Consider the following 288358-nt stretch of genomic DNA (forward strand, 5'->3'; position numbering starts at 1 on the left):
ATGTCCTTTATTTTCTGTAATGCAAAAATGTCATACATTCTGGATTCATTACAAATCAACTGAAATATTGCAAGCCTTTTATTATTTTAATATTGCTGATCATGGCTTACAGCTTAAGAAAACTCAAATATCCTATCTCAAAAAATTAGAATATTCTGGGAATCTTAATCTTAAACTGTAAACCATAATCAGCAATATCAAAATAATAAAAGGCTTGCAATATTTCAGTTGATTTGTAATGAATCCAGAATGTATGACATTTTTGTTTTTTTAATTGCATTACAGAAAATAAAGAACTTGATCACAATATTCAAATTTTCTGAGACAGTCCTGTATAGTGTGTGGACAGGTTTGCTGGAACCCTTCTGTTAAAGAAAGAACACTCCACAATGGTTCCCTGAAATAACTGGAACAAAAGTCAAAATAAATAATAATTTACTAAAAAAATGACTAATTGAACCAGAACTTTTTTATCGTACAACATTGTGAGGAAATCACTGCAATAAAACCCTTTTTGTAGCTTTTAATGAGACTCCCGCACCTGTAGACAGCTATTTTGGTCCAGTCCTCACGAGCAAATGGTTCCAGGTGTCATGGTTCAACTCTTTTCACAGATGTTCAGAAGGATTCAGATCAAGACTGACTGAAGGCCACCTCGGCATGGTCCAGGGTTTTGTTCTTAGTCATTCTTGGGGCTTTATAGCAGTGCATTTTAGGTCATTATCCTGTTGGAGACCCGTGACCTGCAGCTGAGACCAACCTTTCTTACACTAGGCAGCTCATTTCACTCCAGAATGCCTTGATAAGCTTGAGATTTCATTGCTCTTTGCTCAAATTCAAGACAGGCAGTGCCTGATGCAGCAAAGCAGGGCTTAAACAACCAAGCCTCTTCCATGTTCCACATTATACTGTTCTTTTCCATGAATGTTTCATTTTTGCATCTGTGAAAACTCCAGTTTCTTCTCATCTGTCCAAGGTTATTTTCTGAGAGGAAGGAAGCCTCTCAGTATGCCTTTTGTCAAATTATAATCCAGCATTTTTATGATTACTTTTTATGATTTACTTTCAACTGGAGTTTGTCCTCGTCCAATTTGGGTCATCATCTCAAACAGAGAAAGATGGTGTGATTAGACACTCATGTACATTGACCTTGGAGTTTGTCTTGAATCATTTTGAAACTTATTCTGGGCTCTTTGTATTTGTATTATCTGTCTCTTCAATTTATCATCAATTTTCCTTAAGGGGCCACGTCTTGGGAGGTTGGCTACAGAGCCCTTGAACCTTAACTTCTGAATTAAATTTGCAACTGTACTCACAGGACCTTTAAGCTGCTTGGTGATGGGCTTATATACACGGAGTATGGAGTTTGCTAGAGATTAAACATCCAAGTCAGCAAAGCTGAAATGAATGAATTGAGTGGTTGATTGACATAAAGTGAAGTGGAAATTTAAGCGGACATATTATCTGAAAAATATGTTTTTCTGTGCTTGAGAGCATATAATTCATTATCTGAAGTGAATAGCCTGTTTCTTTGCTTTGGGCAGCCTGAGTCTGAAAATATTCTATTCAGTGAGATTTACAGGGTTCTAAGCAGAATTATCCAGGCTCACCATTTTTATCTTCATCCAACTTCACATCATTCAACATTTACTGAAAGGGGGGTAATGGGGGTAACACATAGTCTTAATGCTGATTTCAAAAGATTTACACCTTTCAGGGGAGAGGGGTTGATTTAAGCCGAGTGTCTGACTTGACTCCATAAACTAGCTGAATTGAACAGAACTGTAAAAAAAAAAAAAAATGTTGAATAGGAAGCTGCTGTACAGTACCTCTGTGGTATTTTTAGTACCAGACATTTAATGATCACTTATGGAAACCATGGTAACCTTTAAAAAAGGATGTAGCTCAAGGTTGAGCTAAATATTTTATAACTTTTAGTGCATAATAAATATAATTTTATAGTTTTGTGAGCTGAAGTGAGCTGAAACAATCTTGCCTTTTTGGTCAAGATTGGATTTTTTCATGTAATAAACAGTCAATCAGTATAAAAAAAGAACACAAAAATATAGTTTAACTAACTCCACAAGCATCAACATTTATGTGCTTCCAATCGTTTCTAATGAACTTCATCAACTTCTGTGCATACATATGTAAACAGTATTTTGAACTGCAATATCAAATTGACTACAGCTGTAGATCAGTAAATGTACTCCTTATCATGATGATCATCATTTAATAATATTCCAGTTATTGGACTGGCAGAGTAAACTTGACATGTAAGGATAAATATTTCAAAACGAAAACATGAGATCAAAGTGCGGGGACTGCTTGCATAAAAGCAGCGTTATAAAACCCTGGCGTGTGATTGGTCGGATGATAAATCTCTGGTCTCTGATTGGTCGTAGCTGATAGTGACTCATCGTAAACGCGGAAGTGGAAGTTTGTAGTTCGTGGCGTGTTGTCAGTTTCCAGTGCTGCTGTTGTCGGTTCAGCTCTGATCCCAAATCTTAAAGTGTCTCAGCGTGATGTCTTTGTCATTTGAAGGAAGAGTTGTACTTGTCACCGGCGCCGGAGGAGGTAAAATCGTCGTCTACAAGACTTTAAGTTGTATTGACACTTAAATTGTAGCGTTAGCTCCAAGTGCTAACGTGTTAGTGTTGATTTTTGCAATGAAGTGCATTAAAAACACAAGTAATGAAAGCAGCCAGTGTATGAATCTGATTTCTGTTGCTCTGTTGCTACATGTAGTAGCTGCCCAGCTGTCAACATGTATAATTATTTTTGATTGCCAGAGGACTAGCAATAGATATCCGACATATGTAAGTCACCATGTCATAAAGGTAATCAAATAAATCAGCTTTGTAAAGATTATACATCTTGAATCATATTCTTTTCCGCCAGTAAAATATATATTGTTATAAAGAGCATAGGGAGCAAAGTACAAACACTGCAATGGCGTAGAAAGAACCACTGTGTCGAAATTGTGTGAAAGGGCACAGCAATCACGATGGCTGCTTAAAGGGGGGTCTTACTCTGAAAAAGTGTTTTTAGTTCATTTTCTTCTGTATTTCTTTTCCACAGGCCTTGGAAGAGAATATGCATTGGCTTTTGCTGCCAGAGGGGCTTCAGTAGTTGGTAAATAAATTGTATTATTAAAAAGTGTTTAAAGAACAGGTATAGAAAATATGACGGGTGGTTAAAGCTTGAATGTGAATCATTGTAGCTTCTAATATAGTTGGTTATTTGTTTTAGTCCAACAGGAATTATATACGGAAGAGTATTAGGGTCAGGCAGGAGAAAAAATATTTGAGAGGGGAAGATTTTTTTTCTTATTGTGCACTTCGAGAAAAAAGTCGAAATGTTGAGATTAAATTGTACTTCAACATTAATCTCAACATTTCAACTTTTTTCTCGAAGTGCACAATGAAAAAAAATCTTCCCCTCTCAAATATTTTTTCTCCTGCATGGCCCTAATACTCTTCCGTAATTATATGACTTTACTCAAGATTGTTATTTTTATGATTTGTCAATCATGTATGTTTAATAGTAACTTGGAATAATTTTATTTTTCCATAGATTCATATCATTCACCTCGATCCAGACATGCACCAAAGCTGTGGTTGCAGCAATAGCAGCCATATTTTTCTGTGTTATATGAAAGCAAGATTCCTGCACCTGCAGGACACACTGCATAAAAAGACCGCTGGGTCGCAATGGTCCTGTTTTGATTGCAGTCTGGTTGCACAGATTGATTATTACAGACTACTACTACTAGCAATGATACTTACCAAAGTTTTGCTACTAGAAACATTCTTCCAAGTCACTGTGGGTACAGCGATGGCAGTCTTAAAAATGTGAAAACTGGTTCAATATAGCGAGTTATATACAGGACTGTCTCAGAAAATTTGAATATTGTGATTTTCTGTAATGCAAAAAACAAAAATGTCATACATTCTGGATTCATTACAAATCAACTGAAATATTGCAAGCCTTTTATTATTTTAATATTGCTGATCATGGCTTACAGTTTAAGATTAAGATTCCCAGCCAGAATATTCAAATTTTTTGAGATAGGATATTTGAGTTTTCTTATGCTGTAAACGATGATCAGTAATATTAAAAATTTGAATATTCTGGGAATCTTAAGCTGTAAACCGTAATTTGTTTTTTTAATTGCATTACAGAAAATAAAGAACTTGATCACAATATTCTAATTTTCTGAGACAGTCCTGTATATTTTATGTGGATGTGGGAATTTCAAGTAAATTGTGCTTCATAACTTTTTTGAGACTTGGCCATTGTAATGACCACAACAGCAGTGTTATCCTAACTCTACATGGCTGCTGATATTGTCAAAAAAGTGTGTGATAAAATTTCCTGTGGCCTGGACTGAACTCGCTGTTAACTTGGATAAGGAATCAGCTTTTTCTCCAGCTTTCTCTTAAGCTAATTTCTTATGAATAATTGCAGAATTGACCTTGTTATTGCTAATCTTTTTTTTTTCTTGTTGCAATAAAGTGAATGACCTTGGGGCAGACACAAAAGGGGGTGGAAGGAGTTCTGCAGCGGCTGATAAGGTGGTGGAGGAGATAAGAGCAAAGGGAGGCAAGGCTGTAGCTAACTATGGTGAGAAGTATGGAACACTCTTCACTTTTCTTGTCCTTTCCTGTCCTCTGTATTTGCTTTCTAGCTCCATCCGTTTTCTGCCTTGCTTCCCAAATGGTTTGTCATTTATGTAAGAGCAGACTAAAACTGATATTGATTTCTGTAAGTCTGTCTAATTCACTGAGGACACTGTTGTGAGCGTTGAAGATAAATGTACAATCTTTAGCCTCATCTTTGTTCTTCTCACATACAATGGAAAGACAATCTAGTTTTAGAGAACACAATAAAACTTTGACACATGCTTCACTTGTAATTTTGAGCATGCCACATTTGTTTGAGGCAGACTTTTGTATCCACTTTGCAGTAAACAATGAAGCCCAGCAATCAATAAAAATGTCATGCCACACATCATTACTCCACACACTGAGAGTTTGAGGGAGGCTATCAACTTTCTGCTGAACATACAAGTTTGTAATATGTTTCAATCCTGATGTATTATATTATGTAAAACTGGCTGTGCACATTGTTTCCCTCCAGAGATTCAAGCATGAACAACAATAATCAAATCTGCAACTAAACCTAAACTAATGAGAACCAGTTTCTACAGTCCTCCTTTAAGTTCACACACCTTAAGACAGTGATGATTCCTTTCTTTTTTTAAACTTTATTTTTAAAGATTTTTATATTTTTGACATTACAACTAAAATGTAACAATGCCATAAAATTAAAAGCAAAGCAAAATAAAAGAAAGAAAAATAACAAAAGTGCACAGATTGTAACAACAGGTCAGGTCAGTGAGCCACTCTGATTTTAACAGCAAAGGAAAAGCCACATGGCAGCATTGGAAGTTCACCTCCATCAAAAGTCCCAAACATAAATCCCAGGCCATCAATTACACATATGTGTACACCGACACAGAGGGATGTGAAGAACCTGTGCAACTGTCTATCTTCATAAACATCTGCCTCACATTCTCACAAAGATGTACACACCTCCACACCCTCTTGCTCACCCATCAGAATAAGATGAAGTGATGATTCCTTTCATGCACATACAGATTCTGTAGAAGATGCGGAAAAGCTGATCCAGACAGCCCTGGATGCATTTGGAAGAATAGGTGTGTATGCTTGAAGTGCTAATATCAGATTATTGTAAGTGATGATGTTGTTATAAATATTTAATTATATCATATTTTCTTCCAGATATTGTTGTAAACAACGCTGGGTAAGTGATTCCACAGCATTTATCAGACTTTTTTTGTTGATTACGTTATCTGGTTTTACAAATGCATTTCGAATTGCTTTTATTACAATAGGAGTGTGAGGTACGATAAATGTACAAAATACAACTTCAAGTTTTTGCTCACTAGCCAAAAATACTTAAATTCCTTTGTTTTTGTTGTCTAGAATTCTTCGGGACAGATCATTTGCCAGGACCAGTGATTTGGACTGGGGTAAATAAATAATCTCTCTGATTTTACTTTCCCTTCATTTAATACCATCAAATAATTTTATTTTGTTTGTCAAACCACCAGACTATATGCACAACATATTTTGTTGTTGTTTTTCTTCGTTTTGAGCCTGTATTGCTGGTAGCTTATATCCTTAGAAACAGATGGTTGTGCTCCACGTGAAACTAAAGTGAAATAAGAGAAATGTGTAGTGTTTTATGTTGATGTTTACTGTGCATTTGCCTCCCCTCTGATTTCAGACCTCATTCAGAGAGTTCACTTGAGAGGCTCTTTCTTGGTGACTCGAGCTGCCTGGAACCACATGAAAAAGCAAAATTTTGGCAGGTAAGGAGTAAATCTAGCAACAGCCATTGGTGCATGCTTTACCTGTCTTATTGGTTAAATGTAATTCGCTAATTTCTTTTATGTTGTTTTTTTGGACCTACTTGGTGATAAAGTCTGGAGCAGATATACTTTTGGACTGTAATCAAAATAAGTGTGAGTTGAGGACAAGCTAAAGAACCAAAAAAGTACACATTATATATTATAGGTAATAATCCATGTTTATTCTGGCTCTGCTGTTTCTTGATATCCTTATATATGTTGGTCTGATGGCGTAAAGCATCCGTCCATCCGGGTTTGGATCCAGCAGACCTCTGTGAACTTGAGCCTAACCAAAAAAGTGAATTGGGTTCTGCAGCACCAAAGGTTAATCTGTGAATAACAGAAATGTGCGTGCATATTCATCACGTTCTCGAATTATATCAGCAGTTTAAGATATCCGTGCATCCCTCACGGGAGGCTTCTTGAGCGAAAAGTGGAAAAATCCAGTAGATAATTTACATCGAATTGAAGAAGTGATGATGTATCTTATTTTCTAAAGAAATCATCCACCCATGCAGGATAAATGAAGATATGACAGACATCCTGATATGATAGATATTGTCTTATTCATTTATCCAACAATTGAGCTTTTTTTTTGTTTTTTTCTTCATTTTGTCATTTTTGGCTCTTTGGATTTGAGTAGTTATCAATTTTATAATAACCATTTGATTTTCTCTCACAATTCAAAATGTATCCAGACTTTTTGAGGTGTGGATGTTTTCTGCTACAATATTGAAGGAACAGTCTGCTTCGTTTCTGTATTAATGCTATTATATTAAGTGTTGCCCTGCACACAAGCCGCTTCATCCAGAATGAGTAAGAAGAAAATAGCATTTTGCAGAAAGTGTCCTTTCAATTATGTTGAGAGCAGCTCATCACTAAATAAAATTTTAAGAAATGCTTTAATATAATCCTGTAGGCTTGACATTAAAATGTTCATATAAACAATCTATTTTGGCGAGACAAAGAGAATAATCACTTCAGATTTTATTGAATTTGTATACGTTTTGCAGTCTTCATGCTCAATCTTGGAATCCAATCTTTGTGTGCAGTAACCGAAAAGAAAAATAATGGAGCATTCAAAGGCAAAGCCGTGGCACAAAGAAATGAAAGCTGAAATGTCAATGGCCTGACTCTACTCCTCTAACTATGTGAAAGCAAGGAGACGCACACGCATTGAACGTATTTGTTCTCCGTGCTAGCTCACTAATGCAACATTTTATCGTTCAGTGCTCCGTAAAAATGGAAAGATGTGCTTCGTGTCGCAAGCCTTGATGGTTTGAAATTTTCCCTCGGTAAATGACTCAGAGATTTCAACGTGTAAAAGTTATCGATGTGAAAAGTATTTTGTCGTGGTCAGTCCCTTGGTGTTTCCACTGTCGTGGACAGCGTGCCGCAGTATGAATTACCGCTTTCTCCTGACCAGCGAGATGGTGTTACAGATGTCTCCATAAGTTAACGTGGCGTCGATGTTTAACCTCGACGCTTCTGCTCGGCAGAGGTGAACTCTCCGTGCGACCGTGGATTACACTCTTAAATGTTTAGAACTTGCTACTCTCTACCAATGATAAACAGTCGTATACCCTTTAAAATGCACACTGCTTGCACACCCAATTTTCTTTTCAGCTTTCTAATTCAATCTATAGAGCTGTTTTATAAATGAGCCCAGCTGCATTTTGTGTATGTGTGGGGCGGCGTCACAGTCTCTTATTACTCCACAGCGATGTCTGTCACTTTGGCTTAACTTTGACTTGTTGCCTGGGGTTGTCTGTGACCAGAATCATCATGACGGCCTCGGCTGCAGGCATCTATGGAAACTTCGGCCAGGCCAACTACAGCGCTGCCAAGCTGGGCATGCTGGGGCTAGCTAACACCTTGGCAATCGAGGGACAAAAGTACAACATCCGCTGCAACACCATCGCTCCCGTTGCCGGCTCACGCCTCACGGAGACCGTCATGCCGCCAGGTAAGCAGAAAGATGAGGCGGAACACGTCACTGCAGAGACTTGTATGTGGTGAATTAAACAAACTTTTTATCAGAATGTAATGCTTATTTACAAAATTTGAAGCAACATGCACTTGTGTCTGACGTTCAAATGAGCCACTGAATATTCAAGTCTTTGCTGTTCCAAGTACCAAGATGAAAACATTGCAGCTCCGAGTGCTGTTAAGGGTTTTAATTTGTCAGCTCTCGATTTAAAGTGGTGGTTTTCCATAATGTATTTCTTGTGAGTATCTTACTCACACAGACATTCATACAGCTCTTATTGTTTCTTTTTTTTCCCCATCTATCCACTCTGCGTCTTCTATTTAGTGCTTTTTTGTCTCTACATTCACACATCATTGAGTATGATGGGGACAGTGTTGGGTTAAGTATCCGGCCTAAGGACAAGGAGAGGCTGGGGATCAAACTTACTGGATGAATGACAACCATTATCTTTGCTCATCCACAGCTAACCCATGTTCAAAAAGGTTAATTAACAACTGGATTCTCACAATGAATAAGATTGAAATGAATTTCAAAAAGGCTAACACATGTAGGGCGTGCGTGCCACATGTCTTCTCGGCTCATAAAGACTACGGCTGTTCTTTTTTTTTTTTTCAACCCAACGAACTCAGCTATTTTGCACCTTGTGGGCATATTGTGTACGCTCTGTGACTACAGCTTTGTTGACCGTTTTTTTTTCTTTTCTTCTCTTAATAACAAACTGAGCAAGGGTTTATCCGCCCTGCCGTGCCGGTCTACAGCAGCGTCTGTCACGCTGTACTGCACCAACTGTTACAGGATGGCCTCACCTTGGTAAATGACTCGCTTCCATATGTTGGCTCTGACTGACTCAGACCAACAATACAGTTATAAAACAAAACAACCCACCCCAAATACGAGCGACTTGCAGTCAAGCAGGATGGCGTCTCACCTGCCACCGGGGTACAGATGTTTTGAGTGCACATAAGGTGTCTGGAGTTGAATATTTAATGGTTCACAGAATGAATTAAAAGCTTCATTTCAACATGTTTTGAAATCGGTTTCATAACAAATAATTTTTCTCTGCTTAAGGCTGCTCCGAAATGTCATCAGCTTTTAGAAGTATTCATCCAAAATTGCTCAGATTTATTAATTAATTTTTTTAAAAGCAGGATTTAAGCTGCTTTAAAACCTTTTTGTGCTTCTAAAAGCTCAGATGAGATTAATTAGCTCACAGCCGCGGCATGTGGTCCTAATGCCGCCGTGTTTGTTTGTCTGTGCTTTTTGTTTTTTAGATCTTGTGGCATCTCTGAAGCCCGAGTACGTTGCTCCTTTGGTGCTCTGGCTCTGTCATGAACAATGCCAAGAAAACGGAGGACTGTTCGAGGTATTCAGGAAAATACACCCTTCACCTGGTCTCACTTTGACTCAGTGTACAAGCGTAAACTTGTTTTTAATGTCACAGACCGTATTTCTTCTGTGTCGGGTGCATGACTCGGTTGTCATCTCCTTTTTCAGGTTGGTGGAGGCTGGATCGGTAAATGTGAGTACTAGTGTACCTGAGGAAATGTCTGCACGCATCTGTGATACTCCCCAGCTCCTGGCTCTCCCGTACTGTACGTGTGGGCTTTTTCATCCTGCACTGACCCCTGTTGTTCTTCTGTGTGTGTGTCCATGTGTGCAGTGCGGTGGGAACGTTCCCGGGGCCGAATTGTGAGACAAAAGAACAAACCCACGACTCCTGAGGCCGTCCGGGATGACTGGAGCAGAATCTGTGATTTTACCAATTCCACCACGCCGGCTAACGTACAAGGTCAGCGGTGCATATGGCCGGATTGAGACGGCAGATCAGGGCTTTTGGCGGACTGGTCCGCAGAAATGTTTTAGTGCGTGGAAAGTGTTATAGTTACATCCACGCAAATGCCAGAAAGCAGATGTCCAAAAGAAACCCAACAACCCTGGAGTTACAGATTTTTTTTTACGTGTTTTCTTGCTGACATTTTGATGTGATTAACCATTTTGAAATACAAATATCCTTTTGGAAACTCAAGCACATTGTTTCAACAAGCGACAGACCCACGTCGGGGCTTTTATTACCAGCTCCCACGTAATCACGGCGAGTCTGGCAACAACAAAGAGCAAAGGATGTTGGAGATCGGGAGAATAAAGAGAAGGAAGAAAGAAGCCAAGCAGAGTACAGTGTTGCCCAAAGGTCTCTTGCAAACAAGAGAGTGACGAAGGTTAATTATTAGTTTTCTCTGCCTCCTTCTCCCTCCACGTTAGAGGAGAGGTGGTGGCATTGATGTTGAGTGAACAGGGGTGGCGGTCCCAGGAGGAGCTGCTGGTCTCATTAGCATGGCTTTGTTGTGCCTCATTTGTAGCGCGTTACGGAGACTTGTTGCTGCATGTGTTTGGTAACTGCGATGGCACCGAGTCCCTCTGTGATTCTGCCGCTCGCTCGCCTCCACCGCCGTCCTTTTGTACGCGCTGTCAGGAACTGCATTGGTATTCATAGCTTGTTTCCTGAGTGGATGTATTTCTAGTCCCTTTTTTTTTTTTTTTTCAAAAGAACACACAGCACAGCCCAAAGCATTAAGTATGACATTTATTGATGTTTTAGTACAGAATCAATTTAATTTATCTTTAATGTACCCGGATCTTACATCTGACCATTTTCAGGCTTCATCTTGATCAGATTAAAATTCATACTGTGTTGAAATCTTCTTAAGTTTTGCCCTGAATATATTTTACAGTATAATTTTACAGTGATTATGCTCTGGCCTCTAAATTTCTGATTAGTTTTTTTTTTTTTTTTTTTTGATAAAAGCTTCTAACATTACTAATCACTTATCAAGGTTTCTTGGTGTGACAGCAACTTGATAAATCCTTTTTTTTTTTTTTTAAAAAAGCCTTTTTTTTTGTCCAATTCTCAAAATAAATTAAAATTGGACTGTTTTGAAAAAGACTAAAGAAGGTAATTTCTTTAGCACTCTTGCGCATTAAGTCTTTAATATAATAAACCCTCCAACTGTTGTGGAGAAATAAAAATCAGACGATAACAGTATGTTTAAGCATGCTTAAACAATTCAAACCTGGATTAGTATAACCATGTTTGAAGTTCATACATAATGTTAGGTGACAGGAGGATCGTCAATGAGCTTCTTTGCAGAAATGAAAACTTTTTTTTTTTTTTGCGTGGCTTTATTTAAGTATCTTCATATTTGCATGGTTGACAGCTTCACACTCAGGAGGTCTAATCAGAATCATTTGATCCGTCACCTCATTTGCTGCATTTGATGCCTCCTCTCACCTCCTGTGCAGAGTCTCTGGAGTCGATTGTGACTGTGCTTTCTCGAGTGGAGTCTGAGAGCGAAGCTGGTGCAAATCCAACAGCAGCTGCAGCCTCTGTGGCGTCTGGAGGGATTAATCCTGTGAGTGGAGACACGGCTTTTGCTGCTTCTTTCTGTGACTGTAATATATGAGCTGTTTGCTGCTCTTGGAAAGTGTTAAAAATCATTTACAAAAAAAAAATCATAGTTTTCTCTCTCTTGCATGCTTTATTCAACAGTCGTCTGTACAGACCACGACTCCATCCATCCATCCATCCATCATCCATCCATTAGACCTTTTAAAACAAACACTTGGTGCCCCAGTCACTACTCACTGAAGGCTGCACAGATGCGAACATACTCAAATGTTGAAAAGTCATCATACTGAAGTAGGCTGTTCAGCGCTCTTCAAGATCGACTCAAAACTCTGTAGCTGTTGATAAAACAGACAACTCACTGTTTTGAGTATATTAAAATAGATTAAAAAAAATCGAGAATAATGAATCATTTTTTCTTTAAAACTGGAACATTTCTAGGGAATTATATCTGGAGACGTGAAAATACACAGAAATACATTTTCCCAGCAGGAAACCTAGTCTGATGTGGTTCCTGAGTAAAAAGCATTTAAAAAAACACACGCTATGGAAATCAAAGCATATTGTTTACGACACAACACTGGAAGAGGAGGGTGTCCACTTGGTCATAATGAAGGATTTGAGTGGATATCATCACTACATAGACAGTATTTGGACAATCTGCAATATTATTTGAAAATTAAAAGTAACACACTAGTCATTTAAGCGTGTATTATACAGCAACTACTTTTATCAACACACACCTGCAGTAGCAAAGTTTCTGTTTTATGTGTTAATTATTTTATCAATTTATTTAAACAACCTTGAATGATTTAGATTTTTCACAAGTTGCATCATGTTTCATCTGAAATTACTTGCTTAACTTGGCACATTATTTAAATGTTTAACATTTTTGAGTTTTTGTTAGCTTTTACAGATTTACTTTTTAGTTTTGTTTTTGTTTGTGCTGTAATCAATTTCCAGTTCTAGATGGCATACGATAGTCATCTTGTAAATACTTTTCCTGCGCTCCACCTCCTCGGCTTCGTACTGTACTGTCATGTTTAAAAGTTGGTACCCTCTTTCAGTGCAGATGTTTAAGGTATTACAAAAACATAAATAAATCTGGACCTCCATTAAGTCTTAAAATGAGAAAACTACAACCCGATATGAATAAGGCGTGACATATTGCACCATGTTGTTGTTTAGTGAACACACATGAAATTAAGAAAACCCCATGACGTAACAGCTTCTAGTCATTTGTAGTAAATGGTCTCTACTTTTATATCACCTTTTTAATTTTATCCAGGTTTAACAATATTTACAAAAACACACTCACACAGCAGTACTTCTATCATATATTCACTCTACATACAGAAGAGCTTTGGATTTTTCCACTGCAAAAACGAGATGAAGTTTGGCTTTTTAGTGAATACAGTCATATACAAAAGTTAGCAAGCCTTAATTTATTTCAAGAGTTTAACATATCAGGAGGTGTGCAGCAGCTTCCTTGATGCCATTGTGTTATGACTGTACACTGCAAAAACTCAAAATCTTACCAGGAATATTTGTCTTATTTCTAGTTGAAATGTCTAATTTTTAGTCAAAAAATCTCATTACACTTAAAACAAGAGTCATTACCAGAAAAATAACTTATTTGAATTATTTATTATTTTCAAGTAAATTTTCACTTGTAATAAGTAGAAAAAATCTGCCAGTGGGACAAGATTTATCTTTTAATTACAAGCAATAAAATCTTGTTCTACTGGCAGATTTTTCTACTTATTTTAAGTGAAAATCTACTTGAAACAGGTGAAAATTGTTGTTTTTTCCAGTGATGAGTCTTGTTTTAAGTGTAATGAGATTTTTTTTTACTAAAAATGAGACATTTGAACTAGAAATAAGACAAATATTCTTGTTAAGATTTTGAGTTTTTGCAGTGTACAGTCATAACACAATGGCATCAAGGAAGCTGCTGCACACCTCCTGATATGTTAAACTCTTGAAATAAATGAAGGCTTGCTAACTTTTGTATATGACTGTATTCACTAAAGAGCCAAACTTCATCTTGCGCCTCCCGCCCGTTTCATTGTTACTGTTCATTTCGCTACATTCAGGGTGTTATTGGCCAGAATGCGTGAAGATGGAAAGCCATATAATGACTTCTGAAAGTACGCAGCTGTGAACTTTCTCGCTGTTTCAGACATGACAACTCATTATTCTTTAATTAACACTCACAGTATCGAGTCAAGAACTATATACATCTTCTGGGCAGCACCCCATACATGACACATGCTCGGATATCTCCTGTAAATGTTAAAAGTTGATTACACACACACAAAAAGTTCCATCTCAGATTGGATTTTAAAATGAAAAGCATCAAAAAGTCTGAGCACGAGGGAATAGCGGTGATCCCTCGATAGGTGCTCCTCCACTTTCTGAGGTTCCCGTAACTGGTGCTGAGGAGATGAAGCTCACATATGGCTGAGCTGCTTAAATAAAACATTGAGCCACAAGTAAAATCATGAAATGATTATCCACATGGACATTTCATATTCGAAAGTAGCTTCTGGTTGTGTGCAGGAGTCTGTTCGCATCTCTTGCTTGTGTTACTTAGACAACCGACTCCGTACTTCTTTCTGTGGCTAAATTCTGCAAATGTTTTGGAAACTGTTTGGACGATGTTGCCATCATGGTTTTAATTTACGATAAAAACAAGAAAAAAAAGTACTGTTTTTACATCCTGTGATGCATTAGTAAAACTTGCTGGCATGGTTTAGTAAAACCGTGATACAATTCCCTAACATGATGCACGTTCACTCTTGGGCATTAGTGTCCGTTTGTGTGTGTGTGTGTGTGTTTGTGTGTGTTGGTGTTTTCCCGAATGGGATTTGGAACAGAGTCGCACTGTAGCCTCAAGACAAACATCACCGTTGTGTCCTCAGTAGACTTGGCAGTGTGTGTATATTTTAATATTTGTGTGTTTTTTGCACAAACACACTCTGTAAGCTGCATTTGTATCCTTGACCCAGTGGTATGCAGCGCACGTCTTACTTCAGTTAATCCATGCTGTGCTGCTGCTGCGCTTGTGCTTATTTCTTATCATGCACCTCTCCCGCTTTGCAGGTGTGTAATTGTCCTAAGTGGCGTGTGTTTATATTTAAGTTTATGAAGGAGGCTGTTAGAAAGATAACAAGATTATGTTTGGGAGAGGCTGCGGGTTAATTACAGGCTGAAGGAACTGTGTTGTATTATTCAGAGTTGTATCTGTGCTGCTTTCACAGCAGGGGCAAGTAAAATATCAGACATGCCTCACTGTATAATGCATGTTTGAAGCTAAAAAAAAAAACATTACAAGCTCTGTTTGAATCTCTGTCAACTAAAAAGCCAATAAAAGTTGTGCAGCATAGTTGCAAGCGGTGATAGTTGGATCTGTTGGAGTGAGTGGTCCGTTTGCAGAGATTCAGCGGAGTGGCGGTGTAGAGGGGGGATCTATCTCCACATGGCAACGTTGGTGGATCAGAGCTCCATGAGCGCTGCCACGTGCAGCTCAGTTCCATCACAACAGCCGTGTGAGACGGTTAAGGAGCCTGTCCATCCAGCTGGCGTGAATGTGAATCTGAGCTGTTGTACCATCTTTACTCTTCATAAAACCAACCCAGTTCTTCTTCATCTCATTATTTCTCTGCTCTTCAAGCAGATGGCCTAAGTTGGGCATATTCCTGCATTCAGGGAAGATGCTGCGATGAAGGCACAACAGTTGCAGGAGCCGTCCAGTTGTCCGATACTGTTAGGTTGGCTTGTGCACGACTTACGGATGTAGTAGTCTTGTCTAACATCATGCTGCTTCACTCTTGCTTTTTGTTTTTGATGATTCTGTAACATACAGTCTACAAGCCACACTGTTCTTATTTATTCTTTTTCTTTCGTTTGCTGCATTGATTAAAGTTCCTTTTCTGACTATTGAAGCACAAGTTAGACTTTTAATTTCAAATTAGTTTCATGCATAAAATGATTAATGACTTAACCGAGAACATAACGGTTGAATAATAGTCATTTTGCAGCCTTAATTTCAAGTCACAAAGTTGGACATTGAATAGCAGAGGGATTAACACTTTACGGGTCTTTTTGACTTTCATTAATGAGTCTGTACTGCTGAGCAGACAGAAACCCAGGATGTTGGTCCTAGCCTGACTCTTGGATGCACCTATAATGGGGTCAACGGGAAACATTAAACCATAATGTTTAACTTCTGCTTCCAGCTGTATTTTCATTCGGATTATTGGCTCGCTCTTTCTTTTTTCTGTTTTCCCTGCTACCCTCAAGAGGCTGTGGCATTAATCTCTGTGTGAACATATGAGAACATGTGACATGGAATCAAAAGAAATGTTGAAACTGGTTCTGAAAGCACAATATTTCCCCCATCTGTATTTTAAAGCAGTTTTAATTAAAAAGAGGCCTCCAGAGGGCCAGCGTTATGGTGATTTCTGACCAGAGGTAATGTTATGCAGAGTGTGAATCATGCCATTTCGCTAAGCAGTTTTATTTATTTATTTATTTGGTTGAACTGAGGCTCTGCGCTGTGGCTGTGCATGTGCCAGATCAGCTACTGCAGGACTGCTGTGACTGTCATTTTGCCCCAGAGCTATGATAATCACGGATTTACCAGATGAATTATAATAGATTATTTCACTGATTTACTAACAGTAGTTGACATAAATGAGCACTCTCGCTTTTAAAGCCCCTTTTCAGCTCTATTTGACTCGTTCAATTCATAAAATTATTATTATTGCTACTAATTGTGTCAAGATCCTGAAGTGTCGGTACAATAGTGCTTTTTTCTTTAGCATTCACATAGGACTATGACAGGATCTTGAGAGCCTTTTGATGTTTTCTTTGGACTTTGAGGATCTAAGCAACAGAGAGAATTTCATATTTCCTTTTTAATAACACATTTCTTTATAACTCTGTTTTGGGGAAAGTGACATTTAACTGAGCGTCTGAAGTCCTAAAATTGAACGTTCCTTATTTAGTATGTAATAAACCTTTTACAAATGGGGAAAGTGCTGCTTTGATCAAACGGGATGCCGTCAGTCAGCAGATTCCTACGTTGCCATGGTTTTATGGTTTTATGGTCAGTGGTCGACCAGCAGGGAGTAATGGTGTTTTTCTTTTTGTCTTTTTAAATCGTGCAAACGTGGTGTGAAACCAGCTACGGATACCAACTACAAGTAAATCCCTGCATGGAACGGTTTCCAGAAGTAACATGCAGAAAATATAAGCAATACTAAATGTATGAGTCTATACGGGCAACAGGGTGGAAAAGAAGGATGAACGAAAAGGAAGGAGACTTCAAAGACAGATGGACATAAATATGTAATTCGTAGGGAGGCGTGCGGGGAATGAAAAAGAGCCGTATAGAAAGTGTAAAATAAACAGGATCAGCTGGAGTGTTGAGTGAAGGGAGAGCTCTGTCAGATGACCCCGCGCTGGGGTCGATGACCGCTGTAAAACATTTACTCTCCAGTGAAGGGCTCCATCTTACAGACGTTGGGTTTTGTTTTTTTTTTCCCAGTTGTGACTTTGACATTAACAGATGACAACCGTAGTGTTCTGCTCAAAGGTTGCTGCCCAGTTTCAGGTGGCGTTGACACAAGTGAGAGCACAAATCAAACGTCGCTCAGTTTCCCCGGCACTTCTGAATTGGCCGCCTGTCAAAATTAAGACTGGTTTTTAAAATTGTGCTGATTCTTCATCTGGCCCCGGAGCACACTTCTGATAACTCCAGACTTTGTGAGAACCTGCTTGTCCTCAAACTAAACACAGCTAATGATCACAGGTCAAAGAAACTGCTCGATGATTTGAATATTTATTACATTTCTGGCAGTTTTTCTAGTCGTTTTCAATTTTCTTACTACCTAGAGTTAACGTTTTTGCTTTTTTACTTGCCTCCATTGAGCCCATTTTTTTAAAGAGCCCTGGACGCCGTAGTCGGGTGCCAGCGCGGATGCTAAAACTGGTTTTGCTTGCTCATGCATTTCTTTTCATTCTTGATGTTTTAAGTTTTTAATGAGCTTTGAATGCGAGTAAAAGGCAACAAAATCTACCGGCGCTTTTTTGTTTGCAGTCTAGCCGGTGGAAATTAATAGCCTTTTTATTGCATAATTTCTTTATGTTCCCTGAGACTGTGAATCTCAACTTTAAGTGCCGTGGACGGTGACCAACAAGGAGACCCACGGCCATATTTCTGAAGATAATGACTCGGTTTATTTTAACTGAGGGATGGCACTCTTATAATTTTCAGCTCAATATGTTTTGCTCAGAAAACAGATCTACATTTGAAAATATTCCTCCTAAAGCATATTTTAAGAAGTCTTTATATCGAAAAGAGACTTCTAACTGAGAGAAAAAGAACCATCTGCTTTTCTAATCCCAAAACCCCACATAGCCACTCCAAAAAAATGTCTCTCTTGAATAAAGAATACCTCTTTGAATTAAGGGGGGAAAAAAATAACTCATCTTCTTGTTTTCTTTTTCTGGGTTACTTTAGTTTTGCTTTATTTTAAGGAGCTGACATGCAGAGCAAAACAAGCGTTTGAGAAACCACAATAAGGTGTCCTACGTCCTCTTCTCTCCTCAGTCTGAAGCCGTGGGACAGAAAATCCCAACGACCTTGTTCAGCTACGACCACACCAAGTGCATCATGTACGCGCTGGGGGTCGGCATGTCCACCAAGGACTCAGATCATCTCAGGTGCGTATCCCCGCGCGTCTCAAGGTGTCTCTGAAAGGAGGCCCCGTGTTGAATTTTAAACGGAAATAAATGATAATCACTGCTTCAGTAATTAGTTTTTGACCTGCATGGAGAACAAACACTGACGGCGAGGCCATCTGTGCTGTTATTTTTATCTTCATGTGTGCTTGCTTTGTCACAGTTCACTTAACACTTTCATTTTCATGTAGATTCCTGTATGAAGGGCATCCCGACTTCAGCTGCCTCCCCACGTACGGGGTCATCCTCTCGCAGGCGGCGGTCATGGGTGGCGGCTTGAGCTCCGTCCCCGGACTAAACATCGACTTTACAAAGGTAAGTGAATGTGCATTCATGTCTGAAATGAATGACAACTTTTTTATATTTGTGTCCATGTGGGATACCTGGGACCATCTTGCTCATAAAAAGAGCAGTTATGGCAGTAATGAAGTTTTAACACTAAATCGCAGCATTTTCTTTTGCCAGGTTTTGCATGGAGAGCAGTATCTGGAGATTTACAAGCCTCTCCCAACTTCAGGTACATTCCTGTTTCACAACAGCGGATTTATTGTTTGTAGATTTGACATCAGAGCTGAAATGAAGGCTGCTTTGCAGTCTAATATAATATCCATTTAGAAGAAACAAATATCTTTGCTTGCTTTTTTTGTTTGTTTTTTTTCCCCCTGGGGAAAGGATAAAAGAAAAACCCTGACAGCTTGTATGGATCCCAGAGGGCCGTTCAACAACTCTGTTGATGTTATTTGTGGTTCCTTCAGATGCTGACAGTTTAAAAATAGTCTGATATATTTCAAGAAAGTATTAATTTACTCTTGAGTCTGTTTTCATGTTCAAAACTGACAGTGAATGTGAACAACACGTCTGTCAGCTTTGCAAGCAGTTCATCCAGTTTGGTTCTTTGTCGATATTCGACAATTAACTGAGTAATCTCGCAAAAAGCTATCAAAGAAAACATATTTCACAAGTGTTATTAAATAGGCATGATTGTTTTTCTTTTTTTAAATATTCTAAACTAAGCATGTGTGTGACTTAAGTAGAAAATGAGTATGTTTTAAATGCCACGTGCAGGTACACTTAACAATGTAGCCACGGTGGTGGACGTGCTGGATAAAGGATCTGGAGCCGTCATCGTCATAGATGGTGAGTTTCTCCGCTCTTAGGGGTGCACAACTTTTTATCATACAAGGCAGTTATTTTATTTATTTAAATTCATTTGTTTTCATCACTTTAATGCGTCTTTTCCTGAGAGTTGAGAGTTGCCTCTCAGGCTGAATTAACAGAAGTTAAATTAGAGTCCGTCCCCAGGGACTGATATAATGTACTACGAACGGCTCATATTTCTGTGACAATCCCACTGAGATGGATTTCATTAGAACCCCTCTGATCTATAATTAATCCCACTTTAAACCAAATTGGGAATTAAAATCAAATTTCTTTATACACCCGAAACCAACTGGCCTCCATTAGGGGTAAAGAATATAGTTTTACGAGACGTTAAAGCACGTATGATTTCATTTAGTGTCATAACCTTTGCATGTTAAAAGCAAGAACACGCAGAAAACACGTGAATACACATGACAGAAACGACTGATCCTCCATGTGGGGACTCTCAACATCACGCATGTTGCCGAGGGGAGACGCCGTCATTACTCAACGCCTCCCAACTGCTGGCAGCAACTCCACACGTACTTCATCTTTATTTTTGGGGCCACGAGCGGAGAGAGTGACCGATGACCCCTCTCCTCAGATTGGATCACTTTTATTGAGATCGTAAAAGTACAATACACATAAGTCATCATCATCCTGGCTTTGGAATACACTCCACATTACAGATGTTTAGATTGTTCTACCTGTTACAGTAGTACACAAAAACGACTTTAAACATAATTACTTGTAATAACAGTGAATAAGTTAAAGGGAAAAACAAAACGTGCTTCCTCCACCTCTGAAACTGTGCACAAAAATGCAGCCTTAGTTCTGTTTTCCAGTGAAAACCTACAACGGTGACGAGCTGCTGTGCTACGGCCAGTTCACGGTGTTTGTGGTTGGAGCCGGAGGCTTCGGAGGGAAAAGACAGTCGGACAAAGCCAAAGTAAGTTTGTTTCTCGTGTTTGAGTAAGTCACTGAAATGTCATCAGCATCTTTATCCCTTAGACCTCAAACGTTCTTTAGGCGCACCCTTGGTGAAATGCCGTGGGAATACTTGACGAGTCCTTACGGGGTTAATAAAATACCTTCTTTTTTTCATATTTTTATCATCTTTTTATGTGTTGTCTTACAAAAGCTATGACTAATTTTGTATTGCTTTTTTTTTGTTTTTCTTTACCTGAAGCAGCAAGAAGAAGTGCAGAAATCACAAAATTTATGTTTTTTGTGTTTTTTGTTATGAAAACAAGCTTTAAACTTTGAACTTTGAGAGGCTGACAATGTCACTCCTTGTGTTCTTAAGGAAAATTAGATTGTCAAAACATCCCATCGGTCTATATAATCAACTTACATTATGTTCTGACACACATACTTATAAAACAAGACATGCCACAAGAGGTTGTTACCAACTGCCTAAAGCAAAAAAGGACGCTATGCAAAGTACTGTGTTGTATCGAGCCAGGTCATCATGGAATGCACTGCCAGAAACCATTACCAAAGAAAAAACAAAACTGGGTTTCAAGAGGCTACTGAAATGTCATCTGACAGCCCATAGTAATATATAGTAATATAGTAATAGGTAGAAGGCACACGACGAGGGCACGGGCAAAGACACATACACATACACCTTCACATATGATGATGATTAAGATTGTTGTTACCGTTTTATTTTGTTTTATTCCTTAAGTTGATGTATGAGATAATTATTTCTGTTTCATTTTATTTATTTATTATTGGGTAGTATTTTTTTTCTTGTTGCTTCTGTTTTTTTGTTTTTTAATTTTACTTAATTGTTATTATAGTTTTAATTATTGCTGCAATGGTTGCTGTCATCATTAGTGTAAGTTTTTCCTTATCACTATAATTTGTATTTTAGTTGAACTTTTTTTATTACTCTATGTGAACTTACGGGTGGACCCCAGGAAGATTAGTAGCTGCTGTGCAGCTGCTAATGGGGATCCAATCAAATAAACAAATAAACTGACATTTTTTTGATGATGGATAAGAAGTTGAATAAGACAAATAAATTAAATCCGATGTTGAAAGTTCAGCATACGTTTTGCTCAGCTGTGTTCATATAGTGGAAGAAAATGGGAAAAAAAACTGCAGTAGATTCTCCTAGGTTATGCTGAAAAAAAAGGACATAAGACATTAAATAATTTTCCTTCAGGGATTTTTTTTTTGAAGACCCTCTATATTCTTAGCCTCTATATGTTTTAACATAGTAATGGAAAAAAACAGCTAAATCCTCTGAGCTATAAGGGCTTAAAATAGTTGAAAAGACTGATATTGTGAAGTATAAATAAAACAAGGCGATGAATTTCAAATCACTTAAACACGGCGCAACTGAAAATGGTGAACATAGTAAATGTTCAAACTGACACTTTTTTTGGATGTCATGTCAGCCACCCACTTTTAAGAAATTCAGATGGCAACCAGAGACAGGAAAATGTTTTTATCGTAAAAGTGGCTGGTGGGTAGGCAGAGAGCAGAGCGATTAAATATGTAGAAGAGCTCACCGACTCCGGGTACAACACTTATTTATTTATACATGACAATAAATATGAAGGGAGAGGATTTGAGGATTTCACCATCTGTACAAAAAGTTTATCTGTAGTGAAGGTAAAGACATGAAAACCAACGCTGAATGGCTTTGATGCAGGAGTTTTTAAGAATTTATTTAAACATGATTTTTGTAGAGGAAATGACATGAGAGGTGCAGAAAGACTTCTGAGAACAATCTTCAGCTTCAACAGTTTGTTGCTGCATCTGAACATCCGCGTCGACTCTTGCTTTGCAAAAGATGACATGATACAAAAAGACCAGACAACGATCAATGCCGACAATAGACACGGCGTTTAAGGCCACACGTGCAGCCAGCCAGACAAACTCTGAGTTTATTTCAGTTAAAAACACATCCGGCGTGCGTTACAGCGGCAGAGCAGTCCACTGGAGATCACTGGTGCGTCATGAAATGACGGAATAAAAGAATAGATACATGAACTGCAGAGCACCTGAGATCCAGTTACAGGAGGAAAATATTTAACTTTCAAAGCTTCAGGAAGCTTTTCATTTACTGAAGAAATAATATTATACAACACAGTGGGAACATGCTGTTTTTCTTTTTTAAATCATGTAGCACACATAAAGCTCAAAATAATTCATTTTATATATAATCTTTGCACTATCCCCCCTTTTTAAATGATAACGTTAAGAGATTTTGTGCATGATTGCATTCTGTTTTTATTTACATCTTACTTATCTGTCTCATATTTTATTTCTTTTCTAATTTTCCCCTAGGCTCCTCTGCCTCCTCCTAAGCGTGCACCAGATGCTGTGGTGATCGATTCCACCACAGCAGACCAAGTGAGTGTGCGTGGGTTCTGCTGCAGAATAAATCAGCTGAATAGATGATGTGTGGGAGAAAGTACATATTGGGTTTTATTTCTTCCGAAATGATGAAGTTTGAGACAGAATGCGAGTGCATGTTAGAAGTGTTGAACAAGGTATTCATTCTTTCCTGGGAAATAGAATGCTGACTGCATGATGCTGCACAAAGTTTAAAAAACAAAGAAGAGAAGAGGGTGGGGCTGAATCCCTCCAGCACTTTAAATGGCTGCAACTGTATTACTTCAAAGCCATTCTTATTTTAGGCATCTCTATGATAATTTAATTTAGTCTCACATCTGTGTACAGGAAGTGAAGTTCAGGGGGTTTATAAATTAGATATAGATGTTAACGGTGTCTGCTCCCCCTGCGGTTACAGGCTGCCTTGTACCGTCTGAGTGGAGACTGGAACCCTCTCCACATCGACCCCAGCTTCGCTGCCATGGGAGGTGAGGTCTGGACACTGCTTCTTCACTGTTTAACTAGTTGTAAAGCATTTTGGTCAGGACTAGATCTGTCCTTGGGCTCGTTTCAGGCTTCAAGGCTCCCATCCTGCATGGTTTGTGCACGTTTGGCTTTGCCGGCAGGCACGTCCTCAAGCAGTTCGCCAACAACGACCCGTCCAGATTCAAGGCCATCAAGGTGAGCGTCGGCTCTGACGTCAATCCTGTCATTGGAGTGGACGCAGAAATCACATGAGAGGATATGTCTCCTTCAGGGTTTTTTTTTGTTCCTTTTGAATAATTATGTACAAAAACAATGTGCATCTGTTGGTAAAGTCACACACCAATAGTCTGACTGTCTCCTGTCTCTCTTCTGCCTGCAAAAACTCAAAATCTTACCAGGAATATTTGTCTTATTTCTAGTTAAAATGTCTCATTTTTAGTAAAAAAAATCTCATTACACTTAAAACAAGAGTCATTACCAGAAAAATAACTTATTTGACAAGTTTCACCTATTTAAAGTAAATTCTCACTTGAAATAAGTAGAAAAATCTGCCAGTGGGACAAGATTTATCTTCTCATTACAAGCAAAAAAATCTTGTTCCACTGGCAGATTTTTCTACTTATTTTAAGTGAAAATCTACTTGAAACAGGTGAAAATTTTTGTTGTTTTTTTTTTCCAGTGATGAGTTTTGTTTTAAGTGTAATGAGATTTTTTTTTGACTAAAAATTAGACATTTTAACTAGAAATAAGACAAATAAGATTTTGAGTTTTTGCAGTGTTTACTCTGCATGATGGATGAGGTGGTCGCTTTACCCTTGAATAAAGCTACTCTATTTGCTGATTTGTCAGAGGGTGACGGCATTGATAGTGTTGCTTAGAATGAGACACAAATTATTTGAAGAGTCAAAAAATAAAAGATAGAAAGAAAACATATCAGAGAGGTTTAGGATGGTGGATTGATTCCACCTGCATCTCTTCCTCAGGTTCGCTTTGCAAAGCCGGTGCTGCCGGGTCAGTCTCTGCAGACTGAGATGTGGAAAGAGGGCAACAGAGTCTACATGGAGTGCAAAGTGAGTGTTATTTTGCTGAAGTATTCATGACTGTCAGCACCAAAGATTTGAAGGTTATCTTAATCTGACTTCTCTGCTCGTGTGTGAATATCTTTTTCACGGGCCGCGCCGCTGCCCTCTCGTCTCTTTGACACAGGTGAAGGAGACGGGTGCCGTCGCGCTGGCCGGGGCCTACGTTGATTTACATGACACATCAGACGCTTCCCCGGAAAATCCCCCCCAGGTACATCAGTCGGAACATGCCTCAAAAGTTTGTGTGGATTTTCCTTTTTTATCAAAGTCTTTCCTGGAGGCCTGAATCTCGTTGCCTTTTGCATCTGCCGATGTTGTCGAGTGTGGATTCTCAAAGGGCAGACCGAGGGAACACCTGCCAACGTTTCTTTGTCGGTTTTACTTGGAGCACAAGGTGGATGCTTCTCCGTTTGATTCATTTTTTTTTTTACTTGAGGCAGATGAGATACGAGTCTGGTTTCCAGCCTTTCTGGCCGTGTATTGTACTCGAGTTGTAGCACTTTGTGCAGACTTTAACTGATGGTACCTTCTCACATGCTGAAGATTAAGAAGCTGGGGACGGATTCACAAAACATTCTTAAAGGAGCTTGAGGCCGGATTGTGGCAAGATTTATGAAAAAAATCCGTATACATTTTAAGTTTTCTAGTAATAATGTCAGATGAAGCGTTCCAAACCCAAAATAATGATCCCTCTAGTGTATCTCTCCGTTGCCTTGAACAGGCTGTGTGCTGCAAAATGTGCTGCAATTCGGTCCCGAATTTCCCGCGCTGGACTGTGGATGTGACGTCACATGACGCTGCATGCGCGTTCTCCCCGTTCTCCCGTGCCGGCTTCACTGTTGGCTGCAGTACCCCCAACGGCCGTCGTGGTGAAGGGTGGCGCTAGAGAGTCTCATTTCTTAAAAGGAGCCTAAGGCTCCTTTAAGAAAAAAAAAATCTTCTTAAGTGTAATTTTTTTCTTAAGTTCAGTTTTAAGAAGAAAAAAGGGAAGAAGTAATTTTCTCCAAAAAAGTTCTTAAGTTTCTTCTTAAGAAAAAACTTAAGACTAAATGGTATTCTTGAAATAAAACTTCTCAAATTTGTTCTAGACTTTTTCTTAACTTTAAGACAACCTTGACCTGTCTTAAAATTTCTTCTGTGAAAAGGTAAAGACTCTAATATCACCTTTTTCAACACATTTGAGACAAGTTTAGACTTGTGACGGCATATGTAAACATATATAGCTTAATAAAATTAAATTCAATAGACTGATATGTTCATTTTAATACATTTGTTAAAATTGTGACGGCTCTGAAGTACAGAGTTTTACTGAGGCTCCAGTAAAAACATGAAGCTTCACATTATATTCAGGCAAACTAATGTCTAGCATGTAGTACGTTAGTGTGCGATTTCGGATACAGCCATATTTTAAGAAGTTCTTAAGTAGGAAAAATAAGAAAATCGTAAGAAATCACATTTCTTAAGAACATATTGGTGAATCCGGCCCCTGTTCCTTCGATTGCAGTTTTTTTTTGTAAGATTGAGAATCCATCACAGGAAAAAGAAACACTGCATTTATGAAAGTTTCTGCTCGTTCTTGGCTGGGACGCATGCAATCAGTAATGAAGATATTAATGATAAGCTGCTGTTACACACACAGGCAGAAAGGGTAAAGGAGGGATTATTTATCTGGACTGTCTTAATATTGACTCTTCCTGACCCTTCATCCAATGCTGAACGCCCCCAACTCTTAGATTCAGATAAAATGACTTGAGCAGCCGTCCGTGGTGATTCTGATCCGTGTGTGCAGGGGGAAGGCCTGCAGAGCGAGCTGGTGTTTGCAGAGATCGGCCGTCGCGTCAAAGACATGGGCTCAGAGCTGGTGAAGAAGGTGAACGCCGTGTTCGGCTGGGAGATCACAAAGGATGGCAAGAAAGCTGCGCAGTGGAGTGAGTGTGCGATAAAAGCATGTAACGCTATCACAAGAAATCAGATCATTTCCCACCCATAAAGGAAATTGTTTTAATGTTAATACTGTTCTGCCGTATTAGTAAAGTAGGATCATGAAAATAGTTAAGCATGGCCCGGCTGCGGATTTAAGAGCTGGGAAAAAAGCGCATTAACCTCTATCTTTTTGATATGCATGAGATTAATTAAAACTTAAATGATAGTAACTATGCAAGTGTCACGGCCAGGCCGCTGCTGCACACTGTAGAGATGTTAATGAAGTTGGTTTTTCCTTCTAAAACACTGAGGAAAAACGCTATTAGTAATTATAATTAAAAAAAAAAAAAAATAGTATCGATCCACTTGTTTATGTGCTCGGCTTAAATAAAACTAACCCGTCCAATAATGCAGTAAATGTCAGGATCCCACCCACACAACGAGAGCATATTCTTGCCTAAACTTGCAAAAGAAAAGTAGGACTCAAGTCTTTTGAAATCAGAAATCTCTCTCCAGCGCCTTGATGGCCTTCAGCGGTTCAGTCAAGAAACTTCTGCATGCAGCTCAGCCATCCCCCCAAAAATCCTGTTCCCTACATGGAAATTATCGGTGTTTTCTTCTCCGAAGCTGCCCGTTTATTCCATTTCAGTTTTAGGAGGGGTCAGTCTTGATGGCCACATAGAAATCCCAGTTACCTTTTTGAAATAGCTCTTGAAAGAAACGTTAAAACATCTTTTAAAAGCTGTAAAATGTAATCACCTCATATTCTTTTTATACATTTTAACTGGGACAAGAATGTATTAACATATAAAAAAAACTAAGTGAAAACGGAAAAAAACCCATTCTGGCGTGTTTTCTTGTGTCTTCCTGCAGCCATTGATCTGAAGAACGGCGCCGGCTCCGTGCACAGAGGGCCGTTCACCGGAAAGGTGGACGTGACCTTCACCGTGTCGGACGAAAACTTCATGGAGGTGGTGACGGGCAAACTCAATCCTCAAAAGGTGACGCGTAAATGGTTCCTGCTGTGCTGCTTTACATTCGTGTCTTTCAACCTTTTTTTTTGTTTTCTTTTAATGCAGAACATCCTCAGATTAAAAAAATCCGGTCACTGTGATGTTAAAATCACTCGTAAAGTGCATTTGAGCCTGGCTTTTATCTGTGACGATGTCCTCCTTGATTTCTTCATGTCGGCTAGAAGGCGGAAGCAATGATCTCTGAGGTTTATCAGAGCGCTCAGCGTGGGGAATCAATCTGCGCCACTTGTTATGTCTGTTGCATCACGTCTGTCAGCGGGAGTGGCCGTCACAGTGCACAATTGATATGCTTCCTCGGGAGCTCTTCATTGATCTGAGTAGTTTGTGGGAAAAATAAATAAATAAAAAGCGAGTACAAAGAGAGACAGAAGGCCGGGCTGCTGCAGCTCCCTCAGGCTGCGTCGCTTTAGTCTCTGCAACAATGAAAGGAGGAGCCAGGGGAAGACGCTACCTGTCATCCCGGCTCTTCACAACCTCATCGTGCCATTGATTTGCGGAAAGCGTGCACATCGTCGGTGGTGTAGTTCATCAGCTCCGGACCTCATGAATATTCTTCAGGGGCTCTGCCGCCAGAGAAAAGTGGTTGCATATTCCCTTTCATTCTGCTCTTTACTGCTCACTTGCAAGTGAGCGCTAAAAGACAAATCAAGCCAGCAACGGAGCAGAGGACACTGCATAAATTAGAAAAAAAAGAAAAGACTTAACTGCGTTTTTCTTTCCCCCTTTTAGGCGTTCTTCTCTGGCAAGCTGAAGGTTAAAGGGAACATCATGCTGAGCCAGAAACTGGAGGTCATCCTGAAAGATCACGCCAAGCTCTGAGATCTTCTGCCAAGCACTCATATGTTTTGAAGACCTAAACATCTCTCCAGTTCTCTTCCTGACTGATGTGTGCAGTGACACACTTTGCCTCTCAAGAGAAATTCATAAAAATCACCCACTGAGATTAACCCTACTTCTGAAGGAATTATTTCTCATTAATTAATTCTATACTGGAGTTTCAACTCCATCAGCTACGGGTGTTAGAAACAGACACGGAGCAGCTGGATGTTCACTCTGGTACTCTGTCCTTGACGAACATGCAGCTTCACCTGAGGGTTAAAAATGGTTAGAACTGATCAATTTTTAAACCAATTTCATGATCACTGCCTTACAAAAACCGTGATTCTGTGGCATTTGGAATCATAAGTGTGTAATTTTATGTATCTGCTAGTGAAACTTAAGCTGTGTACTAATGGAGACTTGAAAATGAATGTGCCTCTTGTTAATATCTGTAATTAAATTTAATGGTTGTTCTAATACAAATTAAAGCCATTCAGAATTATAGCAACTGTTTACTTGAACCCATTCTGCATCTCCAAGTTCCTATTAAAACTGAAAAACATTTAAAAGTCACAACATAATAATTCAGTCACCAGTTTGCAATTTTATAAACGCTTTCATTTAGTTATTTTTATTATATCAGTACATTTTCTGTATATTTCAATAATTTACATTAGAAAATTAGAATTATGGTAAATAAAGAAGAATCTCTACGAGATGAACATCGATGAAACTCATCCACGTATCTTTAGTTATGATCAAGTTCACTTTGTAAGAGTGAAATAAAGAAAAAGAAAAAGCTTTTTCAACCTGACACACTGATGTGGTTTAGCTGTTAGTGATAAAGTCTTTAAAGAGAAACAGTTTGATTAAAAAAAACAAGAAAAAAAACAATTTATTCTTCGGTGCAGTATCTAAGAGTAAGCGTTTGGCTTTGATAAAACAGATTTTACTCTTTGACTGCTGCAGGAATATATAAGATTTTCCAGCCCAAATAATTGGGAGAGGAAGAAAAAAAAATTCTGATAACATCTGCTTTCTTAGTTTATACTTCTAAATATGAACATATTTCATAAATATACCTGTCTGTACAGAATAATAATCTTAAAGTGGCTTTTATCATTACACCGTGTTCATCTACAACTAGTTGTTCTGAGTCCTGCAGGTATTAACAAAGAGCTTATGGATCATTATATCTACATAACTACAGGAACCCGGCTTCATCTAAATGTTTTTTTCTTCTGATTATCTGTCCTGAAAATAAGAAGCAGTTTCATTATCCCTACAGGCGTCTACGAGTAATCACCTACGTGGCACTGACTGCATGAAAGTCTTCCGTTCAGGTGGAAGATGCATCATATCAGCAGAGATTATATTATCCAAGCATGTGCTGAAGGCAATGTGCTGCTTTTGGATGATAGAAAAACAAGCTCGATAGTAATGCCAAAAAAAAAAAAGATTATATTTTTGGCGGGATTTAAGAGAAAAATCAGATGAAGCAACTCTACTAATGAAATAAAGGTCACTACAAGGGAAGAAAAAAGAAAATACTGCTATCAAAGCAGCAGACAACCACGATAACATTTGGAGTTGATGAAGGGAAGCCAAGCATAATGGGATAAAAGACTATTTCAGTTTAAAAAAAAAAATACTGGACTCCCTCACCTCAACCCCTTTTCATTGTCTTCAGCAAAAGTTTCCAACTATACGTTTGTCAGCCTTATATTTCAAGAGGTAACGCAGCCAGAGCGGGTGTTATTCTCTGCGTGGCGTATCGAGGGCCCCGTTAAAGTAAAGCTACTCTGTGCAACTGAATATCAATACTGATAAATCTGAGCAGGACCAACAGTACCAACACTGTGCCAGGTTGGTAGAAGTGGTTTTCAATATTAAGGACACTTAACAACTGGGAACATTGCACTAAAGATTTGGACTACGGCCTCTTGTACTTCTAAGCATTACGCTGCGCTTACTTTAGCTTATGTGCAAATGTAGAAACAACAGGTGCATTGCTACACACGTATAAACTCACAGGTTTCTAATACCTCAGCTTAAGGAATGGGTCACCGGTTACAGAAATGTGCAGGTCTGGCAGAGATGGATTAAGAGTGTGACACCACTCTCGTGCCTGTTGATAAGAATGACGACTGCGGTTTTATGGTCGTCCGCCGCCATCTCTACGACGAGAGGATGCCAGGATAGTTCAGTTTTAGGGTCTAGTTGACAATTTGAAAGCTCATCGTCTGCAAAGGTGCTCTGCAGGAACAATCTAGCAACAGTAGACCAGAAGAACCATCATGGCATCGTTTTGTTTGTACAGATTAAACAAGACGTGTAAAACTGAACGTCAGATGTTTGTTTCTGCCTCAGACTGAGGCTGGCTGCTTCCAAATCGTTGCTAAGGTAACCGAATGCTTGTCCGGTACTTTACAGACAAATCTGAGAGTGGTATTAGTGTTTTAATCGACATCTCCACCAGGAAGTGAAAGCACAAGTTTCTCAACCGGTCACACTGCTGCTTTTCATAAAAGAGATATGCGTTTCATTAACACCTTTAAAAGAAGAAGAAAAAAAAAAAAATGAAGTCCAACATCAATGATATGAAGATGACACTTGCTCACAGCTGATGTGCAGTTTGATCGTGACCTGGTCCTCCACCTTGAACCCAGCTGGTGTCATCGTAGAGCTGTGGATGTGACGGGTTCTGTCGAGGTCCACGGACCTGGCAGAGTTGTGCTGAGGGGAAAAGTCCCTAATGGATGACCCGTCATCCTGCTATGATACTGCAGTCCTGCCACGGGAACCTCCATGTTCTTTACCGACTTTAATAAGAGCTAAAGAGGAAGAACTGCAGGCTCTTTGCTCTCTGTGCAAAAAAAAGAGGAGACAAGCTGTCCGTGTCTCCGTGTGCTCTCCAGATGGCAGTTGGAAGTGGACGATCTCCAGCTGGGGTTTTTTTGTTGTTGCTTTACTCTGTCATTACCCTGTGGTCACTTCAGCTACAGTTTAAAAACACCTGTTTTTAAGTTCCTGTACTTGGTCGCCTTGAAAGCCAGATTTGTGTTCACATTTCATAAAATTCACAGCACATCAATTCACTGCATGGTCAAACCGTCCGGACCAGGTGACAAGCTCTCACCTCTGTCATCACTAAAGACGCCATCGCTCCCCAGGACGAGGCCACTGCAGCCGCGCTCCCGGATGTGACGGCATGTTTCCCAAAATCACGCAGGGAGTTTCGCTTGATCATTAGACGGACTTCGCGTTCTTCATCTGACCTGAATAAATGTCATGTTTCCCCCCCTCCTCCGTCTATATGAAGAACTTGACATCATTCTTGAGGTTGCTGCGGTTGTTGTTCACACTGAAACGGTTGGGGAGGATCCTCAACTTCATTGTTCCGTCGGCGCCGCAGGAGAAGATCTGGTTGGTCGGTCCCACCTCCACCTGCATCACGCCCGTCCCCAGGTTCCTGAACAGCGACTGCCGGGCGTGTTCGTTTGGAAACGTGTAGAGGAGAGACTGCGTGGCCATGCTCCACACCTGGGGAGAGATGGGAAAGATCGCTGAGCAACTTCAACACAAGATCCAGCAATTTACAGGCTCGTCCTTGTTATTGTTTCTAGGAATATGCAGCTGAGAGAAAGTGCCGGTCTCATGCTGCTCATCCACTCCATTACACAACGAGGCAGTTTATTTTAAGCAGATGGAGAGTACCTGCCGTAAACTCTCCTCACTGCTCTGAATGGATGAAAGCAGCTACTAAGTGCAGCTTGTGTAACGTCGGCTCAACGGCGCGACGCTCGGCTATATTTACTCTGCAAAGCTGAGGGATACGTTCGTCTGGAGGTCAGTTGTTTGGTCCACATTAAAATACGTTTACTAAAACACCAAGCGCTATTCTAGTGGAGTGAGTTTTAAGTTATGCATGATTTATTTATTTTAAATTCAATAGAAAAATCTTACATGCAAATATAGTGTTCAAAAGTGTAAATATCAGTTTAATTCAGCTCAGTAATACTTTATTCATCCCCAGAGGGATATTCCACTGCACTGAACTGCACTTCTACCTTTATAAGTGTTCATAAGCTAATTGAAAATAGGAGGTCTAAAATTAGAAAGCAATTTACAGTAACACTCACCAAAACCTTCTGTCTGAGTTTAATGGTTTAAAAAAAAAAAAATTATATATACCTATGTGACTGAGTTTAAATATATAGTTTTAGATGGAGACAAATATTAGTGACTTTTCTTTTCCGAGCAAAAATGCTTTATTTTTCAATAAGAATTTAATGTCCTTAAGTCTTTATATGACATTGTTTAGTTCCTTTAAAGATAGTAAAAGTTCAACGTGTTCATTTTTAGGAGAGTCAATACACAATGAGTGACTTCAGATCAGTAACTTCAGAGCTGTGAAGACTTTTTTTTATTTGTATTAATCTTGCAAATGATGAGAGTTGTTTAAATTTCCAGCAGATGTGCACTGCACCATTCCCTCTGCAACAGCTTACTCCTGGGGGTGACGGCTCTGTGATTTGTTCTGTTGTAGTCAAAAAGATTAAAGACCTGCTGTCCCTGGAAATATCTTATTTCAAGACATCTCCTGTTTGTTCAGTTTTCTCAGCCTTTTCCGCTGTCGCCGCTTTCACGTTACAAATTACTCCCAATCAGTCACTGTTGTTCTGGGCAGGTGGTTCATCACCAAATGGCATTGATTTGTTATAGACTGATGGAGCTCTGTGGATAGACACTAGTTATCTGATTTTCAAAGACGAGTAGAGCCAGAGACGGTAACGCCTGGGTGCCAAACATCCTGACCACTACTTTACTTTGTGACGAGGAAATGCTTTAATCCATGACACTAACCTAAATCAATATCGGAATCGAATCGAATCAAATCTTGATAATCGATTCTGAATCTTAAGAATCGGAATCGAATCGATTCTTGACATTTGAATTGATCCCCAGCCCTACAAATTAGCACGTTAATTGCGTTTAATTAATTTCAGGCATATTTAGGCGATTATGTTTTTTAATCGCTTAATCTATTTTTTAACCTCTAACTTTACTTTTTCTGTTTGCGAGTGCCTTTATTTTGAAATCTGTGTTTGTGCAGTGGTCAGTCCCACCTTGAAGTGGACATTGATTGGCTGTCACTGTGTGTGGGCGTTTTTATCTACGCTGGTAGAATCCCATTGTAGCTGGACAGGTGGGGGGAGTAGCGGAGAAGAGAGGTGAGAATGGAGCAGCACGTGAGAGTTGTCGGCCCCGTGAATGAGGGAATTTACATTTCTAAAACGCCCCGACGGCACCTTTTTGATAAAGGTAGAGGGTTATGTATTTTTTGTGGTAAGGACTTTTTTTTTTTACCACAGTTTAGCCACATAAAGCACCCGGTCGCGAGCGCAGCCACAGCTAATGTTAGCAGCAACGATGTTGCCACAGCAACGCTGCTCCACTAAACTGGAGGAGAGCACCGCGCATGCGCACGTCTGTGACAGAGAGGTGGAGAATGTTCCTGCCAAGTGGATGGAAATGACTAGGACTGAATCTGTTCAAGTCTGTTAAAAAAATAGGCATGTAATTACTTTATAAAGCCAATTTTTTTGTTATATAACAATCTTTTGATCTGCCACAATAAGGTAATGAATTCAAAGGAAACACCTCAATTCGAGGGCTTTTCTCAGCAATTTTTAGGGGAGATTAAAAAAGAGATGAATTAGATGAATTAATTACAGATCTTAATTAATCTCTCCATTTTCTTTAATCGCTTGACAGCACTACTATTAACGTGTTATTTATTCTCCAGAAATGTATTTTATCACACTCAGGAAAATAAAACCATCAAATTACCTTGATGTTCCCCTCGGCTGATCCGCTAATGAAGCAATCCTCAGTGGGATCAACAGCCAGAGCTTTGACTGGCGAGTCATGAGCCTGGAAACTCTGCCGCTGGTGCCGGTGGGGAAGCTCCAAGACGCTGATCCAGCCTTTCCTCCCGCCTGTGATCAGCAGCTGCTCCCTGGGGGCCATCGCCAGCACGGTGGCACCAGACTCGTGACAGCAGAAAGCTGGAGAGAGAATGTGACGGCAGGCAGGAGATGAGACAGAGGGGAAAAAAGCAGGAGGTAGAAGGTTGACAGAGTGGTTAAAGCAACTTTGTCTTACAGAGGCATTAAAAATATTGTAAATGAGCAGATTCTTCTAAAAGGCTGCTACAAGAAAAATGCTTGTAGTTGTGCCACATCTTACCGTGTACAAGGCTGTTAGCAGGAGTCACTAGTGTATCCCACAGACAAACATTCCTGTGGAGACAAAAAATAAATAAATTAAATCCCAAATTACAAAGCACATCTTCATCACAGGATCATGCATCTGTCTGGGGGACTCGTCATCTTCACATGCTACATTAGTGACGCTAAATTTCAAACACGTAGGCATGGCATGAAAAACAGGCGAGTAAAAATATCTCCTTGAAAGTGTCAGGTACCTGTTGTCTGATGAAAGCCCTGCAGTGGCAATGAGGGAGGAAGATCCCACGAAGACAAAGTCATGAGCCGTTTTGTTGTGGCACTGCAACGTCTGCCAGAAAGAAAAACAGAAGGCAATCGATGGCTTGAGAAGAAAACAAAGGGTGATGGTGAGGAAATGAAAAGACGGCAATCAGAAAAATCTATTATGAGTATTATTCTACTTTTCTTTTACCAGGTAGGGCTTTGGTGCGTTCCCACTCATGTTGGTCTGCCAGAGACTCAAACCCCCATCAGCATCTACAATACCAAACTGCATAAAACATGCAGACAACAGATGTTTAGTCCTCGCAGTAATGGAGTGGGAGTTATTCTTTGTTTTGCAACACACATTTTCATCGTTGGGTGCTCAACCGATCATTGAGAACTAGTGCAACCTTCCGGTGATGTGCACAGCGCTAAAATTATCTCAGAAGTCCATGCACCACTTACATAACTAAAATCAAGGGCTCTGAGTGTACTGTGTGTGTGTTTTTTTTTCTACTTCCAGAAGTTTATTTTCCTGTTTTAGCCAGAAAAAGCAGATAAGATGGTCCTGGCACAGGAAAGTACCATCTGAGGGAATTATCAGCTTGAAGCGAGTGCCCGAGTTCAGAAGCTGGCTTCACTTAACCGAGTAACAACCTGTGCCGAAGACAAACTTCCCACTATGGTTTGTGTGGGAATGCTTGTAAAAAGTGCTTTTGAATTTGCACGTTACATGGATAGTCTGGTATCTGTGTGATAGCAGTTTACAGTTTAATGTGTCCCCCTTCCCAGGACATATGGGACACAACCTTGTTTCCCTGGTGGTTGAATCTTATCCTGGTGACTCTGGAGTTGCCTGGACTTCTGAAGCAGATGATCTGCTGGGAGTGACCCCACTCAAACATCCTCACGCTGCCGTCCTGAGCACCGGTCAGGTCTGAACCAGGAGAAATAACATCAATAAATAAATAAACTGTCAACAAGGCTCTTTTTCTGGTACATTTCAGGGAACATTCAGGTCTCAACATGATATTTTGGCATTTGTTTGTTCCAAAAATTCATCCACTGCATAATTGATAAAGGAAACTGTTATACATACTTGGAAAGGCTTTTTATTTATTAATTAATTTGTTTACTTTGACATGGTAGGAATTAGCATAGCCTACAAACACCACACAGCTGCATCCTAAAGTTTGCAGCGTGAGAGCTGACATCGACTTTTCCAAATCAACAGCAGCACTGGAGCCAAAAGGACCAAAAAAACAAAAACCCCAAACATTTCCAGTTGTTGAATATCTACATAAACTTTTCAGGCTATGTAGTTACGCAATGATGTCTGGATTGCACTTTTAAGAGGCAGATAGTTGTCTAATCTGCTGGCAGATATCAGAGTTGTACTTACAGTACGGAAGTGTGGGATGGGAGGTCATTCTTCTGACATTGTTGATATTTCTCTTGATCATCTGGGAAAAGGAAGGAGAAGGGAAGAGTAGGAGGAGAAGGATTTCAGTGGAAATGGCCTGATTCATTATGTTGAACAATAAATAAAGCTTAACAAAACTACACACAGAAAAAAAAGTTATTGCCTGAGGTGATGGAGCGGGTTATATTTTAGGATCTCAAAGACAGAAGGTTGGAGGACAAATCGGGACAAATCTGATCATATCACCACACTATGTACCACAATTGGCATAATTGTGGCAGAAAAGAGACAGAGAAGGCAACGAGAGGATTAAAAAAGAAAAAAAAAAAAAAAAAAAAGGTTTCCTGCCTGCACGTCTGCATTCGGAAGGAATTAAAACGATCGCATTGCCTCGGTCTTTGCTGAAATAACGTAGGTAATTTGCTGTGAAATTCTTACTTTACAAATCACAGACATGGTGCATTTGGACAGGATTAAGATCACAGATGTCCTATGCAATTATTACAAATTACCGCAGGTCCCCAGATCATTTTAATCTCCTGCGAATGGGGCATTAAGGTCCATTATGGAGCTGACAATGATGTAACTTTTAAAGGTGAATGACATTGGAATCAACTGAATGAATAAAACACAGCGTTGAATTTAGGGACATGAGCAGACTTTGAAGAGCTGTTTGAGAAATGTCATTGCAAGGACATAAGAGACCACTTTAGGAATGAAGGGTATGACTGAAATCTGGTGAAAGCATTCATCAAATGCATGTTCAAAAAACAAACATTATCACAACCAATAACTATAATTTCTGTGACACCTGAACTAATTCATCTGGATTTACAGTACAGACCAAAAGTTTGGACATCCATCTGGGGTATAATCATGATAAAATACTGCGCTTCAGACGCGTTTCCATCCCACATTTTGCCCAGTGAGGCTCATATTAACAGCGATATCAATTCAGAGTCTTTATTTTCCTCATTATTGTCTCCAATTGCGTTCTCCTCCAACCTTCACATGGCCTGACTGGTTGGTAAATTAATTATGAAGCAGCGCTCTTGCGCTCCACTCTGCCTAACAAGAGCCATAAGTGAGCAGGTCGGATCAACATGACTCACGTTGCTACAACGGGGAGGAATCAATCTCGTTTCCAACTGCTATCCTCAAGTTTCTCTGTCGACTTCAAAAAACCCTTTTGTTTTTTGAAACTTTTCCATAACAAAAAAGCAACAATAAAACCAGAGCTGTGGACTAAGTATCTAACAACCAGTTAATAACTACGTTAGTTCCTATGTGAGTCAATAGAAGGAGCTGACGTTAGCAAACACAATGCTTTTGGCAAACTGGGTGCAGATAAAGATGAATTATTGATGTAATTCACTTGGACTGCTTTGAGTACAAAGAATATCAGATGTAGAGCAGCAGACAACATCAATTCATTTGAGCAGTGAAGAGTTTTATACATGTAAAGCCAGGTCATGTTAACGGTATGGAAGCTGATGGGGACCAACTCTATGTTTTTAACACGATGTCTCACCGTAGCTCCTACACTGAAAATGCTTAAACCAATGTCCATTCAAGTTATCCTGCTGCCTTAAAGTTTTGATGATTGTTTAATAATGTCTTTGCAAATGTAAAAAGGATGAGTTTTAAACAAAAAAAAAAGTTTTCATGGACTTTTTTCAGCTTTCGTGTCATTGTTTTAGATTGCTGAAAAGACCTGCATCACAAAACAACGTGACAAAGATGCTTAGAGACATTTTACTTGCATATTCATAAAGAAGTGCTGTAAAGACAAACAGCTGTTCACACAAAGATAGAAGAAAAACACATTCAAGTGCACCAGTTATTTCTTTTATCCATTAAGTATAAAGCTTTTTTTTTTATGAACACATCAAATATATTTCTAGTTTGTTACAGTATCCAGTCCAAAACCAGAGTAATTTATTTAATTTTGTTTACTAATGCCACTTTGTCACTTTTCTACATTTCAGATGACACAAACCGCTGTCTTGTAATCAGGAGTCTTTTTTTTTTTTTTATGTAATTTTAAACAATCTCTTTCCAAAATCAGCTGGTGTTTTGCATGTAGTTATGTTTAACTTCCTGCATGTGTTATGTTCACAAAATGTCATTTGGTGTCAAGCTGGCCAACTGAGTGGCTGTCAGATTGTTCTCGGCAGCCATGAACAGTAATACACATGTTTCTTGATGAAGAAAAGTGAGGTCCAACTACATGAAAATGTTCTCCTAAATGTACAGGACATCATTAAATGGAGCGTGATACAGTCTCTGGTGTACATTTATCAGATAACATTTACAGACTTGCATGTTATAAGAAACAAATGCACATTTGGAGCTTACCACAGCTGCACCTCTGCCTGTCTGCATGCTCCCCAGCCAGGGCACGTTGATGGGTGTCCCAGGGCTGCTGTGGGTGTAAGGTGTTGTGCCGTGGAGCGTGGCAAAATCATCACGTGCATGGACGACCAGGAAGTCATCACCACAAACACTGAAAAGCAATAAAATAGGTATTAAAAAAAATTAAATAAGATGATGGAGGTCACCAGCTTATACTACAGCAACTGACCGACCTCAAATACATAACCAGCAACATGTAAGAAGCACGAAACATCCACGATGGCAACTTCCTGAAAGCAATCTCAACATCATAGAGTGACTTTTGGGATAACTAAACTTGCATCAGAACTATGGCAAGTTCCCACAAGTACACAAACCAATCAGCTTCTAAATTTTTTGAAACAGCCCTTTGAAAGATTGCTTGTATCCTTTATAAACATTAGAGATTAGATATTTCTTGCAAGCTTTTATGTTTGTGCTGTGTAAATTTACTGAGCTGTGTGACTATAGCAACACACGGTGAACCAAAGACACTGAACAACCCAGTTTAGTTCTTCTGCAGTAAGTGTGAAAAGGTGAATGGACAGAAGTTTCAACAGGTGCATTCAACATGCAGGTTGCTCTCTTACCCTTTGGGTTCAGCATCATCATCATCAATCCACGTCAGGATCTGTGTGGCCAAGATAGATGAAACATCCAGCTCCTGAATGTCATGGGTGGACGCCATGACTAAACAATTACGGTTTGCCTGGGAGGCAGACAAAGACAGGAAGTGAGGAATGGGACAAGCGGAGGACAGAGGGCCAAGTAGCGAGGAAAATAGGCTCAGTCTCAAGGCGCCTCCGCATCAAACACGATTAATCTGTCCTGTGCTCAAGTACGACCGACGCGCCTTCCAACTCCCCTGCTGGTCAGAGCTCATATTAATGTTACATATCCAACTATGTTAATGTCATTATCAAGATGTCACTTGTATATACTCGGGGGGGGAAGGGAAAAGAAAGAAAGTGTGCTACAGCTAACTTCACAGTGGGATAGTTTTAGATACACAGACCAGTCATTCCATCTGCAGATGGCAGATCTGCCCCATCAAACTTTAAGGTCACGTTGAAGATTTCATGGTGACAATTTGCAGTGGATTTGAACCTTGTGTAAAGACGTCGCCGTGAGCAAACTCTGAAACATTCGGAAATCCACAAGTGACATAAAGACCCTTCTTCTGGCTACACGTTGCCTTTAGTAACAGAACTATCCAAGCATTTGCTTTTGAACAACAGCCTGAGGGTTGCCCTCTTTTCTACATCGCTGAGAACACAGCAGCAACAGAAAAAAGGCTGCACTCAACCAACTCGGAAACACTTCCTACTGCTAAACAAAGAAAACATGGGCTCAGCAACAATAAAAAGCCAGGGTGTTATGAAACAGTAGCACCCCCAGCCATAGGCGTTCCACATCTGTCTTTAACTTGCATTTGCATTAGACAAAGAGAACTGATATTGATTCATTAGGAATATTCATTAGGAATTCCTGTTTGAGCAGTACCCTGAAGAAGGCTTGCGCCGAAACGCGTGGGTCTCTGCTCCCATGTTTTTATACGTATTAGCCGTGTTTCAATAAAGGCTTTTTAATATTTTTCCACAAGAAGCGTGCCTTGGACTCTCCTTTTTTGACTAGAACTGATATTGCTTTGATACATATTTTAATTATTTTAATTTGATAAATAGCCTGTTACAACAGCTGAATATTTCTGCTCCAAAGAAACTCCAGCAACATAAAAAAAAAACAAAAAAAACTGATGCACCAACTTCTGTAGCACTGATGCCTCCTAACATTGCTGAGAAATTTTAATGCGTTTTAAATAAAAAGATACGTCTTATGCCAACTGGATAAGCAAACGTGTAAATACTTTATTTTTCCTCATAGCAGTTTGTATTATTGGTGACATCTCAGTAAAAGGGTTTCACCTTGTTGATGGCAAAAGCTGTGATGATGTCAGATTCTTTGTGGATGATGCGTGCTTTTCCTCCAGGCGATCCCAGATCTGACTCAGTCTGCAGTGAGGAAAGCACACAAATATATATATATCACCACCATGGACATCTAATATTACAACAAAAACATTGCCAAACATTTCCTGCAGACAAATTACAGCCACAATCTCCATTACATTTCTTTTTAAGCTAAATGAAGCGACAAGAGAGCTGAACAAATGCAGAGGAAGAATTTCATAAATCAAGTTAATCCTGTAATTTTTAGCACCTCGGGCTTCTTTGTTTGTGTGTCCTGCCTTTAAGGTTTAGAAGAGGAGATAAGGCACATCAAGCCATGCTGATATCCACAACAGCCAATATAAAGAATTCTCCCCCCAATTCGCAGCATGACAGCACTTTAGCAAAAAGCTGGCTCATGTACTGAACCATATAGATTGTGTTGGTTGTATGCAGCCCTGCAGGCTATATTGTAGCTCTACATATTGTGCTGTAGTCAAATTCTGATGCCATACTTACTTAAGATTAGATTGAATTATAGTCTCCATTGCATTTACAAAAGAGGAAAAGATCATGTCTTTTTTATGTCAAATGGGATAAATTGAGACAAAACTTGACTTGCAGAATTCTAAATATGGCGTTTTGCCATTTTCACTGAGCACATAATCCCTGTAGGATGCAAATTCACTGCGACAGCTTTGGGCCCATTAACATGAAGCTGTTCAGCTTCATAGCTCGTCCTCCCAAAGACTGGGTTAATTAACTCAGAGCCAATTGGAGTACCTACAATGTGTCAGCTTGCACAGTGAGGAGCCAGAAAATTAGAAAACCTCTGCACAGCATCAGCATACCATGCAATTTAAGATTTATAGCTCACATCTGCATGAATATTTAGACACTGGAGAGCAAGATTAATATCAAACTCTGACAAGAACATTCAGGGTTCATGGCCCTAAAAATAAATGTTCTGCAATTCTGACAAGATCGCACTTATGCAATTTAATACAAGACTTGACAAGTTACATTTACTACTCAGGTGTAGTTGGCAATCACATGGAACATGATGTGTATATTTCCGCATGCAAAGAATTGTAGTTTTATCATGCAAACGCTGGTGTGATTACGGGATTCATCAAACAGTACAATACCATTGACTTTTTGGCTCCAGTTCAAAGGTTTGCTAATAAACAAAAAAAGCTTTACAACTGCAGACACATTCCTTTTCTTTCCTTTTAATTGATTTATTTTTTATAGTGACTAATTTCATCTGGAAGGACTGTGCCAATAAATCAATTTCAGTCAAAATTACCCTACTATGAGATATGTGATGTCTCTTTATATACAGGATACCACTCAACAGGCATGTTTTCCTTCCAAGACATTCAGTTATCATAATTGTTATCTCAGTATCCATCACTGCAGCACCTATTAAACCCATAAGGGAATAGATTATCTGGTTATAATTTCAAAAAATGAAGAATAAGTACATAAATAATAAATACCAAAATATAAATTTAATTTTTTTTTTTTTCATGTACAGTACTGCAAAAGATACTGAGGTTTGACACCAGGTCCATTACAATCCACCATAAGAAATAATTGATCTTGAAGTAGCAGTACCTGATTGTTTCCTGTCTCGTCCAATCCTGAATATTTCAGACTGTCGGTCTGGTCCTGAACCCACATTATTGATTGGGGGAAGCAGCATGGGGGTGACCCGCACACAAAACACACAACAACCAATGAAAAACCATGCAAACATACACGGAGACTGGATTACTGTGATGTTAATCAAAATGTGTGGAAAACATGCATTTAGAGAAAGTTTGCACATCTTGTTTGCACGCAGAATAAAAGAAAAGACTAAAAGGGATGTAAAAGGGAAAAAAAACAACATAATTTTTCCAGGGGGGTACAGACAGACACTGTAGACTCTACCATTACAAAATATTTAAATATTTAGTGACTGTTATAACAACAAGCCTCATGCAGCCGGACAGCAGACTGTAAATATTGTCCACCTGATTTGTGCCCGGTGTCTTTGTGAAGATGTTTCGAATGAAAGTCTCCTGCACTTCCTCCTGCTTCACCAAATACTGCCATAAACGTTTCACTGGCAGCGCTGAATGGTGGCTAGTTCTGATGGGGGAAAAAAACAAACAAAATAAATAAATAACGATAGCACCACAATGTTTTTGTTTAGATTAAGGTGTTTAAAGTGTTTAAACCCTTTCAGAGCCTATGTCTCATTCGCGTAATGAGCTGGCTGGAGGGAAAACGGAGGAAGCCTGAATGAAAATAATTATAGTCACCGGTGTTTAGTGGGCAATATAAAAGTTTTAAGATGTCATCTTGTGTTGTTGGGTGCGAGAACGGCAGAATTATTGCTAATAGCTCCAAATTAAAATTCTATCACATTCAAGCTGCAACTCCCTATTAAAAAGAAAATAACTTAAGCTAAAGGCGCTAAGGTAAAAAGACCGGAGAGAGGCAATTATAAAAAAATGCTTGTGTCTGCAGCACACACTTCATATCAGGCAAGTTAAAAAAACTGTTATGTGTATAACATAGCATGTGGTGGTTATCCCAATCAGAAACTGCTTGAGGTTGCACTGTGTGGGGTCTGAGAGAAAATGACGTTGCAAGTGCTAAAACTCAGAGCATCCATGTGGCATGACTCACTTTGGAAATTTTATATAGATTACTGTACTATGGAATACTGAAAAATTAACAATCCCTTCAGTGTTGGTATTACATCTCAGTCACTTATTTAGCACTTTCCGTTTTCTGATCTAGGGAAATGGTTGTGCTGAGACAAAGAGCCTCAAACAAAGTTCATTTTCTCCATAGTTGTTGGAAAGTTCTAGTTTACTGTCAGAATTTTATACGGTGTGGCTTTGTAAAATGAGTCAACCATGGTGCAAAAGAAGAAACGGGTATGGTTTGCTACTGCTATTCAGATGTGTCAGTGGAAAATGTGACACGGATAAATTAATTTTCATTTAAGTGGGGAGTCTTGGATTTGAATTCTCACTGGTGATACCATGAAGGTTAAGTCAATTGCTATGTAGGTTATGGTTATGCCTATCTACATATGCAGTGGCATATTTTTAATTTGAATGGATATGCCTAACAAACAAATTTGGATGTATACGATTCTGTGATCGTACCTGAATGGGGTGTTGGATGGTTCAAACAGGGCTTTGTGTCGGAGCAGGGCAGGGCCAGGTGTGGGGGTTTCATCGTGGAGCTGAGTGGAGATATAGTTTGAAGGGGGCCCCCCGAAGATCTCCAGTCTTTTCTGCAGCACCTGTTCCCAGCGCTGCAGAGTTTTGAGCACAGCGTGACACAGAGGCGAGGCCACAGGCAAATCTGTGTCAAAAAGAAGCAGGAACATGCAAGCAATGAGGCAAAAAGGTTACCAAAGACAGACGTAAAGGAAAAAGGCATTATTTTGTCTCTGTAGAGGATGTTGGCACACTAGTGGGTGTGTGTTTTGGAGTTTACCTAATAGATCATACCCTGCCACTGGGTAAAAGGACTTGAGGTTGATCAACACCAGTTGAACCATCGTCAGCCGCATCAAACACCAACTTGGAAGGAAAGAAAGTAATTAGAAATCAGATGAGTTCTGAAGCTCTCACTTAAAAACATTCTGGACATCAATTTGTGTTCAGACGCGGAATTTCTAGGCAACAAGCTGTAAACACATTCAGTTTTAATCAAAGCATCTGGGCTTGATGTGAAGATGAGTCACAGTAAGAACTAATATCCGTTCAGAACAGAATCTTTACCTGTAAGAGTTGTGATTTGAATGCTCTCTCTGTGGAGAGTTGGGGTAAAGCATGTCTTCATATTCATCTTCATCATCCTCATCTTGGCTGGCCTGGCTCTCCTCAGAGTCATAATCAATTCTGTTTTCTGATGTGGACAGTACCGGCTGAAAGGCAAAATAAAAAAAAATTAAGAGGACAAACACACACAAATATTATTTTAATATAATCATGATGCATTTTTTTTCCATCAACATCATCCCACTAAGAGATAAAATACGTTTTTTTTGTGTTTATGTCTTTTGTTGTTATTCTGGATTACCTTGGCGATAAAATAATCCCAAATACTCAGCTCTGGAGGGACAAATTGTTCTTTGAAGATGGAAGGAACTTCCTGCTCAAAAACAGTAGCGTATTTGGGACTGGTTAGCCCCTCCCGCTCCATCCCAGATTCTTCCCGCGATCCACTGCGTCCTGAGAGAAACCTGAATCGTCTGGATTTTCTGTCAGAGCCACTTGGTGAGGCTGGGGAGACAAGAGCTAGGGCTTAATCGGCTTCACCAGTTGAATCAGAAACACAAAACATGGTCATGCCCAATCTGACTAGTTTGACCAGACTAAATCCAATTGATTTTCTGGGTACCTTAACTAGTAGACCGAAAACTTGACATTTCAAGACAACTACCTGGCGGGGGTGTTATTATTGGACTGCTGGGTTTCTCAATAACAGGGATCCGGGCGCCACCTCCAAACACTGTCACCCATAGCTTGCTGTTGAGCGGGTGGGCCACGATGCGAAACAGTTCATTGCTGGAGTGAGTGGCCATGCCGTGAACAAAAAGGCTGAGGAAGACGGCAGTCAGGACCTCACACAGCAACACAGCTAAGCCTGGCTGGCTCTCTTCACCTGCTGAGCTCAACAGACGAATGAGAGAGGCGATACCTGGACAGATAGATGAATAAAGAAGAAAAAAAAAAAAAATCACTTCAAATAGTAGTTGACCTGGGCAAAAAAATACCAAAAAATTCAAAGCACTTGTGATCACATGATTAAATGTGAATATGGCTGCCTGAGTACAAACTATTTCCTATCAAAGGTTAAGAGTTAATTTTCACAATGATTTAACTATGACCTTGCATGTTTTAACCAGAAGTGTCTCTAGTATTTACACTGACTTCATTTTCAGTCATTTATTATGGATAACTGTATAAGAGAGTTCCTTTAAGGGGACCAGAGTCACCTAACAACGTTCATCCTCTTCACTGAAAACTAAAGGGGCATTCTCATGATTATATATACACACATACACAGGTGTGGGAGTTTCTGTAATCAAAAAAAAACTAAAAAAGAATTACAGAAATCTCAAGATATTTGCATTCCTTCTTAAAAAGGCATACTTCAGGAACATGCTTCAAAATCGAGTCATCTATTCGGTAAGGGATATCGGTGGTGTCAGTTGCAGATTTCTACAAAGTAAGGATTTCCATTTGTTATTGTTTCAATGTTAATATCACAGGAATGCATTTTACAGAGTAACAGACAAAAGCATAACAATACTGCTCATAAAATGTGCCGCAAGTATGTAAATAACAGTTTACATCGATAGGAACAATTGTATTTGGAGTTGAATGTCTTAAACAAAGAAGGGAAATAAATAAGCACTGAAGCAGACAACCTCATAATGGTTTACTTTTTTTTTTTGACATTTAGAAGAAATATTTTTCTCAATCAAGCAAAAACTGTTTGTTTTACTTGGCTTACCTGGCCACTGAGCAGGAGAAGTGTTTGGCTGAACAGACTCGTCCATGCTCACAGTTTTGTGTGGCTGCTTCTGAGACAGCAGGACACTTTCATACACAGTCCCTGTGAAATGGTTTACATGACTGTGGAGAAAAACAGGGGAAAAAAAAAAAGAAATAAGCCTCACACAGTCAGTATGAAGATACAAAGCACCATTTATATTTAATACATAATGCTGTGCTGAAAAGTAATATAAAAAAATTGGGTTAGCTTCTGTAAATATGTAGTTTAAAAATATCTCTGTTTAAATTTTTTAACTTTGTTCTGAATTCTGGGTTGTTGTCTCAAAAGAAAGAGGCGAGCCATCAAGCTACGTTCTGTCAAGACATGAAAAAATAAAACGCTGAATTTCAGGTTATCCGCCTGTCTATGCTGTTTGGTATCAGAAGAAATCCCTCATAACGAAGGAAACGTCAGTAATCAAGTTCTCAGGTCATGCTGCTTTTAAAACACATGCATACACAAAGACATGGAAAGTTGGACAGGATTTTTTCTTTTTTCCAAAAGAAAACGCAGAATACAGAGTGATTAAGTCACCAGGGAGTCTATTAAGTTTCTAACATTGAGTAAGTCCCACTTTGGGCTTCTGCGAAAAAAAGAACCCACATCAAAACGAATGCAACAATCAAAGGGAACATCATTCAAAGAGAGCAGCAGTCACTGTTCCTGAGGCTTTTCTCATAAGTGTCATCCACAAAGCCACACACAAAGTGCACATGCAGAGATACGGTAACCTCCAGGGCTTTGAGGCTACATATTACACATGCTGGTTATTTAAGACCAAACCAAATTAAACTGAAGTCAATGTACAAAGGGAAGGGAGAAGAGTTATATTACTATTAAGAAGGAAAACTCAGATTGCACTAAAAAAGAAAATATTCACACTTTTATGCTAACTCCCACCCTCCCACCACAAACAAAAACATTTCATCAAACCTCTGCTGCAACACACCAGGAAACTTTAAAATTATAATTACCATAACAAAGAGGGTGTTAAATTAGAAATAACTTCACTAATTTAGTGTGATTGTTCAACTCCCATAAATATGTAATAATGGCTATGCTGTGTGTAGATGTGCTGGTGACTTTTAAACAAGTGTTTTTGTTATTTAATCACATTATTTGTTGTTCAAAGTTTGAATTCCAAGGTTAGACAACTTGCAGTGACAAAATACTTTAAAGGTGTCCCTCTCGACTTTAAAAACCTTTTTTGACATTTAACCAAAAAAACTCATTCTGTTCTTTGATGTTATAGGGCAGTGGCTTAAGGTCCCAGCTTGGAAAAGCATTTTGTGAAGCATGACGGGAACTCGCAAAAAAAAAGCCCCAACAAGGTTGGAAGTCAGGGTGTTTATTTAAAAAAAAAAAAGAATCTTGTTCACATTCATCCATCCGAAGTTTAAACCCGACTGTACAGCTGTCACACTGACTGGAACTTAGGATCCATCAGTTTTAAATAAACAATGTTCCTACCATCTGCAAGACCCCAAAGTATACTTAAGCATTTGAAATAAGAATGACAAACAAACACTATCCTTTCACCTCTCATAATTCATATTCAACGTGATCAAAACGCACAAGTGACTGTCATATTCTCTGTTACCAAACCTCCAACCTTTTTCCCCACTATGCTTTGCTTCATAAAAAGAAAACAAAGAATATAAGATTATCGTGAAAAACAGTCTCCTCTTTGGTTACAATTGCAGTGTTTGATTTGAACTGTATGAGCGCAACGTCTTCTAATTTCTCCAGCACCAGTAACCCTAGAAATATTTTCATCTTACACTGGATGAGCTGATTCAAACTTAAACATGAAGACCAAGAATTAAGTCAAATAATGTGTCTTTAATGTAAACTTCAATATGACAGAAAATGAAAGAACTGATGCATTAAGCTAAAAACCTTTTTTCCAACAAGGCTGCACAAGTCTGAGTATTCAAATAGATTTTGGGAATTGTTCCTTTTGACAAGAGCAGATGTGTTTTCATGAAGCTGCCAAGAGAAAGAGTGGCACCCATTGATGCATGATTATTCTAAGTAGTTCTAGTTGAAAGAATGTATTGGGAAAGCCATCACCATAGCAACCAAGGAACTGGAGAAAAGGCAGGTCTGACCATTTTCCTCTCTACCTAGTTGTACTCACAACATATGTCTGACAGAAATGATAACGGATAAAAACCCAGTCGTCAGAAGCAAAACATTTAGTCACTGAATAGTCTGCTTTTGTGAGGTAAACATGTTTGATATTTTTAGATTACACTGCAAGGTGTCTTTTGCCAGAGAAAGAAGCTTTATACACCTTGATGATTGATTTCAAAGATAAGTTGTTGTTATGCTGTATCAATGCCTAACAACAGAGGCTTCAGTCCCTTTTACTTTAAAAGCAGCCTTTTACTTGTGTAGCTAACATTACATTGATCGTGGACAAAAAACATTAGTGGTTTTTGTTGTGAAGAAAATACAAAACAATTCCTAAGTGACATAAAACATTTAAATGATTTTGCCATGACTGAATAATCATCAGTGTAAAGAATCATTTCCAATTTATTTTTGAACAGTGAACTTAAATGGAAAGCAAACAATCAGGGTTCCCACACATTTTAACCAACACATTTCCATGGCTTTCCCATGTCTTGGCAGCAAGTTTCCATGATATACATGACCTTTAAAACATCAATGTATGAATGAAATATAGGAATAAAACTATGTTAAAAGTCACCACGTTGGAGATCTAATGAAAATTATGGTTTTATACAAAATAAACATTTGTTTAAACTAACACTGATATACCAGCACTATGGTGTAGTATATGTTGTATAGTAATCTAATATAACTGTAATAACTGTAATAATAACCGATCTGCATGATACGCAAGATGCTAGGACACAAGACTTTTCCATACGAAATATTTATTGATCAATTTTAAATCTACCTTATAGGCTGTTTTTACTAAATGTTATCATTAAGTGAGAAAAATAAATTCCATGACTTTTCCAAAACTTTTGGGGTGAACTTATGTTTCCAAAACTTTTCCAGGCCTTGAAAATGACATTTTCAAAAATCTATATTTGAGGAGAAATTATTATTTACAGAAAAGACAAAAAAAACAAAAAAACAAATTGGTGAGTAGATTTAACAAACGCTCAAGAAAAACACTTACCTGTATCTGTGTCCGTCGCAAAGACATTGATATATACAAGCAGACAAGGAAGCAGCCAAGGTGTGCATCACGTAGATCTGAAATAGAGGAAGAACATGGGCAAGAGTCAACTTGGAATTAAGATGGTGTTTTTTTGTTCTCTACCATATGTGTAAAAATGGTTGCTTGTGATGTCAAGTTAGATTTCTTCCTCTTTCAGCAGTTGGGATTATTTTGCTTTTTCAACATAGCATGGTTTTGGATCACCCTCACTGCACCCTAATGGTAAAGTATGAAGAGGATACAAACACAACATAATCAAGCATTACCTCTACAAATGCAACGTAATCCAAACATTATCTCTAGAAATGCAACCTAATCCAAGTGTCGCCTCTATAAATGCAACCTAATCCAAGCATTATCTCTAGAAATGTAACCTAATCAAAGCATCACCTCCACCGCATAACTGTTCTCTTGTACCAATCAATTTGTGGATCTGCAGATACTGATATTGTTTGCAGGAAAATTATAGCTGCAACAATGCGTCGACGTAAATCGATTATGTCAATTAAGTAACGCTTCAGCTTTGGGACTTTGTCAGGGAGAAACCCAACAAAATGGTGCTCTGTACACTCAGTAAAATCGAAATAGCGTATCACAGCAGCAAAACTGCCAGGCACGAGCCTCTCAAAACAAAACATCCTGTGGTTCTCAAACGTAGTGACGACGCTACAACAATATAAGCATTTATCTTATTTTTTCACATTTAAAAGTAAAGAACTGTGAGAATGGTAAAATGTATTATTCATTGGCATTTAACAGAAAAATGTTTCAAGATAAATCAAAAAAATAATTGTTGGAATAAATCGACAAGAAAATAATGTTAGTTAGTAGCAGCCCTACAGGAAATTGGCTCCATTAAATTTAAAATAATGAATCACCTACAAGGTCAAAATATATGCATTTCCAGTAATAGCATCACCCCTTCAAGTATTAAATATTGTTTTAATGAAAAACTGTCATTCAAAAAATCTAACAGTACACCAATAAACTACACTCGTAATTTGAATGAAAGAAAATAATCAACTGTTTTACCTCATTGTCAACAACATCAGGATGTGGTGGAGAGTCGAGTGAATTGATGGTCTGCAAGATATCATGAGTCAGGTTGGTCAAATAGACGATGGGATTGGCCACAACTGTCTTTACATTGACTGTACAAGCCATGAGAAGAGGGATGGAGCTGGGTTGGGAACTCAGTGCAACCACCGAATTGAAAGAGTCATCCTGTGGAGAGAGAAGAGATGGTAAGAAGTCGACTACAACAAACTTAATATCAGAGGCCCACATGAATGGAAACAGAATAAAGTGTACAAATTGATCATATATTAAAAATAAATTCAAATATTCACAGCTATACGTTGGGACACATACATTACTGGAACTTCATGCCACACTAAAACCACACAAAAAAGAAATTCAAAGAAAAGAAAAAGGAAATCATTCTACTTTATCATTTCCTCCCAAGAGGATTAAAATAGTCGCTCACAAAGAGAAGAGGAGGAAAGCTGCTTTGAACGTTTCAAACAGCTGTCTTTCCACTAGCTATAATAGAACTGAACCAAGTGAATGGAATCGGGATGAGCCAATTGCTGGAAATGTCATACAGGATTTCTACAAGATCATTCTGGTCTGTGGGGGATTGACAGATAAAGAAAAAGAAAAGAAAAAAAATTGCTATGAAGGCGATGAGAGGCTTTGTGTGTGCTACATTACTGAACATAAGTCTGTATGCTCATTTTCTTCACCCTTGATGAATCACACCCAGCTGCCACTAACCTACTTAACAAGAACTTTCCACACTATTTTGAAGTCAACACAAAGGGAATAAAACAAAGAAAAGAAAACCCTCAACAACAATCAGGAACTATACAGCTAAGGAGAAAATAAAGTTATTTCATTTTAAAAATCAGAATGGAAAAGTAGGAAGCCTCCCCCTAGTGCATACTGACTGTGCTGAAGTAATTCCCGTGTTGGCTTATTGAGCTGTTTTTGTCCTTAAAATTTTATTCCAATTTGTAATAGCCAAAAGTCCACCCCCCCGTGTGTGTACATGTGTGTCTATCCTGGGAATCAGGTTGCACTGACTCAAAAGCTTTGCAGATAGCTTCATGTGCACATCGCTACTAATCCGCTCAGTATCCTTCCTTTGAGAGGGAGTATGATATCAGTTGAGTGAACAACTTTGCTCTCAGGTATGAACCAGGGGTAGCTAATGGCCATCTTCTTCTTTGTGATGGTCACAACCATGTAATCTCTCTTTAAACTGATCAGTGCCACAATATAACCATGTACAGCTGTTAATGTAATTAAATATTCTTTTTAAATACACTCAAAAAAGAGAAAATATTCTGTAACCACAAAATAAATAAAATAGTTCTAAGAACATTGTAAATTTAAACCACATAAAACCTGAAGAATAAAAAACATTTTAATGGTCCCATTTGTTCAAATTAAGTTGTTGCGAATTGAACAAAAAAAAAAAAAAGAAGAAATGAGGGTAAAAAATAAAATAAAACCAGTTACTGCTAATTTCCTAAGCAATTCTTTAAAAATATCCAAGCAAGCCTAAAAATATTAGTTTCCAGCAGGAGAAACTAAAGTCAGAGAAATGTGGTTGCAACTGGTAAACTGTCATGCTCTGCCTATCAGGGTTCTTTAAGGTGCATGGTGCATGTTTTATTTACCTGGTGAGACTCTTGAAGCAGCAATATAAGCTCCATGCGTACAGAAGCCAGTCCTCCACCGTGGGAGCCATGTAAGCTGCAGTAGCTCAGAAACATTCGGAGTAAAGGCTGGTTACTCTGCAGCCACTGTCTCCTGCTCCTGTGGCCATCACCATAGGGGCTCCCAGACTGAAAACATTTGATTTATGCATCATTTTTAATATGGAGATCTGTAACTATCCCAATGTTATCTAACTGGCTAGTAATGAGACAAAAGCACAGAGTGATCTACTAATAAAAACATTCGTCTTTAAATCACATAATCTGTAGGCAACTCTTGGTCTTTATAATGCAATTTTTATGCTTTGTGCTTTGATTTTTTTTTTTTAGCTAAAAAGAAATAAAAAGTTGGCCAAAAGTAGGCAGAATGTTAAAATGGGGTTTCATGCTTACATCAAACAAAAAGGGCACAATCTCACATTTTTTACAAATGTCACAAGACGGTGCACTTTTCTAAATTTATTTTCATCATAAAAAAAGCTGGTCCATAATGCCCACCTGTTCCTCCTCTACTAGTCCAGAAACTGGAGTATCACCTTGGGAAGATGACTCTGGCAAGCAAGGTTTATAACTGCAGCAATGCTGAAGAGCCACAACCTGGGTGGAAAAGAACAAATACGAAGAAGAAAAGAAAAAGTTCATTGTGAAGTTATACTTTCTCATCTATGCATGAGGGACTAAGCTAAACATATTAGCAATAAAATGAACCATTTGCACATGAGAGAAAAACCCTGGAGCTGTAACCAACATGATGTTTATAGGAGCTGACAGATAAATTGTTCAAAAAACAACATGAAAAAAAGGTAGAAATAGGTATGAGCTACACAATTCCACTGAGAAAACTTAAGGACAAAATTTGGTCTGTAAATCGTTAAATGCAAATAGATTTGTACCTCTCTTTCCAACCACTGGCAGAGCTGGTACCGGAGCTTCCCTCCATCCAACTCGTACCCCGTTGACAGCGTGCGCAGCTCATTGGTCATAATCTTCAAGCAGGCAGTGAACTTGAGCTGAGCTGCCAAGATGTCATCAGATGGAGCAATGCAATCATCATCGTCTTCAGTCTCCTCACTTATCACTCGTTCCAGCCCTGTTGACATGGCATCCTGCGCATCTTGAAACACACTGCAGTCTGTAGTTCTACCGCATTTCCCTTCTTTCCTTTCTTCATCAGCCTCCTGATCATCATCATCCTCATGATCCTCCTCATCATCATCATCATCATCATCTTTGTCGCTGTCCCATTTCAGCTCCAGGGACTCATCTGGAACGGTCAGTGATGGCTGACTCCAATCAAAACTTAACACTGAATCTGAGTGACTGTGGGATAAGCTGTTTCCTTCTGACTCGTAGCCGTTCAGAGGCGACTGCGGCCAGTTTGGGTCCGATGCTTGTCCGTTCCTACTCCCAACACTGAGCTCAGCTGCAACTGCCGTATCCTCCTGGTTGGAGAGTTTGGAATGCTTGTGGACTTTGGGCATCTTGGAGAGAACTTCGAGTGCTAGCATGGGGCAACCGGCATGCAAATGTGCGTATGCAGTAGTGAAAAACAGTCTTCTCTCATCCAGGCTGATGGAATCAGCCCTGCGACCTTCAGCAGTCAGGCCAACTTTAGCTTTATCTGAGGAGCCAAAATGACGGCGAAGGAGTAGCGGATGTGTACGGAGGTAGATGTAGAAGTTGAAAACCTCTGGGTTACAGGGAGAGACAGCAAAGGAACCTGGAATGTTTGGAAAGAGACAGAAACACAAAGAAATAACTTTTATTACTCGATCAAAAACTGAGCTAGAACTACACTGAAAGAATCACTGCTAACCTTCAAGAAACCTTTATGCACTGTTTGGTGACTTAAATGTCAACTGAAGTCAGAGCTATAATTTAAAGCAAAATAACTTAAGTCAAGAAAGTGAAGCACAAATTTAATCAAAATAAATACATAAATCAGAGGTATTGCAAAATCAGACGACAGCTTGTTCCTTATAGCCTGAGCAAAAAGCATCCAACTTTGATGGAGAAGAGCAATTTTCATGTTTAAGTTGAATTTACCCCCGCTGTAAGTCAACCAAGAGTGATTTGACAACATGAATTATGAAACACATATGGGATAGGGATATCAATCTGTGAATCATTAAGCTTTTAAATCAAAGTAGGGTTCATATAAAGTTCAGGTCTTCATAGATTATTAAAGTGTTGTATTCGGATGCATGACGTACTCCAACGAGGTATTAAACAAGTCGTGTTTCCATTTCCCCTAGATCTGCACAAAGCTCAAATATCACAGAGAAAAACCTGTAGTGGAAACGCCTCTAATCTGAAAAAATTGCCAAATATCGCAAAAAACCTTTCAAACTTTCACAAGGTGGTTATCAGACATGTCGATAATCCAGTTTATCGCAAAACTGTAATGGAAACGCTTTTGCGCATTTACAAGTCTCCTGCAGCGTCAAAATCTAGCTCCGAGCTGGTTTTGGCCTCATTAATATGATGTAGTAAAAATGGTTGCTTAATCTTTATCATTGTGCAGTTACCACATTACGTAAGGGCTTTGCCCTTCAATAACCATTTGAATGATCATCTACTGCCTTCATCAGTCAATCATTTTTGCAACAGCAGTGGTGGCAATAGTTTGTCAGACTAAAGATGTTTTTTTCCATCTTCTTTGAAGTCAAGATCTTTTTCATAGTTTTGAGGAAAAGTCTTGCAAGACGAGATACGAGAAAAAACTAGGAAGAGTTACGCTCATAAGGAAAAGACCATTCAATGGAAACACCGACACCCGTCCAACCCCCGCCACAAGCGCTACCTTTATCCCAGATCCAGAGTTTAAACACAGGTGGTTTTAATATGTGGATTAGCCAGCATAAGCGTTTTTCTGTCAAACGGGAAGCACATAAACCAATCAAGAATTCTGTTTTACTATGGTTCCTATCTATTACTGTGCATCTTCCAGTTTCCTGCCTGCAATACAATTTGCTGCATACCTAAAATAATGGATATTACTAGGGTAAAAAAAGAAAGAAAAGGAGTACCCGTGTCACATTTACTGTCAGGGGACCCAGAGCTTTTACAGTTAGCAGGCTGCTCGATTAGAGTGTCCAAAGCTCTGCTGTAGTCTTCCAGGATCCAGTGGGCTATGCTTCTTAGGAACGGATCTGGTTGGGCTGGAATCTGAAATAAATAAAAAAGAGGAAGTGTTATTTTTCCTCCAACTGAAATGTGAAACCAGAACAATACTGGATAGTCAAATAATATAATTTAAAGAACCAAAACACCAGCTATTGTGTCTGGAACAGATGCAAACTGGTCACCTGTTTGTCTTGTCCCAAAACATGCCTCTGGAGGATCTTCTTGTAGGTGGAGGCAGTTTCATATTCTGACTCATACAATCTAGAGATGACAAGGGCCAGCTGCAGATCCTGCATTTTCTCTAAACACACCTGCAGTAGGAAATAAACTGTTCAGTTATTTTAAATTGTTTTAAGCCTCTAGTGCAGGATGAAACAGGGAAATGCAGTGACCCAGTAACATTTAATACTCCAAAATCTTTTTTTTTTTTATATGCAAAAGGAAATTGCCCAAAAACCGTTTTTTTTTTTTTACATCATTAAACCCTTCCACTGAATAAAAAAATAGGAGAAAAGTTAAATCAGTGTCATAGATTATCAAATAAAAATGAGAAATACTAAACTTAACTCATACTGACAGCCTGGTTTCTTTCTTAGGGTTTTCAAGCTTAGAGGTGACAGTGCAGTTGAAATAAATCCTTTTTGGAAACATTTCATCAAGTCTATTTTCCACTTGCCTCCACAGCATCCTTGAGGGAGCCGGCTAGAAGAAAAAAGGCTGCAGAATGCTGGAAGCGCTGCTTTCCCAGCAGGGAGAAGGCATTTTTCAGTGCTGCTTTCCTCCACCTGTCCTCGCTGAAGTTGTTGCGGAAAAAATCTGTCATTTTTGCATTCTTCTGAGACCTGGAAAAAGAGGCAAGTCACAACAACACCGGGCTTCAATAATCCAACAGGACTAATTTTGTACAACAGCAAAATGCGAATCCTAACATATTTTCCTACCTGTACAGTCCCCAAACCACTGCCTTCTTTTTCAGAGCTAGGTAAAATATAGCTGCATCCAGAGGATCATTGTTTCTCTGAAAAGAGGTCTTGGCAACCTGACAAAAAACAAAACAAAGAAGAACACACATTCAACTAACACCTGTTTCTCTGCCTGCAAAATGTATCTAAATAATGTAGCTGTTATCTCAATACCGTGTAGCTTTATGGGTCATTTCAGTGAGTACCTCGCTCTGCAATAGCAATGCATTTTAAAGAAACCTCAGCAGAAATGCATTTTCAGACACCTGATGGCATTTCATTGAATAAACTGAGCACTCAGTGCCAGTACATCGGGCCGATGTGTAGAACTGTGAAGTTTATCTTTAAACGATTCTGAAGCAGTTTTATCTCAAGAAAAAAAAAAGTCAATTTTGATACAAGTTGGCTCACTTTTGGTTTTGGTTCAGTTCAAATAACATTTCACCTCCTTGAAAGAGCTACAAACAAAATTTGCAAGTTTTTTAATTTCTAAACTCCCATTAAAAAGACATAAAAATCTATAAAGATGTTCTGATAAATATTCTTCCCTTCTGATACCAATTCTGTCACCAAATATCATTCCCATACTAGTCAGACATTATGTCAGAGTTCCAAATGTCTGTCATCAGGCTGACTGCTTGCATTTTATTTTAGCTTACTTGAAATGTATGGGGTGAAATGTGAGGGTCTAGGGTGAGGGAAGTCTGGGCATCTCTCCTAAGACTGCTGCTCCTGCGACCCGGTAACAGATGAGTGATGGATGGATGGATGGATGGATGGATGGATGGATGGATGGATGGATGGATGGATGGATGGATGGATGGATGGATGGATGGATGGATGGATGGATGGATGGATGGATGGATGGATGGATGGATGGATGGATGGATGGATGGATGGATGGATGGATGGATGGATGGATGGATGGATGGATGGATGGATGCAGTGTTGTGCAAGTTCATACTTCTGATGAACTAGTTCAAAGTTCAGTTCACATAGTTTAAAAATGAACAGTTCACGTTCATAGTTCACCATTTTCATTTTGAACTAGTTCAAATTCAGTTCATTTCAATATTATTAGGTGAGAAGTACGAATGAAAATGGATGGATGGATGGATGGATAGATGGATGGATGGATGGATGGATGGATGGATGGATGGATGGATGGATGGATGGATGGATGGATGGAAATATGTTCAGTCGTACAAGGTTTAGGGAGAATAGTTTCACAGAAGCATTTCCTGCCCAGTCAATTGTACTGTGACTCCAAATGATTGATTGAGTGATAAAAGAAGTGATCTAACGATAGAAAGGGACACCATCATCCAGGACAATGATATCCACAGTTTTGCCAGTTATTCGTCTGAAAAACAAACTCCAAAGGCTACTGCTGTGGTTCCTCCGTCTTCTCCTTTGACTGAAGTCGTCATACTCTGTCACCTGACGATTCCTTAGATACTTGAAAAGGCTACTTGATTTTCATTTATTGATATTCACCATATCATTGGAAACCGCTGTACGTAATGAGCAATCAAACGTAAAATAACATCATATGACTGACATAATGCCAACACTAGATAGCTAGGTCAGTCCAACTACTGACGTGCCACTGCTTTTCCACCTGCCAGCTCAACACAAAGTGGCAAGGCATTTGTTTATTTCCTATACAGGGTCTTGGGAGTCTGGTAGAGCCTATCCCAGCTCAATGCAGGCAGAAGGCAGGGGTTCACCCTGGACAGTAATTATTGTAGTACATTGTAGCACACTCACACCTTCAGCAAATTTAGAACCATCAATCTACCTAACATACATGTTTCTGCACTGTGGGAGGAAGCCAGAGTACCCAGAGAAAACCCACACAAGAACGAGGTGAACATGCAAACGCCACACAGAAAGACCCCCGCCGGGCCCGGGAGCCAAACCAGAATCCTTCTTGCTGTGAGGCAACAGTGCTCCAATAGCAAATATTAATATTCAATTCAATATTATGCAATTTCCTCTGCTGGTTTTTGTGTATCCTTTTATATCATATCCTTATTTCTTTTTACACAATCGGTGACAGGTTCTGATGCCGGTACGGGCATTGGAACAACACTACAAAAATAAAATTATACTTCTATTGATTCATGTGCAGAGAAATCCTTCAATCCATACACTACCAGACCCTCGACGATATGAAAGTTGTATTATAACATCAATCTAAGAATACTATATCTAACTTTTTTTTTAAGTTATAAAATACACAAGTTGCAAATGTTTAAGTTAGATACAAATTAGACGCAGTATCAAAATTATATATCTGATTTTTGAAGATAAGTGAGTATGAAGTGATATCATCTGCCTTGCCTTCTCAATACACCTGCGTAGCTTGTCGGTGCTGCGCAGCCACCAGCCCACGCCCATGGAGCGCAGCTCCGGCCAGCCGGGCTCTCCCTTCTGCAGGGCCGGCAGCATGTTCAGCAGCTCCTCCTCGGCGTCAGAGTGAAAGGCCCAGGCATAATGACATGTTGACAGGCCTGCACAAGGAAGAACATTTCACAAAAAAGGTATCTTTTCACTTATTATAGTTCAATAATGAATACAGTAAACTACAAGCGATAAAACATCTGCATCAGCATGAATGAGTGAAGAAAAGGGATTCACTACGAGTCTCCTCTAATAGCTACATTGTTGAGACTCTGCCCAATAAGGTTTTCTGTGGGAGGAATTGTAGATAGCCCAGAGGTAACTTTATTGCAGTAGTTAAGGATGATGAAAAGACTGTGGGCTTGTTCACTTCTCTCAAGAAGACTTACAGTGAAGAATTCACAAGTGAATCCATAATTAATCTTTTTCTCTCTGTAGCTTTAGAGTTACTGCCCCAATACCTCAATGAGCTCCTGAACCATATCGGAGGATGTGCGGAGAGCTGTCTCTTTATGTAACGGAGCAGAAACTTCAATACTAATTTCAAGAGCACTTTTTTTTCAGCGTATGAACATTCAGTGAATGACCAGTTTATTCAAACCAAACTAAAATATGAAAACCATAAATGTACCTTGCCGTAGTAGCTGTGCTCGGTGCGCTGGAGGTAGGGAAGTTGAGAGGAAGGTGTGAAGTCTGACAGCCAGCAGGAACTTCAGGCCACATTCATCCAGTGTCTCTCCTCCTGTTTATCAGTTACACTCAGTTATAATGGCTTTTTCAAATATGACTTTAGTACAAATATAATGTAGAACAGAAACCAAATGTATTACATTTCCATCCCTTAAAAGCAACAATGCCATTGTGTTCCTGAAGTACCTTTGTTCTTGCCCTGGTTGTCCTTTAGATCGGTGCTTGTAGTAGCAATGGTGTCTGCTAGCGCCATGAGTGACATCTGCTCCATTCGCGTTAACCCAGGTAAACTGGAGTGGAGGAGGTGGCTGGACAGAACCTGGGCATGTTCTGGACCAAAGTCTTTAGGGCTGTACTGTGACAGGTCTATAACCTAACAAAGGAAATAAGAGAGAAGACAGTTTGTAGAAATCCCTGTTGTCAAACAATCAACACGGCATCATTTTAGCAATGCATCTCCTCATATTTTTCATATCCTCATAGGCTCATGATAAGTTGCAGAAAAAGCACAATGAGAGCTACAGTCTACTCCCATGTTTCTAAAAACTAAACACAAGGCAAAAAAAACTGACCTTATTTCCTGTTTCCTCGTGATCATTGTCCAGAGGGTCCAAATCCACCATGTTGGGTGTATGAAAGAGCTCATCGTAAGCATCAGTCTGACTGGAGCCATGGCCACTGTCTCCACTAACACTGCCCCCTTTATCTGCACAAAGTAACAGTACTAAGCTAAATAATTTAAGAAAACCATTTTCTATACATTAATTTAAGGTCATTATACAAACTCCTGTTTTCCAAACAATGAGGAAAAACCAAGAGATCACAAAACAAGAGACACACATGAGGTAAAGTGCTTTTGTAGAAGAACAAGGGTGAGTTATTTGCCCTTTAATTCTCCTTACACTGCACGTTTTATACTGACCAAGTTGTGGTGTGTCTTCATCGGCTGCCAGAAGGGCGTACAAAGGCAGGGGAGGGACGGAGCTTATCTCTGTGTAGTCAGGACTGGAACTCTCTGCTTGGCTGAATATCTTCTGGTCCCTGGCTGTGCTGCCTCCGACACTAATGGTTCGAGAGCGCAGGCGTTTCTCTGGATTGGTGTTGCTGTCTTTAAGTGTCACAATTTCCCCAGCAATGCATTTCACCAGGTGGGAGAGGATGGCTTTTGCACGGTGGACCTTAAGACAGATAAATGATGCATCTATTTAAGGTCACTTGTTTTGTTAAATAAACTTAAAGTAATGTTATGATCTGCTTTCTTTTCGGATCTTAAAGGATTTGTCTGTGGGATATGAGCTGGTAAAGCTGCTTAAAATAAAGTCAGCAAAGAGTTTCCAACCATTTGCTTTGCTTCTCCGGCCCAAAAACATGCACGTAGTCTGCAATTTACTGTTAAGTTAATCCATTATCTCGTTCCCTCTAGGGATGGGCAATGACCCTTCAGATATTTGAACAACTGTGGAATTATAAGGAATCAAATAGAAAGCGAAACAGCAAAAGCAGAACACTTTGATACTGCCAGATACCCATGAAACATTTGGGTATGTAACCTTGGATGTTTAAGGTTTGCAAATAGGAGAAGCTTGTAATACAGAAAAGTGCAAACTACAAAAAGTTCCATGTGGAAAGAGAAAGGCGTAAAAATAGGTCCAGAGCCAACTATGACAGGTAAAGGTTGCACTTCATAGTGAAGTGCCCCACTTGTCAGTAGCCCTGGAGGCTGTGAGGCACAAACATATGAGGTTCACAGTTGAAATAAATCTGCAGAAAAAAGTATGTCTGGACAAGTTCCAGGGAGGTCTGTCAGACATAATCATAGCTACTGGGCATTGCTTTCACTCAGCTGTATTTAGAATTTTTATGTTTCAAAGTGCGCTTAAATTATCGTCAGTGCAAATATTTCATCAGTCTATGAAATAGTTGCTTCACTGATACATTTTGAGCTATGTTGCCAATAGAATTGCATCACCCAAGAACATGATTGAAAAAATATAAATATCTATATTTACCTTCCCTAGGTCCATGAGCTCCAGTAACTGTACAGGATGGTACTGGGGTAGAGTTGGAAAGAGTTGATGCGCTGCCTCAAAAAGCCCAGAATCTTCCATCTCCACGGGCAGGTCGTAAGCTGTCCTTTTCCCACTGAGTTTCTGAGCCAGGCTCATCATTGACCTCGTTAGGGCCTTTTTTGGAGGGGCTAATAAAGATGTGGGGCCCACGGAACAGAGGACGTCCTCTTGGCTCTGTCTGACGGCTGAGGTTATGGAGGAAAAGCTGCTGCTGATGTCTGTGTCTTGAACAACTACGATGTTAGGCTTGGGAGGGACCGGGGGTTGCCACTGGGAGTACACGTGCATCTCACAGTCCATGCCCACTACCAAGATCCCATCTCGTACCCAAGAGAGGGAAACTGGGATGGGTAATGAGCCTTCAACAGAGGAGACCAGATTGACTGATCGAAGCAGAACCAGGCGAGACATACTTTGATCTCTACTGGCATCAGAAGACAGAACCAGCTCTGGAGGCTTCCCAGACAGACGGCCGTACATGTAAATCTTTGTCCCAATACCAACAGTCAAAATGTGAGACCCATCCTCTTGGGAGACCCAGTCCAGGTGAACTAGGCTCTTATTAGCAGACGCAGGGCAATTCTCATTGGGTACAGAGAAGTCTATATTAGTTGGAATAGTGACAGTGTTCGCTGCTGAGGTGCTAGCTGTGGGGTCTGTGCTGTTCAACACTATTGTCTGCTCAAGAATCCACTGTGAACCACCAGTGGAGTCACACTGAAATATGCTGATGTAGACCAGTGGTTCTTTCGCCTTCATTAGGTTCGGGCCAACATGGAGAATTGGGCTGGGCTGTACAGTCAGAGAAGGGGCCAGGTGTGTACTGTTGTATACATATGGGGAAGATGCCAAAGTAGGAGGAAAAGATGGCAGTCCATTAGAGTTCTGATGAGGCGATGAGTTCAGGGGTGTATTTGGCATCTGCTTGTAAGCAACAGCAATCCGTCCAGTGTGACAGCAGCTCACCTTGATGGGGCGACCAGACACACTTACTGCGCTGCTGTTAGGAAGTCTTTCATCAACCAGGAGAGGCCATTCATCCCACTGGTACACAAAGGTGTCTGTACAGGAGGGTTCTGGCATCACAACACTGCACCTCCAGAAGCGCACTTTTCCATCAGAGCAGGAAGTAGCGAGGAGGTAAGGCACACAGCCAGCTGGTAGGGAACACGATGCACTCAGGTGACCTAATAAGAGAAGGGATAGTACTTAATAGGCATTCTGTTTTTTTCTTCTCTGCATCTTCACTTTCCATGACTCTGACTTTTTATAAAACTATTGGAAACAGTTCTTTTGTCTTAAATTACAAAAACAATTCTCCAAACTCCCATTAACCCACTTTACACACTCATTTCTGTTCACCTGAAACACAGAATGGTGCTGTGCCACGATGAGCAACCTAGTGGTTTTCACTAAAGGTCTAAAGCAAATCGTGCTGTGGTAGACTTCCATTTATATATCGACATGACAATCCCTAACCACATGCCATAACATGAAAGGATAGTCAGGCACTTTAGGAGTGGGTTAGTTTCATCTGTTTCTTCAGAAGAATCAAACAAATCGTGTCATTAAATGATTTTAGCAACACTGTCCAAATGTTTCACCTCTGGTTTTCTCTACATTTCTTACGTGCAGCAGTTATGCATTTCTTATGCTGCTGTATATGATATTTATATCTCTATCCGGCAGCAAACTGTTCAATAAGTTAAGTTACAACTATGAGCCAGACCGCACAGTCTCTCTAAATGTCTCACAGTCAAAAGCTATTTGTTTTGAAAGCTACCCCAACCCAACCACCAAAGGCAGAGATGCTAGCAGATCTGTAACGTTAACCCACCTTCAGCAAAGAGAGAGATGTGATCAGAGAATATATGAATTGGTTTTTACCAAGATACAGGGATGTATTAGCTGTTATACCCGCAGAAGTGCAGTTTTGGCTCAGTTCGTTGGGATATTTTGTGGTATATAGTCTGAATATTCTATCAAGTTTTGGGTCAAGCTACAGTCCCCTCTTCTCGCTTTTAAACACACACAGTGTTCAGCAAAATCATAAGTGAAGCGAGTGGAAAAAAAAAAGAGAAAATGTCTAGTTTTCTAAATTAGGCTTACTGGTTGAAGTTTTGCAGAGGTATGTTCAATCTCTGTGACTTGTCAGGATGGAACGAATTGTCAGAGAAAAATGTGTCACAAGACGACTAACTCACTCATTTAATGTATTTACCATCAATAAAAATACTTATGCACTGGTAAATATTGTATGAATACTGATTCTTTGAGTATGTCTGAATTAATCTATATAGAACATCATTATCTGAATCAACACATTTACTTTAAATTTGATATTAACAGCTTGCATTAAAACATTTTTAAAACAGTAAAACCATTCGTTAGTTTCTTGGTGTGATTTTTTATGAGAAGCTTCTTAAATCAGTATAGGACCAGATTCATTTTTCTTCTTTATCACATGCCAACTCAAAGACAAAGATAGCTCAAAAGGTTTAAAGTTGAAGTAGTATAATTAAATGTGCGCATTAGTCTATGTGGGTGTTTCACCAATTAAAATGACTCATTACATTTAATTGTGTGTTTTCATCATCCTAACCTGCTGAGGGAGTAACACTGATGGCTTCCACTCCTGCAGGAAGAGCCATCTCTTGGCTGCACAGCCTGCGTGTTGTGAGGCTGAGGCGACAAGCACTCTGCAGATTGGAAGTGCACGGTTTACTCTTCTGGATTACTGGAGAACTTAGTCCGTCATTGATGAATTGAGAGCTGCTCATAGGCGACGCTGCAGCAGACACAAACCAAGGGAAAGATCATTAAATTCATATGGTACTTTATATCATTTTTTTAAGAAGATGTACTAACAACAGCCCAGGGGTTGAATTCACTGAATATTTACCATCATTGGGTGATTATTTTTACAAGGTTGACAAAAGCAAAAAAAAAAAAACACAAATTAAAATACAGATGCATTATGTAATTTACAACATTGTTAGTGACCAGAGACAGACCATCTTTGTTAGGCCCTCTGTCCAGATTGTGTAAATATTCATTATTACTTAGCTATTGTACTCAGCTACTGAGAGTTTGTTCCCTGTAAAGGGCTTGTTTATGTTTCTGTTATTGTACAAATCCATTGCTCATATTTGGCTGTTTATTCAGTAAAGATTGTTGTGTTTTTCAATGGTCCATTTGGTTGTGGTGAGTGGGGTAAGTGGTGTTAAAATGAAATAACTATAATAATGACAACAACAACAATCTGCTTTTAGTGATGTTGAGATGAGGGAGTTAAAAACCAGTATTGGGACTTTCAGTGGCTTGAAAAGAAATTACCGTACTTGAGATTGGGGATTAAGTGGTAAAGTGGTAATCAATGCTAGATTTCAAAGAAGCTTCAAAACATAAGATTGATATAGCACAATACAACAGTTCAAAATTATATGTAAAAAAAAAATCTGAATTACTGCTCATTTATAAACTAACATTTGTCATAACTTCCTCTGGAAGAATCTTAAATCTTAAAGGCTGCCAGTTTATTGGGCTGATGATTAAACAAAACAATTGGAAAATATTGCTTGAATCCTGAGAACTTCGCAAAACAAACAAAAAAAATATTTTTCAAGGTACCTACCCATTGTGACAGGTAGAGCAGCAAGATGAAGATGCCACATGTGGAGTAGCGAACGGCCTGTTGGAGTCAATTCCACCACAACCAGGAAAAAACGTGCAGAAAATGCTGATTCGCTGGAGGCTGCACACCAGGAGAAACAAACCAAAATAGAAAAGATCAACATTGTCTGTGACTTGACAGGGGTAAATAGGTTACTATTAAATCTTAAAAGTGGCAATATTATGCTAATTTCTAACAATTTAATCTTAATTTTGGCACCTCTATAATAGATCTGTACCCAGAAAGACTCCAAAAGGCACGTCAACAAAGATCCACAACTACAACGATTAGTTTGCTTGGTTAAACGTCTTCAATTGTCTCTATGTCCTATAGTAAAATGTACTTCCTGGAGACCACAACTTAAAAGGAAACTCAGTTCTCACGTAATACAGAACCAACAATTTCATAAAGTCCTTTGAAACCTTGGGTTGACCTCCCAAACCCGGTTCTTGTACATTACATAAACAAACTCTTGTAAACCATATGTATACCTAATGTTTTCAGCCACTGGTCACATAATTTGAGAATTAAGTGTTATAACATTGTAGATAAGTCAGAAAACACGGAAATACATAATATGGCCACAATTTAAATAGAAAAAAAGAAAATTCTATATTCTTACAAGCAGAATCAGGAGTTCCCTGTACGTCCGCTCTCTTCACACTGCCAAGGATCAGATCCTCCTGAAAGACGTGCAAGAGCTGGGTCTCCTTCCCTTGCTATTGAAAAGAGAAGCAGGTGAAACAAAATCAGTTACAGACTGTTTCAGCATCTTCCGTAGTGTGGACAGTATATGTACACAGGGAGATACAGGCTATATTAATGTAACAGAGAGATACGAGTACGCATGAACTGCCCAAAGGGATGGAAAAAAGGTTTACTCTGCTTCTGATTTTACAAGCTTGACCTTTCACAAACACTACTGCAGAGTGCTTCATGCTAGGAAAGGTTTAGTATTTAGCTGAAACTTTCCCAAATATGTGGCATTCATGTTTTTAAGTCAGGAGTACAGTGTGTGAATGAAATCCATTTTTTTCGCATTTCATTTATACTTACAAAGTCAGTAATGGCATCCAGTTCTATGATGCAGCCTGGTTTTGCTGTTGACTGCTGACTGATGATGGTGAAGACCTCCCCAACATATTTCTGAAATGAAACAAGCATTTAAAAAAAAAAAAGAAAAGAAATGATCTAAACACATTTATCACTTAATGTGACTAAATAGCCTGTCATTTCTGGGATTGATATCTGTGTACGCATTACATACTTCTCCAAAGATGAGCTCTGAGAAGAAATAGGCATTGGTACACTTAAACAATTACCAGTGAAGAGCAGACTATACTTGACTTTTAATTTGTTGGAGTAACCCCTTTGATGACTCACTGATATCTCAGGATTGGAGAGCTCACTCAGGAGTTTCTTTGCCTCGATAACAGCCTGATACAGCCTGAGTGATTGCCCATCACTTGCTACAAAGCAGGCGCTGGGGGAGTTACAGTATGCACCTAAATACACAAAACAAAATAACAAAAAAAAAAGAATGCATATGAAGGACATTCAGTATAATTGTTACTATAAAACACTATTGTCTCCTTAGTTGGATACTGCTTGCAAATCCAAGCTTTTATGGTAAAATATTGGTATGGTAAAAATTTGGTAAGATTAATCAAATTCTGAAACCCTGCTTTAATTGGATTTCATGCCAAAGGGCTCCTCTCTTTGGATCGTTTGATTATTTATGAAACGAAAATTGTATTTTCCCATTAGTGAATCTAAAAATGTTTGTTAAAATAATTAACACAGCTGTATTGCTCATCAACATGGCAAAGTATACAAGAAATCTAAAAATCAAATCAAAACCATAAAATATTCCTCACCTAAACAGCTGCTGGGAATGAGCGTAGGCAGCCAGGCCACATTAGCAAATGCTGATGCATGAAGAGAATTTATTCTAGCAAGCTCCGAAACCCCGCCTGACAAAGACAGCGGGCCGACGGGATCCACTCTCCATAAAATCAGCTCGCTGTAAATTGCATTGGGGTCCTGAGAAACACCGCCCAGAGAGACCCGGCTGGGCCGTGACACATGAAACGGAGATCTGGAATAGGACACGCCAGTGGAGTAGGCCTCTGGAGGAGCCAGGATGTTATCTGCCTCTGGTGTCCTCAAGGCATTGTGATGCGAGGTGGTTAGGAGAAGCGGGAGTAAGGAGTGACAGGCCAAGTCATTGAGGTGGAAACGGTGGCCACAGTAGCGGGATTTGTGGGAGACACTGAGCACAGTTGAGAAAGCTGAGTCTTCAGCAAAACTGACTGCCCACTGATTTAGAGAGCCATCATCATGTTTAGAGATCATGAGGACATTGGGGGTGAAGATGCTCAGTCGGAGACTACTGCTGGGTGAAGCTTTTACTGCACCTCCGTAGCTGATCAGAGTAGATTTTGTTTGAGACATTGAGCTCCCAGGTGGCCGCTGTCTGCCATGTTCAATAGCCAGATCCACATTCTTGTTGCAAGCATACATAACCACGCTGTGACTCAGCGAGATGGCATCACCCGTAGGGAATGCTACAGGGATACGCGACACGAATGACACCTGAGAAAGAAGGAAAAATATTACATCAATGGAACCTGCAGTATCTAAAAGTTATTCTGATTTAAAAACAAAGCATATATTCTTCACAATCAAAGCTGCAATGTGTGTGAATATCACAACATTTCTTCTCATCTTCTTTCATGAGAAGCAGGGTGACAAAAAGTGAAGTAAAATTTAATTATAACAACAGTAATTATAAAAACAGAGATATTTCTTCTCTGTCTGCTTCAAACATGTACAAAATTAAATGAGTAAAATGAAGGAATTAAATAATACACAACAATACTTGTGCTTATTAAGATAATTATCTTCCGTCTTTACTAATTTAAGCCGCTTGCCTTAACCATTTTAAACATCGAAAGATTCTTTCAGAGCCCTCATACAGCAAGCAAACAACTGGCTGATGGGAATGTCAGTGAAAATCTGCCTCTTGTCCTCTTAGAACGCATTAACTGGAACAGTGTTAAAGACTTGTCCCCCAAAACATCAACAGTAACAGTGTAATTTTTTTTCCCCTCAAAGCATGAATCTTGGATTTTTAACAAAAACATAATTGTTCACAACAGTCCATATGATGTGTTTAAGGGTGCATTCACACCTTAGTTCATTTCCTCTATCCTGAACCATATGATCAGTTTTTACGCTTTTCAACTATGTCTGGTTATTTTTTTTACGCTGAGAAAAATTAGAGCACACCAAAATGCGTGACTCCAAACCACATGAGAATGTCTCTATTGCTTATTTGGTCATGTGTCTCTGATGGGGGAACATCAAATATAAATACAGGAAGAAGCTCCTGTGTTGTACAACATACTGGTGTATTTTTTTTCCTACATAGCGAACGTATGTGGATTAGTTGTCAGAGCTTGAATTAGAACACTGCTAAATATTTTAGCTGGAAAAGGACATGTAAAGACACAATAACAAAGCAGTACAGGATTTTAGGTGCATTAAATCATGCACAGCTCTAAACTAAGTGATGCATCACCACATTAATCCCACAGAAACTAAAGTCTGTGCTTAACTCAATTCTTCAAATCATACATCCTACTTTGGTAGGGTGTTGTCTACACTAGGACGGCACCAGAGTTCACCGTTTGCATTGAATCGAGACCACGTTTTTTTGAAAAGGTATTCATCTGCTCGCTTTGGTCCACATCAGAGTGTGATTATTGTGGTCATGCTGGAAAAAGTGAACTGCACTAAGACATAATGAAAACTTTAGTTTTTCAGTGGACTAAAGCTTGTGTGTGAAAGCACCTTAAACAACAGTTATTGAATCAAAATGATTTAAAAAAAAAAAAAAAATCCTAACTGAGCAAGATCAAAGTAACTCCATAAAAGCACTGCACTTTTTACATTTCTATCTTGTTGAAAAATATATGGTCTAAATCTCCCTTTTACACTGCAAAGTTAAGTCCCTCTGCGCTAGCATGCTTTGATAGATATTACAGATAACTCAATAGCAGATAAGCTGGACAAAAAGATGGAATGATAAGATAGATAAACAGATTGATCAAGCGATTGATAGATGTCATACCTGAGCCTGCCTGAACATGCCGGGTTGGTATTCGTCTAGCCAGTCCACATTCCAAACTAACAAAGAACCATCCATGGGATGTATACTGAACAGCATGTCGGCCCCTTTGTTCCACTCCTCTAACAGAACATCCACCTGGTGCTCCACCGCCGCTACAGGAAGCTCCACACCTTCAAGTCCTTTGGGATCACTTGACCTGCAACTGTTATCTTCTTCAAGGTTTTCTTCATCGTCAGCATCTGGAAAATAACGGAAAAAGTTGTTGGTCCCCAACAATTTATTGAAGCGTGACATCTTTAACAGTGTTCCAGCTTCACTGCAACACCTGTTCAAGAGAAGCGTCAATGGCTGGCAATATAATGTTTCTGTACCTTCACTGGAGCATTCAGTCTGCTGTTCTAAACTGCCCCTGAGCGGCTGCAGAAAGACTTCCATTGCTAATGTAAATTGAAGCTCTTTGTTGTTGAGCCAGTGGACAGTAAATGGACCCCCAGGTTCCTCATCATCCACAGCATTTAGAGAGGAGATGGATGGTAGCAGAGGAATGTCTGTTAAAAATGTCAAGTGATAAGTTGATAAACATATGACAGGGAAACTGAAACATTCTAACAACATGCTGATCTGGAGAAAGACTGTGGGCCCAAATTAAATTTCATGATTGTAATGCAAGTTCAGTCTGCAATTTTCTACCATTAAACATAATTCAAGCATGGACATATAATTCAGAAGATTTCTTAGACTCACAGTGCTCGCAGCTACTCTGAGCAGCTCTGAGCACAAACTGGAATGTTAAACAAACATCCAGAGGCAAAATAAATATTTAACTGCATGTTCTGCAGTAAGAAACAAAGGTGAGACCCTATGACCACACTTTTTCCTTCTCTTAAGAACTTGCACAATCTTGTAGTTTCTAACTTTTCTCCAAATTTGAAGAATTTGCTGTTGAACAATGAATGCGGCTAAAGCAATGAATGACGTGTTTGACTAACCTGTGGCAGGGTTGATGCTGGCAGCGATGTGGAAGTGGCAGAGGGCATTAGCGTGGGGCATGCCATTGCTGGCTCTCTTGTGGGAGTAATGTCGATTCTGCTGGTGAGGCAGGCAGCCAGTAAGGGAGGGCAAGGGAATATCCCGATAGGAGGAATGCCGTGATTCTTGAAAATTAAACTGTGTGGAAAACGTCAGTCAAGTTAGTTAACTTACATTTTTTACTTGCTGAGAAAATGAATCGAGATTCGAAACATTGTCCATCTCAGTGAAACTCAGTAGAAATCCTTTTCTATATTGTTTATTCTTTCATTTTTTGAGGGAGAAAATTTCATTAGACTTTAAAGGAGCCGTGTGTAAGAAATGGCCAAAACTGGTACTGCAGTCACTTTCAAAATACTGTTGAGCGGCGTGTTTTCCTGCATTCTGATGTGGATTATGCCCTTGTTGCCAACATAGTGAAACTGCGGGTGGAAACTAGCATTACTGCTAAAACCCGGTGTATTCACACTGCTTAATGTAGTGTGCATTAATATGCATTGTCCCGTCTAAATAAATAAACTTTGAAACTATTAACCACATTAAATGTATGTCCGACCCCTTGCAATTTGCCTGCTGGGCAAACAGGTCAGAAGATGATGAAGTTAACGTGAGCCAACACCACATCCTGCAACATCTCGACTCTCAAGGAGCATATGTCATTACAGACAGATAAAAAAAATCCATCACAGTGACAGCTTTACTACAAATTGCAATAAATCCAAATTAACAGTTGAATTTTAAACCTTAATGGAAGGACTTTCATTACAATACTGTTGTATTTAACAAAGTGCATCTAAAACAAATTTATTAAAATTTTAGTCAAAATTGATATCAGTCACTTACTTCGTGTGATGTTAATCCTTGTGCCTTCCCATTGCAGGTGTTTTTCCGGGAGCTGCCAGCACAGTTGGCTGTTTCACCGCTTTGGTCAGAAGCGTGGTTGTTATGGTGACCAGAGATGAGGCTGTCACCAGGCAATATCGTCTCTGCCCAAAGCCGACAGACACTGTCCTTACAGCTGGTGAGCAGAACATTACAGACTGCACCCCTTTTAGGAGAACGAGTGGAGGGAAAAAAGGATAACAGGAGTTAAAAATGGGGTGTACTGGACAGTCATAACCTTTTCAGTAACTTAGTCATTAATGGTATAATTCAACAGCAGGTAAATGCAAAACCACATCTTGAGAAATAAGGCTGAAAGTCAAGTTAAAATGTAAAATTTGAAGTGTAACATATCTAATTGTGTCCTTAATGGAGGCTATTGATACAGAAAGAAGCAGTAGCTTGCTTGAACTAGCAAGGTTAAAACTATTAAAGTATAATGTACACAAAGCAGGTTGCCAGAGGTGCAGTAAATGGAAGTGTTATTTTATTACTATATTGATAATTGAAAGGCTCTACCACCCTGATCACATCTTTTGCAAGTTCAAAAAATACTTGAACATGAACACACTCAGAGAGTAAAATGCAAATGAAGAGAACTAAATTTAACATTGTGATTTCTCTGTGCCAATAAGTATTATCTGTATATTTCTTAATTATATTCCTGCACATTATATATGCTGAAAGAAAGTACAATAACAGAACATATAGCACTAGCCATAACAATAAGCCACTTTAACATGTTAAAGTTAAATAATGCATGGTGCAGTTAAACAGCAATGGGTATACTACCTACCTATAAATCCTGTAAAACAAGGTTCAAAAATGGAATGTGCTATTTTATTACTTTCATTGCCGTGTAACCAACCAAATGCTGTAGTCATTCGCTTGAAGGTACTGGCTAAATTATAATAAACATCTGAGAAAATCAATTATCCATGAAGATGGGTTAGAAATGATAAGTTGATCATTTTTGTACCGTGGCATGTATTTGCTAGTCTTCCTCCAAGAGAAACCAGTAACAGATCGGGGATGGGCCAGGTAGACAAAGGAAAAGGCCAGCTCTCCCTGAACACTCACACTGGAATCTGGGGGTGTGAAGAGTCTGGCAACACTTGACTGCCACTTACTGGTGCCGTACCAGACCTTTACCAAGCAGTCATCCTAGAAAAGAGACGCAGAAAAAGGAACATTACTGATCTGATCTTAAAATAATGTTATTCATTACTCTAGATTACATCTGTGACTAAACAATGGAAAAGAAACCTACAAGTTTATAGCATCATAATTCAGCATCATAAGAAGTAATTTACCTGTCCAGCAGTAGCAAAGAATTCCCCATCAGGTGAGTACTTAATAAAACAAACTGGAGAGGCAGTCCTGAACACAAAAATATGCAAACTTTTTAATAAGTTTTTTCTTTCCGATAAAACTTGTCTAAGAAGGTCTAAGATAATTGTGTTAAAAATAAATGTATCGAGCAAGTATTAAGGATTTCAATAAATCACAAAAAATCTACATGACCTGGTTTTAGTTATTACTCTATATAACTTGTAACTAAATAATACAAATAAGCTAAAAATGTATGTAATTGAAACACATTTTGAGAGGTATTTATGCAGTCCTGTTATAAAAAGAAAAAGATACAAAAATAAAGTATTTAAATCGCAGTCTTAAGTGATATTGCAGATTTCCAATGTCTCAGTTCTTACTTGATCTGCCAGATACATCTCCAAGCAGAACAAGAGTCTTGTATGGTCATCCGAGTCTGCTTTCCACTCCCTTCACCTCCATCTTTCCCCCCATCAACATGGGACCACAACTGGAGGCTGCTGGAGCCTGTCAAGAGTGTGCTACCTGCACACAAAAATTATCCACGCTTTTGACACAGTTTCTCAAAAACAAATCTATACACTTCAGAAGATATTCTAGATGTATAGTGCCTAACGGTTCAAAAAACTTTGTGTGATTTTTTTGTTTGGTTTGTGTTAAGGCAGTGATATACAGTATTTAAGTACCTGTTGGGTGCCAAGCCAAGTTCCGTACCATAGACTCCAACACAAACTGACCAGTTTTTTGCCACTGGCAGTTCAATTTCTGTACAGATAGGATAAAGACAAGATTTCCTAAATTTCCTCCGAGATTAATGAAGTATCCATCTATCTGATTTAAAGCAAAACATTAAAATTACATCTAAATAAGCTTTCAAGTTACTTTTTTTTTTCCGTTCAATCAGGGTAATGTATGAAATCAAACAGTTGCACAATAAGTGCCAACAGATGATTCCATAAGAGGTCAACATGATCCTAAACATTATATAACAAGTCCTTTAATTACAGAACGACAGACTGTGCTCAAGAGGGGACATTTTTAACTTGTTTCTTTAAATTAATGATTTTTTGATAATTTCCAATAACAGAATGCTACTCAACTCTACAATCTTGTTTGCACACTATAAAGAAAGATGCATGCAAATCAAATACAGCAAATTAATAAACAATAAAATACCCCTCAATCTTCTCTTATATTGCAAATATCCAGACTACACAGACAATGTTGTTTGCTGAATGATCCGAATCCAACCAATGACCACATGGGACTAAAATCAAACCAGTGTAAATTACTTACGGACAATAATGTGTCTTTTTGATCTGGCTGCTGCACAGGCTCAAATATACACACAATGCTTCCATAGGAAGCTGCAATCTGTCAGCAGAAAAAAAACAACACAAACAAACAAGAGATTATCATAATAAATAATTCTGATAAAAATAAATTAGCAAATGTTAAAAAATAAACAAATAAATTATCACCTGCACTCATAACAAACTACATTTATCAACAATGTTTGTTTGGAAAAAGGGCTCTTAAATTGTCAGAAAACCCAAACAATCAAGAACAGCCTCAATAAATTACAGAAAAAAGTATTGTTAAGTAAACATGTATAATGCTATGACAATAAACCGAAAATAGTTTTGAGATATAAGAAACAAGTGTTGAATCCAGATAATTCTATCAATTAGATCTATTCTATTGAGAATTAGTTAGGCCAATCTGCTTAAGGACTCTCCATGATAACCACAGGAACACTGGTCAACTGAACAAATAGCAGAGATATTTATGAAGGTAAAAAAAAAAAAAAAAACGGTGTCTTTAAAGTGGTAAATATTATGCTGGTGGTCAGAGATACAGACCACCGTATGAGAGTAAATTACGTGCAAGGATGTACAGAAATTGCGCACATATAAAAATGCCCAGATGCACAAGTAGTCATGCGTGCGAGCACAGTCACATGGAAATTCTTCAGAGCAGACAGAGGCTCTAACAGAGAATGCATTTTTTTTTTCTAAGGTCAGCCATCTATTTCACATGTAACACATTTCACTTATCAAATTGTAGCCAAAAGCTACAGGTCATGCATTTGAACTGTAAACAATCGTATTATTGTCACTTTTCTTTGGTTTGCTTTTCAAGGTAAGATTTTGAAATTTTACTATGCTGCACTGATATTTCAAAAGACATCTAAAAGTTCCAGTGACAACACATTCATTTCCAGAGGAACCGGTTGGTGTTGTAGTCAGATTACAGTTGCTTTTCTTATAATGTTGATTTAAATGTCAATGTTTTCTCAATGTTGCCTTCATATTATTGCCACACATTTGTTTTGATTCCCAAAGCAATATGACACCTTAATCAAACCATTTAAGGAATGTCTTAACAATGCAGTTTTTTTTCTTTTTTTAAATCACAACTAATTATATTCTCAAGACACTGAATTATGAAAGCATACATGCTTTATTCAACCAAGTGCTATACATTCTACTAAGGGCATAACTAGTGCAACAACTACAGAATGAACAGACACATGTAAACTGCACTGCAAATGTTTCAATGAGCAGAAGGCAAAAAAAGAGACAAGCATACTAACTCTGCATTCTTAAACAGACGCTGGACCATGCTGGAGGCATGTGTGGGGACTTCTGACCCAACTGAATTGGATTAAACATCACGAGGGGAGCAGTAAAAGACTAAGTGGCTGAGCTTTCTTTCCCTTCTTGTATTTAAAACATAGCTGATATTCTGCAGTTTGAAATGACTACCCTACTAATTGAAAAAAAATAAAAAATTAACCAAGGTTACTGATACCATCTGCCTTTATCTTCTTCATTTCTGAGTTTATGCACATACAATGATAGATTTGTTACCCCAGTCATGTGGGATTCAGTTTCCTGCCCAAGGACACTTCGCTTGGAGGGGTTGAAGATTAAACCACCACCACACCACTCTATGACAGTATTTCTGTTTTTATCACTTTAGAACAAGTCATTGTTTCCTCACAGTACTAAAGCATACACATGACTTATTCTATTTTTATAGTTTATGTATTTCACAAAACAGCACAGTGCAGAAAAACGATTCCTAAGTTAATTTAGAAGCCTGGGGACAATTTTGAAACATTTTAACACAGTTATCCGGCACCGCACATCTGCCCTTAGATTGACAATTCCCTCTGCAAATTTAGTAACAGCAGAAACAACCTCACCACATCAGTGTGTTGAGTAAACTAAAATCTGTCTCCATTTCCTTTCTTTTGCCAATATAGCTCTTACATACAGCAAGTATCCATGTTTACACATACATGCACACATATATGATATAATTTCTTACTGCTTACAATTCCGTCAGGTTAACTAAAAAAACAACAACTAATCCATGGTCAAACTACCATGGGTTGCCATGTGCATTCCTGTCAAAATCCCGATTAGATTCTGTATTTATTACTGAAACTCATTAGGAGAGTAACCCTTTTTGCATGCTTTTCCATAAAAAGTGAAACATAAAGATCAGAAAGCAAACATTAACTAAAATGAACTTTTAAACTAAAATTACTAAAAGATATGACAAGTTTTCTTCCCCCCCTGTCCAAACTTTCAGAACAAGTTTAGGATCATTGCAGGGATTGTCAGTTAGATCAGCAAATATGTATATTGTATTGCTTCTGGCTTTAATGACTGATTCTTTTTTTCTCCTCCCTCGGAGTTGCTGACAAGAAGCTCAAATTCATTAAGCTACCCCTTTGATGTTTCCAACAAATGTCTTTTCTGAAAACTGACGATGCCGATGCTTAAGGGGCAACAAAGCTTGTCACTAATTTTCTGTGTAAAACAGTTCCAGCTAATCTATCAAAATAATCTAGTGTCTTTGGTATTTTGAATAAAATGGATAAGATTCCTTAGATAATGATGATCTCACTAACACCGAAATGTAAACTGATCTTCCCTACAAACTCATTCCAGCCCCAGTGAAATGATCATTTGGTGGAATGACCTTCACTACATATGATGATTTACAATGAATCAAGCAAGAGGAGAACTGTATGCCACGGTGCCATTCTGTGCCATTTTTTATACTAAGTTTGTGCTTAGTGTATTACCGTACATATATAACAAAGTGAAGTTATTATTGTCAATTTGATTCTCCCGTCACTAGTTTGATCTCAACCAGCAGGCTATGAACATTGAGAATTACAACTGCATCTAGGGTTGAAATTTATTTTAATTTCCCATTAATCTACCAGGTTCGTTTATGAGCAACTAGTCAGCTGCTTTCTTTCTAAAACGCACTATGCAATAATTTGAAAGGCCATCATTATCAAGACCTCAAAGTCTAACAAAAGTTAAGGTTTTGCTTTGTCTATATGGCAGTCCAAATGACATTGTGCAAAGCAATTAACTTTATAAAAAAAAAAAATGTATAACAGTATATGTATAGCAGACAGCCCGAGACTATCTGTAGAAATCCCTTTATGAACCACTTTGTTAGACTAAAAGAAAAATCTAATTTTCTACGAGATGTACTTTTTGTGAATGTCGGGACAAAACTATGCTCTTTTGTGCACAGAAAAACCCTATTATTCCAAATACACAAAAGAGCACCTTTCAGTTATTCTTACCTGTCCACCCTGCAGTGAGCAGTCAACACATCCGACCTGGATGTTACCATGCTTGGCCCCTGGGATAATCTGCAGCCGCTCAAAATTACTGCCCAAAATCACCACGTCACAACCTGACGCATAAGCCTATCAGGAAACAGGGATACAGCAATAAGTGGTGAGAGATTATGATGACATGGATTCATCCTGAGAGAATTGTATGAGGGGTCATTTGACCTGAACTTTTCCCAGAGTCTGTGTCAGTGAATGAGACATACCAGCATGTGACAGCTCAGCAGGACAAGCATATAAAATTAGATTTATCTGCTCTATTTCTATATTTCTCGAAGGGATATCTGCACATGAACTGTGATTCATTGCAATCAAGAGTCTTTCACAAAATAGAAGGAAGTAATATCTCTGAGGTTTTCATAATATCACAGAATATAAAATGGCTCACATATCAAACTTCTGTAACTTTGTTACAAGTCCGATCCTTCAAATAATTTTCTTAAGTTTAGAAAGTAGTAAAAAACTGAGTTCCCTATGCAGAATCAAAAATGTTTACTATACAGAAGGCCTGTGGAAGAATATGTTTCTTGCATGTTTTTTCTACAATAAAAACAAACAAAGAAAAAAAATCCACTAAGCTTTGTCACAAATCAGCTGACCACAACTTAAAAAAAATCAGAACATCTTAATGTCTGGAAGGGAATTATTTCCACAACTTGAAATATCTTACCGTGAAAGGCACATTGTTGAAGCTCCCGACAGAGAAACAATTGTCCCCAGGGTTGACAGCCCCTGTGAGGACTTGATGGAGATTCATGTCCCCTGTTTTCAGACCACGTGTGATTCTTCCTCCTCTCTCTTTTCCTTACAAAGACCTCCCACTCCAGGTGAGATTCATTAGAGAGTGTGGGAGGGATTTGTTCATCTTTCTGTCTGGTAAATTCACATCAGAATCCTGTCAGATTTGCAATTTGAAAGAGAAGGGACAGGTGTAAACACAGAATGAGTACTTCTTATCAGAATCACATTTATTGACACATAACCATGATATGAACATGAGCAACAAACAAATTGCAGTGAACATTTTCATGCATCACACCTGCCCAGCACAAAACCTCAAAAAAAGCACGTGGATTATTTGTGTCGCAGCATGTTGTTGAAAAAGGGAAGCGAGTACCCCCTCGATCATTTTTCACTAGAACAAATGTGCATCGTTAGATTCTCTGCGGGATACTGATGCAGAAAAATACACTTGCAATATGACCCACTTAGAAAAATAATTTTAATGAAAAAAAAAAAGTAATCTATGAAAGCATTTATATCAGACTCAGAAGTGACTCAGAAGTGACTACCAAATAACATTACTCAACACTACTACCGATACTTAGTTTTGAGTAGATTGAGTCTTAAATATACCATGCAGATATCCAGGCTAATGTGACATCACTGACCCAGATAATATTTGAATTATTCAGCGTCCACTAATATTTGTCTCCACTCAACTTCAAATCATTCAGCAACTGCCATTCCTCTGAAGTGGTTGGTTCAAAGCTCTAACACCAATTACAGAAGAGACACACCCTGCAGAGCACAGGGGTAGAGACAAGATATGTCTCTGACTCCCCCCCTTCAAACCTGCTGCAATGATCAGAGCTATAAAATTGTGGGAAGAGGCATTTTTGTACTGTATCTGTACAGACATTTTACTAAGTTATATGAAAACTGTATTAGCTCTTTAAAAATTGACACCATTTCCATCACCTTTAACAAAAAAAAAAGCAAAGCAAAGCCACAAGTGAACAATGCATACTGGTATCTAAGCTCTTTTTATCCCGGTGACTCACCTCTTCATTTAAAATGAATGCTATTATCACCTGTTGTCAAGGTTAACATAAGGAGCTCTTTTACATATAAATGCATGCATCCAGCTTGACTATTGTCTAACTGGTCAGCATTTAAACAAAGCTATACGACCAGCAGAACTGGTAAAAATGAAATGTTTAAATTTCAAAAGGCAGCTTTCAGTGTTTTTAAGGAAGGGCTTTTAGACATGAGCTCATCCTATGCAGGTGGCCAGATCTCAGAGGCAAAAACTGAGAGTACTGGTAACAGACTCAGTTCTGGAGAATATATAATGAAATATAGTAATGTGCAAAGCAAAAACATATGATGATATGTTTTTGATATGACAGTGAGAGCACCAGCTTATGAACGTTTATAGTATTTTACCTCTGCACGCTGGCAGTTAAACAAATGAAATATAAAAAGAGTATAACCAGAGGTGGGTAGTAACGAGTTACATTTACTCCGTTACATTTACTTGAGTAAGTTTGGGGAAATTTTTTACTTTTAGAAGTAGTTTTGAATCACTACTTTTTACTTTTACTCGAGTAGATTTGTGAAGAAGAAACTGTTACTCTTACTCCGCTACATTAGGCTACGTTGAGCTCGTTACTTTTATTTTATCCCTTTTATCCGCGTATGCGTCAATCTCCTGACATCACTGGGTGATTGTTTGGGAAAAATGTTTGTTTTTGCATGTTTTGTCACACAGACACAAACAAACACGCAGAGTGTATATGAGTTCATGGGCTTGTTCTAGTTCTGCCTGGTTAAAAAAGAAAAGTACAAAGGCTTGACATCTTGTGCAACTTGTGCTTAATTTATTTATTTATTCTGTTATTTTATTATTTATTAAAGTACTTGAATTTACTTTAAGCTTATTTTAATTTAAGCTATTTTTTATTAATTTTAATTTATTTTATCGATTTAATTTGCCTGAAGATGATTATTTTGTACTTTTGTCTGTTTGAATGGTTGTTTTAAAAAATAAATCAGACGTTACTCAACAGTTACTCAGTACTTAAGTAGTTTTTCACAAAGTACTTTTTTACTTTTACTCAAGTAATTATTTGGATGACTACTTTTTACTTCTACTTGAGTCATATTATTCTGAAGTAACAGTACTTTTACTTGAGTACAATTTTTGGCTCCTCTACCAGCTCTGATAACCAAGAGTAGTGTTGTGGGTGCATGTAAGCCTGGTGAACTCAACAGCAGATGATACACCTTAATCTCTTACTGCAAGCCCAGTGTTGTCCCACTTTGCTCGCTAGAAACTTGTTTTGGGGTTTAAACTTTCCCATTAGGGTCGCCAAGAAGCGATCACAAAAAAAAAAACCCAACTAAACACTAAGCTCCTATCACATGTCTAAACACAACAGAGTCTTTCAGCACTACTGTTAATGATTGAACTAAGCCACAACTTGAATGAGTTCAAACTGTGTAATTTTAATGGTACGAGATTATACCTAAAGAGGAAAACAAGTGCCTTAAAGCCTACATAGTCTTACCACATTAGAAGACTTTGATAGTTGGTGAAAAGGAGGTTAATCTGGGTTTCCTGTGTTGTGGCAGCTCACGTGACAGACAACGTTTCACACGACAACTTATTAAACCATAACTATCGCTGTTTGTGTCGTTTATGGCTAATGTTTTGGCAGCAGTTCCCACAAAACCGTCTGAGATGTAACATTGACTCTGACATACATCAGACATTTCACATATCAGTGACATGCTGATCCTCCTGGTGACGCGCACTTAGCCTGTGAGTGCTAGCCAGCCGCTGTTTGTGGCTCATACAAACACTGACAATGAGAAACAAAGTCCTTTTTACCTTGTGGTGGTATATCCCGTGGCTGTAACGTCAACAGTTACTGTTGTCAGCCGCAGTTTGTGGTTCGTTTTGCCCCCCAGTGTTGTGGACGTGGTCTCCTCGTTAGCCGCGTTAGCCGGCACTAGCTCGTCAGTCTCTCCGCCGGCGACCTCTTCAGCCTCAAAGGTGTCTGCGGGTCATTTATGCAACACACTTAGCGGACGAAAATGTATCCTGAAAGAGGAGCCGTTTAGTTGTCGTTGTGCTAGGAAGGAGCCTTCCCAAGGTGAACAAACAAAACGCTCTCAAAGAGGAAGCTATTCCTTACATTGAAGATGTGTCACGATAACGACGCTGGCGCCGCAGTGCATTGTGGTCCTTGTAGTTTAGTTTTGACAGCCGCAAGACGGTTTTTAAAAGACGGCATGTCATACTGGAACATCAACAAGATTTCCCTCCTTTTTCATCGTCTTTTAGTTTACACTGTGAAAATTCGTAGCTTATTACACAGGTTTTGTTTACACTACCTCACAGGACATTGCTGAACAAACTTGCCTGTAACAAGTTAATTTTTTAAAGAATTTGATCATTTAAAGTTTGTCCGGAAATGTCAAGCTGCCACCTCAGTGAAAGAAGAAAATACGTTATCACGTAATTACAACATTGTTTTTCATGTTTGAACAATAGGATAATGCAACTTCCAATAATAATAATAATAATAATAACAATAATAATAATAATAATAATAAACTTGATTTCTATAGCACCTTTCATACAAGAATTGCAGCTCAAAGTGCTTCACAGTAGGAATATAGACATGTTAAGAACAATGAGAAATAGAGAAATAAACAATAATAGCAAATAAAAATAAAAGATAAAATGATCATATAGAAACATATAGGTGCAATAATATAATACAGAATTTTGACAGAATTCAGTTCTAAGTTCCTTTATAGAACAATTACTAGGATAAGATAAAAGCAATGTTGAATATAAAAAGGTAAAAAATAATGCACTGAGTCGTAGGTCATATCTACCTCATTCTGCTGAACCGTTCACTTTTTAAAAATTGTGTATATGTTATTAAGAGCTGTCATTACCATGTCTACCTCATACTGCTGCACCTTTCACTTTTTTAATTTAATTGTATATATGTTAATAAGTGCCACATGTGTTTATTTACTGTTTGCTACTTTTTAAATCTGGGTAGTGAGCGAAATAACCGGGGTCAAATTACTTATCGGGCATGCTCAAACTTGGCCAATAAAGCTGATTCTGATTCTGATTCTGATATCAGGGTATTACAATATAGCCTACATGTTTATCAAATCGTAACGAAAAACGTTTCACGTTGGTATAATATATGATCACGTTCTTAAAATACAATATTTATTTTGTAAGAACGTAATTTTGTTGTTGTAACATGATGAATATGTATATTGAAATAACATAATGATATATTGTTCAAACATGAAATATATACTGTAATACCGTGATAACATATTGTAAAATGTAAAAAATATATTGTTAGAACATTAATATTTCACATTATAAGGTGATATGGCTTTAATTTTCTTTGATGATGGTAGCAGTTCTACTACGTAAGTTTGTCCCAAAAACAAAAATGAAATAAAATTGACGATAGATTTTAATTAAATAACTCAATATAACGAAGAGTATTTCAATGTGTGTAGTATTTGATGTAAAGCTACATTATAGTGCTTGACAGTGGACATGAATTACTTTATTCTTTCTGATAGGGCTATTTTTGCATCAGATAGTCCTGTGGAGATGCTGTAAAAGTACAGTTACAGATCTTTAATGTATATTTTAGATTCAAATAAGTCTTGTACATTTATAAACAGTTAAATTAGACAATGGCTAACCACCAGCCACATTATAGGATTTCTATTATTATCATTATCAGTCTGATACTTACAGTACAGGTTTCTGTCACAAATTTTCTGAAAAAAAACAAAAAAAAAGGCAAGGTTCTGGTTCAGATATGTCTTGCAGTGCAATCAGTACACGAGTCACAGTCCAGAGAAATCTAATATAAGTGTTTTTTTTGAAAGTCTTGCAGTCCAAAAAAACACGCAAGAACCAATGTACAGAAAGAGGCTGCCGGTTCCTGATGGATATAAATCTGTGATATTTGACTTTTACAGATACATATATAGTGTTGAGGAGGGAATGATAAAACATTGTAGGGTTAAATTGCTTGCAGTGTGGGACTATTTTTTACTAAGTAAAGATATATTGTTTACCATTACATTTTGTGATTGATGAAGGGAACCTGAACAATTATTTTTTATTTATTGAGTGCTACTTCTGCTGTATTACTATTTGTTGAGTATCAGTAGTTATTGGTCAAAATCTTTAATTTCCATCTTCAGATTTTCTGGTAATGCTAGATTATAGTCCATTTATTTTAAGTCATCATCAGCTGTGAACCGAATTTGAACAATTTCTATACAGAATATCCCACTTTTGTCCTTGTACCTGTCACAAATGACCACAAGGTGGCACTGTTGTTCAATATCACACATTTAATGTTACTTTCTTCAGCTTTAGTATTGATCCAGACCTGCACTCATCCTCTTACTAGCTAGGGTTTAAATGTATTTCCTCTTTTAATATGCTTACATAAATATTTGACAATTGTATCACTCTAATCAAGAAAAACCCGATTAGGTGCTCCTAAATCATCTGTAAGATTGCTCCAATTTGATAGTTTGATGGTAGAAAAATAACCATGCCATATTTTTTTGTTCATCCTGGAATGTAAATAACTTACTACTTCCTCGTATTCTGCTTGAGCGCCACTGTCATGTTTAAGATACTGTTGAATGAGAAGATGAATGAAGGGTCAGAGGCTTCAAACCCAGTTAACGCTGGTTGAGATAAATAGGAAAGACACTTCATGACTAATTAAAATGACAGACATGTTAGTGACATTGGGGAAGGTTGTCGACATTTAGTGATGAAACTGTTGACTTTCTGTCAGTAAGTAGGTCACAGCATTAATAAAGATGCTGCTTTGTGGTGTAACTATGTTGTAAATCCCATGCCTGTCTTTGACATGCATGGATTTTTCAATATAGCGCTGTCAGTAAATGTACCATATATGCACTAAATATGTAGAGTTTGGCCTCAGAATAACAGACAAATATACGCTGACACATGAACACAGAATGCATTTCAGTGTAGAAATGGGGCCCAATCTTGTTTCACCATCTTCGCTCTCTAACCCAGTTTGAGTTTGAACATCATTCGCAGAGCAAAAAAAAAAGACGAGATTTCTTCATAGACTCATTGTGTGACTGACATCTCTGCTCTGTCTACTGCTGGGTTTATGTAAGTTTGAGTTCTTTGCCAGCAGCAGTATTTTTAGTGCAGACATCCAAAAGAGAACAATCTGGCTTCTGCTTAAAAACTGAATTTTAACAGATTGTTTAAGTCATGACGTGTTATAGGAACACCAAGGTCTAAATTATAAAGACACATAGGGGGTTTGTATCCAGCCTAACTGTTAATTCAGGGGACGGCCAGTGAGTTAGAAGTTAGAGGAAAAGAATAAATGAATAAATAAATGAATGAAATAAATATCATAAAGTATCATTTTTAAGTAAGTAATAAGTAAGTAGTAACAAAAATGTACTAGAAACAGTACAGTTCATTAAGTGGTTGCTATATTGCCAACAGAGCTTCAAAATGAATGTTGACACAAAAATGTATCTACTGTTGACCAGAAGTAAAAATAATTGACTTATTGATTGTTTTAATCACTATAGGTGTGAAAGCCTCTTAATGCTAGACTATTTGAATTTTGTTGTACAGCTTGGTTAAATTTTGATCTTATTGGCTAAAAAAACAAATTAAAGAAGAAAAAATGTAAGGGTAATACAAGACACAAGAGGGTAGTATTGAAACATAAAAACAAAATCCTCTTCTCTTTTAGGACAACTCTCTCGTTAACTGTGAAGTTGAAGCCACATATTCCTATTTTTTTTTTACACGAGAAACAGGCTCCTAATTTCAAATGCAAAATCAAGGCTGGCAAAAAAAGAAAAAAACAACATCCCACACAACCAGCATTTTTCAGTCTCACCAAACGTGCAAATTTTATTTTCAAATTAGTCTAGGATAAATCTTAGCCATCAAATTTTGGGTCTCGCTCCAGTTAACTTGAGCTGAGCCCCAGCTGCTCTGGAAGGTTGAATCAGTCCCTCCTAATGCATAATCCATGAGTTTTTATTTTCCGCTTGAAATGTGAGTTGTCTCTTTGAAGTACTTTGCGGTATTATTATACAGTGGTTTGACGAGTTATAATGTTTATGTCTTGTATGAGCTGTAATTACTGGATCTGGAGGGAGGAGGGCAATTCCAAAATGGGCTTGAAGTTTCAGTGTGGCCTGGCTTTGAAGTATGATGGGTATTGTTAAGCACAGCAGCTTTTCCGCACTAGAAAATACCTACATGAAGCTGAACTTTGTGTGGGGGACAGGGGCATCCATAAGTAACCAAAGTGTAGCATAATAATAAACAAACACTTTTGCATTTGGGTTTGCAATCACAAAACGCTAAAAATGTTCATCTCAGGTGTAAATTATATTGAAGTGATAAGCTTGCATTAGGATTTATAAATGTAAAGCTTCACTAAAATGGATACTGGGCTTTGTTTGAGTTTGGTAAATAACAAACAACACTGCACTGAGTGATAATTTTTTTGTTATTTTTGCTTTATTTTGGTGCCAAGTCTGGCAAACTCTTTGTTTAATCTCATATCCTCTGTTCCACAATTTCAACTCTGTCCTTCATTGCTGCGTAATGTAGTGACCTGAGTGAAAGTGTCCTTGGCTGCGAATGGTGAGTCAACTAGAGACGTGTTTATATGAGCGTGTGTGTGAGTTTTTTTGGCTGTCAACATGTGTGGAGGCCCACGTACATCAGCGCATGGAGCATCCATCTGTGTCTGCGTGTGTGCCTGCGAAAAACATGTGCATCATTGCATCTTTGAGTGTTTTCTCCCGTGTGTTTCTGCAGCTCTTGAGCACAGTCATCGCGCAGAGGTGACAGTGTAACGATGGGAACCGGCATGGCCATCGGAGGAAGAGGGGTTAGCAGGCAGGCAGCAGGATATCCTATCACATTAGGGCTGCTGCTGCTGCTGCTGCGCCCACTTCCCTCAGCTCTTCCCAGCAGCCGGATCCATGAGGAGGTCGGGAGAGGTCAGGAGAGCTCCTCCCTCTGCCATTATCTTCCCGTCACCTGTCGTCCCTTCTGTGCTGAAAACAGAAGGTTCTCCTCTGTCTCGTCACCCTTTACTCTTGACACCAGCTTCAGCTCTTTATGGTCCTCAACACTCCTTTTTTCTCGTTGTCCAACTCTGCCTTCATGGTTTTACCATCTTTCTTTCTCCCCATCTGTTCGCCAGTTCTCCCCTGTCTGAGCCTTATATTTGTGTCTTTTTGCTCCTTTCGCTGCCCTGTATCAGCCTCAATTTCCTTCTCTCATTTTTTTCTTGCATATACCGACAACTGCAAGGTCTCTCCTGCTGCGAGTTTTTTTGCTGATGGTCCGTGCATTTCATCAGAGATACTACATACCCTGTGCTTGCACGCAGATCTTTCAAAGTAGGGTCCTCAGCTGAGTGGTTGGCAAGTGCGGAGGAAAACCGAGACCAATGCAGTCTAATGTGTGTCAAAAATACAGTCGAAATCTGGGTCAAGTTGCAATGCAATATAGATGCTATGACATCATGTATATTTCATGATGCACAACAATGGACCGTAAAAGTATAATGCAATAACATTGTAGAAAAATAAGCAAAAAATGCAATAGTTTAATGTCTAAAATTGAAATCTCACTCCATTTGGAAAGAAGACACATGCTTCATTAAAACAGGTGCAAACGTCATTGCTGTCATGTAAAATTCTATTTTTTTTAACTTTATTCAAATGACAATTACAAATCAAAACATTTTCGAACAATCATGTAAATTGTAGCAGTCTATCAACATTTGACCACAGTGGATCAATGTTTTAGTAAAAGCTGTATCCGTCAGTATCGGTCAAAATGGGAAATTGCTGATTTGAATCTTAATTATACAATTTGAAATCCACACATTTTTATACGTAAGGAGCACTGGCTCAGCCTTTGTCGGTGTATTTCAGCTGCATTCGCCTTGATGTTTCCTAACTTTCTTTGAGATCAAGTCTCTTTATCATCGTAAATCTTGGCTCCATTCTTTGTCTGGCAGCCTTCTCCTGTCTGAAGAAATGTGGAGTGAACTTGCTTAATGAGGAGACAAGAATATTTTTACGTGTTCAAGCAGAAATCAGAGAACAAGACTCCACAGCACATTTCTTTTTAATGATATCTGATAACAAAACACTTTTAGTGTGGAGGCATTATAGATGAAAAACATTAACTTCGGGACTCTTTCTATGTCCTGTCAAAATAGATTAGATGTACAGATATTCGAACACATGTAAAAAAAAAAACTATTTTGGCCAATAAGTGTGTCTACCTTACATACATTAGGCAGATATTGACCCTGTAACTACTCTCTATTGAAGACAATAATACTTCATCTGACTTCAAATCCGAATTCGCCTCATGTTTGAAAGCACTCAACTCAACACCAAATTATCTGTTAGCAGTAAAATGTGCAATCTAGTCCTTAGTGGCTACGGGAAATGGTTGAGCTGCTGACTTCACCTGTAATGGCTCTGGTTAGGCTATTATCCTCCATGATATCTGGTTATTATCCCTGTCTGATTTATGCCGCCTCTGCCGACCCTCACCCACAGTGACCTACATTCACTTTCATCTCACCCATCAATCATTTACCAGTTCAAAGCTAAATCCTGTCTGTGGAAGAACTCCACGGGGTTTGATCATAATGACTTTAATTCTCAGAGGATGCCGTACAAAAAAAGTGTACCAATATTTTTTATCTAAATGTGCTTTTGCCACACGGCTGTGCAACAAACTATAACACGTCGGATAAAAGAGGATAAAAACGAACCAACTTTTTTAACGTTCAACTTTAATATGAAGAGTTATCCTGCTGTTAGCAGGGTTGGCTGTAATTGCACATCCTGTGGTTTTTTCAAAGCAAAGTTCGATTTCAGTTCTTCTCCCTCCTACTGTTACATGGATCCATGGCACTTTAGCCCAATCAGTCACTAACAAAAACAATTCAATAGAAGCAGTCCATTAAGGCTTCACAGGAAATAAAAAGGACGCTAAAATTAATAATAGCAGAATATGTTCAAAAACCAACTATAAAAACACAAACAAATTGCGAGTGCGACATGGACAAAGAGCCTTGGTATTCTGAAAGAAATTCCTTGGAATGAAAAATAAATGAGCCCTTTGGGTATTTACTCAGAAGCTGGATGACTTATTCAGTGGGGGCCTTGTGTACATGTCATTAAATCCACTGTCATACTCAAGGTAAAGTTCGGGCTGAGGATCAGGGAGAAAAATGAGACATCAGGATCAAATGTGGTCCTGGATATGGATCCGGATCAATGGGCAAGAATGAAGATGAAAATGACATCAACCAATTTGTGAGGAGCATCTGCTTCCACTTTGTATGCCAATGTAGTTCTTCAAATCCAGGGCTGGGAGCCATCATTTCCTCATTAAATCAATTTCACTCAACACCTGATATGCTTTAGTAAGTGCAACCAGGCAGACAACACTACGATTTGCAAATGACTTGTTTGCTCGTGTAGACGGACTAAAGACACCACGGTCGGCTATGCTTATTGCAAAACATAAAAACTTCATTAGATAAAGTTGACTGTCTCACAACGGTGCCTAGTGTCAGATCCTGGGATATTCAAGAGGTGTAGCAGGGTGCGCCATGAGCTACATTTCCACTGAGCACTCGGTCTCTGTCTGGGTCAGTACGGTACAGTTCGGAACTGTAAACCCTGTTCTAACGTGCATTTCCACTGTCAGGTGTGTTGAACAGAGAGATGTATCTAGTTCTGCGATTTAACTTTGACATCATGCCCAACAGTGTCTGTAATCAATACAATTAAGGGAGAAAGATGTAACTCACTTTAAAAAGGGCAGTGGAAGGCATGCAAGCTATTGTAGTCTGTCTTACAATGAAGTTTTGTTTAAGAAAGACTTCAAAATGGTGCATCGTGTGTTCGTCCCTGTGCCACATGGAAGAAACAATCCTTTGCTGACCAATCAACGGACCACAGTGTTTCGAGAGCTAAAGTTTTTTGTTTGTACTGTACACGGTACAGTGTCCTTATTTTGGTACGGTTTGTAACTTCTGATGACGGAAGCAGAAATAATTGCGCACTGTGTTAAACTCCACTGTACTGCTCGGGGGAAACATGGCTTTGAAAAAGCAAGTAAAAGCTTCTTCAAAATGACAAAGTAGGAGCCGCTGTCAGTGCTGGAGGGTGAGGCAGACTAAATCTGATCAATGATTCTTGCAAGTCACAACATATAAGACTTACAGAATCTGATGCCACTCTCTTTGCACCAGATACCACTGGGCATCTTGGTCCAAGCCTTGACGGGCTACAGCTGTTGTGACAACAAACTATTTAAAAAAAAAACTAAGAAAAACAGGAACCGCATGTAAGGCCGGTCTGTTCATAAGGTTTTGGTTCAGTTTTGTACAAAATCATTATGGTACATTCGTGTATTGCACTTATTCATTGTCTTACAAGCGAAACCAGTGCTCTTTGCATAATTTGTGTTTTAACTAACATGAACCACTTGCAGTGGCATAAGAATTTAGGAAGAAAGCCGAAGCGGAAACAGGCTGGAAGCTGAATGCATGAATTGTGGGAGGGCTTGTTTGGCCTGATCTTTCTGCAGTTTCTCTGGCTTAGTACTGATGCAGGGTTGTGGCTGACTGTGAGAATAGAGCTATTTAGGAAGAAGGCCAAGGAATGAGTGCCAGCCTGTAAAAGTAGCTTTTTAATGCATGAATTATTGGTGTACAATACAATTACACACTTGTTCTTTCAATCAGTTTTAGATAATCTACGACATTGAAATGCCAGCATCTGTAAGATGACTGAATTTGTGTCCACATATACTTGTTTTGATATAGAAATGAAAGATTGGGGATTAAAAAAAAGTTTATAAACTTTACACAAAGAAAAAAAGTTAAAGATTAATCAGTAACAGAATAATCTATATTTAAGGCTCAACGAATGATGCTTCCCTTTAGCAACAATTGTAAAAAAAAAACTTTATATTTGCAGCATTATGTACAGTTAAATCAAAATGTATTCAGCAACACTGACAACTGTTTGTGCAACTAGATATTGTGTTTACGTGGATTCCCAGAAGTTCGTCACCTTACAGCTCAATCTGCCCTGACGTCAGCAGCCTCACTTTCAGGCCTCATCAGCAGCATGACGTCCATTAGTGGGCTGGGTGGGGAAGAGTGGGGAGGACATGGGCGTACATGCACCAGCGCTCAGACACACACACACACACACACACACACACACACACACACACACACACACACACACACACACACACACACACACACACACACACACACACACACTTACAAGTACACTGAATCCCATCTGAGATTCTAAGGACCATGCTCTCTAACTGTCACTCCTAGTTACAGACCTATCATGCAGAAATGCTGACTTATTCATGGCTTTCATACAAACCTGGTTGCACGGCGGAAACTGAAGCGGCCTGTGTGCCTCTCTCCTCTCAAACGCACATACACACACAGACACGCACACACACTCTCCACACACAACAAGTACAAGGAGTGTGTGTCTGTCTTTCTGTACATGGGAGATTTTTATTAACTTACCTTATTCAGCCGTGCCAGAACAGGTCAGACACACCAACACTCGAAAAGATACACACATTCACTGCAAAGTAAAGTACATATTATATATATATATATATATATATATATATATATATATATATATATATATATATATATATATATATATATATATATATATATATATATATATATATATATATATATATATATATATATATAGCACTAATGGGATTTTTCATATTTCTGGCAACTACTGACTGTATATTGACTGGAGAAGCAGAGTTATTACGATTAATGAAAAGACTAAAGCTGAAACTAACAGTGAAAAAAAGAATCCCCTTACCTGAAAGAAAAATTAAGATTTTATTTTTTATTACAGTAAACGAAAACTAAATAAAAACTAATGTTAAAAATGCTAAACTAACTGAAATGAAATTGTGTTGTTAGTTTTCCCCTTGTTTGGCAGTGTACCTTATGGCATTGTTGATAGGATTCTTTCATCCTAGACTTTTCTTTTGTTAATATCTAAGTGAATTCCCTTCAAAACTAAAACTAAGACTGAAAATAAACTGAAACTAACCAATTTATCAAAACTAAAACTAGAACTACAACTACCAGCGCTCTTGTTAAACGAATTAAAACTAAACTGAAATAATAAAACAAACTGGAAATAAAATAAGTACAAAACTATTGAAACATTTAAAACCATTATAACTCTGTACAGGTAATACATTATTTCCAGATATGAACTAAGGGAGGATAAATTATCACTTGTGTCACATCGTCATATTTCCACCTTGCAGCATATTCACTGTTTCTTTTAGCTCAAATGCAGCATAAAACTTTTGTCAGCCGTCCATTATTATTTAATCCCATTATTAAGCATGATACCAATGTTAGACTGTTAAACTATTCAAAGCATTTTCATGCACACACCCCAAGCACCAGTCATTTACTGTTCTCAGTCCTAACAGAGGAAAACAGCATTAAGTAGCTGATTTTTTTCCCCCTCCTGCGTTGCTTTGGGAGAGTTTAGCATTCCAAAGTTATCTCTGAATACAAATCAGTTTCCCAAACTTTTAGCTGCAAAACTTGATGAAGTGAATTCAAGATACAAAAGCTAAAAGTCAGCTGTAAATTTCTCGGAGACCAATTAAAATTGTGTGAGGTTTCTGTCTGTCAGGTGGCTGGTGTCAGAAAAAATGCATGCGCTTCCTGTGACTGTTGGTGTATTTTCTGTGATACCTTCTGATTACCGGTAATGTATGCCCTGCATATGCGTTATGTTCACAGGGATACGTGCACATACCACTGACAGTGCAGGTGAAAGTGGCAGCTCCCAGTGCGAGGTACCTTTCAGGTTCCCAATGATCATTATTCTACAGCTCAGGAGCAACAGAATCACTGCTTATTACCAACTGTGACGCCGTAGCTGATGCTGTTTTCACACCGAGAGTCTCTGTGGGTCTTTGTAAGAAATGATGGCAAAATGTGATCCTAAAGATACCTGTCGCAGGAAGTGGCAGAAACGTGTTTTTCATGTAACCCTTTTTTATGTACTTTGGCAGATGTTAATATATCTGTCATCATGTCTGTCTGTGTGCAGGTGCTATCAACAAAGTAACGTCACAACTTGCACATTTCTTTTCTTTTTCTTTGCATTCCGGTCTTCACACAGACTCTGATGGCCAGTCGTTAAAGATGTGCTGACTACTTGTCCGATACAGGAAGTATTTGACAGTCACCTCACAAGGAGGATATGACATATTGTATGTGCAGCTGGCTTTCTCGTATCGTGTCCACACATGCCGGAAAAGCATGTCCTCACACAGAGTGTTAATACTGACAGAAAAGCACATGAGTATTTTTTCTTCCCGAGCACTTTTTTTTCCATGCTGTTTAATGATGCTCTCTTTTACATGTATCAGTTATTGATGGCTTGAGCAGCAGAGCACTTTATGTTTTATAATGATTATTCTTCTTATGATTCCCCACTTCTTCATGTGCCTGTGCAGCAAAATCCACCCACATGTACAGTAACTTCATAACACTGTCCTCGGGCTGCAAAGCTTTTACTGCCGAATCTATGTGTGCCGCTGTAATATCATTGACAGACCTGATCTAATCTTAAGCTGTGCAGGAAATTTAAACATGCTTATCTGTTTGGAGTTTGAGAGCCCATGAGTTCTTTTAATTCAAATACATCAGCTCAGTTATCACAACATTTTGTTGAAGTGTACATCCTGGCATCCTGACATTTGTACTACTACAGCCCCCGATTTCTTTAAACTCAAATCATTTCTGTTTAGAAGTAGCATAATACACAGTAGCATTGTGACATGCTTCAATTATGCTTGCATGTGTTTTTCAGTCTCTTAATTTGGTTCATTTTTGCTGTCTGCAATGTTTAGCTGTCTATTGATGTAAAGCACTTTGGGTCCACACTTTCCTGTCCTTTCGACACCCAACCGGTGGAGGCAGCAGGTGGCTGCCCTTCCTGAGTAGGCTCTGCCGAAGGTTTCTTCCTGTTAAAAAGGAGTTTTTTTTCTTTCCACAGTCACCTGGTGCTTTCTCAGGATGGAGGATTGTATCGAAGAAAGGTTTTAATCCAGTCTGTGGGTTTCCTTTTCCGAGCAAACTATTATTGTCATTTATTGAGTTTGTATTAATTGGACGGATTTGGAATGAGTTAAACTGTTTTGTTGATGTGACTTGAGATGACATTTGTCATTATAGGCGCCATATAAATAAAGCTGAAATGAATTGGTCAGTGCAAAGGGCCGTACAAAGAAAAAAAAAGGTCAGAAATTCCAACCCTACCATTGATTCAAATCACCCTCTGTATTTCACAACTCACCTGAATAGTAGTAAACTAATAAAGACATTTTTGGATTCCTGTTACCACATGTTTTTACTTCTGTCCAAAGCCACATGCTTTGTCTCCCCATAAGACACCATCGGAGACTTAATGGGGAAAATTACATTTTAAATTGGGGCCCACATCATGATGATAGATAGCAGAAACAAAAATGGGCTATTTAAACTCGTTAATTGCTTCAATTACATCCGCTTAAATGTATAAATTGACCCCTCCTTCATTTGTAGTGCTCAGCTTCAGTTTTAATCTGTTTTGACGAGCCTCAGCGCCACGCTTTCAGAGTGAAAAAACACAGGGACAACAGCTAAATAATTTCCCCCTATCAAGCATAAGTGTTAAATTACAGCTGTTATACCTGAGTAGACAGACCATTGATCAAAATGTCGGGGTAATGCAACATGCACTTTTTCTTATGCTACTGTTTGCGCTGTTATTTTCGGTCTTCTGCTTTTAAACAAACGTTTTCCTCACCGGTAAAACGAATGAGTCCGTCTATGCCAGCATAAACATTTAGAGATATTTATAAACTGGATACTTTTGTTGCGTGCATCCCATCTACTCTGCAGCATGTTGTAATATTTCACAAACCGTGCTCTCAGTTTGAAGTTTCTTAAATCCTTCCAGATGAATTTAATATACCTCTCTCCACAGAAGTGGCAATTATCTGAGAATACACACAATAAGTGTAATTCAATATTGTAAATGCATGCGTTTAAACATCTTTGTGTTTGTGTTAACAGAGTGTTTTTAGGCAGTTTCTCTTCTTCTCAAAGCGCCGCAGACTAATATTGTGGCATACTGAACCTTGACAGTGTTTCCAAAAAATCAACAGTATCACTTTCAAGCCTGTAGCAGTTTACCAGAGTTGGACTAGATCCTTTTAATCCCCTCCTTTCCTGTCTGTTTCCAGCAAGATCCACAAGTGCATATCAATTATAAGTTGGCGGAAACAGCTGAACACAGTCTATGCTGCTGAATGCAGATATGGACTAAAAGTCACAGTTTTAGTAATCAGTAGTTACATGTGACTGCAGATTTACAATGTTCCACCTCACACCATTTGTGGGAAACAAAAACGCTGTGGTGTCAGTTAAAGTGCTAGTACGAGTAGAGAGCAGCGATGCACACAGGTTTGGTCATTGGGGAGCAATGATAAACTGTAAACGCAGTCTGTTCCAGTAATCCACATGATGGTGGGGAGAAGATACCATAAGAACATGGCCGGCAGCAAAAATGGCTGTTTTAACAATTGATACACCTCCAGTGGTCAAGCTGGAAAATCCCTTCAGCTGCACCACACTGTGACATAGTAGACGCAACAAAACTGCTGTTAGTCCAGCAGATTCAGGCATAAATCCTGGACCAACTCTAACACAACAGAAACAGCTGTGAGAGCAGGTTGGTGATTTCATGCACACTATGGGCCCGATTTACTAAAGGTTTGCGTGTGTTAAAACCTGTGCAAACTTGACAGCACCCGCAAACCAATGTGCCAGCTGATCTACTAACAGCGTGCAAAGAGGATTGCGTCTCTGAAATGCGCTAAATTGCACACGCAATTCAGTTAGTACTTTTGCCCTGATGAATAATCAATATGGGGCGTAACCGCCAGAGAGCGCTAAATACTGGGAGGGGAAGATGCAAATATGTCCATTTACCACGCGCAATTTACACGTAGCCGGGTATTTACAAAAACGGATATTTTCCCCTCTACGTTTTCAAAAAAATCCTCGTTTACACGGACCCGCATGAAAACGCTCTTAACGTCATGCCAGCCAATCAGAATCCTGAAAAAACATCAACAAATGACACGTGTGTAACTTCCAGTTAAGGCTGATTTATGGTTCCGCGTTACATTAACGCAGAGCCTACGGCGTAGGGTACGCGGCGACGCGCACGTACCTTGCGCGTCGCCGCGTACCCTACGCCGTCGATTTAACGCGGAACCATAATTCAGGCTTCATGCTGCTGGCTGACGCGCTCACAGGCTTGAATGAGCAGGAGGCTGGACGGGGGGGGGGTTACTTTTAAGTGTGACTTTAGAATATTAAACAGGTAAAATACAAGAAAATATTGACGGTGGCCAAACTAATTGTAAACACAGGTCGCACACATGACGCTGGTGAGTTTCTGGTGCATAATGTGACGTTCTGAAGCTTAAATCTCCGTTTTCCTCCGTTTTCCTCCGTTTAGACGCAAACGGGAAAACGGAGTTTTTGAAAATCTCCACTTTGGCCGGAGTTTTCAGAAATGATCGTTTTTGGTGACTTTGACCTCCGTTTCCGTGTAAACGAACGGCCAAAACGCATGAAAACGCCTCCGTTTTTGTAAATACCCGGCTACGTGTAAACGGGGCCATTTACCAAGCCTGAAAGTTTTTGCGCGTATTGTGATTGCGTCTGTATTTAATACGTTTGAAAGGTGCTAATCTGCAGCTGCCGTTATTGTGGCAAGGAGGCGACATCCAAAATCAAAGAATACGCAGAGAGAGAGAGTCTTTATTCTGCTGCAAGCTATTTTAAAAATGGTTGCACAAGTTTTATTAAAGGCCACTTTTTCTTTAGTTCTCTGCCTTATATCTTGCCACCTTCTCTTATTGTGCCCCCCTCCACTCGCCCACAAGCAGGCCAAGCCTTTCTGCAAAACTTTGTATTTTATTGATTATTTATCTTATTGAACGTGAAATCATCCTTCGTAAATTACATTTAATTAAAACCCGTGCTTATTAATTACAAAACACAGGTTAAACATCATGACCAAATCCGCTCCGACCAGCTGTGTCAGGATCAGAGACTGCAGCTTCGCCTGAATTATGCTTCTGCGTTAAATCGACGGCCATATGATGGTCCCGTCTGTCTCACATTTACTGTCAGTGTTTGCTATATAATATATAATATTTGCAATATACTGTGGACATCTGAATAAAAACTTAACTCATAAATAGATGAATCAAAGCGCTCTCCAGCTCTGTGTCTGATGTCTTTTTCTCCTCAGATCATGCCGAGCACCGCCGGGTCACGCAAACCCGACCAATTAAATATTAAAATCAAATTCGGTCCTGTGGCCCGTTTTTCTATTTCGTATTTTTGATCTGTGCCTAAAATTGAAATATGAAAAACCAGACGTTTTTCCGTCTTTTGTGTTACCAACTGCATTTATTCTATCGCAGGTTTTCTCCGATATTGCGTTTCTTTTGGTAATGTTTAAATTTCTTTGCTGTAGTTCATGAATGTGTTTATTTGCCTCTTCCATTAATATCTCTAACTCCAACTCGTCAAATTTCATTTTGCGCTTGTGACTTGTGACTGTGCTTTCCATCCAGACTCTCCATGGCGCAGATCTGCGCTCGCAAACCTTAACACGCAACACCTCATTTAAATACTGCAGTTTGCACCTGTTATCAATTGCGCACGCAATCTTAGTTGATCACCTGCAAACCACACGCAAAACGCACGCGCAAACTTTTTCAGTGCACACGCAATTTAGTACTCTTTATTTATGATCTTAGTAAATCGGGCCCTATGTGTTTTAAAAGTATGACATTTGTGGCATGAACCTCCATGCACATAATGTAAAAGTACTTTTCATGCAGATATACATTGCTTAGAAAAACTCAAAGAAAACTCAGACGCTTGTAAAATGTATCAGTGTTTGCAATTTAATAATTCAACTAGTCATTTAATTGGGAAATATTTCAATTTCAAAATCTACTTTACTGCTATATATACTTTGCAGACTTTTAACAACTGAAAGGCTTGATGTCTCAAATCAGACAAAAAGTTGGGATGGTATGGAAAATGCACCACAAAAGTGCTCTTATTCTTGCATGTCCTTTGACTTTATTTTATTGTGAATTGCTCGCTGTTTGCATCTAGTCCAGAATTTCAGGCCTGCAGCACATTTCAAGAAAAGCTGGAACAATAAAACTTTTACCACTCTGTAATGTTGCTTCTCACAATTTTAAAAGGGTATGGAGGATACCAATCGATGAAGCATTTCAGGTGTTATCTTGACCCATTACCCCCCCGTGAACAGTTTTTAAGATGTGCAACAGCAGGGGGCTGCAGTCCTTGTCATTTTGTTATCAATGCCCTCCATGTGTTCTCCACTGGGGACGGGTTAGGACTGCAGGTGCACCAGACCCACCTGGGGCGATATCTTATACAGCATGTCAGCATGGCCATGCGATGGGTGCAGAATGTAATTTTGTATTATCTTCGATATCTTGCTCTAATATCTTAATAAAAGTTAGCAGCACAGACGTAAATGATCTTATTTGATCTTATTTGCACTGGCTTTCGGATTGGTTGCTGAGAACAATCTGGATGGTCCTTTTCTCCTTTGGTCCAACTCTCACATCATCTATTTCTTCCAAATAAGATCTGGAAAGTGGGTTTATCTGACCACAGTACATGTTGTTTTTTTTTTTTTTATTAAATCCCAGATGTCTCTGTGCCCAGAGAGACATTTCAAAAGTAATATTTGGTATAAATATTTCTTCCATTTTCTGTCAGTTTCATGTTGTTCTCATAGTGCCTAATGTTCAAGTGAATTAACACGAGGTCATAAGCTATTTAATTTCCCCTAAGTAGTAAATACATTTTAATTTTTCTACTTCAAATACATTTATTAGCCAAAAAGACACTTATTAACCCATTTACTTGACAGCTGAATTACAGTTTCGGCTTAGTAAATAAATAAATATAAATATAAATATAAATAAATGATAAGTTGATATAGTAGAATGCAGTGTCAAAGATGAAAGCGGTGCTTCCTGACATTTTTGGGCTTATGATACTTAAAAAACAGAACACAGAAGAAAAAAAGGTGTACTCTAGTTGCAGCATATTGTTCTTTTTATGAAGTGTTTGTAGTCTCACCAAAGGAATCGTTCCCCCTTGAGCTTACACAGATCAGTTGATACTTCTTTCCAAACAAATGTAGATTCATCATTAAAAAGTCAAAAATAACATGTACAGGCACAGCAGCGCTGTATACCCCCCTCACCCTTCTATCCTTATAGATAACCTCATGATCCCTGAGGTCTAAGTTATGACCCAGTGGAGGTCCCAGTCAATTAGAGAAGCACAACTAGGAAGTTGTGATTAAAGAAATATTAACTGTCCCATGGTGACAAATGGCACGGTCGAGAACACCAGTTTTAAAAATATAATAATGTGCTAACTATGTATATCTCAGCAGTTTGGAGAAGCAATATCTCTATGTATACTTTATATTAAACTGAATCTTACTGTAGAAAGAATTGCAAGAAGGTAATTACAGTTGTTTTAAAAGTTTTTATTCTCTCTTTTTAGGGAGGCACATATAGGTGAGAATACGTTGTGAGATATTTCTGGAAGTCAGAGAAATGAGCAGATCCTTCCTGTGACACTGAAAAGTAAAGTTCCACATCACATTCTGGAGGTTGGAGAGAAGAGCAAAGACAGGCGGGCGTGCGTGTGCTGGAGTCGTTTAGTCAGGAAAAAAGTTTGAGTATGAGCAGAATCCCTGAGGATTTGCATGCTGCATGTCCCAGTCTGGACTGCGATGATTGCTCTATTTCAACCTTCTGTCCTCTCCACACGGAGTCCCAGAGCGCCTGGGACAACTTACACAAGATATGCGAGATAAGCTCTGACACTAGCATATTTAGCAGAGTTCAAACTAACTGGTGTGCATCTTGACATTATCAAGCTTGATTTAGAGCGTGCCTGCCACCCACACTTCCCAATTCTTCCACTTCAGAGTGTATTTGAGAGCATGAGAGAACACAAGTGAGACATCAAATGAAAGCATGTGCAGACAGATTGTTAATATGGCTAAATGAAATGTAATGTAAACAGATATGGGATCAAGAGACAACTTGAGAAAACACACAGGATTTAGTTTGCTGTAGTGTAATTTGTTTAGTTACATGCACATTTTGCAAGGCTACTGAAAGTAGATCACAATACATTTCTCGTCTGATTTCATGCATTTCTGTAATGATTCACTGAGTTGTCGACGGAAACATACAGTAACACACAATAAACACATTTATTATATACTGAATTACATAAGACTGATTAACCTGCAGCACATTATCATGCAAGATGAGATGCATGATATTGTATATCAGCCCATGGTCACAAAGAAAAAGTATACATATATTTGTCTACAGATCTAAAATGTGGTACTGCCCCGAATAAAGGTGCAAAAACTGTAAGATGGTTACCATCTTTTGAATGAGAAAATTCATGCAGTATAACCATGTTTCATGCTATTCAACTGCACCTGACTGAAGCACAAAAGTGAGAATTTATTGGACGAAAGTGTGTCAGATGAGGCTCGAACTTGCTTTTCTGGTGGTGTAAAGACCACCTTCAAACCCTCCTATACTATAAACCTCCATGCACATAATGTAAAAGTACCTTTCATTCAGATATACAGTACATTCCTTAGAAAAACTCAAAGAAAACTGAAATACTTGTAAAATATATCAGTGTTAGCAATTTAATAATTCAACTAGTCATTTAATATGGAAATATTTGGCTACTATTTTTCCTGTGTGTCACATTATCACTTTGTGCCAGATGTCACATGATGCAAGCTTGTTACAATTAGCAAAGCAAAGCAATGCATGCAACATTTCTGCAGACTTTTAATGTGTATCAAATTCAAGGAATGGGACAGGGGAAGTTCAAATCTTAAAAATAGCATGTAATAATACGGGAACAAAAAAAAGAAAACATGTTATACAAATTCTGGCACTGAGCTGGATATAGATTGTCAGTAAATTGCTTATTCCACCCGGCTGCCACCCTATTGCAAAAATATTTTAATCAAATCCAATTCTGACTGAGTGAACAAAACAGTGTGGTAATATTTCACTCCAACTTTATTGGCATGGGGGCAGATGGGTAAAGGTTTGAATGGGTTTTGTCTTCACATCAAATTAAATGATTACAGCTGAGGGAAATGCTGGCAGGCAGGAGCACATTAGTTAAGACTGATTAAAGAAACACCATATAATGTTTGGCACGGGGCCTGTGGGGGGTAACTTACAATTGTGCCTAACAGCCCTCTTGTCTTGAACTCAATTACATGCAGGTGCACAAGCATATGCATAGATCTTTGCTTATGTGCCGTGTGGCTGAAACCCACATAGGTGTATTCACACTGTGAAGAAGCCTGTTTGTATAGTTGTGCTTTGGAGGGCACGTCTAAGTAGTTTTGTTTGTGCTTTGCAAGTTCTCATTCTGGGAATTTGATGTTGATTTTGCCTCGGTTTGAGAGTGAATATAAGTGAGGCAGGGTATGTGGAGCATGCACCGCAGCCATCAGATTTGAAGCTATGACTTTTTGAATCTTGTTTTCCGGTTCCACCTGATGAGCCCTTCTGATGAGATGAAGGGCAGGAACAGCACGGCTCATTTGTACATTCCCAGTAACTGCAAAGCACGTGTTGTTATTTTTTTCCTTCTTTTTTTTTCTTCTTCTTTTGTATTAGCGTGTGAGCGTGTGCCAACCCGGGACCGGGAGGGACCACCAGGGAGAGAAGGGAGAGGAGAAGAGAGCGGCTTTGAACGTTATCACGTTCCCATCGGCGCACAGTGCGGGCCTGTGCGGGTGGCTTGACCTGGCTCTTCAAAACATCTTCATGTTAAAGCAGCACAATGTAACTTTCAGCTTTTGTTGAGTTTGGCGGCTCCTTTGGACAAAAGCGGTAGTGCTTTACCAGTAGTGTGGCAGGGTTCCTACCATGCACCTCAAAGTTACAGAGTGCCAGTGAAGGTGATACAGACTCCTCAGACCATGAAAGAGGTGTCATTAAACATGTTGTAAGTTGATGTACCATCACAATGACTCTGGAAATATTATATTAAGGTGGAAAAGTTACATTGTGCTGCTTTAAAGGCTGATTTATGGTTCCGCGTTACACCAACGCAGAGCCTACGGCGTATGGTACGCGCCGACGCGCACCGTACGCCGTAGGCTCTGCGTCGATTTAACGCAGAACCATAATTCACGCTTAAAGCCTGAATTACATGGTGACATCCCGAATAACAAAGAGGAAGATGCACATTCCCGTTTAAATTTCCAAAACAAAACACTTGAATCGTTTCCTTTTAAATGTCCCGACCCCTATTAATAGCGGCGGAGCTTTCTTCTCGTGTGGCGCGCATTCTTCTGAAATACCGCTGCGTAAAAATAGAAATGCAGTTGTCCATAACTGGCCCCCATTGACACAATAGCTCCCGTTCCGTAGACGTAGCTCCTCCCTACATGTGTGTGAGAGAATATGCGTGTGTGTGTGTGTGTGTGTGTGTGTGTGTGTGTAGCGGGTGGGTGACAGCTGGGCTCGCTGCGCTCCTGCTCCAGTCTGGTAAGAAGCTTCATCTCCAAATAGGATGACGCTCGGCTTTTGTGGAAGGGACTACGTTACAGCTCCGCGTCTAGCTCTGGGACAGCCGTCCGCTCAGCTCACCTGAAGGGAAACTAAAACACGTCGCTCATCTCTCTCTCTCTCTCTCTCTGTGTCTCTCACGTTCCCAACCAGAGTGGATTTCCAATGGATATTCTGTTTTGAAGAGGTGTGATTTGAGCGCGGCATGTAACAAAAAGAAGGAGCGCAAGAGAAAAGTAGCGCTCGCATCGCTTTTTCTGAGACGAGCACGTCCGTCCCCCCTCTAAACTGCTTCAAGAGGCAAATGTAATGGATTACTAAAAGGCAGAGGTGAAGAACCACTTTAAGGCATACCATTCATGAGCTGAAGGTGAGCTATCTTTTGTTTATTCCCAACTTTATTCGCGTTTGGTGTGTATCAGACCAGTTCCTCCTCCAGCCCCGGAGCTTGTAATTCCGCACAGCCGGAGCAGCCGGGCGACAAGTGCACACGCTTTCCCCGCGGTTACTTTGTTGACTTAACACTCTTTTTACGCATTTATAAAGCACTTTATAACTTGTAAACCACAATGTGTCATTTTCTTTTTCATAATTAACATAAGATCTATAGTGGTTTCCCAAAAGAGGAGTATCTTTTACCGGTAAAAACAGACTAGAATTTCGTGCGTAATCCCTTTTTCTGCTGTTCACTCATATGGAATAAAGAAGTGCCAGTCTGCGAGGCAGGGGCGATTTTAGCATCAGAGCTTTGGGGGGGCTCAGCCTCCCCAAAGTTCATGGACCACAGAACCCCTAGGGGGGTCCGGGGGCATGCCCCCCCGGAAGAAAAATTTGTAGATTTTAAGTAAAAATGGATCAATCTGGTGCACTTTGAGGTCAAAATGAAGAGACTAGATCTATGAAGACCTATACACATCAATATCTTCTTTACTGTTCTGTGGTTTTACAGCGATGAAAAAATAATTGTTTCCCTATATACATTCTGCATACAGGTTATGGTAGAATTTTGCTTGCATAAATAATACCAAAATCACTTCAGGGGAGACTCAAGTAAAGTAACATTTTGCTTTGTAGGCAAAACAAAAGTAAAATTAAATCAAATCAAATGGAACTTCCTAACTTATTGGCTGGAATAATATTCCGACAAGATAATAATATACTGTAAGCTAAAGCAGGAGTTTGCAGTCAACTAGTTGAAATTAATATGTGGCAGTATTTGTGGGGGTCAAAATCTATTTAGGGTGTACCTACTACCACAAATAGATCAGTGTATTGGAAACACTGACTATTCAATTGTGTGACTAGAAAGACACCAATAAATCTGAGAAAATGTACTTTAAGACTTAACTGTCTTGGAAACGAACATTTGAAAATCACATTGTATTATTAAGTTGGGCTACTTAAGGCCATTTCATCACACATTCATGCAAATTGTCTCTTTTTGGATTCACTCAAACTCTTGTGTGTGAATCAGCTTATATAGCAATCAATCATACACATTTTCTACAAATCTGACTGGTTAGAAGTTGGTAGGCTTCAAAATAGGGAAAGAAAGAAAGAAAGAAAGAAAGAAAGAAAGAAAGAAAGAAAGAAAGAAAGAAAGAAAGAAAGAAAGAAAGAAAGAAAGAAAGAAAGAAAGAAAGAAAAGCGTGCCAAGCTATAGCATATCGTCATCATCACATCAGACAGGCTGTGTAAAGCAGCCACTTGCGATTCTGAAGGGCTTAATTTCATTCAGAAAACAAGAGACCCGTTTGAAAATATGTTCTTCACTTATGCCCATATTGTTTCTCAAAAGACATTGCATCCATTTAGACCCGCTTTACTGCGAGCTAGCATGATGGCTGGCTGGCTGGGTGTGTCATGGTAGCCTTGCCTATAGTCACCTGTCTGGCAGGCACACTGACAAGTTATTTTGTTTAGCTACTACAACGGTATGCGCTAATTTGCATATCAATATGCGCTAATTGAGTAACTAACGACTCTGACTGCTCAATGCTCACCTCACAGTTTCATCATGAGTGGGGACTGGGGAGAACGATTGTTGACTGTGAAGGGCTACTTCGTTGCTGCAGTGTGTGTGTGACCTGTGTGAAGTGAAGGGATTAGGCACATAGATAGAGGAGGGAGCGCCTGGCAGTAGCGGTTCTAGAAACTTTTCGGGTGGGCTTGAGTCAGGGCCCCCTTGGTGGGCTGAACCCCCTAAATGTTTGTCAGCACACCCTAAGAACATAGAAGGGGGAACTCACACACAGCGCATTGAGTGTAATCAGAAACTGCTAGTAATGACCACCAGAGGGGGAAATAAAAAAAAAAAAAAAAAATTTTTTTTTTTTTTTTTGGGGGGGCTGAGACTTCTTTTGGGGGGGCTCAAGCCCCCCCAAAAAGGGCCTAGTGGCGCCCCTGCTGCGAGGACTTATTTTGGATCACATTGGGGATAACCACAAGCAAAACAACGTCTTCATCGTAACAGGAGCCCGTTCTCATATGGGAAATTGGATATAAGCATGTAACTTTCAGGACTTCACCGGGTGATGTCCTCCTCGGTGTCTTTTTTTCTTTTCTTTTTACATAAGCCTATAAATATTTTTGGAAAGTTACAGCCCCGCAAGAATATCATTTAAATATTTTAAATCAGGCCGATTATATAAACTTATTAACATGCCTGGTTTGTTTTGAAAACACACACATCTCCAGCATCACAGTGCGTGACGGGGTTTTCATTTGGCATTTATTCTCATCAAAATAAAAAAAATCTTGGATACAAAAAACAACAACAACAGTCTCCAGGAAGAACAAATAATGAGGCTCGTGCTTTTTACACGTATTTCCTTCATGAAACTCTAATCAGTGAGATGTGATGTGAATTAATGAGTTATTTTACATTCAGATGTTGATATTTCTTCAGGGAAATTCAGCTCTCAGGGTTCCACACATGCGCCCGCACCAGCCAGGGTGTGTTCAGGGATTTCTAGCTACCAGGCGGTGGAGTGGTTACAATTACTCTTATCCGAGAAGATCAATCAATGTTTGTAATTCTGACCAGGACTACGGTCTCAGAAGTGGAATTGCCATTAGATGAAGTGCTGCTGCACATTATTTCTTTAACAAGCACGAAGAGAAGATAGAGGCCTCACAAACCACATCCAGCAGCCCAACTGCCAACACCCAGTTACTCAATGGTTTCCTCCTCTCCTCTCCTCTTCTCTGGTTTTCTTCCCCCTCTTCTCTCCTCTCCCAGTAGGGATGATCCCCCCCAGAGGCCTTTAGAAAAGCTGGGAAAAATGATTGGGAAACTGTAAATGTAGGTTACAGATTATTCATTTTGGAGGTGCTTGAAAATGGTGAATCTAAGCAGTATTGAATGCTTACAGCATTCATTACTGACTTCAATACTGGCTACATTCAATATCAGTGTTTAAAAAGCAAAAAATTCCCACCCAGAGTCTAAAAGGAAAGAGCATTGCAGTTCATTTAGTTGTTTTTCTTCCTGAAAAACACTGAAAATATTTGGTGCACATGTTTTTTTCATCTTTGACCTTATGTGTTTACATTTTTTTTTTATGCAGTCAGTATTCTATACTCCCTGGCTGTGTTGGGGATAGATCTTGAACATGAAATAGCAGATTATTTTAAGGCTTGGCCCGTTCTCCCGCTACAACGCAAGGCATTTCAGATGTCCTGAGGCAGTTTATTGAGGTATCACAACCTCAAAATCACACTTTTTTTTTTATGATGGCTACAGTTCCACAAATCAGAGCGGCTAATCCTGCTATTACCACTTCATATGCACTGACTACTTGTGGTGATGATACATGCATTACAGTACAATTACCTTTTGTGACAACAGGCTGCCTGTTGTCCTCCTGGAGAGAGGCAGAACACAGCGGAGCGACCTGAGCTGATGCTTGTATTTGGAGCAATGCTCCATGGAGCATTTGATCTGCCGATCCCCTAACAATAGCGGTGGGGACGGCATTGTGTGTGACTGATGTGGATTTGTCACACTGTATGTGTGCGTGTGTGTTGTGTACGTGCGTGTTTGTGTGAGCGCAAAAGAGGCAGACAGAGTTAGTAGTTACCTTTGCCAGTTAAGGACGCATTAAGGTGCTCCCTGAATAATTGATAAATGGTTGTTCCTGTTGAAATGAATTGGCCTTCTATAATAAACAATCAGACCAGCCAACTGCGGTTAAGCACCGGTCCTCATTCAGCCTGTGTTAATACCCAGCATTCAATACTTTGTGTATTAATGCATATTTTATAAAAGTCATGTTTTATTGATGCACGTCCTTGGTGTGTGGGCTGTTTTTTTTTTTTTTTTGGAAACAATTAGAGTACAAGAAAGCATCAAACACATCTCACTCATCTCACTGTAATTTATTGATGCTTAACCCATTTTCCAGTTTCCACATCACTCTAAATTGCTGCTGCTTCAGTTACACTGCTTTAAATGCTAAATGACAAATTTCCTGTGCTGAAAAACAGACATTTAGAATTTGTATAATTGATTTACCACATTTCTTTTGTTTTTTTTATTGTAGAAATACAGCTCAGCATGATCGGAAAAGGTATACTTTAGTGGAATGGTCCTTTACAGCTGTTTGGTGGCTCATTTGTTGACATATTCTGTGTTCTAGTTGCTTGTTTTTGTCATAATTTGTGCTTTGATTTAGAAGGCGAGAAAGAAACAGGATGATTTTCTAACCTTTCACCCGTTGCACAACTCCCCTTCTGCATAAACATTTTTCTTCATAATCTTCTCCTGCGCCGTGGCTTTTGTCTAACTTGTGTTGTTCTGACCCTCTGAAGTAAAGCTCATTATTTGATGAATAGTTTTCATTTTCACTAAGAAAATGTACTGAGAAAAAGTTTGGAGGCGGAGCGAAGCCTGTAGCCTGGTCGATAGGTTTTCTTTGCAGCTAAACATTTATTTTCTCGCCACTCCATCCTCTCTTGTTAAGCTGGGACTTTTTGCTCTCTGTTTACAGCTGCTGGACACTAATACACTGTATATCAGCAAAGTCCAGTGTGCTCCTTCCAAAGCACGGCTCATTGAGAATGTAATCACTCTCTAATCACTTGCTTCGGCTTGTTGTTCCTGTTCTTTCTGTTTTTCACACACACACACAAGCATGTACACACACAAACCCACATGCATGGCACAATAGTTTCCAAGTTTCAGTGTTTAGTTCTAACTGGCTGCCTTCACACATTTAGTCTTAACCCTCTTGAGCTCCTGAAATGACGCTACAGTGGATTTATTGAATAAACCATTCATGTGTTCAGCGTGCTTCATACTCACTATATTAGCATAATTGATTGAGCGGGTTTTGCAGCCTACTGTATGCCAAAAAAGCCCAAGGCATGAAGGACCAAGCAAGTGAGTGTCTGCTTTTGGCTGTTGGTCCTTGGCAATGCTTTGTTGTTAGAAATTAAACGAATTAGAAAGTGATAGCCAGCCCTTTACTGTGGCAAAAAGACGGCAGTGGAGCCAGCTTCGGCTGCAAGATAACTGAAACCACATATAAAATCAGATTTCATCATCAGAGATTATTATTATTATTTTGTTTTTCCATCTAAAGTACTTAAGTGAATGCATCGTTGCTATCTGGTAATACCTTTGTCACTACTGAGTTTCATTGCCTATCATTACTCAAATGGAATGGAAAGAAAATGCATTTGCAGGGATAATCCAAAAGCAGCAGGGCTTTGTGTGAGTGCCTCGGAGATGAATGAATGAATGAATGACTGGCTTTAAAATCAGCCCCAGTCAACAACTGAGATGATGTAAATTGTGGTACACAGCGTTAAAATGCGATGGCCTATTTCCAGTCCTGCTGTTGTTGTGCTCTTACAGGTGCTGCGAGTTGACGGCGACAACCTCTCTTTGTGTGGACTTGTTAGAGCCACGACTCTCAGCGTGGTTAGTTTGTTAGATTGTTCGCTGGGAGCCGGTAAGGAAACGTGCGTCATGTAGACGTTCAGCGTCAGGAAAAGCTCGACTGCACATCATCTGCTTCTTAAGCCCTAACACAGCTGATAATGTGTATCTGTGTGTGTAGTGTGCTAGTCAGTCCTCTTCCAATCTTTCTGTGCATGGACCCACAGAGCACTGAGGGTGTCTAATGGTGGGGCGGGGGTTGAGTGTGCACTCGCTGTGTGTACTGTCTGTGACTATGTGTGCATGTTTCCGTGGCGTTGTTTGAGTGCATCTGTCCCTCCTCCCAAGGCCCCAGCGATTGGCACAGCATCTCTCATCTATTAATCATAGAGAGCGCTTGCTCTCTCGTTCCGTTGCCATAGTTTCAGGACCTGTGACAGTGTTGGGGTGCCTGGCTGCCTGGAGAGAGGAAAAGTGAGAGGATAGAGAGGGGGAAAGGAAAGGAAAGGAAAGGAAAGTAGGAGGTGTGACTGTGGAGAACAGGAGGAGATGATATGAAGTGTTGGAAAGGCAGAAGCGTTAAAGCGAAGCAGAGGAGGAAAAAAAAGGGGGATGGACTGACGGAGAAATGGCAGCGCTAACAAACCAAGCAGGTCCTCACACGGTGGATGAGTAATTCAAGAACCAAAATGGATTCCATTTTTATCTCAGCAGTAAATCCTCTATCCCTTCCTGTGTGTGCATCAGTTTCTCCCTCTCTCTCTCTCTCACACACACACACACACACACAAACACACGCACACACACACACACCTACACACGCAAACTCTTTATATCCCTCAGCGTTCTCTTTCCTAAAAAGAGAATGTTTTCACAGTCGGCATCATTTTGCAAGCGGCCTGCTAATGCGGCTGGTGCATCTTGGTGTGTCACAGTTTCACCTTTCTTTACAATGGAAATGCTCTCTCCGCTGAGGGGAGATGGAAGTTGCGTTCAGGCCTCCTCTTTCATGCTCAGTTGGATGTTTTGATGGTAATCCATGTGGATTTGTGTCTTATTATAGTGTTGTATACTGAAGAATTACTGATACCTCTTATAATGGAGCTTTGTCTCAGTGTATGAATGCCTCTCCTGTCCTCATTTAAATTTTCTCCATCATAGATGAAATATTGAACATACGCAGTTACTTTTGAAGGAATTGCACTTGTTTTGTCTGTGGATTGTTCACCTCCCGCATGACCTCATGATCTCTTTTGGGTCTTTTAATGGTTAACCATGCACTAATGTGGTGGTCATTATCGCCTTGTCTCATCTCATCATACCCTGAGTATTTCCAGCAGGAATTTTTGGAGTGCTGGCAACAGGCAACACTGTAATCATGAGAGTCTCACTGCACAATCACCTTCCATGCATCTGATAGTACACAGATGGGCATACTCAAAAAAACACACAGAAGCTACGTTTAAGTGCACTCAAATTTGTGCAGGAGGGCAGTTTCTTTCAAGTCAGTATCATTAAAGAGGAATAAAGAAAGCTTGTCATTTTCATGGTGATGCATGCAATCGGTGCCGGTGGGCAGAAACCTAAGAATACTCAATTGTTGTGTCTTCATGGATGGACTTTCTGCAGGGGAATTACCATTATGAGACCAAAGGGGACAAAAGGGAGGAGTGAGGGGGTGTGCTTGGTCTCTGTGCTGATGGCTTTGCAGTGCTTATGTGCCTTTGAAGTGATGGGATTGCAGGTGACATCACAGCAGCAGCATTCCCAGGTGCGGCAGGTGAATTAATCCAGGTGGAGGCTGGGGGTAAAGGTGGTTATGTGTGCGTGTGAGCGTGTTTTTAGTGTGGGGGCGCACAACAAATCTGCAATGTTCTGGAGTATCTGTGGCTTGCCATGCATGCGTGGATATGTGTGTGTGTGTGCATCCGTCATCAAAGCAGAGGAAAGCTTGCGTGTGTGTAAGGTGATCTGTATGCTCATGGCAGAGCTGCAGTCATACTCTCCCAGAGGCTATAGGCTCCACTGAACGGGTAAGGAGCGGCTTCTTCTCAGAGGCTCCGCTGCTGGTTTCCACATGCAGGCTAAAAGAGGCTAGACAGATTTAGTTTATTATCCGTGCTTCTGGATTTTCTCCACTGTTCAAATTATCTTTCAGCAGGGATACAGTATCACATAATCTAATATTGCTTACTACGACATGATGCAAACATTTATTAGCTGGCCTTGAGCCTGTTAGGACAAGCTCAGTTCAAACAAGAGTCAACCGATACCCTGGAGACACTCGGTAATTATTAGTGCTAGCATCTCCAGCTCATCTGATAAACCGATGGTGATTATTCTCATACTGTAGTTGGCTAAACTGAATATTGATGATAGTTCGGCTGCTGGTATGATCAGAAATTTTTAATGCAGGCAAGATTATATTTGATTATATTCACAGACTTTCTGACAGCGAACAGAATACAATAATCCCGACTACATGTGCTTCTCCCAGTTTGTCTGAAGTCTTGTTAGGAAATTCTCCTGGTCACAGTGGCTGGCAGACTACAAGTGATTCCCCTGAGGGTCCTCTATTTCACAATCCAATCAGGCAGAACTTCGAACAATATTACTTCTGTGTGTGTGTGTGTGGTGTGTGTGTACATTTATTACATAGTTAATGAACAAATTGCAGCCATGTGGCAACGGTCTGGTGGTGTGGTTGGTGGAAAAAAAATAAATCTGAAGCTCACAAGCTCACACACTACGCACATGCACACTCCAGTCCCCAGCCACCGCCTTCCATCTTTTCGCCACAATGCACACGCATCAGCACACACACAACTGCACACACACTCATGGACAACCACAAGGCTTCCAGTGTTCTTGGCCTGCATGTCCATCAGCTCATGCAGAGCACTGGGCTGGGAGTACTTATCATCACTCTGCTGAGTGGAGGCCTCACAAAGGCCCACTCACGTTACACACCCAGCCACCCACACACACACACACATGCACGCACGCACACACACACACAGACACACTGACAGGGTTAAGTCAGCACAGGGAGATTGCTTGGTGTAGTCAGGGCTGCCGGACTGATTAAATGTATGGTGTGACAGCAGCCGGAGCTGACACTGAGAGGAAGAAAGCCTGACAGGTAAATCAGGGCACTATAGCAGGCAGACCGACAGCTTATAAGAATGTTAGACAAATACTTTAAATTTGCTTGGCTTAATACTTAGCAGAAGGAATGCAAATACTGCCAAAACTGTCTTTACAAGCAATGAAAGGACAGTTCCACTGTGCAGTAGCTGCAGGGAGGAGGTTAACGTGAACACTTAAAGCTCAGGAGACTGACTTTTTATTTTTTCATTTGTTGTGAGATTTAGGCTACTTAAACCCTTTTTAAATGGAGAGGGAAAAAAAACAAAGCCTTCTGGACTTTTATGTCAAGTTATGTATATTGGTTTCATTTATATCAAAGTTAAAGCAATTTAAGAATAAAGATTGGTTGAATGACAACAGAAGTGCATCATTGCTTTCGTGTTTAGAGGGGCATCCGTGCGGTAAATATGAAGGAACTCCCAGCTGGTTGGCTTAGTCTAGCCACCGTTAGGGGGGAAGGGGTTGGTGGGGGCTGGAGCCCATCTCAGCTGTTATTGGGTGAGAGGGCGTGTTCCCCCTGGTCAGGTCAGCAGCCAACAGTCCATGTGGCTGATAATTACTTACCAGGAGGTGTGATTGTGACTTTGTGCCTGTACAAGTTCAACAAACTGGATTTAACATGTCAGCTTTCAAAGTCCCAGTTAGTGTAATTTACCAGTCTTTTGTTGGAAAATGAAGAGATAGAACTCCCAGGTCTATAACTCCTAGGGGTGTAACAATATATCGTGCCACAAAATTTTGTGATACAAAAACGTCACAATACGTGTCGTGGAGGTGACAAAGTGTATCGCGATATTGGAATATTAATATTAATCTATTGTGTTGACTAGTAACGCGCATCCAAAAAAAGAAAAAAGTCAAATCATACATGAGAGAAACTATTCAGTTTGTGGCAAAATATTTGTACTTGTATGAAACTGAAGATGCATAATGCAAACCTGACATTTACTTTTAGTTCAGTTTGTGGAAAATGATTGGCCTGGCTTTCTCTTTAAAACTTAAACAGTTATAAAGCATTACCAACTGTAACAATAGGGCAAATGCACAGCATTGTTTTGTATTTTGTGTCTTTCAAATAAAAGACAATTTTTTCCAGTCATATGTTTCTCGTGCAAGGTTGTTAAAAAAATACTGCCATAATATCGTATCGTATCGTTATCGTGACCTCAATATCGTGTATCGTACCGTATCGTGAGATGAGTGTATCGTTACACCCTTAATAACTCCTGCTTTGTTTGGCAATTTCTCATCCATATATGTAACTTAACTGTAAGTACATTTTGTGAAAATGTATTTCTTATTAATAATCACTCGCATATAAATGTAATTTGTAAGGTGCAGCAGAAGAAAAATGTTGAAAAGCGACACCTGAAAAGGCGCTCAGCCAAGTAGTTATCCAGTAGGTTCAGAGAGGAATGCACAGACTCACAGAGGTAAGTAAGATGTTTAAGACGACAAAAAGAAAGCGAGACAGCCTGTCAAAGAGGGTAATAGCAAGAGTCTGGACAGTTAGTGAAGAAGGCAGGCAGCGAAGCTTTGAGTCCTACAGAAACGAGAAACTCGAAGCTTCTCCTTTACGAAACCAACCCTTGTGAACGCAAATAATTATTCACATTGCTTCATCCATCCCACTTTAGTATGGACAAAGGGTGCTCTGTATGTGAGCAGGTAATCAGGCGAGCAGGTTGATAGGTAGGAAGAGACTCAAGCTGGGAGGCAGGAAGAAAGAAGTTGTGCCCTGCATGGTAATGTATTCATTCATCCCCCACTCTGATAACGTTCACAGTATGCCTGGGTTGATTCATTCATCACAGTCCACTGGGGGTCTTTTTTCGTTATTTGTTAAAAAAAAAAAAAGCCTTGCTGCTTTTCTTAAAGCTGTTTAGGTTTGCTGACTGGATTATTCAAGACATGATGCTTGTGTGCTTGCACCAGTCCTGATAGGGTGGACTTTTGCAGTAAGTGGTGTGTATTGAGCGTGAGAACTCTGCATCGTAGCCTGTTTCAACTATTGGCCTCTGAGCGGCATTAGTGTGATTGGGCAGGGCTGGAGCTGCCTCATACATATGGAAGCCCTTACCTTTCCATCGTGTTCTATAATCAATTAATCTTGGTTTTATTACTAAGTTTGATGTATTTCATTCTTATAATGAAATAATTTCACCCAAATAACCAACAAATCCGCTTATTGATTGAAGTATTAGACAGCAGTTGAATCCTTGATTACTTAATTGGATTTGCGATGTGGTGGAAGAGGCATGGCTTTGTGCCCAGCAGCTCTGAAGAGAGTTTCATGAGTCTAAACTGGTAAATGAGTCCTGTTTTTTGGAAGATTGTTAGAAATGTGTGTTTTCTCAGCACCAAATCCTGTTTGCGTGAAGGATTTAAACTGCTGTTCTAAGCTGTCCAACAGGTAGGAAAAGGAGAAGAGCTCTTCCTCTCCTCTCCATCGTTCTCTTTCGAGCAAGCTTTCGGTCGAGCAAGCTGATTGGAGAGTCTCAGCTTCAGCCAGAAACCCTGTTTTCTAAACAGTTACAGAGGATAGCTGGCTCCATTTTAAAAGACAACTCCCACCCTCTTAAATGTGAGTTTCAGCTGCTCCCATCAGGTCGGAGGTTCAGGGTACCTGCTTGCAAAACGAAACGTTATAAAAATAGCTTTGTACCAGCAGCCATCAGTGCCATTAATAAGTGAGGGAACTGCAACATAACTTTGTATTTATGTTTTGTATTGTTTCCTTTATCTTGTTTTTATGAAAAGGCACATTTTTTATCCTTTTGCTTGGTTTTAATATTTTAGTGTTTTTTTTTTTTTTTTTTTGTTTTTTTTTTTCTACTGAGGTTTTAACTTATTTTGATTCTTATCTTGGGGCCGTCCTTCTTGTTCTTTGTTCTTTTAGCCAAAGCACTGTTTATTTACCCAAGGGTACTATAATAAATCTATCTATCTTTCCGTTTGTGTGGCTGTCTGTCGCCCTGGAGCACGAGATCTAGTAATGTTAGCTAGTCTAGTAATACTAGCCTAGTAACCAGATAGGAACACCGTGAGGCATATGAGGCCATCCAAACCCACTCTTAATCATTTACGTGGAGTGGCTGGATGAAATGACTCCTTTTACCAGATTACACAACCTATTTTAATTCACTTAGTGATGTTCTGTTTTTTTTTTTTTTTATTTAAATCCGTATCAAGAGATTGCAACCCTTTAAGAACTCTCAGGGCTTGCTTGCAGTGGTAGAAAGAGTTACGTTTGATTGCTCCATGACTCTATTACCTGGTCTCCGCCTTGAGTTTACAATGCAAAATTACAATACATTACATCACCACGCATGACAACAGAGACAAGGGAAAGAACTAGAATGAATGTTTGGAGGTGCGTCTCTGACCCAGATAAGACTGGGAGTTTGGCACGTTAAGCTTATCTTGTGGCGTCGCTCTATTGTTGTCTTTCAGCCTCTACCTGACTTTGATCTTCATCCTTCTTGTCTGCTGTCCTGAATTTGCCTTTCTGTTTCGGTCCTGTGAGGTGTAGTCATCGTGGTCCAGCTGAATTCCCTTCTGGTAACTGGTTGATGGTTGCTGACTCTATCTAGAGCAAACAGCTTTTCGTGCAGCCAGCTGATAAGATGGGACACGGTGGTGTTGCTAACTCTGGCGCCACAGCTGCAGTCATTTGTTTCACACATTAACAGGTGAAGGACTTGTGTGTGTGCATTTGTCTCTGCATGTGTGCTTGCGGTAACTCTGGATGACCCAGACTTGGGTAAATGAACAGTCGCAGATAAAACAGACAACCGAGACGTTCAGTCTCGTTACAACATCGGGAGGAATGAGGATGTGGTTGATATTAGTCGGGCTCTTTATGTACATTAGGGTCTACACTTGTTTGTCTACTCACATTATGTAAACACACGCATGCCCTCAAATGCCGATGCATGTGCATTAGCATGCTCAAATATTTGAACTCAATAAAAAGAGGCTTTAGGCTTGCAAACCGGTGACAACAGATTGATTAAATTAAATGTTTTCCATAGGAGACCTTTCTACGCGGCTGGGAATTCATGCATTCAGGACCACAATGCTACACATTATGGGTTGCATATGTTAAAGTTGTGCTTTTCATTTTCGTACCACGTAAAAAAAATATATTTTAATGTCTAGAGGCATTTTATGGAGACTCTTCTTCTCATAATTCCCCATTTTTCATTCTGCTCTGATTACAGAGAGCAGATCACTGCAGGGTGTCGGTGATTTTTGCTTCCACTTTACACCGCCATCTCCATCTTTATTCAGGGTGATTGTGAAAAGCCGCCTATATGGCCTCAATTACCTGCCGAGGACTTATTTCCTACCTCTACGCTGAACATAATAAGCTGTGTCTTTCTTTTTCAGTGTTTTCATTGCCTGTCTCACCCCGGAGGCACTCAGACAGTTACTCCCTCATCACGGTGATTTCCATGCTTGTAACACTGTGCTAATTACTACTGTAAATACTGCCTGGACTGTGACAACACCATCAGCTAAATGGAAAAGATGGGCTCACAGGGGCTGCTTTCAATTAATTGATTATTATATGAAGTGTTTGATTAGAGTTGATATGATACAATGGGAAGCGTGCCGCCTTTTTTTATTCCAGGTTTTTGACCGGATACCAATGCCGTGGATATCTCGCAAGCAATAATAGGAGGTTTATATTGTGCAAGCTCTGGATATATGTTGTGGCTGAGCCTTGGTCAATTTAGGAAAATGGAGCAGTCCCTAAAGATGGGACATGGAGCAGCCTTCAATTCTGTTCCTACGGAATAGTTTCTCATCTGCCTTTCATCCTTAATTCTTTGTGCCACCATATTGAGATTAAATAAGGATTGTGGTTGGTGGAGATATCGATTTCACTGGCTACAGTGTTAGCCGATTCTCAGGAGCTTTTTATAGCCATTAGCAATGGTTTTTCATTCCCCAATATGCATTGTATTACAACCAAGGAGGGTGCAGAAGCGGATGGTGAGATTGTAATCAATAGAAGCATTAATAGTTTTTTTTTTCTGTGCTTCTTCCCTTTTTTTTTTGCAGAATACTGCTGCATTTCACTTTTAGACAAAAGCGCCTCTTATAATGAGTCCAGTTCATGGTTCGGTGTTGCTTAATTATCGTCCTCATATGATGTGGTCATAAGAGAGCAACAGCAAAACTCCGGTTGAAAAGGTTAGTCACAGGAACAGCTTGTTGACTACAGTTTGCCTGCCATATGCTTCAAGTAAACAGAACCAAAAGGAGATACTCTGCACACCAGGATGTAATGAAGAGCTGAATGCTGAGAAAAGAGGGGGGGACCTGATTAGCAAAGAGGTTTTGGTTACCCTTTTGACTGATGGCTATCTCTGAAATGGACATAAAGAGAGGCGCACCTGTTTTGCGGACAAATAGAAGATTTTATTACCTTGCAGAGGATGGAACTTTATCCACCTCTGAGGGGTTTTATGTTGCTGTAAGATGAACAATTACATGTGAAAGATAACATGTTTCCAGTAATCTAACAGTTTTAAAGTCTAAAATGGTTTACAACACACACTAACGCATGCTGTCTGTGTAAACAAGTAAACGTGATGCGTGAGAAGCACATGTTGCCTCACACAGGCGTATACGTGAGAACATGCTATGGACCGGGTCTTGCATGCATCCCTCTCTGGTGTCCACCATCAGGGTTTTGAGCTCGATTTGGCTATCGAGTATCGGTGAGTCGGACATGTGCTGGGAGTCAGATGACTTTGTGGTCAGATGAAGATCTGATCCATGAGAAGCCGGATTCTCTGACTCAGGTTTTTCTTTGTTTTGCTGGCATCGTATGCCTGATGGAGGAACATAGTTTAATGAGGGGTCAGCTGGGATCTATGGACTAGGACTGGAGCAATTAATGGTTTAGTGTGTTGGATGAAGCACTAAAATTTAATTGCCAACTATTTTGATGATCATGAAATCATTTCAGCCACTTCATAGCTGTTGCTGGTTTGAATATTTCCTGTATGAATATTTCACGCTTATCCATATCTAATGATTACTGACTGTTGGTGTCATTCTTTTTCTAGATATATTTATGCACTGATTTGTTTATTCATTATAGACACAGTATGAATTTGCATAAATTCACACTATGCACATTTTCCCCCGTACATAATAAAATAAAACAAGTTAACGCAGCAGTTTAACCATATTTCCCACTCAGTGTAACAGTGGAGACCTAATCGTTTAAATACCTTGGTAAAATAAAAGTCTAAACAATCCTCAAGTCCTGCACAAGTGAATGAGTCCTCTGGCTTGACTGTTTTTGGTATAGTCTCTTTCTACAACTCAGCTGGGAATACTAAAACAAGGTATGTTACAATATTGCTGCATAATATAACACTTTGTCACACCATCTGTCGTTTCTTTCAATTACAATATGTTCACGAAAGTGAACATCAGAGTGCAGCCAACTAAAACCACAGAGTCACAGTTTTTTTCTTTTTTTATCAGCCATGGCTATTTCCTCAATTATGGATGTTTGCAGTGTGGTGAATGGTGCAGTCTCCCTTTTTGTGATATGGATCAAAAAACTTGCTTCAATGCAAATAGATCTGGTTGCAGGCCGTGCTCTGTGTTTCCTGTATGGAATAGATTTGGTTGAGGCTGAGGATGCAAGCGGAAAGTGTTCGTAGTCAATCACAAAGATCCATTCAGCCAAATGTGTCCATTGCTTGACCAAATCATGTGATATTTCCCATTTTCTGCGTTTTGGTCAATAGAGCAGCAAGGTTGTTCTGTCAGTCATGAAGGTGCAGTGATTCAGAGGAAAGTATCATATCACACACACAAAAAAAAAAACAAACAAACCCAAAACCTTATCTACCTGGCTGCAGGTAGGACAGGAAATATACATGATCAGCTTGTCCTTGCAAAGAATAATGGAATGTAAGACAAGACCGCAGAATTTATTGACATCTTTCGGGGCAATCATTGTGCCGGATTTGCTCTTCAGTCTCCCAGAGATGACTTGCAAAAGCAAGTATTATTGTTGTGCCGTCTGGATTTTGTCTTCTTTAACTGCACAATAATGAGCATTACCCGGTTGTTTCTCAGTTTACTCCATAAAAAACCTTTTTGTTAGGACCAAACAAAGTCTTGTGCACAACAGGACATCCACATCCTCCTCTGCCAGGTCTTTTGAAAAGCAAATGGAAATGTTTATGTGAAAGAAGTGAGTGATGAGTAAAAGTAGAAAAACAAAAAAACAAAAAATCCCTTTTAATACAAAGGAAAGAAGGAGAAGTCCCTGTTTTGGAGTGTTTCTGTGAGGAGGAGGTAGACGCAGACATGAGAAACGTTGCAGAGAAACTTGCGTCTGGCCTCATACTAAAACAGCAGGGTGCTCTTGTAGTTGAAACTGCATGCATGTTTTGTGTGAAAATCTGTGCAAGAGTCTGCACATCAAAGTGTGCGCTTCATGTTCCTTGTCCTCTGTACTCAAGCCTGCCCCCGCTGTGAACTTGTGTGCACTTTAGGCATGCTCAAGTCAGTGTCTGTGCAGCTCTGTTGACCTCTGCTGAGGTGAATCCTGCAACGCTGGGAAAGGAAAGCCAGGTAGGACAGGCCAGAGCAGCAAAGGAAAAACAGAGCAGACAGGACAGACCCTTCTTTATACTCCATTAATAACATAGTTCCACGAAGGACAGCCCGAGGCCAAAAGAAGGTCTGTCAAGGTAGTTCATTGTGTTCTAGGAAGTGAGTCCTTCATATGGTAATAGCTGCTGAAGCGGGTTCCTTCAAAACCCATTTGTTTTAGTAGAAGTTGTAGTCACTCACTGAAGGAGCCTGGATGGAATGTGACAGGGTGCACCGCTGTTTAGTTACTGTAGCTTAATTGACCCTGAGAAAGCAAAGCGAAGGCGGAGGCGAGCGGGAGGAGGGCAAGTGCAGAAAGGAGTGGAGAAAGAGGGCGGTCGAGAAAAACGGACAGAGCATTAGGGGGCCAAAACTGGAGAAGAAAAATTGATAGAGACAAAAGGAGGGAAAAAAAGGGAGGATGCTTTTTTTTTTTTTTTTAGTGGAATGTATTTTTTTGACAGGAAAAGTCTTGTACATGAAATGGAAATGCTTCTGAAGTTGCTTTTAATGAGCCAGCTTGTCCAGAATGATCATCTTCCTCATTATTTACTTTAATTTTATTTACGGCCTCCTTATTGAATGCCGATTCGCTGATTTATTTTTTGAGACAGGAAAAAGCTGAGTCTTCTCTTTTCTCACTAAGCTATATTGAGATAAGATTGTAAAAGATGTTGTGACTGGGGATTTTTAAAGCATTTTTTCCCCCACCTACATAAGATAGTGGTCCTATTTAGAGAAGCGCTTCAATGTCCTCAAGGGGCAACTTGGCTCGGAGAATCAATAACGACAGATAGAAGCCGCAGCAATGAATAGAAGCAAACGTTACAATAAAGAAACTGTTTTGCACTCATCCATGGTGCATCCCAGATATATAAAAAGTCTTGATCACAAATGGCATCTTTAGATTACATTCTTCTTCACCTTTGTGTTAAAATGAAAGTATTTTAATTAAAACACTGCGATGTCCAGCTATACACACAGAAACGACTGCACATGAATTAGCATCGCTAACACCCAGACAAGCACATGCCTCATTAACATATCTTAACATATATTAAAACTATTCTTCATTCAAGCAAAAAAAACATGATGTTAGCTGAACTGAAACAGTTAAATTAAATGTTTTCACTTTAAATCTGAGAAAATGTTATATTATTTGCAGTATACTCCACTTAAACGAACTCTGCCGCCTGTCAGCGTTCACACTTGCTAATTCCTTGAACTTTGCTGACATTTCTGCTGCCTGTCTGCTATTTTGCAACAAAAGATGACACTGGCTTTCAGTCCAACCTTGCCAACAGGACAAATCATGTCTGGTTTTAAAAGACTTAAAGCTTCTTATGAAAGCTACTGACACCCTGACAGTGATAAACATCTGCCCTAATGGTGATAAAAAATTTGCATTGGACTTTTTCTGTTCATAAAACTGCCACCAAGATTATTCAAGTTTAATGAAATCTCAGCTTGTCTTTTTGAAAGATGGGTTAATCAAATTAAGCTGTTTCTCTCTAATAAGACCAAAACGTGTTAAGTAGACGGAGCTGTGGGTGTGTAAGGGGAAAAGAGTGGGTGTTTGATTGTGTGATACTGCTCTGAAGACAGTACTCGCCAACTTCTAATCTGACAGTCTTGACAGATGACACAGACATGCGCTTTCACAATAACACACATGGATTTGTTATGAGCTCGAATGCGTCATTAAACCCTGATCTTCTGGTCAAATGTTCACTTGAACACCAGTTCAAAACTGACAGGACAGGCCGCAGACAGAAAGAAGACAAACCGCGTCCCACTTTTCCATCTTCTCGGTTTGAAATCTCCTTTTTGTGTCTGCTCTGGCCGAAAGAGCATGATTTAATCCAACATGATGACACCTCCACAGACCTTGGTGAGACTCACCATTATTTGGGTTAAAGCCGTGCTGCAACTGGAGGAGCTATTTTAAGACCCCAGTTGCTGCTTTCCCTGTGCTTTCTATTTCTCTCAGTGGGAAGAGTCATTGATCTATTGCCTGGCAGAAGTCCCACCCCACAGCTCCTCCGTGGGACTCCACATAGCAGCACAACCCTGCAACTTTTACCTTTTGGATGGCATACCATCTATATAAAATGATAATAAAAATAAAATCAACACTGGATAAATAATAAAATAGTGAAAATAACAAAGATTTGAAAAGGCTTTTATTGTGATGGTGTTGCGTTCTGGAGAGGTCTCTGCTTTGTGTTTGGGACACAGAAGCTGTGAATTGTGATCCATGAATTGTAAGCCCTGGGAACTATTGTCCTTTTGCAACATTTCAAGAAAGAAAAGTTTTCCTCATGTATGTGGACTGAAACAAAGATAAAATGCTGGCTGGGTCTCCAGCGAAGCATTAAATAGCTTGGCGGAGCACTACTGCTGCTGATGATGAACGAGGAAGCATGTGCCTCTCTTGAGTTGATATGTTTCTGCTTCTTTTTATCCTGAAAGCAATGTTTTTTTTGTTTTTTTGTTTTTTTTTAATTAAATTGCCATCTGAAGTGGATTATTGAACTCAACTGAGACTGAAAATTACCTTTATTGCACTTGTAGGTTCTACAGAAAATTGAACAAAAGGATTTACGCTTAAAGATTGCTCTGGTACAATGCTGAGTAACATAATTTCTCATAAAATGATTATGTCCTGATATTGCTTGGCAGTGGTTCATTCTATGTATTTCTGAGAAGTTATTTCACCGCCTTTCATAGCTCTTTGAGCACAAGGAAGAGTAGCGGGAGAGATGACAGATAAAGGAAACTCGTGTCCAGATACATTTCACATTCATCCTCCTCTCTGGCTGAACGCTGTCTCCCTCTGTTTCTCTGCTCTCTGCTGTAGGTCATGTGAGCTCTGTGCCAACGGTCAATATAGAGGAAGTCAGAGGAGAAAAGCCCATGTTTAAACCTGTTTCATGTGTGTGGTCTGGCTTTACGTTTTAAAGTGAGGGTAAACGTAAGGTTTGGGTTAGGCTAAAATAAGTTATGATTTAAGTTTAACTAAAACCAATCAATGTATTGTTCTCTGAAATCACAAATACACGACTTTTGTGTGTGTTTTAGTGTTAATTAGAGTGCTTAGTGAGAGTAACTGCTAAACTGTCTGCGAGGAGTTTGGGCACCAATTTGCTCATGCAAGAATTCAATATAATATAACAGTTTTTGGAAGAAACAAGGAGACTTAAGGGATGCTTGAATCTTAGAGTAGTAGAAAACATACTCTAAGAAATGTATTCTAAATCCTCTTGAGTCTGAGTCAAGATGTAATGACTAGGAATAATTTTGCCTCATGCAAGCCAACTTCAACTAAGGACAAATTAGCTTTCATTTCAGGTATTGAAATGAATATTCAGACTGAGTTTAAAAGCTTTTTCCTCTCTTCAAAACGAGTGATCGGCGGAGGGGGGTATAGGGGCTTGTTGAAGCAATAATGCAACTATTGAGACATCTCGTCACTGTGACATGTGTTTTGGTTCACCAGCAATCAGGTTGTTCATTCAATAGATTCCCCCGCGTCTACTCAATCGCCACTTTAGTTTACATAGTCTGCTCCTCCGTCTTAAGTTCCTGCTGCAGACTCTCCTGCTATGTCTTTGTTTATTTTGGTAATAGATTCCAACTTGCTATTGTTGCTTATGTCACTTGGTGATTGATGGGAAAAACTCACCTTTCTCTCCGCCCCGCCTCCCCTCCCCTGGCACCCCCAAAGCCATCTTTGAACACAGAGTGGAAAGAGCAAGTCCCATCCCATTCTTTTGACAAAGTGACTCGCTGGTATCCGGATGCTCGTTTTTTTGAACCAGCGAGCCGTGCCTTTAAATCAAGAAGAACCTTGCTGAAAACAAGGTTGAATCTGTGTGGCTATGACTCCAAATGGGGAGGCTGAGATTATATGCGTGGACGGTTTTGGGGTCTCTCTATTCATTGGCCATGTCACCCCATGGGGGAGGACTAATTGGTGGCCCCAAAGAGCCCTCTGTTTTGTCCCCGCTGCTCACAAAAGCATCAGGGTGCGGTTGCGTAGAGAATGGGGGGTGAAGGGAAGCGGCGGCGTCGGCGACGAGCAGGTTTCCCATAGAATGGTAGGCTGGGATGAACTAGAGGGGGGGCCTTGCCACTAGGATGCAAGGGAACATGACATACTCATTCACTCACCCACTCACTCATTCATGCACTCACATCTACACACACTTAGTGTGGGATTCTGGTGTCAGTTGCTGGCCTCCTCCTCTACAAATGATCCAAGGCTGACCCACATAGTCAGCCATGTGTGAGGCTTCCCTTTATCCCGCAGCCCAGTTGAAGCATTGAGTTATGGGTGTTCTCCGCTGCTCCCTGCCTTCTCGGCCGGGACCGCACTGGGGGCCCCATGTGGGACGACATTGTTCACCCCGACCCAAGGACAATGAAGCCGTTGGCTTGGCTAAGACAGAGAGAGGGAGTGGAGGAAGATGGGTGGAAGACAAAAAAAGGGAAAGAAAATGAAAGTACAGAAAAATTGGATGAGATGGACTGATTGAATAATTGAAAGAGGGGAAGGGAAAGAACGGGAGATGAAGAGATACAAATCTATCGAAAGTGTCTCGGGGTAAAAGAGCGAGCGAGAGAGATTGCCTCGTTGGTAAATGACAGGAGCAGATAAGAAGTTTAGATGATGGAGGTGAAAGGGAAGTAAGAGATAGGTATGAGCGATAAGAGGAGTGGGTGTAAGACAGGCCCTGAGATAGACAGCAGGCAAGAGGCTGAGCCTGTACGAGAGAGCATTGATTGCTGTGTGCTGGGTGTCTTCAGCTGTCGGAGCTGGATCCAGAATGTGGTCATTATTGTCTGTCAAGCACGGAGCTACGGACATTAGTGGCTCCTTAACAAACTATGTATTGATTGGTGCTTAAAGGAAGACTTACATGTATACTGAGGGATAATGTCCTGAACGTAATTAGCACCATTTCTCTGGTAGAAACATGGCACAGGAAATAAAATCTGGGGTAAAACTGGAAACCATCAGTTCTAATTAGGGATGGGCGGTATGGACTAAAAAATGTATCACGATAATTTCTGGCATTTATCCCAATAACGATAAAAATGACGATAAAAAAATACCAATTCAACTCCACCTTTGTAACTATAAATCTATCAACACATTCAGTCTTTGGAGCCCCCAAATCACTGCTCTAAAAGAATACTGAATGCTAAACTACACCAATTAAATTGAATTAATAAAAACCAATTAAATTAGTCCACCTGTACTGCAAAACTGTAATGACTCAGATCCGCCATGTTTGTTACACAAACACATGATCAACGGGAATTTATGATTCTTTCTTTCTTTCTTTCTTTCTTTCTTTCTTTCTTTCTTTCTTTCTTTCTTTCTTTCTTTCTTTCTTTCTTTCTTTCTTTCTTTCTTTCTTTCTTTCTTTCTTTCTTTCTTTCTTTCTTTCTTTCTTTCTTTCTTTCTTTCTTTCTTTCTTTCTTTCTTGCTTCCTTCCTTCCTTCCTTCCTTCCTTCCTTCCTTCCTTCCTTCCTTCCTTCCTTCCTTCCTTCCTTCCTTCCTTCCTTCCTTCCTTCCTTCCTTCCTTCCTTCCTTCCTTTCCTTCCTTTCCTTCCTTCTTTCACGCACGTCGATTTAACGCAGAACCATAAATCAGGCTTTACACAAAAACGTCATCAACGGGAATTTATCGTTTTTATCGCAAGATGACAAATTCTTACCGTGGGGAATTTTTGTGACGGTATATCGTGAACGGTAAAATATCGCCCATTCCTAGTTCTAATAAGATATTACTTTTTTTTTTTTTAACTGAAAGCCTAATTTAGACACTTCTATCCCAGCAGTTTTATTAGCTTTTTAACCCGTTTGACCTCACCAATATTCATTCTAGATCCAAGCTGTCTTATCTGCTTAAAGAAGCCGAAGAAGCTAAAACTAATAGTTTATCTTAAAGGCATAAAAAAAATAAATCAGGGGATGGGAGCTACAAAGGTGTCATGGATCATTTAATTTGTTGCAATTCACTCCTGCTCCCACCATTTCCCTCTCTCCATTTGACCATGATTAGTGGCTGCACTGGCTCTCAAAGGCAGCAATTTAATTGAAAAATTACCTCGCAGCTAATCAAGTTATTGTGGCGATGATGACTGAGAGAAAGCGTTACCTCATATGCGGTGCAGCGGGTCACGGAAAATTAAAGAGGGCATATTTTTGGATGCAGGTGTTGTGGCGATAGCTGATTTTCATTTACGCTGACCACACTGCGCACTTGTTTAATTAAAAACAACACCATTTTGTGGAAATGAATCCATTACAATGAGTGTCGAATGATCGTCCAGGTTTAGTGTAGCACGTGCGCGTGCACTCTTGCCACTACAGACGCGCATCATTTTATCTGAGACAAACAAATTCATGCATCCCTCTCTTAAAGTAATCCCTCAGAGCTATTTGTTTTGACATTTTGCTGCATTGGCACACAAGAAAGATGTTTTTATAAATGATAAAAGCTGCCGGTTCCAGCGGCAGTCCAGTTGATGTATGTCAGCTGTCATTATCCATATATCTGGGAAGATTAAAGACTTGTTTCGTGTTGTATTGTGAAGACTGTGAAAGTGTTACACTGCATCCCTAAAGGGAGTTTCGGCATCAAAGGCACTGATGCAGCTTATGGACTGGAGCAGTGCACAATGTATCACTAAGTAGTAGTTTACAAGCTTTTTTACGTGCTTCAAGCTGTGGGAGGCGCTTTTATACTGTTTAATTAAGACTATTATTTCATTCTCTACTTATATCTCTTCTTTCGGTTAGACTTCCACCATGCTTGACTCCTAGCAGATCGTATATCATGCTGCACATGTATGTACACAACGCCACTAATCCAGCAGAATGTGATCAGACGTATAGTATTGTGCGCATGCAGCACGCGTGCTTCTGGAACCCATTTTAGAGTGGAGTAACGTGACGTAAAACTGGTTTACCACTACCCTCCATACTCCCTTCACTCCACTTTTTTATCCCTCTGCCTCTGTTAGAAGATTAGACAACTTTACAGGAGCTTATAATCAGAGCGGTGAACGATAGATGAAATCGGCCGACCAAATGCATTTTGATAGCTCCCAAAAAGATGGAGACATATGCAGGTCATTATGCTTTTTCCTCAAAGACAGCTGCTGCCTCTGAATCGCAGTACTCCCTGAAAGTCTCTGGCATAAATGGAAGGTAATTACCATATCAGAGATCAAGACTCTGGGCTCTGACACCACTTTTTCAATTACTCAGAAAGGTTGTTAAGATGCAAATTCGACAAAATGGTTGAAACCCCCAGAGAGGGATACCGTTTCACACCAAAAGCTGCTTCTTAAGTTTCTTTGCTCATCACATTTTGACAGACAAAGAGAGGGAGTGATAGAGGATGGGTAGGGTGATGCAGGCAATCTATAATTCATTCTGTTCGTTAGCATGACAACCCAACTTCCTTTCAGAGTGCAAACTTCTTTCTTGTACAGTCTTGGAAGTGGGTTTTCATTTCGAAGCATTAAAAATTACCCCTTTTCCTCACGATTCAGGTGCATATTATGACAGCCTGGATAGCAGTTTGAAATTTAAGCCATTGCACATACAAACAAATGTACTAGAAAGTTTGCTCGTAACTACACAATGATCTTTCTGTCTTCACACCAATGAATGTGCAACCCCCTCATTCAAATTCGACCAGAAGATTTGTTTTTAAAGTTCTAATATTTGCTCTTCTTGGATATTATCTAGTGAAGCAGACAAATTACGCAGGGGCAGTGTTGGGAATGGTACGCCATATCTGCCATCATAGTTATGCAAATCTGAGACTCTGCCTTATAGCACAAGCTCACATGAAATGATTGTGTAATAGAAAACACTGGAGAGACACAAATGCATTATTCATGGACACTGAGCACAGATTAAAGAAAAGTAACTCACTGACCAACGACAGTGTCTTCAAAGGCTCCGTGCTCCTTTTTTGTTTTCAGTTTCCTCGCGTTTGACTGAAGTAGAAACTTTTTTTTTTCTCCTTGTATTTGCTTCTCTGGTAGAAAAGAGTTGGCAAGTGGGCGAAGACCTAGCGACACAGCCAACTATTTGATTTCTACCGACTGATTATTGGAAAAGGAGTATTTCTAAGGATGTGGATTACTTTTAAAGATAGATTTTATTCAAAAACGGTTTCACTTTTAGACTGGAGAAACAATGCTGTCTCTTCTTGCTCTACAATATTCTTTCCTTTGTTTTTTCTCAAGAAAAAAGGTGGTAATACTTCCTGCAAATATTGTCTGTTCATCATCCTAAAATGAAGTATCTGAAAAGCGATATTCTCTATTTTACGGCACGCCTTTTTTCCTGGTGCTGCAACAGGTTCGCCATACAGATACATTAAGTTACTTTTTTATTAAATTTACGTGCCAAGGTGGTGTGCTGTACGTTTCATGAAGGAAACTATTTTCCATTTGAGTCAGCTGACATGGTTTCCTTTTTGTGGCATTATTTCATTGTCTTTAGCAGGTTTGTTGACATTTGATTGACATCTGTGGAAAACTTAATGTCAACATGGCAATTTAAAGACTTTTCACGTCATTTAACTAAGAAAAGAAAAAACACCAGTCAAGCTATCCTAACGATTCAGCCAGTATAGTCCAGTAACGTTGTTATCACGCTCCATGTCCGCTTGTTGGAGCGCCATGTGGTTTAGAAAAATGCTGTGCGAGATGAGGGTTACCCAGAGGGGACCGACAGAAATGATGAGGGAAAGTCATGGAGTTGAAGAATTTAAAAAGGGAGAACTCTTGATATCTTTAGATTATCACGAGATGAATGATGCGAACGCTGAGTGAGACTGACGTGGCCTGCAGCTGAATCATTCCATAGGTTTTTGGTTCCTTAAATTAAAGCCAAACTATCAAGATTTCTGTCATAATATATAAAGCATGCTCCGCCAGCAGTGAAATATCATATCTTCATGAGATGATTGCTCAACGTGTTTTTTTTTTTACCCCCACATGGATTCCTTCAGTTCAAAAAGATCAAAAAATTGAAAGATTAGGAGCAGTCTGGTTCGACTGGTGCTGCCAGGAACGCTGTGAACTGTGTGTGTGTGTGTGTGTGTGTGTGTGTGTGTGTGTGTGTGTGTGTGTGTGTGTGTGTGTGTGTGTCAGCGTGAGTGCCAGGGCTTGGTGGAGGGAAGTCTCTCGCTGAGGTCATGCCATGTAGGCCTCTCCTCTGGGGCCCACCCTGCCTGCAGCCACACACACACACACACAGACACACACACACACACACACACACACACACACACACACACACACACACACACACACACACACACACACACACACACACACTGGGGCCACTGCCAGATCGAGAGTTGAGGAGACTCCGTGACTTTGCGGTATGAATAGCTGTCTCTTAACTCTATGTGTCCCTCATCATGATGGCCTCATTATGATGAAGCTGAATTGTGTTGGCATGAATGTGTGTATGTGTGTTTGAATAACTGGAAAAGGGGGAGAGAAAGAGAGTGACGGGGAGAGTGATGTGAAAGACTCCATGTGCGTTCATGTGTGCCATGTTTATCCAGTGTGAATGCATGTGTGTTTGTGGCTAAATTCAGGAGTAACTCCTATTTACCAGACTGCTGAAGTGAGTGAACATCAACAGGATATATCTGTTGTGTGAAAAACTTTAGGGGTCTCATCTTGTGAAGGAGATGCATTTGGTGGCAGTTTCTAGGAAAGCGCTGAGGGGCTCATGTAATAATTCATTACAACTACATTTTATACACACATATATAAAGTTTGCTTGCCTTGTACTGTTCCTGCCTAGCCTCGTTTCCCCCTTGACAGTCTATACAGAGAATTCATGCATTATGCAGCTCTCACAAGAGGACCAGTTGACGGTGTGGGGGGATGAGAAAAGTATGACTCTATAGCAAATTATTATAATACACACAACATAATCTTACAAAAAAAGCAAGAAAAATGTAATGATCGGAGCGCACTGTTTTTTTTTCTCTCTCCTCTTTCAATATCTGACGCTGTTTCTTAGAGTTAATAAAAACACTTTGGAGGCCAGGGGTGCTCATTAGCATTTCCTCGCTATGCTTTTCCGTTCCAGTCTTTATTTGCTTTTAAGCAAACATGAGTGCATCCCGAGTGTCGTGGTCTCGCTTTCCTCGCCTGTGTTTTTTCAAAAATCCCACTAGTGTCGTGCTTATCCTTTTATTTCGCACATTTTGCATTTCTAAAAAACACAAATATGTGCCATCTTAAAGTCTCGGAGCTCAAAGATGTTTGGTGTCACTTCCACATCTTCATTTTCTGCAGGATTTTAAACCAAAGCACGTAGTTTTGTTGACTAAGCTTGTTCCCATTGGGTCGCTTCAGAAAAATAATTCGACAAGCTTTTGCAGGAGAACCAAAATCCTTTAGCTAAATTACCCTTTTTACCATATTCTTCAGTGAACGCAGGTGATGCCGTTATTAGTTGCGCATATTGTTAGGTGGTTTCCAGTGTGCCTTCAGCTGCCTGCTGATACAGTACAATAACTCTTGAACTAAAACGTACTTAAAGGTTTCAGCTGGAAATGGGCTTAATTTCTAAAAGATCTGCCACAGAGAGAAATGTGGACATATTACATCCTCTACCAAAGTCGCTGATGTATCTGAAAATATGAGGAAAATCAGCTCATGCTTGTTAGTGAAGCCCTCAGGAATCAACGGTTGGTGGACAACAACCAATTATTCTTTTAACATCACTTTATTTATTTGCTTAAAGATTAGCTGTGTGATATTAATTAACATTAATACGTGTACTGTATAGCAATGCAGTGATGTCCTTACCAAAGAGTCCTTCATTTGGCCAAACAAAGGCAAAGATAAAATAATGCCAAGAGTTTGCATTTCTCTGGTTTTCCATAAATCTAGAGTACAGGCTTCCTGGAGTCCTTTATGCTGGTTAGAAAATGGATTTCTTGTAAGAAGCAGAGAGTTGGACGGATTAAGATCTTCCCCCTTGCAAGATCTTTTGACAGGCCATAAGAAGCTAGACTTAAACTTAAAAGCAGTTTGAAAATGATAGGAAAAGACCAATCAGCAGTCTTACTAGTGAAGCACAAATAGAACTCGGGATGGGGTCCCATGATTTATTTCCCTTCAACTCTTGTGTTGGCTTGTTTGCTGGTTGATAATGCTTTTGTTTTTGGACTGTGCTCTACTCTTGGTGGCTCCTCTCCTTTCCCAACTCCATCCTTACATACTGAGAAGAACACCTGGCTCTGCACCCATGTGGTCTACTAACGGTTCCCTCTTCTCCCGAGCAGCTTCACCCTCTGCGTCCCATGCATCCTCTCCCCGTTCTTGTCATACGTTTGTGTGGCGTGCGTGTGGACCGAGCCCCTATGGACCCGTGTGTCTTACTCGCTCACTGCTGCCATTGTTGCAGCTCCATAATAATAAACGTCAGTCCTTCCCAGTGCGCCCGGCGTTTTCATTACAGTCTCAGCTCCACTCCCCGAACAGCCAAGTCTCTTTGTTGCCGGAGCCGCTCTGAATGAGATTATGTTGGTTTGCTGTTTAATTCAAGAACAGAAGGACCAAAAGCATATAAGGAGGGAAGACGAGGTGGGAGAGATGAAGAGGAGAACTTAGACACAGATACTTTGCTCGGGGAAACAATATGCAAAACAGAGAAAGAGAAGGAGAGATAAACAATTAGAGGGAGAAACATGATCTCACACCGCATTTGAGAGCACTGGCTGGCCCACGATAGACGTCACCTCTGCTTTTAAAATAGTTAATCTGTTCCTTGAGGGACAATGACTGCATTAAGTCCCTCTCCCCTCTCCTTCTCTCTCTTCTAAGTCCCTCCCCCTCAGCTAAACCCCTCTGAGACACATTGGTTGGATTAGCTAGTGTTGTTGTTGCATTTCTGCAGCTTCATATCATCAGCTCTAGATGCAAATGCATCAGTTATAGAGAAGAGGGGGCGAGGTGCTTATCTGTTGATAGAAAGGGATGTTAACTTTTACGATGATGCACGGGGTGTTGATACACACCTTAAAGATGCTACTGTCTAAACAAAAACATCTATATTGATTTTCCACATGTACAGTGTTTTAGTTTTATTCTCACTTCCTTTTATTTTGTTACACATGCAGAGAAAGTCTAGATGGATAAATCCCTATTCTGGATTGTAAAGTGGATGTATTTCGTGGAAGTCATTGGAACTGGTCCAACTGCAGTATTTTTTATGACAAATGCTTTGCACTGGCCATAGTTTGATCTCAAAAAACAACAAACCAATTGTGGTAAAGTGAATTATGATCTTGTTATATAACCTACTTGTCATTGGAAAGGCTAGAAATTGCTCCAAATAATGAAATGAACTGAACTAACATATCTAGCAGCTATATTTCTCTAGCTTTCAGACTACATCATGTTTTTTTGGCTGAATATGCTGCACTCTTATCATCTTACAATATATACTTCTCCCCTCGGTGGGGTTGCCGGTGGCCTGGGTTCCGGGCTCTTCCGTGTCGGCCTCTGGTCTCGCGGGTGGCAAAAAACAATATTTTCATATACAGAGAGGAACATCCATCCTTCTGGTCGATTGGCCCTGATTTGACCCCGCTGTACACACATTTCATTTACAAACAATTCATTTGTTTTCCCAGTCAAGTCTTCCTCATACGATGAGATAATTGCTGACAAGTTTATGTTTCAACTTGTTGCTTTCCAGCACCCATTGTGTCTGTTCTGTGCACATGACGAGTGTTAATGACCGTGAATCAAATGGCAAAATAGTTACTTGTGAACTGCAGTGCATGACCTAACTCCAGGGGAATGCCTCTGTTACCGTAACCTGCTTTAAACCTATCACCTGTAACCTTGGTTCTTGGTTCTTGGTTCTCCGCCAGTCACTCTCCTGTTTGTCCTCGTGGCATGCTTGGATGCTGGAGCTGGAGGGGATTAGTTGTTGCTATCTACCGCCGTTGTCTTGTCCACCAACTACTATTCTCAACCAGCAAACAGACACCAAGGACGCAACTATGCACTCGTTGCTGAGCAATCCAGAAGGGCCATTTTACTTTAGGCTGGCAGCTTTGACAGCACTCCAGTTTTCATCCCCACTCTTTTGACAGATGTTGAAAAGGAGTCAAAGGGCAAAGCAGAGTACTGTGCTCCCACAGACATGTCAGATCCTGACATACCTTTGTGGCCTCTGTTGACTCAAAAATCAACATGAAAGTCATTTGACATGACTGCTGCTCTACAAGTCAGATAGGAACTCATGGAGACTCACTTGCTTCTGCTGTGGACAAAATGTATTTGATAAACCGATGTAATGTATTCTTACACGCGCCGATATGAACATGGATTTCACCTAAATACATTCATGAATTCACCTAATAGTCTCATAATTCTTTATTTTAATTCATCGCATTAATATGCTGTGAGGGTTTGAACCTTAGCCGCATCATTTCACAGATGGTTTATCTTTGCCCAAGAAGAATGAAAATGAAGAATGACGTTTTCTGGTTAACTGCACGGGATTGATTCGCTTAGAAAACAACTGGATTAAAGAAACTGATAATTAACAACCTGAGTTGAGAAAGACACAAAGAGCGAGCATGATTAGACACAAACCACACCGATGTGATTTACGCATGATAATGTAACCCATCTATTACAGTTAAACCTTTTGTGTTTAGAAAAAAAAACAAAGAAAAACGGGACGAGAGCAGAATGATTAAATACTAGGTGATGCTGTGGAAACCTAAGTCATGCACCTTCAGTGACCTGATCTACAATCTCCTGTTGCACAGACATATCTCTGGGTGGAATATTAAGATTTAATAAAACAAGAAGTTTCATTGATTTTTTTTCTTATTCAAAATTGTCAAATGAATAATTTCTGGCAGGTTGCGCAGGACAAATTATTTTCTTTGAATACATAACATTAAAACCACTGTGTATCAAGCTTGTTCAGTCACATCCTGCCTGAACAGTCGGCTGAAAATCTGGGGTGTCGGTGGGCTGGATGAACACCTCATCCATGTTGGAGGTTTCACCAGACCAAAGAAATATCAAAAAGAACAAAGTTTTCCAGCAGAAAAACTGAATTGTAATAAGACAGTTAATAGTATTCATGCTTTGTGGGTCTAATTGGTCTTTATGAGCATAAATGTACCAGCAGTGACTCAGATATTGGGTTGACAACTACCCTATAGCTGTATTATCCCTCCCTATATAGATATAGCTACCACAGAGTTTGAAGGTAACAATGTTAATCCTGCTAAAAGCTGCAGAACTTTACCCTTTAAGCCAAATGCAAACAGAAACACAAAGACAGTTTTAATTTACTGTGATTGCGCCCTCTGAGTTGTGCTTTCAGACAAATGACTCATCTTTTTGAAGTCTTCAAAAAAAAGAACAGACATAATAAAAAAACGATAAAAACTATGCAAATTGCACGACTGCATGAACTGTTGAAGTCTCTTTCACATATCCCCTTGAACTCTGCAGCAGTGTTTGAGCGACTATGCTTCAATATTTTACGACAATATAGCCAGAAACACATGGATTTCTCTCTTAAAATGTCCATGTCAATTGGAATTAAAAGCACAGTTAAATGGTTTAAGTATCCGGATGAGCATCTTGATCCTCTTATGTCTTTAGGGGGTGGTAACTCTGCCAGAACAGCACAGATTTCATTGTTGCAGCTAGCTGACTGTAAAGTGCTCTCATGCAGCTTTTCTGTGTGATCGCAAGCACGTGAACGCAAGTGTGCTATTGCATGCTTGTTGTATGGTGCTTGCAGGCTTTGTCTTTGGATTAGAGATGGTGGTGCTGCTGGTGGTAGTGGGTTTGGATGGGATCCTGCCTGGGTGGATGAAAGCAGGGTTTGATTGAGGGATGGATGGAGAAGGGGGGGGGGGGCATCACAAGAAGACAGAATGAGGGAAAAGAGAAGAAAGAAGAAAGAATGGTCTATCATCCTTTTATCTCTCCAGGTCCGGTGTGGAAGCAGCTGAGGTCTGCTCATTGTTGATGTTTTTCATCTGAGTGAATATTTGATCTCTGACCAGCCCTGTCCTTCCTCACTGCTGCTCCTCTGCATCCCTTTATTTTGTGTCTCCAATTCCATTAGGTTGATTTATACAGACCAAACTCATTCATCACCTTTTCCTGTGGATATAATCTAGTCAATCTGAATACACGCAAGACTAATGAAAGGGGGGAAAAATTAAATAGATAAAAAGGAACAATTGTGGTAAGAAAAAACCAAGAACGCAGATGGATTATAATCACATGGACTGAACAGCCAAACCATTGCAGTTAACTGTTTCCACTCATCTTTATAGATGTATTCTCTGCGTGAAAAGAGCTAGGCATATATTTACTTAAAGAGCCAGATGGGTATGAATGAAAAACATAGTGAAAGGAAGTCAAAATTAGAGGGAAAGCCAGAAAAAAAATGGGGAACGGAGATACAAACTGGAAGTAGACAGAAGGGGATGTTGTGTCCGGGAGGCTCCAGTCAGTGTTTTAGCTGATGATGATGAATTACTTTGACAGAGACAATCAGGATGAAATGGTAATGCAAGTGTGCCAACGGATGCAGTCACAGCCAGACCAAGTCTTCCGATGGGAAATGAGATGGTTAGCGAGAGCTCACAAGCACGCACCAACAGGCGGGCGCACTCAAACACTCGCACGCTTGCTTTGATACACATCCCTGCAACAAAACCTCTGCTGAAGCTGAAGTTTTTTTTGCAGACTAAACTGCCTATTTCCAGGGATGAAGTGTATAAAAATGGTACAGCTCCTCCTGACCCTTGTATACATGTACTGTACAGTACAGTGCGTATAATATCCCGCGTTGATATTTTTAGGATGTGTGTTCCATTTTTTCAATGTCAGCTTGTTCTGTCGCAAACACGTGAAAAGTTGTAGATACTAAAATCTCATAAGCGTTCGGTTTCTATTCATTGAGTTTATCTAAAGCTGGCAGACGCGCAGACACTCACAGGGAGAAATACTGTCTCCGTTTTCTGCAATGCCTGCATCACATGGCTATAATTGTCTGATTAACGCTGGATTGTGCTACTGGGTTTTTTAAGTGATGCTAAAATGTTTTGATCAGCACACAGTTGTTCTGTTGGCACAGTTTGACCAGAGCTGTCAGGATCATGCAATTTCAATTTACCTGTCATGTAAAATAATTTGTATTATAAGTCAAGCTGTCTTTTTCTGTTCATTTTATGCCTGCCTTAGTTTTGGACCACATTACCTTTTGATTGCTTCCCTTTTTCTGCAAATCTGATAAAATCCCACATCGCATGATTCCTTTTTGTCATTTGGCTAATTACTACTCTAATACTGTATTGCACTTCAGTGTTTGCTGCTGCTGGTAAATGTCAATAGATGCTTATAGCATTTGGTTTAATGCAAGGAGTTTAGTGGCTTAGGTGAGAAGTAAATGATGAAGAAATGTGATGTTTCCAACAATTTGACTCATTCATCGGGGGATGAAAAAAAAAAGCTTAAAGAGATACAGCTGAAGACTTGAATCAATGTTTTCTGGCTTTCAATCATTCAGGTTTGATAAAGCATTAATGACTCTTTTGTTTCTTACTAAAGGCCTCCCTCCACTTGATTCACTGAACTTTCCTGGAAAGTGAACTGATGTGATAACTCATCGTTCACTGTTGAAACACCTCTGATAGATAAACTGGTCCTGCTTCTTTTTCATTTTTCAATATATATATATTATACAGTTGTGTGAAAAAGTGTTTGCCCCCTTACTGATTTCTTTCTTTTTTGCATTTATTTCACACTTAAATGTTTCAAATCATCAAACAAATTTAAATATTAGAAAAAGATAACACAAGTAAACACAAAATGCAGTTTTTAAATGAAGGTTTTTATTATTAAGGGGAAAAAAAAATCCAAACCTACATAGCCCTGTGTGAAAAAGTGATTGCAAAGTGATTACTCAGGGGAAGCTGCTTTATCTGATATAAGTCATTCTGGCTGGCAGTCAAGCATCAGAAACAGGAGACAGAAGAGGAAACAGATAGATGTTTTCATGGTCTTGATTGAAAGGAGACAGTAATCCTGGCTTGAGCTTCACACTATAGTTAGTTTCCTCGACTGGCTCAGGTTTCTCTTTGTGGTTCCACAGTATAAAGCTGGGAAGGTGGAGGTAGGGGCACACCCACATCTGCCCGACGGACTGTAATGCAACCCCTGGAAGGGCAAACGCATAACCACATCACATAAACAATCGCAACAGCCCATCACTGCCGTCTTGCTTCTCCGTCTCTTCCTGCTCCATCCTTCATTATCGCTCAAACTGGGAACAATAGTTCAAGGCTGTGGCGCTCACCACTTTCAGTCTGGCTCGACTCTTTTATTTTGACCTCCTCTGCCCTTATGGTAGGAGTAGTCGTAAATGCAGATCTTTAGATGTGTCTGAACTGGGGCAATGGACGGGGTTAGGAGGTTAAACATGAAAGGCGTGAGGAAGTGTCTGAGGTTTCTAGCAGACGCTTTGTGTGGGGTGTTTTTCTTTTTATAAACTCTGCTGCCGAGTTGCTAAAATTATCATTAAAAAAAAGAAGCTTTAGGTGGGAAAAGTTATGTTTTGTATCGTTTGAGAGGCACAATACTTAGTGAGTTATGGTGTGAGAAGAAGAATAGGAGAATAGAAAAAGTAATTGCGTCTTCCGCCTTCCAGATTGCAGGTTTTCAGATATGATGCAAACCACCAAAGGTTTTTTTTCCACCAGTTTACTGCTCATTCATATTCTGGAAATTAAGCTGCTTATGTTTTCTTTGTGTGTCTGTACTGAATTAATTATGATGCACCTATTGTTTACTTTTAATCACACATATTACTCACTGTTGTGTTTGAAGAGGAAAAAGAAACCTGGTTTAAATCTGATTAGATTTAATCTAAACACAATTGCATTGTAATGAGTTAATTTGCACAACCATTTTAAAGAAGAAAACAAAATTGTTTTCTGTCTTTCAAGTTTTTGTTTGAAATAAACAAAAAAAAAAGCATTAAACTCCCTACACATATTTTCTTTTAATATAATCTGTTAAGCCACTCAGACCAGCTAGCTTGGTCTTGTCTGGTTCGGCTCAACTCAAGCATTATCAAAATTTATTGCCATGATGTATGACCCCCATCTACTGAATTAATGCAACATTTCCATTAGAAAAATTGCTTGACACAGCTGATATAAGAAGTTAGCGATTAAAAAGATGCTGTGACATGGGATGGGAAATTGCTTATCGGGGAACCGTCATCTGCTCTTTGGTTAAATTTGATGGAAGCAAGAGACAGAAGCTGCATACGTCGGAAAGGCAGAGATGTTGAGAGGGATCCATAGCTTGTAAGCTCTTGTGTGACCGCTGAAATTAATTTCAAGGCACATGTCAATGGAAACGCGATGATTCAGATGTAATTTCATACCACTTTCCAGCATTTAGTACATGAGTCAGTGTTCACTGTAAGAATACAATGCAATTATGGTGTGATTACTGCGCATACGTGAAACAATGACGCGCGCCTGGTTTAAAATGCCTGTAGAACAAAGACAAGGTCATATTGTCTTTATTTTGAAACCATATTACGATTAATTTCTTATCCTGTATCTGTATCCTGTATCCTGTATCTTATCCTGTATTTTGTGTTAATCCTATTTTGTGTCAAACATGAAACTAAAAGATGGCTAAAAGTTCTCATTTTTAACTCCCATAAGAAAACAGTACGTGTGTATAGAAACATTAACACTGGAACACTTACAGTACTCTGCAACAATATGATTATTGGGAAATTTGTATTTTCTCTCACTTGTGCTAATCACCTTTCAGTTGTTTGAGTAGGGCTCCGTATTGATTGTGTGGTATGATTTTGAGGAATTAACCTCTCATGCGGCACCGGCATTGATGCATTTCATTACGTACAAGCAGACATTCAGCCTTTATTACCTTTGACTTCAGTGCCTGTTAAAAAGCGTGACATCGTATTTGTGTCGCTCGCATTGGTAATTGTTATAACGCGAGACCTCAAAAGCTGCATGCAGAGCAGCTAAAAGCGCATCTTGAGTTAACTGAGGTTAAACAATAATCCTGCTCCTTGTTTATGTACAAACCTCAAGGGATTTCGTGTGCAGGCTCATCACTGATTTCATGGATAATTAGCCAAAGTAATCTTTCTTGTTAATAGCGTTGGCAGTTTTATTATCCTCTCCACATGAACTGATCCTGAGACAGATAGATTTGAAGGTAATATAAGTTCAATATTATGAAATTTAGCTTTTGCAGAAATAGTTTGTGCAATGAGCTTGACTTGTCTTATTTGACAAGCTAAAACGGACACCACATAGTTTGATTTTGTGTGTTCCCCATTGGGAATGCTGCACATCCAGATGCGTGAGTGACGGAGGGCTCCTCGTAGCTGTGTTTGTGCTCCTGCTGTTTCAGCTAGCATGTCTGAACATACTACTCCATAGCACTGTGGGCACGGTGACAAACTAATCACGCTGATCGGCTTGGCTCTAATCAGGTTTAGTGACAAAGACACTGGTTTCCTGAAGGCTTGGATCTTTTCATCACTTCCCTTGTGTATCTTTGAAGGTAAAACGCCCTCACGCTCGTATATTCTGTTTCCCAATTATTTAGTCTCCGGTGGGATTCACTTATGGCGAAACAAAAACACAAAGAAGAAACAGCCTTCAAAACTCTCCTCACCACGTCGTTGCAGTTCACTGCACTTATTGTATTGTGTTTCCTCATCATGTGATATAATAATGCATTGCAATGACAATCTTGCTGACAGCATGTCATTTGAGACGCGTTGTCGCGCGTTGTGTAATACATCACATTGAACTGTGCATTAAATGCTTCTGGTCTCCGTGGATTCTGCTGTGCTTAGTTAGAGAGGACGTTTTGATGGGACGTCTCAGTGGTCCTCTGGGTTTGGTATTGTCTTCTCCTCGGTTCTTTGGAGCCACATCCGCACAGCATCACTCCTTCAGTGTGGTCTGTGGAGATAAAACTCAGACAGATTCATGCTGTACAATGACAGTACAGCAGCAGCTGTGGTTCAGTGTGCTGTCATCCAGTGACTGGGGCTTCATGCAGCAGCAGTATTGAATGTCCTGTGTTTATCACAGATGATTCATAATGCTATTGGATAGGATGCACTAACAGAAAACAAGATTGTCTGTTATCAGTATCACAATATCACGGCCTAACACAGGACTGTAATTGTGTTCAGTTTATTCCATTTTCCATTATAAACCTCTTCTCCCCTGTTGCGGATGAAAATGGAGAGAAACAGGGTCCGTGAGATGAGGTTGCATTCTGTTCTGGAGATTTATTTGGTGTTTAGATGCAAGGAGGGTGGTGGAGCTGAGAAGGGAGGCATAATGTAATGTGCACAGACTGAAAATGTTCTGTTATGAATAAATAAGGAAGGGGGGTTAAGACTAACACAGTGCGTGGCTTTGGTGTCTGCTCCAATGTCCCCCGTCTCGTGGCCACCTTAATTGAGATTAGCATCATGCTAAGTCAGATCTGATAGGCCTGCTGCTGAGGAACAGAAGGCCAGTTAGCCAGATATCAGCGAGGACACAGACTCAGTCACTTAGCATAATGGAAGCTTCATCAAATGAACTGGAAGCTCAACAAGAAAGATGCCATTAACAGAGTCGAAAATGATTTTATGTGATAGTAGAATAGCAAATTAAATTACGGTAAACTTGCAGTCTTTATGACCGAAGCAGATGCATCCAATGTGGTAGCCTGCAGCGTTATTAACAAAGCAGTGCACCGTTTCTCTTCTTTCATTGGCCACAAGTGCATATAACCGGCCCCAGGATGGGATTCTATTTGTCTGCAGCAGTTCAACTCAAAATTGAATATGTCTATAATTGTTGTTGAAAAGTACAAAGATTAAAAATACAGCAAAGTTCGGAGAACAGCATCATCATCAGGATCACATTCAGGGCATAATCAGGCACTGACAAAGATGGCATCACACCTTATGAAACCCACCCATTTTGATGAAGCAGGAGGCTGTAAGATGTGAAAACCGCACCAGATGGATACGACAACAAAACCATCACACCTCCTATTCAGTCCCTGCAGGCCACCTGTTTATCTCCTTTATCCAGCGCATCCTCTTACAGTTTAGATGCAGGGAGAAGGAGTGAACAGAACAAGAACAGCTGCAAGCGAGTGTTAAAAGATTTTTTTTTTTTTAAGAATATAAATACATTTATCGATATTTTTTCCAATGCAAATGAGCATCTTGGAAACATGATTTCCCTCCACATATTCCTTCCCGTTTTATCTACAGGACGAGTTTGGGCACAGTCAACAGACTCTTATCTTTGCATTCATTTATTTTAGCCTACATGCTTGCCACTTTTAAAACAACTTTAAGTATATTCAGTTAAGGTCCAGCAAAGAGAAAATAAACAATATCTTTTCTCCAAATCTCCTTGAATTGCTTATAGCCATAAAAACCACTTAGTGAGCTGCTGTTGAATATTGACTTTGAGACTTTTCTCATTTACAGCCGAGGCCTGTCGAGTTAAAGGGTTTGTAACCATGCAGCTCTTGGGCCAGAGTTACAGCTATTGTTTTATTGATTGCCCATCCCGTTTTATTTGTGGGATAAACTCCAGCATCCCACAGCTGCTTCTCTCACATGCTGAACACCATTTTCCTCTGTGATGCAAAGAGCTTATGGAAACTTTGCCGCAGGTATATTATATTATCCTCTCTTACAGTTGGCAACCTATGCAGAATAAATGACACTCTCTCACACACACTCAAAATAAATATAATAATCATTTTAGGGCTCATGTAGTTTGGATTGGAACGTCCTTCAGTGGATACACACAATTTGTCTCTTCTCTCTGGTTATAGTGCAGTTATCTCGAGACCAAAGGCAGAGCTTGCATTTGTTTCGGACACACATTTCCAAACATATTGTCTGTTTTTTTTTGAAAACCCCCAGGCAGCTTAAAATAAAGCATTGCTTGACTTAAAACACCTTACAGGCTGGAGCTCCCAGGTTTGTATCATGACTAAGCAAAGCATGAAATTGAGCAGCACTGCTTGAAGGCACCCTGCAGTCGGCCTTCATAAAGTGAGTTTCCAAGTAAAATGTGTATTATTCTGTGTGACAGTTTCCACACTCGAATCGCTGCTCCACGGGGCACTGCCTCATCCATGCTAGCATCTGTCTCTGTGGAATTAATGTGCCGTTTATCTCAGTGACACTGACAGTTTTCACTTCTGTTCTTTTTCTTCGGGAGGAACAAAGTTGTACTTTCTACATCTTAACTGCTTTTGCCCTTTTAAGAAGTTAACAAGCTCAAACGCTACAAGCAACTGAACTTTACTCTAAATGGCCGACGTGTTTGTGAAGTATGGTCTGGTATTACAAGGCGTACACGGAGTGAATCAGAAAGGACGATGGAGTTGCGTCCGGCCACAGAGGTCACTGGATCAAAAGAGAAAAATTGAAGGCCATACGCTGTAACTCACGTCCTTATCAGAAGTAATTTTCCCCCGTGTTGCTGACACAGCGCCGTATCATCTGCATCCAGATTGATTGAGTTGCCCACTAGTGTCATCACAAGCAGTGATTCACAGCCCTGGAAAAGGTTCTGATATTTAAATGTGTAATCTCCATCTCTTTTTGGGGTCAATCTCTTAAGCACCAGTTGTGTGCGCGTCATGGGAATTGAGCTTGGGGTGTGTGTCTGAATGTGTGTCACAGATTAGGGGTTTGTTTTGATTCATAGTTGCTTTTTCCAGACAAAGCATATGTTGGAAGCTGAACCATATGCAGATTTTTTTTCTTCTCCTTTTTGTAAAACATACTTTAGAAAAATAGTTAAATGACTCACGTCCCTTTAATTAAACAGCTTGCCTTTTTTTCTGGTGTTGCATTTTGTGTCATGAATGTGGTGGACCTAAAAGCATTAGGAAGGTCAGCGAAAACCAGACACAGAATACATTTAAAAGATTCATTTTAGATAAAGCCTCCTTGCAGTTGCAATCTGGAAAACTGATAATCAGCAAAACCTGACATATGACAATAATGTTCAATTACTGTCATGTGCAATACGAACGTACTATCTTACTATAGTACAGTACTATGTTTTCTGGAGTGTCTGCTGCCGTGCATCTTTATGTTTCTATATAGCCTAGAACTGACCCAACAAAAAATGACTAGAGAAGGAAGAAGCATTTTTAGTAGCCACGTCAACTTTTCCCTCATGTCTGCAAGGTTTAGGCAGAATGAAAGGGTGTTCAATTGTCTGCAGTCTGTAACCTTTTCATTATAAATCACTTAATCCTGCTGTCTGGACTTTTAAAGTAATTAAAATGCTCCTTGGAAGGACAGCTCAATCATAAAACTATTTGTTCAACCTCCATCAAATAAAAGCTGTACTGTTAACATTTAAAATCTTCAATACTAATACAGTCTGTGGCTCGATATGTATTAAGTTTATAAAAGAATATTAGATTGCATTCAAGAATATCTTACAGGTCCAAATATGGAGTATTTTATCTTGTTGTTTGGTTTCTTTGCTGAGCATCCATATATTGGCCCCTTTTGGTAGTGATTTGTGCTCATTTGAGCACTGTGTAAGACACTTTCAGTCCTTGGCTGAACCTTCTGCTCTTAGGGCTTTTACAGAGTCATTTTCAGAGCTCATTCCTGCCTCGGCTTCCCCTTTTGACCTACTTTAAAAACAATGTAGTGAGTGGTAGTTATCTCCTCTCATCCTTCTCCTCGGATAAATTTCTGCTGGTGGCGAGGTTGGTGTGATGTCAGTTTACTTTGGATCACTCTCAGACAGCAAACACCCATTAAGCCCCCCCTCCCCTTCCCACTCCTGCAGTCCTTTTACTTTCCAATTCTTCTTATTTGACTTTTTGGTTTGACTTTTTATACCTCTCATTTTGATAACTACAACTGTTTGCTTTAGGGAGTCTTTTAAGTCCATCATGAGAAGAATATCTTAGGATTTGCAGCAGATAATCACTTTTCATGATTAAGAAGCATGCAGGCATGTCCAGACCTAATGGTTTTAAGATCACAGACGCAGTATTATGAAGATAGTAGCTTATCACCAGTCTTTGAATGTCTCTGTTAGGTTCCGTTTGTTCCAAGTTGGCGCTTTGCCTCCCTTCCCTTGATGTTCCTCTGTCTTTCTTCTCCGTCTTTTTATCCTGTCGTCTTTTTGAGTCGTCTTTGGCCCACTTCCAGAATCAATCCGTCACCTTTTGAGCTCGGTGCTTCTGTTTCTGCAACTAGCCCACAGCAACGGGGTGCCTCATTCATGTCCACTTCCTTGTCTTTTAATAATCAAACCATGATGGATTGCCTCCATACAGATATTTACTTGAAAGCAACATCTAAGGCTTGGAAAAGCAAGGAGGATAAGGAAAACACTTGCCATGCGTTTTGATAGCTCGTGGAGTTTTTCTAGGAGTATCCATGTGAGCGCTTGCGGCTACAATCGTGTGTTTATATTGGACGCTACTTTGGTTCTCGCTCTCAAAAGGACGGGCGGGTTCCTCCTCCTTGTGGTTTTCTCCATTCCCTCTTCTTATCATAGCCTCATGGGCTTTGGAAGACAGCTCCTCCTGTCTTTTCTCTACGATTTATCAGGCCAGGACTGACAAGTGTAAACACCTGCCAGGCTATCCTCCTCATGTGGGAGCCCTAGGTGGTTTGATGTGTCCCATTTTTTATCCTCTTTTAGCAGATACAGTGCATTATTCTCACATCGCTGTCTTTTTTCAGCCTTCATCTACTTTTCGTCTAATTTTCTACTGCTTTCACACATCACCCTAACCACAATTTCCCCTCCCGTATGGAAGCATATGAGGGACTATATTCAAATTAAAATGCATTTGCGGAAATGCTTTTTCATTTTAAGAATGTGCCCGCATTATTTGAGTCAAAAATGAAATTGATAATATATAATCCGATTTGCATTTTATTTTTCGTATTCAACACTGCTCATTCTTGTACTTAATTCAAATTAAAAAGAAAAAGACGTTTGAGATTTAATTTTCAAATCATGCCTCAGCAAATAGTTCCCAATATTCAATTTTAAATCTAAAATTTGAAAATTAAATCTCAAACGTCTTTTTCTTTTTAATTTGAATTAAGTACAATAATGAGCAGTGTTGAATACGAAAATTAAAATGCAATTCGGATTATATATTATCAATTTTATTTTTGACTCAAATAATGCAGCTACATTCTTAAAATGAAAAAGCATTTCCGCAAATGCATTTTAATTTGAATATAGTTCCTCATATGCTTCCATACTCCCGCTTGCCTGTCAACAGTTATTACAACTGAGGGTGGTCAAAAACTCTTAAGCAATATGGTATTTATGTAGCTGTAATAGTGTCTGGCTTTAGCGTGGTTTTGTTTTGATGGGTGTCGTGTTAATAGCAATGCATAAAGTCAGTTTTTGCTCTATAAAACTGAGATTGTCTCGGAGCAGAAAACTCTGTGGCTGCTTGAAGTATCTCATTGTTATTTATTCACCTGTTAAATCACTTCGGTGTTTATTCGCGTTCCAGCAACGTTGAGAAGCAACGCATCCTTTCAACTGCTGGTAATGAAGATTAAAGAAAGGATCATTTCATTTCATGCAGTATGTAAGCTCGCACTTGTATTTTGACGAGGATTTGAGTGATCTTGCTGTTTTCTTTCTCTTTCCAAACACTCGCAGGTGGCTCACATCTCAAAGGTTTTCAAGAACTGCTGGAGAGTTATCTTCGGAGCTCATGAACACCAACACAATGATTCGATATTCGGAAAATGTTTACTCAAACCAACCCTTTGATAAGTACTTTGAAATCGTACCCAGTCAGACTCATTTATTACATAATTCCAAGATATAAATAGCAAATTCTCCTCTTAATGTGGTGAGTGGCCATAACAACAGATTGTTAGTAAGCTACCCGTCTCTAAGGCATTCCTGTCGTCTGTAAAACCTTCAGCGCAAATCTGCAGACATTGCCCGAATGTAAACACAAGCAGGCTGCATTTATATCAAAGCTGCCAGACAGCCTTTAGAAGAAGCTGCTGCTTCAAAGTCTTTATATGGAGCACTTTTCCTGACTTGACTGATATATTTTTTTATCAGAGTACGACAAGGCTGCTGTTCTGCACAACTGTATTATGTAGACTATTACACCATTTTACAACAATATTTTTATTTGGAATATGCAACAAGGCTCAAAGTGCTGACTGATGGCCATAAATAACACACACACACGCACACACACATCTCACACCAGCACACTAGTCTTTGTTTGCCCTCTGATTTGGCCCTCTGATCTGATGCCAGTATACACAGGTCTACATCGGTCGGTACGGTGCAAACCACCATCCATTCATCCAGCTTCTATATCCACTTTATCAGGGTTGCAATGGACAGGTGGGGGGGGTTGGTGGGGTTGGTGGGACATCAGAGGAATACACAGAGACAAAAAAATGCACACGCTCACATTCACACCTACAATTTTTTTTGTCTATTTAAAGGGGACCTATTATGACATCTAATCCCTATTTTAAACAGGCCTTGAATGTCTTAAAAACAAGCTTTTGATTGTTTTTGCTAAATAAATTAGAAATTCAGCCTCTGAGCCATGTCTTTATCTTCCCAATTCTCTAACCTCATTATCTATGCAGGATTCTGAGTGGGCGGGACTATGATAATGAGGCTCTGTGCTGATTGGCTGCCTGAATGATGTGATACACCGCTACGAAAAAATGGCGGAAGCTCCGGCCGGTGGAGTTAGTTGTAGACGTGGTTTCACACATCGGAGGCCAAACTATGTAAATCGCTCCTGTCGTTACGTAATGACGGGAGCAGAATCTGAACGGCTCGTAGAAGCCACATCACACTGGATGGCTCACCCGGGCGGCTGTACAGACACTGCAGAATTTGGTTGCTTTCCTCCTTCTCTGAGTTGGCAGGCTGAGGGGAGACCACTTTATATATGTTAAAGCAAGAAAAAACGTGCTTTTCATAATAGGTCCCCTTTAACCTTTTTTGGGCTGTGGCGTGGAAATCAGTAAATCCAGAGAAAACCCACTGAGACACAAGATGTAACGCAGCAACCGTCTTGCTGTGACGTAGCAGTGAAAACCACCACCATTTCCACGGTTAAAACGTTTTCTGATCTTTGACAATTCTGGTAAAAGTTGCCTTTAGGGACCAAAAATAATTTGTAAAAGTTAACTTAATATAAAAATCATCGCTTCAATTAAAAAGAAACCAAAAGTGCTGCTTATGCCTTCTGGGGTGGACAGCGAAACATCTTTAAGAACCAAGAAAAGGAAGTCCATTAGCCTTGATTTGAGCATTTGAGGGAACCAAATGAGGGAAAAATAAATAGTCCTGCTTTTCCCACCCAACCAGCTCCATCTCTGAATCTGTACCGTCACACCATTCCCACCTTTCCTCCTGATAAAGAGGGCAGCCACAGGGCTTTATCAGCTGATTATAAGCATGTGTTGCTAATAGCTAAAATAAATAAGTTTGACTTCTGTGGTCATTTTTCTTGTGGAACCGCATTCAGAAGCATCAGCATCAGTCAGTCATCAACAGGTCGGCTCACTCAACAGCACTCTTAATCTGACACAGTCGGGGACTCGGAAGACGAACAGCTGGAACCCTCTCAGGAATCAATCGTTACGTGTATGTGTACATGCATGTACGCGTTTGCATTCGGAAGAACCAAGCTCCATGATCACTGGATCATTTGTAGAATTAAATGCGATGAACAGTTTCTTCCACTTCCTCACCTGAAGCTCACAGCAGCTGACCTCTGAATAAATGTGCATTACTGCGTGCATGTTTAAGCTCCAAGCACCCGTAGCTAACGTGTTGATGCGAGAGCAGCAATAACATCATTAGGCCAACTAATGTGTTTATTGTTGGAGTTAATGCTGCCTGGCTCAGCAGCCCCCGTGAGTGGCTCGGTGTGTGTGTCTGCCTGTGATTTTGTGATTATTTGGGTCTGCGCTGGGTTTTGAGAATGTCCTTTGGAGTAATCAAGAGTGTTTTTTCAAGATTTCTGCTCGGAGCTGTGAACCTTACAAGGTGAGTGAGCGTGTGAATGAGCGCACATACGTTCATAGGAGGGTGTGGTATGAAGAAGGATCCGGGGGGGTCCTGGAGTCCCCAGCTGGTGCCTCCTACCAGCATCCAGCTTGATTAAATACTTGTCCTCTTTCTTTTCTGATTCACATAAACTCACAAATATGCAAACTCACCCATTCTTCATCACTGCTGTTGTGTGGGAGGTGTTAAGAAATTGCAGCTAAGGTTCTCAAAGTGTTATTATTTATCACTTTCCCTTTGGCTGTTCCTTTTTTTTCTCTCTTTTTCCCAAAGTACGGGTGTGTCTTCAAGCCTTTATTCTTAAACTCTGATCTTCTTATATTGTGTGAGTCACAACAGTGGTCCAGAATTATTTTCAGATCAGAATTTAACATCCTCAGTCACACACACATACACACACACACATACACACACACATACAGCAGCAGCAATTTGCTCCTCCATGCAAAGACTATAATTCGGTGAGGAAAGGAAGCGTTGTGCTCCCTCTTCTTACCCGTGCAGCAGCTGGTAATGAAAGGGCCACTGGAAGGCTCAGAGGTTTTACTTAAGATATTTCATACTCAATATACTTTGCATATCACAGGAGCCAGTTTGAGATGGCAATTTAGCCTCCAATTAAAAGCAACGTATTTAGATGAAGAATCTTCCTTGCCCACAGCCATTGATGTTTACCAGAAATATGCCTACAGTCTGATTTAATCTTCTGAGAATAAGTCCAACACACAATAAAACCAGCATCTATACTCACATGGAAGATACAGTTATTGTAGTTTCACGTGATTCTGACACAATCAGGCTAAAAGACTAAAAATACATTTACAGAACGATCCTCTTTTATCAGAATGGCAGAGTCAGATCTTGTTTTGTTGGTCAGTCCAGCCTCCATCCATCATTCTCCGTTTTCTGTCCCGAAGGGCTAACCTCTCTGTCTTACGCTACTTCCTGCTCATCAATCAGTCAATTACAAGAGAAGTTCTGGGTCAAGGTTCAGATAAGACAGCCCTCTGTAAAGGTTTACTCTACTGTATAGGAAAAATCCCATTTCCATTTACAATGTGGACCACGCTAAAACGTCCAGTGTGAGTGGAGGTCATCGAGGGAGGGAAGATGTATTTTTTGTATTTATCCTTTCATATTAAAAAAGACAAAAAAAACAACAAGAAAACTGTGTAAGGATAAGATGAGTAGGGCAAAGAGTGAGAAAGGAGGGAGAGGAAGCAAGAAGCTTTTGAGATCAAGGTCGTATCCAGGCTTTAGTATTGGTATTCTCCTCAGTGGTAAAATGAATCTACTAGTGAATAGTGTTTTCATTCCTCTCCTGAATGAGATTCACAGGAGCATGGAGAGAGAAAGAGAGAGAGGGGGGAAGAAAGGGACATGACAGAGAAAAGAGAAAGCACTCGCCTCCTCCCTACTGCTCGTTCTCCCCTTGGATATACAATAGCGAATGGAAATATGTGGGATAAACAACTTTTATCAGTCTGTAGCAAATGAAATTGACAATTTTATTCAATTTTTCATCCCTAAGGCATCCCTTGCTCTATCTGTTTAGCTATATACAGTATCTCTCTCTCACACACATGTAAAAATATAACAACAAAAAACAGAGGGTACTTCATGCAAATTAAACGCTTCATTCTTGATTAGATTCCTGATGCCATAATTGTCTAGGATGATTTATGAGTGTGATTGGTTACCACAAACTGCACTAAGAAAAGCTCTGTTGTTGTGGTTTGTCGTATGAAAACATTACATCACTGCGCTGTAGGCATTTATCTATTAAACCCACTTTAACATGTGAAGTACCATTAGCAAATTACATGTCTCAGTACATAGTTAAGGTGGGCAATAAAGTCACCTGTTAATCTTAGACCAGTTTTCTTTAAAAAAAAAAATAGTTTTTCTTTTTTTACTTTCATAAATTGAGCCAGAAATCTTCACTTCATCTTTAGTTCGACACACCGAGCTTCACAGCCTATAAGTTCAAGCTTTTCAGCCAGTGGCTTGTTGAAGTATCACCCACAGATTTGATGAGGTTTAGAAAAAAAAAGATAATTTAATTTTTTATAGAGTTCATCCAGTGATGGAACTATCAAACATGCTTGACTATGTCAGAAATAATACTGGTTGATAGATGTTATAAAATGTCAAAATCAAATAAAAAACTTTAAAAAAATAATTGTAATAACTGTTTTTTTTCCTTTCATTTGATGGGGTTTATGGGGTCATAGGCTGCGTTTGCATGTGTCCTGAGCCTGAATTGAGCTTTAGGACTCTAGGCCCCTGGAGGCAGTGAACATAAACAAGGTTACTTCCCTTCTCCACTTGTACAGTTAGAAAAACATCATAAAAAAGCAAACAGGCATTTCATTTATTTATTTATTTTTTTGCATGCATGCTGTTTGGTGAGTGAGAACAGACAGTCAATACAAGGAGAATGCGCAAACAGAAATGTAATCAAAAAGAAGGAAAGGAAAGAGCAAGCCTCCAGATGGCTCTTAAACCAATGAAATGTCATTCACATCCTTATTCATACGGGTGCATTGATTTAGCACATAGTTGTCCCTCATCTATACGGGTAAAGGAAATGGAATCGCTGCCCTTAAGGGCAAATGGTAAACAAAGCATGTCATGCTATCCAGCCCCATCGCTGGGCATTGTTGTTACTTTACTCAGCTAATCCCAACAAGAGCACTCCTGCTTCACTAAGACCTCATCATACAGTCTGAGAGGAGCGCAGAGATCTTCTCTGGCTGACATCGATCTATGACGCATATTACCTCCCTAATCCAATTAATTCTGTTTCGCTTGCACTGTGGCTTACTTGAGTCATCCAAAATGCATATAAATAAACCTCTGACAGACTGAGATGGGCTGTGCAAAATGCATAAGCAACTAATTGAGGTGGACTTAATTTGGCTCTTCCAACCCCTCTGGCTTCTGCATTTTAGTGTTTCACACCAGAAAAAAAATGAAAAAAAATGCAGAAACCTCAGTGGGAAAGTTAATAATTAGGCACTCAGGTGAAAGAATTGTTTAACAATATGTTTTTTTTCTCACCCCCTTTTCTCCATTTCCTTTTTCTCCCACTTCTTTTTTGTTTTATGAAGGCTGAGCCAAATCTGTAGCAGAGTACCAGCAGCAATAGCGGCAGTGTTGGTGCGACCATGAGGTCAGAGGCTTTGTTACTCTACTTCACGCTACTGCAAATAGCCGGGGCGGGTTTCCCCGAGGACAGCGAGCCCATTAGCATCTCACACGGCAACTGTAAGTACATCTTTCTTCCCTTGCTTCTCTTGTATTTCTCTTGGCCTTAATTTCTCCACTTGTAGAACTACCCTTCTCTCATTTCAAGTAGTTGCTCTGTTGCGCTCGCTCTTTTTCATTTCCTCTTTTTCTCCTACTTTACAAACCCCCCCCCGTCTCCCCTTCTCGGTATCTCCTGCACTTGTTTTATCCCTTTTACTATTCCACATCCCTCTGAACCCTTGCCTCTTCCACAACCCCCACCTTCCCTGAACTGAACTCATTCTGAAGGCATGGTGTGCAAATTGGTGCCCAAGGATAGGCCCTCTACGCGCACAAAAATGAAAGACTTAAGGCAGCATTTGAAACGGAGCCCACCCCACATCAAAGGATAATCCCCTATTTTTCTGTCGGGCTCCTAATGCTGTTTGTGATAGGGTGAAAGCTGCAGAAAGCTGCAAAGATAGGACTATTGTTTCTTCTGTTCCTGTCTGTTTCTACCTTTCTCTCTTCGTGGGCGTATCACCATAATGTCCTGGCCAGGAGAGCTGAAACACAAGCCAGCCAGCCTCGCATAGACCTGCGCTCCTCAGTCGGGATGTTTATCCAAAACCAAGCACTTTCATCCACAGTTGCTAACAATAGACCGATTGCATGGTGCAGTGTAGCATGTATTCATAGCCAGCAATTTATGGTTGCTGGGGGAGCTCAGCCCGCAGTTGCGGCCGCGTCTCCTCATCTAGGACACGTGGGTCGACATTTAACCTAAAGCCCACAAGGCACATGGGAAAAGCTGTGAAATTCATGACTTCCTGAAGTCATCACCGCCATTACTGCAACGATGCGTTTTTGTTTTGCTCCCTTCTCCGCAGACACTAAACAGTACCCGGCGTTTGTGGGCCACAAACCTGGAAGGAACAACACGCAGCGGCACAAACTGGACATCCAGCTCATCGTGATCATGAACAGGACGTTATACATTGCAGCCAGGTGGGTGATGACCGCTGTTTACACTAGTTCCTCCAGGACTTTTAAGTCTTTTCAGACTTATACGTGTTACTGCTTTTCATTGTTGAACAGAGTATGTTTGGTTTTATGGGGTTTATTGAATTTTTTTTAGACATTTTTTACTGTCCTGGTACAGTTACTCTTATGAAGCTGTTGCCCCACTGTGACTGTATCCGATGAGTTCTGTGAAACCCACAGGCCCTCAGACCAAACCTGGGAGCCCTTTTTTCAATTTGGGGAATCAGGAGGGATTAATCAGAGCAAAATGCTTCCTTTCATTATCTCCCTTTTCTTTTCTATTTATTTATTTTTTTTACCTTTTGCAGCATCCCTAAAGGCGTGTGCCCTGCTTTTTTATTATTATCCAAACACAATTACATAATCAGACACTATTATTATTCTATAAAAGAATATAATCCACATTCTGAGTCCGACTTTACAGTCAAGGCAGTCCTATGTCATATCTTTTGCGGTCAATAAACCGCATCACAGAACTATTACAGATGCTTTTCTTCTAGTTATTGGCAGCGTTTCGCGAATCGATCTTTAAAAAGTCTGGTGTTTTGTTTGGATTTTGTTTCATTTTTCCCCCCTGTCTGTCACCTAACTGTTGCTGCCTGGCTCTCTGTCAACGTGTTATCAGACTGTGACTCATCTTTTGAGAAAATATGGTTCAATTACACCATCAGGAGCAGGTGAGAAAAATCCATATCGATCCCGTCTTTCCTTTTGTCAGAGCTATTTTGGAAATGTGCAAGTTACTTTACCACATGACAACCTGAGCGATATGAGGGAAAAACCACAACAACAAAAAAAAAAGTAATATCCAAATTCAGAGCATCGACAGATAGGTTCACCTTCAGCTGAGGCCTGAATATGAAGTATTACGTTGAAACGCTGTAGCGCTGAATGGATTCTTATGTGCCGGGTCTTTGCGGTTTTAATTGAGTGGCAGGCTTGATTGGAGACTGCTGAAAGCCACAATAGGGGTCTTTCTTTGTTTTTTCTCCCAAGCATGTCAAATTAAGTGGCGGAAGGAGGTTGCTGCTTAAAGCGACAGAGCTTTTTAACATGTCTGCGGCCATTAAGAGGAGGTGTGTGGAAAGCGAGAGGAAACAGAGCACAGGAGAAAGAAACCTATGTGTGTGGTGTCAGAGACTTTGGTCCGCCTGTCGCCCACCTGCTCCACATGAGGTAGCAGGGGCCGCGGGGGTCCGGGAAGGAAACGAGACACAGTTTATTGGAGGGGTGCGGGTGGGATACAGAAGGCGTGTTTAGTGCTGACCAGTTGTTGTGTGGATGACTTCTGCTGCCACATGTGAGCATATGGATATGCGTTTGGAATGATGAACATTAGCCCGGTGGCTTTAGGAGCCGCAGTCTGTGATCGTGTCTCCACTGACCCGTGCGTGCGTCTGCGTCGTCCCCCGTCTTCCATGCTCACTTAAAGCAGACAGGAATTCTGACACATGTCTGTGGTATGTGACCCCCCCCCCACCACCCGAATGAATGAAATGGCTGCCTCGAATGAGACGGAGTCAGATGACCGCCATTGATCCTGACGCAGTGAGAAACACTGGAGTCGATTACGTGGAGATGCAAAAGACAACCGTGGCACAAACATCCATCGGCTCTAACAGGATATCGATAAAGACATGCAAAAGTTAAACGACAGTGTAAGGAAAGCAGCGGAGACAATTACCACTTCTGAAATCGATGTGACAGTGAGCCAGTAGTCAGCAGGACCTAAGCCACGAAAGAAGGCTCAATGCGGCAACAAAAAAACTGAGCAACATCAATAGTTGCTTTTATGAAGGTTGTCCAGTTAAATGGCTTGTTTATTCTGGGGCCAGCATCACACAGCGTGCCATCATGCCTCTAGACCAGTGCGCCTCAGTTCTTGGTGCGCAGCAGCTTGCAGATGGCCTCTGTGAACACCGTCCAAAGCGCAGCACTGTTTCAGCCTGTTTTTTGAATGACTGCTCACTGTATTAAATCCCTTTGGCTCTGGTTTTGGCGTTGGCGAAGACAAAAAAAAAAACGCATCAAGATTTTTAAGCTGTCCGATGCATACACACATGGCAACTGATGAAATTGTAAAGAGACAAAAGTGGCTCAGTCCAGAGAGGGAACTGGTCTACTCTTTGGCACTGGAGTAACACAGCAACAGATGCAGTGATTGATAATTTATCCTTAGCTTTCGGGTTTGAATGAAATGTATTTTTTCAGTTAAGGCAGACAGCCCTGTTTCAGCCCGTTGTATGCGGACAAGTAATGAAGACGCTGGCCCTCCGCTGATGAGGTCACGCGGCTTTTTCAATATTCAAAAATATATAATTTTCCCTTTTTCAGACTTGCATTGAATGTTGATTATGAATTCTGTTCAGGGCTGGTTTAGTTCTTTAATACTCTGAATCTTATTCCGTGGCTTAGTTCCCATCAAGTGTTTCATCCAGAGCCACACTCCAGGCTTCGGTTTTAATAAAACTATCAACGGAGGAAGTTTAATGTAGATTTCGCTCACATCTCCTCACAAATCTGCTCTGCACTCATTAATAAAAATGACAGATTGAATAGAAATAATGACTCTTAACAAGGAGCATGAGGTAAGTCAGATTTTACACAACTTTAACAGCTTCATCTGTATGTTTTTGTTATTTTGGACATTGTTCACTTTTGAATAACTGTCTGTCACAGATGAATTTAGCTCAACAAGCATTTAAAGGGAATATACCAGAGGTGGATGGGAGCGGTTTGAAAATATTGCGCTGCTACATGTCAGAGCTTATTGAAAAGGCGACGTGTTTAAGGACATTTATTTCACCTACATAAACAAGTGCCGTTGATGAGGAATCTAATGGAGTGATATTTGCCTCCACCATCTTCTCTTTGCCCTCTGCTATGTGTGTGTTTTTGTTACATGTAGAAGCTTCTAACGCGGTGGATCAGGTTTTTTTCACATTCATTTGGCTCAGGTGATGTGGAAAAGCCACTATTGCACTCAACGATAGCCACATAACCATGCAGCAGGAAGGTTTGGACGCCACTGTTATCTGTTTACCTAATGACTTAATCGCTATGATTCCTGTCAAATGCAGGACACATGCCAAACAGTCACCCACCCGTAGTTGTGTGTATCTATCACCGATGCCCCTGCATGTTGCCAGGTCTGACTTAATAAGATTGCAGTTTGTTAGAGGAAAAACTCCAGGGTGGTCCATTAGGCCAAATGGAAAGAATATTTTAAAATGATAAACATGAGATTCAGCTTTGAAACCAAGCTGCTGTTTGATATTGTTTTTATTGGAGAGATCAGCCAAACATAATCTATGATAAACTAGGACATCAGGTATATATAAGAACAGATAATGAAAACCTCTTCACACGTGTTTTATGTGTGTCTGCTGTCATGTGTGCAGGAGTTCAGCAGCAGAGTCACGTTTAATGAAAGCAATAAACTGTGCAGCGTGAGATGGACATGGTATGATTTTCTAACCCAGAGGTCCTTATTTCATGGGCAGGGCGCTCTATGTACAGCGTTCAGGGGGAATTTATCACAGCGCAAAGGGAGATTTATTGTTTTTATTTCAGCTGAAAATATCTTGCAAGTGTGTCGTGGGTGTGTTCATGGTAATGCTGTGTGTGCACAGCTGTGACCACAGCAAGAAATATCTTACAGTGACTGAGCTCCACAGGGTGCGTGTTTTCAATTAACTAATTTGATTGAAACAACATGTGACGGTTCAGACGGGCATATTTGACGGGAATCCCAGTTCTCAATACTTCATTGATTACTGGTTTGGTTTCTCTCCGAGCCGACGATTCCAGCAGAAAGTGCCCATGTTTTGCTCTCAGACCTTTGTTAGGACTGTTTTCAGGAACTCTCAATTAGACATTTTGGAGAATGGATATTTCCCCCATGCAAGCAGTCCTGCCTTATTCCAGAAGTTACTGTAGACATTTAAAATAATTTATTGGATGTTGACAATCAGTCATAATACTATCAAAAATGTGGGTGAGTAGACAGTTAGACCTGTTGTTGATTTTTCAGACGAGGACCCAATCATATTTATGAATATATCTTAATTACTTTAGTCTAATTATTATTTATATGCACAATTCATATATTTTTTGATACCTCAATGTTAAATAAGGTAATCGCCTGTAAGTTACACTTTTATAGAGGACATTTAGGATGAAAATAATCTTTTGATTGGGTTTTCCTGTCAAGTTAAGCTACTACTGGTGTCAATATTGATGCTTGTTACAGCAAATATACCACTTTTTATGACTTGGGTGATGAACATGGATCTACTCATTAATAGTGCCGTACAATATATGTGAGGGATTTTCTCCAAGGGGTCGGTGGATATAGTTTCAGGGCATGACCGGACAGATAGTCCTTGTATACTTGTGCATGTGGGAATGTGGGAATAAGTTACTGTATACGTTGCCTAGCATGCGTGCCCCATGTCTCCTCACATGCGGGGCATAGTCGTCATTCTTGGGCGGCAGTCGGGCTTTACCATGGTAACACCAACCACATTCTGTTTACACCCTTCTATGAGGCTGGGAAGCATGGGAATCAGAGTGTGTGTGTGTGTGTGTGTGTGTGTGTGTGTGTGTGTGTGTGTGTGTGTGTGTGTGTGTGTGTGTGTGTGTGTGTGTGTGTGTGTGTGTGTGTGTGTGTGTGTGTGTGTGTGTGCGCGTGCGCGTGCGTGTGCGTGTGTGTGAAAGAACTGAAGGACCAAAATTTGTAGTTGCCATTTGTTGTCACACAGAGACACACACTTACACACAAAAAAAAAAAAAAAAAAAATCCAGATTACCTTCTCTCAGTTGAGTCCACTGGAACAGTTGTGCCTCTGTGGATGCTGTTTCTCCCTGTTGGGTTTCTTTGGTTCTCGCACTGAAGGCCACTGGAGTCTCCATTATTGTAGCTCCACCAAATCCTGTTAAAGCCCACTAATGACTGGGATTACACGGTTGCCTCCTCTCTCTCTCTCTCCCTCTCTCTCTATTTGCAGCACCAACGACACCCAGCCAGGTCCACACTCTGAGACAAAGCTTAGAGGTCCAGTAATCATAATCACCTGAAAAAAACAAGTTTTTATTCAAAAACATTTCTCTTCAAAGCAAGAAAAATGCCTTCTATCTCCTGCTGTTTTTGATATTTGGACCAATTCTTCTGAAGTAAGGCATGCGGTGATTCATGCTCTGTAATTACTGTGACATTATTATTACAGCAGGAAATGAAGTTACATTTGTCGTGGCCACTTTAGTTGCTTAATGAGGACCAACTAGAGTACCGAACAAGGGAAAAGTTAGAGCTTTTAGCTATCATCAGCTGTGATGCTAAAACATTTCTGCTTTCAGTCCCTATTCCCTCGGCTTTTTTCATACGTATAAGATTTAAGCAGAAAACAACTTTTTCATGTTCAGGTAGTCAGTTCGGCGAAACAAAAACACCTTTCAGTAACTTAAGTAGATGCACTGCGACTGAAGCCAAATGCTCTCTGTTGGTTTTGTCACTGCCATGTTACTCATCACCTTGGTAACCTGGAAAAAAAAAGAAATAGAGGAGACATAGTGAGATTTCCAACAAGATTTTCAAAGGGCAACATCATGATGTTTTAGCAAAATATTAGTGTACAGAGGTAAATATAAAATCTGTGACGACAACTGTACAACATCAATATTAACAACAATATTAACACTAAAGGAACCATGAGAGAGAAAGAGAGTGAGAATAACTGAATGACAAAAGATCCAGAACAATACCCTTACTTCTAATATTGGTTAATTGTGTCAAACGTTTTACTTTATCTGACACGCCATCTTAGTTTTGGAGCCAAGCTGCAAATAAATACATTTGATATACAATACAATACAATACAATAAATACAATTTGAACAATGACGATAGAAATGAAAGTAAAACACAATTAAAACATGAATGATCTCACATGAAACCTTTTTGTTAAATACGCCGTTGTGCCTCTGGAATTGTCGGCTTGTGGGAGACCTTATCCCACAACAACAACATGTTAATATAGCTAGCCATCTTGCATGTAGAACAGGGATCCTGCAGGGAGCGGTCTGATTGCTGAGTAAGGAACATACCACACGAAATGTCAATGTCTCCAAGAACTGCATGACATTTCCCTACCCGCGTTTTCCTTCCTTCCCTTTTTTTTTTTACCACATATTTGAATTTAAAACGGGTAAATCGATTATAAAGTACAAATTGCAAACTTTAAGATGCAGTAAATCCTTGTGGGGAAATGTGGCAAATACTTTGAGACCACATGTAAAGAAGTCGACATCTTTAATGCAGTTACTTTTTTGTTTACACATACCTGCTTAATTGCACGCTCAAGCTCGTACCCCTCACCCCACTAACGCAGCCACACACAGAAACGCACACATGCACACACAAAGGCAAATGTGTGGAGAATGTGAAAACCCATAATGAGAAGTTCAACCTTCAAAAAGAACAACCTGCCTCGGCTTGGGGGTGGATGAACCCTGGCTTGTTGCATTTCATGCCACCGCATCACCCAGGGCCTCTCGATGCCCTCAGCTCATTCAGAACTTCGACAACTCCTTTCACAGCCCAGAGGTGCCTGCTGGCTCCCCCAGTTCCCTCCCATCCACTTTGTGAAGAGGATTTGAACCAGTGAAAGCCAAAACAATGTACAATGGGCCCTCCTCCACCACCCATGATCCAGTTATGAACAGGGAGGTATATGGGTGAAGAGGTTGAAACAAGAGAAAGGGCTTGAGGTAGAAACGAGTGTGGATTTGCAGCCATTTAGTTTTTTTTTTTCGGAAAGTGGGGTGGTGGCTTAGGTGTGGGATGCATGCTAATCACATTCTCCTCTCGGAGTGTGAGATACTTTGACAAAGAAATGCAGATGGACCAAGCTGGCCTGTAGTTACCCCAGAAGAACTGTGCTGTTATGAAAACGGCATTCTTCGGCACAAAGACCCAGTGTTTTCATGGCTACTTGCTCAGCGCAGAACCGCTATGTCACTCTGCTATAGTCAGCCTCGCACCCTCACCATTGCTCAGTTGTTCTACTGTCTCGATCACTCAGCTCCTTGCTCTCTGCATGTACCCATCCTTCTACAATGTCTCCATATTTGTGCCCAGCAGGATATTTGCATGCCTTCCATCCTACTCACTCATATTTGTCACTGAATTTTGGGAAATGCTCGGCCCGCGCCAAGTTTTTCCACACTGACATCCAAAGATCTGCAGTCCAGTGTCCAGTGTCAAAGGCTTTTGTCATTTCATTTCCCTCTGACTTTTACTGTTTTGAAATACATTCATCAGTCCTATAGTCTTAACTCCAAATGTGAGACTAGTTTAACGGAGAATACAGCTTTGAGTTTGTTCCATTTTAGCAGTTCTGGAGAGGGAATAAGGGTTTAATCAGACTCAGTTTGAGGTTTCTAGCTCAGCAGAATGGGATTAAATACTCATAACATTAAGGTATTTACAAATCCTCAAACAAAATTTACATCTCATCAAAGAAAGAGCTTTTTTCAACGTCTGTTCTCTGTAAAACCATAAAGACATCCTATTATAGCTCTGTTTGTGTACTGTGCTTAAGTAGTGCCTGACAGTTTTCATAAACAAAATGGTTTTAAACCAATGCTCCACCTTCAGCTAGCCTCTGCTTTCTGTCTGAAAACATAACAGACTTACTTTCTTCCAATATGTTCCAGTATTGAGGATTTGAGAACAGTTTAAATGTCAAGATCCTCATTTTTTAGCAGCTTGTCAAAACATGTGGAATGATTTCAGTTTTCACAATGCTTTTAATCTTTTGCTCTTTTGCAAAAATGTGCTCTTAGTTTTAAGTGGCTCAAGAGGTCGTGCTAAGGTCATGTGTTGAAGATTTTTATTCATTTTTTTTATCTTATCAAGAAATAAAGTTTAATCAAATCAAACTGCTAATTTCTAAATTTGCATTAACTGCAAATCTTTAGTGTTTCTGTTGTAATATTAGACCCTAAGACAACATTGGAACTCTTGATCTACAGTCAGAGGTCTTCAAACTACAACGGCCGTGAATAAAGTTCTTGAAAACTGAGCCGATGCTTTTATCTCTCTCTTTTTCACTTTGAAGTCATGTAGATGTGGCTCAAACAGCGGGAGAAAGCGGGCATGTCATAATATGAGTTCAGGTGCACGGCTGAGGAGGTGAAAGGCTGCATGTGTGAATCCAGGCGATCGTGTTGGGATTTTATACGTGCGGGCTGCTGGGGGAGGGGTGGGATGGGGTTCCTCTGTGCACATGTGTGTGTGTGTGTGTTTGTAGAGCTGGTGTTGACACAGACACAGCCGCTCTATTGTCCTCCTCCATCTCCAGTCAGGATGTTTGAGGGACGCCTCCTGGCTTGGCTCCCTCTAATCTCTGCTGGAACCAGAAACCCCGTGGCTGGAAGGCCACGGCCATCGAGGACACGGTCAACACCGACACATGAGAGCTGCAGAACAGGGAGAATGGCTTACTTTTAAGAATGACAGAACAGATTTTGTATGAGCTGTTTTAAGGAATGCAACCAGGGATTCATTCTAAATCTGTAAAGTAACCCTTAGATTTAATAGCTGTAGATTAATCATGGTATGATACATAATCATCTCTATTGAGAAGTTTCTTCTCTTTATTAAAAAATTAGTCCAGACGAAGGAAAATATGGTTGTGTGATGGTTGCCTTAAAATATTAAAAGGCTTTGAGGTGCAAATTTGACCTGAGATGCTCAATTTTTGATCAAAGTAGAAAAACTAATTAGAAAACATGTTAAGCAAAAACCGTGGAGTGTGTTTAGGTCAACAACCAACGGATTTGAAATGGTCTCTCGTCATTTTAAAGGTCATATATTGTTTTTTTTCTCTTTTAAACAACAAGACACATTTTTGTGCTTTAAAACATATATTTTGATGTCTCAAATGACAACTAACTTAAAAACGTTGACATAACACAACGCTGTGTCTTTGTTTTAGGGCCAACCTGTTCAGGTTTGCAGGCAACCTTAACATCACAGACCCAGATCCACAACTATCCAGCTCCTCCACATTAATCCCCACCTTGCACGTGGGAAATGTTTTGTTCTTGCTTTTTGGCTTTCGGTTTAACAGGAAATTCATGCAGTCGACTAATCAGTTTGGCGCGCAGTAATGTGAACTTAGTTTGCTCTTTCTTCAGACTCTGAACTGTATGTGTTTCGTAAGAGCGCGCGTCATTGGTTACGGAGTATAATTGTGTCCAAATTTAAATTTGCATGGGAGCACAAAGCTGTTCCCTTATCTTAAAATAGGCACCCTGAAAGGAATAGGGGGTGCAGGGGGGTGACTCACGCCATCCCCCAAAACCAGAAGATAAAAATGCAATAAACGAGATTTTTGAAAGCCAGTTTGAGGAAGGATGTTCAGCCGACAGCTCTAATTGGTCTGTATTTTTGTTTTGAATTAATGACTATCTCATCTTTGTAAAAAACTGATATTGCAGATAAGCAAAAATATAGTGTTTGTGACAACGTGATCTCGTGGAAACACCTGAAACAAATGCAGCCACTTAATGATTATCCATTAATGGCACATGATGTGCTGAAATTACATCCTGGTTTTTTTGGAAGCAGTACCAACGACAGCTTAGTTAGTGAAATCTCGGCCTGTTGATGCCACACCAAGTCCTCTGCTCAACTGAGGTCCCACAAAGACCTAGAATTGTACCTTTCCGAGGAGAGTGACAGGAGACGTCATCCGGTTCTCATTTTTCTGTTGCCCTAAACACTCGCCGGTTGTTACTTTCATTTTCAGTAGCTGTGTTTGTTTCAGTTCCAGTCTGTTTTTTTTGATAATTTCAGGAAAAAAAGGAAACTATTAAGGTTAGCATCAATTTCAGTTTAGACATGGACAGAAGGAGATATCAAAGCTGGAAGCAGATTTCCTCCAAAACCTCACTGGGAAACCTTCCTTTTCCACTGAGAAAACAGAACTGTTGTGCTAATTTCAACTTCTCTCCAAGATTAATTATTCAATTTAATCTTTTTGGTTGATAACGTCCAGTAGGCTGGGCTTTATCCTGGAAGAGACAGCGGTGGCCGCCAGGAAAGCGATATAAGTGGATTCATTTCAAGGTGCCTGTTTCTCCAAAGGCTTTATTAGATTTAGTTAATGAGAGTGCAAGGCAGGCTGGCTGTCTGAGCGCAGGTTGGGGAGCTGGAACGTAATTAAGCCGTGAGTCTGACGATGCCACTGTTACACACTTTGATTAAAAACACCCTCAGCAGCTAATCTCCACCAAATTAAAGCAGTTACATCGTTTGGCATGGTCACCTTTGGTTCTCTCCTCAAATGAGATAAATCCCTCTGTCTTTCGAATACCTCGATAGACACCACCTCCACTCCCTCCGCCCTCCATCTCCATGTCTGCACCCTAATTCTCCATGGTAAGTAGGTGTAGCTACATGCCTGGTCAACCAGCCGGCCTGCCTGTCTGTCTGAGATGTAGTTAACCCTTTGGAGTTTTATGTCTTCCATATGCCCTGCTGGGGCCTTTATGGCTGGAATGCGTAATACAGGAGAAGCCTGTATATTTCCAGGCCAGCACACATAAGTCTTCTTGTTCAAGCTATAATGAGTGTTAGTATAGATTTCCTGTGGCTCAAACACTAGACTTAATTGACCCGAACAGCTCTGAGTGACTTGGCACCTCCCGTCTCAACCTTCCCTCCTCTCTCACCCCCCATCAAGACCTTTCTCGGGGACAAAGGGGCTTTTGTCCGCCGGCCTGCGCCGCAGTGCTCCAAACCTTTGTTGACTGTTTCTGTCTGGCAGAGCAAATAGCTCTGACCCGCTTTTGTTTATTGTCATTTTTTGAAGTTTGAACAAAGTTTATACAAAGCTCGATTTTCTGATGTTGTTTGATGGCTGCAGGGGGAAAACATGGCGGAAGAAAAAAAGACACAGATTTATTTATTTTTGCTGATTTTTTTTTTCTTTCTGTTTGTTGCTGTGTGGCCGCTTAAAACTTCTCATCTCTCTCTCTCTTTCTCTGCTTTCTCTTAACCTCCCATCGTCTGCAGGGATCACATATACACGGTGGAAACAGACACTGCCAACGGTGACGAGATCTTTTTCACGAAGGTGAGTGAGACGGCGGACGCTTTGAGGATTCATCCTTCACGGTGTGTCGTGATTGACAGCGGCAAGCCCGGTGACCTCACTCATGTGTGTTTGTGTGTTAACGTGGTTGTATGCATGATTGGATTCACGTGTCCGTCAACACTCCTACTTTCCCAACCCGATCACCTGCCGTGCTTGCCGTGGTGACCCCGTTAAGAAGATTATCCAATCAATCAGTTACCAAACTGCCTGCGTCATCCACGCTCATCAGTGGGACAGCGGAAGAGCTGATCGCCGTCTAACGGAAGCTGAGAGGAGGAAGGATGTAGAGAATTAGACGGGGGGGACTGATAGGTGCACATGAGAAGGGGGAAAGAAATTGGAAAATAAACAAATCTCAGTGATTAGAAAGGTGAGATGAGTTGCAAGATGGAGAGGAAAATGATCAGTGCAGTTCAGACTAGTCCAAAATGACCCCGTGCTTCCCTCAGCTCTCTGCCGTATTAATCCACTCTCCAATTCTTTTTCAAAACACTCTCCGCTGGCATCACTTGCCCTTAACATAATGCATGCAAACAGAATTCAAACAAGGCCACTCTCGAGTACACAACCACCCTCCATCTCGCCATCTCCTCCACTTCAGTGTCAAAGCCCAGCGAGTGGGTCTTAATGAGAGCAGGCTGCAGATGAAAGACTGGTGGGAGACGCGTAGATTGATTGATGACTGGGGGTCTTTAATCAGCGGCTGAGCTCCAAACATGTTGAACAACAGCGGCGGGTACGAAGTGGCCTGAGCCTGCGACTCAGCGCTGACCCTCAGACCACACAGGGAGGGGACCGGAGTCCTGTGTGTGTGTGTGTTTGAACGTGTGTGTGCATGTTTGCATTGATTGATAAGCGTGCGTGAGAGGGAGCGCGGTTCGCCCTTGGACAGACTCCGCTCTGATCCGGGGTCAGTATCGTATTTCTTTTCTCGCTGCCAGAGAGTTAGATGTTCAAGGAGGTAAGCTGATCTTGAGTCAGTGCTTAGAATAAAATTCACCTCGGCACAGGTGTCTCATGGGGGGGAATCAATGATGGGGAATCTTAGATGATGGTTATTGATCACTGTATTGATTATAGATATCAAGCCAAACAGATCTGCCTGCTTTATCATGCTGCCTTAACGTTTAGCTTTTTTCTATTATTCTCCCTCATACCATCTTTTCATTTTTCTTCCCTCAGAAACTGACATGGAAGTCCAGACAGGGAGACGTGGACACCTGCAGAATGAAAGGGAAACATAAGGTGGAGAAAGCACACGCATACAAACTTTATTTATGGAATAAATGCCATCTCATTTTTCACAAAAACACCCCAAAGTTGGATATACAATATGAACTCACTAGTCTCGTCTTTTCCTTGTCTTTCTCTTTCTCTCTCACACACACGCTAAGACCCTAAAGTGCAATTACACACTCCTTTTTATTCCCTAATTATCTCATTAAATAGCCATTGAACTGCATGTAATCATTTACTTTAAGTATAAAGAAATGCTACCTGAGTTTGTATGTTCAACGTTCGTTACATGCCTCTCCCACTTGCACACGCTGTGCTTCAAAAGAAAAACAAGAAACGACTTGATGTTTTACAAACCGCGCGTGGCTATCAGTGTACAAGTATAAAGACACAAATGTCACCATGGACTTCCTTTCTTCTCTTTGTCTTTGTTTCTGTCGCTGCCCTGCGCTCCCTGAAGGATGAGTGTCATAATTTCATCAAAGTGCTCCTGCAACAAAATGACGACACCTTGTTTGTTTGTGGAACAAACGCTTTCAACCCCTCCTGTCGAACCTACAAGGTAGGGAAGCACGCGCATCTACGCTCTCAAACGCATACATTTTACCTCCGTGGTGGGAATTTGACACGCAGACTTCACACATAGTTCATCTTAACAACCCCCCGACCTTTTTTCTTTCTTACTGTGTTGCAAAAACACTTTTAAAGGAATTTTTTGACCCCTGGTGTGTGAGTTTAGAAAAGGTAACCTATAGCAATATGGGTTTGCATGGATGACTTTCACAGCTCTGCAGGATTCCTCCTAAATCTTTATCTCCAGGTTTTCATGCTTGATTTAGAAGCACAGAAACCACACACACACACACACACACACACACACACACACACACACACACACACACACACACACACACACACACACACACACACACACACACACACACACACACAATGTAAAATGCAGGTGAAGGTACGATCCTGAAACTCAATTCAGCGTATCCTGTGAACTCCTTCCTGGTCATATTCGTGCGGGCAAGTCTTCAATAGTCTCAGGATCCCTTCAGGAAAAGTAAAACCATGAAAAGAATTGATGCGTTTTATTGACCTTCGGTCAAAAAAAGACAGCAGATAGAGACCGAGATTGACTTGGGTGGAAAAAAATAGAGACGTCAATAAAAAAGGGATGAGGAAAGAAGAGTAGGGCTTTGTGCAGAGAGGAGGCACATGACCAAAAATAAGACGTAGATGGACTGAAAAAGTGCTAATTTGTTTTCTTTCCCCCAGTGACATAAATCTGAGAAGAGCTATTAAGAGCTATTTCAATAAGTCAAAGAAAATAACCTCTGTCCAGACCAGCAGCAAGATCCTCCATAATAATGTGCCTGAATCTAAACATAGCAACTCGACTTCACGTGCCAGTTTGAACTGCAAGTAGAGGTTTGGCATCTTATAGAAAATGGTATGGACGAAGATCAGTTTATGTCAGAAATAAGACCAGAGTGTTCTTTGTTGGAAACAAATACCCCTTGCATAATTACAGACTCAAATCCAACCTTTTGATTTAATGCTCAGACTGACAGGGTCTGAAACATTTACACAAGTCTCTTTTTTCAGGAATCCTTAAGAAGTTTAATTAAATTGAATTATTTGAACATGAATTCAGTGGCAAAAAAACAATCAAACTGTTAGTTTTGTGAGGAAGAGGCCAATCACGCCCCTTCTAAGTTTGTTTTGGTCAGAACGCCACCGTTTAATGTTGTGGCAACTGATTCGGCCTCGCATGCATGCGTGTTAATCCCTCCTTTCTACTAAATTAACTGCACTTTAATTAACCTCTCACAAAGAAAGAGACCGGAGTCAAAATTCGGTTGGTTTTCCCAAGACGGAGAGATTTCTGAAGCGCTTGAAGAGCTCCAGGTTTCTTTTCAACTTTTTTTTTTTAAAGATCAAAACACTGTGGTGTGAACTTGACATGACACACATCCACAGATTCCTTTCTTTGCAGCAACTTGGACGACTAGCTGTTAATAAAGCAGTTTTTCTTTTTTATGAAAAAAAAACTTGAAAAAGTCAATTATAATTGGAATTCAAGAAAGAAATTATGAAAATGTGTGGCACATATATTCCCTGAATCTGCTGAGAAATGAAAAGTCATTATCAAAATAATTTCATTAATGCTTTGTAAATAACTGTGTATTATATTCTGGAACAATCAGCTACGATCACCTTGTGCAGAAATGCAAGGACAGACAGAAAATAAAATTAAGGAGCAGACAGAGAGGCAGGAGGGCTGAGAGACTCAGCAGCGGTTCTGTGCTGACGATTGTTATTGTCTGCTTTGTTGGGATGTGATGCGACAGCCACAGCTCGCGGAGATGCTATCTATGTAGCCTGTGGGGAACACTCTCCTGCTTTGGTCCACTAGATCTGTTTATCAGAAAAACAAGATATTTCCGCTCCGTTGCTTTTGTGGTTCAGCATGCTAAGCCCACAGAGTGGATGTCTTTCAATTCACCGACTCCTCCTGCAGGGAAAGTGGAATTTATGTCTCTGCATTTATCAGGGGTGGTTAGCTTTTATAGCGCCTCTGGTTATGGTTTCAAGGTTTGTTTTAGCTATTACTGCACTGAAATTACTGCTAGTCTACTCAAGTTTAGGGGAAGGGAGGGGGAAATGTTGTAAAGGACTGGGCATACTTACCTGTAGCACATAAAATCAGTGCTTTTAAATCTTTGAAAAAAAAAATTCTGATTATGGTATGTTTACTGATTATATTTAGTTTACTAAATCACGCAGACCCCCGTGACCCTGCAAATTATAAAGCGGGTATAGATAATGGATGGATGGATGGATTTAGTTTACTATTTAGTTTACTGGAATAGAATTTATAGCTGGAAATATGATTGTGCTATTATTAAAATCACATTTCTTACAGTGTAAATGTTGTCAAAAGAGCAGTTCTTTATTATTGGATTATCATCAAAATTCCTGGATACATGCACAAGAAAAAAAGAGTGTTTGCACGCCCTCGAATGCTGACAACTGCTTAAAAAATGCAGCTTTACAAAACACACATTTTACAAAACCTTCACACACATACAGACGCGCGCACACACACACACACACGCACGCACACACGCACGCACGCACGCACGCACGCACACACACACACACACACACACACACACACACACACACACACCTCGCTGCTGGCAGGCTGGCAGGCTCTCTGAACAGATAGCAAGGCCTTTGATGGCCTGTTGAGCCCATCCAGGCAGCTTGGTTAAAAGTGTGTGTCGTGTGTGTGTTTGAGTGTGCATGTGGTTAAATCCACCTTGGCCACAGTTTGCCTCTCCATCTCTCCAGTGTGACAGCACTGAAAAGAGCTTCTGTTTCGGGGCCAGCCTCATCCCACATTAATCAACAGCGATGCGAGGGCAGGCGAGAGGGACTGGGAGGCATGGCAGGGGAGGAGAGGTGCTGGGAGATGGGGGGACAGAAGGGGCAGAGAGGGCGCCTGCCCAAACTAGCGACATCCCACGTTATTTTCTGCTCTGGCACCTTCCCCGCATGGTTAGCTCTTTATTTTCAACCACTCTCTGAATTTTGTATTATCTGCCTTTTTCTTTTTCTTTTTTTTTTAACAAGCCTATCAAATTTTCTCTCTTCTTTTCTACAAATGCATTGTAAAAACATACAGTTAAAGACACCACAGTCTTTTTGCCCCAACTTCACACAGCACACATCTCCATTTTTCATCTATTCATCCCTCCTACCTCTACACTCCTCTTCTTTCTTCTTGTGCCAGCCTTAATTCCTCTGTTGCTCTCACCACTCCCCTCCATCTTTCCCTCTGTTGCTTTCACCCCTCTGTCACTCCCGTGCTGTGTTGTAATAATAAACACCCCATCCAGCTGGGCTGATATGTGAATGGAGTCAGTTTCATCGCTTGTTGCCGGGTGAAGCAGGAGGAATACGCGGGGAGTCTTTGAGGCTCCGAGTCCCAGGTGATGTGTGCTGCACTTGAAGAGGGTTGGAGGTCTTTCCTTTTGAACAGTTTTTTTTTTATTTGCACAATTAAGTCTTATTGAAATTGGTAATGTGAAAAAAAAAAAAGGACATGCGGGTGACTGTTGACATAAATTAGGTTCCGCTCCTGCTGGTTAGCACACATTATTTCTATCAACACATGCAGAAAAACTCCGCTTTCGAACTCTTTCGCGGTCATGGAAAAAGCTTTGATCCTGCCAGTCCTCGGAAACAGGTTGCAGAGAGAACTGGGCCGCAGCTATTAATCTCCCAGGGAGATGTGTCCTTTTGTTTTTTGGTTTACGAAAAACTCTTCCAGACCAGGTGTGAACTTGTGCACCCGACCTCTATGGACAGAGAGGCTTGTTGCAGGTGGAAATACGGGATGCACGCAAACATATGCGCTGGAACTGAACCCAGCTGCAAACTGTAGGTCACCCCTCTCCCACTCCAGCAACTGGGACAAAATCAATAACCGTTCAAACGGTTTATCAGTCAGGAACCACGGATCTACTCAAGTACAGAATGCAAAGAAAAGAGAAGAGAGCGATTTACTTTGTGTATTAAATAAAATATCTCAAGAAAGCTATTTCAAGGAGTTAGTAATTAGGATGCTGGCTCGGTTTATCCCATGTTTGTCCGCAGTAAGACTTCACAAATCCTTCAGCAATGATAAATAAAGCTCACTACAGAGTCCTTAGAAATCAGCAGAGACATAGAATCAGCACCTCAATGTGAATTCTGAACCAATTATAACACTCCTGATGGGCATGTTTTGGCTCTACATTCTGTTTGTCTAATTAATTAACATATAGCCTATGGAAAACGCCAATGAGCCGTTGTAGTAATTAATTCATCTACACTGTACCCCAAGCCAAGGTTACTGTGCTTTCAATCTGCAAAAAAGATATAGCAGATCCCCAGAGAGCAGCGCGTTGTCAAGACAGGCCCGGCAACATGTGACAAGGCTTCAATTCCCCTCCCATTATTCTGAATTGTGACTCCACAAAGCTGAAGCGCTTCTGTTTTTTGTTGCATCCAGTGGTGCTGACAGCATAATAATGTTTGCCTGGTAAATAATGTAAAAAAAAAAAAAAGGGAGAGAGAAAATATATCCCTTTGCCAGCTTAAACATTAAATATCTTTACGTTTAGAAATGCTGCGGCGGAGCGTGGCAGATTTATGGAGTTTTGCTGCCCCTTTTTCAACATATTGAATATTGCTTTTGACAAGGCTAATAGCATGGAAGGGAGCGCAAGGGTGCAGTTTGGCTGCGCATGCCAACTCTACAGGAGACTGGAGCCATACGCATATCTGTGGCTGGGCTGGGAGTGCCTTCCTCTGTTCAAACGGCAGGAACAGATTAGTGACAGCCGGCCAAGCCCAGCAGACAGAGGTCACTACCTCGGTGAAATCAACGGAGGAGTTGACGGGAGTGGGGGTGACTGCAGTGGTGTGAGAGATACGCCAGTGGATGTTTGTGTTGCGTTGAGTGTGGGAGTGCTTGTGTTAGGTAGATGACACGGAATCTACTGACATTTTTTTTAGCCTAACTAGGTTCCCGTGTCAGTTTGTACAACCGTGGGCTCCGATTCAGTGGGCGCACCTGATCTTAAGCTCCTCATGTCACTTACGATTAGGACTCTCTAATCTAACATTACAGTCTCTCCTGTCTAATAACAATAGATGTCCAGGTTGCCAACATATGTTATTCCAATATCATTTCTAAAGAAACAGGGAAAAAAATGAGAGAATCCCTGCTACTGGTGGTTATATGTTCGTTTTAAAAGGTCACTTGCAGTTTTTTTTTCTACCAAATCGTGCCCTACTATTTCTCTGGCAAGCTTTCCAGTGTTGTGCCGGAGTGTGTGTGACCTTTTTGGTGGGCAGATGATAACCATGTCCGCTGAGATAAGAATAGAAAACAAAAAGACCTGTTTGGAGACCAGAAAACAGCAGCGTAAGCAGCAGCAGTTAGCAGCAGCAGTTAGGGGCCTTCGTTGGGACAACGGGAGAAAAAAGAGGGAAAAAAACAGACAGCAACCTAGATATAAACAGAGATAGCGAAGGAAAAATTACTATATATTGTGGACTCTGCAGGCAAAACTGTGTGATGTAACCACAGCCTGTGGTCAGCGCTGTCTGGCTTTTTTTTTCTTTTTTTTCCACACATCTTTTGTGTTTTTGTGTGTGTCTGAACCCCTGGTCTTCAGCCAGGGCGAGAGTGTGTCCCGGGGCATGCTGGGGAAGACAAGCCTTCCCATGGTGGGATGATACTGACCTTTCACCCACACAAGTCCGTCTGCCACACTTTCCCAGTTTCACTTTTGTAACATAACTGGGCACAAAACAAGACAAACTTGTCTGAATTCCAGTTTGCAGAGATCATCCCACCAAGATCTCAACTAGTGGCTTTTAGAAAGAGGACAGTTACTCAAAATATGTACTGTGCTCTGACAAATGGGTCATTGAACAAAAGTGGACATTGATCATGTTACGATAAAGGAAAACTCTTATCTCCAAGGTGAAGAATAAATAATTTCTTCAAACATACCAAATGGGGGGAGCGGATTTTGCCATAGGGGGTTTTCTTGATTAAGTCTGAAAAATATGACTAAAGTTTTCACAAATGTGTGATCTACTATATATAAAGTTGTGTAGTCCCTGTTTTCCTGCTTAGGGCTGTGTGTTCACCCATTTTCCCCTTTGCACATCTTTCTTTCGTCTTTGGAGGCAAAAGCTGTGACTTAAGAAATCAGGGCAGAGGAAAGTGATGCATTAAATGGCTTTAAGATCTGAGAGTAGTTAAAACTTTTCACACCAGTGCAGTTGAAAGATAAAAGATAGCAGGGAGAAGCAAACCACATCCACCCATGCTGTGAAGTATATGCCTGTGGAAAAAGTTTTTTTTTTGTTTTTTTTTTTAAATCATACTTCATGACAGTTTCCCAGACACTCCTAGATGTGTGGCTTTGATGATCCACGGGGTATTAGTTTAGGTCAAAGTTAGGTGGTGATGCTCCTGCAGCTCTTTTATATAAATGACTGCCAAATTTTACACAGTTTTCACACACAGTTATTTTTAGTTTGATCTTTTTTAACCAGTGACCTCAGAGCGTCATTGTTTTGACTTTAAAACACACTTTTTTTCCTGTATCTTTAACGTCAACTGGGATGAAGAACTTTCTAGATTTCCATATTTTTGTTTCGTACTGCAAGTTATATAGTTCTGACCCTTTTTTTGACCTTTCACCTCATCTTGACCCTAGTTGGACACCCTGGAGGCTCTGGGAGAGGAGATCAGTGGGATGGCACGCTGTCCGTATGATGCCAAGCACGCCAATGTCGCCCTCTTTGCCGGTAGGCTTCACCATTTCTCTTTTGTTCTTTTTTTTAATGTGTAGATTTTCAGTCTTTGCCTGCTTGATTTGTCATTAAAGGTAAAATGCGATTAGATAGAAGTAGATTAAGGTTTTTTTTGACAGTTTCTGATGTTGAGCCTTGAAGCAAAAAAAAAAGAAAAGAAGAAGAATCCCAATGTATTGCTATCTGCAGTCGTTAAATACTGGAACCATCTTCAGCTTGATAAGAAAGTTGATTATATTTGAGTGAGAGATTAGTTGCGGTTGTATTTAAAAAAATTTTAACAACCCTGTGGTATATTCCTATGGCGGTTTTCCAACAACACGTCAAAAAGGGAAAGCTAATCTGTGTTACGTGCAGAGGAGAAAACCGTCACACTTTGCGGTTACATTTACTCCGTGTCAAGAATTTGTTTCTTGTTAGAGTCCTTGGAAATGCATCAATAGTACTGTGGTTAAAAGAAGAAAAAATCTTTTGTCTCTGGGTTTTATTGTCCTCCCATGTCACTCTTTTTCCTTCTTATTCAGTTTCTTTCAATATGCATGGGATTTAAAGTAAGTCACAAATGGATGGGACTGGAGTGAGTCAGCTCTCTGTTGGCACGGCGCAGTCCGCAGGCTGCTAAAGACATCCACTCCCTGCTCATATTTACTGTGAGCTGATTTATGGCAGTATTGATGAGCTGTCCCTGCTGTATCAAAGCAGATGACAAGCAAATGCCAAACTTGAGCAGTTAATGTGTAGCAGAGCTGCTTGGAAAGAGCTGGAAGCACTGAGTAATCAAGAGGGTTCCTCTGACTGCTATCCTTTCAATTATGTCGTTTGAGTTTCCACTGTGGTTACAGCCGAGGCAGACTGAGGTCATTCTGGTGGTGCATTGTGTTTGTGAAGCGTATGCGTGTGTATGTATGCGCAAGGGAGCGTGTGACTGTGGCTTTCTTCGGTGCTCAGAAAACCCAACGCCAGTGCAGGGCTTTCGGTGTTCGTGCTTTTGAAGAGTGTTTGCGAGATTGGGTAATTACAGATGTCCAACATGTATAAGTGTGTGCGCGGCCTGTTTGTTGTCCATCAAAAGAATCCCTCTGGTCTGCGGCATTCGTTCATTTTCCAGGTTCTGAGTCATCTGTAAGATGTTTGTGTTTCTACTCACAAAAGAATCTCCTAGTAACTACGCGTTTCTGTCTTGATTTAATATAACTCCCTTTCACCTTTTCTCATCTTCATGGATCTTTCTGTTTCTCCTCATTCTTTCGCGCCTCCTTGTCTCCATCGCTCCTCCTAATTCCTCTTTCTGTGTCTGTGTTTCCTCTCCAGATGGCAAGCTGTACTCGGCCACCGTAACAGACTTTCTAGCGATCGATGCGGTCATCTATCGTAGCCTTGGCGACAGCCCGACTCTGCGCACTGTCAAACATGACTCCAAGTGGCTGAAAGGTGAGTTGGGGGACGCACAAACAGTTTTCATAGTTTGGACAAGATTCAGAGCTAACAAGCATTTTGGACAAGCACACTTGATAATATATTCTCCCTTTTATAATGTATGGACGACAGCATGGTGCAGAACCACTAGCGCTTATGCTACACGCTCTGCTGGATGCAGAGTTATTTTGCTGCCTTGCCCCAATTGAAATTTCTCTGCCCTCGGGTGGAGCAAGCACAAGTCCAGTATGTCAAAACTGAATGGAAGGGTCAATATTTTCTCAAATATAAATTAGTTTGCTTATATAATGGATGATAGCTTCATACTCATGCTGCTCTCAGACGGTATTTTTTACATAATTTTACAGATATTCAAGCTGTTTAGTGTGAAATATCATGCTAGAACAGTTTTTTCATGGTTTTTTCCCCTTCCTACAGAGCCTTACTTCGTCCAGGCGGTCAATTATGGGGATTTCATCTATTTCTTCTTTCGGGAAATTGCTATGGAATACAATACAATGGGAAAGGTAAGCAAAGGCCCGATTGTCTTTTTATTGTTTGGCCACTAATCAGAGGTGACTTCCTATTTACCGGTACAGTCAGGAAGTGCCCGGGGAAGCTAACAGGATATGGGTGTATCACATAATGGGAAGGAGGCTTTCAGGAGCTGTTAAGTGGCCCAAAGCATTTTTCAGCAACACTGAGCAGGATACAAGACTTAAAATAGATCAAAAAAACAAAACCATGGAAGTCTGGAGATTCCATTTTGGAGTCTAAATATATCCCTTGAGTTGCACGAAGGCATCCGCGCCACAGTGCTCCTGCTTGACCTTTCGTCTCAACGTTTCCCAGGAGAAGTTCCACCCAAGTATTCCTGAGAAATGAGACACGGCACAAAAGAAAAAAGCCGAGGAAGAAACAGGCAAGCCGCAAGCATTTCAAGCGGAGACAGAAATTGTTCAATTAATCTCCTCAATTTAGTTTTGGATCCTGCAATGAGAATTGGGTAGCAGATAGAAGAAATTAAATATTGAAATGAATATATACACTGTGGACTAAATTAAGGGAAATGTGCAAAACGATGAGATGGTATGCGAGTCGAACTGAAATAACCCAAAAATAAACACAGAAATAATGGATTCTCCGCCAGAAATGACAGCCATGTGTTAAGCAGAGCATGAATACAGATCAGGCCCCTCAATCTGCTGGGTGTTTTTGAAAGCAGTGTCAGTGTAATTATGCATGTGGTGGGAGAATTGAAGAAGCAGAGACCAATTTAACGTTTAGTGAATGATATCTCTTCATTATTGCAGAGCAGAATGGCCTTCCCTGACCATGTAAACAGTGACTTCGTGGCAGCCGATGCATCTGCTGTGCCATAATTGTGTCCGCCTTGGTTGCAGTGTTGGGTTATTATCAGTAAAAGACAAAAGGATTAATATTTCCTCACAGAATGGAATTAATGTGTGTCTGCTGAGATATTTCGGTGGTGCAGATACGTGGGTGTATAACTGCAGCATTATCTGTATTGTCTGAGTACACAAGTCGCACTCTGATAAGTCAGCTTGAAAAATTGGAGCACGCTGACCTGTGGCGTGTTAAGCGGGCGATACTCCACCTTCAGCTGAGCAGCCTCCCCTCTTCTGCCGATGTTTTCCGTCCCCTCCCACCGAACAGGCCTGTGTAGGTTTTACTGTGCTTTTCTTAGCTGCTGCACTTCTGATTCATATTTGTGTTTGGATCACTGGGGAAGTGTAAGATTGCGCACGAGCGAGGGCGTGCATGTGCTATTATCTTCCTGTGCATGTGTGTGTGTGTGGGGATCTGCTTTAAATACATGTTTTGCTCCCATTCACACTGTCAATTTCAGGTCATGGTAAGAGTTATAGCTGTTAAGTATAGTGTGACAACAACTAATTACAACACTGACTACAAGATCTGAAGGCAGAGTTGTAATTACAGCACTGGCTACAATTTGAAACTGTGTAGTTTTAACTTTCTGCTGCCAGGTGCTGACTCTCAAACGCACCAATTTACTCCTCTGCCTTTAATTTGCTATAAAGTGATGAAAACTGGATTTGGTGTCATCCAAAGTCCGATTTCATTCCAAAGTAGTTATGTATTATATAATAGTGCTTTTTTTCTTTCTTTCTGACACTGTCCCTCTGGCAGTGGAAGCACTATTGGAGCTAAATAAGCTGTTAAAACAGGTCGTTCTACCTCGCAAAAAGTAAAAAGTGTAGAAAGTTTTGAGTTGCTGTTTCAGTCCACTTAACACACAGATTATACATTCATGTTTATTTTTTCATTTTCTGCACTGAGGTTATCTCTTTTGCACCGCAGTTTAAAAAAAAGTAGATAATTCAAAAAATAGAACACCTATTCATGGCTGACAAGTTTTCTATTTTATATTCTTGACATAATGTCAGTATGTCAACATTTAATGTAAATTAAAACCCAATATTTATTAAATGTGCCACCCTATTACTTGTTTTTAATCTTCATTTTTGATCCTGCAACTATGATCGGGAGGCTTTATAAATAAGGTTAAAATAAATTTAAACTTTTTGGAAGAGAAACTGTCATTGTTCTCTTTGCATTAAACAAATATAATATTTTCAATTTCATTTTTAAGATAATTTATGTCATTAGTTATTGGTTACATCACTTTTCTTAGAATCAACCTATGTGGAACAGTGTGTTACAATCAATTGATGGTTATTTTTTATTTCATTTCGGTGCCAGTGATGAAGTTTACTCGGCCTCCATAAGGATTTTTACTGGCACTCACACTTTAGGACACTTTACATTCACCAGTTAACTGATCACATATCTCTTTGGATGGTGGTCTGGCTCAAGAAGAGGCTGCGTGAAAAGTAGTAAAATCCCTCAAGTAATGTCAGTTGAAGTACTCTTTGCCCTCCAACATCAATTATGATCTGTTTTGCAAAAGTGCGTATCGTGGGTCTGACAGTGCTGCGGGCCGTCGATGCTGAATCAGTGGAGAGCGGTTTTGACAGGCGGCTTGGAGGAAGAGACTGAGAAGTGACATGTGTCATCAGTGACTGCTTATTTGAGACATCAGGCCATCCAAGTGTGACATCCAACTGCGTGTGACTTGAACAGGTGGTGTTTCCCCGCGTGGCGAGGGTTTGCAAGAACGACCGCGGGGGCTCGCCCCGCGTCCTGGAGAAGCAGTGGACTTCCTTTCTGAAGTCTCGCCTGAATTGCTCCATCCCCGGTGACTCCCATTTCTACTTCAACATCCTGCAAGCGGTAACAGACGTCATTCACATCAACGGGAGGGACGTAGTGATGGCTACCTTCGCCACGCCCTACAACAGGTACCCCAGAACAACTGAAAGCCTTTTTTATTTTCTTATTTCAACCCTGACTAAAGCTGTTATCAACTCTCCTTTTATTATCCCGATTATCTCTCTCAGTTTAAAGTATTTTCCAAACTGCGCTCGTCTCATTTACATTATGGCGATGCGACCTTTCTTCATGCTGGCAGGGGTGGGTGGCGGTGGGAAGGGGGGAGTATAATTCCAGAGTAAATCAGGTCAACTTTTCTATCTTCAGTCAAAAACAGTTTTGCTGCCCTTTTGACATGCAGGTGTTTAACCTCACTTTCCCTTTTGCGATTCATATTCCGAGCCATTCTCGCAGGCCGTGGGAGTTTTTATCTAAATTGAAAATTACCATAGAGCTTGGCTGATAGCTCTCACATATTGTAATTTTCTGTTTTATGGCTTCTTCCTAGCAGATAAGACAATTGCTTGTGACAATGCAATTGAGCATGGTTAATGGACATTAAAACCCAATGAAGCAGTGCCTCTGAAAATCTCTATAAGCACCCGTTTTGATCCTGGCATTAATTTTCCATTTCATAGTCAGGGGGTGAAATTAGAGGAAGCACATTGAGAGAAGAGACAGCACTCGGAGTTTGTGTCATATAATTGTCTGTCTGGACATGTGGCTGGGTCGTTGCGTGGCCCGGCCACTTGCTAACTGGTCAGCTCATTTCTTTTCTATCATCCTTGTTAGAAGCCTGATATAAATAGAAATATGTCTGTCGAAGTTTCTGTACATATCCAATGCAGACAGTAATTACCGCAATTTAGCAATCGAGCCAAGAACTAACAGCTCTCTGACCTTGCTCTCTATAATACTGCCCTTGTGTATTCTGTCTCCCCAATGTCTACATGATGAGTTTAACCCATGATGCAACAGCTCGACAATCCTCCCAGCAAAGAGGGAGAACAGTATTTCTCTCCTCACAAACAATTCCTAGTTTTTATTAAGCAGATGCCTGAAAAATGGAGAAATGACTCAGTAATTAGCTATGCGTCGATTCCACGTCCAGAAAAAGGCGAGTCAGTGGATCCACTGCGATCACAAGATGGGTATTTTTCCCCTAGAAAAGAAACACAATAATAAGATAATCTGTTTTCCACATTTGGAGCAGCAGACAGTGGACTTGTGATGAACTTTAGTGCCACAGGGCTTTTGGGGAAACCCGAACTGGGAGGGAGGCAGAAAATGTGTGCCCTCATGAGAATGCTGCAGGTTATGCATTATCAGTAGAAGCAATCAATACAGAATATATATTAATTAGGGCCCGAGCACCTTCAGTGCGAAGGCCCTATTGTATCTGTAGGAATTTTTTTTCTTTCTTTCTTTCTTTCTTTCTTTCTTTCTTTCTTTCTTTCTTTCTTTCTTTCTTTCTTTCTTTCTTTCTTTCTTTCTTTCTTTCTTTCTTTCTTTCTTTTTTCTTCTGACGAAAGGAGGGCCTTTTTGCCCCCCTAAACGTGCCCAAAAAGTCACCAAATTTTGCATGCCCGCCCACCCTTCATCTGATTGGTTCAGACAGAAAAAACTTTGCGCCTCAAGCCCCATAATACGGTTTGACGTACATGAATGAAAATCAGTACACACCTGTATCATGTCGCAACTTAAAGAAAAGTCTCTTGGCGCCATGGCCGAAACCGAACAGGAAGTCGGCCATTTTGAACATTCCTAATTTTGGAGCAATATATGCCATTCCTTCGAGAATTAATACGGCCCGAACCGTATCGTGAACCCAGATGTGTTATACATCAAAATGTGCGTCTCCATCCTGCGACTACGCGCATTACTTTTCTCTTTCAAAAGTGTTACCGTGGCGACGCTAGACGCCAAAAAGCGCGCCCCCCCTTCATCTGATTGGTCCATATTTGATAGTTCCCCAAAAGTCACCAAATTTTGCACCCAAGCCAGGCCTGGTGATACATTTGATATTTCATGGTTTGCATTAATGGGCGTGGCAAAATGGCTCAACAGCGCCCCCTAGAATACTTTTCTCTGCCATAACTTTGGAAAGGTTTTACATAAAGAGTCGTGGGTGGTGTCATGGGACTCGGTATTGAGTCCTTGACCATAATTGGTGAAAATTAGCCCCGCCCCTTCTTCTGATTGGTTGTCCCGATTTTCTGCTATAACTTTTGAATGGTTTGACATAGAGTCGTGGGTGGTGTCATTTCTGATATGCTTATGGGGGGCGGTGGCCATGAGTGCGAGGGCCCGTTCATCGCTGCTTTCAGCTTTAATTCTTATAGAATTTTAAAATTCATTGAAAAGTGAGAGAATTTCATTCAAGTACTCAGTCGTGAACGTTTATATATGTATTTATCTTTTGTCGCTGCAGTATTCCAGGGTCAGCGGTGTGTGCCTATGACATGGCTGAGGTGGCCAAGACGTTCACGGGGCGTTTCAAAGAGCAGAAGTCCCCAGACTCCACCTGGACACCTTTTCCTGAAGAGAAAGTTCCCAAGCCAAGGTACAAATGCAATTCATCAACGCATACAGACAAACAACCGCACACTGGAGGCACAGTCCCCCTTGACGTAGCTGGCACCTTGTTTCAACGTTGCATCCATTACCTCAGCTCTTTCCCACATGCAACTGCATAACCACTGACAAATGAAGCGTGAGATCATTTTACAGATAGCTGAATAATTCTACAAATGCACCAGCTTGATCAATCTCCCATCTATTGCTCACTAATTAGTGCATTAGCTGTTCTTCTATTCTCAAGGAAAAATGAAAAAAAAGCAGGTTTACTACAAAAGATCTGGTGCTTTGTGAGTACTTGTTCGTGTGCATGTGTGCGATTCATCGACACCACAGAGCCTTTGCTGAACTCATTGCCGTGCTTTCCGTGGATGAGGGTTTATTCGTGAGCTTGCGGTCTAATCTCAATTAGCATGTAATGATGTTTTTTTTTCTTTTCAACAGAGTCAGACATTTCAAAGAGCAGATTTACCGTCTGGTTTTTTTTTCTGCACTGATTGGTGCGTTTGATTTGATTTCCGTCCGCTGGTGTGTTCAGCCCTTTTTTTTATCTGCAAGCAGACGGAGAGTTGTAACAATGCCACCAAGGTCTGGTCCTGCTCCAAACTGTTCCTCCATGTGTTCATAATGAATCACTTGCAGATTTTCGTATTTCTGAGTTGTCTGTTTCCATTCTGCTGTCCATATGTGCGCATGCATTAAGGCCTCTCTGACAGTGGCATTGTGGACGTTTCCTTAGTTTACATTCATAGATACATACTCATTAGGGCTGTTCGATTAATCGATTTTAAATCGTAATCGCGATTATGTAATTAGAACGATGTTAAAACATGAAAATCGTAAAATCGATTTTTTACTTTTTTTTTTTTTTTTTTTTTTTTACTTGTCTGCACACATATTAATGATTGATGGAAATACCTCTCAATACCTGCGACAAGTGCCCCATTACACACCTCTACCTCCTTCATGGGTTGCATTATTATTTAGCATGCAAAGACCCAGTTTAGTTTAATTAGAAAATGTCTTGTTTTATTTAATTGGAAATATAACTTACTGTATGTTTGCAAGTGCTGATTTGCTGATTTTTTTTTTTCAGAGATAAAACTTTATATTTTATTATATTTTTTAAAACTTTTTTTCAACTTATTTTACAGAGTTTTGCACTTGATTCATTCATTTTTGGTTTAATAAGAGCAAAGTTTGCACTTAAAGCCCAATGGGGCAAATGTTCAATAAAAAAACAGCATATTTGAAATCATTTCTTTGCCTTTTGTCAATTCACAAAATAATCGTAATCGTAATCGAAAATCGGATTTTGAGAGAAAAAAATCGAGATTTTATTTTTGGGCAAAATCGAACAGCCCTAATACTCATACATATTAGATCTCAGGATTTTGAAAAAAAAAAAGTGATTTTCAACAGTTGAACAATGAGATTTTGAATACGTTTCCCATGTAAAATGTAGCTTGAGCTTCACTTTGTCTTGCAGCATCACATACTGTAGGAACTACGTTCTTTTGTAAAATGCTCTCGTCACGTGACGTGAAAGAGACATGAATACTGTATATAGAATAATATTTATAGAGAAACAAAGATATTGTGATGAAAACTAATACCTGTAAAGCATGGTCACCCCGTTTTAAGGGTTGGTAATTACGTGTCGACTGTGTCAGGCACACAGTGGCCAGCTGGCTAATATTTTTAGTGTCTGGTGTACATTTTGTGTTGTAAAAAGGTATCAAAGAGCACCCTATAAAGAGGTTTTATGGGCTCTTGGACGTGAGATGTCTGGAAAGGGGGATAAACTATCAAAATCAGCTTCTATTTTATAAGGAACCTGCAAGCTCCCTGTAAAAGGATCAGATAGAAAGACTTTCTTAGTGCCTTACCATGAATCTAGAGAAAATAAGACATCATGCATCCACCTATTTGACCAGAGCCTTTTGGAATGAGAGTTCAGTCATTTACAGCCTTACTCTTATCGATTTTAAGAAGGTTAGACTCCGTGTCCTCTATCGGCCTCTTTTCCTGATGTAGTTATTTCATTTTTGCTTTTACCTCCATCAGCTTGACATTTCTTTCTCCCTCCACCACCCCCCCCCCCCTCATTACCCTTATCTGTCTCCTCTCCATTTGCAGGCCTGGCAGCTGTGCCAGCACGCCGTCCATGGAACGGTACAAAGTATCCAATGAGTTCCCCGATGACACGCTCAACTTCATCAAGATGCATCCCCTGATGGATGAGGCCGTGGCGTCCATCGCTAACAGGCCCTGGTTTCTCAAGACCATGGTGCGGTGAGTGTTTCAGCCCCTGAAAAGCTGTTGGCATTAAAGGCCCGCGAGCCCTTTTCAGTCTAGGATGGTAATTATTTGAAGTGCTGTTCAGAGAGTCAGACTCATTAAAAGACGCCAGGGCTCCATCACAAGCCCCTACAGGAAGCGCAGATGTCCACCTGCCCACCGCGTGATGATGATGAAGACAGATGACTGGAATATACAGTAGCTGATGTTCATCCTCATGTTCTTTGACCGTGTTGTGAAACGATGGTCTGGGGATATTTCAAAGGCAGCAGACTGGAGTAAAAACGCTGTTTCAGGTGGAATGGTTAGCTTTTTCTCCTGAGCTTTTGCAATTGAGCCCTTTACCCCAAAAGTCACGGCACCGTTTCCAGGCGTCGCTTGATCATGGTCTGTCTGCTCTTCTACTCAGGCACGGACATTTAAACCAGCCTCTGGAGGGAATGAAACTGCACATCTCCTTCACATCGGCTGGGAAATAGCAGTCGAAAGTGCATTTGGAAAAAAGATGATAATCGACTTTCTTTTAATTGCAGCTGCTTGGGATTCATAGTTGGGAGAGCTTACTAAATCTTTAACAAGCCTCAGTGGCAGAAGCCTTACTTAAAACATCATCCACATGAGAAATCTGTAATCGGTGTTGCTAATTATTTACATTATATCACATCTTGATGCCGTTTCCCTGATGTCTGACCTACATTCTGCCCTGTCTTCGAATGTGAACGGCTTTTGGCAACATTTTTCTCCGTTCATTAGTGCGACATCAGTGTATTTGAAATGTGTGTTTGTGTCACAATCAGCAATAATATTTGCATTGGTTATGACATATAATTTCAGCCAGTGGAGCCTCACAGGCAAGTCAGAGGGTATAAAGTAGTATCTAAGTCTGAAAAGCATCGGCCAGGCATGAGGAGTAGGGAAGGATATCTGCTGTGTTTTCAAAGTGGATTACTTTTCCTGTCAGTGGGAAATGAGTTCAGTAATAGGGTTTGATATTTGTTGCCTTGATATCAAGCTCATGGCATTTCCTCAGACTGCCTCCGTGCTGAAGCGGGGACCTCAGCTGGCTGGACACAGTCACTTGCAGGGGGGAAACAGTGAGGAATCTCCCTTGACATTTTTCGTTTTGTAATCTTGAACAGGAAATAGAGTGAAAGTCACATTTATTGGTACTTTGTTACGTCACTGAGATTGCATCCCTCTGACACCATCCTTGGAGATCCCGTTAGGAGGGAAGGGATGGAAACCTTGTTCATGTTCTTACTAACGTTGACTGGATGAAGCCAGTCTCAAAGAGCATATTAGCAGATATTTTATAGATATTTAAAGGAGCCGTCTGTAAGAAATGTCCAAAACTGGTACTGCAGTCACTTTCAAAATATTGTTGAGCGGCGTGTACCCTCCCCCTCCTCCCCCCGACCAGAGGTTGCCAGGTAGGCTGCAGAATGCAGCAGGAACGTAGGCTGCCATGGCTGCGATAATTAGAGCCGAGCTGGCAACCCGGATGCCGAAACAATACTGACTTGGTGATTGGGAGATAGGTGGAGGGTGGAGCTTCAGAAACAATACTGACTTGGTGATTGGGAGATAGGTGGAGGGTGGAGCTTCAGAAACAATACTGACTTGGTGATTGGGAGATAGGTGGAGGGTGGAGCTTCAGAAACAATACTGACTTGGTGATTGGGAGATAGGTGGAGGGTGGAGCTTCAGAAACAATACTGACTTGGTGATTGGGAGATAGGTGGAGGGTGGAGCTTCAGAAACAATACTGACTTGGTGATTGGGAGATAGGTGGAGGGTGGAGCTTCAGAAACAATACTGACTTGGTGATTGGGAGATAGGTGGAGGGTGGAGCTTCAGAAACAATACTGACTTGGTGATTGGGAGATAGGTGGAGGGTGGAGCTTCAGGCCAAAACAAAAAATGACAACATAAACATCAGTTGAGGGCTGCAACTCCTCTTTTTAAACTGGAATATCCTGGCTTGAGTGCTGTTGTCAGTGACATAAGTATTTGAAATGAACATGATTTTGAAATGTCTGTTGACATATCGGGGTCATTTTATGATTCGTTTTATTATTGCTCTTACATACAGCTCCTTTAAGGAGATATAACAGAAGCAGTGAATAGCTACGGTAAAGTCTTGTATTTTAATGCTCTCACAGTGCACAGCTGTACTGTACCCAGGTCAAATTTACTGTCACTTCTGCTCTTTTAAGAGCAATAATTGGCTGAAGTGCACACTTTTTAACCCCAGTTTCACACGGAAAACACTCAGTAAACATTAATGAGGTTAATAGAGGACTTCGTAGATTTCCGGATGGGATCTCATCACTAATCTTTAAATCCCATCTCCTTCTATTAACCTCTAAAGCCTTAAGCTGTTATTTTGAATCTTCCAACTGAAGGCATCCTAAAATCCAGTCAGTTGCAGTTTCACGATTTTAAGGCCAGATCGAGCAGCCTCGGGCTCTTTGGATAAGAGCCACGTCGAGGAATTCTGAAACACAGCAACACTTTTCAGTCATATCAAAAAGGTAGAAAAATATGAATATAATTATATTTATGCATTCAGATAATCTCAAAGGTGCATTAGCAGCTTTAGAGAATAAATAATAAGCTCATTACGTTGAGTGAGTCATACTGATGCTGTGGAGCCTGCTCTAAATATTCTCATCGAAAACTCCAGAAAACATGAAGCACAACATCCATCCACATCTTTATCAGTTTCAGTGGTTTTTATGAGACAGTCACTTTAAAAAACATGCACCCTGTTTCTACAAAATGGCATCAGTTTTTATAGCGAATAGAGAGCCTGCAGGGTAGAGAAGACTGAAAAATAACAAACACAATACACAATACAAACTAATGGGAAACAATAGTAGTTGTCCTTTTTGATTACTTCAATAGTTTCCTGGCCCTTAAGCCAAAGAGTTGCTAAACACTAGTCTCCGCGAAGCAGTGTAAAAATGATATCGTTACATAGACTGAGAAGGTATCGCCTAAACCCGTTCTTGTTATTCGATTCTTTCTCAATTTTTATTCCAACACCCTTAAGCACAATAGAGAGTCGAACCGAATTTCATTAACTGGCAGCTGTCTGATTAGCTAACATGAATCACTTTGGCATGATGGGAATTTTATGCAGCAAGGTTTTTAAGCCAAACTGGGCTCATAGCTGCTGTCCATCAGAAAATACATTTATGCCTGTTGCTTGTTGCTTCCCTATGTTTTTTTATGATGATATTTCTTTAGCAACCACTTGACAGGGCCTGTGTCACTGTGATGAGTAAACTTGTGTAAAAACATCCTAAACCCCCTGCTAGGGCTGGGCGATTTTGGACAAAAATAAAATCCCGATTTTTTTTCTCTGAAAACCCGATTTTCGATTTCGATTTTTTTTGGTAAAACTACAAAAGACAATGGAATAAATGGTTTCAAATATGTTATCTTTATTTTTAAAGAAAAATAGCAAACAAATTTCCCTATTGGGAATGAAGTTCAATTGAAAGATACGGTAAATCCTCCTTGAGTTTAGTAAAGTGACAACATTTACAATTTTCTTGACCAAACAAAGATGACTAGACGGGCTCTGTCTGTAATGCAGCCAGCTGCAAAAAAGGAAAATCCATTTTCCTTTTTTCCTTTTTTTAACATCGATTGTCATTAATAAATCCGATTTAGATTTAAAATCGATTAATTGCACAGCCCTACCCCCTGCTCTTTTTGAAAGTCAGTCATCAGAAACAGGACTGTATTGTAGTTTAAAGGATTTATTGCAAGCTTGCATCACCATCTGCTGCTCTTCCAGAAAGCTAATCTGCTTTCCTGTTTGCAGACAAATTGACTAAACTAATGTACTGATTGGTTGATTTATCTCGGTATTGTTTGTCCCAGGTACCGCTTGACGCGCATCATGGTGGACAACCAGGCCGGTCCCAACAAGAACCACACGGTGGTGTTCCTGGGATCGGAGAAGGGCATCGTCCTCAAGTTCTTGGCAAAGATGAACAACGGCTTCCTCAACGATAGCCTGTTTCTAGAGGAGCTCAACGTCTACAACCCTGACAAGTAGGTACTGTAGCTGTGGAAGAATAACACATGGATACGGTTGCTATGAACAGAGGAAGGTCGTTTTTTTTTTGTTTTTTTTTTCTTGTGTGTGTGCGTTTTCAAGAGAGAATGCGTTTAATTTTGTGAGTTTCCACCATTTATCCTCTGAGCCAACCCACCAACCCACCAGCTCCATCACTAGCAGTTAGTTCCCCTGACTCAAGCTCTGTAGTAAAGCCAGCCAACCAGATGGCTACTCTATCATTTAAAAGAGTTTTATCAGGTTACACTCAGCCCGACCACAGCTACTAAATTAAAGACATAGACACTAAGGCTCTGGATAACATACTACTGTGGTTCCCGACCGCAGCGGGGCTCAGCTCCTCCATAATGTTAGCTGATTAAAGGAAACACACGCACTCACACCAAGGTCTGTGTTTGTCTTCAGAGCCAGCCTGGGATCTCTTTCTAATATGTTACATGTCTTTGGGTTTTTGCGTTGTATAGATGGGAGTTTGTTTCCACGAACTCGATACAGATGGGCGAGCATTGTTAGATCCTATAACGGTAAAACAAAAACAGTATCAGGGCATAAGAAAAAGTCAGCCTGGTCCAAACAAGGAAAATATTTGGTTTTGGAAGTAATGGATGATGGGGAATTCAAACAAAGAAGGTAATTAGTCAATCCTAGTTACTGTAGAAGAGATGGGAAGCTAAAAGGAGCAAGTTGGGAGGGAGGGAGCGTTTGAGGTCTCATATCTGACATGCAGTGATCATATGGTGAGATGGATGGTAGGGGAAGAAGGGCAGGACTCTCTCCTCTCTCCTCTCCTCTCGCCGTGGCTCCTTTGTTTCTCCCCTCTCCCCTGTTGGCTGAGGCCAAGCATCCGTCGGCTGCCATCTGGCTTCGGTCATGTACAGTAAGTGACTTTGCTTCCCTGCCTGCGTGGCTGGATCAGAGTAGGCCCGATTGCCGTGCATTACGCAGTGTAGATGGATCCTAAGCCCTAATTGAGAACGTTAATGCTGGACCAGAGGCTCTGTGAAGGGGAGATTAAATCCCAGGAGCCGGATGGAGAGAGGAGTGCAGGGAAGAGGAGGCATAGAGCGATGCTTGACACACCCCAGAGGGATTAGAGCGTGCTCCTGCGGGGACAAAGACGCCTAACATGGGATGGAGAGGTAGTGGCGCGAGAGGGGTGGGGGGGTTTAGTTTGTGGATTTTACAGTTAAGTGCTGCTGACTGCTCACAGTGCCCATCTGTCTGTTTATCTGTTGTATCTGTATCACCCCTTTCTTTATCTCTGTTTATCTCCCTCTGCGTTCCTGACCTTGTGCGCTCTTCTCCCGCGTCAGCTGTGTTCTTGCTGACCTTACAGTTTGCCTGTCTGAAACATCTTAATCTGGTCTTCTGTTTTTTTTTAAAGGACCACTTAAATCTCTGTTAGGTTTTATTTTTCGTTTGGCTCTGAGTGCTCCCTTTAAGCACCGTATGATAAGAGAAAACTGCCTCTAATCTCTGCATGACCCTCTCTCCCCCGCCCCGGCCAGGTGCAGTATAGACGGTGTGGATGACAAGCGCATCATTGGAATGCAGATAGACACCAAGAGCCATGTCATGTGGGTTGCTTTCACCTCGTGCGTGGTTAAAGTGCCACTGTCTCGCTGTGAAAGACATGGGCGGTGCAAGAAGTAAGTCTCATGCTCGCATGTCAAATCATCATTCTGACTCAGATTTCTTTTGAACAATTGTGAACAGGATTACAGTGTGCGGTGTACGTGAGGGAGTGATTCATGGTGTGTGTGACTGTGCTCCAGGTCCTGTATCGCCTCCAGGGACCCGTATTGTGGATGGGTGTCAGAAGGCGCCTGCAGACAGGTGGTTGGCAACACCAAGTAAGTGAGCGCAGGTGCAATCATAAGAGAGCAGAAATGCACATGATAGTCTTTTGAATAGATATGTTTTAAAGAGTATTGAAAAAGAAACATAATGGAAACAATCAGAGGTGCAATAAAAACTACATTCCCCACCACACACACACACACACAGGCACGCGCACACGCACACGCACACGCACACGCACACACTCACACACACACACGGCATCTGAATTCTTACTTAGCTTTAACACCAAAGTGCTGAAAGATTGTTTTGTGAATAAAATAATACTTCAGAGGCCGTTTGTAGAAAGGCTGGAGGTTTTGAAGGGTTTGTTGGATAAAAGAAAATCTGATTAACAGTCAAGCCCAAAACTATGAAGAAACCAATAACAGAACTTTTATGAACCAATAACAGAACTTCAAAATCAATTCTGGAGCAGACAGGCAGTCGCATATTGAACTGCAATCTTATTTGAGATACCAAATCACTTAGTCCAAACTAATCTTGCTCATAGTGGTAAACTAAGTGTTATGTTTTGTACAAACCTGATAAAGCTTGATATTTATTTTGAACTCTAAATGATTTTGGATGAATACAGATAACATTTTAGTTCTTGAAATTGCAAAGTGTTGTAAGGTAAGTGGGTGCAGCTTTGAGCTGGACATCATAATACCTGACAGCCGGTGGGTGTTGAGTTTTAAATGTAGGGATTCTGATATCCGCTCTTTTCAAAAACGGATAAAAAGATACCGTCTCAGGTTGTGTGGCTGTAACCCTGCGGACTGGGAGCAGTGACCTTTATGCCTCAGTTAACCTCAGCTCTCCTCCCTACCAACTGCTTTGTAGAGATAACAGTAACACTGTTCTGCTATAGTGAAAAGTCAAAAGAGTTTTTTGGACGGGTGGCAGGACAGCAGCAAGAAATCATTCGTCCATTAATGTGTGACTTTAAATTGGAAGAATCTCTTTTTCTCTTCTAAAAATCATGTGAGCAAGGACTTTCAGACTGGCCAGAGCAGTTGTCCTCGCGCACAGTCAATACAGATAGCTGCAAATATTTACACACCAATTAAAAAAAAAACAAAAAAAACATTAAAAGAAATAAAGTCATAAATAAATCACTGTCCTACATTTCCAGTGAAACTGCTTTTTTGTTTGATTCTGTTTTGTTTTTTTCTGCACTGCCACTACACCGAATGAGTCCTAAACTGCTCCAAAATACATTGTTCTCTGATACTCTTACTTTATACATACAATATGTTTTGCACAGAAAATACCACATGCATAGTTTTTCTGTGCTCTGACTGTTCGTGCATATGGATCCTGGTCTCAGTTGAATTTAACTATTAAAACGATATTCCACTTTTTTTTTTTTATATGCTCAGCACCAATCCTCGATTTAGCTCTCAAAAGTAATGGTGTGTTAGTGCAGTTACCTCGAGCTGAAGGGGTTGTTGGAAAAATGAGTGGAAGGAAAGTGTTGTTTGCCCCAGGCTTGGGGTTGAGTACGCAATCCTGGGGAAAGTTTGATGGCCACAGCAACTATAACATTGTGGCTGTAGTTATGCTTTCTGAACAAACAGGGTATGGAGTTTTGTGGTGGAAAAACATTTTACAGATGAAGTCATAACAAAAGAGCCACTGCATCCCTGGTCATTTGATGATGAATGACTTTGATTCCCCTGCTGCAAAGTGACTGGTCTGCTATGCCAATGCGCCACACGCACACATAAACGCGCGTAGCGAAAACACAGACCTATCCATCCTATTATTGGTATGCAGAGCTGAAGCAGTGCACAGTTCTTATTAAGTTTCCACTTCGGAACAGGAGCTGACAGAGAAGCATTAAAAGGGCAGATGACCTCGCCCCCTCACTGTTGGTTCGTGTTTGTTTTTCAGCATCATTTTCACTCCATCGTTCCTGTATCATAGTCTTCCTCTTTTTCAAGCCCTCCCCTTCTTTTCTTCTTCCATCTGGCCCTGATGCTAGCATGCCAGATTCCCCATGTGGAGTTATGCCTCTTATACCTGCTGCCTATAAACAGCTTGCACTCTGGTCTCCTGCAATATGGTCCTTAGTCACCCCCCTGTTCATGCATATGATTGCATACGATTCTGAATGGTTGTTATTTTGTAAAATTATAGATACACATTTGTTTTGCTTTAATCAGCATATCAAATGAGCAGACTTAGATAAAATGTGCTCATATACCGGTTTGCGACATAATGAGAGCCCATTCCTTAATAATGAAAGCCATGATTCAAAATGAATGGCTTGAAAACAAATCTGCATACTGTACTTAGTTCATGCTATACATACAGTAATTGTCTTACTATGCAGTTCACGTCTTTTCTGAATAATTAAAATTAATATGCCTGACCCAAATTTTTGTGGAACTGCACTTCTCATATAATAATCACATCTGATGCAACGTAATATAAAATAGGTTCTTGGCTGCCTGCAGTTATGTACAGTGCGACGTGAATCTGATATAAATATTTATGTGGAGGCGATGGGATCTTAACCCAGAGCGGATCGTCTGGAGTGTCACATTCAAACACACTGCACGTCTATTGCTACAATCCCACCTCGATGGGACTAACGGCCTTAACCGATGGGTTCACTGCGTGGTTCATTCGCTTTTCATTTGTGCCGAGTAAGACTCAGACACTACATCTGTAGTATGAACACTCATTGATAATTCATGACAAGTCCACCGGGATTTAAACTTTGAAAATCTTCATTTCACCAGAATCTGCAGTGTTATTATCACAATAGCACAATAAGATGTTTTTCTTTTGGCAGGGTGCGATGATGATGTCTGTGAGTAATTCCCGTCAGATACCAGGAGTGCTTTGGCTGCACTTGTGATTACTGCAGTTCGGCTTTGCAACCCTGCGTCTGTGATTATGACTGTATGCTAAGTAAATCTGATAAGCTAATGAACTGAACCCCCAGATATTAAAAACAAGGATGCTGCTTTTGTTGTTGAGTAGCTGTTGTGTTCAATTTTGAAGGGGAAGTTTCTTATTATAAGGGGCAAATGATTACCATCACCCTCGCCTTTCCACTCATCCTTCAGCAGTTTCCTTTATTGCACTGAGAGCAGGTACTCGATCTGAAACAGTATTTTCGTTGGTGGTCCAAAATTGTTTGTCTAAGGCTCCGCTGCCTTTCAGCAAGAACGTTACATTGTGACAACTGTAATTTTGTTTTCAATTTTATTTGTCAGTGGTTTTGATCTTGTGGCTGCCTGGTGTACATGATGTAAACACAAAACAACAGGAATCGAGCTGGATGTCAAACCTAAAATCTCCACGGCCCATGTTTTTCACTCTGAGCGGTCCACATGGGATGGATGACAGTATTTTGCGAAATCATTCTTCTTCGTGCTATCTATAATTGCGTCCAGTCAAGGGTGATGAAGATGAATGGGAGGTGGACAGGAGGAGTGAAGAGGAGGGAGCTGAGGAGGACTGTGAAAAGCTGTCATGCGTGACTATGATCGCGGTTGACAGTTGGCTTGCTCTGTTTCAACGATCCCCCTACAAGCCACATTGGTGGTGTTTCAGGGAGAAAGCGGATCGTGGTACAGGCTACATCAGAAAATATCATCTCCCTGTAAGTCATGGGATGGCCTTCAAGTCTGGTTACCCACCACTGCTCTGTTTTTGCCTGCTTGGTTATAAAAACGCTCGTATCTTAGCTGAAACTAGATAAAGCCTGATCAAGTGTACAAGCAGTGCAAAGAAACTGGGAAACGGCTTACTTTTTTCTTCTTAGTCAAGAGATGAGATGAATTCAGTATTAGGCTCTCATTTATCCAGAATAAATTAGAAGTTGAAAACAGCAGCAGCAACAGCTGGCTGTCTAGCTCAGACTATTACTAAAACCTAGCAAAACTGTATATATCTCACCTAACTCATGTCAAGAAAGCCCAAAAGGAGACTATTGATTCGTTTTTCAAATCATGCCTTTAAGTGGGCAGTGGTTACAGACAACAGCGTGGCCTTGCAGGTCTCCATGTTGGCAACAGAGGTGAACTGTTGTGGGCTCCTGAGCAGAAAAATGTCAGCTCACTTCTCCTAGTGTAAAGCCTGAATTATGGTTCTGCGTCAAACCAACGCAGAGCACACGGCGTTGCCGTGACGCCGTCGTGAACACTTCGGACTTCTCCGTCACTCCATTTCGCCGCGGTGCAGTACCCCCCGTGACCGCTAATTTGCGATCATTTCCTGAATGGTTTATCCAACTTTTTCCGGTCACAGTGAATCAAAGAGATAAGGACAACTATTTTGCAAAAAACCAAAACAAAAAAAATCACACATACACGAAGAAAAGAGCGCTGAAAGTTCACGACTGCTTCAAACCAGAAACTGGAAATGCGTTTCTTCCAAGCGAACCAATCACAGCCCTCTCCGTCTGCGTTTGGTCTGCGGCGCCTCGACGCGTAGTTACAATTTTCGGGAGGTGCACGTCAGTGACGGCGTGTGGTCTGCGTCAACGCGTACCACACGCCATAGGCACGGCGTCATTTTGACACAGAACCATAACTCAAGCTTAACTAGTGATGTGTTAAAAGCAGAGGACTAATTTTGGTGTGTTTCGTGAGATGTATACCGGCGAATAAAAGAAAATTGCGTAGCTGTCAAACGAAACATAAATCTCTGTTATCAGCATTTCTTTTCAGCAAGTCCTGCAGCAGCTCAGGATTTACTTCATGCACTCACAGAATCCGTCCTCCGGGACACCTGCTTGTTTGATTTTGACCCGTAAGAGGGCTCTCCGCAGCCTGCGCTGCGTGCAAACGTCGGGTACGCTGTGTTCGCTGTTGTTTTTTGTAGTAGCCTTCTACAGCTTTGTGCTAGGTGTGGCGGTTTTTCCGTTGCTGACCGTGATGTCTCTGTTCCCCGCAGATCAGCCTTCGAGCAGGACGTGGAGCATGGTAACACAGATGGCCTGGGAGACTGCCAAAGTAAGCAGGCCCTCTTCACTCTTATCTATCCTCCTCTTTTCCATATCCCTGCCACCATTCTGTCTCCGGCTCTTCTCAACCCTCCGCTTCCTTCTTCACCTTTTTCTCTCCCGTCTGTTTGCCCGTACAATCCTCTCTTTCAGCCTTTTCCATCCATCTGCTCCTTTCTCTGCTCTCTGTCCTTTTTCTTGCTGCTCCTCTGGTCTCCCAATCAATAGCGAGTTGTGTCCCATTTTGGTAAAGACTTGGTTCCGTCTTGCGATTCGCCTATATAATACAAACATTCAGAGCCGGACAGAGAGGAGATTTTATGAGTGAGGAGTCACAAGGCTCATTTTGAAACACAAAACAAGACAGGGCTCCGAACCAAATTAGCCTGAAGCCATGAAAGGTCTCTTTTTACTCCTCTCGTTTGGAGATGTTATATTTGATCTTTTTGTGTTCGGAAAAACTGTTTGGACTTGCAAATGTGACGCCCCTGTTGATGCTCTACTGAGCTGCTTGTTTTTTTATAAAACAAAACTTCAAAAGTTCATAAAGGTTTCCTTTCAAATGTATCTGTATGTTTATTCAAGGGAATCTGCAGCGTAGGACTCTCATCAGCTGCAGGGACCGTATAGACACTCTGATTAGAGTGAGGAGAATATCGAGCAGCCAGTCAATGCTGAATTACTTTAAAAGTCATAGCCTTTCAGCATGTTAAGCATATGAGCCCCTATTCATGCACACAGTAACGGGTTTTCCTTCCTTTCTCTTTCTTTCAGACACATTTGTGGCGCTGAATGGTAAGTGTCCCGCATATACCACACGAGCAATCAAATAACCAATAGAAGTTGCATCACTTTCTTCCCTTAAATCTTTAACTTCCGCCACACCTCCTTTACTCAGTTGATCACCCCCTCTCAAGGAAATGAAAACTCCTCCCACAGAGTTATTAATGACTCAAGGTTTTCACTGGATTGACTTTATTCCTTCTTTTTGATAGACGTCCCTTCCCGATACGAAGGTAATGAAAATAATGAAGGTTGGTCGTTTTCACTCCTCAGATTATTTTCTCCTGCCCTAGTCCCTTTTATGTTTAGAGTAAACGCCGTAGAACTAGAAACCAGTTAAACACATCTGTTGCTGTTCTGATTCTGATTCAGTCCTGCCACACCTTTTCTCCCTCAAAGCCCTCGCTGCCCCATCCTGTCATCCTCTTTCATCCCCTTTGCAATGGCATTAATTAGCTTAGACATTTGACTTTGTCATTTACATGGATCGAGCCACTAAAACACACAAACACGCATGTACGTATATATATATATATATGTATATGTATATATATATATATATATATATATATATATATATATATATATATATATATATATATATATATATATATATATATACACAGGACTGTCTCAGAAAATTAGAATATTGTGATAAAGTTCTTTATTTTCTGTAATGCAATTTAAAAAAACAAAAATGTCATACATTCTGGATTCATTACAAATCAACTGAAATATTGCAAGCCATTTATTATTTTAATATTGCTGATTATGGATTACAGTTTAAGATTAAGATTCCCAGAATATTCAAATTTTTTTAGATAGGATATTTGAGTTTTCTTAAGCTGTAACCATGATCAGCAATATTAAAATAATAAAAGGCTTGCAATATTTCAGTTGATTTGTAATGATTCCAGAATGTATGACATTTTTGCATTACAGAAAATAAAGGACTTTATGACAATATTCTAATTTTCTGAGACAATCCTGTATATGTATATGTATATATACACAGCGTCTTGTCGCAGATGTTTCTCTCCCAATCAACACAGCACAATCACCCCTGGGTGTTTGGTACAGTTTTTCCCACTCACTAATTTTTAAAGAATGATGAACAGATGTAATTGGCCTGCAGCAAAGTCACTCTCATCCATCGTACCCGCACCTTCACTCACTTCCACCTCGGTTTGGTTTTTAGTGAGTCCCACACACACACTCACACACACACACACACACACACACACACACACACTGCCTCGCAGCTGCCAGATCAGAATGGGCAGATCCATGCTGAATGACAAAAATAGATATTTTGAAGTGCGTCCAGAAAGCCCTCTCTCTCGCCCTCTGTGGCTGTAGCCCCACTGTGATTTTCCCTCCTTTTGGAGATCCAGGGTCATCGAAAAAGCATCTGTGTTGGTGCACCCCCCCACCCCACCCCCACACCCCTGTTGTGCTGAATATGCTCCCACAGGCTTGGCTGTGTGTTTACAGACACACACTCACACACACACACACTCACGAACACACTCATACAGGCAACACCCAGTTTACAACACAACCCACCAAACAAAGTGGCGGCCATCGCCTCAGACTCGCCGTCTATCTGTTGGTGGTTGATATGGATTTGAAGATAAATATTTGCCCCTTTCTCCATTCTCCTCTCTCCAGACCAGACATCCTAGCCTCCCTTTTAATCTGCTAGAAGAGAGAGATGTGCATCCGTTAGCAATTTAAGGCTTTTTTTTTTCCCCCCTTCCTGATCCGTGGAGGAGCACCGACCCTCGGAGGTTTCTCTATGTGTGTCATCTGCCTGAATTGCACTTCCCCTGGCGGTGGGGGAATGAATTATAAAATAGGCCTGTCACACTAATCTCTCAGCCTTGGGCCAATAGTTAAATAAATCATTTTAATGATTGCCACGCCACACAGAAGAGGAGGAGGCTTTGGGTGTTGTGTGTGGGTGTCTATTATACATTGTGTACCAGCAGCGCATCTTCAAACACAAACCATAAACACATATTAAACAGGAACGTGCACATCCTTAAACAGACCCACATGCCGTCAGAGAGCTTGTCAAAGCGGTAACTCCGGGTTGGGCTCACGAGGGGCTGCCGATAAATCTTTTCACTCCCCATCCTGGGAAGCATTCGTGTGTTTTGCAAACATGTGGTTAAAGATGATTAGAATAAGTACAATATAGAACTTTAGTAAAATCGTGTAGGGTGGCTTAAGTGTAGGCATGTAGGATGCTAATGTGATTATCACGGCGCGAAAAATAAATAAGTGAACAAAGCTTATGCATGAATTATGCTTAGGAGAAGGAGAAACTCGGAAAGGCAGATGCAGGAAAACTGTGCGAGGGTTGAGTTGACGGAGAGAAGATGTTTGATCCATCACCCACACATCAAAGAATTACAGCGTATTCATTTGACAGGGAGACTTGTTTGTTGTTCAATATTTGCTGCAGAATGCTTCAATCAATCGGAAGAAGTCTGGTTTGTTGCCCAGTTCATCCAATCTTCATGAGAAAAGATACCAAACCCCAAACTTCCCCGCAAAATGTTCCTCACGTCTAAGCCAACTGGCGTAAAAGCTCCTGCTAAGTAACTATTCTTTAACTATATTATTTACTCTGCAAAAAAAATCTGCAAAAGAAGAATCTCTCAAGCCATCAACAAGTTGTACGTGGCAAAGATTTCACCTAAAACGAAAGAACGACTAAAAAGCTGGAAAGCATGAAAAAAGAGGGGAGCTAGTGGCAGTTTGTCAGAATAAACGCGGAATAATTAATAATTCTCTTTCCATTTCCTGTTTCAACTTCAGCAAACGTTATAATTTGAAGTTAGAAAAGTTGTCTCCGTGCATCAAAGCGAATTTAACATTGCTACAAAGATTGATTGAAAAGTTTGATTCAAAGAGAGGTTGAAAGGGAGAGCAGGAAGAACACGAACAGGGTTGGTGCTTTGTACTTGAAAGGAAGTTACAGGCAGTGTTTCCAACAGGAGCGAAGGTGAAAATGTATTTTTTTTTCTGACATATGAAAGGTAGGTTATTGTAAAAAGAAATACAGCTGTACTTTATGCTGACAGATACGACAGAGTTCTGACATGTCAGAATGAAAAGAAAACACATTGATCCTGATAAACACAGACACACTTCCATGCACATATTTATTAATGGGTTGCCAAGGGTAACCAGGGAAAACACTGTAACTCACACAGCCCATCACCTGTCCCTGTGTGTGTATATAAATGAAGAGCGAGTATACCTGTGTGCGTGAGCACCCCGGCTGGCCTGTGCCCTCCCCGTCTACCGCGAGCACACCTTAACCTGTGTTGTGTCCGGCAGGCCACCATCACCACCACCGTCACCACACCCTCTCAGTTCCCACCCCGGCCTTCCCCGAGGCCGCCGAGGGCCCGCTGGGGCGGGACCGCATGGTGGAGCGCAAGGATCCCCCCATCAGTTCAGACAAAGGGCAGGACCCCTACATGGCCGTGCCCTCTCAGACTCAGCCCGAAGCCAATGGTAAGCCTTGGAACACAACCGTGAGCGGTCAGTTCGGTCCACTGTCACCTGTGGCAAGGGACTCATGGGAAAGGGTGAAGTGGAAGGGAGGGGCTTACGTCTATGCAAACGTAGCGCTGCTAGGCTGCTTCCAGCTGACAATGTGCAGAGATAGTAAATGGCTTTCTCTCATGGAGACAAATTGCCTCACGTCGCGCTTAAAAAAGGTCCACAGAAACATAGGGAGCGCAACCGTACAGTGTCTACACGTGCAGGTACATGCACATACGCATTCAGAGCTCATTAAGATGCATTTACACACACACACAAATGTCCCCAAACACACATGCATGTTGTAGGGTAGATTTATTATCCGTGGACTCTAATGTCCCACAGGAGATGTAATATCCAGACCATTAGACTCTGAAAAAGGGAGATGGCGGTGGGTATTTATTCTCTAAAGAAGATGGCCCGGTAGACCCTGGCTCAGTCGTGCTTTGCGACACAGTGACACGACATTGAACGCCCTTTTTCTCCTGTGTTAACAACCTGGCTAATGCTGTGCCGCCTCAAGGACAGCTCACTGGATAAATGAGTCAGAGTGAAAAGGATAGAGGGGGAGGAGTCGAGAGGGACAACACATGTTGGAGGGGGGATGGAAAAAAGGTCTTTGCAGCGCTGCTATTTCATTACAATAAAACAGGCAGACCCATTACACATCCCATTAAAACAACAAGCAACATGTGCCTGCTACATAGTTTATGCAGCCATAAGAACCACTGTTGCTTTGAGGAGATATTGATCAAAACAATTATTGGCCTTTATCATAAGCAAATGCATCTTCCTGTAGATCTACTACTGCATTAATGAAGACAGACAGAAAGCCACCTGGGGCCGAAATACAACCTGAGAGAGAGCACACAATATATCTCCTCATTCACATGAATTGAAAAGTCTGTGAAGAGCTGAAGGTTTGAGAAATAAGACTGATTGCTTCATTCCCCCTGAGTTGAATAAATACATTTAATCAAGTTAAAAGTTGCTTGGGAATGTTTCTGAGATATAAAGTTATCACACGAAAGCTATAAAAAAGTTGTCTCATTTTGAACACCAAAATAAACGTTCGTTCCGTGCTATTTTTTTTCTGTCTGTGGTATAACCAGAGGCGCAGCGGTGAGTGCAGCGTGTCAGCTGGAAGCAGTGAGGCACCAGTGGGTAGATCCAAGCACAATGGTGGCAGAGTCTTCAGACAGCATGGCCACAGGCAGCATCACAGTGTGCTGTCGCCCCCTCCCCCTGTTGCCTTTACCTGAGCAGGTGTAGTCTTACTTGGGCCTCATAAGGAATGCCAAAAAATGTGTAAAAGCTGTCATTAAAGCAACTTTTTCCATAAAATATTTTTCTTTTTTTTTTGTTCTTTTTTTTTAAGGGGGGGGAATGTTTTTTCATGCTCAGGTAATGGCATAAGGGCTTCACATTTCAAAACAATGCTTCCTGCTGTTTTATTATTTGTCTTTCTGTATGATCATCGTTATTATTATTGTATTATTTTTTATTTGACACCTTTGCAGCTTGTTTTACAGTCTATCAGTTCAATTTCAGCTCTCAAGTATTTCGTTTCTCTCTGAAAGTCAGCTCTGATGACGTCGTTTTGTTTGTTTCTGTCTTTCTGTTTTGATTTCTCGCGAGACATTTCTGATATTTTGCATGGCTTGGTTTCCGATTACGTCCTTTATTTTTTTTTATTTTTTTTTGCAATTTATATATTTGCCTCTTTCCTGTGTTTTATCGCTTTGATGGTATTAAGCACAGATTTGCCTCCATACAGCTTAATGCTTTTGAGCATGGCAAACACCTCAGCCAACAGTGCTCATTTCCCGCTCCACCCATCCTGCCTCCTCTTCCTTCCTGCCGCCCTTCAGCATTAACGGCTTCAGGTGTCAACTGTACTGTGAAAACTTGGCTAACTGACTGTGTTTGATGCATAATGGGAAAAAATATGTCAAATTATTATGGAAACCATGTTTTTCATTCACTTTATCTACATTTTAATTGCTATGGATAAATCCATGCTGCTCATTTGGGCAGGAGAAATAAAGAAAAAACAATCTTTTTGTGTGAGCCAATATATAATATTATATCCAAAGTAATTTGCAAGTGTGCTCTTGACTTTTGGAAGAAAACAATATTAAAATCCCATCTTACTTTTACATTTGCAGTCGAGACAGTAATATCTTATCTGCTAATGAACATTGCAGTGCTGCTGATATTTATTAGGCCAACACCACCAGAGTAATTAGAAATGCTGCGAGCATGATGAGTATTCACACACACTCTTGATATTCGGCACAGACAGCACCATTGTCTGGAATTCCAACGGGACCGGCACAATAACCGGGTGGTTGCTTGTGTTTCACAGTACATTTGAGCTTGGTGTTTGTCATTGGCTCCACTGTCTCTGTTAGATTTTCACCTGCTCTATGTTATCCTCTAGTACACGACTCTCTATTTCTGCCATAGCTCACCCTGCCCCCCCAAAAACCCCCAGCAGCCCTGCCTCCTTCCACCACCTGCTGCCATTGTGATCAGTCTCCCTTCCACAGGACCTCTCATCTGACTAGGATGGCATGTTCCAAGGCTGTACCTTACCTGGTGCAAATTAATTCCTGAACCAATTTATGGAGCCTCCCTCCTCTCCTCCTGTTCCTCTCTCTTCTTCTCTTCCTCCTCCTTTTCTGCATCTCCCCTCCCCGTGTATCTATTCTCGAACTGGAGCCATATCTCTTCTCCTGTCTGCAGCAATGAATTCTTGCCTCCCTCTCCTTTTCCTCCCTCTGCCTCTTTTCCTACTTGTCTCCCTCTCTCTGCCAAGCTCAGCTACATCCCGTCACCCCCCCCCCCCTTACATTCCCCCTCCCCCCAACGCCGACCTGTAGCTACTGCTGTGTTGCTCCAATTTATAGGTTCATTACGACAGCAGCTATCCAGAGAAAAGGGGGGGGGGGGGAGGAGAGGTGGAAGGAAATAAGGACGGAGGGAGACCACAGGGACAGACAGACAGGGAACGAGGGGATAGAGGGCCACATGATAAAGATTTATTAAACAGAAAAGAACAATAATGTAACAGCGAAGGTTATGTCGCCGATAAAAGATGGAGGGTCTGCAAAGTGGCTGTGAGAAATGAAAAAGATGATGGAGGAGAGGACAATCACGAGGAATATAAGATTTACTGGGGTATATAAATGAACAGAGTGGACACAATTTCTAGCTGTCCCTCCTGGTCGTTTGTTTCGATGGTGAGCTGTAATGACTATCTACATCCTCTTCCTTTTTTATGCAGACTTAGCTGAAATTCTTACAAGTCAAAAAAATTAAGCCATCAGTCTTGTAAAACCCATTTTCTTAGAAATTACACTTCAGTATAAGACACCTTTTCCAGTATCCTGCTTTTCAAGAAAAGATAATGTTAGGAGATATATATTGGCCTTTGCAATGAGCTGGTTAAGTCTTAAAGGAGCCGTCTGTAAGAAATGTCCAAAACTGGTACTGCAGTCACTTTCAAAATATTGTTGAGCGGCGTGTACCCTCCCCCTCCTCCCCCCGACCAGAGGTTGCCAGGTAGGCTGCAGAATGCAGCAGGAACGTAGGCTGCCATGGCTGCCATAATTAGAGCCGAGCTGGCAACCCGGATGCCGAAACAATACTGACTTGGTGATTGGGAGATAGGTGGAGGGTGGAGCTTCAGAAACAATACTGACTTGGTGATTGGGAGATAGGTGGAGGGTGGAGCTTCAGGCCAAAACAAAAAATGACAACATAAACATCAGTTGAGGGCTGCAACTCCTCTTTTTAAACTGAAATATCCTGGCTTGAGTGCTGTTGTCAGTGAAACACGTATTTGAAATTAACATGATTTTTAAATGTCTGTTGACATATCGGGGTCATTTTATGATTCGTTTTATTATTGCTCTTACATACAGCTCCTTTAAGTCTTAAATAAACTCCAAAGTAAAAACCGTTTCTAAAATTGTAGTTTTTTATCAAATCTATTTTTCACAAAACTAAAAGCCTGAACCAGGTTTTGTTTTAGGATAAGGCTTATGTTGAGGCAGCCAAAGCACCTGATTACGGTAGTCAACAGCAGCTTTAACAATTAAGTCTCATTATTATGGAAATAAGATTTTCCAACAAGATTTCAACTGTTGACATCTGATATTTTGTGAGACATGCTTCCGGTGTCATCAGTCAACAAAATGGGCGTTCTGGATACCCATCACTCTTGTAGATATGGACAGCAGCAGTCTAATGTGGGGAAGCGTTGCTGCCTGTCTGTGATAATAAAGATATCTTTGCTTCCATATGTGGATTTTGTCTCTGCACTTTTAGCTCATTACCAGGTAACACTCACTTAGTTTAAGCCCTTGATAGCAAATGTAATAGAGCTGAAAACACAATTTGGATGATAGAAGTGATCAGATGAATGCTAAAATGTACTGCTGCTATTCCTCTGCTGCCCGTGATGCCAAACGGAGCATCCTATATTGATAGTAGTGAGGGAAGATCAGGGAGCATGTGTCTGCGGGTGTTATTACAGATGAGGCAATCAATTATAAGAGAAGTGATACCACACTTGGTTTCCGTCCCCACGTTGTCAAATGTCAGGTTGATTTTAGTGGCTAGAGCTCAACATTAAACTTTAAAAATGCGTGTGATTGACCACACATGATCAAAACCTGTAAAATGGATAGATTTTTAAAGTTGGGAAATAATAATAATTAAAGCTGCAAGCAGCGATGAACGGGCCCTCGCACTCACGGCCACCTCCCCCCATAAGCATATCAGAAATGACACCACCCACGACTTCCTATGTTAAACCATTCAAAAGTTATAGCAGAAAAAAGGGACAACCAATCAGAAGAAGGGGCGGGGCTAATTCAGGCCAATGAAGGTCAAGGACTCCATACAGAATCTGATGACACCACCCACGACTCTCTATGTCAAACCATTCAAAAGTTATAGCAGAAAATCGGGACAACCAATCAGAAGAAGGGGCGGGGCTAATGAAGTCCAACGAAGCTTAAGAACTCATTACAGAGTCCCATGACACCACCCACGACTTCCTATGTCAAACCATTAAAACGTTATAGCAGAAAAAAGGGACAACCAATCAGAAGAAGGGGCGGGGCTAATTCAGGCCAATGGAGGTCAAGGACTCCATAAAGAATCTGATGGCACCACCCACGACTCTCTATGTCAAACCATTCCAAAGTTATAGCAGAAAATCGGGACAACCAATCAGAAAAAGGGGCGGGGCTAATTAAGGCCAACGAAGCTTAAGGACTCATTACAGAGTCCCATGACACCACCCACAACTTCCTATGTCAAACAATTAAAAAGTTATAGCAGAAAAAAGGGACAACCAATCAGAAGAAGGGGCGGGGCTAATTCAGGCCAACGAAGCTTAAGGACTCATTACAGAGTCCCATGACACCACCCACAACTTCCTATGTCAAACCATTCAAAAGTTATGGCAGAGAAAAGTATTCTAGGGGGCGTTGTTGAGCCGTTAGGCCACGCTCATTAATGCAAACCATGAAATATCAAATTTATCGCCAAGTCTGGCTTGCATGCAAAATTTGGTGACTTTTGGAGAACTATCAAATATGGACCAATCAGATGAAGGGGGGGTGCACTTGTTGGCGTCTAGCGTCGCCACGGTAACGCTTTTGAAAGAGAAAAGTAATGCGTGGTGTTGCAGGATGGAGACGCACATTTTGATGTATAACACACCTGGGTGCACGTTACGGTTCGGGCTGAATTAACTGCCGAAGGAATGGCATAAATTTCGCCAAAATGACACAATGTCTTCAAAATGGCCGACATCCTGTTCGGTTTCGGCCATGGCTCCAAGAGACTTTTCTTTAAGTTGTGCCATGATACAGGTGTGTAGTGATTTTCGTGCATGTACGTCAAACCGTATTGTGGGGCTTGAGGCACAAAGTTTTCTAGGGGGCGCTGTTGAGCCATTTTGCCACGCCCATTAATGCAAACCATGAAATATCAAATTTATCGCCAGGCCTGGCTTGCATGCCAAATTTGGTGCCTTTTGGGGAACTATCAAATATGGACCAATCAGATGAAGGGGGGGTGCGCTTGTTGGCGTCTAGCGTCGCCACGGTAACACTTTTGAAAGAGAAAAGTAATGCGTGTAGTCGCAGGATGGAGACGCACATTTTGATGTATAACACATCTGGGTTCACGATACGGTTCGGGCTGAATTAACTCTCGAAGGAATGGCATAAATTGCGCCAAAGTGACACGATTAATTCAAAATGGCCGACTTCATGTTCGGTTTCGGGCATGACGCCAAGAGACTTTTCTTTAAGTTGTCCCATGATACAAGTGTGTACCGATTTTCGTGCATGTACGTCAAACCGTATCGTGGGGCTTGAGGCACAAAGTTTTCAAGGGGGCGCTGTTGAGCCATTTTGCCACGCCCATTAATGCAAACCATTAAATATAAAATTTTTCGCCAGGCCTGACTTGGGTGCAAAATTTGGTGACTTTTTGGGCATGTTAAGGGGGGCAAAAAGGCCATCACTTTGTCAGAAGAAAAAAAAAAAAAATAATAATAATTAAAGCTGCAAGCAGCGATGAACGGGCCCTCGCACTCACGGCCACCGCCCCCCTAAGCATATCAGAAATGACACCACCCACGACTTCCTATGTCAAACCATTCAAAAGTTATAGCAGAAAAAAGGGACAACCAATCAGAAGAAGGGGCGGGGCTAATTCAGGCCAATGAAGGTCAAGGGCTCCATAAAGAATCTGATGACACCACCCACGACTCTCTATGTCAAACCATTCCAAAGTTATAGCAGAAAATCGGGACAACCAATCAGAAGAAGGGGCGGGGCTAATTAAGGCCAACGAAGCTCAAGGACTCATTACAGAGTCCCATGACACCACACACAACTCTCTATGTCAAACCATTCAAAAGTTATGGCAGAGAAAAGTATTCTAGGGGGCGCTGTCTAACCGTTAGGCCACGCCCATTAATGCAAACCATGAAATATCAAATTTATCGCCAAGTCTGGCTTGCATGCAAAATTTGGTGACTTTTGGAGAACTATCAAATATGGACCAATCACATGAAGGGGGGGCGCGCCTTTTGGCGTCTAGCATCGCCACGGTAACACTTTTGAAAGAGAAAAGTAATGCGTGGTGTCGCAGGATGTAGACGCACATTTTGATGTATAACACACCTGGGTGCACGTTACGGTTCGGGCTGAATTAACTGCCGAAGGAATGGCATAAATTTCGCCAAAATGACACAATTAATTAAAAATGGCCGACATCCTGTTCGGTTTCGGCCATGGCTCCAAGAGACTTTTCTTTAAGTTGTGCCATGATACAGGTGTGTAGCGATTTTCGTGCATGTACGTCAAACCGTATTGTGGGGCTTGAGGCACAAAGTTTTCCGGGGGGCGCTGTTGAGCCATTTTGCCACGCCCATTAATGCAAACCATGAAATATCAAATTTATCGCCAGGCCTGGCTTGCATGCCAAATTTGGTGCCTTTTGGGGAACTATCAAATATGGACCAATCAGATAAAGGGGGAGTGCGCTTGTTGGCGTCTAGCGTCGCCACGGTAACACTTTTGAAAGAGAAAAGTAATGCGTGTAGTCGCAGGATGGAGACGCATATTTTGATGTATAACACATCTGGGTTCATGATACGGTTCGGGCTGAATTAACTCTCGAAGGAATGGCATATATTGCTCCAAAATTATGCAATTAATTCAGAATGTTCAAAATGGCCGACTTCCTGTTCGGTTTCGGCCATGGCGCCAAGAGACTTTTCTTTTAGTTGCGACATGATACAGGTGTGTACCAATTTTCGTTCATGTACGTCAAACCGTTTTATAGGGCTTGAGGCACAAAGTTTTTTCTGTCGAACCAATCAGATGAAGGGTGGGCGCGCTTTTTGGCGTCTAGCGCCGCCACGGTGACGCTTTTGAAAGAGAAAAGTAATGCGTGTTGTCGCAGGATGGAGACGCACATTTTGATGTATAACACACTTGGGGGCACGTTACGGTTCAGGCTGAATTAACTTTCGAAGGAATGGCATAAATTTCGCCAAAATGACACGACTAATTCAAAATGGCCGACTTCCTGTTCGGTTTCGGGCATGACGCCAAGAGACTTTTCTTTCAGTTGTGCCATGATACAGGTGTGTACCGATTTTCGTGCATGTACGTCAAACCGTATCGTGGGGCTTGAGGCACAAAGTTTTCAAGGGGGCGCTGTTGAGCCATTTTGCCACGCCCATTAATGTAAACCATTAAATATCAAATTTTTCGCCAGGCCTGACTTGCATGCAAAATTTGGTGACTTTTTGGGCACGTTTAGGGGGGCAAAAAGGCCCTCCTTTCGTCAGAAGAAAAAAGAAAGAAAAAGAAAAAAAAAAAAAATTCCTACAGATACAATAGGGCCTTCGCACTGAAGGTGCTCGGGCCCTAATAAAAATTCCTGCAAATACAATAGGGCCTTCGCACTGCAAGTGCTCGGGCCCTAATAATAATTTTCCCCCCACAATTTCCTCTGCAGATTGTCTGGTATTGTTCAGGAAAAGAGTTACCAAGAATACTTAGGGGTGATGAGGTTACATATTGATTTAATACATGGTTTGGATTACTGAAAGACATGGTTAGGTTTAATTATTAATAAATACACAGTTGCCTTTCCAAGGTGTACCCCTGCCTTTCACCTGAAGAGAGCTGAGACATTCTCCAGCAGGTCCCTGTGACCCTGAATAGGAAGAAGCGGGTGTAAATAATGGATGGATGGAGTTACAGGTTAGCATATTGTATAACTATTGTTCAATACAACACAAGAGGCAACATCAACTGCAGAAATCTGGCAATTTCTGATGCCCCGCTATGTTTCAGAGATTTGGACAAATGTACCTTTTACACATTTACTTGTGAGACTGGGCAGTTATGACAACAAAAACACTGATAGCCTTCCCTGAATGCATTAAATAGCAACCTGTACACTGTACAACACTGTAGCGACTTTTTTTCCTCCACCTTTCATAATCAGGACATTTTGATGGCACATTGTCATTCTCACAAAAGCTACTGTAATTTACTTCAATATATTGTTTCCCTCCATGTCAGAGTTGGATGATAATACTAACAGCTCTTCTGCAAGAATTCATTTCAGTGCCATGAAGGCTGACACCTGTGTACCAAGGAGAGACTGGTAGATAGAAAGAGAGTATGACCTCACACAGGCAAGCATGCATATTGTGATAACTACTTACTTTTGTTCACGTTAAACTGTCTTGAATGCCACCACCTTACTCTCTGAAAACCAGCTAAAGGAGGATGTTTCGCCACTTTTATTGGCAATGCATGACAATGTCAGTCTTAAATGTTACATTTCACAGTCATGCAGAGTGGAGAAACTATAAAGTCAAATTCTGTTGTCAAACTTTTTGCCTTGATTTCAAAGAGTTTCTGTGTAAACACACAAATAAAGTTTGCAATGGTGGATTTAACTGCTGATGTATCCACATGTCGGGTGTGCTAAATCCAAAACAACCACACACTGCCAATTAGCACAGGATGCAAAGATTGGAGGGAGTGCAGGGTTCGGTTTGCTTTACTGCTAACTGGTTTTTAACAAAACCTAACCCAGTTTGAGTGCAATGGGACATTTAATGTCGGTAGTTTCGTATGTCCTTGCAGTTGAATGATTGAATTTAAGATAATCCAGCAAAAAAGGAGGAGACCCTAATGTAGTGGCCCTTTTAAGTTAAGGCAAATGCAGTGTTGTAAAGAAAACTAAATAAACTTACAGTATGACTCAGACACCTCCCCTACTGTACTATGTAGAGGTTTTGTGTTTTTTCCCGGCCAAAGATTCTGGTAGGCCTTTGTGTAGCCGATGAATTATAGTTGTGAGTTACAATAAAAACTGTACTGGATGTTTTCTCAGCATTACGCACTTCCTTGACTGACGTCAAGCCACAAGCCTTAATTTCCTCTGCTGATTAGCTTATTGTTCTCTTAGAAAGCCTTGTTTTTGAGACACATTTGCCGCCCCCCCTCCTCCGTTTCATGTTTTGGTTACGCGTTTCATTAAGACTTCTTTCCATTACCGGCCCCTCTAAAAAACTGTGATTTGTCTTTTGGCCGTGGGAGAATGATTCTCTTCTTATGACAGCTCATCCATTAGTGCTTTCTAAGCTCTTCTGACCCACATTTAGCTGTCATTATTTGCCTTTGAACTGAATTCTCACTCTCGTGTTAATGGCGTCCAGGAGCCATTCATCAGTGAAACACAAGCCGGGTCTTTGTTCTCTCGCGGTACTCCTCCAGAACCTTTGTCTGCTAAAACAGTTCCTCACAGTACCTGTATCAATGACAGGCAGGAGATCCAGAGATTAAACAACTTTCAGCAGTCGTGACATGATTGAGTACAGCAGAGTGGGTTACCATCACTGTACGAGTGATTCTTTCACACTTAACACAAATGACCAGGTGTCACAATGCAAACAAAGCAACCCTTGATTTCAGATTTTGGTTTGTGAACTTCAGAGAACTGCTCAACGGCTTGAGTGATGTCACTCACAGCAGTGAATCGCAGTGGCGTCAATTCAGTCAAAGCTAAGGTATGGCAAGGTTACGAGTCACAGAACTTAACTAGAGTATCAATCAACACGTCCAGCAAATACTCATCACAGAAGTCTGCTATGTAGCTTATCTGTGTGGTCAAGAAAATTGGAACATTTTCAAATGCAGTCTCGCTCACTGCAAAAACTCCAAATCTTACCAGGAATATTTGTTATTTAAAATGTCTCATTTTTAGTCATTTTTAGTCTCATTACACTTAAAACAAGAGTCATCGCCAAAAATATAACTTATTTGACCATTTTCACCTGTTTCAAGTAAATTTTCAATTGAAATAAGTAGAAAAATCTGCCAGTGGGACAAGATTTATCTTCTCATTACAAGCAAAACAAAATGTTATTTTAAGTGAAAATCTACTTGAAACAGGTGAAAATTGTTGTTTGAGTTTTTGGGTCTTGTCTTAAATGTAATGAGATTTTTTTGACTAAAAATTAGACATTTTAACTTGAAATAAGACAAATATTCTTGTTAAGATTTTGAGTTTTTGCAGTGTAATAACTTGTGAAATCAATCATGTTGTTCTGATTTGCATTTGTAGTTATTTTATATGTATTAAATAATAGAATAATCAATACAAATAGACAGAGTAATTCCATAAATGTATTTAAAAAACAAACATTTACATTTTCCCTTGAAGCCAAGGTGTGGCGGCTGCCATACCTTGGCATACCCAATTGACGCCCCTGGTGAATCGTAACGGCTCCATCAATGTTTCGCATGTTTTCACTCTCTTAAAATGTCCTCACTGATGTTTAAACTGGTTTTATGTCCTATGGTTGTTAAATATGCAGGGACATAGCCACAGGGTTAGGACATTAGTGCTAATACCTTAGGTACAAAATGATATAATTAGGGCTTTAATTGTATCTTAAACGGCTCATCAGTATGTGGTCCAGTGACTCACGGTTGTCTGATGAAAGCTTTAATATTAAATAATACTATTAATGCAAGTGTCTCTTCAGCACAAACATACACACGACTTAATGGGATAATATCCAAAGGGGGGGATTAAATAAGAATGAATGCATCACTCTCATCATCCAAGTTCCTTTATTCTTTTTGACAACAAGCCTGTCTCCGTCAAAACCCTCCTGCAGAGAAGGCACCGTTGAAACCAGACACTAAACATCTTCTGTTTTTCCTTTTTCGTTCTGTCCTCAACTCGTATTCACGGCCTTGTCTTTCAGCAGGAGACACATCGGTGAGTGCAGTTAAGGCCGATAAAGATTTTTTCTCGTTTATCAGACTGCGTGTAATGGACAGTCATCGGAGGTTAGGGCCCCGTTCCATAACCCCTCTGTGATGTTTAACTGACTTTGAAGTTTCCAACACAAAGACGAGCTCTGTGGGCTTAAGTCAGATGGTGCCTGTGAAAAGATTAAAAGAGTGCGAGAGTAGAGGAAGAGGAAGGAGCATTCACGCGTTCCCGTCACAGCAGATTACAGTATTTCTGATTCACGAGCAAATGCTGCCAACTCCGTCTGTTTCGGCTAGCGAGAGATATCTGAGTATCTGAGATATGTGTTTAATATCTGAATGTTGTGGCCCAGGGCAGAGTTAAATTAAAACCAGTTCAGCCACTGTGAAAGGCATCGAGCTGCGAGATGCCTCACAATACCGTCTGGAGGCAAGAGCTGAAACCAGATTATGAGTCAGTGTACAGGCAGAACCCCCAACAACGTGGACGTAAAGCAGGAAATCTGAGCGCGTTTGCTGAACTTTGATACTTCAAGGTTATGTTGAGGAAGTTTTGAAAAGTTCTGCCAAAATCTAGAATAAAAAAAAAATATAGCATTGCCACCTTGATTTAAAAGCTTGAAGTCCTTCGATACAACTGAAACAGCTGAGGTGTCCTCTGTGGCAACTTTTATTTCCTTTGATGTTGGAGAAACAGTTCCTTACAAGAGGAGGAAGTTTAAAAGGGTTTTCTTCTTGTTCTTCCTTTTGTGCTTCACGTAAGGCCTTGGGCCAGGAACCCTCTCCAAGTGTCAGTGCGAGACAGTTGAGTGATGGATGGAAAAGGAGAAAAAGTGAGAAAAAGAATGAAAGCTTTCTTCTTAATAAGTTGGGCAGAGCCATGCACGCACTGCAGGTCAAATAAGGTATTCATCTCGGCTCCTCCACCCACAATAAAAGACGAATGCAGCACCAAAGTTCACCTCCTGGAGGTGAGCCGACAATCACTTGGCTCAGCTGCCGTCTCACTTTGTCATTCGATGTTAAAAAAATAATATTTCAACTTTGGTAGCAAACATTTAAGTGTTACAGCAATTCATGACAGTTTTGATGTGTTCACTCAATCACAAGAAACAGCGATGATTGAACGTATTTACATTGAACAAGGATGAAAGAGAGTTTTGCACAAAGTGTTCATGTTCCCACTTTTATGTTTAAAACAGATCTTTTTTTTTTAAAGATTTACAAAATTAAAGAAAGCCAAATTTAACCCAACCCAAAAAGTCTTGAATGGCACCCACCACCTCAGAAAACTCACAAGGTGGTTGCACAGAACCAAGCACCTAAAAAGGTCAGCGAAAGGTAAGAAGTTGGAGAGTTATGGGGGAGAAAGGGAAGCCAACCAAGTTTAAAAAAAAAAAAAAAGAAAAAATTGCAGCAAAGAAAAATTTCTCTTGCTCTCAGATGTTAAAGTGTGAGACGAGAAGCAGACGCGTCGTCAGACAGCCAGGCCGTTTAGCCATGAGCTTTTGCAGCGCAGCATTTGTTAAGCCCGGTGCTTTGCTGCAGATAACGCTCATCACTTCTCACACAATCCATTCGGTTTAACACGTCCCGGGTAAGAAATGATTTTGGACAAGAGAGGGGTTTTCAAACCTTGTGTTTAACAGTATGATGCCTGGCCTCTCCCACAACAAAGAGGGAAGTTTGGTTTTCACAGCAGATGAGCAAATGTGACAGCTCCTTTTTATGGAGGCTGAGATTCAATGTCAACTCGGAGATTTAAGTACTTGTGTTGCTCTCTGCTTTATTTCAGTTTAGGAAATGGATTATAAGGTTATGTTGTTGGGACAAGGGAAGTATGATAGCAGTTAGTGACGATGGATGCTGTTTTAAGAGGGTCTGGATTTCACTGCGATTAGAACAGATCACCAAGCTTTCTCTGCGTCTGTGTTATGTCTCGGTGATGAAGATCAGATCAGATCAGAGTTGCTTGGTGACACAGTTAAGCTGAGGAACTCAACATAATCACCTCTTCAGGGTTTTAGAAAACTGTTGCAACTAACACTTTGTTTTATAGCACTCTTTTGAAAAGCCGAACCCTCAAATTGAATCACTAATGATTTGCAGGAAGGAGGAAAGCAGTGATTCATGGAAGGAGCCTGTAAAAAATCAAACAGGAACTTGGCTGAACCAGCTCATATTTGTAGGTTTAATTCATGTTAATACATCCGTTTCATTCCTTTTGTATTTAATTCAACTTTTAATATTGCGTTCCTCCAAGTAGAGCTATTTAGAAAATTTGGAGCCGAACAAATCAACTGGAAAAAAGGAACGTTCACAAGATGCTTTTTTTTTTCTTTCTTACATCGCCTTGGAGGTTTTTCCTTTTTATTTCAAAGAAAACCAGAGGTTTTTCAGAGATTTTGTTTTGTTGAGATTTTAGTTTTACAAAGCCATACTAAACATGGTTATCAATCAGAAAAAGGTGGAACAGAGTATAGAGCTGACCGGTTTCAAGCAGGAGACGTCAAATGTTCGTCATACAGGTCATTTCAAATTTAATTTCAAAGCCTGAATTCCCTCTTTGTCCCAAGCCTGAATTGAATTCTTCTTTCTCTTGCTGGTTGCTGCAAAATATCACTCATCTCACCTCATTGAAAAACAAAACTGGTCCTTTTTCCATCTCAGAGCTCAATAAGAGATTGTTGGAGGCAGAAAAAGTGAAAAAAAAGTTTAGCCAAGAGGCAAGACTCTTTTTTTCTGGATTATCTATGTTCCTTCCCCATGAACTATGGGTTAGGGACAGGAAGAATGAGATTGTGAATACAAGCAGCTCTATTGGGTGGCTGGAGATAGGATGAGCAGTTCCACCATTTGGGAGGAACTTGAAGCAGAGTCACTGGTCCTCCATATCGAGAGGACACAGTTGAGAAGGTTAGAATACCTCCTTGATGCCTCACATTTTCAGCTGGAAAGAGGTTCTAGAGAAGACCCAGGCCATGCTGCAGATGTCACCCCCCTCAGCTGCCTTGGAAATGCCTAAGGATTCTCCTGGAAAGGTTGGAGGAGATGGCCGGGGAAGAGGGAGGTCTGGACCTCTCTGCTTGGGCCGGTGCCTCCGCCACCTGAGCTCAGATCAGAAGTTCATGGACGGATCCTAGCCATTTAAGCTGGGCATACACTTTGCGATATTCGTTTGATTCAGCCCCATCTCAAACTGCACGACTAGATCGCTGAGTTTAAAAGTTCACAGCCCACGATTTATGGTCTCACACTGTATCACCCGATGCTCTGATGCGACCCGTCTGCTCACACTATACGATCATAATCCTCACCTCGGACTTCTGTGTACTGGAACTGTACCGTCAAAAAGAAGTGGAAGATGCTCAGCAAAAACAAACGCGCTGCCTTAGCAATTTTTGCCATTCTGTGTGGCGATAAATGAAAAAAGATTAGACAACGTCGTGATTGGACAAGGAATTGGCTGGGCAGACGTGGGAAATGCGTTTTTTTTTTTTCTGCTATTAAAACATGATTTGTAATGCGAATTTGCAACACTTTAAACTACAAATAATAGTTTTTGACGTGACATCAGAGATTGCGCATGCTCTCTGTGAAAGGATGAGACCAATCGGGTCGTAGCTGCTTCAACTGTGTGATTCCTTCACGAGGAGAGACCAGGATTTCAAACACGTTTGATTTTCTTGCGAGCACACGATTTGTGATCGGGAGCTCGTCGTGAGGTGTTAATCTCTCGTCGTTACCCCACGTACACTGCACGAGGCACGACCAACGATTCGAAATCTGGCCCAATCCCAAAAAATAGTCACACGAGTGGAAAATGGGTTCTAAACGAGCCGACAATCGCACAGTGTCTGCCCGGCTTTAGTGTGTCATCGAACTGGGCCGTCTTATATAATTAGTGACTGCATAACATTTTGCATCTTGCATCAGCGTTGTGACTAGCATTGTTCTCTTTTTCCAGTTCTTGTATATTTTCAACAAAACCTAGTTTGCAGGAAAAATAAACAGCATCTGATCTGGCTGCTGCACACTGAAAAATAACAATATTGACAAAGATTTGGTTCATAAGGCAGCCTTGGATCGTTCTTCGATAAACCCTTGGAAAGATGTGCCGTCTAACTGAGATGATCCGACAAAACATCATCCTTTTGACAGCCAGAAGAGATATTTCCTGTGAGATGTTTCCAGTCTCATGATTTCCCAAAGTCTTAACAGTATCTGTGTTGTCAACTTAATGAATAATGGTTAAGGCTCTAATTAGAAAAACAATTAGGCTTTTACTTTGAATGCTCACTCTCTGGGGAATGTTATAGAATACAGAAGTTGGGGACGAGTCTGACAAACCGTAACGGAGTTACCCTTTTTGGAAATCACACTTGATGGTATTTTCTTACATTTTTCCTGTTAGAAGCTGAAAAGTTTGACATTAACTGTGAAGGCAGCAAGTTAAGTGGATGAAGTGAATATAAACACCAACTTTGATTGATTCTTTCACCAAACGTTCTCAGGGGGAAACGTTAGACTCCTTTTGCAAAATCCAATAAATCATGATAAAATGAACTTTGTTCAGGCCCTCTATGTTTGAGGAGCACATTGTTGTTATCTCAGGCAATACAAATGTACTTCTTATTAAAGTCAAATCTATTCACAGAATAAGACAGAAATACAAACCTGGATACATCTTTATTTACTGTAGGTATGTTAATAGGATTGCTTTAATAAAATAGTTTAGTAAGAGAAGTGAGAAGTCTAAGCTATTTTGTAAAAAGTGCATGTGTTTGTGTCAAGGATTTTTGCTGTGCAGAAATACAAGCAAGCCAAAAAACTAAAGTTCTGATGTGTTTAGATGAGACTGAACAGTACGTTTTTGATGCAAATATGAAGACAAGTTTAACCACGGGGTTAATTTTTACAGAGTAGCAAATTGTAAAATGACAAAATTGCTTGTTGTCAAGTGTTTCAAAAATAAATATGTAAAGCTTATTTCTAAGTAGTTTTGAATAAATGTATTTTTAAAGTACTTTCCTTCGGGCTGGTAACGTGTCCATCATGCATGGCTGAATATCTTTACTACTACGAATCAGTACAAATCATTCTTAAGAACTGAGATAAAGACATGAAGTTTTTAGTTAGTTTTATCTTTTATAGGCAATTTTTTCAGTCTATGAAAAAGTTACTGTACATCACCAACCTGCCGCTTATTTTACTGGACAGGTTTATATTAAACTTGTCTCATCTCAACAGTCACTGCAAAGACGAAACGAGCGACTGGATAATACTCAGATACAGTAAATCTAAACCGTCTAAAGCCTCCATCTTTGAGGAACTTCTTCATTTTTTTATGATCTCCTCGTGCGACAAACAGCACTGATGTTGGAATCTCAGAAAGCTTTTACGTGTTAGCGCTCTACAGTTCATAATATATGCCGTGACAATAAATGCTGTGCGAGCAGGTTTCGGGACCAGCAGTGCACAGTGAGTGTGCTTGACGTGATAAAGGCCACCTGGCTAATCTTCTGTCTGTGGTAACTGATCTGTGTTGGAGGCAGGTCATGTGTGAACGTTTAATAAATCTCTTTGCTGAGGACTGGTGTGCACCGTTAGATGTCTACGCTCACCAACAAGCTGGAGATCATTATCCATGCGCGCGTGTGTGTGTGTGTGTGTGTCATTACGTGTGTGTGCTGAATCACTTGTGTGCTCTGAGCCTGTTGCCTCTCCTACTCTTTGAATACTTTACATCGTCTTTTTATTGACTCATCTTTAATTTTTCCCAATCGCAGCGTGTCTTTGCCTGTGTTAAGAAAGAAAATGGCACTTTCATGACAGAGCTCACTGGATTTAGTGCTTAATCAGCGGGGCTTCTCAATGCTCTCTCTGCAATTCATGAAATTGGATCCAAGCTTAATGAAAATTCTCACATTTACATCGATGGTAAGAAAGGGTTCGAGTGTTGCAGGCGCTTTCATCTGCGCGCATATCTTTTTCATTTCAGACAAAGGTTTTATCTGGGATTTAAAATGAGAATCCTAATCAACCCTCCAAAGCATTTCCTGTCTGAAATTAGATTTTCGAGAAATATTGAATGTTGCTACTTCAAGCTACCGTTCATCATCATTTTGAATAGCTGTTTCTTATAATGGAATAAATCCTTCTTCATTTGATGTTTTTGTCATAAAATGATTTAGACCTCTGAATCTTTTTGCCTAAAGCGCATCGTGTAATGGTTTTAATGTCATTGTCTCCTTTTCTGTTTTTTAATCTGTCTTCTACTACATATCTCTCCCGACAGATCGTTTTTCTGTTGTTTTTTTCTTTCCCTAATTTAGTCTGCCAGTCTGAATGCCATCTGTGCATTTCTCCGCAGGTGTGATCCGTGAGAGCTACCAGAAGGGTCGTGACCAGCTCGTTCCTGTGACCCTGTTGGCCATAGCTGTCATCTTGGCATTTGCCATGGGTGCCATCTTCTCAGGCCTCATTGTCTACTGTGTCTGTGACCACCGGCGGCGAGATATTGATCTGACGGGACGCAAGGAAAAGGACGGCCTGCACCTGCACTCCCGCAGGGGATCGATGAACAGTGTGACCAAGCTCACCGGCCTGTTTGAGATGCAGGCCAAAGACGGACGGCCCGAGGCGATCCTCACCCCTTTGATGCACAACGGGCGACTGACATCAAATGGGAAGATGCTGATAAAAGCGGACCAGCACCACCTGGACCTCACTGCTCTGCCAACGCCTGAATCCACGCCCCTGCAGCCGCGTCGAAAGCCCAGCCGGGGAAGCCGTGAGTGGGAAAGAAATCAAAACCTCATTAATGCTTGCACCAAGGACATGCCACCTATAGGATCCCCTGTCATCTCCACAGACTTACCCCTGAGGGCGTCGCCAGGGCACATCCCCAGCGTGGTGGTCCTGCCTCTACCGCAGCATCAGCACCAGCTTCAGCCTCATTTGCAGCAGCACCAGCAGTCTTACCAGCACGAATACGTGGAGCAGCCCCATCACAGTGACCTGAGTCACGGCCTCATGGACGACCAAGGGGCCACCCTGGAATACAAGACAGTAAAGAGCCCGTGTCATAACCTCAACATGGTGGATTCAGACGGGGGGCTGCCGCCTCGCGTGCCCCAACGCGAGGCTTCTCTCGTCATTCCTCCAGCTGTCCCACAGATGGGCAAACGCCTGGAGGTCCACTCATCGGTCTACGGCCTCCGGAAGGGATCGGCGTCTGCCGCTTCTGGATCCTCCGCCCTCAAGAAGCATAACACCAACTCGTCTAACTCCTCCCAGCTGGCGAGACATCACAGCTTCCGTGTGGAGACCCCGCCACCTGCACCCCAGAGGGTGGACTCCATACAAATGACAGCACAGGGAATATCTCTGTCACGGCAGTCTGGAATGAGCTCCTACGGTTCCCTGCCCCGAACAGGCATCAAACACCTCAAGCCCGACGTCCCGCCAAAACCCTCCGTAGTCTCGCTTTCAACGAAAGTCAAGTCCAGTGACTCCAGCACATAGTCAGCTCGTTGCCCCGTCGGTCCAATGTGAACAGACAGAACAGAAGCGAAAGATGTTTTCTGAAAGAAAGAAAAAACAGGGAATACTGTACAACTCGCATCTCCTTTTTAGTGCTTTTGTTTTGTTTGTTTGGTTTTTTTCGGTGTACAGTACAGTGGAAGATTCAACATTTTTTTCTAAGAAAACACTTTCTTTTTATATAAATATGTAAATATAGAGTGGTTGTTGTCTGTTGTTGCCGTCATCGAGCTCATGCTCTGGCCGGGGTGCCCAGCTCCTCTGTAAACACAGACGGGAACATGTGCTACTGAAAAAGAAAAAGATGAAGTCTGTCCTGAATATTTCATCCATTTTGAACCCTTGTAGCATTCACGACAGTGGCCCTCTTTGTTTCTAGTGTCTTTGGTCACCAGGACTTGACTTGACTACTCTTGTCATGCCAATAAAAGCACATAAGAAGACAGCACGCACGGGAATAATCGTTGTATAGTACCTTGAGGACCGGAGGAGCCAGGTGAACAAGCAAACCGAGAGAAACTGAGCTCAGACTAAAAAGGACAGACAAGCTGCTTGGGTTCTGTTCGGAAACTGTGAAAAGCTTCTCAGTGTTACAGCAATCAAGACCTGCCTGGGTTTCACTCAAAAGCCCGGCCAGAGGAATCTTTTACTGTTCCGGTTACTGAATAACACTTGACTGTTAATACTAATAGCCTGTTGTATTTATTTTTATTAAGTGCTTTTGAAAAAAGAAAAACAGACTGACTTTGTAGGACTGAACAAAAAGGAGGAAATGAGAAGAGATCTTTTAATTTTAATTAATCAAGTGAGGAAAAAAAACATATTTAAAGTCATTAAACTGGAGCCAGTAGAACTTTCATGTCGACTTTAAGTCCACAAGGTGTTACTGTGTGCTCAGTGGGACCTACAGCTTGAGATATACGTGACCTCTGTGACGAGGGGGAGATATTTATTTAAACTGTGCCAGACCAGGACTTACACCTTTTAAGGACCAGAGTTTTCCATTGTTTTAGACCGGTCATAAAAAAAAAAAGACTTCCTGAATCTCGCCCTTTCAGTCCTCCAATGAGCATCTCCTCCCCCCCCCCCCCCAATCAGCACTGTGGTTTTGTGTGAGTCAGACACATTTGACCTGACTGGTTGCTGGTTTCCCAGTGCCATTAAAGCTCACTGTTGCATGTTGCAAACAGACGACAAGCAGCTGCAGCAACAGTCCGGGAATCTGCAGACACACATTCAAAAAGAAGCTGTAGGTGAAGGCTGCAAGCGAACGCAGCGATGCCTCCAACCCTGGAACGCATCGTCTCGTTTTAGCAGCATCACACAGACGAGCAGGCAGGAGAAGAAAAAAAAACGTGAAAACAATAAAAACATCTGTATTGCCTGCTTCTTTTTCCACATGTAAATTTGTGCCTTACACCCTGAAGTAGTGACAATGTTTTCTTGAATAGCTGTTAACTTTGTCTTCTTGTTGTATTTTTTTAATTTAATTTAATTTTTATTTTTCTTACTACGTCATGATATTTCCCTGGTTTGATAAAAATGCAATTCAAGAATGTAGGTGTTATTGTTGTAATTCTGGTCCCTAGACATAACACACTTACAGTCCAGAGGGAGGAGAGGAAGGAGTGTTCCTTTTCTTCTTTTTTTCTCTCTCTCCTACAGATATACACTTGCACACACACACACACACACACACACTCTTAAACATTCACACACACTAATCTTTGTGGTTCATTTCTGATTGTGCCATTAATGCGCTTAAAGCAACCCTTTATGTTGTGCTGGCAGTGTCGATGAAGACGTGAGTCTTTTTGATTTTCTATTTTATACAAGCTATAAGTCCTGGTATTTGTTTTTACTCGTTTTTTGCCGTCTGTTTGTTCGGAGTGATGGTCTGCTGACTGACTACCTGAACAGTTAACATTTGTTACTTGTTGAGAAGGCCAATGTATGGTGTATCTTTCTGGTGCACTGCAATAATGATGCATCAACAGCACCACCACAAACGTACAGTATGATATACACGTAAGCCCCCGGTGTACTAACAGAGTCCACTGATACTTGTGTGCATCGTTAACGTTCATTTATTAGGCAAGGTGCATAAAACAGGCTGGTTCCTGTGAAGAAAGCTGACATTTTAAAACAATATTAAAAAAAATCATACTCTATTTAACCCCGTTTTTTGTAAGAGAAACACTTCTGCAGAAGTTTAGAGATGATTTTTCTTTTTCTTCACTTACTAATTGTCAAGGCCTTATGGGGTGGCTGAGAGTTTGACTAATCTGACCCTTTTTTGCTTTCACTTCATTTTTACTTGGGGATTTTTATTGATCACCCCCAAACCCTCACCTAAACACTTAAATCAGTGGAGCACCCCCCTAGTGTTGTATGTGTAGATAGGTCAAAGTCTTCTTGATATCAAGCAATTTTCTGTTTCTCAATGGGAAGAAAGCCAACTATGTCTCAATCCACAGCTAAGACAAGACGGACCCTTGGATCCGCGGACGTACACGTGTGCGCTTGCAGGGATTGGTTGCAAGCTATGAGTCATGGGCAAATAGGTCAAAGCGCAAATCAACACGAAGGTTCCCCGTTTGAAACATGGTCTTGTGGGGGCAGCGTGGACAGCCATCCCAGTAATTACATAAAGATTTGACCTTCAAAGTGTAAGTGGCCCAAGATTAGCATGAAGGTATAAGTTCACTCCGGATGATGACTGGGCACAAGAACGCTATCTTTCCACTGCCCAGTGTACTCGGTGCACAAACCATCAGGCCTGGAAGAACGCCCACCTAAAACTAGATATTTCTTGGTTTGGAGATCTGGCTTGGAGAGCATCATCATTTCCACACAGAATGTGAACACTAAAACCTGTTCTAACTGTTTACATGGGTTATAACTGACATGAATGGGACTGAAGTGGACTGTATTTAATTGTACTTGTACTGACCTTGTTTACGTTCTCTGTAAAGTGCCCTGAGATGATTTTGTTGGGAACTGGCTCGATACAAATAACCTGAGCTGAACTGACTTGCACTAGTTAGAGAGGTTCAATGTTCACATCCCGTGTGGACGAGTGAACTTGGCTGTGGTTGCAATTAAGATTCAGCATCAAGCGTTTTGATATCAGAGTAAGGTTTTGAGGACTTTTAAAAACTGTGTTGGGGTTGATAGTGAAGGCTGCTGTGGACAGTGAGGTTCTTTAGTGTGTGCCTTTTTGTCTTTCACCCTTGTTATAATACACTGCTGTTAGACGCAAATCAACTCTCTTATCAAACTTTTAAACTTTGTAAGCTTGTAAGATATTGTGACGTCACAAAGTTTTTTGCCCTACTCTCTCCACTTCCTTAACATCTGATTCACAGCTTAATGTATGTTGTAAAGGAAAAAAAACCTCTTTAATTTAATGCAAAATGTAATAAAAAAATAAAATAAATAAAATTCTTGTCATGAAGACTGTGGGATGTCCTTGACTTTTTCACTTGTCTCTTTGCCTGAGGCTGTTATCTTTACAAAGGGAACTGTTTCACTTGTTCTGTTTTGTGCAACATCAAGCTAAGGACTACTAGAGTTACACATGAATTGAAGCTTCTTTCTTGCTTGAATCCCTTTCAAGGAAAATATTGTGCTCCTGTGATGCCTGTTCTCTTTTATACTCTTGATTGTCATGCTTGCCAAAGACAAGCTGTTTCTTGGAGATTTTAAGGCAGATTTTTGGAGCTCTACAATGGTAGGTGTTGTGTTTATGGGACTTTTTGTGCTGTAGTCAAAAACTGAACAAACTCCAAAAATCCAATGTTAAATCTCATGGGGAAATGAACTGAAAATGAGATTAGTTTTCCTGCAGACAAGCACACGTTGTGCATATTTTTCTCATCACAGAACCTCTGACTGGTGTTTCTGTTGTATTTCAGCTGGAGGTTTATTTTCTGATCACAACATGTTTTCTTTCATTTCCAGATTTAGCAGGACTTGTCACTCAAGTAACATTTAAAATATTAAGATTTCTGATGCTCCTTAAATCAAAAAGATGGCAGGGCAAACCCTTTTTTTTTTCCTTACTCTTATGATTTATTTAAAGTTAACTATAACATATACTACAGGCACTGATTTAAAGTCTTAGAACATGTAAAAAAAGATTACACGAGACTAATAATCAAATTTAGGTTGTCAATATACTTGGTTAGGAATTTCCAAAAGTAATTGCTTTGACAGATAAGGAGCTTCGTTACCGTAACGATACTTTTTTCTTGAAGTTCTGTTTGATGGTCGTGCAGGTGCTTTTTTTAAGCTATGTGTAGACCATAAAGGTGAAGGCATATTGATTTGAACAAAACCCAAATCCAGAGTAAATAATAATGCTCAAATGTTAGAAAAGAGTCAAAGACGTACAAGTTGTCCCAATCTAATCTGGTAAAATCTGAGCATAATTTATTTTAACCTGTTAAACTCCAGCCTACTTTCAATGGCCATCTGCTTCTCTGGAGTAGGTTCCCCCAGTTGGGGGAACAATGTTCCGTCTGGTACATGTTAATTTTGATTGCTTTGGTTTATCTTGCGCAAACAGCAAATGAAAACACTGTGAGGATTTATCCACATGGATCGACCACAGAATCCCAGTGTGCCCCACGGTGTGTATATTAGGTCACCTGGGAGACACTCAAATAGATCCTAATTGGACACACCGGGTTCTCACTGCCTTATGTATCGCAAAGAAAACCATTCTAGTAAATTGGAAACAAAAATCCAGTTTATGTATTAACCATTTTAGGAATCTTTTATCAGATCATATTAGTAGTGAGATAATGTCTGCCTCCACTGAACAACACTCGGCTGAATTGCACTCTCTGTGGTCCCCGATTATTGGCCTCGTTACCTAGTGGGGGCGGGGGGGGGGGTGATCTCGTAGCCCTTGGGGTTGGGGGTCGGCTTGGGGGGTCTGGGGCGCGGGCCTCTGGTGGCCCCTGGGGGGCGGTGGGTGGGGCCGCGGGGTCCTGTCCCTGGCCGGTGGGGGCCTTGGGGGCCTGTGGGGGGGGGTACCTCATGGCGGTGGGGGGGGTGGCTGGGGAGGGCTCGGGCGGGGGGCGGTGGCTTGGGCGTCTCCGGGCCTCCTGGGGGGGGCTGGGCCGTGGACGTGGGGGTCCCACCCGGAGGGCCCGGTCCTGCCTGGGTGGGGGGTGGCTGTCTGCGCTGGGGGGGCATTGCTGCCTTGGTCCTCCGTCGCTGGGCGGGGGCCAAGTGCCCCTGCGGATGTGGGGACTCCGTGACCCTTGGGGTGTCCGCCGGGGTGGTCTCGGGGGGGGGTGGGGCCGGGTCCGGAGATCGGGCCTCCCCTGACCGGGGGGTGCACGGGCGGGCGCGGCGGCGGGGTGGCGCCATTCCCAGGTATCTATGTCTTATGTTGTCAGTATGAATGGGAGGATGTTGGACCGTTTCCCCCTCCGTCTGGGGGCTCCGGCGGCTCCGGGGGCGCCCGTGGAGGTACGGTGGGGCCCTGGCCCGGCTCGGGGGGCCGGCCCCCGTCTACTGGATGGCCGGTGGGGGGACGCGGGTGTCTTATCAGGGCCGGCTTTGCTGGTCCTGCCTCCTGGCTTCGGCCTCCGCTCCCCCTCTTGCCCCCCCTACACGATTCATACGCACATAGGCGAAAGGCGGGGGGTCCGGGTCGTGGGGGGCACTGTCCCGCGTGGCCCGGCACTCCCCGCCTCACGGTTTTAACAGCAAACTAGACACTGCACATTCAACACTTTATAAATACACTTGACAAGGACACGTAGTTCGGGAGGGGGGGGGGTCGGTGTCAATCGATGCTTGGCCCTCCCTCCTCCCTGTTTTTATGGCATTCATCACATGCACTCAACACAAGGGGCGGGAGGGGGTCCCACATCACCCGCGTTCCCTCACCGGCCTGGGCCTCGGACGCTGGGTCGGGTTACCCGGGCCTGGCGGGGCCCGCCGTGCAGCCTGGGGTGCCTTCTGGCGGTGCTGGACCCCCCCGGGGAGGGGGAAACGGTGCGTGATTGTAGGTCTGTGTCGGTGAGAATGCGGTATGGAAGGGTCCTGCCATGGAGGATTTGAGCCTCCATTGGCAGGACATCAAAAACTTAATAATTTATCAATATTATATTATACAAAGATGGTTATTATTATTATTATTATTATTAGTATTATTATTATTATTATGTATAGTATATTATATTATTATTAGTATAGGTATCGGATAGGTGAATGGATGAATGAATGGGATGCCTGGGTCTGGGGCCCTCCGTTGTCGGGCCTGCGCGGGTGTCGCCTTGTTGGGGGGTTCCCTCTCTCCGGGCCCGTCTCCGGTCCCCCCCGCTGCCTCTACGGCGGGGCGCCCCTCTGGTCTTGGAGGGCCACTTTCGTGGGGGACGGGTGCGCCTGCCCGCGTCGGCGGCCGGGGCGGCTCTGTCTCTCCGGGCAGGCTGGCCCCCTGCCGGGTGGGGGTCGTTGGCCTGAAGGGTGAGGGCCTCCTGGCCGCGTGTCCGGCCCGGACCGGGTGGCCGGGGATTGCCTGGGTCGCGGTCCGCCGCCACGGGATCCCTGGCTGCTTCTTTCCGCGCCGTGGGGGCCCCGCCCGCGGGCCCCCTCGGCCGCCGCCGGGTGGGGGGGGGGCTTCGCAGGCGGTGGGTTGCCTCCCTCCTACTTCTCCCCTCTGTGGGGTTTGCCGGTGGCCTGAGTTCCGGGCTCTTCCTTGTCGGCCTCTGGTCTCGCGGGTGGCGGGGTCGCTCCCCCCCCTCCCCCACTATAGATACACTTCAGGTGGAGCTTTGTTTGGTTTATTACACACACACACACACACACACACACACACACACACACACACACACACACACACACACACACACACACACACACACACACACACACACACACACACACACACACACACACATATAGTCATTTAGTCACAGGCACACACACACACACACACACACACACACACACACACACACACACACACACACACACACACACACACGCATGATCATATACATACACACACACACACACACATAGACATACACACTGGCTTGTTCACCTGCATGCTGGCTCTCTAGTTTTTGGGTTTAGGTAGCGGTAGCGATAGCTTAGCTCAGACTGCGATCAGATCTCAAGATTTAGGTCGATTGCTGTTCGTGTTTTGGTTGGCTCCGTGCCGGTTTCGTGCTTTGTTTGTGGTTTTTTGTTGCAGATTTCCAGTGCTTGACGTGTGTCTCCGTGTGTTCCTGCTTCCTGGATTGGCAGTGGATGTCGTGTGTGCGTATATATATGTATATATTACATATAGTAATAATGCACACATATACACTTTTGGTTTCTACCGTCATGGTATCAATCAATAATATGTGTGCAGACAAGGTAAAAAAAAAAAAAAAAAAGCAAATGAAAACACTGATGTTTTACAGGCAGGCAATCTCTGCAGTGCGTGCACCTTATTCACCCCTCTGAATGGTTCATTCCAATTACTCAATTTCTTTCCTTGACCTATTTAAGGAGCAAGAAGTGTGCATTCTTAGATGCCTTCGGATGTCTCAACCAAGCATGCTGTCATTCTCACCTCCAACCCGGCTTCCACCTGTGGGCTCCGATTCAAAAGGTTATTTTTTATTAACCTTTTCAGGTAAAATCTCATTGAGACCCAGGATCTTATTTACACGAGAGACCTGTTTTAGGTTTTAAAGTCAGGTTATCAGGTTTATGTGCAAACCTCATAAAATGTGCTTGAATGGAACCTAAATGCCAAAGCCAAATATGTGTTACAATAAAGTGTTTCCAACTTACTGCCGGATGAGCCTACCATTTCCCTAGAGCTCTTTTAGTTTAGTGTGAAAAGATGATCCTTTGCTTGTCAGACCTTGTTCTTGGGGTATTGTTTCGGCTGGAAAAATCTAAATTTGAGTGGTAGGGGAACCTTTCTGCAGTGAAATGTCGCTACAGCAGGTTAACGTCCTGGACCACAGACTGTAAATACCTCATATATCCAAGCTTTCGCTATTTCTTCAAAACATCTGTGTTATGTTGGGACTGCCGGTTGTAATAGTCTGGCTTTTATAGGATTTTTTTTTGTAAACAAATAAAAACATCAACATATTAACTTTTATACTTCAAGAGGCAATAATAATCTTTTTAATCTAAATAATGGGTATCTCACATAAAACTGCAAAAAAATTATTGAATGAATGAATTATTTTCTCATCAGCTGTTTTTTTAGGTATAAAACATGAAAAAGACCTGCATCAAGCAGTTTCTCTTAAATGTAATCATTCACCAACGTGGCTGCCAACAAGTTTGATGTTAATCTTGCAACAGAGATCCAAGAACTAAGCGTAGTTTTTGAACGACCTGTTTTAACGCAGGTATTTTTAAGTGGAGAATGGCAGAAAGATATTTCCTCATTGTCACTTAGTGTTACATTTCCTGAGTTAAAAAATTGAAATAGGTGCTTAATTATAATAATCTGAAACCTGTACCAAGAGATTATATAAATCGATCATGTAATTTATAAAATAAAGAATCAAGGCATGGTGAATTATTATTTTGTCTATATTTAGGGCTACATTGAGAAAAGAGAACATGATGAAGGAAAACACACTGCTATTGATAATGATGGTAACACTACCTAAAATCTAAAATTCTCACCACAGGTTACCTTTTCTTTTCTAGTATTACTTTCAGGGCGTTATCATCTCAAAGATCTTGAAAACAAATCTCATCACCTTCAGATTATGAATGCTGGCTAACTTGGCTCCTATATCAGATCACTGTCTCCATTGTGTCGATAGCACATCCCTGGCACCACTTCACCATGTAGTTTGACTCCTTTGCTTTTGATTGTGAAGGACGTCATGAGTTATGAGCATTGGTACCACTACGGCTGAAAGGAGATCAGATAACCAGGAGGTTGTGCAGGTAATGAGGCCTGTCACTGCTTCCACAATGGTGCAATGTGTGGTTTCCATCCAGGCACCCGCTTGTTGTTGCACAATTCAGAGATCCAGACTCAGATAAGTCTTTGTCAACATGACAAGAGAAGAATCACGTCTAATGGTGACTCATGTCATTTTTTTTTTACAGAAGTAGAGTGTGCTCCAAAGGTTTAAGGGGTCAGAGCTTTTCTGGGAAGGAGTTCCAGATTTGAAGATTTGAGATCGGCCAATTTTTCAGCAGTGGTTTCCAGAGCCAATGTTTTCAGTGGTTCTTGAAACACACCTGACATTAAAGACAAGTTCACAATGTGTGTAACAGGTCTGACTCCAAAAACTTTGAGACCTTTTTAATCCTTTGAGAAAAAGATTAAAAGAAAATTATGCAAAAATTACACATAAAAATATCTAACCAAGACTTTAAAACCCTTTATCCCCACTGGTTACCACATTGTAGTAATACGAATACAGGTAACACAGGTAACAGATAACAAGTAATGCAATGTCATTAATGCTACCAACACAAAAGTGTAAATGACCTTTGCCAACACATGTCATCATCTTTGGACAACGCTAATATGAAACGTTGTTTGTGCTCAGAAATGATTCAAGTGGCACTTGTGAATGTAGCTCTGTATTTTAGCGCCATTGAAAGGTTTCCAAAAGTAATCTCTTGCCCATGTAGTTATATTAAATAAAGATTATTGTCAAGTCATGATGCAGTACCATGTGAGGGATCAGACATTATAGGTGTCCACCTTATCATCAGCACTCTTGTCTTTTAAGTACAGAAATTTCTCCTTCAGTTTTTATATAAATATATTAGACACTGTAAAATGAATCCTTTCCACTCTTTAAAAAAGTTTAAAATGGCGATCTTCTGCCCATTTTTGTATTAAAATCATCATTACTATCACCATGTTGATATCACCTGTATGAAATAATGCTATTTTCAAGAACGTGTCACAGGCCTGAAGTCGCTTCTGCACAATTAAATTCATCCCATAATGTTAGCTGGTAGCTGAATGGCCAAATGAGTCATCTAATGGTCGTTTGTAATTAACATCACTTATGCAAATGTTAATAATGTGGCTTATAATTTATAATCGCTTTGACTAAGGTTACTGACTCATTGAAATCACTTCACATCGATGCACTTAACTAATTATGCCAAAACTAAACTCTACAGTGATGCTGAAGATAGTCCCCTTACGCATACAGTCTGTTTAGAATGTGCATTTGTTGTTATGATAGATATTTATTTAACAACACTTTCACAAGCAAAGCATTTTTTTTTTACATCTATCAAATGGCTTTTTAAAAAATATTTCAAACACAATATGGATGGAGATAGTTTTGCTCAGCATGCACTGTAAGGATGGTTCATTTCAATCAAATTTTACTTTTTTTTTCCTCAATTGAATTTCTATGTGCTGCAAATGTGCTGCAAATATGCAGTCATAGTATATTGGCATTAAAATGTTATGTCACCATACTACATAACTAACCATGATGAGTGTTGTCCAGTTTGGTGCATGGTTGTTGTCCAATCCCAACCGTAAGTCTGTGTAAAATGTAAAAAAATAAATTAAAAAAAAACATTAAAACAAAGCATGCAATGATTTAAACATCTGCTAGACCTGTATTTTATTCATAACAGAACATAAAATCACATCAAAAGTTTCAACTAATGAAAAGTGGAAAAAAAGGCAGCAATATGTCTGCAAAAAAGTTTGGACAGGGCGTTTTTCAGCATTGCTCCCGGCGCAGAGAAATGTTTCCAGATTCTCTGAATATTTTTATGATGCTGTGAAGTGTAGAAGATGATGTGACCAAAATTCAAATATTTATTGCTGAGGAACAATGCACAGATGTATTATTATAATTTTTACAACTTGAAGATAAACAGTTTTTCTTAGTTTGATAAACCTCTGCTCATCAGCCTATCTGAGGTTCCTCTTTTTTTATAAACAATTATTTCATTGACCTTTTGCCAATTAACCTAATTAGCTACATGTTTTTTCCAGCTGTTTCGTTTCTGTACCACTTTCTTTTCCACGTCCCAATTATTTTTTGAGTTATGCCGCTTCCATCCCTTTCAAAATTAGCAATTTTTATGAAATGCAAAAAAAACTTTCAACATTTTCTGTGTTCTATTGTGAATAAAACAGAGGATTATGAGATTTATTTTGCCGAGCAGTAACTGCTGTACATGCAGCAAATCCATCTGGTGTAAAGCAGCGGCAAAAATCAGTAGAACACGGCTCACGATCTGACATAACCTGCTGATCTTACAGCTTTTGATGGCTCTTTTACTTGACAGCAAGAGAGATTTACCAGGCAGGTTTTCAACTACTGAGCCAGCCAGCCAGCCTTTATGTCGCCCATGTAGTTATTCAGCGAAGCATCAGGACCTCGCCCCCACCAGACCTTCATTACTCTAATCCACCTGGTCGGGCCGTGCCCGGTATAGTGCTCATTTCAAGTAACCGCACAGTCTGTGGTCACCACAAGCTTAGCTGCACACTAATCCACGCAGTCACATCCAGCGATCATTATCCTCTCGCTGATACTGTCTGCATCAGTGACTGCATGTTTCCATCAAAATGAGGTTATTTGTACAATATTTCAAACACAAAACAATAGACTGAAATAAATATAAAGAAAATAAGCAAAAAGCGGTGGCATTTATTTTACATGTTAAAAATACTGTGAAAAGCTATATGCAGTAGATAATAAGACTGACACATTAATTTGCACATTATCCATCTCTCTCTCTACCGCAGACACACACATAATCACAGTGTTGAATGACGTGTCCCCCCATGAATCAATACGACTCTCTATGAGCCCTTAATGGGAGTCAATAGCCCTCCTAATGGCCATTGTCCATGTTGTCTGGATCCTTATAAATGTGCAGTAAGATAAGTACATGTGAGTTTCATAGTTAGAGTCATGTGAGGATGAATGAGCATATGGTCTCGGGTCATGCGTGTTCTATCAACGAGGGTACTCAGGTCATGTGTGCAGGAAGCAGTCGGCAATTAGAGATGTGAGGAAGCCAGCAGAAATGTACAATGACTGATTCAAACTTCACACATGCACACTTGACGTAATTCAGTATATGAGCGAATAGAAATAGATGCAAAATTTGATAAAGTTATTCAAGTTACTGGACATACATGTTTCTCTGTTTTAACTTGTCTCATAAAAAGTAAGATATACTCATGTGAAGCCTTAAGTTTGTTCAGGCTGGCAGCCACGGAAAATATTACACTCACATATTCAATTCAGTTCAGTTCAAAAACGCTTTATTTGTCCTCGAGGGGCAATTACAAGGCACAGAGAGCACTACTGTAGGACGTATCCAGAAATAAGGCACCCAATCAAACATAACGTGAAGGCAAATAAACATAAAAACAGTAAAAATGTAAGAACTGTCCAAAGAGACCAGTCATAGTTCAAGTGAAATGAGCAGTTCAGAGTAACTGTGTTGGGGAATGAGGCAAGGAAACGTAACAACGCTGGAGCAGAGACGGGTGTTCAGTCAGTCATTCTGGGTCGACGCAGTCTGCCCTGCGTCCTGGTGGGAGCCACTCAAACTCTGGATGTGAAATGTGTGAGCATTCTCGGAGACTCCTGTGGCCAGTACTGATTCTCTGTCGTTCACAGGGGGCCGGGGCAGAAAGAGCTCTAACAGAGAGCCCAATCATTTTAGAGCAGGTCTTTCTATGGTTTAAACATGTCTATTTTTTGCAGGCTGATGCAATAAAACCAGCAGATAAATGAAAAGGTGAGAACACTCTCAAAAAGGAGTGATTGAAAACAGCAAGAACGCCCTGGTTGACTTCAAAAGAACTCCGTTTTTTTAAGCAGGTACTGACCATGTTGGTATTTCCTCAGGATTTATGGAAAAACTGTCTTGTTTATATTTAGTTTGAGGCAAGAACTTCCACACCAAGACACAAGCTCCTTCGTAGTTCATTCAAATACAACCAATACGTTCTTTGGTCTGTTTAAATGAACAAAGTGGTACCCATCTGCCGTCGCTCATCACAGCCCAGTATCCCAGTGTTCGTATAAATCTCGGGATGCGATGAGGTCAGAGACAAGATGCCAAATTATATGCATTTGTTACCATGATGATAATGAAACTGACAGAACTTCACAGTAAGATTTAGGATGAGTTTAGTTGGGGAACTTTCTCCCAGAATGAAGTGTGTGCTACCAGTATTTTTAGATTTGTGTTTTTTCTCAGTTTAGCAGCAGAGCCACTTCATGAGGTGGGTTATAAAAGAAACTACCTTCTAACATTCACAGCATTATGAGAGCTCAATTTTCTAGCTTTCCAAGATAATGATTCCCACATCATCTTAACAGGCTGGCACAAATAATCAGACTGGCCCAGATTAAAATGTCGATATAAAATTGCAAGAATACACTGGAGAAAAGGTACTTCAACTAGTGATAACATAAAAATATAGTTGATGTCAATTCAGTTCAGAATCGTGTTATTCATCAAAGACCTGATGGTAAAAAGTGATGTTAGCTGCTTGGTTTGGCTCTCTCTTGAATCTATGAAGGTTTACATCAAGGCAAGGCAGTAATCCCTGCTAAAATATTTGCAACAATGTCCAAAGTTGTGGTGTTAAATAGCAGCTTGACAAGCGTAACAACCCTAACTATAGAAGACTTAATAGCTCAGAGGTCTCGAGGTCTTCCTTAAATTACTTCTACGAGTCAAGCAGCACTTTTTATAACGCACATGACTGCATTAAGTTGGCCGGTGTTACTGTTTCTGCACTTCTTTCCAAAGCAAACAACACATTTGTTGACTCTTGCTTTCAGATACAGATAGTTATTTTTTTGAAGTTATTACCCAGCGGCCTCATTTCACACAAAACCTTAAAGCTTTTTACACTGAACGATAGTCAAACAATTTCATAACCAGCTAATAAAGTCTAGCAGTAAGCTGGATCGTGGCCAAAATTCATCTCAGTACACCCTTTCCTTGTTGATTACAGAAAAGCACACTGGAGACATTTTTACCACTGTAGGAGCCAGATTAACACATTTCAAGCACTTGAACAGCATTAAATGTGCCTTTAAGGTAGTTATTTGCCCTAGTTGTGAAGTAAAGAGACAGGCGTAACAATTAAAAAAAAAAAAAAAAAAAGAAAGAAAAGATGCCTCGGAGCTGCTGGTTGTGGAGCCTTGGATGCTGGTAACCTCAGAGGGAAGACAAATGTAAGGCTGAAGGATATTTAAACTGACAGAGTGACCTAATTCATCATCATTTTTTACATTCTGAGATTGCAAATGGTGCAGTCAGTCACTGCACTGTATAATGAATGACATATATGATTCATATGAATGGCTATATGAATGCCACTGCTTTATACTTAGCAATAATGAGTACATATTCAAAGTGTAAGTCATCTCAATTTTCTTCTAAAAATAAGAGTACCAGTTTCATGTACTTAACCAGGAATCCATTAAAACTGCTTTTGAAAAGCCGTATGGCAGGATGGATCACCAAAGAACAAAGGTGAGCTGAAGGGATAAGTATAGCATACTGAACGCTGATGTAGTGGTAACAATCTATTCTTGTGTTGTCTCCACCGTACTAAGGCATGCATCATTCAGCTCAAACTTCTCAAAAAATCCAAAAACAATCCAACAGAAGATTTTCACTAAGGATTCAGAGGAAAGAGGGCAAGAGCAACTGTCTCCTGTGCTTTGAAATACGCCTTCGGCTGTAAAGAAGCAGTGCGAGGAGTATACCTCTGGGACTTCTGATGGCAGAGTGAGCAGGGAAAAGAGCCAAGCCTTGTTCTGCCTTTATAAGCCCTGCACTGCACACACTGACAAGCATGCAGGGGAGAAATTGGCAGTGGGAATAAGGGTAAGGCGGTGTAAATTTGGAGCACAGAAGGCTTCAGGGTGCACTGTGCAGTCATCCCTGTGGCCCTGCACACATAGAGCATGCACAGAGCTTAGGAGGTGACTGTGGATGGGGATCAAAACAAAGCCCATGGGTGATATTGGCAGGGAGCTCAGGGAAATGGGATGGAAGTCTGCTCCTTATCCACTGGCCATATGCACACTTGGATGTGCACACACTCATACACTGAATATAGTCACTATGACTGAGAACATAATGACCATAAGAGAAGAAAGATAAACCAAAAATGAGTTGCTACTAGAAGAGAAAACCTAAACCCATAAGCACTTGTGCACACATATATACGCTGCACAGGGTTTTAACTGGTTGATATTGAAACAAGTGCAAGGGTAGCCCAATGAAACTACGAGGAGAAACTTAGCGTGACAACAAGTTTTAAAAAGTTGCCAATCATCTTTATACCAGAAAGAGTCTGTGACTTAGTTTTAAAATGGTATCTGCATCTTTTTAGGGTGAAAATAACCCCAACACGGCTACAGCCAGTTATTTTAGTTTCAGTTTCAATATTTTCTGTAGATATGACATTTCATAGTCACAGTTCAAAGTCAGGTTCAACCAGAACAAGCTACTGGATGTGCTTAAAAGTAGGGTGGAACAAATGCTGTGAGCTGTATTTGTATGAGGCCATCATTCAATAGCTGCAGAGTGGCAGGAAAATGTGGCCATAAAGAAAAGAGAAACCAAGGAGTCCAGAATTTATGAAAGTACAGGTCCTTTTTAAATGGTGTCACCGAGTGAGGACCCTGGAGACATAACCTCAGACACAAAGATAGAAATGGGTAAGAACCTGATTTATGACTTTGCATGTGTTGTCAATTTTGCACAGAACAGAGCAAACAGGTCCCTTCCAGAGCGGTAAACTAAATCAATTGTTGAATGGCTGAGCACCAAATAAAAAACCCTACTTGTACACCTTGTTGGCTTCAAAATTTGTGAGGCCGAATCTGACAATGCATTACCGAGTCTCACATTCACACTCCCTCCGTGCAGCACAAAGTGTACAGAGGTGAAAAAATGTGCAGAGCTTGAACTTCACTCTTGTGCTGTGTTTACACCTGACATTAAAATCTGTCCTGAGCGACTCCGAGTGCATCTGTTCGGATCTGATTTGAACACGTGAACCAATCTCAGTCATCTGTCTTGCATGCAAGTATCCAGCTAATAATTTCTGCCTGCAAACACCAAAATGCGACGTTGTTTTATACCTGCACTAAACCGCTCTAAGTCACCTGGAAACAAAACTGAGGAAGACAAATCAAATCAACATCGACAAGTCACTGAGCATTGCAGTTGGTTGTTATGGTTCCGGATTCATGTTCCACAATGTGACATTGTTGTTGCACGAGTGAGTACTTTCACCTTGACAGAAGATGTCAGCTTTGTAGGCTGCAATGTGACCCAGAATGCATTGTGTTTACACTGCTACAAAAAATGTACTCACACGTGGCTCAGACCACCTCCCCAAGTGGTTTAGTGATCAAAGCTCAGCGCGTGCTGGGTGCATTTACACTTTCACCTATCCTAATACCTATTACACATCCATCGGAAATCCGAACATGGTGAGATTTGAGAAGAAGATTGACTTCCCTTACAGATTTTGAGTGAATACAACTCCCCCCTTTGCTGTGCTCCAGTTCTGCCTGCAAAGCTTCCCCAACCAGCCATGCATGCACAGGGAAGTAACAACAATATTTTACTACGTGGCTTCATTTTGTTTGGAGGTTAGAGACTAATGGACTGTATTATATGCAGTTCCAGACACATGAACTGATAGCTGCGTCTGCATCTATACGGGGGTTTCACTTCACTGGTATTCACACAAAGAAGTGTGTTGTCCACACCTTGTGTACAATGGAAGACACAATATGCTCACTCACTATGTGACAAGTCCAAATAGTCTAGAGACAAATGTAACCAGATGTGTAATGTCCTGGTTTAATCTTTTTCTGCCCCAATCTTACCATCAACCACATAATCACTGCCGCGATTATTATTTAGAGCTTAACCCTGAAGTTCAATTTAGTCTGAAGAGTCTGGTGCAGAGTGAGATACAGAGCACAGGAAACTATACAAATGCACCAATTATATCAGAGGGACAAAAAAGAGCCAACAGGCACCGATTTAATCTTTATTTTTCAGCAAATTGTAGATAAGCACCTGGTTTAACAAAAAGTCATTTACGACTCCCATTTAAACAGTTCAGTTCAGTTTTAAAGCATCTAATTATGTTTAATTGCCACCAAGAAGCCCTTTTCTCAAACAAGTAAACCAATCATACATTTTAATAGCCTTTTTACTCATTCAGATCATAACATAATATTTCAAGCACATGTGACATTTCCCAGCAAGTGGAGATTAAATCTTCATTTATTTTATTAATGGCTGGTGTTCATAAAGCTTATAATTAAAACTTTCATGACAATCTTTGTCCAAAAAACTGCTCTAGTGTCCCTATGGTCATCGAAAACATGAGAAGAGGAGGTCAAAAGAGTGGTGTGCAGAAAGTCTCACCTCCTTCCCGTCCTCTCAGGCCACTGCGACGGGGGACAGGGGCGAAGACATTTACTGCATGTGTGAAAACTGTCACAAACTTGTTAATTTGCCGACAGGGTTTCAGCCATCTACTCTATATAAGGGAAGAAAGCTTGTCATCTTGTTTTTTTTTCCTTTAAAAAAAGAAAAGTGCCATAATATTTTGCTGCACTGCAATAGAGTTTTTAAATTTGATTGAGATTTTTAACCCCTTAATGTATTGATTGAATTCAATCCTTAGTCTCTAATTATATTTAGCATAGACCTTATACTGTTTTTCCCTTCTGCGTTATGGGATCTTTAAAAAAATGTATGGGCAAATCGCCTGCAGTTAAGATTAATGGAGATTTGCGACTGTTAATCTTATACTGCGTTTTCAAAGTGCTCATCCCGCAGGAGGAGATATAGATGAATAGGTTAGATGGGAATGTAAATTATAGATGAAAACAAGGGGCGACATGATAATATTTGGCTTGCAAAAGAACCTTTGGAAAATATTTCCTAACATTCCAGGAATTTTAAGATGTGTTAGGTTGGACTGAGAGTTTCAAATAGTTTAAAACATTCGACATATGAAGTGAAGTTATAGATACATTATAAAGAAATAACAATGATGATAACACCTTTGTGAAAAAAGTTCTGTTATTGCAAATGAACCAATCAATAACATAAAATATCAGTTGTTAACTGACTTGAACAATAATTAGAAGCTCATCTGAAACACGTTTTGAATACTTATCACTTTTTCCATATATGAACAGGATGGTTATATTTACTGTTTTTCCTTTCGCGTTGCGTCATTTAAGTTTGAAGCCAAGTTACCTCCCGCTCAGTGTATTATAGCCATAGTTGATCAAGTAAAGTATTTAATTTAAGTTGGAAACTCTTCTAAGTCTGTTTTACATTCTTCATGACAGTATTACACTCATTATTCTCGCAATATACATGAATATGTTGTGATTCACAAAAAGACCACACCCAAACACAGTGAAGTAGATTTATTCCATACAAAATACACAGGAGGTGACACCAACTCCACCACCAAGTTAACCCTTAACTGCAAAAGAAAGCTGGATCAAGCATATTCAGTCGGGAGAGCAGGACGGACGGGTGAGGTGAGAAAAGCAGCGCTAGTGGTCAAACGCAGGTGAGAAGCCAACCAAAACCAAGCAAAGACCCAGTACTGCTGGCTCATGGCAAAGAGTGTTTCCATACCCTTACATCTGCGCCAAACCTAAATATCGCAAAGAAAACCCTGTAATTAAAAAGCCTATAATTTGAAAGAAATGCCAAATATCCCAAAAACCTTAATACAGTTTCATGCAGTGGTTTGTCAGATGTGGTGGTAATCCAGTTCAGTGCAAAAGGGCAGTGGAAACACGATGTGATGTCGTCGGTGAATCCAAAGCCAACAAAACCTAGTCACCAGCTGTTTTTGGCCTCATTAACATGGGGTAGCTGTGTTGAATTACTGCATTATATAAGAGTTTTGAATAATTATTGGAATGATCATCCGCTGCCTCTTTCTTCTGTTGACTTTCTTCTCAACAGCAGTAGTGGCAGCCGCAATAATTAGTCCAAAACTAAAATATTTTCATCCATCTTCTTCGAAGTCTAGATCTTCTTCTTTATTTTGAGGTGATGTTTTACAGGAAGATATACGGAGAGTTACAGAAATACAGAGAGAGAACTACTAGAGTTAAGATCATAAGAAACACACCGTTCAATTGAAACATCTGTCCCTGCAGCTGCTACTTCTTTTGGAAATTCAGACTTTTGCTTTTGTTTTGTGAAAAAGTGTAATGCAAATCCACCCAATAGGAAAAACAAAGCTACAGAGAATTATAAAGACTAAAACTAAAGTAAATAAAATGAACCGTTATTTATCTTCTGTTCAAACTGGGTCGGTTCAGCTTCAGTTCAGTAGTGGGGTCCCAATTGTCATAGTACACATTGTTTTTGTACTTTTCATTTTCAGTTATTCTTTCAAAAGCCCATTTCAAAGTGCATGAAATTCAAATAGAAACAGGACCAATGTTTTGTAGATACATTCCATAAAACTTAACACCAGCAATAGTCTGGGATGGTGATGTTCCAAATGTTAGAATCAGACAATCGGTTATAATCTAAGTTGGTAGATTTGTTAAAGCAGGGTCACACAGAAGTTATTTCCATGTTAAAATATCGGTTTAATTTCATTTGAGGGAAGTGTTGTCTGTCTCTTGCCTTTTCCTGTCTCGACCAACCAAAGTAACTTCGGACTCATGTGCCAGGTCATTAAGAAAGTAATGAGGGAAGAGAAAACAAGACATTGATAAATAAAGAGACCTAAGAAAGAATAGTACATTCTGGACAGCACAATAAACTGCATATCCTACACACGAGAGGAACAAGAGGAACTGCTCAGTGACAAGATTGCAAAATGGATTGGCCAACAGCTCAAATGGAAAATGGTGATAAATCATCCTGGTGGAGACATACATGTATCCGCCTGCATGATGGTTCTTTGAAATAACAATCGACAAAAAGACAGGTTTCATTCCAGTTTCTTTGTATCAAAACTAAGAACATTTGTATCAAAATTATTCATTAAAATGTATGTAAATTCAACTAATGCTGCGGCATGGTTAAATGTTACATCTCATCCTCTATGGACCATGAATGTTGAGACATTTCTGGTTTATATGTGTAGATACCAGATCAGCAGTGCACTTCTGCAGTCTTTCAACAACTGTTGCCTTACACTGCATTCTTATGTTTTCATCTGTTTATTGGAGCAATTATTGAGTTACAGATGCAATCTGTGTTGGAATTAAGCTACAAGTATATAACATTACATTTTAAAAAGAAACATGTCAACTTCCCACTATAGTTACTCATCCATTCAACATGTTGGTCGTTCATCCTGGACTTTTATTTGAAGCTTAATGGTGCCCGATGGCCGGCGATAGCTGCCTTCAGTGGGAATTCACCAGGTTTGTCACACACAAAAGAAATGTTTCCCAGTGGGTGTGGTCGTACCATCTTTCAGCAGCCATTCAATAAAAGTGTCACACTGACAACACAAAGTTGAAAGCATGCTCTACTAGCAGTTACTCCTGATACTAAAAAGGCTAAGTCAGTTAAAAAAGAGCTTGCCTTAACAAATCCATCACCTTGGCTTCGGTAAGGATCAAGAATGTCTGAATAACATTTCAGTTCCCTTGTAAACTTGAACAGCACATGAACTCATGAAACCCATCACCAGTGGTCTCTGAAGATTCAGCTGCTTTTTCAGACTTAGACATCAACATTTTGCCTCATCAGATAGAAGGATCTAAAGAACTTGTGGAAAGAGTCAATTTCTCCCTGCTGCAATCAGACCAACCTTTCACTCTTCTATCTGGGTCGCAGCTCCAAAAGGACAGCTTTGACGTTGAGATGGGGAGATACTGCGGAAGATTCAATATGTTTATGACACAATGAAGAGGTGGCCTGAAACATTTTGAATACCATCAGTTTTTCTTGCAAAATATTCTAAAGATAAAAGACTTCAGTGCAAAACATCCTTTCAAAATTATGTTTAGTTCAGTAAAATGACTGAACTGTCATCATCTTGCAGGGTGAGTACTTTTTCGATCATTAGTCAGATGTATCCACAGTATACAGTACACACATGTGAATGGAGTTTGAGATAATGGAAGAGCAAAGAGGGCTCATTGTGCATCAAAATACAAGCACAAGCGAGAAAGATTTTACAGTACGTGGGAAGAGCGGGTGCTTGTATAACGTCTTTGGCTCTGACACAGTCGAGGGGAGTCATCCTCGGATTGAGGTTATGCTGAAACACGCCTACAACCCGACACTTTCTGCAGAGAATGAAGAGAAGAAGAAAGGTCATCAGATGTTGTTTTGCTCGGATATGATCGGATGCAAAAGATGACTGAACTATAGTAGACAGGCGCATTATAGCAGGTGATGTAAAGGGATTTTGCAGGTGCACACTGAAAGCTGTAGAAATGCTTGATATGTAATGTGTAGAGACGATGCAAATAATCCACACTTTGGTTACATCAAAAGCAAATAAATGAAGGATTTCTTTGCTGAGATTAAATGCACAATAATTGAATATGAGATTACTGTTTCCACATAGAAGTCAAAATCTGACACATGAATTTCACCTGATTTTGCATGCATTTGCAAATTGTTTTACTTTCATGAGTCAAGTGGGTTTGTAAGGCGTATGTTTCAGAAAAGTCTCCCCGTAAAAGAAGTTTTAAAACAGTTTTGTTGAACTACATGCCTGTGTAAGCATTTCCCCTCCGCCAGATGAACCACTCCATATCTTCACAGATCACAGCTTCTCTGTGGTACGAGCCCAGCGCCGGGTGAGCAAATGCAGATGTAGCTGTGTGTAGAGGTGGCTGTCTTCCCAAACTGCAATTCTGATATGGAAAAAAAAGGAAAAAAAAAAGGATATATCACTGAACCACAGATGTAGCCACTGAAAGTAGTCTCTGCTCCCCAGAGGGTTTTTTTTTCTGAATCCTGCAGAAAGAAGAAATGTGAGGAGTTGGTGAAGCGTCCGATAGCAGGTGGAGACAGAGTGACCCATTTAAAAGCAAATGAATCGTGGTCCCATTATATTACACCTTCATTGTATAGTTTAAATGTTTCAGATAAAAAGATTACACGGTGACAATGAGGTACCCCAGAACCAGAAGTGTTTCCTAAAAATATGCATATTCAGTTCAGCCAAAGAATACTTCTTTAATTTCAAATAGTCACTTCAAAGAAAAAGAACATCAGATCATTGAGACTAAATGGTTCTGCTTGCAGAATTTGCTTCCTCCTGTTGTACTGGGCTGCAGAGGTGAGAGGTGAAATATAACAGAATTGTGGTGATAATCTTTCACCGTGGCTCCAAATAATGGCCATCCTGTGACTGAGGTTAAAACATGGCCATTGTTGTCGTAGATGACCAAACATAACCCCGGACAGATACTAATACAAGTTTTGGATGGCTGCCCGACGACTTAAACGTGCCAGACACAGTCGAACAGAATAAATCTAGCTAAAATTAATATTTATAATACTAACACAAGTGTAGTTTAGTCATGACGAAAGAAGCTTTTCACTCGTGACATGCTCTCCTGCTGTTATCACGACACGACCTCATTACCTGTGGGGTTGGAGCATCAAATCTGAGTTCATGAGATCTATGGAGAACAGCACGGCTCACCTTACAGTTTCACAGCTACAGCACATCCCAAATAAAACTGCAGTCGGAAACTCTGGCATTAAGGTAAATTATAAACTATCTGGAGCTAATTTGTCACCATGCAATAGCCTATGCTTAACTACGACGGAGTATTAGGGCCAAACTAAGACAAAAAAAAATGGAAATTACGAAAATAAAGTCATAATAATATGAGAATAAAGTCGTAAAATTACCAGAATAAAGTCATAATGTTGTGAGAATAAAGTCGTAATATTACGAGAATAAAGTCGTAATATTACGAGAATAAAGTCGTAATATTAAATATATTATAAATATATAAATATAACTTCACAAGATGCTCAATATTCCTCATTTTAACACAGGGAGAAGATGCTCTTCCTGTTAGAGTTCTCATAAATTAACACTTTATTCTCATAAATTACCACTTTATTCTTGTACTGTTACGACTTTATTCTCATAATGTTACGACTTTATTCTCGTAATATTACGACTTTATTCTCGTAATGTTACGACTTTATTCTCGTAATGTTATGACTTTATTCTCGTAATATTACGACTTTATTCTCGTAATATTACGACTTTATTCTCATAATGTTACAACTTTATTCTCGTAATGTTACGACTTTATTCTCGTAATGTTACGACTTTATTCTCGTAATATTACGACTTTATTCTCATAATATTACGATTTTATTCTATTACGACTTTATTCTCGTAATTTCCAATTTTCTTTTGTCTTAGTTTGGCCCTAATACTCCGTCGTACTTAACAAATCCCTAAACCTTAAACCGTTTTGAATTTCCCCTTTGTGGAACTAAAGACTGTAATGACAGTAACAATTTTTGATTCTGATTCTGATTCTGAATTAATTATTGTTAATAATTATTTTAAATTAACCAACCCTGAAACCACTTCAAGAAGAGACTCTTTAAGTGTAAACAGGTGGAGCAGTTATGGCAAGCTGTTACAATGCTTCATAAGGCTGCTTGATGATTGTTTTAAAACTGAACAAGTCAACACTCCTGACTGTGAAAAAGGCCTCTTGATGCTGCCGAGGAATCAGCTGGCTCACCTCATATTTGTCATCAGTTTAATGTTTGTTTAACTTTCACACCTGCACTATCAAGACCGGGGATGATGTCACCAGCTCTGTTCTTCATAGTTCTTCACAACTCAAAGGATGTTTCCATCATCAGCTGCAGGATTTACTTCTTCTTTTATGTTTTTTTTTCCATGGTCAGCCTGTAATGCATTTACTCTGAAGTCTATCAGTGATTTCTTCTTTCCACCCCAACTCCCCTCAGTGCTGCGCTTGTATTTCCACATCCATTTTCTCTTCAGACGGATTAACAGTTTTTGTGTCAGTATTTCATGTTGATGTAAGCATTTTGGCTCAAATTTCAGCCCCAACAGCTGCAAAAGGAAACACCTGGATAACTTTTCCCATGCCTGTTAACTTGCTTTTGCACATCTGAAAGCGGTATAAAACAACACAACACTTGCCTTTTTTCCCCATTTAATAACATTTATGTTGACAATGGCCTATCTTTTGATTTCAAATCCAGGGAGAAATTCCACTTTACCAGTTCCTTGCATTTTTTTGTTTGGCATCATCATCATATTTGGTTGCTGAGGGGTTGTGTGTGTAATGTGTGTGTATTGCCCGTCACTGTCAGAGCTGTACACAATCCATCAGCTCACAGCTGTGACTTACTGCCTGCTGGTTAGTCAAGGTCGACACACACACACACACACACACACACACACACACACACACACACACACACACACACACACACACACACACACACACACACACACACACACACACACACACACACAATATGCACCGCTGTTCTACTACACACATGTTCACAACACATACAACATGTCTGGATTTTAGCTACAAGCTCATTCCAGACTTGGCAAAACTAAACATATGTCTCACAACAAATACCCTTTATTTTTTTACATTTATTATGTTAGTCTGGAATATAACTACCGGTAGACAATTTTTCTGCTTCTTCTTTTTATACATGCATCCACTACACCACATGCTCTCTAACGAAGCATTTTATTTGCATGTTCAGTTAATTGTATTTTATCACCAGAAATGCTAAGTATAATCCAGTTTTATATCAAATTACTTCTGCAGTTCTGAAAATGTCTGTGGCCAGTTTGAGCATCCTGCTGGTCTGAACTAATTGATTTCTTGTCATAATGTCAGTCCAATTAATTTACCTTTTGCAGCTGAGGCTTTGTGGCGAGAGGTTGTCTAATTGCTGCGGACTAAGTCCCAGCCACCCCTCCCCTCCACAGAGATGGATGCCAAACATTAGATAAAGACTGGTGCTTTGGTAGATTTATAATGAAATATGAAATCAAACCTGTATTCTATAGCTCAGCACATCTTCAGTGAGATCCCATTCTTGTTTCCTATTGACTAATTGAACCCACATAAAAATGTATAACACATAGAATGGGAATGATATCAATTAAAAAGCTTCCGCTGCATTAATTAATTAATAAGGTAACATGCACGCATGATATAATCGTGATAATTGTAGAGGAATTCTTGCATTGAAAGCATTCTTACTTCTTTTAACAGCTACATCATAGCAGCATTTCTAATGTGTTACCGTAGTCACATAATAAGGTGTGTTCTAAATATAAAATCAGCACTTCATCCCTGCTCATGCTGACGTTGTGTGGTCCTTGGCGCAGCACACATGATGCTGCTGCATCTCTGTATTTAATTCAGACCACACAACTGAGGGCTGATAATAATTGCACGGATTACCTGGAGCCATAATCATATGATGTGTGACGTGGAGAAGGTAAAACACAGGCCATCTGGTCTGCCCGGGTGCAGCTGAGCCTACACACAAACACAGGCCGTGTACAGACCCATGAACAACACACACACTGTCAAAAATTAATGATCGCACAGACATTGAAGTAATGGTGTTATGTAATGAAAGCCTCAATCTCCATTCTGAAGTACTACCACTAAAGTATGTCTGCTTCACCATAAAAGATTCTGAACAAAACATATGCAAGCCTTTATGAGAATTAGCTTCGATTCAAGGGTGCAGTTGTTCAAACTAAGTTCCTGAAAGGTGTTTAAGGTTGCCGGTTATCTGACTTACAGTAGCTAGTCTATTTATAATGAATTATCATCTAAGATTTGACTGAAAACTCGAGAAAAAAAAGACTTTCAAGGCTCACATCATTGAAGCTTGACTTTCCCTGTATGGTGATATTCTCCATGCAGTGCACATCCACAGCAGCAAGAGCTACAGTGGTAATCAACCAGAGGTTTGCAACTGCGCAGCAAGTTTTTTTTTACAATGGATCTCCTGGTACTTCTTGTTGAGCACTTTCATTGTGCACCTTAAGACATATGTTTCTGTTTGTGTGTTTTTCCAGGCCAGTAATAGAGTGAATGCATTTGCTTTTTCATGATACTTCAGGGAAGACTGTTGTATGCACTGGGGCCACGTACTGTAAGCCAATGGATTTGTAAAATCTGAAAGTCGGTCCTGTTCCAATGCTAGAATCTTGTGAGTCTGAACTGCTGGTGGTAAAAGCAGAAAGGAAGGGATTTTGACCTTTTTTTCCCCTCAATCATCATGGAGAGCATGAGATCCCTATGAGGTGTGATGGATGAGCTTATAGAGCTGATAGGACACAGCAGGAGTATCACATTATCAGCATGTGGCTGCAGGAGCAAGTTCTGGACTCCAGCATTTCTACATGATACAAGTGGATAAAAGAGTTCAGACAGATTGACAGAATTTGGTCAGGAGTGGTTGCAATGGTTGTTAACAACCGATTCCTCGATGTGAAAGAAAACAAACAATCAAACAAACATCTCTGTACCCCAGATGTTCAGGTGTTGTTACTGAGAGAGTTCACCTGCGTTGTCTGCTGATCATCGTCACCGCAGATGGTGCCAGGTAAGAAACGCAACACTCGTGCACATTCATGTTTGTCTCAGGAGACTTTAATGATGCCTAAAATTCGACAGTTTTTCACCTCATGTTTATCATCATTTGTATTGTAACAGTATATTTTCCCTTTGGGGAAAAGGAAAGCATTCTTGAGTGTGAGTGCAATGCTTTTAGTGAATATATTTTGGACAAAAATTACCACAGTTGCATTCCACTTTTAACTCTGGCTCATGCTAGCAATAAAAAAAATTGCTGCCATGCATTTCAGGTTTAAAAGCAGTTTATTTCACTTATTATCACAATAAGATAGGCTCCATTATTTTTCTTTTCCATTTCCAACTATAAGCATGGACACAAACCCAGAAAAATATTAGTTTTCGCGGTCAGTGAGCAAAAGACATGTAAATCCATAATGTTGAACAGCAGCATATAATGAGCATCATCAATGAAAAAGATGTGCTTTCACATTTGCTTTCATAGTTTGAATTCAGGATTTGAGGTGCTGAGATCATTTACGAAGAAGCATTGAAAATGCAGCGTTGATATGTTGAAAATGTGTGTATTTGATCACCAACAGGAATCGTGCGGGAAGCTGTCAGGGATTCTCACTATTGAAAAAAATACTTGAGTCAGATCTTTTGGTTGTTATGACATGCATTCTTCTTGTGTCTCCATGCCTATCTGAAAGTAAGTACAGGCTTACAAACTACTCAAGATGCACCAGAAATCAAAATCAGAGGGCCGAAAATAAGAAAAATATTGCAACTTTATATTTTAAAATACAACAACAGATAAGAAAAAAACCACAAATAATATATCACAAGTCATTCACTGACATGTACCGCTTCTATCTGTCCTCCCGTTATTTTGTATACCCTTCACCCTCAACAGTATTTACTGTGTTGCATCATGGTCCATCCTTCTATCACATCCTCACAGCTCACACCTCCTCCTCCTCCACATCATCTCAGCCACCATCATGTCACCTAGACCTCAGCTCTGGGACACAGCTGTGACCTCTGCGCAAACAGACACGCAAACACGAGCACTCACAAGCCTACACGTCACTGACCCCTGCTGCCTCTGTGGACGCCAGTAAGTGGGGTCTCAGCTGCAGGTCCGGGCGTCTCTAGCGTGAGGATTTACATTAGTCTGATGGATTAGTCTACCCTGCAGGGAAATTAGCATGTTCGTTTCTGATCTGTGTATATGTATATAACATTAAAAGAAACAAAAAAAAAAAAAAATATATATATATATATATATTTGCTGTCACTTCAGTGTCACTGCTGGTCTGTAACTTCAGCTGTAAAATATTCTTGAGCTATGTGTTTCATTGCACCGTGTTCCAATCAATTTATGCTTATTTTGCCTTTTTTCATAGATCAGAGGTGTGGAAATTTCCCTTCTCTAAGATACAGGAATGTCTCAGAAAATTAGAATATTGTGAAAAAGTTCCTTATTTTCTGTAATGCAATTAAAAAAAAATAAAAAAATAACATACATTCTGGATTCATTACAAATCAACTGAAATATTGCAAGCCTTTTATTATTTTAATATTGCTGATTATGGTTTACAGTTTAAGATTAAGATTCCCAGAATATTCAAATTTTTTGAGATAGGATATTTGAGTTTTCTTAAGCTGTAAGCCATGATCAGCAATATTAAAATAATAAAAGGCTTGCAATATGTCAGTTGATTTGTAATGAATCCAGAATATATGACATTTTTGCATTACAGAAAATAAAGGACTTTATCACAATATTCTAATTTTCTCAGACAGTCCTGTATATTGTAATGCTGACATGAAACATAAATTAAGGGAGAACTTGTAGCCGACCCAAAATAGTATGCAGTCATTGATTGCTGTTCCCCTGGTTTTTTCTTATGTCAAGTTTAACTGCAATAAAACTCCAAATACGGTAATAAACTAGGTTTTGTCGCCAACTTGTGAATTTGTGGCAATTCATGGATCCAAATAATAAAGTTAGAAATCTTATGTTTGAGGCTGCAGTCCCAGTCTACATTAGCATTTCAGCTCCACGGTGGAAAACATCTCATTCCACAGTACACCGCCATAAAAGTTGTTGTTTGCATTGTTGCTGAGGCTCATTTGTTACTGCACATGAGGTGCAGTGAAATGCATCAGGTAAAATGTAATCAAAGTGTGTGGCCACTGAAGACTCACATCTCTATATTGTACTGGGATACAAGTAAGCCTTGTGCAAGCTGCAAAAAAGAAACTAAAAGAAAAGGAAAGCGTCATGGAGATCTTTTCTTCAGGGTTATAGATAGTGCTCTCTGTTTTGCAATTTGGAATGTGTGTTTACGAGTTTGTGATCCCTGCTGTCAGTTTTTTTCAAACCATACACTTAAATCTGCTCCATGCAAACCCGTGCAGACAGTTTACAAACCCTCACACAAGTTTCCAAAACCAAGGACACATAAACTGAGAGAACACATTTCAACAGAGCTATATTTTTGTAGCAGTTGGCTCTAGGCAGTACAAAAGTGTAGATTTGAAACATGGTTGATATTTGCAGTAAACACCAAAACGATGCAGCTGAAAGGTGCTGAAACCCTGTGATATCCACTGGATCATCATCATCATCATCATTGTCATCATCACAAAAATAACAGTGGTAAGTAGGCATGTAAACACTTGTTTTTTTGTGAAATAAATGTGTCATATTGTGAAAGCGGTGCATAGGAGGAGACTGTGATAATGGTTGTTGTTTTTTTTATTTCTCTATGGCTTGTGCATCTACAACATGAGATGTGTGTCTGTGCATGTGAGACACTGAATAAGACAGTGGTTTAGCGATTTATATTTGTCTCCGTGTGGGTTGTAAGTCTGAAAATGTGCGTGCTGCATCTATATGTAGCGTTGTATGTGTGCACACGCATGTTCTCCACTGCCCTGAAGGTCAGGCATGACGTGATTATTCTTCAGCTGCGTTCACGTTTGGGGCTCAAACAGCTACACTTCCACATTGATTTGCTGTCACTCCGGGTAGTAATTCACATTGTAGAGCAGATTGTATCTCTCCACACACAACTCCCTCACACACGCATGCACACCCATGAACTAATCATCTTCAAACTAGTGAATGATTTCAGACTGGGCGGTTAAGAGGTGAAGGATCAGGCCGTTTTTGTGACAGGCCGCTGATGGCTTCCAAAGACGCTTGGAAATGTATTCTGAAGGAGCTGGATGAGCTGTCAGAGGAGGTTACAGGGAACTTTTTCATCTGGAATTTTAATTCTCGGATTTGAAACATCTGACATGTTATTAAAATTCAAATGACCACCTCAACAGTATTTCTCAATTTTACTGCATGAATATGAATGGAGTGATAGCCTCCATCTTATTCTTCCCGTATTATTCATAACAGAGGAAGACTTGATGAATTGCCCAAATCTGCGTACTGATCTCTATTTGAGACTATTGGAGCAAGAAACCAATTGTTCCGTAATGAGAAGCATTCATGCCGGCTTTGGATGGGCTTTTATTGCTATTTGGGTTTCATTGTGACCTGGGATTCCTACATGAAAGGTCAGGGGGTCGTAAATCTCGTGAGGGGGAGCATCCGTCACACTTGACATCTGGTGTTGACCTCCACGGAGGGTCCGCGTCTTGGAAGCCACGAGGGTGGGGGAACTGCTGACAGCTCATCAGCAAAGGTGTAAAAGGATGGAAATGCATAAAAACAAAAGCATGTTGGACACTCCCGAACGCAAGCACCCGTAGGAGTTTTACTCCTTCTCTCACAATCTCTCAGCGCTTTCACTTCAAGAAGCCATTGTTGGGTTTTAAGTGTCAATCGTGAATGTGGACCACCATTAAGGCTCGTTCACGGCTAATGACAGGTCAGTGGCGAGCAAGTGGAGCCAGGGATGTCATCAGCGCCAAATTATCAGTCAAAGAGCTGGGCTGCATCTGAAAACCATCATTTAGAAACATATAAGTGACTCTAAGTGGTCTCAAGTAGTTTAGCCATTTAGATATGAATATATTCTTGAGAGTATAAAATCTGCCATGGCAACTATTTGGGTTAAAATGCATCCGTCTATTTTAGTAAACTTAATACTTAGGAAATAGTGAATTAGTACACTCTTTCGTCAGTTGCATTAATAACACTTTATATGCAGCAAAATAGAAATGTTCTGCATTGAGTTACATCATTTATATAATGTTGTTTAAAGTTAAACCCACTTAAGCCACAAAGACTTAAAATGATCAGACTCTCAGCATTTCAAAAAAAATAACACGTACGGAGCCAAAAATAACTATTAACCTAATTAATATACTCATATATACATTTCTTCAAAATAATGTCTGTATTTTTTTAATGTCTATAACCATCCTGTGAAAGCTCATTAGTGGATTATGAAATAAATTGAATTCCAATTAAAATGGTGCCAAATAAGACAATACAACACTCAAATAAAAGTTATGGATTTTAATCACTCATCAAACAAAACATCACAATCGCATGCAAAACGTATTTCATAAATCATTTTAAATGAAACGACTACAAAATAAAGTTGATAATATATGAAAATTACTGAATATTAATAGATTATACTTTTTTCAGTCACTTATTATTACTTCACTGATTAATCTGCAATCAAAGCTTTCTTGCTTTTTTTGTTACTTTGATTTATCCACAGAGGTGTAAGCTTCTGAGGCCATGAAAAAGATTTTTAATTTTTTTATCTTGAATAATGATGTAGTAATGTCTAATTGTAACACTTTATATGTTTCTGAATTTTATTACAGGAAAAAAAGGACGGTTGACCTGAAGAATCAGAGTGCGAGGGGTCTCCAGAAGATTATACTTGACATGTGGGAAGCAGTCCTACATATGAACGTTTTCTTAAATTAAGCTGAACCTTTAAGTTTGAGGTCGCTCACTATGTTCAAAACTCTTTAAAACGCCTCATTTGCTGAAGAAAGTGGCAAAAGAGACTTACTCTGAACTTTAAATGTCGGCCAACCTAAGTTACAAAAATAAACTGCACGAAATTTACATCTGTACATGAAAAAAAAAGGATGTTTCTTCTTAGCCATGTACGAAATGCCAACCGAACACACACAAACACAAAATTATAACACACCCTTTTCCTGCATCTCCTCTCTGATACATTAACTAAAGAGGACAACTATGCTTGTATTGAAAAAGGGAGCATGAAACCATAGATCGTCCTGTCAACAATTACAGCTTGTCAAACATGCATAAAAATGTAACAAAAAAAAAAGATTTTTATATTGAACTACTCCTTTCGTCCTCTGAGTGTTTCAGAAATGAGAACACAATTTTTAGCTAAACTCTAGAAGCTTTGAGAAGTTTTTAATCATGCATTATACTTCATCTAATTCTGTCTTTTCTGGCATGTGTCCTGTATTTTCTTCACTTCTGTCTAAATTAAACTTTAAATTTCAAACTATTGTTTCTTAATGCTGCAAAACTTTCATTAATAACTACGTCTTTTCCTATAAACAAGTTTGAGTGATGGAATGAGGCTGAATAGATTATTTGTGCCTCTGCGAGAACGGTTAGACAGACACGACCTGTGAATGTGATCAACTGTTTCTTTACTCCTCCTGCACTCTACTACTGCAATTGATGTGGGAGACAAGGCTAGGGGTCATCTCCTCTCTCTTCATTCCTCCCAATTTCTGCAGCTGTTCTTGGCTGTCTCCTGCTCAGTTTCTCCTCTCCTTCTTTACATTTCACCTCTTCATCCAGCGCCTTTCATCCTGCCCGTCCACTCACAAGCCCGCTGGCTCTCTTCCATTTAAAGTGATGACAGCAATGAAGGTTACGGTGTGGTTCCAGGAAACTTGCCTTTTCTTTTAAACTCCTCTCCTCCCTTTGTGTCTCTGTACCTCAGTGAAGATTCCCGTCCTCCCATAAAACATGAACCCACACTAAAGTCTGACAAATGTGCAAATGACACACAGATACAGCTCGTGTTTGCTCTCTGCTCAGAGGCTTTTGCTGTACTGTACCCGAGTCCCTGTGCAGATATGAAATGACTTCCTGGCTGGCAGCGATAGTAAGGAGGAGAGGACAGGTACGAGGACACGCACACACACACTGGAGGAAATGCTAATTTACAGTAAGCCAACAAGCAGGTGTGAGGGAAACAGAATCATCTACACACACACGAGCAGCATCATTCTCATTAGTTTAGTCCTCACTGGCTTCCTTGCTGTGATCTTTTATTGTAATACACAGTGCAGGCAGCAGAGCTCAGCGCTCATAATGAATATAGAAAGAGTATGTCTCAATTTATCAGAAACGACACTCATACTTAATGCTTTTGTAATGGTGGAACAGTATTGCTTTCTGTTGCATTACATTAATCTTTATTGGATTTATTATCAGGGTTCAGTGAAACAGAAAGAAAACACTTCATGAAATAAATTCTTTGACAAAGACGGTTCTTAAAGTTTCATTCATGTAAAAAAAAATATTAGTTCCCACTTCTCTGCTGAAAAACTAACCACAAAATCCTAATAAATGCAAAACAGATGTCTAAAAGAGGCTGAACTTGTACACAAACTGCCAGTGAAATGAAATAATTCATATTTTCATCCTCTTCATTTTCTTTGGCAAGAGGTTGGTTTCCTCTTTATGGGGTGCTGATCTGAGCTGATAAGAGATAGTTTTGAGGTGCAATCCATGCAGAACGTTAAGTTTGTTGGACATGAGGAATTAACTTTGACTTTAATACCTGAAAACAGTACTCATTTTCTTTTTCGATGAACTATGACTGATTTTTTCAGCCACATCCGGTACCGTGGATTTTTTCTAAGTGCTCTGGCACTTTCTTAGAGGGACGTGCAAGCTGGAACGTCACTTGAGACCATGAAACTTGAACAAATATCCAATGGCCTGCATGACATTGAACAAGAGAACTTAGTATGACTTAAAGGAGCTGTATGTAAGAGCAATAATAAAACGAATCATAAAATGACCCCGATATGTCAACAGACATTTAAAAATCATGTTCATTTCAAATACTTATGTCACTGACAACAGCACTCAAACCAGGATATTCCAGTTTAAAAAGAGGAGTTGCAGCCCTCAACTGATGTTTATGTTGTCATTTATTGTTTTGGCCTGAAGCTCCACCCTCCACCTATCTCCCAATCACCAAGTCAGTATTGTTTCGGCATCCGGGTTGCCAGCTCGGCTCTAATTATCGCAGCCATGGCAGCCTACGTTCCTGCTGCATTCTGCAGCCTACCTGGCAACCTCTGGTCGGGGGGAGGAGGGGGAGGGTACACGCCGCTCAACAATATTTTGAAAGTGACTGCAGTACCAGTTTTGGACATTTCTTACAGACGGCTCCTTTAAGGATAGGCATGAAGTCTGACATTATAAATTCTGCTTATTTTCCTAAATGAGTTTTATGTGGACACAAATGTCCCTCTACAGGTTTTTAGCCACACTTCATATGTTTTACCATCTCAAATTCCCCAAAGACCACCTCCTCGTGTCTCATTGTTGATTTTCTGTATCCGTTCTCAGTATGTGATGGCACTGAAAATATCATTTCAGGTTATTGGATATGTCTTATTTTGCAAATACAATTAACAAAATTTGCATTATTTGTTATTTTTTAAGTGACCAAATTGCTTTAAATCTAAAATGTCATTATAAAATAGTTATGTTGGTTATTCCCCTCATTGATAATGCCTGAATTTGTTAAGGGTGATATAACAGTCTGTTGAGGTGACAGTCTGGAGACGCTGTCTCCTCGCAGACAGCCCCGAAGCCCGAAGAGGCCCCTGCTCCCTGGGGATGATCTGACGACATCCTGTCACTATATTTGCAGATGGTAAAAGACAAAGGCTTTTATTGGCATGAACTGTTCTATATAGTGTTTTCAGAAAACAACAGTTACAGAAGTGAAACCTCAACCAGACAACAGAGGCTCGTTGAATAAAACATAGGGTTGTGACTCTTATTTGACTCCTCCATGTTGACCTTATCATAAATATTTTAAAAACCCTTTGATAAAAAACATAGACAAAAAAAATCAAGAAGATACTGGAGGGATCAACCAACCACAGCAACATAGGGGATCAGCTAAACCTCTAAAACTCACCACTATAACTGGGACATACAGTGGTGAGCCATCTTTTCTGAGGGAAAAACAGATGGAAAAAATATTTTCTGACCAGATCCAATTGCTGCAAAAAACAATTGTGATTGGAAATCATTCACATACAACATTTGGTAAAATCTAATCAAAGAGAATTAACATTTGAATGTTCTGAAATGAAAAATATTTCCAAAACACACAGTTCGAAAAGAACAAGTGGTACTGGAACTGAATACATGACTTCAGGAAAACTCTTACCAGTGAGGCTAGTTGAAAAAGAACATGAAAACTGGAATCTGAAAGAATGGAAAACTGTCGAGAGAATTTTTAAACCTTTTAAACTGCATGGATTTTACCCAACATGTCACACAGCCGACTCACAACAGAGGACACACCCTGGACCTAGTCATAACCTATGGCCTGTCCACCGGTGTGTCCTCTGTTGTCGATCTGGCTGTGTCTGACCATTACTGCGTGTTTTTTAACGTCACCAGTCTTAATCATCAGGAAGCCTCGATGAGAACGGTGAGGAAACGCTACCTAACTCCTGAAGTGGCTGCAAATTTTATTGAGATTTTACAGAGCACTCCTGCAGATGTTTTACCTGCATCATGTGATTTTATTGTTGATAATTTTAACAGGAAACTAGAATCCACTCTGAACTCAGTTGCTCCACTTTTAACAAAAACCATAAAAACTAAGCCTACACCCCCATGGAGAACTGAGGAAGTCAAAAAATCAAAAAGAAAATGCAGGAGTGCTGAGAGAAGGTGGAGAAAAAGCAAACTTACAATACATTATCAGATATTTCGTGATCAACTCAAATCCTACAATAAAACCGTCAAACAAGCAAGAATTGCCCATTTCTCAAAACTCATTACAGACAATAAAAACAATTCTAAATTTCTTTTCTCCACCTTCGATCTTTTAACAAATGTACATTTTAAGAATTCCTCACAACCACCAACAGACAATCTTTGTGAGGATTTTGCAGACCACTTCAGAAGTAAAATTGACAACATTAGGTCCAGTCTTTTACCACATCAAAATGTCATTTTTAACACATCTGGACAGTTGCTTTTACCCGAGGAAACATTGGAGAGTTTTGCCCTGGTTGATGCGAGGACACTTGGTCGAGTTTTCTCCCAGGTAAACCCAACAACCTGCCTTTTAGATCCCATTCCCACATCACTTTTAAAGACATTTTATGAATTCTTTGAGGAACATATTTTAAATATAGTAAATTACTCTCTTCAGACGGGTGTCTTCCCTGCCGCCTTTAAAATGGCGGTGGTGAAGCCCCTTCTGAAGAAGAGTAATTTAGATCACAGCATTTTTAATAACTACAGACCTGTATCCAACTTACCCTTTTTAAGTAAGATTTTAGAAAAGCTGGTTTTTAACCAAGTAAATTATTTTTTAATAAGAAACAATATTTCAGAGAAATTTCAGTCTGGCTTTAGGATGAACCACAGCACCGAGACAGCCCTTTTAAAGATTTTAAATGACATCAGGTGCAATTTAGATAACCGCAAACTGACAGTCTTGGTTCTACTGGATCTTAGTGCCGCCTTCGATACAGTAGACCATCACATTTTATTAAACAGACTGAAGCACCTGGTGGGCCTCTCTGGTACTGTTTTTAACTGGTTCCGCTCCTATCTCACAGATCGATCTTTCTTTGTAAGTTTGGATACATGTTCCTCCAGAATGCATGAAATTAAGTGTGGGGTCCCCCAAGGGTCAATTTTAGGTCCGCTTCTTTTTAACCTTTACATGCTTCCCTTGGGGGACGTCATCAGGAGACACGGCATCAGCTTCCACAGCTACGCTGACGACACACAGCTGTACATCGCCGTGTCTCCTGATGACACAGGGCCACTTGATGCCCTTTTTAACTGTATTTTAGATATTAAGTCATGGATGGCAGATAATTTCCTACAGCTCAACCAGGACAAAACAGAGGTTTTAGTTATTGGTCCTGAAGGCCGGAGAGAGAAACTTTTACCAAAACTACAAGATTTTAAACCTTCGCAACGTGTAAAGAACCTGGGTGTTATTTTTGACTCTGAGCTCACTTTTATTCCACACATAAAGAATATCACGAAAATAGGTTTTTACCATCTTAAGAACATAGCCAGAGTCCGCCCGTTTCTCTCTCAGGCCAGCACGGAGGTGCTGATGCATGCTTTTATCTCTAGTCGTTTAGATTATTGTAATGCCCTGCTCTCTGGTCTTCCTAAAAAGAGTATTAAGAACTTACAGCTATTACAGAACTCAGCCGCTCGCGTGCTGACGAGGACCAGAGGGCGGGAGCACATTACACCTGTTTTAAAATCGCTGCATTGGCTCCCCGTCCGTTTCAGGATTGATTTTAAGGTTCTTTTACTGGTTTTTAAGTGTCTTAACGGTCTTGGGCCATCTTATTTATCTGATCTGCTTTTACTGTATCAACCCTCACGGACCCTGAGGTCCTCTGGTACCGGCCTTTTAACCATTCCCCGAACCGCGACCAAAACCCACGGTGAGGCTGCATTCAGCCATTATGGCCCCTCTTTATGGAACAGCCTGCCAGAGAACCTCAGGGCCGCAGAGAATGTTGATATTTTTAAAAGGAGGCTCAAGACACACCTTTTTAGTTTGGCTTTTATCTGATCTCATTTACCTAGTGTTTTTAGCTATGTATTGTGTGTACTTCTTTAGCTCTTTTATCATCTCTAAAACTTTAATCCATTTTAATGACTTTTTACTTTATGTTATTTATTATTCATCTTAAGTTTTATATATATTTCTCTAAAATTTTACACTTTTAGGCATTTTTTACTTTCTTTTAATCTTTTAGTTTTTAGCTCCAGTGTTTCCTCAGGGGGGTCGTTCACACTGGGAGGTGTGCCTGCTCCGCCCATGGGGGTGTCGTCATGGGGATCCCTCAGGCCTGGGTAGCTGGGGGGGGGCTCCACCTTCTGTGTGGGGTCTGCCCCGGTCTGTCCGGGTTGGGGGGGTCTCTGTGGGGATGCTTCTGGTGGTCGTGGTCGGTGATGCCTCTCGGTGTGGACGGCCACCCATAGGTAGTGTTTTCCTCACCTGGATCGTTAGTGCTAAGCCATGTCACCAGTCCACTTATTGTGTGTGTGTGTGTGTGGGTGTGGGCGTGTGAGTGTGTGCACAGGTATATGAGTGTGAGTGTGTGTGTACGCGTGGGGGGTGGGGTCGTATGGAATGTTTTAAATTGTGTTTTTTTTTATTGTTATTTTATTCTGCATGTAAAGCACCATGTGTTGCATTTTATATTGTATGATTTGGCGCTATACAAATAAATAAAGTTTAAGTTTAAGTTTAAGTCTGATGATTCTAGATTTAACCTGCTCTAGAGTACTGGGAGCATCGGGGTAAGATGAGCAGTGGATTATGTGGTGCACCCAACAGGTGAACATGGAGGCCTGTGGGGGCAGTATCATGATCAGGGGTTGCTTCAGCTGGTCAGGACATGGACTGCTGACCAGAGAACAAAATTAGCCCCTTTGAGTATCTGGATAACAGTTTTGCAACAGTTTGACTCTCCAATCATTGGTGCAAAATCTTAGTGGAAAAACTAATGCAACTCTGGATGTAAATAAAAAGTGTGACATTGCACAACTTTATTGAAATGGTGATGAAATATTAAATTGGCTAAACAAAATATAAGAGCATGTGACTTTGTATTAATCAGATTTTTAAAAGGCAGTACAGATAATGAGACATCACTACTTTACTTCTAGGGAGCAGGGAGATATGGGACACGAAAGATGAACATATGGAGACATGAAACAGTCTGAGCTGGAATCAAACCTCCACCACCAAATTAATCTTCTTCGTCACATCAGTGACACAACGGCTTTATTTTACAGATGTGAAACCAAAAGAACTGAATTGAACTGATGTAAAGAAGGAATAAGGGTTGGAGCAATTTGGAGTTTTAATGGCTTTTAAATGTCCATGTGTCTAGGATGGGACTCATCTCAGAAATGTAAAATTACTTTTTCCTCTGTTGTTGTGTTCTGTCTTATCATTAAACTTACCCTCCAGCTATTCTGGCTCTGTTTATGGGTAATTTGGTCCTGCAAATGGCATTCAGCTGTGCCCATTTCACCACCATGATACTCAGTTGTGACACATAGAAAATTGCTTTCTTGGAGTTTTCCTTTTTATTTTTTTTAACTATAATAAATCCTGGACTACAACCATGAGAAAGCAGCTTGTGTTAAAAACGTCGCTCTATAGATGCCACACATTAATGTATCTAACACTTTTATTCTAGACTGACATTAAATTGTTTCCCTTATCCCACATAATGGAGCAATTTACTGCAACAACTTATTATTTCAGCCCTAAATATCGTTGTGTTTTGCGTTAAAAAGCCTCTGCAGCAGATTATCATCCCTGTCTGTGAAACAATCAATCAAGATTCCCACATGTTTAGCACTGTTTTTGCAGATATATTTACTGATGTTGCCAGGGACCGGGAGGTGTCACACAGTCTTGTACTTCAACTCCAAGTGAGCACTTGTTAGTTCACAAATAAGTCTTGAGACAACTTATATGCAGTTCAGGAACGCTGTACTTGTGTACATCACAGTTTAGCTATAAGACATAAAATTACAATAATATGACCCAGAGTGAACCATGGACTCCTCCTAGCAACAGTGTTTATAATCATTGTTATATTTTATGTGCTCTTTTAAAGGTATTGTATGCCTTTGTATTTTAGCTGTGTCATTCATGAAATTAATTTAAAAAAGAAAATTGATGCAAACATATTAAAACTACATCCGAACATAAACAAAGTTACAGCTTTCTTTTTTACTCCTTTTTCCTTCGCAATTACTTTTGCTTATTGATGTGAAATGCATTCTGGGATATTTTCCCATCTCAAGGCTCCACAGGTCTGCAATGGATGGATCCTTATTAAAATGGACACTAACTTTATTTTTTCATTCACTATTCTTTCATACTTACTCTAGCATTCAACCTTTCACTGTTGTCTTTATGTTATAGATTTTATAACTATTATTTGTAAATAATAGCGTGCATTATGTTGTAATACATTTGATATGATGTCATTTCCTTTTATAAGATTTTATGACTGTCTTTTTTAAATAACGATTATGCCAAAGAAACCAAAAACATATGCAACACTAATAAAAGCAAGAGATTCAGGCTGCTTATAGATTATGAATCCAAAGAGTTGTTAATCATGTTGCAAAGAACAGGACGTTGGTGCTGAATAAAGCTCCTGATACATGACTACTGGGGGAGAATTATAGATGGGAGATAAGCCAGCAGCCAAGGGGTTATTTTATGCAGCATGGATCACCACCCGCTTGTTTACTTTTCCTCACACCCATTCCCTGGCCACTGGCGTTAGGTCATGCTGAAGGCTATAGGCCTTGTCCTTCCTATAAATGTCTTTGTTGCAGCAATGTGATAAAATGTCTTTTACGGGTCACTTAAGTATTTCCGAAGAGGTCTCTACAGTATGGCAGTTAAAAGAAGTACCGGTAGACATTTTTCAGTACATGGCAAGAGGTGTTCATTCACACACATCAGCATGCATTCCCCCTTGGGTTTAACACACGTCTGTTGCACATTAGCAAACGGATCACACGATTACTGCAGCTCACACTGGTTGAATGGGTGGTAATCATGCATGCTGAGAAGTGCTTTTCACCACTGTTTTACTCGCATGCCACACATCTACGAAGCCCGAGAGAACAAACAGTTCTGTCTGAAATCTCTCTCACACACACATGCATGAAACTGACCTCGCTTGTAAAAACTTGTGTGCAGCCAAAATAATCAAATTTGAGCCTCCTTGTAGATCCATATTTTGATTTCGCATCTGAATCACCTTCAGTTTTTATTGTGTGCGCATCTACTTTACATTTTCAGTATTGCGTACCAATACAAAATGGTGTTAATACCTGATAGCAACATATCTGTTGGTGCCATTCCCTTATTACTTCACATCTGTTATTCGTATTTGTGATGACTTTACTCTGTACTGATATAACAATATGATGATAATAAAAGGAAAAGATATGTTTTCATATCTGAAAAATGTGCCAAAGACAACCTCAGACTAACAGATTACATGACATATTACACAGTTTCTTCAAATAACTAACAACTCTATGGGCAAGGGTATAAAATAAGGGATTGCTGCTTATTAAATACAATTGGCTAACTGATAATAAGCAAGTGTTGCTATCTGAGCAGTTTTGATTATTTGCTGATCTGGATAATTTAATTGTGTTTTAACACAATTAAAGCAGGAAAGGCAAAGGAGGAAAGACATATTTTGCAGCCAACTTGAGCCCATTGAAGTGTTAGGATTTCATGTAGTCACAAGAGTCAGCCTCAGTAGACGGCTCGACTGCTTGCTTTAGATGCAGATGTCAGATAGTTAAAATATATACCATTGTCGAGAGGAGACATTGGGGGGAAATAGGTAGTTTAGCATTGGGGGTGGCACCCCAGGTGAGAGAAATAAAAAAGGAGATCGGGGGTATCTTCCCCCCTTGAGCTGGCTCTATCAATGAAATTCAGTTACATATATATATACCATTGTCGAGAGGAGACAATGGAGAGGAACAGATGTTTTAGCATTTGGGGGTCCTGCGATCTGGGTAGACACCCCAGGTGGGAGACCAATGAGGAATCAGGAACATCCCCTTTTCGTATAAAATAGGTTGGATCAATGACCTCCGTGTGATTTTTCTCTTGTACCATACGTGGTCTGAGAGAAGTCTCCTCCGGCCGGAAAAACCTTGTGCTTGACATGATTAAAAGTTGTTAACCTGTCATTCTTTCCACTAGTCTTTCTTGGTTCTCCAGACAAACGAACACGAGAATCTTTCAGAAGTAACTGAGTTTTCTGCTGTGTACCAAAGTATTTGAGAAGCACCTATGATGTCATCTGTATGACATCATAGCAACATTTATGCTGAATAAGTCCTTTCACAGGGCAGTGTGATTAAACAAGATTTGATTAAGCAAAATGCAATTTAACTTTTAATTACATTATGGTAAAAATATTGTGTTTAGCCTTGTCCAGATAATATGATTTAATATATTTATGATATAAAGACAGTAAATTAACAGAAAATCTGAGTGTCACCGTCCCTGTTCTCCAGTGAGCCTGCATGAATTCAGACCCTCCCCTGGTCCATTTTTGCAACTCTTCACCTGCCAAAACCTGAAATTCTCTTCAATGACATGTTACCAATAATTATTTCCAAATCAAGTTAGGACTGCACTCACCTTTGTTGCTTTGAGTGCAGCAAACTCACTGAAAAGTGTTATCATGTTTCTGTCACTGCTCATCAGAGCTGGAGCACATTAATACTTTTAATTAATGCAGATTTTGGATCCAGGACTGGAAGCCTATTGTACACTTGCTAAGTGAAGGCAAAAGCCCGGTAGTGCTAGTGTATTTTTAATCTAATAAGAAAAAAGCAAAAGCTGCTCAACAATTAGTTAGTAAGGATGGGGACAAACACTGCTTTAGGGGGGCATAGTCCTTCAATCTGCTTATGTTTATGAGAAGAAATGCTGCTGTTTAAATCACAGAATATTAATATTTGCAGCACACTGGTTCATACCCATGGGAGTATTGCTGTCTGTCTCATCAGGGGACGCTTTTTACATCATTACCCGAACCTATACTTCTGTAATCGTCCGAGTATTTTCTCTCACGCTCCCCTACGTGCAAATACAGATTATTTACCTCAACAGCTAAATACAGACATACAGAAAAGACTGAGAGACAGATGGTGTGAGCAGATGACTAAACATGCAACCTCTCTGAAATCCCATGATGCCACTGGAGCACTTACAGGTATTCAGTTGAGCAGAAAGCACGGAATATCCACCGCATATTCTCAGTTGCACACAAACACAGACACACAACTTAATCTGTGCTGGTGGCACTGGAGACTTGTTACGGTTGCCTGGCAGCATATGATGGAGGGTGGCCTTTGTTTGATTAGCGCATGTTTGGTGGATGCATGGTCCTCCACTTGCACATGGGAACATCCACATGCACCACCACATACTCCAAATGTCACAAGCTCAGCTTTCTTTAAAGGCAAATGATCTGACAGCCAGGCCTCTCCTCTTTCTCGGTAACAAACACGGTTTCGCAGGAAAGAACACACTCTCATGCATTTTTTACTAAAACTCTATCAATAAACAAAAAGAGCAATAAATAAACCACTAAGTTAGTTGCAGCAAAACAACAAAATTGCAGTGAGTGCCTCATTTGTCTGTATGTTTTTGTGTCTGCTTGAGATTTCTGCACTGCAATGCATGCAATAATAAACTTAAGACATTGGTGATTATGGATGGGGTGCAGGGATTTAGGGGGTGATTTACAACAGCAAACACTGAGAAGGCATGCTGGAAGGAGACAAAGGCAGCTGGAGGACAGTGGATTCCTGTATGCTAAACTGTATGGAGAAATGTGCAGCACAAATAGGATTTTCTCAGCGAAATCCAAGGTACCGGGTTTGGAGAACAGGATTAGCCGCTGTGTAATAATGTGGATGTGATGGGGGCAGCGTGCTCAGACGAATCAGTCCTATGGTGTGTGTTTCTCTGCATCTGTGTATGTGGAGTTGGGGATGGAAGAGAGCAGGCGGAAGGATTAGGAAGGTCCTGGGAATTAAATGTTATTTTCCATCTTCCCTTCTCTGAGTTTTAAGATTTGATGCCGCCTTCCAAGTTTTAGGGATGATGGTCATAATGAAACATGAGTGAAGTTGGTTGGGATCACCGCTGTGGAACCAGTCACTGACTTATCCACACACACACACACACACACACACACACACACACACACACACACACACACACACACACACACACACACACACACACACACACACACACATATAGTCATCACAAGACTCTTTGGACTAAGACTTCCATGCAGCAACTAAGTATATATAAGAAAAAACGCATGGAAAAAGAAAAAAAAAACAGTTTGCTGAATTTACTGGAATTTTTTTTCTTTTTCTTGTTTCTAACATCATCTCAACATTTATAGATGAGACCCCCCCTCCATCCCCCAACCAGTTGAAGTGGATGAATGCCCTTGGAGAGTCTGGTTCTGCTGCAGGATTAAATAAATAACGTCCTTTGTCCTTGTAGCCTTGTGCGTGTTCAGCATTTGTGTCTTACCTAAACTGTTTCATTATGAGTTGGTATAAAATGAATTGAAAAATAAACCGATTTTAATTAGATTGTGTTTAAGTGGACTGCGTTGAACATCTTCAAATGAAAAGTGGCAAGCAAGAACATTTTTCTTATCCCATTGACAAACACCTTTCCTTACAATAAGACAATTTTGAATAGATTTATGCAGTGTTCAGCTTATTTCTAGACGGGCTGTTGCTGTTACTTTTACTATTCTACAGTAAAAGCTTTGTGGCAAGTAAAATATCTCAGATGGTGAAGTTACAACAACATGCCACTGCTGATGATAAGTACTGGGTTTTTCTAATAAACATCTTGTTTCTTTAATATCACCAAAGCAAGCCGCTGATCAAAGCGGGGTTTAAACACTGCCCGTGTTCTGTGTTTTCTCATATTCAATAAAAGCCTAAAAACTAAACGCAAACATTCATCTTTTCCACAGACAGGCCTGTCATGCCTCATAAACCTTTGGATATCCCTGCTGTCATTCCTACTAGATCAGACTTCTATAAGATCATATTTCTGTAACAACTATTTTGGGTTTTAATTCACAGTTTCTGTTCAAAAATGGAAATTGAGGAAGTAAACTGTATAATTGTCTGTTTTTGAAAATGATTTTGATAGCTGATCAACTTTAATAAAAATACTGAATGATTTTGAGACAAGAAATTTGGACTTTGAAAATGAAAACAAAAACTAAAAGTTGTTGTTTGTGGAATTGGAGAAAAGTAAGATAATGTCACATCAGTGGCACAAAGTGCAAATGGCAGCTTCGTTATTTCACTGTATTCTACTGCGATTGGCAAATTCACTGGCCTAGGCTCCGCCGACCACAACCATCAGCCCTGCTGAAGTCTGAGAAACCTTTTTTTTAAACCTAAAATCAGTACATGACCTGCAGTGTGTGATAACCATAACATTTTAGTCATTTTCCAGGAAAATTCCAAAAGGTGTTGCAATGTCTTAACTTTATATACAATTTCAAACCCCAGCAAAGCATTATCTAATATTTACAAGCTCTTCATGGATTGTGCAGGTCAAAATGTTAATTTGAGAAGTGGCTTTACTAGAATGCGTTGAAGCAAAATTGCAAATTAAAACTACCTAACATTTCTAAAATGTTACTTTTTAATCAGAGATGACTTTTGTCAGGCTGTTCACCTACTCGGCCTCTGGGAGACCTCCTGGGAGCTTTTAGAGATGTTAGGAAAAGGAAATAGGAGCCAGTCACAGAAGAGCATTCCTCCAGCTTCTTACACTTACAGCAGAACATCTTTCATGCAAATGTGCATATCCCAATGAAAAGAGAAGCAGGATTCAGGAGTCAGCTTCTAAAAATGACCCGGCCCCCTCTGAGTACGTCACTGACTAAAACCCTGACAGAGCCACTAGTTGATCAGGAGGAGAGATCTCTTTCTATAAAGTCTATTCTGAATCGGCTTATGGTGCCTTCACCCATTATGACCCGTATTTTATTTTTTGATTAATTACCACATGAATGAAGGTCTGCTACAAAAGACTCTTTTTTTTATTAGGACAGTAAAATTATCTCTTTTGCAGTAAGATTTAAAGATGTGTGATTCATAGTAAGAAATAGTCTTTCATTAGCAATATTTCCTTCTTATGTTAATCCCTTATTAGTGTAATACTTTGCTATCCTATCTTATCTTTTGGGTTTTAATACCTCTTACATTATGTGCTCATATAATGGGTTTTTCATGTATGTACTTTGCCTAATTGTTATTATGAAACATTATGTTTCATATATCATATATCATATATTGTGAGTTTTAGAGATTTATTTTATTCTAAGTCTTATAAGACACTATTCTCACTGCTTGAAAGACATGAATTACCAGACTCAATGCGAAAAATGTTCAGTTGTAGAAAGACAGAACAAATCAGCACTGACAGTTTTCCTTTTTGTGCAAGTGAAGCATTAAATAAAGACCGGCAGATCTTTTGCTTCTTAGGAACATTTGTACGATTGAGGCCCAGAACATCTTGAAAACAATTAGGTTCATTTCTGAAAGTGCATATCTGTTGCATGAGTGGTGCCTGCTTACATCATCCTTCTGCTATGCCAGATATCATCACTGTGACAGTTGATTAACAACCATCGAGAACATGTACTGTATACTGTACGTTTTTATGTCTGGGTCTTCCTGTCAAGGTTTTAACGGCAGACATCTCTGTCTCTGCGTTCTGGTATCTTTCTCCGCTGACAGCAACCGAACAAAACTGTTTTTGTGGAATAATCTGGAAATAAATTGGAACTAGTGACCTGTCCAGGGCACACTTGGTCTCTAAAGTGATGATAACTGGGTGAGATTTGAGTCCTCCTGTGACCCTAAGCAGAAAGAAGCCAGTGTAGAAAATGAATGAATTCCAGAAATATCATATCCCTTTCTGGTTTTCTATTCAAGTCTGTTTTTTCTTCTTATTCTTTATTCCCTATGCTTTTAACCACATATATTAAAATAAGAAGTGAAGTGAATTGAAGCTGAATTTCATATTGCCACATTTTCACCCAAGATACCTGAAGACACACAGATGTAGGTTTGAAGGAAATGAACTTTGATGAATATGGGGGATAAAAGCACATCAATATGCATCCCTCTGTTACCAGTAAACCTGCCATCCTTGGATGTCTACTTATTATCACCTCTGAATGCTTACATTCTGTATTGCAGACTTAGGACCGACATAGGACTGTGAAGTAATGCCAGAAAGTTATATCCAGATGTTGCAGTTATTAAGGTTGGGTGCCATTCCCATTTGAACTGATATTGTACAGGTGCGTTTGCAGATACCTGCAGCTCTGGTAGTCAGCAACACATTTTTTTTCCAAATTTTTCCAAGAATGAAAGATATCACCATACTGCTCTCAAAGGCAGGCAAAAGGGAAAGTGCTCCACTGTTAGGAGAAAACCACATACTGGCACATGGCAGAGTGTGTATTAGCCTCACCATATCATCACACTTTATTGATCAATGTGTACGATTTTATATCTTGTATAAAGTCAATATACCATCCAGTCTATTCCTTGTACTTTCTTACCTGCAGTAAATCATAATTATTATCAGCTACATCTCACTTTTTAGCTCACAGTGTCGCCCTATTGGTGTGGAAGTTAAATTGCTTTTACAATACTGTCCAAAATGTACTCTTGGTTGGTCTCTTGTTTGGTCTCTCATTTTGTCTGCCCTTTCTGCATTTTGTAATGTTTTAGTCACCTTCACTACGTCCACTGCAGCTCTGTGAGCTACTTTCATCGCTGTTGCACAAGGAGACTGGGATGAGAATCCAAGGTTACTTTTGCTGGCTTTTGTCAACAGCATGGGTGGGTGATCTGCACAATGCTTCCCCAAGAGTGATCAAATATTCCTTCAATTCAAATTAAAAATCATATTATGATGTGAAAATACTTATTTCTGTTGCTTATATTTTTGCTTGAATTGTAAACAGAGAAGTATTCATAACATGTTTTTTTTCTTTTTGTTTTCTTTTGTTTGATAGTTCTTGCATTTTAGCAATATTACCATTTATAAATGGACCAATTCAAATGAGTGTGCTGCATGTCTTCAGTGCTTTGCTGTTTGTGTTGATAGTTCACAGAAAGCCTTGGACACAGCTGTGCTAATGTAGCCTTATTGACTTTGATTAAGTCCAGATTTTTCATCTGTAAAATAATAATACTTGTTTGTTTTGAATTATATGAACAGGAATAATCATTTGACAGAAAATGTAATTCCTCATCCATAACTTCAGGAAACCTGTGTGAATTGACTAAATTGATTTGCAACACCCCAAGTTCACTAAACCATGGGGTTCTGCACAAGACCAGTTATGACTACTCTGAAGGATGCAACAGCCCGTCATCTCTCTTTCCTATTTTCCTTCCTTTCATCCTCCTCCTCTTCTCCTATCATCCTACCCTCTGACTCCAATCCCTCCATTTAACTCCTCCATCACAGAAAGAAAATAGCAGCATCGGTTTGCTTTAAAGTATCATGGATAAAATAAGACACCACTTTGTGGATGTATCTGGTAAAACTTTTAGATTGCTATCTGGCTCGAATGTCACAAATTATAGTCGCACTGAATACGAATGCCTAGCCATGTCTGGGTTGCTGATTTATATGTGCAGTCTTTGAGTAAGCAAAGTGAAATTAAATATAAACATGTGCAAAAGATAACCAAACAGCATATGAGAAAGCTCTTCAAGGGGGGGATCTCAGGTTTAACATCCCCGAAAAGCAAATAAGCCTCCACATTTTTCATTTTCTCCTCTCATTTCTCCAGTACAGTTGAACAGCGCACCACAGCAAAATGTGTAAAAAAGCCAATAAAGTCTGAGAGTGTGCATGCCTGCAAGGCACCAAACTGTGAAAAAGACCTGTAGAGTTCAAATAATTAATTTTATTCAAATTGATCTTCTCTAAAATGCATTGTAGAATCTTCATTTTCATATAGCTGAAATTGAAATAGGTGCGGGATTCAGTAACACAGTTCTCAGTAAATATCTGGTAAAAATATCATCCCAGTGTTACAATTTAATATGTGTAACTGTGTGTTATATAACTAAAGAGAAATGGAAAATTATTGACGGCTGTATTCAGTCACTCAAAACTTTAGATTTTGGGTAGAGAATGAAAAAAGACAACTTGTAAAAACTACAGGCAATATAGTAAATGTCAAAATGAGTTACAAATTATTTAACCACAACCAAACTAGAGACATGATGTGATACAAAAGAAGGGGGCCGGCTCAGGAGGGATATGGCCTGGGGGGGAAAACTGCTCAAGTGTCTGGTGGTTTTGGTCTTGATGGCCCTGAAGAGCTGTGAACAGGTAGTGAGCTGGGTGTGATGCCCCCCCACTATCCTCCTTTCCCTCTGCCTGGGTCTGGCCTCATGCAGAACACACACGGGCACCTGTTCCAGGCCAGTGAGAGACGGCTAGTTGTTCGCACGATGCGTTCCAATCTGTTCATGGTGTGGGCAAGGGATGCGGGGAGCCAGAGGAGAAACAACCATACGTGCTCACAATTATACCAATGGTGGATTTAGAACCATCAATCAGCCTAATTATGGCAGAAAACCAATGCAAAAACACAGGAAGAACATTTAAACTGCACACAGAGAGGCCCCAGTCAGGATTTGAACCAGAAACATTCAAACTGTGAGGCTACAGGGCTGTCTCATCAAATATTTCTACAAATAGAGTTGATATTTTAATATTGTAAAACACACACACACACACACACACACACACACACACACACACACACACACACACACACACACACACACACACACACACACACACACACACACACACACACACACACACACACACACACACACACACACACAGAGAACAGGTCTGTGCTTTCTGTGCTAAAAAATACTTCACCTGCCCATTTAACCCAATCACCTCCAAGGTCTGCATATAAAGTAGTAATATCACCCCTTCTTTAAATGAATACAATTTACTTATATGTAATTCATGCCATCCATCCATCCATCCATCCATCCATCCATCCATCCATCCATCCATCCATCCATCCATCCATGTAATATAGAAACAACATATTGCTAACTATTTTTTTCTTTAACAAATAAGGGGATAGCAAGGATCTGGATCTGGTGAAGCAGGTGCAATAGAAAGAAAAACACAGCTAGTGACAGATAGTGACATTGAAAACAGAAAGAAAAAATAAAGGGAAAGAAAGGCAGGAATGCAGTGGGATGACGATATAAGCGCCCCCCGCCTGTGAACCTGTGATGTGTAGAGGCATGGCGCTCCATCTGTGTTGAGGCCGTTTATGCAACGCACCACTGCTGCAGATACCCTGCAGAGACACACCCGACAGGGCAGGGCAGCAATATGGCTCACGCCGCGTAAAAGAGAAAAGAGGAACAGAAATACCAAAAAAACACTGATTTAGAAATGAAATAAAACAAAAACATATACAATACTGGCAAAAGCAATATCACCAGAGCCAACAACAGTCAAATTGAGACTTGGCATTGTGTTGCTGCCACCACTTGTTACCCTGCAACACATTTCCCAAAACAGAAATGACAGCTATTGACTGTTGTCTGTCATTATCCCCCCCCGAATCACATGCAAACATTAATTACAACAGATTTAAATTTTTCTGCACTGGTAACAATAAGCCAGGATACAGCTGCCGCAGTGTCTACCACAGCTACACACCAAAGAACAAAGAGGGGCAAGAAGAGAGAAAGAAAGAACAAGACAGAAGGAACAAACAACAGAGGTGATGTCACACATGTTGACAGAGAGGGCAAGACGAGGCAAGACATGATGAGGTTTGTGAGGGCTGAGGCTCGCGACTGTGAGAAAAACAGGCAGAACAAGTGGGGTAAATGAAGGTCGCCGAAATACCGACGGAGAGATGGGGAGAGTCCAGAGCTTGTTTGCCAGTGCTGTCGTGTCTTGGCGGTGCCGGCTGGAGTCAGGAGACGTCTTCAGCAGCCATTGCAGCTCAGAACCGTGAACTCTTTATGTTGAGCCAGAACGGAGCAAACGTCCACAGAGAGATGGTGGTAATTGTGTGGTGGAAGATAAAGGCATGAGTTTTCCCTAAAGGATTTTCAAAATATTAAAATTACCATCAGCTGACCTTTACATAAACCCTTGTCCCAAACTGTGAATGGCCAATCACAGCTTTGCAACCACAACAAAGCAGGGCAGCCTCTTCGCTCTCGGCTTTATTGTGCTGAATTCGTAGCAATACAGCTCAGTTTTTCGACATCTGGGGCTTCATGTCTTAGCTAGAGGTTCAAAACTGTAGGTTTACACTGATAACTGAATTTTACATGTACTATTTCCTTGGCTTGTCTGCTACAAAAAAAAACTGAATTAATAATATATATTCTAGACTCAGCTCATGGCCACAATGAGCTTTTTTTCTTCCCACTGTATCCGTGTCAGGTACAGCAGCCAGCAGCAGTGTTCCTACACAGAGATGAATATTTGACCATACTGCTAAAGTGCTCACATCACGTCACTGGTTCATAATACAATAAAGAACCACTGTCAAATATATATTGATAGTCTACAAGGCCAATAATGATTTAGTGTCCCAAAATATTCCTTAGTCTCTCAAAGATATCCAGTCAGTCCAGTCAGACTTCAGTCAGCAGGCGTAGGTCCCCTAATTTAGATTCAGATGGTTTTACTGTCCCACTGCAGGGAAATGCACTGGTTATGTCAGCTCAACGAGGGGGGAGGGGTAATGAGGGACCTACGGTGGCAGGATTCGTCCGCTGAAGGAGTTTCTCAGTTCCTTCACGGTCTGGTGCAGTGAGTGGGAGCAATTGTCCGTGATGGATGTCAGCTTGGTTGACATCCTCCTCCTCTACTGGGTCCAGCGGGCCGGCCCTCCTAACTAACTTGTTATGTCTCCAGTATTGCCCGCTCCCCAGCAGACCACGGCCTAGAGGATGCTAGAGGCCACCAGAGAGTTGTATGAGGCCTGCAGCAGACGCCTGCAGACCCTGAACGACCTCAGTCTCCTCCCAAGGTGGAGACGACTTTGGCCCTTCCTGAAGGCGTTGGTGTTGTTAGACCAGTCCAGTTTTTGGTTCAGGTGAACACCGAGGTACGTGAAGCTTACCACCTGTTCAATAGCTGAGCCCTGGATGTTCAGAGGACCGTGTGTGTGGTGGTTCCTCCTCCCATACACAATCACCGTCTCCTCACTGGTGTTCAAGCCTCAGACCGTCACAAAGCATATGTCTGGCATAACTCTGGGTGACACCACTAGAGCACAGATTGGATTCGCAATAGGGTCTGGGATTGAGTTGTCACTCTGTGTTGTGCTCTTGGGAAATCAGTGGTGATCTATGAAATCTTCAAGATTTCTCATGTCATCTTAGCCATTCAAAAGAACATTCTCTTTCTGCCAACATGGCAGCCGAGAACAGGTGTTTCTACTCAAGCTTAAGAACATTAGTCATATGATGAAAATGAGCTGTTCAATGGGAAAGAAAACTGGTGAAGTCATAAAATCTACCTTTACAAAAAGCATTTTTGTGGCTTTGAATTTCTAAGCAACAAAATTTATATTAATTCCTTAAAAATGTGAACTTGTTATAAGATGAAATTAAATATAAATTTCCCCCAGAGCAAAGACGCCATGCAGCATCAAGGCTTTCATGTCACTGACTGATGCAGCTTCCCTTAACATGTGGCACCAACCTCCACCAATGGCACATACTACATAATACATCAAAACAAAACAGCACAAGTAAACATCTCCTATGCCACAGGAGCAAACATTCCTCATTTGGACCAGGTGCTCTTCGCCTGCGCCAAGGTCGATTCAACAAAATCATATTGCAAGATCAAAACAGCAACTTGTTTATTGGAAAATCTGCCCATCTGGCTAAGCATCACGGCTGGCAGCGAGATGAAAAGATGACTCACTGAAGTAATGTTGGGGAATGGGGGAAAGCAAACGATGTGAATCATGAGTAAGGCCTGGCGAGGCCTGATTGGCTCCAGAACGGGAACCAGACTCCACCCAGCCAGACTAGGCCCGGTGCCCGGAGTTGCCACCTAGGGCAGTGGACCAGATAGGCTCTAGCTGAATGAATGTGCCTACTTGCACCGCCAACTATGCAGCCAGCGAGGCAGAGTGTGGAAGCGGACACAGAGAGAGAGAGAAAAATGACAGTTTGAGGAAGACATCATGGTCGGAGCTGAAAGGGCTCAGAAGAGCCAGGACTTTGAAACAGTAAGAAAGGATGGAAAAGAGGACTGTGAAAGCTGGTTTTAAAAGGGATAATGATGTATCTTCTTTCCACAATGTGGACAGCAGGATGGTAGAGTGAAATGACCTTGATGAAGAAGACTTGTGGTCATGCCTGAGCTCTGCTTCATGGATAAAAAAAAATACTACACAGGCTGGTCTGCACAGCTCTGTCCCAACTTTATCTTTGTTGTCAACTTTTCAACCAAAATAAATAAATTCAGCCTTTAGTCACTGCTGACATTTCACATCAGCACAGCATGAACAGCAGCATCTTGAACCACAAAACCAAACCCAGGTTCAAAAAAAGAACATGTAAGGCTGCGACAGTTTCAACTGAAGAATATTCAAAGGCTGTTTTTCAGGCTGAATGCTGTGTGCACATACAGTCCAGTATATACTTTGCAGTAGTCGTGTATCTACTGTACTGCCTGCTGATTCAGGCATCATTATTATCACACAGTAAAACAACATAAAAACAATCGTGTTATGGTTAAACCGGCAGCAGCTGCGCCCATTGTAGCACAATGCATTCTGGGATACAGTATGTGGGGTAGGCAGGTTAGATGCATGAAGGAAATTTTCCTGGGAGAAACATCTGGACATGCTTTCATCTTGCATACTACATATAATGCACAAGTAATGTTTTATGCTGTTTTAAAAAAAAAAAAAAGCAGCTCATACTTTACTAAATGGTGATGTGAAAATTCAACATCTCACTATATATATATATATATATATATATATATATATATATATATATATATATATATATATATATATACACACACACACACACACACACACACACACACACATATATATATATATATATATATATATATATATATATATATATATACACACATATATATGGATTTTAATATATATACACCGGTATATATATATATATATGTATATATATAAATATATATATATGCTCACAAGGGAGTCATTATATTCTCAAGGACAATTTTATCACTTGCGGCTGCAGAAGGAAAAGACGACTTCGTGCCAGTTTCGGCCTGGCCAGTTAGACAGCAGTTGCACCCTTTAATTAATGTTTTGACAGTTCGTGGGTGGAGACCAATGGGCAGCTGAGCAGCTTATGATTGGCCATTTAATATACTATCACACCCACATAAACATCCACTTTGTCACAAGCTTGTTATTACATTTCAACTCCAGAGCAGCAAACGACCTCAAAGAAAACTAACAGAAACACCTTTCAGGCTCATATTACACTTGATTCATAATCGGAACAATTCCCTTAGCAATGTTGGCAAAAAGACAAAAAAATAAAACCTTGATATGTTGTAAAACCTCCAATAAAAAGAAGAATGCAGCAATTTGCAAATCATAACCAAACATATAACTATAAAAACAGACAACATAGCATCTGTAAAAAACACATGTTTTCACAGAAATGGATGAGTATGTGATGGTATGAAGGGAATATTTAGAAGGTTCATTACTCTTTTTTGATTATGCGGGCAAATCAATTGTCAATTTAAAAATAGTGAATAATTTGTGGATTTTGTCAATAAAGGTACATGATATCACAAGACAATATTCTTACTTTTATATTCAATACAAGCTTATCAGACTCCCAACTTTCAATTCATAATAACTCTATCCCTTGCTTTTTCTGAGACCCTGATCTGTTGTGAAAACAGAATCACCGCAAAGCAGCTGTTACAAGACTTGCTGGTCATGTTAGAATGGGGATAAATAGAAAATAAAGGTGGCTTATATCAGTGACAAAGCTGATGCCAGCTTCCAGCCTTCTTGAAAATAGCTTTCCTCTTTCACTATCACAGCAACACAGAACGTGAATCTGAGAACTTGTGTTGGAAGACAGTTGGCAGCAATATAAAGTACATGGTTTGTGGTAAATGGGCTGAAGCATTCCTCTCATGCAATTCACTGGGAAGAAACAAACCATTCAGGGAAGAGAATGTGTAACACATGTCGCATGGGTTACAGTAACACCAATTTATTAACTTTAACTCTCTTGGCATTCACTGATTTGGCATGCATTTGAGAGCCATTCGTGCTGCAAATCTGTAAATGGACGAGCAGCTCCCGAGGCAGAGTAAACAAAGATGTGGACTAATTTTAGATATGTTGCAGGAAATTAGAGGCAGGCTTCTGTTAGTGGAGATCATGACTTTTTCTTATGAAATTTTTTTGCACTTGTTTAAAAAAAAAAAGTTTCATTATGCCAGCAGATCACTCACGTATAGTTGGATTTTAAAAAGATCAAACAAATGACTACATTTAGTCATACATTGTGCCAAATAATTTAGCATCCTGGGTGCAGACTTTTGAGAGTCTGGGACTATGGCTGACAAGGAAAAAAGTAGAAAGAGACACAGTAATATAACCTCTGCCCAGAGGAACACTTCTGCTTCTCAGAGTATAAAGGAGAAAGAAGTTTTATGGGGCTGGAGGTAAAAGGTCTTTATCTGTTCAGGAAATGGAAACTGCTGGGTCAAGTAGGGATCAGGGCTGGGGAGAGTAGATAGTTAGGCCGGAGAATTTCAGGGCACTGTAAGCAGAATCAAAAAAGAAAGCAAATTTCAGGGGAGAGGCTTGGAGTCCCAGTTCATTTATAGAAAACGGCATGAATGAAGTAACAGCTTTCTCTGACGGTGTGCAGCAGCAATATGCATACTCAACAATGATAATAACAGAGGAACTAAACCGAAATGCATCATTGAAATAATTCTGTTTTAGAACAGCAGGGGAGAGTGATCATTTGCACAACATTTGTTTGCATGGGGACTGACCACAGGTGGCTTATTAGGACTCACAGCAGAAGGGTCATTTAGGAAGGAAAATAAACGGAGAGCAGCACTGAATATGTGATGTGGCTCTTCTGCTGCAAGTTAACACTGATGCAGACTGACCATTTCAATTCGTTTGGCACAACCAAAAAGCTTTAGTCTGTCCCTTTTGGCTGTGCAGATACAAGAAACTTCAGGGTAGCTTTGTCTACAATACTTTTATTGATCCCCAAACTTGGAAATTAGTGGTTGCAGTAGCAAGTTTTGAGGTTAACAATGACTCAAATTAACGAAGGAATTGAAATAGCAAACAAAACCTACAGATCATTCTTCAAATAATAACAAACTATACAAATCTATACACAACATATACAAAACGGGGTAAAAAGAGAATAAGTATGAAAAATAAGATAAAGAAATATAATAAGTTTAAATAAGGATGTGCAAAACCGATTAGATGTAAACAACATGTAAACCCAAAACAGTATAACATACAGTGGAGCAAAAACGTATTTAGTCAGCCACAGAAGTTCTCGTACAGATGCAAGAGGTAAGTAATCATCATCATAGGTACACTTCAACTATGAGGGACAAAATTAGAGGAAGAAAAACCCAAAAGATCACATTGTAGGGTTTTTAAAGAATTTATATGTAAATTATGATGGAAAATAAGTATTTGGTTACCTACAAACAAGCAAGATTTCTGTCTTTCACAGACCTGTAACTTCTTCTTTAAGAGGCTCCTCTGTCCTCCACTCGTTACCTGTATTAATGTACCTGTTTTAACTGGTTATCAGTATAAAAGACACCTGTCCACAACCTCTAACAGTCACACTCCAAACTCCACTATGGCCAAGACCAAAGAGCCGTCAAAGGACGTGAGAAACAAAATTGTAGACCTGCACCAGGCTGGGAACTGGAACTCAACTGTGGGAGCAATTATTAGAAAATGGAAGACGTACAAGACACTGATAATCTCCCTGGATCTGGGGCTCCACGCAAGATCTCACCCCGTGGGGTAAAAATGATCACAAAAACGGTGAGTAAAAATCCCAGAACCACACGGGGGACCTAGTGAATGACCTGCAGAGAGCTGGGACCAAAGTAACAAAGGAACCATCAGTAACACACTACGCCTGCAGGGACTCAGATCCTGCAGGGCCAGACGTCTCCCTGCTGAAGCCAGTACATGTCCAGGCCCGTCTGAAGTTTGCTAGAGAGCATTTGGATGATGCAGAAGAGGATTGGGAGAATGTTATATGGTCAGATGAAACCAAAATAGAACTTTTTGGTAGAAACACCACTTGTGTTTGGAGGAGAAAGAAAGCTGAGTTGCATTGAAAGAACACCAAACCTACTGTGAAGCACGGGGGTGGAAAAATCATGGTTTGGGGATGTTTTTCTGCAAAGGGACCAGGACGACTGATCCGTGTAAGGGAAAGAATGAATGGGGTCATGTATCGTGAGATTTTGAGTGAAAACCTCCATCAGCAGGGCATTGAAGATGAAACGTGGCTAGGTCTTTCAGCATGACAATGATCCAAACACATCGCAAGGAGTGGCTTTGTAAGAAACATTTCAAGGTCCTGGAGTGGCCTAGCCAGTCTCCAGATCTCAACCCCATAGAAAATCTTTGGAGGGAGTTGAAAGTCCGTGTTGCCCAGCGACAGCCCCAAAACATCACTGCTCTAGAGGAGATCTGCATGGAGGAACGGACCAAAATACCAGAAACAGTGTGTGAAGTGTGTGTGACTTGTGAAGACTTACAGAAAACGTTTGACCTGTCGTTACAGTGATGTAACAAAGTACTGCCTGAACTTTTATTCTTGACAAAATACTTATCTTCCACCATAATTTACAAATTCAGTAAAAATCCTTCAATGTGATTTCCTGGATTCTTTCCCCCCATTCTGTCTCTCATAGTTGAAGTGAACCTATGATGAAAATGACAGACCTTTCTCGTCTAAGTAGGATACCTTGCACAATCAGTTACTGACTAAATACTACTTTGCCTCACTGTAAGTACAACAAAATATAAAACTGAAAAAAGAGCAGCAGGTAAAGCCCGTTGACTGTCAGGTCTGCTCCCCCTCTGGCGGAGTTGGGTCATTGAACAGAGTGATTGACTGTGGTTCCTGTATCTGTCCGTGTTTCTACTGAAGACATTCAAAAACGTAAACCACATCGGTACAAAACGGTTTAATAGTACTCATTTCTGGATTCGTTTATTTCAGAGCTAACCACCAACTAATGGCGCTTTTACACTAGTACCTACTCAGCGCGACTCGACCCGCCACTCCCCCATTTTTCTGTACCTATTCTGCTGAGGTTCTAAGCTGCTGAGTCGGCCCTGGATCTGACGTCATCACACTACACGCCACTGATTGGTCGGGGGACGGGGCCATCAGACGTTTGAATCAGGAAGCGGGAATCAGCGCAAGAGCGGCTTGAGACCTCCTCAATTTATTCAACAGGCAATGGCAGCACAAACGTCTGTTTCATGATCCAACTCTGAGGTGCAGATGTTCATAAACCTGGTGCTGAGGAGAGAATTAAAAAGGGATTGAGACGGGTGATGAGGAACAACCAGATCCACCAGGCGCTTGGTCATTTCTCAGCAGCGCCGAGACAAACAAACAAAAAAAAAAGTGTTGCCGCTTGAAGATTCTTTCACTCTCATTTTTTAACTTGATATCGAACACAAGTCACAGACCAAGCAGCACAAATATCATCTCCTCCATGTTCTACATCTTTAGTGTCTTCTCTGTTTAGATCACACAATGAAATACGTCACTTTGCTCCAACCCGCCCACTTCTCATCTGGGTGTCTAGAAACAAACGAGGACAAGACGAGTGGAGGCGTGGCGAGTCCAGTCGCGGTGAGTAGGTACTAGTATGAAAGCACCATAACTGACCAGGAGGGGTGAGTGCAGCTCATGAGAAGGAAGAAGGACTCGTCATAAAAATGTCTGATTCATCAGATGAACAATGTCACATGACTTGCTGTTCATGTGACATTTCTGTACAGGAGCCTATTGGAGCAGAGACACAACTACTACATGTGCAATATAGTGCTCTCTGGTGACCTTTTTCCTCCATGAATCCGTCATCAATAATCCTGCTCATACTTTTAACTCAGCCAGTGCAGCTGTCACCTGCAAGACAACTATTCAGACGATATTCTGCGTCTGCTACTCATAAAATCTGTAGTGCAGCTGCCGAGCTTCCTACAGTACATCACTATGTCACATACTTGATGATGTTTGATGATGAGTAAGCAAGAGCTGGAGTAAGCTGAAGGAATAAAATGCCAACCTGACCGTGTGCAAAGAATTTTCGCTCGAGCCCTCGGGCCGGCGGTGTTACGTGCCTGAGCAGAAAACAACACGATATGTAAATTTCTTTATTCCCTCAGCTATCACGCTATGAAATGGTATCGGTAGCATCTAAGCGAGCCGCTACATAAATATGAATGAGTTTTTTAAACCCTGATCTGTGCGCTTGTCACCGGCATGTCAGAATCAGAACCAACCTCAGTTCCTTCTGATTACTGATCATTGTATTGTGATATGTAATGGCTTCTATTATTGGGCGTTTATCTATTTATCTATTTTTATTTTATGGATGGGATAGGCTTCAGAAACTGAATAACCCTTTGGGATTAATAAAGTAGTCCGAATCTGAATTATGAATTAATTTTTGGGGGAGATTTAATGGACGATTTGAATTTCAAAAACTAGGCCACATGGAATGCTGAGCCATGGTAATTAGAGACGTGCATAACTGCATAGCAATTGTCCACGGCAGACGGAGACTGACAAACAACCGTGTACAAAAAAGAGCTATGAAAGACGGGGAAGAGAAAGGGCAAACCAAGGTCTTTCCAGGTGAATACGAACAATCTGATATAAGACTTTGCGTTTCAGAAAGTCTGAAGAGTGCAGCCAAATGAGATGATTAACTTCTGACCCCCTGCACAGACTGAAACTGTGTTGTACACTACCGCTCCTCATGTCTTTGTAGCCGTTGCTGCGCATCCACACCTGATTGTGTCACACAAAGCTGTTTATTCCCTCAGATCATTTCTTTTAGGTATGTTGTTGGTGGCCGTGACCATATTCCCATTATTCCATTGCTGCATGCCACAGAGTCACAGCTGGATATCCTGCTTTAATCGGTGGGTGAAATGTTGCGTGGCATCTGGAAGCATTAGTAGCCTTAATAGTTTGATAAACTATGACCTGCTTTAACCATCATGCATTGGGGCAAAGTGTTGACATCTTCCTACTACTAAATTCAGCAGATGCTTTTATCCAAAGCGACTTAAATCTGAGTACATATTGGAGCCAGAGATGCTTTAAATCCAGTACCTTGAGGGATAAAAGCACTTCTGCTTTGTCTTCACTTTGGACATTGGGATGACTTCTTTAACCTTTTACTAAGACATTACACCCGCCTTCTATATACAGACGCCATCTAATTACAGGAGGAGCAGACAACCGTTCCATTGAACGTGCCATCTGAGACAACCTCCTTGACACTACGGTGGACTGTACTTTGACTCTGAGCTCATCCCAGGGAAATCATTTACTACTCACAAGAATTAAGATCCTCACAACTTAAAGCCTGTGAACATTTCTGTATGCAGCTCAGCTGTGGAGACGAGTGTCTAAGGAGTGTGTTCAGCAGGAACATGAGGGAAGAGGAAGTGGCACTGAGAAGCCGGAGTTAACAACTCCAAAACTAACAAAGCAACACCAGTGAGTGAAGTGCAAGATGCAAAAGGAAACGTGAACAAATGTGCACTTTAAAAATAATATTCCAGAGTGTGTGGATCTTTAAAGCTATGACAAAGCTGCATGTGGCTGAATGATGGTAAGAGCATCACACACACAAACACACACACTATCACACACTGAGTGCTGGTGAGAGCACATATATCACAAGTTCAGGTCGCTTCTACCAGAAGTTAACTATGTGAGGTTTCGACTGATCTAAATCTCTGCGGTAGATTAAAATGTACCACATTTTAATTTGTTCCAGTTTAACTGGGCTCATGATTCATCTTTTCTGTTGGCTTGAACCAAAGACTTGTGAATCACCTTGCCAAATGTCATAAATATACTGTATATCAAACAGGCTACAGAGGCGGGGTGACATGGCTCCGAGCTGTGGTCAAAACAAACAGACAAGTCTGTATCTACTCCATAGAAGCAGAGTGATTGATTTCAGGGAGATTGCAGTAGAAAGCCACTTCCACGGCCCCTCGGTACACAGCTCTCTGTGAGCCAAAAGAGGCTGAAAAGCGAATCAACAGCCACTCTTTCTGTTCAGATTTTAAATTATGAAAAAAATACCCAACATAAAGTCTGTATTACAGGATAAAACTTTCTCTCTCATGTTCATCATCTTCAGACAATGATGTCAAAATAAATGTGACCGATGAAAGCTTTCCGACAGAAAACTGATGCTGCTCGTACTGATGTGAACAGCTGTTCTTTTTCAGCACAATAATTGCCTCCGCAGAAGCGAAATCTGCTCTATTGATGCAGCTCTTTGTGAGGAGACGAGGCTTGCAGCTGGAGATTTTTCACGTGTCGACAAAACAACAGCACTGTGTTCTTGATTCATCAACAAGGAAGATGGGAAATGTTCACACCCTTTCAAGTTTTCTTCCATTTTGCTATGTCTTACATAAACAGGGATTTAACACACACCGCAAACCATGACTAAGCAAAATAGTGGGACTGTTTCGTTCATTTCGAAGAGTAAAAACTGCCCGACAAGAATTACAATTAGCCAAATAATTCATATCATCATTTACTTTATATACTTTTTGAATCCAAATCAAAAGTCCATTTCCTTGGTGGCACTCCTTTATTTAGGAAATGGAGCGATCAACACAACTTCCACAAGGCTCTAAAGTGATGGAGACGATGTTCAGTACTCCAGTTACTGAGACGAGCCTTAGATAAACTTTAGGAAAAGACAACTGGGAGTTTACCAAAAGGCTGAATGACTTTCAGACAAGGGGAAACAAAATCCAGCAATCTGAAGAAACAAAGGCTGCAAGACTGACATTTCCAACAGCATGTGAAGGAAATCAGAATCAAAGCATCGCCTTAGTGATACCAGCAATCATTAATAGGACAATTCCCAATAAGACTTCGGGCTGGCCCTGCGAGAGACTGGTGACCTGTCCAGGTGAACCCCGGCCTCTCGCCGGTAATGAGCTGGGATAGGATCCAGCAGACCCCCACGACCCTGCAAAGGATAGAATGGGTATAGCAAATGGATGGATGCATGGAAATTCCTGCCAAAGCTTCCTTAAAGTGATTGGTATGAAGTTGTGAAAGTCTCAGTAAGTCTCAGTGAAACATGTGTAAACACTGAGGAGAATTGAGTCTGAGACGGTGTAGAAAACATATACTGTATGGGGGGGGGGGGGGGCGGGGGGGGGTAAAAACTTTGTCCCCGTGATTAGACAGAAAACTAAGACAATGGGGCATGTCAAGAACACACTGCAATGTGCATGCAGCAGAAGATGCTACTCCGTGTAATTTGCTGGTAAACTTACTTATCTACAATAATGTGGTGTACAGCGTCTGAAAATGCCTCCAATTTATTACAGCCTCAGGAGAGACCATTTTATTGTCAGTTTATGAAAGCCATACTTTCTCCTGCCTCATGAAACACATTAATAGGACTTACTTAAATGTGTTTGTGCCTAGACTACTGCATAATCAGTTTTCAGATTATCTAGTCATCCCTTCAAAGGAAAAACATTTAAATTCGGAAATATAAAACAATCCAGCTTTCACACTGCTACTGTATATCTCAATTAGGCAATATATTTGACAATAACGTCCTACATTTGGTTCAAAGACATCGAATCAGTGGTACACCACCAAAGAGAAAGAGAGGTCAGCCCACTGCACCACAACTTTTTCATTGTTAGAAACAAAATGCAGGACTTGACGTGGCTTCAACCTTAATCTTTAAAATGCATTTCTTACAACCAAATTAATCATTGCATCATTGCTTATATCACATACCATTGCTATTAACTGTGATTTATGTCGGAGTGCACATTTCCTGATTAACAGGCTTCATATTTTGTAGCATGTGCACCAGTTCTTGTATGCCATCACATTCCCCAATCAATCGTATTAACTAGGAACACTGGGGAAATCAGGTTAAAGCGTGCCTCTGAATCATGAAAGATTCAAACTATTTCCCCAGTCTCGTTGTAAAACATGTATTAAAACAGACTGAAGGGTGGAAACGAGCTGAGGTCAGACTGGAAGGCTGGTTGGATTTTGATTCAGTGAGTGTCCTGTTGTTGCGCTGCTTTCCGCTGGAGACAGCCGTATTAAATATTTTAATAACCAGGCGCAAATAAGAGCCGGTGGCGGGCAAACCAGATTGATCTTGATGCAGCACAGATTTAATGTGACTACCCCTGTGCTACTGCTCACTTTTATTAGCTGTTCATCTGCTTGCTCATCCATTGTAAATGAATGCTCCTCATAAAAGCAGCTTGTGCTGTCTGTGCTGAGCCATACTGACGTTGTGACTCAGTTTTTGTCTTACAAAAGATGGTGATGGTCAGATCTCTTGTCATCTGAAATCAGTGGTGTTAGACTTCCAGTTGGCATAAGAGCATGCCATATGCAGACACACAAATGCTAAGTAAATAATTTAGTAATTAGTAGCATGACTGGCTTTAAAAAGAACATTCAGGATAGGCTGCACCTTTTAAAAACAAACGTAGTTGGTAAAAGTCTGTCAAACAGTGTATTGGCAGTGGTTTAAATTTTTATATGAAGGAATAAGATTCCTCAATGTAAACTTGCAAATAATTAAGACATCTCTGCCATTATGACATGAGTAAAATATTCAGGAAAACTCACAGAACATCTGCAAAGAACTGACAAGACCGAAAAACATCAATTATATTCAGCATCAATTACCATCGTTTTCATTTCATATCATTTTTTTCCACACACTGGTTCCACTTACTATTTTGAGAAATCTGCAACGGAATGAACGCTTTCAGATATGTATGAACATTGTAGACGTAAACCTTTAGTGTGGCACTATAGACACTATTCATGCATTGCATGCATGCAGTGCAGCCTTGTGCAGCCTTGTGCAGCCGGCTCGGGATCGATTCCCTGCCCTGTGGCCGTTTGCAGCACAAGGACTGCCGGCCTCTGTACACGAGACACTGCTCAGCCAGTTGAGCTGTCTGGTGTCCCGGTTGCTCCTTTCACACCCAATCCTGACACCATCACCTGTTGTAGTTTATTTCAGAACCATGTTTTTTTGGTTTCCTTTATATAGCTTCAAGTATCTCCCCCAACTTTTCTTGATTATGTTGCCGGCTTCAAATGAAGTTGAAATTGGTCAGTGAAGACAATGAAAATGATTTTCTACTGGACTTGAGATGTGGATTCTAAAATAAATTCACAAATTCTGGATTTAAGTGCTTGTATTTTTCTAGAAATGAAGTTGACAAATCATGAAAAAAAAAAAACATTTGGCTTTTATAAGAGCAACAAAAACATGCTTACAGAGTTGGTAAAAGAAGAGGTGATGGAACATGTTGTAAACGTGCTGGTCCCAGTTTTTTATGCTAAATAAATAAATTAAAAGTTGAAATCTGATTCATTGCCTCCGATGCTGTGATTTCCACCTCTGGTTAGTTCTCCTCTGTATAAGAAAACATCCTTCAAACATTTAAGAAAAACCAGTGAAACAATTTACAATGAGTCCACTTATTCTTAGCCTTAAGCACGTTCACTTTAAGGCATTTATCTCAGTTTATACATTGTAAGAGGGAGACTAATTAACATTTTTGTTTTGGCTTTGTCATTTTCTGTTTTCATACCAAGGTCAGGAAGAGCTTCACATATACATTTGTGCTGAGCTTGAACATAACAGAACTTGTTTGTGATTGGCTTAAAGGAGATGTATAACAGAGTCTTCACACAACTTGTCACAATTTCCTGAAGTGTGTGTAACATGCTTTGGTTAAAATACCACAGAAATATAGTACATCAGCTCCTTTTCTGCTCTGTTCATAGCAGACGGTTTTATGGGGAGGAGTCAGAGACCTCTTAGCTCCACTCCCATTTCTCTGGTTGTACCTCTTTTGAAATCTATGTTGAAGCCATTTAGCACTCTGTAGAAAAAGAATGACAGAAACTGGGTGCAGATGAAGGTGGGCAAGTGAGATACTGTAATGCTACTCAGATCTTGATCTGTGATGTCACAGATCCCTGCCCATCTTAATGGTCACTGAATGACATATTTTCAGACTCATAAAAGGGACAAGATGGTGTTAACAGTGGGTAATCACCCACCCCCTCCCCCACTATAGATACACTTCAGGTAGAGCTTTGTTTGGTTTATTACACACACACACACACACACACACACACACACACACACACACACACACACACACACACACACACACACACACACACACACACACACACACACACACACACACACACACACACACACACACACACACACACACACACACACACACACACACACACACACACAGTGGCTTGTTCACCTGCATGCTGGCTCTCTAGTTTTTGGGGTTGGGTAGCGGTAGCTTAGCTCAGACTGCAATCAGATCTCAAGATTTGGGTCGATTGCTGTTCATGTTTTGGTTGGCTCCATGCCGGTTTCGTGTTCTGTTTGTGGTTTTTTGTTGCAGATTTCCAGTGCTTGACGTGTGTTTCTGCTTCCTGGATTGGCAGTGGATGTCGTCACCCCTCCCCCAAAAAAAAAAAAAAAAAAAAAAAATCACTGGGTTTGTGTATATGTATGTGTATATTTATGTATGTGTACGCATGTATGCGTACGCATGTATGCGTATATATATGTATATATATTAAATATAGTAATAATGCACATATATATACTTTTGGTTTCTACCGTCATGGTATCAATCATTAATATGTGTGCAGAAAAGGTAGAGAGGAAAAAAAAAAAAAAAACAGTGGGTAATCACTTCGGAGAGCAATAATATGCTCCCTTTGACAGCTACAATCACTGAGACGCCTCAGTTAAAGAAAAAACACCTACCTATATGTAATATACTGCATAAACCTGGCAGGAACAATCTAAAAACTAAAGCTGCAAAGAGCGATGAATGGGCCCTTGTGCGTGCAATTTTCACCAATAAGGACTCAAAACTAAGTCAGATGACACCACCCAGGACTCTCTCAAAAGTTATGGGAGAAAGTAGGAACTATCAAATATGGACCAATCAGATGAAGGGGGGGGCGCGCTTTTCGGTGTCTATCGTCGCCACGGTAACGCTTTTGACTGAGAAAATTGATGCCCATCGTTGAAACTGATGCCCAGGATCGAGACGCACATTTTGATGTATAACACACCTGGGTGCACGTTACGGTTTGGGCGAAGAAGCGGCCGAAAAAATGGCATAAATTGCACCAAAATTACACGATTAATTCAAAATGGCCGACTTCCTGTTCGGTTTCGGCCATGGCGCCAGGAGACTTTTCTTTAAGTTGCGACATGATACAGGTGTGTACCGATTTTCGTGCATGTACGTCAAACCGTATTGTGGGTCTTGAGGCACAAAGTTTTCTAGGGGGCGCTGTTGAGCCATTAGGCCACACCCATTAATGTAAACCATTAAATATCACATTTTTCGCCAGGCATGGCTTGCGTGCAAAATTTGGTGACTTTTGGGGCTAGTTTAGCGGGGCAAAAAGGGCCTCTTTTCGTCAGAAGAAAAACGAGAAAAAAAAAATTCCTACAGATACAATAGGGCCTTCACACTGTCAGTGCTCGGGCCCTAACTAGAAAAGAAATAGTGAAAATGCTGTCTCAACTGATTGTTGCCCTTTTGATGGCACATATCTGCCTCTGGGATCTTTGCTGGCCAAACAGGACCACAGCCACATACTGGGGTGAGTGCATTAGACATACTGAAGCTGTAGAGCAGTACAAACCACTAGCTGCTGGAAAATAAAGTGTTTATGTATGTGTGAAATCCAGACCAACTTAGTTTGTTTCATAACACCCGCCAGAGCATGTCAACAGCTTTGACACGTACACGCAGAAACCTAACTCACCAGACACACACGGACACACTCCTGCTGTCGTTTCCCTGGGACTCTGGTGCGCCGTGTTCTGCCGGATCTCAGTGTGAGTGATGATGTGTGAGGCTCTTTTTCCTCATCTTGCTTTTTTTTTTTTTTCCCAGGCAGCGATCTCTGCTCGGCCTTGCCATCTGTTGTCCATGCTGTGGAACACGGTGCTCTCTGTGGCCGCAGGCAGTTTACACGGTGGCAAAAATAGTCAACTGAGGTTTAAAAAAGACAAACATAAAACAGAGGATCAAGGCGTGAAAGTGGAGATGAGGACAAAGTCTATGATAGTAAGACAAAGAGTGATCATCCTGTACCATATTACAGGTTTAGCACACGTTTCGTCTTTGTTATTAATGTATGTTGGTGATTTTAAGCCAAAATAATGTGACTTAGTCTTTGACATTGCTCCCGTGAGAAGCGAGGGGTGTTTTACACTATCTTCAAATAGTTTTGGTATTTCTGAGGGTGGCAGCTGTTTATCAGTTTTACTGGGTGCAAGTGGGAAGGATTTTGTTTGTTTGTTTTGGAGTGTATTTCTGTATTTGTGGCCATGTCAACTATTCTATTAACAGCTTGCCACATTAAAGGTCAGATGCAAACAAATAAATGAATGAACAAATGAATTATATTCGAGCTATTGAAGTTACTTTATTTATAAGAGGTGAGTATAAATATGGACTGTACTATGGTCATCTCATACTTACATGGTTTGCTAATCAATACTGAAACTGCCTGTCTGTGTTTGCAAAGCAGCAGCAGTTGCAGTCGCCTCGGCCGTCCTCTCATTCTGGGTGTGTGCGTGTGTGTGGTGTACGTTACCAAAGGCATAATAAAAAGAGGCATACAAAGTTTTAAAAAAAAGCCTCAACTGAAATGTATGGAACAATTCTTGAATGTCAGCGAGGCAGTAGCATGATGCATGTCCCACCTACGCCCAAGAAGCCGAGCTGGGACGCCGGTACAACCAATCACACCGCCGCCCTGCTGCAAGCCAGCAGATGTGGTTTACAAGAGACTTTATCATGCATAGGATTACCCAGGAAAGGGAGCCATCTTTTAGCGTTGTCCAAGTCTTAAGTTTGGACACACGCTCGTTCGCTTTGAACGGAAAAAAAGATCCGTCCAAACATTTTACTGGTACTGTATTTTTACGCCCATTTTCTGTCTCTCCTCGAACAAATGTAACCGGTTTCTTAACAAGTGTTTGAGAATCTGGCCTCCTGCCTAAAATTCAGCAGATGCCCAGCTATTTATGCCCACTTTGTGTCCACGTTATTTCTTAAATAATTAATCACATGTTTGCATATGGTTTAAGAAAGTAGGTCTACTGGCCAGCTTCCTCTTTCTCTGCCAGTAAACTCTCCCACCATCGAGCAAAGATACTGACGTTACCTTTGCTCATGAAGACCTTGGGATAATTGGGGATGCATAAACAATCCTGCAGAGTGCACAAATAGTGACAAAAAAGCCTAACTGATGAATCTTTCAGACTCATTAGCCTCACGAAACAGTGATTTAGCAGAGAACTAAAAGCACAGAGTCTCTTTACCTTAACATTCCACGTATTAAATCATGAAACAGTGTACAGAATTATAATCACACACAATCTTTTTCAATAAAATGAAATAAACTGGGGAAAAAGAAGACTTGATGCACAAATGCACTGTACAGATACACACTCTTTGGGACCAACATAGGAATATGAGGGAAACATCAATACACCCATCAAGCCACCGGTGCTGTGCACCGCCGAGCTCCATCTGTTGAATCAGCAGTCCAAGTTGGTCTTAATGAGAAATAATGAGCCGAAACTAAACAAAAGCCTGGATGGATTTGACATCCACTGCGATGTTTAATACAATAACAACTGGAAAACGTGTTCTCTCTTCAAGACACAAAACTCATTTATTTGAAATCACGATCAGTGTTGAGAGTTAATTTCTTTTTAATTGTTTTCCCTAAGGGTATAACTTTCTTTTTTAAGACAACTGAATGTTGGCACTTTTTTTTTTTTTTTAAATCTTAACAGATAAAGCTAACATTATACAGTCATGTTTAGGACAATACAGCATTAAGTTACTCATGATGAGCTTGATCATCCCGTTTATTTTGGAAAAAGAAAAGAAAAGATCACAACTTTTAAGTAATGAGCACAGACATGAATGGAAACGAGTTCAGAAGGGAAAGAAACTCCCTCCCTCATGTTTGACATATTTCTCTAATCAGAAGAAGACTGGAATGGCTTGAACTCTTAACAGCTGGCACAGCTGTCAGCATCAACACTAACAAGACAGTGTCTTAGTGGGTGTGGTTGCAGCACAGCACCCGGCATCAAGTTAGCGAATCCAACTGCCCCTGCACCATTTCAAGCTGAAAGAAAGAGAAGACCATTTTCAGAGTGTGTAAAACAAAACAAAACAACGAAGTTATAAAGAAGGACACACACACAAGCACAGAGGGAGAGAAATACAGGAAGAAAAAGAAAGACGGAGGCAACAATATGTATGAAAGTATGAAACAGGCAGCCAGGCAGGCTGACAGATGTGGGCAGGCCAAGGTCTGCCAATCTGGGAGAAATGCAGTATGGATCTTACACAACGAAAACAGACGCAAACAAACACACGTACAAAACCAAATAACAGACCTTGTTGTAGAACTCGAGAAGCTCCTCATGGTTAAACTCGACAAAGACGTTTTCCTGGACCTGCATGGACAAAGACAAGAGCGATGGGAGTAAACAACTCAATAAACGAGAAAACTTAAGTTTTGCAGTTTATCAGGAAAAAAATGGAGTAGATGGAAAAAGATGAGGCAAAAACAATGAAGAATAAATGCAAACACTTGCTTTGCTGGCCTCCTCTTTCTATAAAAACATTCATTAATTATTAGTATTCTGTGAACAGCGTGTACCATTTCTGAATCTTATCCATCAGAGCGCTCAAAAATAAACTGAAGGCAAAGTCGCCATCCAGATGCTCAGGGAAAGAAAGCCCACCACCACAATTCCTCCAGTTTGCCTTGCTTTAAAAGGTGTTGATGCTTGTTGCATCATTTGCTGCCCCAGCTTCTAAAAAAGCTGAGATACTAATCAAAATATAGACGCAATGATTTCGGCTGCTTAAGAGTTCAGGTCTTCATTTGATGCATTTATTTTGGTAAATATTTCACTTTTTCAACCTGTATCAGATGGCGATAGCAGGTAGGCCAGCTTTTTATGCTAACACAGACACACCAATGTAGGGAAAGGAAAAAGAAAGCATCTCCAACAGATTGTGGTTTGACATTTTCTTGCAGCAATCAAACCCTTTCTAGACAAAGGTATCTGGGTGGCAACACAAATTCCTCCAAAACAGGTAGATAAGATGGCAACACATGGCCACATGGTTCCATCTCCATCGCTTGCCATAAGGAGTTTCACATGTTTGTTTGTCAAATCTGAGGACATTTTTCCACAAGTCTTATTAGCTTTCAAGGCTTTGTGCCCAGAGAAGGCAACATTTCTGGAGTCTAAAAACGTGATCAACCAATAGCTTTCAGCCTTGACCCAGTAACTAAGTGTTTTAAGAGCTTTCTGAGGATTCATTGAGGTTCTTAAAGATATTATGGATTGTAGCTGATGAAATCTGAAAACTTTTTCGGGATTTTATGCTGTGAAACGTTACTTTTGAACTGTTATTGGGCCACACAGTCTTCATTTATTCATATCAAGCAGTTTGAACCAAACATGTTCTATATTTCTCAAAACCGGACTAAATAATGCATTTATTTGCTTCAAAAGAAATAGATAAAAAATATAAAATATGATAAAAAAAAGAAGAATATACATATCCTGTACATAAAACAGTTGAAAAAAAGAACAATATAAACTTCTGGGGCTTTAGGAAGTGTTACTTTTTTTCTTCCCTGAAATTGGTTACCTAGTTTCAGACCCGGAATCATTAAACGCCTAGTAGAAGACTGATGAAGTGTGTCGACACTGTCTGATATCACACTAAAAGAGAATGTAGCTCCAGTAGAAGAATGTCAATGATGTAAAATACCATATAAAGTTAAGATTCAGGATTTAAGATTTTAAGACCAATATTTTTGAGTGCACATGTTTATAAAAAAAAAAAAATGGAATGATAATTTAGTCCTAAGTACAGTGTAATTATTATGTGCTCATCCTTAGTTCACCTTAAAGCCTCTTGTCTATTTTTTGAGAGAAGTGGCTGTCTGCACAGACAGCCACGAAAAAGCAAGGGCAAACATCCCTGGACTGTTATTATCATCGTCATCATCACCCCATCAGAAACAAAGACTGAAAAATAATCCACCCGCATGAGCAGGTGTAATGTCGAGACACTTTATCAGCACTCATCATTGAGAAAATAGCTGTAATATATGAAATGGTTCCTGGGAGTCGCAGAATGAGGAGGGCTGATTCATAGCAAACCAAAGTGCACTCGGTGCTGTTACACTGAATGCTCATAATGGCACTGAACTCCTTGAACCGGCAAGGAGAGCAGAAGGAGGAAAAGAAAATAAAGGATATCTGAAATGCAGACATGAAAAAGGCATGCAAATGGATGAAATAAGCGCTTAAAGACAGCACAACCGCATGTGAACTGACGTGATTGTACACGATTTCCATCTCTGAAGTTGATGGACTGAAGTTGGTTTGGGGGCTTTGAGATAACCGTCTGGCCGGGTGGTTTGATAGAGAGGGGCTGTGTCACAGCAAATTAATGATGGAGATGTTAATTAGAAGCTATGTTAAAAGATGATGAAGGAGAGCACAGAGGGCTGTTATCTATTGTCAGGGCCCTCACTCCACAGCAGCTACGCAGCACGAGGAAAATGTAGGACAGCTTTGAATTTAGCTAAGACAGAGATTGCTGCAAAGAACAGCCCAACAGGTACTAGTATAATGTGTTAAAGTGTTGTAGCGATGGAGGAGTGCAATAAAGATGCATATCTAAGTAGCTATCCAAGGCAATAAATAATTCCTGAGAGGAACTACATAGCTCTTTGGAAAAGATTTGAAGTAAAATTGTGCTTGCCATTAAATTACTTGAATGATGAACAGCCTGTGCTTGCAGCAGCACTAATCTCCGTTCATATCCATCTTCCATTATTGATTTCACAGTGAGATCAGTGAAGATCAGGACGGATATGCAATACTGGCCATGCATGGTAATATATTTGGGTTAATTACCTTCAATGTGCTCGGTTCACCTTAAAACCACAGACGCGTAGGAAAAGAATTGACGTGTAAACATGAGGTGATTGAGATGTCAAGGTAAAACGGTGTTAGGGGGGCCGACCAGGGTTGCGGTTTGTTTGTGAGACGTGTCTATCAAAACTGAGCAGTGACAAAGTGGAAACAACAAACTGGAGGTAAAACGCTTCCCGACAGTTACGCGGTAGCTCAGGATCAAAGTTTGTTCATGTATGTGTGTGCGTACATGGATGTGAGATTTTTAGGCTACCGCTGGGTCTGTGCGAGCGTGTGCGCCAGACCAGGGAACAGCGTGTCGTCTGGAGTATGCTTCGCACAAGTGTGTGTGTGTGTGTTTGTGTGTGTGAGTGTTTGGCCCATCATATTGTTCCTCAGGGTTGAGATTTTACCAGGCAGTAACCCAACAAGCTTCTGACAGATCTAGGCTAACACTAATGGGGATAGGATGCATCTTCCTCATCATCGGGGCCCGAAACAACTAGTTCTCACACACACACACACACACATGCACACGCACACATGCACACACATGCACACATGCACACGCATACACTTCCCAACTTGTGTAAGTGCCATACTAGTGTGTGTTAAGATACAGAAAAAGAAGAAAGCAAGAAAATAAACCTACAATGCCAAAAATCCACTCATGGGAAAAAAAAAATCAAGTGAGGTTCTAACCTCTCGTTAACCTTTCTAATGACAAAGTAAATATTTAGTTGGAAGCACCTCGTGGCCTTCAACAAAGCAGCATTTCCCTAGAAGAGACAACAAAGTCTGGAAGGGATCAAGATGCTCTTTGGGGATTACAACAAAACTCTAAATAACAGAGCCACGACGTCAATCCTGCGTATTATTTTCACACTTTGGCCTTCATCCCTATCAGTTACAAAAACATTGGTCTATCAAGTTAGTCTCTGCCACCTGAGAGTGAGACAACGTACCCAGACAGGGGCAGGGGAGCGTGAAGTGGAGCTATTGTTACATCACTTGGTTCAGAATTACAGGCTCTGATTAATTACTGGTGTACCGTTATGGTGAGACGCCCGTGATCCCCCGATGACTAAAGCCGACTTTTATGGACTGGGGATTCCCAAACATCTCTAGCACGACATGAGGTTGACAAGTTAAACCAAAAGTGTTCCAACATTTATCAGATGGATTGTCATGACAAATAAATATGTAAAGCACCCAGAGGATGAGTCCTACTATTTCTAATATTCTCCTGACTTTTAATCTAAGACAGCTAACGCATCAAGTTTGACACTGATATAATAACTGTCTGGTTTGGATGAAGAAAGCCTTTCTAAGACATTCAGCTTCAAGAGATGTTTTGTATTCCTGAGTGAATCAAACATCTTCGAGTTCGTTAAAAAATGATAGCATACAATAGTGTTTTTATTTTCTTTTTTATAAATCCCATTTAGTGTCAGTGACATTAGTTTTTAAAGACTGCA

The 288358-nt window shown here is 40.5% G+C and overlaps 4 protein-coding genes across 9 annotated transcripts in view; 2 read left to right on the plus strand and 2 right to left on the minus strand.

The window, feature by feature from the left end:
• Positions 1–2438: 2438 nt before the first annotated feature.
• On the plus strand, positions 2439–28918 carry hsd17b4 (hydroxysteroid (17-beta) dehydrogenase 4). The gene is made up of 25 exons (XM_061729415.1): positions 2439–2577; positions 3082–3135; positions 4519–4626; positions 5663–5722; positions 5808–5829; positions 6012–6058; positions 6316–6400; positions 8218–8405; positions 9701–9792; positions 9924–9948; positions 10090–10218; positions 11727–11836; positions 18449–18561; positions 18771–18894; positions 19045–19096; positions 19645–19716; positions 20565–20668; positions 23023–23088; positions 23489–23558; positions 23645–23751; positions 24540–24626; positions 24763–24849; positions 26428–26566; positions 27435–27562; positions 28325–28918. The coding sequence occupies exons 1-25, from the start codon at positions 2526–2528 to the stop codon at positions 28412–28414; spliced, it is 2211 nt and encodes a 736-aa protein (XP_061585399.1). The 5' UTR covers positions 2439–2525; the 3' UTR covers positions 28415–28918.
• LOC133450637 (dmX-like protein 1) lies at positions 28807–81077 on the minus strand. Of its 2 annotated transcripts, XM_061729413.1 has the most exons (51): positions 80769–81077; positions 77823–78047; positions 77102–77227; positions 73777–73854; positions 73167–73245; positions 72861–73005; positions 72462–72528; positions 72128–72312; positions 71110–71314; positions 70227–70404; positions 69609–69785; positions 69238–69476; positions 66980–67697; positions 66486–66607; positions 66159–66248; positions 65725–65821; positions 65064–65183; positions 64032–64217; positions 61370–62616; positions 60283–60538; positions 59933–60066; positions 59547–59733; positions 59302–59412; positions 58611–58780; positions 56244–56341; positions 55979–56144; positions 55485–55613; positions 55206–55344; positions 53070–53896; positions 52675–52773; positions 52138–52305; positions 50486–50677; positions 49412–49488; positions 46213–46334; positions 45136–45393; positions 44773–44975; positions 44472–44617; positions 44185–44270; positions 43848–44049; positions 42699–42816; positions 42298–42351; positions 40654–40740; positions 39319–39437; positions 38693–38840; positions 36314–36374; positions 35721–35848; positions 35120–35197; positions 34905–34996; positions 34667–34719; positions 34268–34485; positions 28807–31957 (listed from the first exon to the last, which is right to left on the minus strand). In XM_061729413.1, exons 2-51 carry the CDS (start codon positions 77907–77909, stop codon positions 31727–31729), a joined length of 9303 nt encoding a protein of 3100 aa, XP_061585397.1. In that variant the 5' UTR covers positions 77910–78047; positions 80769–81077; the 3' UTR covers positions 28807–31726. The 2 variants fall into 2 exon arrangements, with proteins under 2 accessions (XP_061585397.1, XP_061585398.1); XM_061729414.1 differs by lacking the exon at positions 42298–42351.
• Positions 81078–101746: 20669 nt separating this feature from the next.
• sema6a (sema domain, transmembrane domain (TM), and cytoplasmic domain, (semaphorin) 6A) lies at positions 101747–218434 on the plus strand. Of its 5 annotated transcripts, none has more exons than XM_061729419.1 (21): positions 101747–102198; positions 149843–149999; positions 150851–150968; positions 162087–162147; positions 163351–163413; positions 163865–163966; positions 170703–170793; positions 172111–172230; positions 172654–172742; positions 175342–175559; positions 177902–178033; positions 180187–180342; positions 184243–184416; positions 185950–186090; positions 186217–186294; positions 191198–191256; positions 192021–192041; positions 192242–192280; positions 195381–195560; positions 213810–214229; positions 214311–218434. In XM_061729419.1, exons 2-21 carry the CDS (start codon positions 149900–149902, stop codon positions 214961–214963), a joined length of 3015 nt encoding a protein of 1004 aa, XP_061585403.1. In that variant the 5' UTR covers positions 101747–102198; positions 149843–149899; the 3' UTR covers positions 214964–218434. The 5 variants fall into 5 exon arrangements, with proteins under 5 accessions (XP_061585403.1, XP_061585401.1, XP_061585402.1 ...); XM_061729416.1 differs by having other exon boundaries at positions 101765–101807; positions 101982–102198; positions 213810–218434; XM_061729417.1 differs by having other exon boundaries at positions 192242–192262; positions 213810–218434.
• A 65077-nt stretch (positions 218435–283511) lies between these two features.
• commd10 (COMM domain containing 10) overlaps positions 283512–288358 on the minus strand; it is a 62181-nt gene continuing 57334 nt past the window's right edge. Inside the window, exons 6-7 of the mRNA XM_061730052.1 lie at positions 284328–284387; positions 283512–284053 (exon numbers count right to left, since the gene is read on the minus strand). Of these exons, the coding sequence (XP_061586036.1) occupies positions 284015–284053; positions 284328–284387 (99 nt within the window). The 3' untranslated portion in view covers positions 283512–284014. The remainder of the gene's footprint in view (positions 284054–284327; positions 284388–288358) is intronic.

Source organism: Cololabis saira, chromosome 9, assembly GCF_033807715.1.
Source record: "Cololabis saira isolate AMF1-May2022 chromosome 9, fColSai1.1, whole genome shotgun sequence".
NCBI lineage: Eukaryota > Metazoa > Chordata > Actinopteri > Beloniformes > Belonidae > Cololabis > Cololabis saira.

What these genes read in the sequence shown, in the direction of transcription:
- hsd17b4 (XM_061729415.1), top strand. Translation starts at nt 2,526, where the DNA reads ATGTCTTTGTCATTTGAAGGAAGAGTTGTACTTGTCACCGGCGCCGGA. An exon ending in AAGGACTCAGATCATCTCAG is followed by an intron (nt 18,562 to 18,770) that starts GTGCGTATCCCC and finishes ATTTTCATGTAG; the next exon opens with ATTCCTGTATGAAGGGCATC. An exon ending in CAAGCCTCTCCCAACTTCAG is followed by an intron (nt 19,097 to 19,644) that starts GTACATTCCTGT and finishes TGCCACGTGCAG; the next exon opens with GTACACTTAACAATGTAGCC.
- LOC133450637 (XM_061729413.1), bottom strand. Translation starts at nt 77,909, where the DNA reads ATGAATCTCCATCAAGTCCTCACAGGGGCTGTCAACCCTGGGGACAAT. An exon ending in TGCTCTACCTGTCACAATGG is followed by an intron (nt 64,218 to 65,063) that starts GTAGGTACCTTG and finishes TGTCTGCTGCAG; the next exon opens with CGTCGCCTATGAGCAGCTCT. An exon ending in ACGAGGAAACAGGAAATAAG is followed by an intron (nt 59,734 to 59,932) that starts GTCAGTTTTTTT and finishes TTCCTTTGTTAG; the next exon opens with GTTATAGACCTGTCACAGTA.
- sema6a (XM_061729416.1), top strand. Translation starts at nt 149,900, where the DNA reads ATGAGGTCAGAGGCTTTGTTACTCTACTTCACGCTACTGCAAATAGCC. An exon ending in ACGAGATCTTTTTCACGAAG is followed by an intron (nt 162,148 to 163,350) that starts GTGAGTGAGACG and finishes TTCTTCCCTCAG; the next exon opens with AAACTGACATGGAAGTCCAG. An exon ending in AGACATGGGCGGTGCAAGAA is followed by an intron (nt 186,091 to 186,216) that starts GTAAGTCTCATG and finishes ACTGTGCTCCAG; the next exon opens with GTCCTGTATCGCCTCCAGGG.